Source organism: Canis lupus, chromosome 22 (assembly GCF_048164855.1).
Source record: "Canis lupus baileyi chromosome 22, mCanLup2.hap1, whole genome shotgun sequence".
In the NCBI taxonomy this organism is placed as follows: Eukaryota; Metazoa; Chordata; class Mammalia; order Carnivora; family Canidae; genus Canis; species Canis lupus.
The window spans coordinates 19,887,461-20,175,818 of NC_132859.1; the positions used below are offsets into that span (position 1 = coordinate 19,887,461).

At 37.8% G+C, this 288,358-nt stretch overlaps 3 protein-coding genes, 1 long non-coding RNA gene and 2 pseudogenes across 15 annotated transcripts; 3 read left to right on the forward strand and 3 right to left on the reverse strand.

The window, feature by feature from the left end:
- Positions 1 to 15,994: 15,994 nt before the first annotated feature.
- Positions 15,995 to 51,085, forward strand: MSL2 (MSL complex subunit 2). 5 transcript variants are annotated; one of them, XM_072792646.1, is made up of 3 exons: positions 16,498 to 16,689; positions 17,561 to 17,915; positions 47,184 to 51,085. In XM_072792646.1, the coding sequence occupies exons 2-3, from the start codon at positions 17,774 to 17,776 to the stop codon at positions 48,773 to 48,775; spliced, it is 1,734 nt and encodes a 577-aa protein (XP_072648747.1). In that variant the 5' UTR covers positions 16,498 to 16,689; positions 17,561 to 17,773; the 3' UTR covers positions 48,776 to 51,085. The 5 variants fall into 5 exon arrangements, with proteins under 5 accessions (XP_072648748.1, XP_072648745.1, XP_072648747.1 ...); XM_072792647.1 differs by lacking the exons at positions 16,498 to 16,689; positions 17,561 to 17,915 and adding an exon at positions 15,995 to 16,231; XM_072792644.1 differs by lacking the exons at positions 16,498 to 16,689; positions 17,561 to 17,915 and adding an exon at positions 16,300 to 16,406.
- On the reverse strand, positions 25,908 to 26,892 carry LOC140613973 (ubiquitin-conjugating enzyme E2 L3 pseudogene; annotated as a pseudogene).
- Positions 51,086 to 51,995: 910 nt separating the features above from the next.
- On the reverse strand, positions 51,996 to 240,225 carry PPP2R3A (protein phosphatase 2 regulatory subunit B''alpha). Of its 8 annotated transcripts, XM_072792638.1 has the most exons (16): positions 240,092 to 240,219; positions 208,852 to 209,027; positions 201,508 to 201,624; positions 191,888 to 194,319; positions 163,827 to 164,093; positions 157,447 to 157,550; positions 150,775 to 150,877; positions 122,519 to 122,593; positions 115,627 to 115,713; positions 111,289 to 111,445; positions 108,314 to 108,362; positions 107,593 to 107,682; positions 79,714 to 79,889; positions 78,578 to 78,696; positions 76,469 to 76,575; positions 51,996 to 54,599 (listed from the first exon to the last, which is right to left on the reverse strand). In XM_072792638.1, the coding sequence occupies exons 4-16, from the start codon at positions 193,877 to 193,879 to the stop codon at positions 54,467 to 54,469; spliced, it is 3,459 nt and encodes a 1,152-aa protein (XP_072648739.1). In that variant the 5' UTR covers positions 193,880 to 194,319; positions 201,508 to 201,624; positions 208,852 to 209,027; positions 240,092 to 240,219; the 3' UTR covers positions 51,996 to 54,466. The 8 variants fall into 8 exon arrangements, with proteins under 8 accessions (XP_072648739.1, XP_072648738.1, XP_072648743.1 ...); XM_072792637.1 differs by lacking the exon at positions 201,508 to 201,624; XM_072792642.1 differs by lacking the exon at positions 208,852 to 209,027 and having other exon boundaries at positions 240,092 to 240,169.
- Positions 123,160 to 124,090, reverse strand: LOC140613977 (uncharacterized protein C11orf98-like; annotated as a pseudogene).
- Positions 200,101 to 220,077, forward strand: LOC140613978 (uncharacterized). The gene is made up of 4 exons (XR_012014890.1): positions 200,101 to 200,248; positions 204,149 to 204,327; positions 208,226 to 208,374; positions 216,440 to 220,077. It is a non-coding gene; the product is annotated as an uncharacterized lncRNA (long non-coding RNA).
- On the forward strand, positions 224,216 to 224,349 carry LOC140614454 (short transmembrane mitochondrial protein 1-like). Its single transcript, XM_072793659.1, is given in 2 exon segments — positions 224,216 to 224,285; positions 224,288 to 224,349. Coding segments are annotated over 2 exon segments (132 nt in total).
- Positions 240,226 to 288,358: the final 48,133 nt, after the last annotated feature.

The following is a 288,358-nucleotide window of genomic DNA, read 5'->3' on the forward strand; positions in this document are numbered from 1 at the left end:
ATTGAGTCCCGCATCGGGTTCCCGGTGGAGAGCCTGATTCTCCCTTGGCCTATGTCTCTGCCTCTTCTCTCTCTGTGTCTCTCGTGAATAAATAAATAAAATCTTTTTTAAAAAATAAAATAAAATATCTTAAAGATAAAAAATAATAAAATAAAATTACTTATTCAGGTTTCGGTGAATTCCCTTCTGCTCCCCACCTCGTATTATAGCCTCCTCCTTCCTAGCCCTCTTCCAACTGCTTAGAAATTCTAAGAGTCATGGTACTAGATTAAGAAATGTTTCTTTTAGGGGTGCCTGGGTGGCTTAATCAGTTGACTGCCTGACTTGATTTTGGCTCAGGTGATGATCCCAGGTTCCGGAGACTGAGCCCCAGATGGACCTACTTACCATTCTCTCTCTCCCTTTCCCTATGCCCCTCCCCCTCCCTCCTGCTCTCATTCTGTCTGTCTCTCTCTCAAAAAAAGTTTATTTTTTAATTAGTGGCTTTTCCTCCTAACTTCTTTTTCTTTATAAATCCTGATACAATTATAAAATCCATAATCTCTATGGATTATGCTAATTTCACAATTATTTCTATTATAATGGATGATTTTAAACATTTGGTGTGAACTATGCTATTCTGAAGCAATTAAGATTAACATCTAGAAACTGAAAAAATTAGCTTTTTATATATGACTCCCCACTAGATTATAAACTTTTTTAGAGTAAGGATTTTGTAATATGTATTTCTGTTTCCACTACCCAATGGGTCCTGATACATGAAAGATATTCAATCACTGAATGAATTTTGTTTCTCCCTGCTCCAGTTTCTATGGAAAAATGAAATTATCTGACCCTCATTCCATCACTAGAGGCAGCTTCTTTCTTGTGGGGTTTAGGAAACCTAGTTTCCTGAAGGTGTTGTGGACATTTAAGGAGTACTTATTGGGGAGACATCAAGGTATAGTTCATACCATCCATCTCCCCCCATATTCCAACCTTATATTCAATGCAAGTGTGACTCTGAGTGAATGAGAGAAGGAAGGAAAGCAGGTTGAGAAGTATCTTAGAGTGCAGTATAGTCTAAGGAAGGTCTGTAAGAGAACTGATTGCCACCATGTACTCTCTGTCATCACATATGGTTTGTTATTTTGTCAAGAAGTTAGGAAGTAAGGAAGGACAGAGAGAAGGATGGAGGGTAAAGGAGAAAGAAAAGAAAAAAAAGCAAGGAAGGAGGAAAGGGAAAGGACATATGGTATCATCTTCACTCAAAGGATCAAATGGTCATAGGCTAGAAGAAGCCCCAGAAAGAAGCACTACAGTATTAAAAGGTGGTGAATCATTTCTTGTGCAATGCAAAAACATGCTTTGATGCCATCAAAACTGAATTCCAGATGACACTCACAAGCTGTGTAAGTAGGAAAATCAGCTCATTGCTGACTGACACATGTCTTATAGATGGCAATAGTATACCAACCTATAAAATAGTTGGAATAATTAAGTATGATGGCATATACTTGGCATATTCCCACTGTGCCAGCTATGCATCAGGTGCTTAATAAATAGTAATCCTACTGACTTTAGTTTGGGAGGAGAGTCCAGTGTAGAAGGGAAGGATAGTGTAGATAGAAATTGATTCTGGGTATCTAAAAAAGAAAATTAATTATTGGAAGGAGGAAATTGTCAGGAAAACTAGGGAAAAAAATAAAAAAGCAAGTAACTCTAGAAGCAGGGAAGCACAGCCAAGGTCATGCCATAAGAACAGTCTAGTTAGGATGTTGACCTAAAACCACTGTTGCCAGGCCTTGCTGCCACTGCCCCTAGATTCTCAAGGCCATACCACCACTGTGAATAGTTTCTATATGGTCATGTATCTTTGCATTATTCCCACATTCATAGTCTTGAGTGGGAATGCATCAGATTGTCAGAGACTAAAGTAACAGTCCCATACTGTATCCTGAAAAAGATCTAACCCATTTGGTATCAAGAGTCCCATAAGGGGGATCCCTGGGTGGCTCAGCGGTTTGGCACCTGCCTTCAGCCTGGGGTGTGATCCTGGGGTCCCGGGATTGAGTCCCACGTTGGACTCCCTGTATGGAGCCTGCTTCTCCCTCTGCCTGTGTCTCTGCCTCTCTCTCTCTCTCCCTCTCTCTCTCTCTCTCTCTCTCTCTCTCTGTGTGTGTGTGTCTCTCATGAATAAATTAAAAATCTTAAAAAAAAAAAAAAGTCCCATAAGGGGAGACTCCTTCTAAATAAAAGGGAGTTAAGAGTAGCCAAAAAAAAAAAAAAAAGGGAGTTAAGATGGGAGTAGCAAAAAAAAAAAAAAAAAAAAAAAAGACAATGATTTCCTAATTTCTTTAGGATAATGCTAGCAACTGTAACAAACCCCCAAACTTCAGTGATCTAACATAATAGAAACTTACTATTCACTCATGTAACATTCTAGCGTAGGTGCTCCTTTGCATGGTGGGCAGCCTTCCTCCATGCGGTGGTTCAGGGTCATGGGCTTTTTCCATCTTGTGGCCCTACCATTCCTAGGTATTCCTCTATATTCCATTCCATTCCTCTATATTCAACTCGAGAGTGTGAAGGAGACAAGTAGAGGAAGAGTTCCGCTTCTTCTTCTTATTTTTTTTAAATTTTTATTTATTTATGATAGTCACACAGAGAGAGAGAGAGAGCGAGAGAGAGGCAGAGACACAGGCAGAGAGAGAAGCAGGCTCCATGCACCAGGAGCCCAACGTGGGATTCGATCCCGGGTCTCCAGGATCGCGCCCTGGGCCAAAGGCAGGCGCTAAACCGCTGCGCCACCCAGGGATCCCAAGAGTTCCGCTTCTTAAAGACCCCAGCCACCTCTGGATATGGGGTCAGGCTTGGAAATGTAGTTCTTGGCTGACCAGCCACTTGCCAGCAACAACTCCACAGTATTGAAAGTGTGTGTGGGGCGAAGGGGTTGGAAAGGGGGAATTCACAAACTTTGGTTGAGGGATAGCTGTCTATGCCACAGCCTCTGCTGGGTCAATGCATATGGTAAAATATATGGGGAGTGGGGCAATGAACTGAGGATTAAAGGACCCTGAGAAGATGGGGAACCATTTTGAGTAGGTGATTGGGGAGTGGGAAATGACATAGTACCACAAGAAGTTGAAGTAGGTGAGGAACATTAATTCTGGGGTGCAGGATTGTCTAAACAACTAACTCAGCACCCTTGACATCTCCTTTCCTACGACCTCAGGTTGACCTGAGCTCCTTCTGTGTACAAGGCACTTGATAAAGTGCAGAGATTAGCAAAGGTGACAAAATGGTAACTAGCTCCAGGGCACTTCTAAACAAATTGGGAAGATATATACATAGAAACATAAATTTTATTTTCTCAGTAGCATTTGGGAAATGTCAAGTGGGTAGTGGTGGGAAGTACTATAAGAGCTTGAAGTAAGTGGGAATTTATCACTGACACCTGGGAGCTTAGGGCATGTGTTTGGTCCTGGTTCTCTAAAAAGCTGATGCCAACATAGGATTGAATGTGTAGGAAATTCATTAGGGTAAATGCCTGGGAGAGAAAATGGGGAGTGAGCCAGGGGAGTCTGGCAGAGCCTTTAGACTGCAAACATAAGGTAAATCTGACCCTGAGTGAAGGAGAGGGGAAAGAATGGCAGGCAGGCTGAGTGGAAGAATCTCATACTGTACATAGAGTAGGTTAAGGAAAAGGGAGCAAGACCATTAGGGAATCCTTGAGCAAAGTCACTCGTCAGATGAGTTCCACATTTCTCAGGAAGGGCCCACTTCAGTTTCCCTGCCATACTCAGACATTGGCTCAGTGCAGCCTATAAGATGTGTAGCCCCAGAGCAAATCCAGCTGTGAATTTCAGAGGCCTGGGATTTCAGAGCCTGGGACCCTTGGTCAGTTACACTTCTTGCAGGTGGACATCTGAAAAATACACCCTACCATGGCCCCACACAGATCTACCTCTCCCCACATGTTTGGGAAGCAGTTCCTCCATGCTTCCTGTGGGTCTTTCTTCCGGAGGGGAAATTCAGAAGAGGGGATTTAGTGGAATGACCTATGGCTTCTCTTGCTGCAGTTAATTTCAGGGCTGTAACTGGCACTCAATTCTCTCCCTCCTTCACTATCCATTCTCATATCCTCTCACCTTGGCATGTCTTGGTGACTTACCTGGTGATGTGCCCCAAACATTCATTCTGGAAGGGTCCAAGACATTGAGAAAGAAAGCCATACCTTTCTTAGGCCAGAGTTGCTTCCTAGGTCAATTCATGGTTACAATGAAGCAAGAGAATACCAGGAGGCACAGAAGTGGAGAGTCTGGCTTCCACATGTGTTCCTACTCGTCCTCATTGTGCAAAAGCAGCCCTCCTGCTGATCAGGGTTAAACACCCCTGCTGGATGGTAATTCTTCTCTTCTGTTGGTTCCCAGACACATGGTGTTCAAAATGTCCTGGCAGCAGCTGTGGTTTGTAATGCAATGGGATCTTTGCTATATCCCCTGGCAAAAGTGTGCTGCTCTCTTTGGGGACTAGAACGTCTAATCCTGTAGTCAAGAGTTGTGGGGACAGGAAGCACAAAATTCCTCAGTGGGGCATTTGGTGTGACAGTAAGTAGTGTAACTTCTATCTCTCCATTCCTAGAGCTGTGTATTCTTACTATTGAGGACACAGCAGACCTCTTACTATAGAGGTCTATGATTTAAAACAAACACTGTGTCCTGTAGGGGCCTGTTCCTTCCTCTAGACTGCTGCCTCTGTACTGTACTTCAGTGCTGTTAGGTCATTTTAGACCTGCCTTGACTGAGCATTTTAATGTCTCTGGAGCTCTGCTGCTCTAACAATTAGGTCTTCATCCTGCCACTCAGCTGTGTATTCCCTTCCCCTGACAGAGATAAAGGTCTCTTTGTAAGCTATCCCAAAGGCCCTGTGGCTCTCTCACTTACCCCAAAACTGCTTATTAATGGCTCTCAGTCCCTCATGATTTCTCTGCAAGATGTCAATACAACTTAGTAGTGATCACCCAATTTTACTATCTTTGTAGGCATTGTCCTCCCCCTGCCCCATATTTTTCAGATGCCTGCATCATCACATCTGCCACAGCAGTCCTCTCTACTAGAACATTTTTCCAGGTTAATACTAGTGAAATCTTTAGTAGTTGAGCTACCACCTTGTGCCAGGAACTATCTCATCTACTAATCTGGGTGGCATCCTCTTTGCCTGATGGGCAGGCAGTAGATGAGCCAGACCAAATTTCTATCTTACCATCTTTTTTCTTGGGCCACTCCCAGTACCACTTGTGTTTGTCTGGGTCCCTAAGAGATGGATGCCAAGACTAACTATGCAAGAAATTTATTAGATGAAGCGCCTATAAGAGAAAATGTGGAGGCAAATAAAGGAGTCTGGGAGAGCCTAGAGACTACAATGTAAGTCTGACTCTGAATGAAAGGAGGAAGGCAGGGAGGAAGGGAGAGGGAAGGAAGGAAGTTTGGATGGAAGCATCATATGCCCCAGTGCAATTCTAAGGCAAGTTTAATGAGGCTGTTTGGGATTTCTCCCAGATATCAGAGGACTCTGGTATCTCCCAGGAATGGGCTTGCCTTAGTATTTCTACCATGCTCAGTCACTGGCTAGGAGCAGCCCATGGGAAGCAGAGCCTTGGTTCAAACACAGTGATGAATTTTAGAGAGTTGTAGTTAGGGCCTTCAGTCAATTATGTGTACTGCAACCAAAGATCTGAGAAGTGTATTCTTATGGCCACCACATTAATCTTCATAGAGGAGGCAAAATAGGATCAGGGCCTAGAAAATAGGTAGGATTTAGCTAAGTGGTGATGGGTAGAAGATACATTCAATGACGATAGATAGGCAGAGCATATTATTGCATTTTTGATGGGAAGTTGGGAAGGTAGATAATGATAGAATAGCTTAAATACTGGGGTAAGAAATTTAGATTCAATCCTCTAGGCATTGGGAAGCCATGGGCATTAAATCTACATTTTACCTAACCCATTTATGAGTTGGACATACCTCACATAAGTGGAATCATAAAAATTGTAATAAGGTGGTTTGTTGTTGGTTTTTAAGTTTTTATCTTTTTTTTTAGAGAGGAAGGCAGGGGAAGAGGAGAGGAGGGAGAGAAAGAATCTTTAAAAAAATTTTTTTAAGATTTTATTTATTTATTTGACAGAGAGAGCACACACATGCAAGCAGGGGGAGGGAGAGGGAGAAGCAGGTTCCCTACTGAGCAGAGAGCCCAATGTGAAACTCAGAAGAAATATCAAAGTAGAGATATTGATATAATAGTTATTTAAGAAGGGATAGCTATTTGAGTGAATGAGTTGCCAGAGTGAGAGTATGAAATAAGAATGGCTAATGATTGTCTTGAATTCATTCATTCAACAACTCATTCATTTACTCAAATATAGATGAGTTAATACTTTAGCCTCTCAAAGATACAGTCTAATAAGTGAGACCGAGATGTAAATAGCTAATTTAAATTTAGGGGTATCTTAAATGCCAAATTGAAATAGGAAGAAACAATCCGCAAATGAGAAAGAGAATACACAAAATAGGAAAACTCAGTACAAAATCGCAGAACAATAGTGTTTTCAGAAGAGAGATGTAATAATGATAATTTTTTTTCAGACAGAGCAGTGAAGGAAAATAAGCATCAAGGTTCAGTAAATTAGGTTGATATTGTTGGATGGCATCTATCCTTTGTTCCAAGATTGTAGTCTACAGCCCACAACTACAGACAATGAAGCTGAGGACCTCAGTTGTTGCAACCATTTCCCTCAGGATTGAGAGACAACAATACTAGCCCTGCCACCACTAGCCATCACCCCAACCCTCTCTCTCTTCCTAGTTCACAAAAAAAGAGGGAGGAATGGAGAGTCAGAGTCCAGCCTTGTGATTGTGTGTTCTTCTAACAGAGAAGTCACACTTTTTCTCTATTCTCAACATCAAGTAAGGCTGGAGTGGGTATGGGTGGGAAGGGGAAGCTGATTTCCTGGTTGAATGTATTCTTATACAGGAGACCCAATATGAGCAAAGGGAAAGAAACTGGAGAGAGATATCAAGTGGGGATTGGGGCTGTGCTATGGAATAGCCAAAAGTCTCACCATTTTTTCATAGCAAAGATGAGTATTTCCTGTTAGATAAGCCCTGAGGAAAGTAACTGAGATTGTGAGATTGAACCATTTTGGCAATACCCCACATAAGGAAGCTATCACTACCAAAAGGGGCCTAACATCAAAATGCTGTGGGATAGAGTGCTGCGAATGGGAAAAGAAGAGGCCCTGGAAGTGCCCAAGCCAGAGGTATTCTCCTATGTAAGGGTACTTGTGTGAGTGAACACTTAGAAGTAGTCCTAGAAAAATGCAAAAGCATACCTGAAGAGATAGCTTGCATTTGGATGCCTGCCACTCACACCTTCAGTTACTAGTTAACATTAACCAGAGAAGCAGTGGTAACCATTAGTGAGAACTGTAGTCCTTCTCATTTGAGCAGACAGTTGTACAGGTCCATCTGATCATTTGCATGGCCCAGGGCAAGAGGACAAATGGCAGCCCGCCCATAGGCCTACATTCCATGTGTCTAAAAATTTACAAGTTATAAATCTAACAAACTTTTAAATAAAATATGTTTTATCCTCCTACTCTGACAAATATTTTTTTCAAAACAACATGAAAGGCCAGGTTTGAATTTGGAATTTTTGAAATCCTCAGAATTTCACACTAGAATGCAGCAGAATTTGTCTCCCAACCATAAATTCTGGCTCACCTTCCTTCTCTTCCTACTCTGACTCTTTCTCATTCTTCAAGGATCGTAACTGGCTCAGCTCAACCCAAACATCCAATTTCTATTATCAACTACTATTCTCTTGGCCACTTCTCAGCTCTTAGGGAAATCTCCTTTGATCTGTGGACCCTTCAACCTGATAGGAGGAGAAGCATTGCTAGAGTTGTCCCTTCTAATTTGGGCCTAAGAGTGCTACTGTTCTTGTCCCTTTTCCTCTCGTATTCACACCAAAGGGCAGAAGAGTTATATCTTAAAGAGAGAAGAGAGAAGAAGAGATGAAATTTTAAGACATTTTGAAATTGTAGTTTGTGGCAGAACTTGCAAGTTGCCATTCAGATTCTATTCTCTTCTTCCTTAATATTAGAACTTCCACTTTACTTGGCATGTCCATGCACCTATGAAAGGACTGTATTTCCAGATTCCCTTCCACTTAGGCATGGCAAAGTGCCTAGGTTATGGGCCAAAGAAATGTTAAATGTTATGTGGGATGCTAAAAACTGGAGGCTGTTTAAAAGGCACTGACTCAGCTGGGAGGTGGGTCCTTTTGTTCTCCCTTCCTCTTTCCTATTGTCTGAAATGCTGAAGCTTCAATAGCTGTCTTGAACTGTAAAATAAACTTGAAGGTAGATGTATTTGGATGGTGGACCACAAAGACAGAACCTGAGTCCTTGATGACAGTGGAACTGTTGTACCAACTGTGCCTGGTCTATCTCCAGACTTTTATTTATTCTTTTAACATGAAAGAAATAAATTTCTGTTTTGTTTAAACTTTGTAATTTCAGGTTTTCTGTGATTTTAGCCAGAATAATGCCTAATTCAGTTTTCAACTGGACTGGACTTGATTAAGAAAGTTAAAGAATCTACCCAAAATGTAATACAAAGATAGGAATGGACATTTTAATAGAACACTGTTGAGAGTAATGATTCAATGTTAAGTCTGTGGGGCCTCTGTAGTTTTGAAGAATATAGTTTCATCAGTGATGGAGAAGGAAATCTTATTTCAAGAGGTCAAGAAATTAATGGTTAATTTAAAAAAAGGAAATAAGGTTGAATTCTACCAAAACTTTGACAGGTTAGAGGAAGAGAGAGAGAAGATGTGAAAAATGTTTTTTTGAAGCATATGGCATCGCTAGACAGAACTAGGGAATATAGCTGAAGAAGTAAAATCTGGGAAATCAATTGAGGCTTTCCTTCTTTTCTTCCTTCTGGAGGAAGCCAGAAACAGATGGGAAGGATGAGAGATGGGGAATTATGGAATATTTTGATGTAGAGAAGAAGATCTTGATTTTCTCCTTAAAATAGAGATAAGGTCCTCTGCAAAGAATTGGAAGGCAAGGTGAGATGGGTTTTAAAGATAGGAATGTGAGAAAGGTTTGGAATAGCCCCATACCACAGCTACAAAAGGATTAGATCTTTCAAATAAGATTTTAATCATAAAAAGAGCTACTGTTTATGATACCTGTTCTATGCTGTTTATTATGCTAGATACTTTACACACATTGCATCACTAAAGATGAAAAATCTTCTCAATTTTCTACCTCCCTCTATGACTGCTCCTTCTCAGTCTCTTTTGAGGGATACCCTTTGTGGCTGTTTGTTAAATATTGGTGGTCATCAGGGTTTCATTCTTAGTCTTCTCTTCTTATTCCCACTGGGTAACTGCTATTTCTCCCATGAGTTCTTTTTTTTTTTTTTAATTTTTATTTATTTATGATAGTCACAGAGAGAGAGAGAGGCAGAGACACAGGAAGAGGGAGAAGCAGGCTCCATGCACCGGGAGCCCGATGTCGGACTCAATCCCGCGTCTCCGGGATCGCGCCCTGGGCCAAAGGCAGGAGCCCAACCGCTTCACCACCCAGGGATCCCACTCTCCCATGATTTCTATTACCATGTGTATGCTGCTGACTTTCAAGTACATATCTTTTTTTTTTTTTTTCCTTTTTAAGATTTTATTTATTTATTCATGAGAGTCACAGAGAGAGAGGCAGAGACATAGACAGAGGGAGAACCAGGCTCCCTGTAGGGAACCTAATGTGGACTCGATCCACGACCCCGGGATCATACCCTGAGCCAAAGGCAGACACTCAACCACTGACCTGCCCAGATGCCCCCTGGGCTTTTACATTTAAAAAAATTGCTGACCCTTGATCTTGGGCATCAAACTAACGTGGTGGCAGTGAGGAATGAGAGATATCAACGACACTGAATCAATAGGACTTGGGGCATGTCGGGATGTGAGACTGAGGAACAATAATATCATATCCAAGTTCTGTAATTGTGGCAATGATAATGAACACTTCCATGGCCTTACCATGGAAGTGGCACTGAACCAAGTCTTTTAACATATTAACTCTTTGCTCTACAGTCTTATGAAATAAGTGCTATTCTTATCATTTCCACTTCAAATATGAGGAAACTGAATCACATTAAGTCGAGTAGTTTGTTCAAGGTCATACAGCTAATATGAAATGAGAACTGAATCCAGGCTATCTGGTTCTAGAATCTCTACTCTTAAAACGATTCCCAAAAAATTCACAGAGACAGGAAATTCAGCAGGAAAAAATAGGTTTGGAGGGAAATAATGAAAGCAGCTTCAGACATGTACATTGAGAAGTAGTCTGGGGCATCCAAGTGAATGTCCAGTAGGCAGTTAGATAAATAAGTCTGATGCTGTGTATTTAGGGTCTTGGGTCTAGCTTTGAGATATAAACTTGATGGGGCACCCGAGTGGTGAGTGGTTGAGCATCTGCCTTTGGCTCAGGGTGGTTGAATGTGGCGGTGTTCCAATAAAACTTTATTTATGGACACTGAAAATTGAATTTCATATCATTTTCATGTTATAGAATGTTATTATTTCATTTAAAAAAAACCACTTTGAAGTGTAAAAAGCATTTGTATCTTGTGCACCATGCAAAAATAGGCAAGGTGCCAGATTTGGCCTTTGGACTATAATTTGCTAACCTCTGGGCAAGATCATCTTTTGGTGAAATACTGCAGTGGCTTCTTAATTGGTCTCTCTGCTTCTTATCTTGCCCCTGAACACCAAGTCAATTTTTTTATGATGCCCCATTAACCTCAGGATGACCCTTATAATGTCCACAAAGTTCTTTGTAATCCGGTCTCTGTTATTCCAACCTCATTTTTCAACACTTTTCCTCCTGTACTATCTTTACTGTGTTTGCTACTCAACTACATGAAGTTTCCCAAACATGCAAACTTCTTCCTCTAGGCCTTTTTATATGCTCTTCCTTTTGTTTAGAAACTCTTCCTAACCTTCTTCTGTTTCTCCCATTGGTCCTTCAGGTCCCATTGTATATATCTCTTCCTTCATATTCTCCTGGGCTTCCATGTCTGATTAGGTGTCCCTTCTCATGTTTATATAGGACCATATTGAAATACTGTCTCGTTGCATTGTAACTGTATATTCATTTCTGACTTAACCTGTAGACTGGAACTGAGCTGTCTTTTTCACCTGTATACCCATAATGCCTCTTTTAGAAGCACATTTGATGAAGATATGATTCCCCGGGGTAATTCTTCAAGGAAAGTATTATTATCTCCATTTTATAAATGAGAAAACTAAAGCTCAGAGAACATGAATGTTTTTTTCCCAAATCTACACAGTATATATTGGAATAAAGCTTTGTTCATGCTCATTCCACTACCCCATGCTACCTCCCAAAGTTCAAGAATAATAAGAAAGATAATTGCCTCATAAAGTCTAGTTTTCTCAACATCACATTAGAAATCTTCATTCCTAGTCTCTAGATTGCCTGTGAGTCATAAAGATCATTTTAAAAATCTTTATTGTCCAGGAGTGTACATTTAGATATTTTTAGGGGTCCTATTCTACCCCTTTTGACATTGTTCCTGCAATCCCTTTTTTTCCCTCTGCAATCCCTTTTTGATATTATTCCTGCAATGTCTCACCACTCACTTGAAGGACTTTTCCTTTTTCTACCAGTAAAATAAAGTAAAGTAATAGTAAAGTGTTGAACAAATTCAGGATTGAGGTTCCTTTAGTCCTACCTGCTTGACTCAACCTGCTTGACTGGAGGACTATCTCAGTTGTGTAGCACTGAGCCCTGGAAAGTAAGTTGGTGACTAGCAACCCTCAGTTAGCACCACAGGCCATATGGAACAGGTGGGAGTTGTAAAAAGATATACATTGTCCTAAGACAGATAGGGATCTTAGATAATGGAGAAATAGACAGCCCCCAGGGACGAATGGGCTGTGTTCCAAAAATTCAATTTTAAATTGACTGTTTGGAATGCAGAACACATTTTCCCTTAGACACAATGCTATGAATAATTGCAGTTATTTTCCCAGGAAAGTCCACACAAGCTTGTTTAACCCATAATGTTGCAGAAATATCCGCTAAGACATTTTGGATTTACATCGAGTGCATCCCTTAAATCCTTACCACTCTGAATTATAAATTAGCTATGTACATAGCTGCCATTTCAACTAGACTGTGAACTCTTTGAGGGCTGGAAACTGTTGAATTATTCATTTTTGTATTCTGAATGCCTAGCATATAACTGACAATAAATGTTGGTTGCATAAATGAATGAACAAATTTAATAGGCATTTGAATAGAGTTGAAAGTGTGTTAGGGAATAAAAACAGTAACATTTAGTGAGTACCTTAGTATGTGTCTGGCACTGTACTAGACAGATGATCAATAAAGCAAACTGCTTTGTTTAGGCTAGAGGTAGGGATAAAGAAGCTGAAGGCAATTTAATATTTGAGATATAAAATAAATGGGTGCTACATTTACTAAATTAATGTTTTTGGATGATACCATTGGATAGATCTACTGATTTGAAAAAAGTCACCAAAAAAATATCATCAGGGATTGGTATGCAAAGAGAAGCGCTTCTGAGGGGCTCTAAGAAGGGAGAGGTATGACCACAGCTAAGGAGCAGAAAATGGAAGATAAGTTTTGGTAACAGGGAGCAGCAGTCAGGGAAGAATGGGAATTGGTTTGGATTAGGCCCTGTTTAATTTCACCTGGTTTATTGCTCCCAGTAAAAACACATTTGCTCTGGCCAGTCTCTGATTTGTTGTTGCTTTAGATTAAATTATTATCACTCTCCCATAGATAAAGGTTAATCAGATTGACTTCTTTCCACAGTGACAGTAAACGCTTGTTAAAATTTGGTAGGGATGGTGTTTTAGCTTAGTCTGCTGTAACACAATACTATAAACTGGGTGGCTTAAACAGCTAACAATTATTTCTGGATGTTAGAAATGTGAGATCAGGGTGCCAGCATGGTCACTTGGTGAGGGTTCTCTTTTGGGTTGAAGATGAGGCTGATTTCCCATTGTATCCTCACATAGCAGAGAGAGTGAGGGAGCTCTCTGGAGTCTCTTTTGTAAGGGCACTAATCCCATTAATGAGGGCTCTATTCTCATGACCTAATTATCTCCCAAAGGCTTTACCTTCTGATACCATCATGTAGGGGTTGGGATTTCAGTCCATGAATTTGGGGAGCAGGTGAGGGCACAAACATTCAGTCTGTATGTAACAGATGAGAATAACATTGAAGGCAGTGGAATGGAGATCTAGGCTGTCAGGGAGAATGTAACCCGGGAAGTTGGGAGAGGGAACATTACCTCTGGATAGTTTTTGGTGGAGAAAGAAAAAGTGGGGGGGTCGGGGGAGCAGAGAAAGAATGGTGAAAGAGGTGAGGAAAGGGAGGCGAACAATTATTTCATAATTTTATAAAGGGCCTAACCACTCAGAAAGTCCCTCTCACTTACTGCCAGTCTGATCTTTGTTCTCTGAAAGTATAACTACAACAACTACTTACGCATTTTCTTCATTTTTCCCAAAGTGCTTGAGTATAATCAACAAATACTTGTTGATAGATTATTCTGAGGGTTTAAAAATCAATCCATACAGTTTTATTAAGGATCTTAGAATTGACATTGATCAAGCTAAGAACTGTCTTTAAAATTTTAAGACATTTTGTGTCTCTCCCTAAGGAAAAACAAACCCTTGTCCATGCTTGTTTTTGTACCATACACTGTACTGGGGATTTTTCTTATATTATTGCATTTCTAACAATTCATCGTTGTTTTAATAATTACTAACTACTCATTATATGTCAAGCCTTATGCTAGACAATGGTGATAAAAGTCAAAGAGGGAGAAACTCTGACCTTCTAGCAGTTGTAGCGTGACAGGGAGAAGGCAGGGCTACATCAACAACTGCCACGTAGTTTCATAAGTGCAATGAAAGAAGCAAGCAGTTGCCAATCTGGGAAGACAGAAAAGGGGAGCTTTAACTCAAAATGGGAAGGAAATATAGACAATAAAGAGGAAACAAGTGTTTGTTGTTTGTCTGAAATGAAAATTTAACTGGGCACTGAGAGGAGCCTGAGGAGACATGACTAAATGTAATGTGATCTCCTGGATGGGATCCTGGATCAGTAAAGGGACGTTAGGGAAAAAATGAAGAAATCTAAATAAAACATGGATTTTACTTAATAATATTGTATTACTATTGGTTAATTAATTGTAACAAACCTACTACAGTAATGTAAGATGTTAATAATAGGGGAAATGGAAAATATAAGACTATCTGTACTATTTGTGCAATAATTCCAAGAATTCAAAACTGTTCTCAAATAAAAAGCTCATTAAAAATTTTTAACTGGCATCTTGTATTTTTGTTAGATCTGACAACCCTAACCCTTTTACTTCCAAATAATAATTGAACATAAATTATGAAAAAATTGCATAAAGTTGATAGCTTGAGATTTGAGTTATATATTTCTCCTAAATATTTGATCTAAGCACTTTATTTTCCATAAACAGTTCATTTCTTTTGAGGCAAGCCTCCAGCAACCAAATAGTTATTACAGTCAATATACTTCAATGTGGAGATGCTTTGCTTCTAAATGCCATAAACTTATCAGTTGCAAGCAATTTCTGAGGCTAAAAAAAAACTGGTTTAAGTCTCTTTCTCTCACACAGACCATCAATAAAATTAGTCTTGATTTAGGTTGTACACATCTCAAGTGATTAAGAAAAAATCCGGTTATGAGAAAATCAGCAAGGTTAAGGCCCTGAAAGTAATCACTTGCCTAGGGTGACTGCTAATTTATGTTGCCTGAATGGAAAACAGATTATTTTACTCTTCTGTGTTTGTTGCTTTCCTGGAGGAAAAAAACCTGTGGTTTGTGGAAGGAGAACTTAAGAGTCTGGAATAAAAACAGAACTGTATAATATAACTTTTATTTGAAGGTGAGCTCAAGAAATATCACTTATCGAACAAACGACCTAAGGAAGATGGGGGTTCTATAATTTGAGAATACGTGTCATTTTCCAGATACAAGAGGGCGAAATACTTTGCACAGCTTTCTCTAATTTCTGCTTTGCTGTCTGAAAAAATTAGGAAGTTGGATTCTTATTGCTTAATACCTAAGTGCTGATAATAGCCCTTGTAAAGAAAATAAACCTGTCATCAAATGGCACTAGAAATTATATATCAGAAGTTACTGGGTTCCCTTGTTGTCTAAGTCCCTAAAACCAACTGTATTTGTGCCCCAAAAGATATACGTGTCATAAATTTCATTTTGCAAACATGTGTAGATCATTTATTTCGAGAAAAAAAACAAAAACAAAAACAACACGATGCTGAAGAGCTTTGGTGTATTCAGAGACAAAGATGGTTCCTAATGCTGTTTCTATTTGTGCTACTCAAAAAAGTTCTGTACTTTCAGAGACAAGGGGAAATCATACGTTAAGTGAGGCTTTTGTCCATTTACATCTCACTTTCCCATGGTCTCCTGCAAACACAGGAGGCGAAATGCTTGTTAAAAAATTGGGCCAGTGCTCCAAGCACGAGGTAGGCGAGGTCCCGGTCGGCGGCCCCGCAAGGCCGCGGAAGAGCCCGGCTGTGATGGGCCGGACGGGGGAGGCGGGTCGGGGCCCCAGCGCCTCCCGACGGCCGGCCGGGGCCTCAGGGAGCCCAGGCTGCCGCCGGCGCCGGCCGCGACCCTAACCGAGCGAACGTCGCCCGCACGCGGGCCGGGCGGGCGCGCGGCCACGCCGACCGCAGCCGGCCTTCCGGGCTCGGCGAGTGCGAGCAGGCCGCGGCAGCGCCCTTCCCGTGCTTGGAGAGCTCCGTTCCAGGAGAAAGGCCGCGAGGGCGGGGCTTGCGGCAGTGCGGGGCTATCTCCTCCCGCAGCGGTCAGTCGGGGCGAGGAGAGGCCGCCAGGGCGGAGCGCCACATGGCGCGACCCCGCCGGGCCTCAGCGTGGGCGGGGACCGAGGAAGCCGTGTAGTGCGAGCGGCTTAAAGCCCACGGCGTGGAAGGATGGGTCAACTAACGAACGTTTCACCACAGCCCACACGCCTAGGAGGCAATTCGAGAGCGCATGGGGGAGGGGCAGAGAGAACAGGCAGCTTGCAGGGAGCATGCTCTGTTCTAAGAGCCGTAAGTGGAGGGCCAGGCATGCGCAGTGAGGCCAGGGAGGGTAGGCAGCAGGGAGGGGCCGGCGTGAGCGGGCTGCTGTGTTTATCCGGTTTTCTGGGTGGGCGGTCAAGGCGCACGCGTAAGGGCGAAAGGCGGCGGAGCTGGATCGTGGAATGCGCATGCGCGGAGCGAGCCGGTAGCTCCGGGAGGGCGTGGAGGGGGCTCTTAGAGGAGAAGCAGGGGAAAAGGGAAGCGAAGGGAAAGGAAAGGGCGGGGGGAGGGGTGAGAGTGTGCTCTGCGCATGCGTGCGGGCGCTAGCGACGACGGCGGCGGGGGAGGCTCGGCGATGACAGTGGCTTTGCCCGTTGGGGTAACGGTCGTCGTCGCCGGCAGGGCCTGAGGCGCCGGACAGTCCGCGGGATTCGTTAAGGCCGCAGCAGCCCGGGCCCTACCGAGTTAGAGAGGCGCGTGGAGTCCGGGTGAGGGCGGCGAGGCACGGGGGGGAGGGGCCTGCGACGGGGCCTTGCTGTGTGCTCTGGGCGGCGGCGGGGCCTGGCCGTGCGAGCGCTCGCCTCCGCTGCGGCCGGGCGGGAGCCGTGGGCGGCGGCGGCCGTCGTGCTTGGCGGAGGAAGTCTCTGTGTGTGCGGCGCGGAGAAGATGGCCGGGCAGTGAGGGGGCGGCGCTTGCGCCTGGTGACCTCGGAGTGAGCGACTGAGGAGCGAGGGGCGCCGCCGCGGCCCGGCCGGGCCTGCTCCCCGCCCCCTCCCGCCGCCGCCGCCGCCGCCGCCGCCGCCGGCCCGCGCACTTCCTCCCCGGCCCTCCCCTATCGGGTGGGGGACTCTCCTGCCCGTTTCGCCACCTCAGGGAGCAGCGGGCTTGTAACCGCCGGGGCGGAGAGCCAGGCGCAGTCCGGGTCCCGCGTCCGATATGGAGGGAGCGGCGGCGGCCTCCGCTAGCCGCAACTGCAACGTTCGCCGCCGCCGCGGCTTGGTGCACTAGATTGAGGAAGCCGACGCCCGAGCTGCCCTCCTCGTCGTCGCCGCTACCTCTGCGCCGGGCGCTGTGATGGAGTAAGGGCCCTGCAGCCCGTGAGAAGCGTGCCCGCCCCTCGGACCGGGCCGGGGCCTGCTCCCGCGCCCGCCCAGCTCGCCCTGAGGAGGTGCCTCCGCGTCCGGAGATGCAGCGAAGGCCGCCTGCCGAGCCGCGGGGCTAGACTGAGCGCCGAGTCCCCGGCCCGAGCGCCGAAGCCGCCGCGTTCTTCGCCCCGAGGCTGCCTGGGACAAACTCGAACGCTGGTTTCTCTTTCTCTCTCTCTCTCTCTCTCTCTTTTTTTTTTTTTTTGTCTGCAAGTCTCAGGGACGGAGGAGGGGCGCAAAGGCCCCATGTGTGGGAGGATTGCTTCAGCTCCACAAACTTGCACGGATTTTGGTTACTACTTTGGCCAGTGGTTCTTCTCGGATTTCCTCCGAATTGTTGCAAATTCGCCATTGTTCCCTGGCTGCTTACAAAGTTGGATCCGGAATTTCTTTTCAACCGGGAGCCAACGGTGTCGAGGTGTCTGCAATGAACCCCGTGAATGCTACTGCTCTCTACATTTCTGCGAGCCGCCTAGTGCTCAACTACGACCCCGGAGACCCCAAGGCGTTTACAGAGATTAACAGGCTCTTGCCTTACTTCCGACAGTCCCTCTCTTGCTGTGTTTGCGGTGAGACGCTTTTTATTGTTCCCTTTCAATGCTTGTTTTAAAACTAGGCATTGGTCACAGGAATGGTTTGGCGGCGTGGTAGTTTGTGTTAAGCTTTTGTTATTTGTGCATTAGCATATGGTCATTAGTTTTGAAACTCGTCAAAGGACTTTTGCCCAGCGTTTCAGAAAGACAGCCCTTCTAAAACCGTTTTGTACGGCGGCCTTAACGTTCAGAACTGTTTAGTTCGCCTCGGGTCAGTTGCTTGCTGTTCCTATTGATGGTTTTATAAATGAGGTGAAGTATGCTTGTATATTGCCTTTTTTTTTTCCCCCCAAACCTTTGCAAGAGCTGACAACACTTACGTTGTTAAACGTGGTTAAGCCTGGTTAAAAAATGTACATGTGGCGTGTTTGCATTTCTCCAAACTGGTGTTATGTGTGGGTGGTGGTATAGTCTGATGAACCCACAGCTTGTGAACTCGGTGCAAAACTTTTCTCCGTGTTCTTCAACAAATGCTTTGACAGTTTGACGGTAAACAGTGAGCCCAGGAAGACTGATGGTACTGTTTTTTAGTTGGTGGGATTTTTACAGGATTGTTCCTTATTTTCTGGTTTTAATATGTTGTGGCCTGGTAGACTGTTATTTTAGGTGGTGGTTGTCTCCCCGCCCCCGAATATTTTGTGCAGGGTAGGGTACTTTCAAGTTATTTTTGAGAGGTGAGGATATGCTAAATTCTCTAATCGAAGTGTCTCAAAAGTGCTAGTTTGAATTAACTGCACCAATAATAGTTTTTCAAAAAACGTAGACATGAGTACAAAGGAAATGGCAACTGTCAAAAAGCAGTAGTATACTCCATATTCTCCAAATTTTGAGGTCTTGTGATCCACTTGTTTAGTCAGAACTTAAAAAATTCAGGCGTTTCAGACTTATCTTCGATAAAAGAAATTTTATGGCTGTAGTGGCTGTAGCAGGATATGGTATTCATTTGAGAATCTTGCATCATTTTCTGAATACAGCTTTGGGGCAGGGCACTGACCGGGGTGGGGGTGGGGGAGTGGGGTGCAGAGGAGGTGGAGATTGTGTTTTTTGCATACCAGGTACTTAATCCCATAAACATTTAAGTAACTGTTAGAATGTGATTAAGTGCTAGTGTGACTGGTAACAAACACTTAACACCTTTATAGGGAAGCATTTGCCCTGGGCAAATCACCACTGCCCTGGGCTTCAGTTTCTTAATATGAAATGAGAGCTTTAGGCTAGATTCCAAGTTTCCTTTCACCTTAAATTTTACAAATATGAATTTGCTTGGTTTCAGGGTACTCCCCCACCCCACTTCCAGTTTTTATGGGGTGCTGCTTTTTATGTTCTAACAGCTTTTGATGGTTTTGGACCGAGGAGATAGAGCTGCTATAACTTCATTTTCTACAAACCTTCCTTTTGGGGAGATTGCTACTCTTGCGATATATGGGAAAGAGGGCGTAGGGCATCCCATCCTAGCTTGCTGGAACAGCAGTAGTGAGTGATGTCATTATCCAGGTTAACACTCAAAGATCCTGGTAGGTTTCCTTTTTACTAGGGGGATGGAACTAAACTAAGAGTGAAATGGTAGTTTTGAATCTTGTAGATGCTTGGAATTTTAAGTTCTTGTCAATGGGTTCAGGATAGTTATGGTCTAATTGAACATTTTCCCAAATTCTAACCTAGATTTTAAAAATGAAAAAAATTAAAAAAAAATTTTATTTATTTGAGACAGAGGGAGAGGCAGGCTCCTTGCAGGGAGCCCGATGTGGGACTCAATCCCAGGACTCCAGGATCCTGCCCCAGGCCGAAGGCAGATGCTCAATGGTTGAGCCACCCAGGCGACCCTAAAAAATGAAATTAAAGCTACATTTAAAAAAAAGTCTAACTGTAGCTTTTTTTTTTTTTTAAGCCAGTCTTGGCAACACAAGGGGAATTTTTCTGACAGGCTCTGCCATTTTTCCTTCTTCTTCAAGCTACTCCATCCTATGGAAAAGATTTGTGGGTTTTAGTTTTTCCCTAATTAAAATTGAGTAGCTGGCATAAAATGTCAGGATGTAGGTTCAGGCTTACCCTCTCTGACTCCCCATCTCTTCGTACATACTCTTGGTTATCAGGAGATGGGGAAAAAATTAGCAATTTGAATTCAGATCCAGCATTTAATCAAATCTTTGTATCAGGTGTTGCCTACACTTTTTTTCTTTTTTAGCAGAAAAGCATGAATACATTCAAGTTAATAGAGCATGTACAACCTTACTTCATGAAGATAATAAATATGTAAAGTTTAATTCTATCTTGGTGCTGTAAATAGGGAGTTTATTTCATCAGTCCCTTCGAAGTCTGACCCAATCCTAACCTTTTCAGCCTTACATTTAACTGCTCTCTTATGTAATTTTGTGCTTTAGCTGGGTCGATGTTTTTGCCTTTTCAAACATACATGCCCCACGTCTCCTCTTTTCCTCACCTTAATTCTCTGAAGTCTCTTCTGTCTAAAAATACTTTTTTTCTCTTATGGTGTAACTCAATTTCCTCCCTCAGTGAATTCTTCCTTGCTCACTGCAGCAAAAAGTTTCGTTTGTCCTTTGAACCTCTGTAACCCTTTGTTCCAGTCATAGGCACTTACAGCTCTTTGGGTGCAGCTTTTATATCTAAGTCTTCTGATATCTTAGGGAAAAATACTATTTTGGGGGTACATTTTTGTGTGCCTCTTGCCTCATCCACTATCTCCTATTCAGTCACTTGCATGTTGGTATTTATGACAGACTGGGAGGAAGTATTCAAGGAGACTCCTACAAACTTTGCAGTTAGATTCAAATCTTGGCTCTTCCAGTTACTGTGTTGCCAAGTTGCTTTAACTTTTTGGCTCAGTTTCCTTTACCTACAAAAGGAGATAACTATACTTTCAAGTTTGTTTCTTCAAATTTGCATTATATGTGGGTTTATTTTTAAGTGGGGGGAAAACCTGTTGAACTCATGAGATCAAGTTGCATAGACTTGTCTGGCACATATTAAAATGTATCTGACACTTAGTATATGCTTAATATCCCACCTTTGTACAGAAGTAGAGAAAGGAGGATGTGAGGGAAGAGACTGTACTGTCAGGTCAATTATTGTCGAACCTAGATTATTCACTGGAACTACAGGTTTTGTATCATGGTTCTTTGAAATGTTAATTAGCTGATTATCACTGTTTATTTTTCAGTTCCTTTGTATATTTAAACTGTCTGAAATTTCTAGTGAATGGGACAGTGGTGCTCCAGAGAATTACTGTACTTTCTAGGTCACAGGAACAGTGACCAAAACAGTATTACTGTGGGTACTATTTTTGTGTCCTTTCTTTCCCCTTGTTCTAAATGTTGGACTTGCGTTATCATTTATCTGAAAATAGAATTTCTTTTGCTAGCGTGATGAGATTTGATAAATTCTGCCCTAGGGATTTTAAGTTTTTCACTAAATTTACAAGTCCTCAAATGATACAGGTTTGGTATATAGAGTCAAATCCTGTTAGAGCTGGAAGGACACTTAAGTGGAAAAAAAATTAGTCTTTGGGATATTTGGAGTCCTATAAATCTATCATGTTTGAATCTCTACTTAGGCACATGGGGATTTTCTTGATGTTTGAATTAGAAACCAGGTAGTTTTGACTTTGGATTTATTGAATTGTTGTGAAACCTTTTGGACATCCAGTTTCTCACTTATAAAATGGGAAGGGATGCAGATTAATGTTTCCCAGTGACATAGGGTTACATAGACTGATCAGGGTTTTGTTTTGAATATTAAGGACTTAACAAAACCCTGTCATCTTTTTTTTACTGTTGGTATTCTTGTTTTCCACTAAAAAGGAGGTAATTTCCTGAGGATGAGAGCTTTGCTTTTCTTATTCACTGTTATGTCCTTTCACTTGAGAGTTACTGGCTCAAGTATTTGTTGAATGGATGAAATTAGTATTAGAAAGTTTCAAAGTATAAATGTGTTCTCAGAATAAAGCATATGTCTTAACATTAAATAGATTTAGCTCTGTGAAAAATTAGTTTTCGTTTTCCATTGTTTGTGGACCCACCTTGGAATTAGAGTATATGATCTCAAGAATCTTCTCCATTTATAGAATTCTGAATCTCTTTTAGGAGAAATACTTTTGAGCAAACAATTTATAATTAGAATCTTCTACAGTGAGATGTGAACATATAGTTTGGAGTGATTTATTTTAAACTACTTATCTTTTATTTTTTAAACTACTTTTAGATGGAAGCTAAATTAAAAGGCCATTTGAACTTTTTAAAAAAGGTTTTATTTATTAGACTGTGCAAGAGAGCGAGCAGGGGCAGCTGGTGGGGGGGTGGGATGGGTGGTCAGAGGCAGAGGGAGAAGCAGACTTTACTGAGCTGGGAGCCTGCTGTGGGGCTGGATCCCTGGACCCTAATCATGACCTAAACCAAAAGGTAAAAACACTTAGCCGACTGAGCCACTCTGGCACCCTTAAAAGGCCATTTGAATAATTGTACATAAATGTTATATTAATGTTTTATATTTACATTTTTTCCAAGTGTTCATTGATACTTAACTAATTTATTTGTACTTAAAATCGCTGTAATTAAAATTTTTCATTTCAGCAAACACATAAAATTCATCATCTTAACCACTTTAAAGTGTACAAGTCTGTAATGTTAAGTATATTTACATTATTATGAAACCAATTTTCAGAACTTTTTCACCTTGCAAATCTGAAACTCTGTATCCATCAACCAACTACCCTTCTCTGTTAGCCTCTGATAACCACTATTCTACTTTCTGTCTGAATTTGACTATTCTAGGTACTTCATATAAGTGGAATCATACAGCATTTGTTTTTCTGTGATTGGCTTATTTGTTTATTTATTAAAGATTTTATTCATTCATTCATGATAGACATAGAGAGAGAGGGGGAGAGGCAGAGACACAGGCAGAGGGAGAAGCAGGCTCCATGCAGGGAGCCCGACATGGGACTCGATCCCGGGACCCCAGGATCATGCCCTGGGCCAAAGGCAGGTGCCAAACCTCTGAGCCACCTAGGGATCCCCCGGTTTATTTAATTTAGCATACTGTCCTGAAGGTTAATCCATGTTCTAGCATATGTAAGGGTTTTCTTTTTTATGGCTGAGTAATATTACATTGTATGTGTGTATCGTTTATCCATTCATTATTTAATGGACTTTTGGGTTGTTTCCACCTTTTGACTTTTGTGACTATGCTGCTGTGAACATGAATGTGCAAATAACTGTAAAGACCCTGCTTTCAGTTCTTTTGGGTCTATACCCAGAAATGGGATTGTTGAATTGTGTATGGTATGGAAATTTTTAATTGTTCTGAGGAACCTCTTTACTGTTTTCTAGTATTTTACAATCCACCATTTTACAATCCCACTAATAGAACAAGAGTTCTAATTTCTCCAGGTCCTAGGTAACACTTTCTTTTTAAAATAGTAGCCATTCTAATGGGCAGGAGGTGATGTCTGTGGTTGTGATTTGCATTTTTTTTTTTTTTTCCAATTTCTTTAATTAGTGATGTCGATTATCTTTATATGCTTCTTAGCCATTTGTGTTACCATTTTTGGAGAATCTCTATCATTTTTCATCTCAAACTTACTCATTACATCTTTACTAATCACTTGTTCTAAGTGCTAGACTAGAAAGATGAATAAGACACATGGTCATTACCCATATGTTCTTCAGTGTTTGGAGAAGAAAGATAAGTAGATCAGCAATTATTTGGGAAGTGCTGTATTAGAAAATCTCAAGCATTGTAATAGAACACTTGTAAGTTTATTGCTTGTGTAAGAGTTTCAGAAATTAACCACAAATGAGTTTTCCTCTCTATATAATTTGCTTTTGAATAGCTGTTTAGAGCAAAGTTTAAGCAAACCTGATTGGTATTAAGCAGAGTTTGGTTTACCGGTTTTTTTCTTGGGGCTTAAGTTCATTTATTCTCTCTGGGAAGAATTCTTCAGGGAGCATTTATTTGGTAAGCTGGTAAGGAAGAACAATATTTAGTAATTTAGTGATTTGTTTTGGCAGATGACACTTTCATCCCAGATATATTTATTTAACTGATTTCCTAATAAAAATCTTGCTACAGTTTTCCCTTTTAATATTCTAAAAATTAGTTCATTTATTCATTCCTCGTTAGGTATGCTTATGCAAAGTGAAATTGCCTTAGGGAGAGGGCTTCCAAAGTATATTATTATAGATGCTGAAAGAGATGAAAAGAGGTTTGATCCACAGTTAGTTGTCATTATGATATAACCATCTGAAAAGTTAATGATACTAGTTTAAATAATGGTTCAGGGGGCACCTGGGTGGCTCAATTTATGTGTCTGACTCTTGGTTTCAGCTCAGGTCATGATCTCACAGTCTTGGAATCGAGCACCATATTGGGCTCTGTGGGGAATCTGCTTGAGGATCCTCGTCCCCACCCCTTGCTGTGCACTCAAGCTCCCGCACCCGCCCGCGCGCGTGCTCTGCGCGCTCTCTCCTCCCTCCCCCCCTCTCCCCGCGCACCAACGCGCTTTCTCTCTCTAATTAAAAAAAAAATAGTAATGGTTCAAGACAAGAAGTACAGTACTGTAGGGCAGCCCTGGTGGCGCAGCGGTTTAGCGCCGCCTGCAGCTTGTGTGTGATCCTGGAGACCCAGGATCGAGTCCCACGTCGGGCTTCCTGCATGGAGCCTGCTTCTCCCTCTGCCTCTCTCTCTCTCTCTCTCTCTGTGTCTCTATGAATAAATAAAATCTTAAAAAAAATGCAGTACTGTAGAATTAGGAGAAATTGCTTCAGTCTGGTGAGATCTAGGAGTTATGGGGCTTGAGATGGGCCAAGGAGAATGGTATAGTGGACATTTTCAGCAAGGTTGAAGGGAGAGAACAGTTGGCTGCAGAAAACCAAGTTTATGTGTTGTGAAGAGTGCTTATAGGAGATCCCTTACTCTATAAGTTGAGTCTCAGTCTTGTGTGGTGAGCCTTGATGCTGGGCTAAGTGATTTGACATTTATCTGTAGAACTGTGTGTGTGTGTGTGTTTTTCTTTTCCTGAAATATGCTCTGTGGGACATTTAAATCAAAATCACCTAAAGGGCTCATTCAAATTCAAATTCCCAGTTATCATCTCAGACTGACTGAATTGGAATATCTGTGAGCAGGTTCCTGTCATCTGCATTTTATTCCCCCATCTTGATATGGGGCTGGGAGTTTGCAAATCAGAGTTGTAAGCATTTGAGAAACAGCATTGTAAGAAAGTGATTGTGATTGAAATTCTGTTTTCTGTTTTAGGAAAGATTATTTTGGGGGTAGAATGTGGGATTGATTATTAAAATATGGTGAAATTCAATTAGGAAGTATAACAGATATATCCATATTAGAAAGAAACCTGAATAGTGGTGGAAGTGGAAAGGAAACAACCTAAGATAATATGAAGGGAAAATTTTGTCTTTCTTATGGTTATAACATTTTAAATCTCTGAAATATACTGTATTATACTTTGTTATGGTTAGGCATATTTTACCACAAATAGATTAAATGAGGCATTTCCCACTCTTAAATTTTTTTAAAAATTATTTATTTATTTATTTATTTATTTATTTATTTATTTATTTATTTATGATAGTCACACAGAGAGAGAGAGAGAGAGAGGCAGAGACACAGGCAGAGGGAGAAGCAGGCTCCATGCACCAGGAGCCTGACGTACCACTCTTAAATTTACAAACACATTCAGCACATTGCTTTCACATATACCTGATAAAATGTACTGAATTTTATTTATTTTTTATTTTTTTAGAACATCTTAAATTTTTAATCTTTCTTTACAGGTTACTACCCAGACCACTTTTGATTAAGAAAACTATACAAAGTTAGTAACTGCCACAAGCAAACGCCAGGCGGCAGCATGTATCAGTTTTCCACAGAGTCCTGCATTGTGGGGGGGGGGTCTGAATGCGCTGCTTGGGGTCTCTGCTCACGCTCGCTCGCTGGTGGTGGCAGAGTTTAGTCCACAGGTCGCTTCTCCCCGTATTTCTTTGTAAATTCTTCAGCGTTCTTAGAGAATTTTTTACAGTTCTTAAGAGTATTCTTCAGGTAGGTCAGACTGAAGTGGGTGCTCGGGCTGGGGGTTGTTCACCAATGCTATGAGGGACTGGATTACTTGGTTGGTTTTGGTTGCTGGCTTCCAGTTTTCAGCACTAATTACTGGCAGACAGACCTGTCCCTTTTCATCGATGTTCGGGTGATCTTTGTTTTAAATGCGATCTTGGGTGGTTTGAATGGGTACTCTGCTGGAAAGTTGATTTTGATTCTGAAGGCCCCTTTATCACATGGAGGGTTGTCAGGAACAATAAGCCCTTGCCAAGTCAATAAATTAGCTTCATCAACCTGGATGTTACAGAAGTTTTTCCTTCCATATTTGCGGATTTCTTCAAGCTCCTTCAGCCTTCTGCTGGCCGCCATCTTGGAATTGGTGCTGCTGCTTTCTGTACTGAATTTTATTGAAGAACTGACAAAACCTGGGAGTTTAATGAAGATGCTTGGAAAATATTGAAGGAGTCAGAAGTAACTTAGTTACAATCAGAAGCGAAGTCAGTAAGGGTTTTGAGTTTGGAAGGACATGAAGTATTTAGATAGGCTGGTTTGAAGTAATTTGAGGACAGTTCAGTTAAAATATTCTTCAGAGATTTAGCAATTTGGTATTGGATTTTGAGAGCGGTCAAGTGCTTTAGAGAGGTTGCAGGTAAGATTGGAATTAGAGGTGGATCAGGTGTGGGCCTGAGAAGAATGAGACAATGTTGAATAATGTGATGGTCCCTGGGGTTATGAAGAAATACTGGAAATTAGGAAATGATAAACATATACCCTATTTATAATGTTTTTATTTTATGCTCTTCCCTGGAAACTCTGATTTTAAAATAATTTTATATACTATTTGATATAGTAAAACATAACATGTGTTTTGAACCTTGGGGTTGTGGTTTTCATTCTCAGATTAACTGTATAACATCCAGTCCTTTCTTAGTAGTAGTTCTTGTTTTTTTTGTGCATGCATAGCATACCTTCAGTAATTGGCTACTATCTTCTTATATTGGCTTCTCTCAGAGTCTACTTGGCTACTTTTATATATGATTAATTTGAGTTTTTGTGAGTTTTGATGTGCTTTCTGTATTTTAAAAAGTGGTATTTCAAAATCTTATTCTAATTTCTCGTATTTTTCCCTGGGTCCAACAGTGACCTTTGACTTTTTACCATTTAGTTTCTGTTACTATGACTTTCTCTTTTACAGATTTTTTTTGTTGTTGAATTAAAAATTTTTTAAAAAAGATTTTATTTATTTACTAATGAGAGACCCAGAAAGAGAGGCAGAGACATAGGCAGAGAGAGAAGCAGGCTCCAGGTAGGGAGCCCGATGCAGTACTCCATCCTGGGACTCCAAAATCACGCCCTGAGCTGACAGCAGACGCTCAACTGTTGAGCCACCCAGGTGTCCCAGGAAATTTATTTAGATAAATTTTCACCTTTATTGCCATATATCTGGTCATTTTTCTTACCCTTTTCTTGCTCTGACTCAGTTCATAATATTTTAGCAGAATTATTTTCATTTATTGCTTTTCTCTTCCAGAAACTTTTAATCTTTGTAGAGTTAAAACATTTGGTTTTCTCAAGTTGTTTTAATCTAGTTTTCTAGCTAGTGTATTTTGTTTGCTGACTATAGTTGTCTGTCCATTTTCTTTTTTGTTACAACCTGTAGAAAATGTGCATGAAATGCTCTCTGGTCTCAAATTTGGAAATACATTTTCAGGCAAAGTTGAGTAGTTTTGAAATTCTTGATGTAACAGAGGCATACCTAAAGTGGGGATGGGTGGTCCAGTGTATAACCTAAGAACTTTTTTGAACTTCTGTCAGTCATGCTAAATGTTATTCCTTTTGAAGTTTAAATACCGACCTGATGTTCTGAAATTTGGGATTCTGGTCAGATGTAATACAGGAATCTAGGATTAGAAAGGAGCATTCTAATTCAAGCACCCTTGGCTTTCTGAATACCCTCTACAATTAATTGGTTGGTTGGCTGGCCTGTGACTGAACATATTCAGGATATGACATAGGAAGTTCTATCCATCAGAAGCTGGGGTTGTCTCAGGTATCCCTTTATGGCATCATTGAGCTTGCCAGGTCAGTTTTTACATAGGTCTTACAAGGAAGATGTTACTAGGTTATTCTTCATGATGAGAATTTCTAGAGCTTTATGGAGAAAGGATTGCATATCATACAGCCATTTCTTCACATCAAATAATCTTTTTTGTAATAGTCTTGAAAGTTCATCCAAGCATTTTCTGGAAAATTTCTAGGATAGAGAAGCTAATAAGTTAAATTCTACTCTACAAAATAACCATATCATTGACAGCTTTTTAAAAAGTTTTCTTTAAAAAAAAAACAAAAAACAAAAAAACAAAAAAAAAAGTTTTCTTTATAGAAGGTTCTTTGTTCCATTTTGCCCAAGTCTCTGTAATTGCCTCCCACTGAATTTTTTTTTTTTTTTTTTTTTTTGTGGTGGTTTTCTGGAACAATTCAGGAAGCCTTTGATAAAGTTTTAACCTTCAACTGTTGGAAAGCAGTTTTCATGTCTTTCCTGATAATATAAGCATCACTAAGTTACCTGTGCTGGAAACATCTTGGTATCAGTTTCTTCTAAAAATGTGGACTTTTGTGCCCATGCCCACAACATTTTGGATGTGGTTATCTACTTTCACCATGTGGACAAATTGTTTTGTTTCTTTGTTTCATTTGTAAGATGAAGTTGTTGGACCAGAGCAGATACTTGGTTGTGAATTTGGCTTCCAGACACTTTTTTTTTTGCTTGGTTAAAAATTTAATGTGTTGGTGGTCAGTGTTTTAAAATACGGAGTTCACATAAAAACCCAAATTTTAGGTGCCGCCTGGAAAATTGTAAGACCTGGCAACAGTGGATCTATGTTCCCTGTGGCATGGCATCGCTGGCTGTAGCGGATAGGAGGTTTGTCTTGGGGGTGGAGGTATGTCCTTTCCAGATTACCCTTGGTCCCACATAACCTTTGTCACATTTACTTTTTTTTAAACTTTGCATGCTTGTCTCTGTAGGCATTTGGATCTGTAATCCTTAGAAATGGAGAATTTTGTGAGGTTTCTTGTAACCTAGATACTGTCTTGAGCCATAGCATTCGAACGTTGTTGGGATCTTTAATTGTTTTGTAAAACCTTACCTAGACAGAATCAAGATTGCTTTTATCTATTCAGTCACAACATTCATTGGTTCACAGTATTTCTGGTCAATTAAAACATTTTCACAAGTTGGTTGATGTGTTACCCAAATCTTCTCTATTCTTACTGGTTTTCTATTTTGTCAAGTTTTGAGAAGTGTTGAAATCTCTATATGGATTTGTCAGTTTGTCTTTGGAGTTTTATCAGTTTCTGCTTCATGTGTTTTGAAGCTGTCTTATTAGGTGCCAGTTAAAATAAGTTTAGCTTTTAATGTTCTGCTTTACTAATTCTGTCTTCTGTCACTTCCAGGTTTGCTGTTCATTGATTTTTCTGCTCATTATGGGTCATATTTTCCTGCTTTTTTGCATGCCTAGTAAATTTTGATTCAAAGCCAGATAGCATAAGTTTCACCTTATTAATATTTTACCTTGTTGATGGATATTTTTGAACTGTATTTGTTCTTGGGATGAGGTTAAATTACTTGGATAGAGTTTGATCCTTTTGAGGCTTGTTTTTAAGTTTTTGTTAGGTGGGATTAGTGCTGCCTTTAGGGACTAATTTTTTGATAACTACTAGGGCAGGAACTTTCTGATTACTCTGATTCATCCTTTGTGAGTTCCGAGTTTTCTTACTCTGGTGGGAATAAGTGCTGCTTCTGAGTTATAGGGATTGTTCTCTCTGCTTCTTTCTGGGGGTTCTTTCTCCAGCCTGAGGTAGTTTCCTCTTACACATGTGCTAATTATTACTCTGTGAGAGACCTTGTATGACTCTCAACTATAGAGAATTGAGGGTTACCAGAATGGAGGTTGGTGGGAGCATGGTTAAATAGGTGATGGGGATTAAGGAGGGCACTTGTGATATATGGAAGTGTTGAATCACTCACTATATTGTATACCTGAAACTAGTATTATACTGTATGTTAACTGGAGAGAGAGACAGAGAAACCTATATATCTCTAGTGCTCTTTCCTGGTGCAGCGGTCTCATCTCTAGTACTTTCTGGAGAAGTCAAGCTGTCTTGGCCTCCCAGCTCTGTCTTCTCAACTCAAGGAGATCCCTAGTCTTTGTGTGGGTTTTTCATCCTTGCTTTGTGGCCTGAAAATTTTCCAGGCAGTAAGCTGGGGCTGCTGAGCTTGTTTGTTCCCTCTCTCACTGATAACTGTTCTATGCTGTCTGTTGCCCAGTATCTGAAAACCATTGTTCTGTCTGGTTTTCTAGTTATTTCAGGTAGAAGAGTCAAATCTATTTATTTCATTTTGTCTGGAAAGAGGTTATATTCTAACTCTATGTTGTCACATAGAGCAGCCACTAACTACTGTGACATGTAAATTTTAAATATAGTTGATGCAGTTCTTTACTACTAACCTGCTCAGTAGCTACACTGGGTGATGGTTACCTTACCGGATTTTGCAGATCTAAAACGTTTCCCATGATTGCATTAAAGTTCTACTGAACAGTGCTGTAATAATAAAAGAATATAGATTTGTTTAGAAAGCTGTGGTAACTTTGAAAGGTGCCTTCAGTGTTTTCATCTCAAGTTTTGATTTTAAAACCTTGAGATGAATGGGGTTGTGAACAAATCACTGGAGCTCACTATATTTTTATAGAAGTTTCCTCAGCTCTGTTAGTGAATTGAGTTCAACATGTTCCACAATGTTCATATATTAAAAGGTGATACTTAAGAGAGAAAAAGTGTTTTTTTTTTTTTAAGGTTTTATTTATTCATGAGAGACACAGAGAAAGGCAGAGACATAGGCAGAGGGAGAAGTGGCTCCCTGTGGGGAACCCTATGAGGGACTCCATCCTAGGACCCCGGGATCACACCCTGAGCCAAAGGCAGACGCTCAGTAGACGCTCAGTAATTGAGCTACCCAAGTGCTCAAAAGAAAAAGTATTTTAACTTTTTTTTTTCCTTTAAAACAAGGCAGTTTGAGGAGATGTCAGATGAATATTAGACCAAACAGTGGTACCGTAACGAGTTAATGATTCTGTGGAATTATCTGCTGTGAGGATTTTAAATTGTCTTATTTCTTAGGCCTATTATTCTGTTAACTCTTAGTCATATTTTTCTCAGTTCTTTTAATTCTTCCTATGTCCATTTGGCGGGCCATTAGTTAGGGCTGAGAAACATTAAGAAAATTAAGTTGGTTTTGAAATTCTAGGTAAGGAGGAGCATAAAGATATTAATGATTCTAAATATTTGGTTCATGATTTCTGTTAATTCTGAATTGTCTGTGTTCTCATATCCTGCATATAATATAAACAAGGTGTTGGGATCCCTGGGTGGCGCAGCGGTTTAGCACCTGCCTTTGGCCCAGGGCACGATCCTGGAGACCCGGGATCGAATTCCACGTCGGGCTCCCGGTGCATGGAGCCTGCTTCTCCCTCTGCCTATGTGCCTATGTTTCGCCTCTCTCTCTCTCTCTCTCTCTCTCTCTCTCTCTCTGTGTGACTATCATAAATAAATAAAAGTTAAAAAAAAAAAAAACCCCAAAAAACACAAGGTGTTGGTAATTCTTCAAAAAGCAATGTTAAAAAGAGAAAATGTAGTAATATGAATTATGGCCTTTTATTTTTAGAGAACAAAGATTACTTACTCTTGCAATGTGTCATTTGAAGTGTTTAGCAAGTACCAATCTGAAGTCCCGGATCCCAGGATCATGCCCTGAGCCAAAGGCAGACACTCAACTGCTGAGCTACCCAGGTGTCCCCCAAAATGCATTTTTAAACATAATTTAAATAAGATAAGATTTAGTTCTTGTTAGTTAGAAGTCAGAAATAGTAGGTTTTATTAAAATGAATTTTATAGTAAAGTCTTTAATAAAATGCTGATTAAATTTTTCTTAAAATTATTTTGTAACATTTCCCACTTAAATGATTAGAAAAAAATAACCAGGAGTTTTTGTTACTGTGAAAGATGGCATCAAGGCAAAAAAGGTGAAAGCTCCTAATTCTGTTTGTGCATCAGAATTACTTGAGAAGATTTTTTAAAAATGTACATTCCTAGGCGGTTTCTCCAGAAATTCTGGAGTATGCCACATGCGTAATTTAATATCAACCCTGGGATGACAGTAGGGCTGTCTTGGAATTCTCCTCGTGTCAGGTTAATAGGTGCACTTTAAGAAAAGAATGTGTGCTGATAAATGTAAGCAATGCCTTAAATTTCTTGACAATATTCAGTTTTAAGACATTAATGTATTTTGGGATGACTCTCCAAGAGAATATGAAGATAAACCTGTTTATGCCTTCTGGTTCAATGGAACACTAGCTTGGGAAATTTGGAACTGAATTTATATTGATGAATTAGATTAATGTTTGGTTCAACTTAATTGTGACTAACTGACCAGCTTGTATTATCTTATTGGTAATAATTTAATAAGAGTCCAGTATTGCTTTGCTAACATATGGAAATAATGGAATATTACAAAAGTGCTCTGTAACCACAAGACACTATAAAAGTCTCCCCTAAGTAATTATTAAGATAAATGACGTCTGATCTTCTCTTTTAATTCTTACTAGAATATGAAATGAGGTATGACTTGAGTTTATGACTGTGTTGTGGTTCTGAGTGGTTATACATCATCCATGTAATAATCTATGGTGTGTTTGGTTTTTTTAAACTATGACATCACCAAGAGCATCGGGAAGTATTTTTCATAGTTTTAGGTTAACCAAAGACATAAAAGTTAAAGAAACTGAAGTTTAACCACTCAGATGTTTGGTAAACAGCTTGGCTTGGGTAACATTCATACTTTGAAAATTGCAGTGTTTAACTGTTAATTTTCATTTCACAGCAAACTAGTTGTATTCCTTTACCCAAACTGGAAACATAGATTTTGTGTTTTTTCACTCCACCATTTCCCTGGCATGCGTGTTTAGCTGTCACTGGTATCATTGTGGTAGTATTTAGCTACTTAAAATGATGTAATTGATATAATGAATTTTATAATGATTATTTGGTCAAGTGGCCAAGATACTCCACCCTGTATCATCATTTTTAGTGACTTAGGGCATATCTGTCATATTATTTCTTTCCTTATTTTTAATTAAAAATGCCTATTTTTCTGTCATACTAGGGAGCTAATGATGGTCTAGGCATGGTATTTAAATACTGAGAGAACTAATCATTTCTTTGAAACCTTAGTTTGTCATTTGAACCTCTTGATATTTTGAGGCATGTATTTGCTTTTTGGTTTACTACTAAAATAAATGTGTGGAAGCTTAAGGGAACATATTTAAGCAATGTTCAATCAAAAATTTAAAGACCTGGATTAGGAATCCCTACTAAGAGGAAAATGGTCCTGTCTTCTTAGGAGATTTGTTCTCTGATCTCAAAATTATTTCTCTTGGACTTGAGCTCATTATTCTTTATAGTAGCACTCATGCTTATGAATTTTACCTAATGGAAAGATTTTTAAGAGGTTAGGCTTCAACATATGTCTGCAAAAACTAAATTTGGCACAGGTTTTTTTTTGCAAGACTACAAACAGGCTTTATGAAGAACAGTTGTAGTTATCCCAAACAGTTAATTCACTTGTGCTCATTTGCTAAGTTAATAAATATGATCTTTTTGTGGTGGTGTCATTTTTGTTAACTGAATTCAGAGATTATTTTGTTGTATGTATACCTAGGAGATGTCTTGCTCGCTATTGTTTGAAAACATTTTACATCTTAAATTTTGGGGTATAATTTTGGTGCTGTATTTCAAAGATGTAAAAAAGGTCTGAGAATCATTTTTTAAATGGGAGTGGCAGGCCCTAGCACAGTGCTTGGCATATAGCTGGGCCTTAGAAATTATATGCTTAAATGATTGAGGAAAGAGAAATGTTTTAAGTGAAGGTAGCCTAAAAAATTAACTTTTCATTTGGAAAAGGTGGAGAATGGAGATATTTAAGATATTTAGATCAGTGGGTTGAATACAGAAGGATTATTGTTGAGGCCCTATGTCAGACTTTTGACACCGGTAGTATTATGTTCTCCCACTCTATGTGTGCCTTGATACTGCTTTTGGAGACTGAATCTGGGCTGAATTATCTCATCCTCCTCATAGGAATTTAATACATACGTTTTACTTATTTTGTACATCTACGTTATATGTATTCACACATTTAATATATAGAGGGAATCTTCACTTAAAGTTTCTAATGCTGTACATTCTTAGACTGGTATGTAGGCTGAGCTTTTCTGTTGGAATCTCTTTACAGAGAAGATACTACAGTGCTTTGTATAGCATATGTGGTGTTCACTAGGAACATTTAAGATTAACATTAGAAATTGAAGTTGGTGTATAGAGAATCCAAGGGGGGCTCTTGCAGGTCCAGTTTCTGTGCAGTAAGGATTTCCTGACCCTCACCAAACTATTGTTGAGCATCCATCCTTTCCTTTGACTTTTCCCGGCTCCCTTCTCTCACTGTTCATTATTGCCAGTACCCATTCATGTTTCTTCTTTCTCTCAAAAGGTTGAACATTTTATGGTTAATTATTGATTCTGCTGTGGCCCAACTTCAGTGATCATTCTTTTTGATAAAGGAAATTAAAATTAAAATTCTTTTGATAAAGAAGGAAATTAAAATTGTCAATGTGGGGCGTTGGGCGAATGTGGGGCGTTGGGCGGCTCAGTGATTGAGCATCTGTCTCTGGCTCAGGGCATGATCCTAGGGTCCTGGGATTGAGTCCTGCATCATGACTAGGCCTATGTCTCTACCTCTTTCTCTCTCTGTCTCTCATGAATAAATAAATAAAAATCCTAAAATAAAATGGTCTCTGTGGATGCTGTGAATTTAATAGCAGATTAGGGATGGTGCTGGATAAGTAGAAGGAACTCTAGGTTGGGAATCCCGTAGATTCTGCTTCTATTCCTTATTGCCATTAACAAGCTATGTAATCTTAGGAAAGTCAGTCTTGGTTAAAATGGAACAAGTTGATTTCTAAGGTCACTCCGAACTTTAATGTGCTTTTTATGATTCATTCATTGTACATTTATTAGATACTTGCTTACTTGCCGACACCCTTTCTGGCCTTGAGTGAGACTCAGTGAATGGTGACAGTATAATATGGTAAGTGCTATAACAGGAGAATGTGCTAAGTGCTTTTTGAACTAACTGCAGCGTAGGAATTAAGGAAGGCTTCCTCTGGGAGGTCCTATTTGAGTTGATTCTCAGTGTTCTTCAAGGAAGAATTAAAGAATATTCTTCAAGGAAGGGAGAAGGACATTCTAAGGAAGACCAATCACAGAGAAATGAGTAAGTGTTGCATGTTTTGGAATGGCCAGTGGTAGGTGGAGTTTTATGGAATGGAATGTAGTATGGAGAAAGCTTAATGGTATGAATTTTGGATTAGGGGCAGATTCTGAAAGGCCTTATGTGTCATTCCAAAGACTTTGGATTTAAAGGCTGCTTGAAGATGTGTTTTTTTTTTTTTTGGGGGGGGGGCAGTTTTTATGGCTTTATGATGGGTTTTGAAAAGAAGAAAGACATCATCAGAGTTGTGTTTTAGAAAGATTACTTGGTGATAGTGTGGACGGTGGACTGATTGAAGCAGGTGAAGTCGAGGTAGGAAGATAAGTTGCAGTATTCAGGGTGAGAAATGATGAGTCAAGTAAGGCAGTAGTCATAGAAATAAAACTTGAAGGGTATACTTGGAAGACTTAGAGGCTATATGCAGTGAGACCCTGGAGACTGGATTTGGAATACTGGTGAAGAGCCTAGATTGTATCAAGCTTATCTGGTTTGATTTCTGGGTGAATAATGTTGTCAGCGTTCAAGAGAATAAGGGAGACAGGAGGAGGACCAGGTTTTTAGGTAGGGGTTTAGGGAAAGTATGTTAATATTTGCTCATGTTAAGTTTGAGTTGTCTGTGGGGTGGGAGGCATGAGATTCCTAATAGGCAGTTAGATATGTGGGTCTGGGCTCAGCAGAGAAGTTTTGAGCTGGAGGTAAAGATTCAGAAGTCACCAGTTTATAAATGGTAATTGAACCAGCTTTATGCACAGATCACACTGGAAGGAATGTGTGGAGCAATTTTTAACTTGGGGTGTCATGTCTTTTTCAAAAAGGTTCGTGATCCCCATGAGATTCTATGCAACAGCTTGTGTCTTTGCATATGTGTATAATCAGATTCTTGAAGGGGTTTGTGAACTAAGATTACTATGGAATACTAGGATGGAGTAAGAAGAAGGATAGACCTTAATACAGAAACATTGGGGAATACTGAAATTAAGGAGAGGACAGAAAAAGAGGATATAAAAGAGGTGTAGGAGACTGTGTTAGGGCACAAGGGAGGAACTTTTTAAGGAAGAATGATCAACTAGGAATGCCCATTGGTTTGGGATTAGCAATTTTTACCTTCTGTTAGAAGACTGAATCTAGGGAAATACTTTAGTATATGAATAACTGGGAGGAAATTGCTGTAGCGAAGGAAGCATTGAAGGTAGAAATGAGAGGGTATGAATGTAGTTAGGTGGGTAACTGAAGAAGGGAGGGTTGTAGCCAGAGGCAGTAGAGGAGGGAAGGTTTATCTTGGAGGAAAGAAGAAAAGGGTATATAAATTGTGTGTGTGTTGGGGGGGATGGGAGGTGGGGAAAGAGAGAATATTTAAATATGTAAAGCCTCTGGTAATTTGAAAACATGAAAATACGAGGGGAAGTGGAAACATGCAAGGCTTTGTTGGATTTTATTTAGTAACAAGAAACTTTCAATATGCAAAACAGAACTCTAATAATACCTATCACCCCAACAATAGCTGTAAAACTTTTGATGTACTCCGTATAAATCTTGCCGTAAAATCTTAGAGTCATCAAATTTTAGAGCTGGAAAGAACCTTACTTAGATGTTTAGTCACTTTATAGCTTTAAGAAATGGAGGGCCAAGTCACTCTTAATGGAACATCATTATTATTTATTACATTTTTTTTACTCAAAATTGATGAGATTTGGACAGTTACAGAAATAACTAATTATCGTGGATGCCATGTCTGCATTACCCAAATCTCCACTTCAGGATTTAAGGACTTCATTCTCTTAATTCCTGGGAGTGTTGCTGGGGCTATCAGACCTCCTTGGGAATTGCCCTTGGCTTGAAGGGAGCCAAGCCAAGCCCAGTCACAACTCCTTTTCGGGAGTAGCCTGTGTCTAAAGACTAGTCCATTAAAGACCTGGATCCCTTGCCCCAACATAGGACATCCCTGAAGCGCCATCCTAGTTCACAGCTTCATTAACAACTTCCAGTGGGATCATCTGAGGCCTTTGTTATGATTGCATCTCAGCCTAACTTGTTCTTCCTCTATTCCTTCCTTTATCTGCTAGTGATAGTCCTGAGTGCCCCAGGTAAATTTACAGGAGACCAGGCTCTCAAGAGTTTGAGTGCTGGGGAACCTGACTTGCAAAACTGATGAACTTTAAAATTTCTTTTGATTTATAGCAGATTTGCTAAACTTAAAAGGATTAGCATCTGCCCATTTTTCATGTTTCTGAGAAATACCCAGGTTGAAAGATAGAATCATGTAATAATATGATAAAAAGAAATTTAATTTTATAGTGCCAAACATAAAAAAGTTCATCATTAGGATATACTTTTGGATAGAACAAAAAGAGGAATGAATACCTTCTTTCATGTTGAACAATCTTGGCATTTAATTAGCTTCCTTCTCTCTATCCCCCACCCCATCATTCATTGTTAATTTCTGCTGTCTTGTTTTTATTGCCTTTTGTAAATTAAAAGTTGACCCCCCATTCAAGGTCAGACTTTGTTTTCATTGATTTTTTTTTTCTTGAGACTATTTAAAATATGGCCACTTTTTTTGGGGGGGGGGTCATGCTGTAGAGAATGGAAACCTATAAAGTATATTTGAAACAAATATGGTTAGACTGAGTCTTTATACAGAAGTCTTGCACTCATAGTTCAGGAAAGTTGTGCCTTGCAGAATCCAAGACTGCATTCCTAAACAAAATATTTGATTTTCTGTCTGCAACATTGGAGAGTGGCTTTCCAAGATGAAGTGTGTCACCTGTCATCATTCAGTCAAACGTTTTGTCATTGCTATAAGTTACCATCCTGTCATGGATCCAAGAGCTTTAGAGCAATGTGATTTGGCTGGTAACAGAATTCTTACTACTTTTAATAAAGCTTCCCTCCCCCTCTTTGTCAATATTTCTTTCTGTATATATGACTATAGACATACTTAAGGTGGTCAGCGAAGTTATCTGGGCCATTTGGAAAGGAATAGCTGATGAAAAGTACGTTACCATATTCAAAAGTGATTGCTTGAGGAAAGGGCTTTATTTACGGTTAGTAATATAAGTGAACCTAGAAAACTTGTTACTTAAGAACTCTACTTTTTTGGAGTATTTTAAGATAACCAGTTTCTTAGGTTTCTTTACTTTAGTAATGATTTTTAGAAATCATCATGGAATATAATTCCATTTTAGCAAGTTAAAGTGTTGCCATTTATTCTTTTCCTCCCTTTGCCTTAGAACTTCAGCAATGAATTTCTGATAGCTTTTTATTTTCTAATTAGTTTTGATATGGATCTATTTGTTGGGAAGCAAATTTAGTTTGTTGTGGAAACATTTAATGAATTAGCATATAAGAATGTATCTTTTATGATATCTGCTTTGTTTTGTGTTGCTGGCATTATCAGCAAAAGCAGAAAACTGCTTCCTGTCTTTTGTAGGATACCACATACTTCACATCTGATGGATTCTGAGAGATTATTATAAAGGTTTATGTTTCGCCCTCTTTCTAGGTATTTTTCCATATATCTGTGTATGTATTATAACTAAGTCTGGTAAAATTTGTGTCTCCTTGTGGATTCCTTGAGTGTTTAATAAGAATGCTTCTTGGAGAAACAGCATGATGGTTTTAATCATTAACCATGGCCTACCTGTGTGCATTTTTTACTTTCTGTTAGTGGTATTTTGGGATGTTGTTCATGTGAGTCTTGGCTGATTTTTCCTGATCCTCAACTGTCATCTCAGATATAAATAAGATTTATGTAAGGTTACTTGCATTATTTGAGGTTATTGATTAGTCCTGTTGTTATAATATTAGCATTTCCAGGAGTGGGAATTCTAGAGAAGGGATGGTGATAAATACAGAATGTTTGGTTCTGATAAATGCTCCTTTTGTGCATATGCCATTTTTCTTAGAATTATAAGATCCATTTTTGTCAAATTCCAAAATTAAGCCATTGAGATAGTTTAATTTCTTAAATCATTTTGCATTTTTAAAGTTGCTTTCATTTTACTGAAATTACTTTCATTGGGATCATTTTTTTCCATATAAACTCTAAAATGATTAATGATTCTACCATTCCTTTGTTGTTGTTCATGTCTAATTTGTTACTTTTTAACCTCTTGGAGATTTGGCACTGTAGGGGATCCCTGGGTGGCGCAGTGGTTTATCGCCTGCCTTTGGCCCAGGGCGCGATCCTGGAGACCCGGGATCGAATCCCACGTCGGGCTCCCAGTGCATGGAGCCTGCTTCTCCCTCTGCCTGTCTCTTTGCCTCTCTCTCTCTCTCTCTCTCTCTCTCTCTGTGTGACTATCATAAATAAATTAAAATAAAAAAAAAAGAAAAAGATTTGGAATTGTAGGTTTTACTTTATGATCATTATTAGTGCCAGTTCCAGTGTTAACAGGATCATTTTTTGGTCATTAACAAATTTTGCTAAACATTTGAGTCATTATCAGTTTTACTTGTGTCCCCTCTCTCTGCTCTCAACACTTAATTTCCCCCCAGTAATCTGGTGAAAATATTAGTAGAGTGAAATGCTGTCTCAGTTAAAATGGAGAAGCAAAAAGATCTTGCTTCAGACATCAGTAAGTCCTAATTTACTATCTCAAAAAAAATTTTATAGTATGGCCACTTTTACTAATGGTTTTTTTTTTTTTTTTTTTTTACTAATGGTTTTTTGAAGTGAATGAATTGCCAGTTGCTTTTTAAAAAATTGGGATCGGTTATGTATTTTAGAGTTTGCTAAGACAGTAATGATATTCTTGTTTGCTTTTATGCTAGGGAGAAGTGCGTTTTCCTTGGAGAAGAAGTAAGCTGAGTTGAGACCTAGTTAGTTTGCTTATTTATTTTGGTGCTGTGGGTCTTTCTTAGATTTATTAGGCCGCTCTGTAAATCTTGATGCAGTCGGTGATTCTTAACAGTGGTAGGATAAAATGCGTGGCAGCTAATCCAAGTGCTAGCTTTGGTATGCTAATACTGTAATGATTTGAGTGATCATATAAGTCTGCTTACTAATGGGGAAGTTTTATGGCTTAAGAGCATTTTTATATTCAGAGAAGTATAATTTATAAAATGTGTTCTTGATAGCCAAATTAAAGTCTTTTTCTAATGCTTTAAAAGTTAAAGTTAGATATGGTTTAAAAATTATTTAAATTGTTGGTTTAGATGTGATAATGGAATTGTGGGTTACAGGAGAAAATGTACTTTGTAATGATACATACTGATGTGTATATATATATAGAGAGAGAGAGAGGTGAATTAATGATATCTGGGTCTTGTTTGAAATACTTAATAAGAGGTAGATGAAGCAAATATACCATAATCTTGATAACTATTGAATCTTGGGTGATATATATGGAAGGTAATTAAACTTTTCTGATTTTGTCTGTTTGAAAATTTTATTTTGTTTATTTTTCATTTGGATTCAATTAGACAACATGTAGTACATCCCCAGTTGAAGAAAATTTTATTATAATAAAAAGTTTTGGGCAGCCCGGGTGGCTCAGTGGTTTAGTGCCGCCTTCAGCCCAGGGCCTGATCCTGGAGAGACCCGGGATCGAGTTTCCCTGCATGGAGCCTGCTTCTCCCTCTGCCTGTGTCTGCCTCTCTCTCTCTCTCTCATTAATAATAAATAAAATCTTTAAAAAAAAAGTTTCACAAATTTAATATTAAAAAATCTGATATTATCTTAGTTAATTAATTACCAGCAGTTATGTATTCCCAGAGTTGCCATTGTGATAATCTAAAACTAAGGCTTAGTCTCAGATTATGATTGGCTGATTAGGGATGGAAAAAGTTAATAAGAGGGAGAATAGACAAGAAGTTAGTAACTTTTTTAGGTGAGGAGTAAGAATGAATAGTCTTTAGTCTTTTTGGATCAGTATAACATCAATTAATATTGTTTAAGGCGCATAGTATTAAATTCATTTAGTTACAAGACAACTTGTATGGGAAGTAATTTTGTAATTCCTGTGATGCATTGCAGGTTAAGGATTCAAGGCAATGCAGTGAGAAAGTTTTTTTTTTATTACAAACTACATTTTTACTATTTTTATTTTTTAATATTAATAATTAATATTTTTAATATTTTATTTATTTATTAGTGAGCACAGAGGGAGAGGAAGAAGCAAATTCCTTGCTGAACAGAGAGAGCCTCACATGGGGCTCCATCTCAGGACGCTGACATCATTGCCTGAACGGAAGGCAGATGCTCAACTGACTGAGCCACCCAGGCGCCCCTCAAACTATATATTTTTAAAGTCTGAGATATGTGGGGTTTTGTGTTTTTTGTTTTTTGTTTTTGAGAGAAAAAGAGTACACGCGTGTCCGAGGTGGGGGATGACAGAGGGAGAGAAGGAGAATCCCAAGTAGGTTCCATGCCTAGTGTGGAACCCTTTGCCAGGCTTGATCCCACAACCTTGAGGCATGACCCCCACAGAAATCAAGAGCCGTTCGCCCAACCGACTCAGCCACCCAGGTGCCCCAAGATTTGTGGGATTTTTTTTTTGAACAATTTTATTTTTTGTACTTGAATGTGAAACTATATGGAATATGATCTAAGGTAAAATTTAAACTTCTGCCCAGTTTTTATGGGACAGTTTGCCAATGAGTAACACATTTCCCCTTAACTCACATTGCCCATCCATTTTATTTTCTAGGATAAGATGTATTTTTATAATTCTAAAAATGTTATGTAACATTTCTTAATTTTGTAGGGAGGAGTTTCCTTAGGGACATAGATACATGGCTGACACTTAACTAGCTCTAAGAAAGTTTTTACTTTGTTCTTCCTGTCACTGGAGTTGCCTTTGCTGTGAAGTGTAAAGAGAATCCTCTGGGAAACCTTTGAGGGTTCAGATGGTTAGCTGAGTGCATAAAACAAGTTTGCCTATAGGCATCTCTGATGTAGGTTAAAGTTTCAAACGTTTGTGTTGGGGAATGGTTGGGGCAGTCCCAATAGGTAGATGAGGCCAGGTGACGGAAATTCTTTAAGAACTTAATAGTTGCAGAATCATGAATCAGTAAATGAGAGTTTTCATGTGTTTTCTAGTCTCTTTTCAGTTCTCAGTGTTAGGCATACTCTCCTAAAACCTCATAGAGGAATACAAAGATGTGTAAATTTTTTCAGTTGCTCAGTATATTTCAGGGGAAGTTTTGGTTGAAGTGACTGGTGAAAAAAGGTCAGTGACAGAATGAAGGCAGTCCTTATCACTTAGATTATACAATTTGCAAATAATTAGGGATTATAAAATGATGACATTTAAATTACATTGTTTGTTTTATTAGCTCCATTATCCCTGTAAAAAGAAACTTTGCATCTGTGATTGGGTTACTTGGTGTGTAGTTCAGATATAGTTAAATCAAAATAAACACTTGATGCTTGCTCTTTATTTTCCACTTTTCAAACTAATCCGCTGATTCACTGGCATCCTGAAATGGATTTTCCTCCCTCCCTCCCTCCCTTCCTTCCTTTTTTCATTTTCCTTCCCTCCCTTACATCATCCATTGGTTTGAACTTTTCAGATATACTTCATTCCATTGCACTTATTTATACATGCTCAGATTTTCTCATGTTTGTCGAGCAGGAGCCTCTTTAGGTTTGCTCCTGAGTCCCCTTAACACAGTCCTGATCTTTGGTTATTTCCTTGCTTTCCGGTATAACAAGGGAATCAAAACTCATCTTGCCTAATTTATGTCACAGATCTGGAATCAGTTATTTGAGATTCTTTGAACAGGAAATCGTTTTTCAGTACCATTATTTGAGTTCATTGCTACTGGGATTAGTCCCTTGCTTCCAGGCTTTTTCAGTGTGTCGTGCTAGGAAATATGTATATTTAACATGAAAACATGAATTCATCCTGATAAATCCAATTGAAATTCAAGTCTACAGGATTTTTTGCTTAACTTTATCTTACAACTTCTTTGTTCCTACTTAAACACACACACACACACACACACACACACACCCACACACCCACCCCAGATTCTCAAGGACATCTATCCCACAATAGACATCAACACTTTCTTTCTTTTTTTTTTTTTTTTATTTATGTATGATAGTCACACAGAGAGAGAGAGAGAGAGAGAGAGAGAGAGGGGCAGAGACATAGGCAGAGGGAGAAGCAGGCTCCATGCAGCGGGAGCCCGATGTGGGATTCGATCCCGGGTCTCCAGGATCACGCCCTGGGCCAAAGGCAGGCGCTAAACCGCTGCGCCACCCAGGGATCCCGACATCAACACTTTCATAGTAACTGTCCACACTACCAATGTGATTACTGGAAAACAAAACAAGGATGCTAGCATTAGTCAATTTTCTATGTTATAAAGTAAGTTTCTGAATTGTGTATACTTGATACACAATTAAAGTTACTTGCTTTTCATTTTTGGGGGCTTCCTTTAAAATTTGTTTGTTATATAATTATGTAAAATATTTACATGGTTTGAAAGTTAAAAGCTAAAAACAAATTAAACCCAGAATAGTCCTTTCCCTTTTCACTTTGTTCAGTCTCTCCTTTTCAATAAGGTTGAAGGTCAATTTTTTTTAACCTTACACTTTATTCTTTTAAGTGCATACATATGTATCTCTGTACATATTCATGTCCCCTACATCCTGCCTTAAATAAAGTCAAGGTACTCAGAATTCCTGTATTAGGTAGAAGGTTAGATTTCATAATTACTGGTGTTTTGTCTTTTTTTTCAATTAATGATAATTACTAGATTAATTACTAGATCAATTAATGATAAGATACTAGAACATTTTTGTCACTGGTAAAATTTCCATTGTGTCCACTTACAGTTAGTCCCTGTTCCTCGTCCCAGCCATAGGCAACCACTAGTTCTGTTTTTCTGTATTTCTAGACATTTTATATAAATGAAATAATCCAATAATGTCCTCTCTTGCATCTGGCTTCTTTCACTTAGCATGCTTTTGAAGTTAATCATATTGTATTGTAGCATGTACCAATAGTTCTTTTAATTGCCAAACAGTATTCCATTTATGAATATACTACATTTTGTTTATCTTCTCACCAGTTGGACATTTGGATTGTTTCCAGTTTTTGTCTATTGTGAATAATGCAGCTATGCATATTTCATATTCATATGGACATATATTTTCATTTCTTTTTGAGGAGGTTACTAAGAGCAAAATTGCTGGTTTGTAGGGTAAATGTATGTTTAACTTTTTAAGAAACTACCAAGCTGTTTTCAAATGTTACTATGCTTTTTATATTCTCACCAGTAACACAGAAGGGTTCCAATTTCTCCACATCTTTCCCAACTGTTGGTATACTGTCATTTTGAATTTATCCATTCTAATAGGTGTGGAGCAGTGGTAAGGTTTTACTTTTCTTCTGATACTGAGCATATTTTCATTTGCATATTAGACATTGATTTTTTTTTTGGTGAAATCTTTATTCAAATCTTTTGCCCACTTTTAAAATTGTCTTTATTGATCTGTAGGAAATGTTTTTAGTATGTCATGTTATAAGCCCTTTATCAGATAAATGATTTACAAATTTTTTTCTCAGTCTGTGGATTATCTTTTCATTTTAATGATGTTTTATGAAGCACACATTTTTAGTTTTGTGAAATCAATTTTACAACTTTTTTCCTTTCACAGATTGTGCATTGATGTCACATCTAAACTTTGCCCAACCCAAAGTCATGGTTTTCTTCTGTGTTTTTCTTTTAGAGTTTAGGTCTTATATTTGGGTGTCTGTGATCCATTTTGAGTTAATATTTGTGCATGTTGTGAGGTAAGGATCTAATTAGTAGTAGGTTGGTTGTTTTTTTTTGCATTTGGATATCAAATTGTCCCACATGATGTGTGGAAAATACTCTTCCTGTTGAATTATCTGGGCACTCTTGTCACACTAATCAGCTGAACATAAATGTGAGAATTTCTTTATGGACCTCTGTTCTGTTCCACTGATTTATATGCTTATCCTTTTGCCATTACCACATTGCTTTGAGTACTATAGCTTTAAAAATGATTTTGAAATTTGACAATGTAAGGCCCTCCAACTTTGCTTTTAAAAAACTGTCCTGGCTATACTAGGTCCTCTGATTCCATAAGAATTTTAGAATTAATCTATCAGTTTCTTTAAAAAGCCACCTGGGATTCTCATAAGGATTACATTGAATTTATAGATCAGCTTGGGGTAAAGTGTCATCTTGTTTGTGGCCTTTCTGTTTAATCTGGCCTTATGCAACCTTAGCCTAGTAAGAACTGAGCTATTGCCTTCTCCAGCTGGCTAGCCTCTGAGAGGTCACCTTCAACGATCATGTTTCTGGGGCTCTGTATCATCCTCTGCACTAAATGGTCCTCACAGGGTAACACTGATGGTGCTGGGTGGTAGGGGAGAACTGGGCAGCCCCAAACTAGAACACCATAGATTCTCACCATCGTTACCTGAAATTGAGCAGTTTTTCTTTTTTTTTTTTTTTTTTTTTTTTTTTAAATTTTTATTTATTTATGATAGTCACAGAGAGAGAGAGAGGCACAGAGACACAGGCAGAGGGAGAAGCAGGCTCCATGCACCGGGAGCCCGACGTGGGATTCAATCCCGGGTCTCCAGGATCGCGCCCTGGGCCAAAGGCAGGCGCCAAACCGCTGCGCCACCCAGGGATCCCTTGAGCAGTTTTTCAAACATAAATGCTTCTCAAATGTTTTTATGTGAAACATTGTGAAATGACTCGTTTTGTCAAAAATTTTCAGGTTTATAGTTGCTTTTAAGGGAGGGTTTGCTAATTTCACTTGGCTGTAGCGTGAAGTATCTTCTTTCCCATGCCTGAGTCTTAATTACATAATTTTGTATGAGAAACAGGTGCTACTTTGAGTTTATTACTAACTATTTGTCCTGAATTGGGAACCAAGAACAGTTGCTTCTTTGTGGAGGAGGTTGGGAATAGAGACTGGATCTGGTTGCTTTCTCAATTTCCTGGTACATAATCTACACAAGTCATTTATAATTTGGGAGACCACTTTCACTTTTACATGATATTGCTGTACTTAGGATACTTGGGGTTTATGACTAGGGTCATTGTATATTTTGTCAGAAGAATTTAAATCTGGTAGTATGCCTTTTTTTTTCCTTTTGTGTGTTCAAATATAATTCTTTTTTGTCATTGCATTGATTTTCTGTAGGAGAATTGGAGTTTAATGTATTACTCCCCTTTTTTTCTTTTGATAAATGAATATAGCTCTTTTATCATAATTACATTTCAGTCTTAGTATTACGATAAGTGTGGATCTAATAAAATGGCTTGAAATTATACTTTTTTTGGTGAAGATGCCTTTGTACTGATTGATATCCTTAAACTATGTTTAAGGAGAGTAGGGACTAAGTGTCTCTTGCTCATATCTTTTTTTCCAGTGTTTAATAAAAAACAGTATGATTTTCTCAGTGCAATATAGCATTACTGTGCTGTGTTAGGTTGAGTTTCCAAGGGTTTTAAGCCAAGTTTGTGCTTTTGGTGACTGATCTTCAACTCTTTATAGCCTTTGGAGAAGAGGATAAGAAAGTGGACCAGAACGTACTGTTTGGGAGAGAAACACAGAATCAAGGAAGATTCTGGTTTGAGATAAAAGAATGGGGAATATGGCATGGAAGTGAAGTGCACTATTGAGTATTTTTCCATTTCCTGTAAGATATGTTTTTTGTTATCTGGTCTGGTGAGTTTAACCCATCTCAATTTTACACAGATTACTTAAAATCTCATCTTAACTTCAGTATATGAAATCATAAATTTATTTTACTAAAATCTTTGCTTTCCTCCTTTTTTCCTCTTAGGACATTTGCTACAAGATCCTATTGCACCCACCAACTCCACCTGCCAACATTATGTCTGCAAACCTTGTAAAGGCAAGAAAATGATGATGAAACCTTCATGTAGCTGGTGCAAAGACTATGAGCAATTTGAGGAAAACAAGCAGTTAAGCATCCTAGTGAACTGCTACAAAAAACTATGCGAATATATAACACAGACTACATTGGCACGGGATATAATAGAAGCAGTCGACTGTTCTTCTGATATTTTGGCTTTGCTTAATGATGGATCATTGTTTTGTGAGGAGACAGAAAAACCCTCAGATTCATCCTTTACTTTGTGTTTAACACATTCCCCTTTACCTTCAACCTCAGAACCCACAGCTGATCCTCAAGCTAGTTTATCTCCAATATCTGAAAGCACCCTCAGCATTGCTATTGGCAGTTCTGTTATCAATGGTTTGCCTACTTACAATGGGCTCTCAATAGATAGATTTGGTATAAATATTCCTTCACCAGAACATTCAAACACAATTGATGTATGTAACACTGTTGACATAAAAACTGAGGATCTGTCTGATAGCTTGCCACCTGTCTGTGACACAGTAGCCACTGACTTATGCTCCACAGGCATTGATATCTGCAGTTTCAGTGAAGATATAAAACCTGGTGACTCTCTCTTACTGAGTGTTGAGGAAGTGCTCCGCAGCTTAGAAACCGTTTCAAATACAGAGGTTTGTTGCCCTAATTTGCAACCTAACTTGGAAACCACTGTATCCAATGGACCTTTTCTGCAGCTTTCTTCCCAGTCTCTTAGCCATAATGTGTTTATGTCCACCAGTCCTGCACTTCATGGGTTATCATGTACAGCAGCAACTCCGAAAGTAGCAAAATTGAATAGAAAACGATCCAGATCAGAAAGTGACAGTGAGAAAGTTCAGCCACTTCCAATTTCTACCATTATCCGAGGCCCAACGTTGGGGGCATCTGCCCCTGTGACGGTGAAACGGGAGAGCAAAATTTCTCTTCAACCTATTGCAACTGTTCCCAATGGAGGCACAACACCCAAAATCAGCAAAACTGTACTTTTATCTACTAAAAGCATGAAAAAGAGTCATGAACACGGATCCAAGAAATCTCACTCAAAAACCAAGCCAGGTATTCTTAAAAAAGACAAAACAGTAAAGGAAAAGATTCCTAGTCACCATTTTATGCCAGGAAGTCCTACCAAGACTGTGTATAAAAAACCCCAGGAAAAGAAAGGGTGTAAATGTGGGCGTGCTACTCAAAATCCAAGTGTTCTTACATGCCGCGGCCAACGCTGCCCTTGCTACTCTAACCGCAAAGCCTGCTTAGATTGTATATGTCGTGGCTGCCAAAACTCCTATATGGCCAATGGGGAGAAGAAGCTGGAGGCATTTGCTGTGCCAGAAAAGGCCTTGGAGCAGACCAGGCTCACTTTGGGCATTAACGTGACTAGCATTGCTGTGCGCAATGCTAGTACCAGCACCAGTGTAATTAATGTCACAGGGTCCCCAGTTACAACGTTTTTAGCTGCCAGTACACACGATGATAAAAGTTTGGATGAAGCTATAGACATGAGATTCGACTGTTAAATCAGTGGGTCTTTAAACCTACCTCTGGTAGGGAAATAGCTACAGTTTTACGGCAGCTATGGTTTTGTTGGTTTAACTTGCCGGAGCTCCTGCATATAGATCACTTGTATCAAGTGTTTTCATTGCTAAGTTATATGTGTTAGTGTCGGGGAAATAGTTTGCAGATAATGGAGGAGTAACCCTACAACTATATGTCCTTAGTTCTTACAGAACCTCATAGTTTGAGAACAAATGCTGATGCAACTGATTTATACAAAATGAACTTTGGCAAGGAAAATAACATTAACCTCATTGTTTATGGTCATGCTTTGTGCATAATCAAAGTTTATGATTAAATGTAAGGAAGTGGTATCTAGTCAGTCCATAAAGATTGTGCTAATTTTTTGTGAAAAAGTAGCCGTTAGTTCAGGAGACTCAGTGCTGCCTTCAGATGCCATTGATGCTTCTCCTGTTGAAAAGCTGATGTGTCCAGCTCAACCTTTGTGCTGACATAATACCATTTCTGATCATGAAAATTGGCTACTGGTGTATGTAGCAGTTCTTAAATCAGCAGTATTATGATGAAAGAAAATTTGCCCCTCATTAGAATGTTGAAATCTGTATTTTAAAAAGTGAACAAACTGAAATTCTGTCAAGACTGCAGATATTTAGCTTTTTATGCTATAAAACTCTTCTGACTTTGAGTAATAACTTTTATAGTTATGTCTGACTCATTTCTAGGGAAAAGAATTTGAAGTCCTTCACTTTTAGCAATGTTATAATTAATAAATGAAGTGGAGAAGAGCAGTCTTATTCTGAAGGTAATTGAATTTAGACTGTAGGATGCGACAGAATTTTAAAAATTATAAAAATTTTTATTTAGAAATTGGGATTTATTTAAAATAATTTTGAAATAATGCCCCCAAACCTCTCCAGATTTATGCATTATATTTATTGCTATTGGCCACTTCTTTGATTTTTTTTTTTTTGTTTCCTCTAATAGTTTCACAGACTTTATTTTTGAATATGCTCCTTTTCTCTTTTTTGGGGTGCTATTCTTTATGAAGGCTTCTTTATAGAGGCCAAATAAAAATGCGTTTTTATGAAGCCTGTGCATTTAGGTAGATTTGAAGCTAGGAGGATTTTCTTTAGAATGCTCTTTTGCATGTAAAGCACAAACTGTTTCAGTTTAAATGCCTGTCTTCCCTTTAATTTTTATGGGGAAGACAAGTGAGTCACAAACATTCTGTTGAAGGGAAATCTAGTCAGTTGCTTGAAAGAGCACAGCCCAAATAAAACAAGGACTGACTAGGTTGTAAAGAAATGACCTTATGATTTAAAAGAAGAATTGCTGCTTTGACAGTGCTTATTTAAAGAAAAATACTGCTGGAAAATTTCCAATTTCTACTACGTTCACCGTCTCTCATGAGATCTGACATATGTTGAAGTTATGTTTTGATTTGGCACACAGCATGTTCAATGATGGTTACTCACCTAGTACAAGACACGGAGAAGAAACCTTGGACACAGAGCAGATGACACCTCCTTCTGTTTTGTAGTGTATCCTGGTGTCATTTTCTGTGAATGTGGTCAGGTAGAATTGTTTCTGTTGTTGTTGGGCGCCTTTTTTTTTTTTTTTTTTTTTTTTTTTTTTTTTTTTTTTGTCTCTTGGTGGGGTGGGGGTGGGCTAAAGCCATAGGAAGAAAAATGTGATGTATGTGTCCAGTATGTACTATTTTGTTTTTGTTTTGCAAGAAGAGTTGAACTATTTTTGATAACAAGAGTAAATGGTGGAAAATGCTTCTTAGTTGTCTTGTCTTTATTTGCTTTCCAAGATTTGGAATTTTATTTAATTCCTCTAAGTGTTAGCAGTGTCTTATGAAACATGTATTTGCCTAAAGTTTGTAACAGTTTTGTGTTGAACCCAGATGCCCTGCTATATATAAACTTGTAAAATCTGTTCTTTATTCACTAATGATCACTGCAAAGATGACTAGAAATGAGACTGTACACATGGATGATTAGGATATATTTTGCAAATCTCCCAAATTTTCCTAATATTATGATCTTAAAATTCAGAGTACTTTATTGCTTCCCAAGTTTGATAATTTTAGTTTTGTGTTTTTTTGATGCATGGGAGCTTGGCAATATAGACGAAGCGGAAATCGTTAGTATGTGAGGGCCTTGATTGTTATGTAATATTGCCAATGATGAATTCAGGTTGTTTTTAGCACAATTTTCTCTTTTTTATGCTGGTATTCTCACTGCCACATTTTTGGAAACCTGTATTACACCTTAAATCTATCAATAAATGTTAGTTTTCTAATTCTATGTTGTAGAATACTGAGGAGTCTGGGATAGTATGCTCTGAATGGCCTATATTATATACATTTGGGGGAGAATAGTGCCTTGAGTTTTGCATTGTTTTTCTTTATACCATGAGTTACTTAGGAATGCTGACCAATGGCTGATTAGGGATGAGGAAGAAATTATTACTGTAGTAACTGGATTTACTTTATCAGGGTTTGAAACCATCAAAACAATAACAGCTTTTAATATGTACATCTTCAGTTCTTTGAATCTTTGTTAACATACACAAATGATAGAAGTGTTAGAACTGGCAATTTATCTTTTTGGTTAGATTCATTAAGTCTGCATTTCTGTGCAGAACTATAATGTGGTTCTGGGATAAAGAATTCGTTTTATTTTACTGTGTTCTTAGTATTCTTGAAACAACTCTATGGTGACCTTGCTGAAGAAAAGCAGTTTTACAACGGATTAAAAACAAAATTTCTTTTCCCATAAGTTACAAATAAGAAATGCTTTAGAAAATACTGAGTTCAAAGTACAGTGTCAGAATCTAATACTTGGAATGATATATTAACTTTTCTCCTCCTTTTCTAAAAAATTGAGTTTTAGATACCCAAATAATAATCAGTTACACATTCTTTTAAAAGAATACATTATATCCAAGGCTAAAAAGTATACAAGGCTCAAGTCCCTTTTGATCCCTCTGATTCCCAATTTGTAGTCCTCTTTCTTATTCTCCCCAAAGGAAATCACTTCTCAGTTATGAGGTGGTATTATCTTCCTTTATAATTTGCCCAGGAGTTCAAAGAGTTATTCTTTGAAACTCAAGTTTGTTTACAGTGTTAACTCTTTCAACTCTTTCAAACATAAAGACAAAGTGCAAGTGTGAATAAAACCAAAAGTGTGTAGTAGATTATCTTAGTGAACATGGTTCATATTTGACAACTTGTCTCTTTATTTAGTTTTGCAAAAAGGGAAAAACAAAAACAAGTTAAATCATGCAGGTTTCTCCACCCAAACACACTTCTGTAACATTTCCAAAAATTGAGCAAATGACTTACCTCATTTGATTAATCTAGAATTTTATATAAACACTTTGAATTGTACACAATGACATAGATAAGATGCAGAGAAAATACACAGAATTTCATTAGTTTGATTACCTGGGCAATTAATGTTATGTTACGCTGTGAAACTCATTTTTCATTGAATAGCATTAAGACCATGATAACCCTCAATTTAATTTTTATCAAAGAGCCTGGGTTATTGTAAAAACTTGGAATTTCCAATTGGGCAGTAGTGATTTTATTCAGTGAGATCTTTACCAGAAAGTCAAATATATACTGTTCTAGTTTCTCAATTCACATTTCTTGCATTCAATTCTTAAGAAAGGACTACAGTGAAACACTTATGTCTGAAAATATGATACTCTGGGTAACCTAAATTAAAATAGCTTTATCTTAAATGGAATGATACTGGTAGGTGTTACTTTTTATAATTATGGACATTTGAAACCAAATACAGACCAAAGTAAAAGCAAGAGGATTTCAGTAAGGAGACACAGGTAAAAAGATAAAAGCCAAATAGTATTAAAAATCAAATGTGTATTAGAAATTTGAATTTTTATATTTTGCTGATGAGTCTTAGTTTAGATCATTATGGATAATAAAACCTTTAAGCCATACCTGGCTTCTAAAAAAGGTATGTTAAATATTTTATCTGAAATTTTAAAAAAAGTAATTGGTTTCTCTCCCTGGTAAAGGGTGGATAGAATAGATGGTAAATTTTGTGTATCACAAATACTTGTAATCCTAATTTACTAGTGTGTTTAGATTATTACATGTAGTGTTTCCTAAAAATTTAGTAATTTTTTAAGCTTTTAATTCTTTGTGAACTATTAGATAACAAATTTTAATATTTATCACTTTTCTGTAACCATTAAAAGATTAATTCTGATCATGAAAGGTGAAATAACAGGCAATGGAGAATACTGACAAGAAGAACTACTGTTATACCAGTTGATGGTACATTTCCTAAATTGCCCTTATCTCTGTTTTTGCCTATCATAGTCCAAGGTTTGATTATTTCTTTTTTTGACTTTGACATCAGGAGAGGAACCAAAGCAGGGTGGCAAGGGCAGCAATTCTGACATTCAAGACTAGTGGTTAAAGCAAAAGACCCAGAGGAAAAGGTGATGACTTTGACAGAGATGGATGTTAAAAGTTTCTTGGGGGGTTTCTTTTGCTTACACTATTAGAAGTGTCCATCTTTTTTCATAGTTTATTTTCAGTTTTATCTTTAAGGATATTGCAGGATTTGGGTGCACTGTGACTCGCTGGAAAAAAATGTAGAATTCTGTAATGAACACACTATAGTACAGATGAAATCGGTTTCCTTTATGAGTGGTATCACTGCTTTCTTCCATTCTTTTGATAAATATTGAGGTGATGGAATATTTAAATAGTAGTTCCTTTTCAACATGAAGGGATAATGTTTACATTTGAGGCTCTTACTGTTGGCTTAATCTAATATTCAGTGATGAATACATCTATTCGAATATCACTAAGTCTTCAAGTAGGCCTTCTGATGGGAAGTATAGATGGGGCGTCAACTAATTTGGAGTTAATGAGTCATTCAGTAATTCTCCACAGATTGTTAGAGAAGTTAAAAGGAAATTTTTTTTTCAAGTATGAGTCAAATTCTGTACTTAGAAGTTTTTCATTATATTTTATATAAGATCCACAGTCAAGATGGGGAGAGATTATTCAGAGCTTGCCAAGATTGGAAGGCCCAGTGGTTACAACACCTGAGGATGTAAAGTGACTAGCAGTTTGGCAGGTCATTGTGAAATTACATTAAACCAAATAAGTTCAAGATCTTTGAACTCCAGTACACATATTAAAAAGTCTCTGAGATGTTTTGGCAGTGCTTTTATTACCAAGTCACTTCTGGAGGCCCTTAACTGCTTTTTTAAGTTCCAGAATTTTTTTGACTCAAGTTTTCTGCAAGTGAAAGTTTCTTCTGGGTTCCATAGGAGCCCTGAGGGGCCTCAGGGATATTGGGCAACAGAGGCAACTCCTCTGCAGAGAACTGTGCTTGGCACTGTCCCCAAGAGATCCTTGGTACATTCAGGGGTGAAGAGTGCTGATTCACAGACTTTGGAAGGTGATGTATATCATTGTATTTGGAGGAAAAGCTCTGTAGTAGAAGGTTTGAGGCAAATTGGAGGAGTCTCCCAAATTATGTGTATCCAGACCTATTGCTTAAAAATGTTTTTAAAGTTCCTCGTGCAGATACACACTTGCAGAAATCAAAGCCTTTAAAAAGCAGTATGCAAACGAGCATCTCCACAAGAAAAAGACATTTAAAATACGTATCTCTCTTTCACGTAGACATTGGCAGCTACTCTTCATCCACTGATTGAAGCTTTCCACATTTCTCTGAAAGGCTTGAGGTTACTGTTTTACTTTTATTGCCTTTGTTTCCAATTTCAGAGGGAGAGGCAGGTTCCTCTGTTTCATAATCTTCAAAGGAGCTGAAAGAACAAACAAGTGAGTTACTGATTTTTTAAAAAATTTCAATGTTTGGGTAGGAATCAATATGGCAAACTAGGGACTGAAGACCACCAGCTTGCAAAAGTAGCCTCAGTTGTTAAATGTCAGCTATAAACAACTAAGCCATCCTGGAGGAGAAAGTGCTTCCACCTAGAACAGCAAACATTCTCCCTGTTTAAAGCCCAGGTTCATGTGCTGTATCCAGCTTTCCTAGGAGGGCTGGTGGGAATGAAAGCATTGCAGGTTAGGCTATAGTGGGGAGGGTGTGCGGTCCATAAAGTACAAGCTTTATATGAATGCCTTCTATGCAGTGGGGAGCCTTCTCACCTCGCAAGTTGCTTTATAGCTTCTCTGGTTTCCAAGAAGTACATTTTGATGTGTAAGTATATACACAGAGCAGATTAAAGCCCATTCATGGATCTCCTATTCCTTACCGAACTTCCCAGCATAGTCCCTTTGCTTATTCCTCTTAAAAGTTATTGGTATCCCCTGAGTTCCATTACTTCCAGGCTGTCCCTGAGGGTGGCCTTAGGCAGGGATGATAAAATATTTTACCTAGTAGGAATGATGGCTGCTTGAAAAAATAAATTGATAAATATGCTGAGGTTACATCTGGACCCAGAAAAATATACATGATAATTACAAATGTCTGATAGAGATTTGGTATCACCAGCTTAATCTTTTCACCCAGTTCATTGCAAGGACTTTACACAGTATGTGCAGAAACTTCTGGACATATAGTCCTTTCATCAAAAAGGCCAGCTAATGAGGAAATCTATGTTGAAGCAGGTATGCCCAGTAGTAGAGGCGGTACCTATTGAACTTTATTTTCAGAGATTTATTTAAGAGCATGAGTAAGCACTAGTGTGTGTGTGTGGGGGGGGGGGGGCAGGGGCAGAGGGAGAGGGAGAAGCAGGCTCCCCAGGCTAAGCAGGGAGCCTGATGTGAGGCTCGATCCCAGGACCCTGGGGTCAGGACCTGAGCCAAAGGGAGATGCTTAAAGGACTGAGCCACCCAGGTGCCCCCGCTATTCAACTTTCCAACACATTTTTGAATAGACAATAGACAATGTTAAAAACAAAAAACCTATCTGATGTTTGGAAAACTCACCCTTGGGTACCAACTTGTAATCCTATCAAAAATTATTTAACAACTTCATTTTGTAGAAATATCCCATTCTATACTTGTTTCTGTTCCATTCTTGCATAACCTTGAGGCCTCAATGTAACCAGCATCTGCTGGAGGAGGCATTAACGAGGGTAACTACTGTAACGGCAGTGAGGCAGGGTTGATGGTCAAGCCTCCATTTCTGGAACAAAATTCCCAAAAGTTAATTCTAGCAATGCAGTGTCAGATACTGTGACTGCTTATTTCCTGTTAAGAGTGGAAGACATTTTCTTCCTCTTGATGCTCAAACTTACTGTCTGAGCCCTCAGGGTGTTAAACATTTTAGTGCAGATCTGCAAATAAGTTAGGCCTGAACTGAGCCAAATGCTAGGAATACAATGGTGAAAAAGAACTAGCTGCTTCCTCACAGAGCTTGTAGCCTAATGGAGGCCATCTGGAATAATGGTTAAGTGTTTTATAGCTTTAGAGCATGGGCTTTAGAAAAGTCAGGTTCCAATCTCAGTTTGATCACTTAATGTGATTTTGGGCATGTTACATAACCCTTCTGCATCAGTTTCCTCAACTAATGAGTTAATAGCAGTTCCTACCCTCCAGGGTCAAGTGGACATTAAATCATAAACTCATGAAAAATGTTATTTGCTATTCTCATGATTGAGAATTGCTGGGGCCTACTAGAACAAGATGGTGACACCTAATCCTGTGTTGGAGGGGCAGAATCAGGGTCACATATTTTATGTATGTCCATTTGTGAATGTAATTTTTACAAAGGAATTTTTCTTCCCACTGTAGTCTCATACCAGAAACGGGATTTCTAGTAATGGATTTTAATCCAGCCTAGTACACAAAAATATTCTCAAGCCCTGTGGGTCGGTTAGAGTGGAATGCCACCTGAATTTTTTTCATACTTTCAAGGCACCAAGAGCAGTACTATGCACAAAGACTTTGGAGGAATCTTCTGGATTGAGGGAGTTCATTCAGAACCTTTTATCAGTGTTTGGAGACTTATACTCTTATCTCAATGTTTCCAAATGGGGGTGATTTGTTCCTCCTGGGGACATTTGGCAATGCCTGGATGCATATTTGTCATAACCGGGTGGGTCCTCCTGGCATCTAGTGGGTTCAGGGATGCTGCTAAATATCCTACAATGTGCTAGATGACAACTCACAGCAGAATAATCCATCTTAAAACAGTACTGTTCACAAACCTTGCTCTACCTCTTGCCCCTTCAGTGTCAGTACATCCCAGGATTCTGGATTAAGCTCTTCTCATTTTGTATTCTCTTGGACAGTCTTTCTTAAAGCTTTATCCACCACTTGTTTACCTGTGGTTTCTAAATGTACATATCCAGCCTAAGCTTCTTGCTAACCTGGAGACTGCCATGTATCCAGTTGCCTAGTCTATGGCTTTTCCATCATGGCAATATATATAAAGTTGAACTCATCCTTCCCACACCCTTGGCTCTACCATAATCTTCCCACTTAAAGCCAGAAATCCAGTAATCCCAAATTTCTCTTCCCTCCTCATTTGCCCTCCCTTCTTCAAATCCAGCCAGTCTCTTCTACCATTTACAATAATACATGGGCACATCTTGCCGCTCCCTCCCTATTGCCACTGATACAGTCCACAGCACTATATTTCATTGCTTGGATTATTGCAATAGTTTTCTAACAACTGGTCTTCCTGCCTTCACTCTTGTCACATACCCTCTGCCATTGCGATACCATGCTATCTACCTTGTCAAAATGGGTTACAGGCTTGGGACCTAGTGCCACTGTATGTGTTCTTCAGTGGCCTGCAGTGCCCTTACCCTTTGGTTAACTTATGTTCATCTTTTAATCTGAAATGGCATTTAAAAGGTCCCTCATTCCTAGTGCCTGAGTAACCACCATTTTCAAAAAAATTCATTTAAATGATCTCTACATCTGATGTAGGACTCAAATTCATGACCCCGAGGATCAAGAGTCACAAGCTCTTTAGGATGAGCCAGCCACGTGCTATATCCATCCCTCTGTATCAAGTAAGCTCCATACCCAGCATGGAGCCCAACGTGGGGCTTGAACTTATGACTGAGATCAAGACTTGAGCTAAAATTGAGCCACCCAGGCGACCCGTTAAATTTTTTTAAAATTCCAGTTAACATACAATGTAATATTAGTTTCAGGTGTACAGTATAGTGATTCATCACTTGTATACAATACCTGGTGCTCATCACAAAAAGCACTTCTTAATCCCCACCACCATCTTTTATTTAGATGCCTGCAAGGGCTTCCTTATTTGTCTCCCTGCTTCTCTTCTTTAACCACTACTGATCTGAAGATTACTATCCTCAAAAAATGTAAGTGGGATTATATTACTTCCTTAACTCTTTTTCAATAGCTTCCCGAGGACCTGCATGATCTGGGCCCTATCTTTACAGCCACATTTCTCTCTTTTCTCCTTATATTCCAGCCATACCAGTCTTTTAAAAAATGTCCTCAACACGTTTCCTGCCTCAGAGCCACTTATGTTTTTCTTCCTCTACCTAGAACATTTTTGCTCCCTGCTTTTTTCATACCTATTTCCTTCTCAACCTTTAGGCTCTCAACACCTCAGGAAATTTCTTTAGCACCTTAAATCGCAATTCTCTCTTCATTACTGATTTACGGTTTGTTTCCTTCACAATTATATAGTTGTCTTCCTCACTTGACTATAAAGTGTCCATTTTCCAACTCACTAATTTCATTGGGCTACATATAGTATAGTAACTGGCAGTAGGTGCTCAAAATGAATAAAAAGTGACTGTCCTAATGTGCATTGTGAAATGATGTGTCAAGTTGTCAGGGAAGGGTGGAGTAAAATGGTGTGTGTAGAGGTACTCTTGAAGTCACTGAAGTCAGAACTCTTAAGAGTCTAAACTTTATTCTGTTCTCTAGGAATTTCTGAAGGAGACCGTTAACATTCCTTCTAAATGGCCACTTCCAGGTTTACTTGTAGGTAACTGGGATTCCTCTGAGCACAACTGAAGGTTATTTTATGAAGTATTCTGTTAATTTAATTGGTTATTTCTGAATGAGTAGCAGGGTCAGAGGATTGAAGCAGAACTCCTACGGTTCACAAATAGTTCACTAGGAAGCTTAGTATTGAGAACAAATTATTTAACCTAGTATTAACATAATGTTGTTAGCATAAGGGAAAATAACGGGTATTTTTACTAGCAGTATGTTTGCCGTTAGAAATCTGTTTCCCTAAGTAGTTAGTTCCCCTCAGATAAGCAATTTCTGGGCAAAAGTATTAAGGCTGGTTTTGCAGATTCTTGGAATAAATAATGACCGGCACATATATGGTCAAAAAAGGATTTGTGTGGTTTAAGGGTGTTGTCTGGGAATTGTGGTTTGATTCCATTTTTGGGATTCTATTTGTAGGGGTAAAGGGATAGAATATTTGATTTAGGGTTTGAGAAAATCTAAGACATATGCTGGCTATAAGCATAGAATGAAATGTTAAGTAGTTCTTTAATTTGGAGTCTTATAAAACTTTAGAAATAGGAGTGGATGAATCTTACTTTATAGTTTTAAATCTTAAATCACTTATATAAAATGGATTAACTGAAATTACATTACCTACAAAGTTGGATATTTGGTTTAGTGCATTGCCTTGTTGACCCATTCATTAACTAGAAAATCTTGTTTCAACTCTTGTTAAAGTTTGTTAATATACACCCTCTACTTTCTTGCCTCAGAAGGTTGATCTCACTTCACGTTTGGTCTCTTGCAGTTCCCTAGGGTCATGAGCCCTCAATTGTTTATTCTTTTTTTTTTTAATTAAAAAATATTTATTTATTCATGAGAGACACACAGAGAGAGGCAGAGGCACAGGCAGAGGGAGAAGCAGCCTCCATGCCGGGAGCCCGATGTGGGACTTGATTCTGGGACTCCAGGATCACCCCTTGGGCCAAAGGCGGGGCTGAACCACTGAGCCACCTGGGCTGCCCCAATTGTTTATTCTTAGTCTGCATGTAGATAGTATAAAAATTTGGGTTAAATATATTTGAATCATGAACTTGGAGGGATAGGGTCTCATTCATTTTTATTACTAACCACAATGCCTGGCATTGAGTACCAGTGAATCTCTATTGAAATAAAATTGGGTTTTGTCTTGTTTTGCTGAGAGCCAGAAAAATTAAAACATGTTAAATTCAGGTCCATATAAAGCTGTTTACTGAGGACTATTAAACATGATTCAGAACTATTCTACTTGTAAGATTATATCTCATGCTCTAGATTAATTCCTGTCATTGCTTCTTTCTCTCTTCTCATGTCGCTGTTACATACACACGTTACCTTGCCTTCCCCCACTGCTCCTCTGTTAAATTCTCCCACTTTGTTGAGGACAGTCAGGCTGCACACAACCCTTTACTCCACACTTGACTCTTACTCATTCCTAGAAGATGATCTAGTGGGTTTTGGGCTGGCCTTTGCCTACAGTACCTTATTTTCCAGTGTTGATGGAAGTAAATGTACAACTATTACAAAGAGTAATTCATAGACGTTTATATATAATATGAAGGAAAAAGCTACTTTTAAAAACATTCTGGAGTAAACAGTTCTACATTTTCTAAATGTCCAATAATAGAGAAGTGGATGTGAGTTATTGCTTGAGAAAACACTTCTGAAGCATTAAAAGTCATTCAGTAACATTCAGTGTCAAAAAGAAATACACTGGGATCCCTGGGTGGCGCGGCGGTTTGGCGCCTGCCTTTGGCCCAGGGCGCGATCCTGGAGACCCGGGATCGAGTCCCACATCGCGCTCCCGGTGCATGGAGCCTGCTTCTCCCTCTGCCTATGTCTCTGCCTCTCTCTCTCTCTCTGTGACTATCATAAATAAATAAAAATTTAAAAGAAAAAAAAATACTCTAAAAGTGTAAATAATGGTTATCTCTGGATGACTGAACCAAGGGTGATTTTAATCTCTATTTTCCAATTTTTTTCCAAATTTTCCAATTTTTCTGCAGCAAGCCTCTATTTAGTAATCAAAGACATTCAGAATAAAAAAAGCAAATTGTGTTCAGTCTAGGTTAATCTGTTGGTGAAATACCAGAATATCCTGTAAGAAATGTTTTAAGATAACATAAAATATTCTTAACTAAAAATATGAAGTAATCATATATTTGCCAAATTGCCAGAAAGGTTTGTTTTTAATATTGTAGGTCTCAGCTTCCTAAGGTAAGGACCCTTTAGCCTGCTTTACATAATTTTTTTGTATTGCAGAATAATTTCTGCAATAATTTCTTTATTGAAGAAATCATAAGAATGTTAATTATAAATTTGACATCCTAACCTGTTATCTTCATATAGGTGGCACACACAGTTGAATGTAACTAGTACCCTGTCTCTCTCGTTTCCCCTATCATTCATTACCTTGACTTTATACAAATGCTGTTAAATGTTGTGATCATGTCGTGTGCTAGATGTGATAATTCACAATGTTTGCAGCCTCAGTGTTTGCAGTCTTTCACCTCACTCATATCTGGAGTCATTAGTAGGTTATTATTAAAGGCTTTATTCAAGTACCAGCCTTGAATTAGGTGGTAGAGGTACCTGACAAAGTCTACCTATGATGTTTGTTAGATGGTAAAGTAGATGGGGAATTTCAGGTTGTTTTGGGAGGGTCAAGTTGTCTGGATTCTTGTAGTTATCCTGTAGTGAGGGTGGCTGTTGAATGTTGCCTTCTATGTCACTCAGTAAACATTTGCTAAGGATCTCCTACATCCCTAACATTTTGCCAGGTGCTAGGATTAAAAGATGAATAAAATTGTTCTTCGTGGGTGCCTGTCTTTGGGGGTTGCTCAGTTGGTTAAGTGACGACGGACTCTTGATTACAGCTCAGGTCTTGATCTCAGGGTTGTGAGTTCAAGTCCCAAGTTGGGCTCTGTACTAGGTGTGGAGGCTGCTTAAAACAAAAAACAAAAAAACAAAAAACCAAATACCAAATAAAAAAATTGTTTTTCTTTGCCCTGGAGAAGCCCAGGTTCTTGTGGAAACACAAACAACTCCATTTTTCTCAGCACTTATATGCCTGACACCGTTGGATGCATTACAGATCTATAATTCTCAGTATAGTCCTGTTGTTTTATGCAGTATATTTACTGTGTGTCAAATGTGTGCCATGTACTGTGTCCTGGAAATGAAGGGAATAAGGTAGGTAGTGGAATGGTAATGTTACAGCTGATTAATTCTAGTTCAGAGAGGTTATGTAATTATGGCGACAATCACAGAAGTGGTAGTAACAATAGCCAATGTTCATTGATTACAGAGCTACTATCCCTAAGGGCAAAGTACAAGGATACTGTACACATTGTCTTAATTCTTTAAACAGCTTAGTGTGACAGGTGGTACCCTCATTGTATAGGTGATGCTGAGGCTTGGATGCCTGGGATTACACAGCTAGTTAAGTGAAAGAGCAAGGATCTGAAATTAATTAGGTTTGTCTAAGTCTAAATTCCATGCTCTTAGCCAATGATGTTATGTTGCATCTCTTCCCAAACAAGGAGTAGTAACAATAGTAATAGCTACTATTCATCAGGTATCTACTATGTGCCAGGTGTTTAGATATATTATCTTAGATTCTCACAACCATCTTGGAACATAGTTGCTGGAGTCTTCTGAAACTGAGCCTGAGGAGTCAGATAACCTGTCCAGCTGGTGAGTGGTAGGTAGAACCGGATCTGTCTGGCTCCTTTCTAAGCCTCTGCTCTTTCCATAGTACCAACCATTCTTTCTCCATTGCTAGTATCTGAATCTGGTATATTTTGTTTGACAGACTCACTCTGATGTATTTGTAATTCCTCTTGAGATGAAGCCCTAGGTGGTGTAACCCTGGGATTCTGGGTCTGGCCTTACTTTTGGACCTATCACTCAGCTATTAACTCTAAACAGGTCTTCCTTTTAAAACTTTAACATTCTAGTTCTCTATAGGCTGTGGCTGTTGTAAACCTTCTCTTCAGGACTTCATCACCCACATGTGCTCTATGGAGGTCTTATCTCCTATAACATGAGGAGTGTCCAGCAGAAGCCTCTCATACACACTGGTCAAATTTCATTACAGCTGGTCTCTGCATCTCCTCTCTTGACCCCTCCCTTTTTCTTCAGTCTGCGACCCTTTGCCTCTCCTCTCTCCTCTCCAGGCACAACCTGAGCGCTACAACTGGAAAAAACTTGTTTGAGCCAGTTAGTTTTTCTCTTTAGCTGCCATCAGTTTTTCTTTTTAGAGTAACAAACTTCTAAGTGTTTATGCCTATCTTTGTTTTCTCCTTTCTTTTATAGCAGGTTACAAAACAGTATGTAATATAAATTCCATTTTTATAAAACATTATCTATTTGCATTGAAATGTCTGGAAGGGAAGAAAGGCTGTCTCTGAATGGTGGATTTTAAGTGAAGTTTTTTGTTTATCTGTATTTTCTACCTCTTCTGCTGTGAATACACCTATGTATTATCTATTTAAACATACTACCTATGTAAACATAAGGGAGATAACTTTTTTCCTATTTATTAAAGTAATACATGCTTGTTTTATGAACCTTATAAATTACAGACCAGTATAAAAAAACAAACTACTTGTAATCCCATGGCCCAGAGTTATGTTGTAGCCTTATCTTTAGCTTGCATATATAGATGTACACATTTGTAATGATGAAATAATTACAATTTTCTAACCCCCAGTGTGTTTTGTGTAAACACAAATTCCAATGTTTGCATAATATGACACTGTATACTGTGACTTATTGAGCCATTCTATTACTGTACATTTTTGTTACTTTGAATTTTTAAATATAGAATGACCAGTGACAAAAGCCAATTGTTTGGATAGAACAAATCTATTCAAATTTCTGATTATTTACAAACTAGAATTCTGAATCAAAGGGTATAAATTCAGGCTGTATATACTGTCAAATTACTTTCCAGGGAGGTTGGGCCAATTTGTTTCTACCAACAATATCTGAAAGTGTTTGTCTTACTGCATAGTGAGCCTAGAGTGAGATGGTACTGCAGTGTGCTTCCTCTTTGAGAAGAATTTTAAGAATACTTTAATTGCATCTCTCTGTTTTCCCTGCTTACTCAGGGATCCTATCGATCCTATCTGTGTTCACCAGTATCTGATAATGCTTAGTATACAGTAGAAATATAAACACATACTGAATTAATACTCTCTTTTAACAAATTATCTTTTAAAGAATTGCTGCCAGTTTCATAAGCTAAAAACTTTTTGACTCTTGCTTTTTTACAAGTTTTACTGAAATACAATTTACATGTAATTCACTGACCTTAAAGTTCAATGTGTTTTAGTAAATTTTTTTTTTTTAGTAAATTTTTACATTTGTGCAATCAACAGCACAATCTAATTTTATAACACTTTAATCCCTCCATCCATCCCACCTCTCCCTTGTGCCTGTTTGCATTCACTCTTATTTCTGGAACTAGGCAACTACTGATCTGTTTTCTGACTCTAAAATTTGGTCTTTTCTAGAAATTTCTTATAAATGGAATCATATAATATGCAGTCTCTAGTGTTTGGCTTCTTTTGCACAGAGTAGGATTTTTGAGAGACTCATCCATTGTATGTATTAGTTCTTTTATTTATTGAGGTATAATTGATACACAATGAATTGCTCATACTTACAGAATCTCACTTTTGTATATACCTGTAAAAGCATTACAACATTTAAGATCATGAAAATATCCATTCCCCTGCCTCCCAACCAAAGTTTACTCATGCCCCTCCATAATCACTGCTCCCTTTCTCAGGTAACCACTAATTTGCTGTCATGATAGATTAATTTGCATTTTCTAGAATTTTAAATAAATGGAATCAAATGGGTCACACATACTTTTTTGTTTAGCTTCTGTCATTTAGTTTGAGATCCATCCATATTGTGTTTATCAACAGTTCATTCTTCTCATTGCTGAACAGCATTCCATCTTATGTATATACTATATTTTATCAATTCACCAGTTTGATGTATATTTGGATCATGCCCAGTTTTGGGCAGCTATGAATAATGCTATAAACATTCATGTACAAGCCTTAGGGTGAACATTTTTCTTTGGCAGATTCATAGGAGTGGAACTGCTGATTCATCGGATAAGTGCATGATTACTTGTTAAGAAATTGCCAAACTCATCTAAGGAAGCTATATAATTTTACCTTTCATCAGTCCAGTGAATGAGGTTCCAGTTTCTCCATATCTTTGTTAACTAGTGATTTTAGTTGGTCTGATGTGTAGGTGGTATATTTCACTGTGGTTTTAATTTGCATTTTCCTAACGTCTAACAATGTAGAACATCTTTTCATATAATTATTTGCTGTTTGTATCTCTAATTTAGTTTATTCAGATCTTTTGTCTGTTTAAAAGTTAGGTTATTATATCTTTTTATTGTTGAACTATAAGAATTCATTATATTTTTGGGTATGAGTCCTTTATCAAGATGTTTTGGAAATATTTTCTCTTAGTCTCCATTTTCTTAATGTGCCTTTTGAAGCAATAGTTTTTAATTTTGAAGGAAATCCAATTTGTCAGTATTTTTTATTGCTCTTGCCTAACCCAAGGTCAAATTGATTTTCTCCTGTTTTATTCTAGAAGCTTTAAGGTTTCTCCTCTCACATTTAGGTCTTTTATTCATTTTGAGTTCTTTTAATACATGGTATGAGGTATGGATTTTGGGAGGTCTTTTTTGGGTGGCATATGGGTATCCAGTGATTTTAACAAAATTTTTGAAAAGATCATTCTTTCTTCACTGGTTGAAAATTAATAATTGGCCATCCATATTGGGTCTATTTCTAGGGTGTCTTAATTGATCTATTTTTATATATGCCAATGCTACAATGTAATTGTTTTATAGTAAATTTGAAATCAGGCAACCTGATCCTTCAGTTTTGTTCCTTTAAAAAAAAAGAGTTTGGCTATTCTGGGTACTTTGCATTTCTACATAAATTTTAGGATGAATTTACGAATTTCTACAACAAAAACCTGCAGGGATTTTAATAGGGAATTCATTAAATCTGGATTTGGAGGAACTGACATTTTAACAGTACTTAATTTTCTAATCCAATTTAGATCAGCATCGTTTTTGCAGTTTTCAGTGTACAAGTATTATAGTTCTTTGGTTATATTTATTCTTAAATATTTTGTTCCTTTTGATACTAATATGAACGGAATTATTCTTTTTATTTGAATTTCCCTAATGGATTGTTCACTGTACATGGAAATACAACTAATTTTTGTATATTGAACTTATATTCTGAGGTCTTGCTAACTACTAACTCATTAGTCTTGGTAGCTTTCAGGTAGATTCTTAGTATTTTCTGCTTCAAGGTTACATAATCTATGAATAGACAGTTTTACTTCCTCCTTTACAATCTGAATACTTTGAAAGTCTTTTTCTTGTCTTACTGCAGGAGATAGGACACTCAGTTACAATGCTGAATAGAAATGATGGATAGAAACATCTACTTTGTTCTTGATCTCAGGGGGAAGGCATTCAGTATTTCACCATAAGAATGACGTTAACTGTAAATGCCTCTTAGCCAGTTAGGAAAGTTCTCTTCTATCCTTATATGGGTGAGAATTATTGCGATTGGATGTTGGATTTTGTCAAATGCTGTTTTGTGTGTCCATGTAGATGACTGTGTGTTTTTTGCCACTTATTAATATGGTATATTAAATCAATAGATTATTGGATGTCAGTCAGCCTTCTGTTTCTGGGATAAACCCCACTTACAGTATATAGTCTTTTTTTATATGCTGCTGGATTTGATGTGCTAATATTTTATAATAATTTTTGTATTGATGGCCTTGAGGGTTGTTGGTTTGTAGTATTCATTTCTTCTGGTATTTTTGTCTGGCTTTGGTATCAAGGTAGTATTGGCTTTATAAGACAAGTTTGGAAGTGCTCCCTCTTACTGTTAGTTTATGAAAGTCTTTGTTAAAGACTGGTATTATTTTTTTCCCCTTAACTATTTGACAGAATTTATCAGTGAAATCATCTGGACCTAGACTCTTCTTTTGGTAAAGACTTCTAATAATCAGTTCACTATCCTTACTTTGATATAGTCTATTCTGATTTTCCATTTCTTCTTGAATCAGTTTTGGTAATTTGAGTCTTTCTAGGATTGTCCTATTTCATCTAAGATGTGAAATTTATTGGGAAAAGTTCATAATATTTCTTTATAATTATTCAAAGTTCTGTAGTGTCTATAGTGATGCCTCCTCTATTCTTGATTTTGTTAATGTATGCCTCCTCTTTTTTTCTTGATCCAGATAAAAATTTACTTTAAAAAAAAAATCTTTACAAAGAACCAACTTCATGTCTCAAGAATTCTTTAATATTGTTTTCCTATTTTCTATTTCATGGATTTCTACTCTGATCTTTATTTTCTTATTTCTACTTATTTTGGATCTGGTTTGCTCTTTTTTTCTAGCTTCTTAAGGTAGAAGTTTATATTATTTGATGTGAGTTAGACCTTTCTGAGGCTTCTCTAAACATTGCTTTAACTGCACCTCATACATTTTCATATGTTCTTTTATTTTCATTCATTTCATGATAATGATAAAGTTCCCGGTGGTTTCTTCTTTGACTCATGTGTCTTTGGAAGTATTTAATTTCCAGATATTATGGGATTCCCAGATTCCTGTTATTCATTTCTTCTTTAATTTTACTATGTCAGACAACATACTTTATTTACTGTAATCCATTTGAATTTATTGGATCTTATTCACTTATCATATGGTCTGCCCTAGAGGAGCTTCACATGCACTTGAAAAAAAAATGCAGATTTGCTGCTGTTTTGTGGAGGGTTTCTCTGTAGATTTATTTGGTATAATATACTGTGTTGTTCTAGTCTTTTGTATCCTTATTGTTTCTAGTTCTATCAGTTACTGAAAGAGGAATGTTGAAATCTCCAACTGTCATTGTTGACCTGTCTTGCAATTTTTGTTTCATATATTTTGGGAGCTCTGTTAAATGTTTAAATATATTTAAAATTGTTATAATTTAGCTATTGCATTTTAATTGGTGTGTGAATTTTCATGTTTATTTCCTGGGTGAAATTTCTACCTTTACTGTTTTAGAAGTGGTCATTATTTATGTTCTTACTATTGATTTTAAAGAATCTGATTTATAAAAGAACACTACTAGTCATATGATGCAATCCAATTTGCCTTTTAGGGTTGTGAATACAGAATTTGTCACTTTTTAAGTGTATTCAGATCTATAAATGATTTCCTTATAAATTTCTCCCAGTTCTTTTAAGCTTTTTAAGTCTTTATATGCAGACATTAGTTTAATATGTACTTTTTTCATTACAGAGAGATAACATTTTATTGAGTAGTCTTTTCTTGACATAGTCAAGACACTTATCTTTATCATATACATACCCTGTATCCTACAACACTTTTCTTTCCCAAACTCACTGCTATTCTTGTATATTTATTGTTCTGTGTGAATTTTAGAATTATCAAGTTCCACAACATATTCTGGGGGATTATGTCAAATTAATAAATTAATCTTAACATGGCAAATAGTCATTGTATCTTTTGATGAAAGTTTGTATTTTCTTTATATATATTTTCCAAGTCACCTTTTTTCTCGATTATTAATGAATGGGATTTTTTCCCCTATTGTATTTTTAGCTGGTTATTTCTGGGGTGTGGGATTCATAACCTTTATCATTAACAATGTACTCAGCTTAAGTTTGCTAATTTTTAAGATTTTTTTCCAAACCAAAAAATGTATTAAATTTTATCATATGCCTTCAAAGAATCAATTTATATTTCCTGTTTCTTTCCATCTTCAATCTGTTAATGGCAGACTGTACAAAGTTAAACCACCGTAGCAATCTTGGGATAAAACCCACTTACTTGTGATGTATTCTTTTATATGTTGGTAGTTTTGATAAGTTATTTAACCTTTTGCTGTTCAGTTTTCATATCTGTAAAATGGGGATAACAGTATCTACAAAATAAGGTTTTTGTGAGCACCTAGTGAATTATAATATTTAGAATAGTGCTTGGCACATAGTACACTTTGTGTGTATATGTTTATAAATTAACAGATTTATTTTTGCTTAAATAAAATGGCTTAATTTCTCCCTTTTATGTACTTGGGTCTGTTTTGTCATCCTTCTCATGCATTTTGAGAGGATAGCCTAATCAATTTATTTTAGTCTATAAGCTATAAATTTCCCCTTGCCCAGATCCCATAAGTTTTAATAAATATTATGCATAGTTCTAGAAAGACTATAATTTGTATTTTGACTTCTGCTTTAGCAGTTATTTTGAAATATATTAATATTTTTTTAGCTTTATTTTTAACTTCCTAGGTATGTGTGTTTTAGTTTTTAGTTAATTTCAGGCTGCATTTTAAGTTGCAATTTCCTTCATGCCTTAATTAATAGGCACTTCTGTGATGGTTCCATGTGTATTTGCTGGCTACCAGGTATACTCTTGAGTACCTCTATAAAATCCTACTAATTCTATATAATTATTTTTTGGCCTCTTTGATTTGTTGGTTTTTACATGGCTGTAGATGCCAATTTTTCCTTATATTTCTATCAGATTTATTTTATATACTGCATAACGTTCATAACTTATTTTCATTGCCAACTGCTGAAATACTGAAACATCTCTTTTAAAGCTTTGAATTCTACTTGTCTCATTAATGTTACCATAACTGACCTACTCTTGTTACTACATTGGACTCTTACCCCTTAGGGATGAATCTAAATAATAGTATACAGTTTGATTTTTAATCCAATGTGAATTTTGTGATTGATACTATATTTGGACTTATTTTAGCCATTTATTTTGTACTATTCTTTTGTCTACTATAGTGGACATCTGTTGTTCCTTTATTGGCATAGTATATTCCCCTCTTTTTCGGCCATATTTTCTAATTTCCCTTGGGAAAACCTGTGGTTTGGACAGACCTGATTCCTGTATAAGCCTAGTTCTAGGCCTCCTTTAGGAACTGGTTCAGGGATTGGACCCAAACTAAGCCAGTTAGAGTCAAAGGGACACAAATCCTAGGCTTTTGCTGGAGCTTAGGGGAAAGGGATTTTCTCTTTTATTTGAACTTGAAGCTATCAGGTGATCATCTTGCTGCCACATATGAATAACTTGCTATAAGTGAAAAGATGAAAGAAAACCACTATGTAAGAGATGAAAGAGAAAAAGTCTGAGTCTCTAAAGTAAGTTCTACCCCTGGACTTGTCAGTTATGTAAGCCTGCCTATGTATATATTTTTGCTTATGGCAATTTGAATTGAAGTTAAGTCACCTGCTACCAAAAAAAAGGATGCTGATTAACACATCTGCTTCTTAGTAGATTGAGTTTTCTTTACTGAATTTTTTCTACTTTATTGTTTTTTCTAAAAATTGATTAGAAAGTTTTCCATTTTTTTAATTCTTAGTGATTGAGCTTAAATTTTTAACACATACTTTTAACTCTAGTCATTGTTATAGAAATATAAATTATCAGCATCAATATTCTCTACTCTAATAAAGATTCATAGTATATTACCCCAACCTCCTTTTACTCCTAACAGTCTGTGATCAATATTTAGTTCTAAGAATAAATTTTACTAATTTTGTTGCTCTGATTACTTGCATCCCACTGTTTCCTCTAGAATCCATTTACCTTCTTGCTGAAGAATATCCCTTAATACTTCTTTCAGAGATAGTCTGTGGAAGTTAAGTTTTTTGCATCTTTGGATGTCTGAAAAGGTGTTTATTAGGTCCTCACATATAAGTAGGGATAGAATTCTAGATTCAAAGTTATTTTTCTTTGTAGTATTTGAACGATAGTGCTCCATTTCTTTTTGGGTTCACTTTGTGGTAATCTGTTTTTTGTCTCTGGTAGATTTTCAGTTCTTCTATCTTTCATGTTCTGAAATTTCACTCTAGTACAGGACCGGCAAACTATAGTCTGTGGGCCAAATCTCTCTTTCCACCTTTTTTTGTTACAGCCCAGTGAACTAAGAATGGTTTTGCCTTTTAAATTTGAAAGAAAATAATATTTTATGACATGTGAAAATGATAGGAAGTTTATATCTCACGGTGTATTAGAATTTTATTGGAAAACCACCACATTCATTTGCTTACATACTACCTATGGGTACTGTCATACCACAATGCCAGAGCTAAATAGTTGTGACAGAACTGTAAAACCTAAAATACCCACTACCTGCCCAGAAGAAATTTGCTGATTCCTGTGTATGTGTTTATTTTCTTAAATAGATAGTATTTTGGGAATTATCTGGCTATTATTTCTACTGGTTTCTGCAAGGATTTCTTACCCCAGTATCATAATCAATATCCCAAATCAAAAACTTTTTAGCTGTGCCTTTTATTATTCAGCCCAATGGTTGTGTTTTTCATTAAATTTTTTTTTTTTTATTTCCAAGAAAGTGGTCAGTCTTGTTTCAAGAGTACAATATTCTCTTACCTCTAAAAATGGTAAATGTACTCAACTGGAGATCTTGTTCTAATTGCTGAAGTGAGTCTCCTTCCAAGGGTGAAAGTTCTTCCATTTGTTGAGTATTTCATTGGTATTTGTAACTGTTTGATATCTGTCCACTTTTCTGTGTAGTTGGGAACGAACTGCTGCTTCTGTTTGCATTGGCTACTTAGGAGGGGGCAATCTGAGGTTACTAGTATTTTCAAGGAGAATGAAGGGATGGATGGGCCAGGCTGCTGGTGTGGATATTTCAGTGGATGTGCTTTCACTGCTCCAAGATCCCACACTCTTGCTTTTTGTCTTTCCTTTAAGGATAGGATGAGATATATAAAGGTTTGACCTACCTGGATGCTGCTTCTTCTGGTCTCCCTCTAGCCCTTGGTTTCAGTCAAATTCGAGTATATCACCCTTAAGTGCTGCTGCTTTTATTTGTAGCAATTATCTTCTCCGTCCTCCTGCATAGAACCTAAGCTCTGGCTCCCTCTTCAATCTTCAATCTGATCCCATCTGTTTTCCTTTAGTCCACTGAAAATTTCTCTTCCTAAGTGGTACTCTGTAGTTATTTTTAAGTGGTGTGAGAGACTGAAATAGTACATTTTTAGACTGCCTTCTTAAATGAGAAGCTGTTCTAAATTGTAGTTCCTATTTAGAAGTCCACTGTAGTTTTGTTTGTAGTCTAGTATGTATTTTGTAGATGGTCTATGGACAAAACCCACAAAGGTATTTTATCTATCTATTTCCAGGGAATAGTTTGCTATGGCTGCAAATAATAAGTTCCAATTTCTTTTTGCAGTTTTTGTTTCAGATGCACTGCTTTTTTTGAGGGTTCATTTTTTTTAAATTCAACCTTTGTCTTCCAGAATTGAATCCTTTTCTTTTAATAAGCGAGTTTATTCCATTTACATACACTGATCTAAAAATGCTTCCTTTACTTCTGTCATCTTTATGCTTTGTGCTCTGTGTTTTCATTTTGTGTGTACATGTTTTCTGATTGAATTAGAACACTTAGAGTCTGGCTTTGGTTTTTCAAGTGTTTATTTTAATTAGTATTCCTAAACTCTCATTTTGACTTACAGCTTTAAAGGCTATCTATGGAAGCCTTGCCAATGAAATTTACACATTTTCTTTCTCCTCTCCACCTCCCATTTTCAGTTACATTGTTACTTCTAGGATGTTTTACATATATTTCTTCCTCTTCTCTACATTCTAGTTTCAGCTGTTATTTTTTCCAGACTATTATGTTCTTATCTCTATTCTTTCTACATTTGAATGGATCAAATGCTGTTATTTCTTTTTCACAGTGGTTGCTCCATTTCCGGGCTCTTTATTTTGGTTTGGTTTGTTTCTTGGTTTTATGCTTATGTCCTTTTTAAAGAAGAGCTCATGGGTGCTATATTCCCTTCAGTTCTTATGTGTTTGGAAATACCATTTGTTCTTTCATGCTTGAATGTCATCTTGGGTTAGTATAAAATTTGGGGCTGTAGGGGTGCCTGGGTGGCTCATTTGGTTAAGTACCTGCCTTCAGCTCAGGTTATGATCCTGGAGTCCTGGGATCAAGCCTCTGTCTGGCTCCCTGCTCGGCAGGGAGCCTGCTTCTCCCTCTCCCTCTGCAGTTTCCCCTGCTTGTTCTCCCTCTGTAGGTCTTGTTCACTCACTCTCTCAAATAGATAAATAAAATCTTTAAAAAAATAAAATTTGGGATTATATAATTTCTCTGAGAAGGTTGTATATATTGTTTCATGGTCTTCCAGTATTCAGTTTTACTATGGAGGTATCTGAGGCAAGGGTGATTTTTTCCCCCTTGTCTGATGACTTGAATTTTGTAAAAAAGGGAAAAATGGGGCACCTGGGTGGCTCAGTCGGTTAAGTGTCTGTCTTCAGGTCAGGTCATCATCCTGGAGTCCCTGCTCAGTGGGGAGTCTGCCTCTCCCTCTGTCCCTCACCCTGCTTGTGCTCTCACTCTTTCTCCCTCTCAAATAAGTAAAATCTTAAAAAAAAAAAATAAAAGGAAAAAACCCCTTAAATAAACTTTTATTTATGTCGTTGAATTCTGGCAAATTCAACATATATATGGAGAATCAATCATTATCAGAATTTTCTGGATATGGTGTGACTCCTGACCTTTCTAGATTTCAACTCTTGTTTTATTTTTATTTTTCAAAAAAAATTTTTTTTAATTTTTATTTATTTATGATAGTCACAGAGAGAGAGAGAGGCACAGAGACACAGGCAGAGGGAGAAGCAAGCTCCACACACCGGGAGCCCGACGTGGGACTCGATCCCGGGTCTCCGGGATCACGCCCCGGGCCAAAGGCAGGCACCAAACCGCTGCGCCACCCAGGGATCCCTTATTTTTATTTTTTAAGATTTATTTATTTATTCATGAGAGGCGCAGAGACATAGGCAGAGGGAGAAGCAGGTTCATCGCAGGGAGCCTGATGTGGAATTTGATCCTGGATCCCGGGATCATGACCTGAGCTGATGGTAGGCACCCAACCGCTGAGCCACCCAAGGGTCCCTCAAGTCTTGTTTTATTTTTAAAAAAGCTTTTATTGGAATCTTTTGGTTCCATTTGCTCTGTTGTCTAATACATATAACTTATATCCCTGTTGTTTTCCTTACATATACCTAATTTTCTTTTTGTTCTGCTATTCCATTCTATTCGGTCTTTTAAAGTCTTTCTCCACATCTCTATTTTTTTGTTACTGTAATCAAGAAATATAGATCCACAAAATGATTTTTAATGTTTACATGGAATTGTAGTATATATATGTAGGATAATTTTATTACTCCTATCAGTGAAAAGTTGGAGGCAATCTTTATTATAAACATCTACACATGCTCTTAACAGTATTGATACTGCTTCATAAGTAGACTATGGATGCTCAATGCCAAAAAATTTAGATCATGCTTGTGAATATACTCACCTGTGTTTTCTGATTCAGTAAGGCTTAAAATAATGAGTGATGAAATGATTTTTATGGGTTTCGGGGTCAGTGATAAAAATGAGATCTCAGTTTTGTGGCTAAGAATATTAAGGAAATCTCTAGATTAAAGAAAGTGGTTTGGTAATGGCTTCTTTAATACTCTCCAAAAAGATATTGAAGACTTAATGGTAGGTGTGTAAAATGTACAATCTCTGTGGAGGGCTACCTGACATTATGTACTGAACTGGATATTTCATTTTTATCCTTCTAGATCTACTCTTCGTTTAGTTTGTGCCCCAGGAGGCTGATCCAGATGGACCACATCAGTTAGTTGTCTTATCTTCCGGTTTCTTGTTGGAAGCTAATGGGAAGTACCAGCAGAACACGAAGGGATATAAAGAAAGTGAAATTGGGTATTTATTCTAGCAGCTCTCATCTGGGTTGACATCGTTTGACTAAATTCCCTTACTGAAGGTCACAAGTCCTGACTCTCTCCATATACTTACTCTCTTTGGGTTCTGATAATGGTTTTATCTCTTTGTCCTTTTAGGCCTAGGGGTGAAAGTGGCTCCCCACTGTTGCTAGTTCTGGGTGCCTGCATTATTTCGTGTTGGTTTCTCTAATCTGTGTTTTTGCAAGTATGCTGTTTTCTATACTTCTGGAAATATGTCCTATATATGTATAAAATGACATGTATATAAGATTATTCATTAGAACATTTTATTTCTAATAGCATAACTTTTCTCATAATGGTAATAACTATAGATTAGAATATTATAAAGCTATAAAAACTTAGAACATTCATTAGATACATGTATGGAAGAACATTCATTAGATACATATATGGAATAATCTTCAATTTATTGTTTTTATTAATTTTTTTCATGCACTGAAAGCCCCAAAATATTTGTAAAGCCTCATTTATACCTTAGTAATCATAAAATACAAATGTTTTTGGTTTACCATACTGTTTTCTCAAGCTTTGTTTTTAGGTGTAATTGTTACATAAAAAATGATATGCATTTAATGAATGCATCTTGATCAATGTGGACATATACATACATCTGTGATACCACAACCAAGGTACTAAATATACCCATCACCTTCCTTCTCTTCTTGTGTATGTTTATTTTGTAGGAAGACTTGACATGAGATTTATCCTATTAACCTTTTAAAGTGCACAATACCAAATTTTAAACTGTAGGCACTATGTTGTACAGCAGATCTCTAGAATTTTTATACAAGTGTGGAAAAAACTAGGTACCAAACAATGAATGCTACCATATGTGTAAGGGAAAAAAGTAATGTAACAATGTATATGTGTATTTGCTTTTTTATTTTTTTTAAATGTAGGCTCCATACCCAGTGTGGAGCCCAACACTGGATTTGAACTCATGACCCTGAGATTGACACCTGAACTGGGATCAAGAATTGGATGCTTAACTGACTGAGCCTCCCAGGCACCCCTGAATTTGCTTCTTTATCTATCTGCCTGCCTATCTATCTATCTATCTATCTATCTATCTATCTATCTATCTATCTATCTATCTGACAGTGGGATAGAGAGTCTTTTTTGGAAGGGTACATAAAATGATCTCAGTGATTGTTGCTTCTGGGAAGGAAAACTGGGCAGTAGGAAACTTTACTATGTAATCCTTTGGTTTCTTTGAATATTAAAACATACAGATGTATTACCTATTCAAAAAATGTATTACATTAATAATTAGGATTAATTAAGAGTCTTAGAGGAACTGCTGAAGGAATCCCTAGAAGATGATGGAAAAGAGCCAACAAATTATAAAGTTGCTGAAATGTTCTAAGCAGTGAAAGTCTTGGATAATTTCTCACCATGGTCCCTTTATGGAATTAAGTAAGCCCTATTATAAATCCCATGTAGAAGTAACTTCTTGTTCAGGGTTGAATGCACAAAACCATGTATGGTAAAGGTTTGTTTTAAAAATATATTTTTATTATTTAAAAAAGCTTCAGTTCTTTTAGCCTTGTCCTGTATTTACGGGACTTACTAACATCCCTACAAAGTAGTATGACTCCACAATGATCTTAGCTTCCAGTGAAAAGTACAATTTTATAAAAGGAAATGGGAATGAGAAGAGTTTTCAGGAAATTAGTGAAGAAGGGAAGAGAAGACTGCTGGGAAAAATATTCAACTAAAGTTGATTATAATCCATTTTTATGATATTAAAAAAATAAGGATTACTAGTTTGATTTTTCAAGGTGGTTTTAATATTTCTGAGATGGTTACCCCTGTTTAAAAAGTTCTTCAAGACCCAGGGAAATTCACTCACCCTTCCTGGAACTGTGCTTGGGCAGATTCCTCTGCAACAAGAGTCTCATATTCCTCAGCTGCGAACCTGTCCCAGTCAGAAGGCTCAGGCCCCTCATTCTCAATATCCTGATTGCAAAGAGGACAGGAAACAAAAATAATCAAAGACAAACCATTGGAGATAGGTTGTTTGTTTGTTTTTAGTGATACACATTTGTGATGACCTATCTGAAAATGTTTCATCTTAACATATTAAAAGAGGTGCTAAAGTTACACTGCTGAAGTGTTTTCTGTGCCTCCAATCACAAAAATTATAGTGAACCAGTCGGCAGCTAATTCTTCAGATGCAGATTCTTTTGCCTGATTATAATCAGAGGCCATGCCCTGGCTCGCCTTCTCCCTGGCATTTTGCACAGCACCTATCTGGAATGATTTGTGGTTTTTGCATATGCCCACCTGAAATATACCATCCCTTTCTCTGGCACATTTTTATTGCTTCTGTAAAAGTCAGCTCAGATGTCCTGTCATCTGTGCTATCTTCCTGGAAACAGCCCTTCCCCAAATAATCTCTTTGCTATACTGTATATGCTTGATTGCTACTTTTTGCTTTTTTTTTTTAAACTCTATTTGACCATATGTCTCTTCAACACAGTGTCTGAAATTTACTGAGCACTTTTTTTTTTTTAAGATTTTATTTATTCATGAGAGAGAGAGAGTGAGAGAGAGAGGTAGAGACACAGGCAGAGGGAGAAGCAGGCTCCATGCAGGGAGCCCGATGCGGGACTCGATCCCAGGTCTCCAGGTTCACACCCCGGGCTGAAGACGGTGCTAAACCGCTCGGCCACCAGGGCTGCCCTACTGAGCACTTTATGTTTTTTTTTATAAATTTATTTTTTTATTGGTGTTCACTTTGCCAACATACAGAATAACACCCAGTTATTGAGCACTTTCTAACTAAAAATGTTCTTTGCATATCAGAACAAATCTTGATATACTGTCACTTCTTACAAAGTAAAATTTATAACACAAATAGAAGAAATGAAGGGGGGGAAAAGGCTATACATTTTCTTTTCCTTCTACAATATGGGCAGTATCTTGGATTATATATTCCAGGTTAAATGTTTTTCCATGATTAAAATGAGCACTGCCCTTGGATGTAAGGTTAGTTATGCCTAGAAGAATGCAAATACCTCAATATTGACCATACAATGTGTTATGACAGTTAATCCATTTTAAGAACCCCTACCCCATCCCCATTTCTTTCTTCCTTTCCTCTCCTTTCTCCTCTCCTTTCTCCTCTCCTCTCCTTTCTTTCTTTCTTAAGGGATATAAAATAATGGGCACCTCTGAATCAATGAAACATAATTCTGACTTTAGGTTAGTGACAATGGGCCTTGATATGCTCCAAGATCAGATACAGAGACTTTGTTTCTGGAAGGTGATCTTTGTGTTCTTACTACTGTTTAGGTCAACATGTGGAAGAAAAAGAAAAGACCAGAAGTTTCCTGTAGTTGTACTCTTGCAGGACCACTGGAAACAGTCCTTTTCTATCAACATAATTTTTACTTTTCAAATAAGGGAATAGAAATATTGATATTCTGCCCTTTTTCTTTGAACAGACCATATGATATTCAGGGTTTTTTGAGGGTCTACAGGTTAGTGTCTATTCAGGTGTAGAATGACTTCAAACTGACAGTCCTGCACAACAGTCATTAACACTTGAAACAGTGTTATATTATCTGAGGTTTGTTCTTCATGAGAATGTCTGGTTTTCGTTATGATGGGGAGAGCTATTTACATGTCATTCTGGAAATGAATGGTACAGTTAATCCCAATATGCTTTCTAATAAAGATGTGCCTATTGATAAATATTTAATTTGGAAGGACAAATTTTTTCCAAACCTTTTAAAAACTATTTTCTAATATATATGTAAGTACACAGGCCATACAGTTCACTCAATGATAGGCAGATGGAGGTTACCTAAACTTAAAGATTAGCTGGGGGGAAAGATGAGCTCTAGGTCCATTTTTGTTTTTTCAGTATGTGATGTTATAAATGTTACGTCTTAATTTTTATCTGTAGCATACAACCCTGATACTGCAGCTCTCAAATAGAAGTTAAAACCAGTACCTTCTGGACCGCAAAGGGATCTCTCTGTTCATGGTCTAAGTATTTCTCCAGATTAAAGAAAGTGTCATAAAAGATGTGTGCCATTCTGCATCTCTTCAGATCTCGTAGTGTTATTTTGCCTATGTAAAAACAAATCGAGTAAATATCAAGAATGTTTTGGTAAGTGAAATCTTTTACTGAAGTTCAAAGATATATGTATATGCTAATTTTATTACACAAGATCCCATTTTTTTGAGCTGAAACTGACATAAAGTTCACCATTTTAATGTACAATTCTGTGACTTTTATTTAGTACATTCACAATGCTGTGCAAACATCACTACTATTCAGTTCTGTAATACTTCTTTACCTCGAAAGGAAACTCTCCATCTGTCAAGCAGACTTTTCCCAACTCCCCTTACCCCAAGCCCTGGACAACTGCTAATCTGCTTTCTCTATGGACAAATTTTTTTCTTTATAAAGACTTACGGTGGCCCAGGGCAAGGGAGAAGGAGAGAGATAATCTCAAGCAGACTCACTGCTGAGCATGGAGCCCCATGTGGGGCTTGATCTCACAACCTTGAGATCATGACCTAAGCCAAAATCAAGAATTGGATGCTTAACCAACTGAGCCACCCAGGTGTTCCTCTATGGAAAAATTTTTTTTCTTTTCTTTTAAAAGATCTTATTATTTATTTATTTATTTATTTATTTATTTATTTATTTATTTATTTTCTTTTTTAAAAAGATCTTATTTTATTTATTTATTCACTCATTCTTTCTTTCATTCATTCATTCATTGGAGAGACAGAGAGCGAGAGAGGCAGAGACACAGGCAGAGGGAGAAGCAGGCTCCATGCAAGGAAGGAGCCCAACATGGGACTTGATCCTGGGACTCCAGGATCATGACCCGGGCCAAAGGTAGGTGCTAAACCTGCTGAGCCACTCCGGGATCCCTGGAAAAATTTCTTCAGTAGGATTTGCTATTAACTGTTGGTTCCACACTAATAGTAAATAAGAAATGTAAATATTTCTGTATTTCGGAAGTCAGTATGGAAGACTCTGGAAGTTATTAAAGAATTTAGGACAATCTGGGATTAAATACCCCACTCTATTATACAGGTGAAAAGTGCAAATGAACTTTTACTCAATCTTACCTTCAGTGGCTGGCTTTACCAAGTCAAGCATCTGGCACAGCAAATCATGGAATGGCAAGGGCTCAATGCCCATGGCTTCCATCCGTTCACACTGCTCCTCATAGAAGTACTCTAGCTCGTACATGGAGAGTACACCGTCCCCATCCACATCCATGCAGCGGAACCAATACTCAATACTAGGAGATAAGGACACTCATTACCAATGGCCTGGTAAAGGTCCTTTACTTACAGATTTAGTACTGCCCATGTTTCTTTTAAAGTAAGTTAGAAAAAAAAAAAAAGTAAGTTAGATGTGTATATACTTGGGACTTAGAGAAACACAGTTTTACAAAATTTGTTAGGAAAACTAGCAGATCCCTTCTTCCTATTATTATTTTCCCTTACCCAGAAACAACTACTTTCAACACCTGATTATTTTGGTTTTTATATTTTCAGTTAAGATGCTTATATTATTCCTTCCTTACATTTCAGTTTCAAGAATTATATATGAATTTTGTACTATGAAAGATGAGGTTTTAGCTCTTTTACCTCTCATTCCACTTTACTTACATGCCCTTCTGGACCCTCGTAATGGAAATTACTCAAGATTCAGAGTTTATAAGTTTTTATTTTTCTTTTATCTCTTATTTGCTTAGATTTGTGTCTATGTAACTATTCAATGTCCCTATCTGCCACTTTTCTACATCCACAATCAGTTGCATCAGGGTTCCTTTTTTTTTTTTTTTTAAGATTTTATTTATTCATGAGAGACGCAGAGAGAGAGGCAGAGACATAGGCAGAGGGAGAAGCAGGCTTCATGGAGAGAGCCTGATGTGGGACTCGATCCTGGGTCTCCAGGATCAGGCCCTGGGCTGAAGGCGGCGCTAAACCGCTGAGCCCCCCGGGCTGCCCTGCATCAGGGTTCTATCAACTGGATTTTCTTGGTGAAGTATTTTTGCTTCCTTCGGACCTACTGTAACCTGGACTTGTTGCTCTCTAGGTTGGGTTCACAGTTTCATCCCAGGGATTTCTTTCACCTTTCTCTCATTTCTTGTATCTCACACTTTCCTCATTCTTGGTTGACTTCTTTGTTTAGTGTAACACACCTTTCAGTAGCTTCTTGAAAAGGGGAGGATGGCAGGTAAATTTTTTGAGATCTTGGATAGTTGAAAATACCTTTTATCCACCTCCTAACTTGGTTGATATTTTGGCTAGTTATAGAATTATACCTTAGTGGTGCTTTTCCTTCAGTATATCAAAGGCAGTCATTCAGTCTTCTACCTATCCATTATTTTTGAAAAGTCTAAAGCCATGCTGATGTCTGATCCTTTGACTATAATAATCTGTTTTGTTTGTTTTCTTTAAACCCTGTAGTGGTTTCTCTGGGTCCCTGGTGTTTCGAAATATCCTGGGTCTAATTCATCTATTTTCTTGGGCTTTCTGAAAGCCTACTCAATTTGGAAACTAGTATCCTTTAGTTCTTGGAAATTTTCTTAAATTATTTTATTTCTTCCCTGCCTTTTTACCCTTATGCATTCTTTTTACAGAACTCCTGTTACTCACATCTGCATGATCAGTATATGGTAGCCACTATCTATATGTGGCTAGTCCAATTTGAAGTATCTTTTAGTGCAAATACACAACAGACTTTGAAGACTTAATACTAAAAAAAGTAAAATAATATTTTTGTATTGATTACATGTTCAAATAACATTTCAGATATATTGGGTTAAATAAGATACATAATTGCAATTAATTTTGTTTCTCTATACTTTGTGGCTAAATTTTCTTTATAATTTTCTTTTCAACATTTTAGGTAAAAATTGTGTTTAAGGTATAAAATGAGATAATTTAATATACATAGGAAACAATTATGAAAACTACTTATTCTTTTTTTTTTAAATATTTTTTTAAATTATTATTTATTTATGATAGTCACACAGAGAGAGAGAGAGAGGCAGAGACACAGGCAGAGGGAGAAGCAGGCTCCATGCACCGGGAGCCCGACGTGGGATTCGATCCCGGGTCTCCAGGATCGCGCCCTGGGCCAAAGGCAGGCGCTAAACCGCTGCGCCACCCAGGGATCCCATAAAGGGACTTTTCTTAAGATGAAAAGAAAGGATGCTAATTAGTAACAAGAAGACATAAAATAGAAGTCTCTCTGGTAAAGGTAAATATGTAGTAAAAGCGATGGATTAAAAGACAAATGTAGTAAAAATTATAAATTATTAGTTATGAGAAATACAAGATAAAAGATGTAAGATGTGATATCAGAAACAATGTGGAGGGCAGAATAAAATGGAGAGCTTTAGAATGTGTTCAAACTTAATTTCTAATTTAAAACACTTTTTAATATAGGTGGTTATATGTAAGCGACATGGTCTACAAACCAATGACCTGTGGTAGATACACAAAAGATAAGGAGAGAGGAATCTAAGCATCTAGCTAAAGAAATACATCAAACCACACAGGAAGAGAGCATGAAAAGAAAAAAAATGCACAGAGAAACTACAAAATAGCAAGAAAACAATTAAAATGGTAGTCACTAGGGACGCCTGGATGGCTCAATGATTGATTGTCTGTCTTTGGCTCAGGGCTTGATCCCGGGGTCCCAGGACCGAGCCCCTCATCGGGCTTTCTGCATGGAGCCTGGTTCTTCCTCTGCTTGTGTCTCTGCCTCTCTCTGTCTCTCATGAATAAATAAATAAAATCTTTAAAAAAATGGTAGTAACTATATATTGTCAATAATTACCTTAAATATAAATGAAATACATTCTCTAATGAAAAGACAAAGTGGCGGAATGGATAAGAAAATAAGACCTATCCGTATGCTGCCTAAAGACATTTTTTTTTTTAAAGAGACACTTTAATTTTTTTTAAATTTTTATTTATTTATGATAGTCACACAGAGAGAGAGAGAGAGAGTGAGAGAGGCAGAGACACATACAGGCAGAGGGAGAAGCAGGCTCCATGCACCAGGAGCCCGACGTGGGATTCAATCCCGGGTTTCCAGGATCGCGCCCTGGGCCAAAGGCGGGTGCCAAACCGCTACGCCACCCAGGAATCCCAAAGAGACACTTTAGATGTAAGCACATGCACAGACTAAAAGTGAAGTGATAGAAAAAAGATATTCTGTGCAAATAGATAGCAAAAGAAAGCTGGAGTAGCTATTCTTACATTAGACCAAAGGCCTTAAAACAAAGACTATAATAGGAGACCAAGAGCATTATATAATAATATAAAAGGGTCAACACAACAAGAACATATTTCTAAGTATTTATGCACTTAAAATACAGCAACATCTAAATGCATGAAACAAATATTACCAGATCTAAAATGGAGAAATAGCAATAAAATAAGTAGGGGACTTTAGTATACCACTGTCAACAGAGGATCACCCAAAAAGAAAATTGATAAGGAAACAATGACTTTATTGATTTATTTTTAAAAAGATTTTACCTATTTATTCATGAGAGACATGCAGAGACATAGGCAGAGGGAGAAGCAGGCTCCCTGTCGGGGAGCCCTATGTGGGATTTGATCCCAGGAACCCAGGGATCAGAACCTGAGCCAAAGGCAGATGCTCAACCACTGAGCTACTCAGGTGTCCCAGGAAACACTGACTTTAAATGACATGTTAGACTAGACAGACTTAATAGATATATACAGAATATTTCATCCAAAAGCAAAGAATAAACAGTTTTCTTAGGTACACAGGGCACATCCTCCATTGTGTTAGGTAACAAAACAAGTCTCAATAAATTTAAGATGATTGAAATAATATCAAGCATCTCTTTTTTCCCAAAGACTTATTTTAGAGTGAGCAAATGAGTGTGGGGAGGGGCAGAGGGAGAGAATCTTCAAGCAGACTCCCCACTGAGTACAGAGCCCTACATGGGCCAGACCGCCAATATCCATGAGACCATGACTTGAGCTGAAACCAAGAGTTGGACACTCAACCAACTGAGCGACCCAGGTACTCCTCAAGAATCTTTCCTAAGCATAATTGTATGAAGCTAGACATCAACTATTAGAAAACTGAGAAATTCACAAATGTGTAGAGATTAAACAATATGGTATTGAACAATCAATGGGCCAAAGAAGAAATCAAGAGAAAGCAAAAAATACTTTGAGACAAATATAAAAATGAAAAATAATACACCAAAACTTAGGGGATACAGCAAAAGCAGTTTTAAGAGGGAAGTTCATAGTGATAAATGCCTACATCAAGAGAACAAGGAAAATTTCAAATAAGCCAACTTTATATCTCAAGGAACTAGAAAAAGAACAAATGAAGCCCAAAGTTAGTAGAATGAAGGAAATAACAAAGATTAGAGTGGAAAAAAATGAAACAGACTAAAAAGTTAGAAAAAATAAATGAAACTAAGAGCTGGTTCTTTATGAAGCTAAATGAAACTGACAAACCTCTAGCTAGAACTCACAAAATAAGGAAAAAGGACTCAAAATAAGAAATGATAGAAAATCAGTAATAATGTATAGTAGATACATAAAAGATAGAGAAATCTATCTTACCCAAAAGTAAGTCATTAAACTACAAAGGAAGAGAGCATGAGAAGAAACAGAGGAATTACAAAAGAGCAAGAAAAAAAATGAACATGGCAATAACTATACACCTATCAATAATTACTTTAAATGTAAATAAAATACATTCTCTTATCAAAAGACAGAATGGAAGAATGGAAAAGAAAATAAGACCCATATATGCTGCCTAAAGTTAGATACATTAGATATAATGATATGCACAGACTGAAAGTGATAATATTTAACAGCCAATACTACAGAAATACAATCATAAAAGACTACTGTGAAAAATTATACAACAAATTTGACAATCATGATAAATTCCTAGAAACATACAATATCCCAAGACTGAACCGTGAAGAAATAGAAAATCTGAAGAGACTGAATATTTGTAAGGAGATTAAATCAGTATTCAAAACCTACACCAAACATAAGCCCAGGACCAAATGGGCTCACTGGTGAATTATACCAAACATTCAAAAAGAATCAATACTAATCCTTCTTAAACTCTTCCAAAAAAAAAAAAAAAAAGATTAGAGAATACTTCCACACCCATTTCAAGAGGGCAGTATTATCTTGATAATAAAACAAAGACACCACAAGAAAATTACAGGTCAATATTTGATGAACGCTGATTCAAAAATCCTCAATAAAATATTAAACTCAAATTCAGTAATGAATCAAAAGGATCATACACCATGATAAAATGGGAATTATTCCAGGGATGCAAGTATGGCTCAACATCTGCAAATCAATCAATGCAATGTACCACATTAATGAGATGAAGGATAAAAAAAATCCCTGTATCAATAGGTGTAGAAAAAGCATTTGATAAAATTCAATATTCATGTATGATAAAAACTCTCAACAAAGTGGGTACAGACAAGCTCACATCTAATATCATATTCAATGGTGGAAAGCTGAAAGTTTTTTCCTGTAATATCAGGAACAACAGAAACATACGTACTATCACCATTTTTATTCAAGATAGTACTAGAAGCCCTAGCCAGAGCAATAGGCAAGAAATAAAAGGGATCCAAATTGGAAAGGGAAGAAGTAAAACTGTTAATTCTTCAGATGACATATTATATACAGAAAACCCTAAAGAATCCACCAAAAAACTGTTAGAACTAATAAACTCTGTGTAGTTGCAGGATACAAAAATCAACAGGAAGCAGAAAAACTAACCCACTTATAGCTATTCTTTTGGATTATTCCAAAAGAATAAAATACCTGGGAATTAATTTAACCAAGGAAGTGAAAGACCCGTACACTGAAAACTATCGGACACTGATGATAACAACAACAACAACAACAACAAAAACTGAAGATGACACAAATGCAAAGATAGTTCATGTTCACAGATTGGAAGAATTATCATAGTTAATATTACTCAAAGCAATCTACAGATTCAGTGCAATCCCTATAAATATTCCAATAGCATTTTTTACAGAAAGAGAACAAATAGTCCTAAAATTTGTATGGAATGACAAAAGACCATGAATAGCCAAAGCAATATTGAGCAACAAGAAAAAACCTGGAGACATCATACTACTTGATTTCAAAATATACTACATAAAGCTTCAGTAATCAAAACAACAACAATGTGGTACTGGCATAATAACAGACACACAAATCAATGAAACAGCCCAGAAATAGACCCATGCATATCCTTGATGTAGGATAAAGGAGCCAATGATACTAAATGGAGAAGGGGGAGTCTCTTCAATAAACGGTGTTGGAAAAACTGACAGCCATATGCAAAAGAATGAAACTGGACTACTGTCTTACACAATACACAAAAATAAATTCAAAATGTATTAAAAAACTGAGTATGAGGCACCTGAGTGGCTCAGTTGGTTAAGTGTCTGCCTTTGGCTCAGGTCATGATCCCAGGGTCCTGAGATTGAGCCTGTGTCTGGCTTCTTGCTTAGTGGGAAGAAGCTGCTTCTCCTTCTCCCTTTCCCTTTGCTCCTCCATCTGCTCATGTGTGCGCGCTCTCTCAAATAAATGAATAAAAAAATCTTTAAAAACCTTGAATGTCATAAAACTATAAAACTGCTAGAAGAAAATACAGGCAGTACACTCCTTGGTATCATCTTGGCAACGATTTTTTGGATTTGACACCAAAAACAGAGGTAACAAAAGCAAAAATAAACAGACTACATTAAACTAAATAAGCTTTTGCAGAGGAAAGAAAATCATCAACAAAATAATAAGCAACCCCCTGAATGGGTGAAAATATTTGCAAATTATGTATCTGATAAGGAGTGTATGTCCAAAGTATATAAAGAAGTCATACAACTCAATAGCAAAAAAAACCCCAACAACAACAACAACAAACCCACCCCCAAAACAAAAAACCAACTGATTAAAAAGTGGGCAAAGGACTAAATAAACATTTTCTTAAATATACACAGATGGTCAGTGGGTACACAGAAGATACTCAACATGATTAATTATCAGGGAAATGCAATTCAAAAATATATTGAAGTATCACTCATACCTGTTAGAATGACCGTCAACCAAAAATACTAGAAATAAGAAGTGTTAGTAAGGATGTGGAAATAAATACACCTATGTACTGTGGTGAGAAAAACTGGTGTAACTACAATGGAACACAATATTGAAGTTTCTCAGAAAGTTATAAATAGAATTACTGAATGATCTAGCAATTCTACCTTTGGTTACTTATCTGAAGAAAATGAAAGCAGTAACTTGAAAAGATACATTCCCCCCCAGCCCCATGTTCAATTCCATGTGGCATTATTTATAATAGGTAAAAGATGGAAACATCCACCGATAGATGAATAAAGAAAATGTGGTATATATACACAGTGAAATATTACTCAGTAATAAAAAATGATTTGATTAAAAAAATGGTTGGAAGACCTGAATAGACTTTGTTTTTTTAAAGGTTTATTTATTTTATAGAGAGAGAACATGAGCAAGCACACATGAATGGGAGGGCTAGAAGGAGAGGAAGAGAATCTCAAACAGAATCTGCACCCAATGCAGAGTCCAATGTGGGGCTCAACCTCACAACCCTGAGATCATGACCTGAGCCAACACCAAGAATTGGAGGCTTAACTGACTTTACCACCCAGGTGCCCCTTGAATAGATATTTTTCTAAAGGAGACCTACAGATGGCCAACAGACACCTAAAAAGGTGCTCAGCATCACTAATCCGCAGGGAAATGCAAATTAAAACCACAATGAGATATCACTTCACACCTTGCAGAATGGCAAAAATAAAAAAACACAAGAAATAATGAGTGTTGGTGAGGATATGGAGAAAAAGGAGAACTCTTATGTACTATTTGTGGGAATGCAAACTGGTACAGCCACTGTGGAAAACAGTATGGAGGTTCCTCAAAAAATTAAAAACAGAATTACCATGTGATCCAGTAATTCCACTACTGGGTATTTACCTAAAAAAACAAAAATACTATTTTAAAACCATATACGCACCCCATGTTTACTTCACTGTTACTGACAACAGCCCAAGATATGGAAGCAACCCAAGTACCCATGGATAGCTGAATGGAGGAAGATGTGGTGTGTGTATATATATTTTTTCATTGTGCGTGTGTGTGTGTGTGTGTGTGTGTATACACACACATATATAAAAGAAATCTTGCTTTTTGCAAACAACATGGATGGACTACAGGGTATAAGGTTTAATGAAATATAAGTTGGTCAGAGAAAGACAAATATCATACGATTTCACTCATATACGAAATTTAAGAAACAAAGCAAACAAAAAAATTGCAAACAGGAAACCCAGACTCTTAAATACAGAGAACAAATTGGTGGTTGCCAGAGGGGACATGGGTGGGGGGGGATGGGTGAAATAGAGGTAACTGACAGTACACTTATCCTGATGAACACTGAGAAATGTATAGAATTGTAAGACAGTTATAACATACACCTGAAACTAATATAACACTGTATGTTAATTTAAAAAAGTCAGGAGATGGAATCCTGCCATTTGTGACAACATGGATGGACCTTGAAGGCATTATGCTAGATGAAATAAGTCAAACACAAATACTCTATGATCTCACTTATATTTGAAATCTAAAAAAAAAAAAAAAAAAAAAGACTGAGGTCACAGACACAGTAAAAAGATTGGTGGTTACCAGAGTGTAGAGTGGGAGGGGGGCAAACAAGGTGAAGGTGGGGAAAAGGTACAAGCTTCCATTTATAAGATAAGTCAGACCTGGGGATGTAATGTACCACATAATGAGTATAGTTAAAATACTTTATCGCACATTTGAAGGTTGCTAAGATAATAGATCTTAAAAGTTTTCAAAAGAAAAATTTATATGTATGATGATGAATGTTAAGTGGACTTATTTTGGTGATCACTTTGCAATATATATGAATATCAGATCATTACATTGTATATCTGAAACCAATATCGTATTTCAGTTATACCTTAACATAAAAACAACCTTTTAAAAAAGAAGCAAGTTGGAATTGTAGTTAAGTAATCTGGGGTCAGTTTTGCATCCTGTATACTGAAGAGTTTCAAGTTAGAAAAAAATTTGGGGTTTTACTTTATTTACTGTGGTTAAAAGCACCATTATATTTGTTCATAACTCAGTCATAATTTGGGAAGATAAATTAATTTTGAGTCTCAAAAAATTGTCTCATTTGCTACCAGCATATTTTCCATTTTGGCACAGTAATGAAACAGTATTCAGAAAGAGGAAAGAAAATAAAGATAGTGATTTCATTGTCTTTGGATACATATCCAGAAGTAGGATTACTGGATCATATGGTAGTTCTGTTTTTACTTTTATGAGGAATTGCCATACTGTTTACCATAATGAATGAACCAATTTACATTCCCATCAACAGTATACCAGGGTTCCCTTTTCTCCACATCCTTGCCAATCATTATTATCGTTTTATAACAGATGTTCTAACAGGTTGGAGGTAACACTGTGGTTTTGATTTGCGTTTCCCTGATGGTTAGTGATGTTGAGCATTTTTTAATTTACTAGTTGGCTATTTATTTTTAATTTTTTAATTTTTAATTAGAATTTTAAATTAAAAAATTATTACTTAATTAAAAATTTTTAAAATTTAGCTAAGATACACTGTATTAATTGCAGGGGAAGAATTTAGTGATTCATCTGTTGCATATAACACCCAGTGCTCATTACATCAAGTGCCCTCCTTTTTAATTTTTTAAAAAGATTTTATTTATTTTATTTATGAGAGACACACAGAGAGAGGCAGATACAGGCAGAGGGAGAAGCAGGATCCCTGTGAGGAGCCTGATGTGGGACTCGATCCCAGGATTCCAGGATCATGACCTAAGCCAAAGGCACGCACTCCACCACTAAGCCACCCAGGCATCCCCAACAAGTGCCCTCCTTAATGCCCATTCCCCAATTACCCCATCCCCCTACTCACCCCTTCAGTAACCCTCAGTTTCTTTCCCATAGCTAAGAGTCTCTTGTGGTTTGTCTCCCTCTCTATGTTTATCTTATTTTCTTTTTCCTTCTCTTGCTCTATGTTCATCTGTTTTGTTTCTTAAATTCCACATAGGAGTGAAATCATACAGTATTTGTCCATCTCTGACTTATTTCACTTAGCATAATACCTTCTAGTTTCATCCACACTGTTACAAATGGCAACAACTCCATTCTTTTTGATGGCTGAGTAATATTCCACTGTGTGTATGTATACCACTTCTTTATTCATCTGTTGATAGACATTTGGGCTCTTTCCATCATTTGGCTATTGTAGACATTGCTGCTATAAACAATGGGGTGCATGTGCCCCTTCAAATCACTATTTTTGTATCCTTCAGATAAATACCTGGTAGTACAATTGCTGGGTGGTAGGATAGCTCTATTTTTAACTTTTTGAGGAACCTCCATACTGTTTTCCAGAATACCTACACCAATTTGCATTCCTACCAACAGTGCAAAAGGGTTCCCCTTTCTCCATATCCTCCCCAACATCTGTTGTTTCCTGACTTGTTCATTTTAGCCATTCTGACTGGTGTGAGGTGGTATCTCATTGTGGTTGTGATTTGTATTTTCCTGATGCCAAGTGATGTGGAGCATTTTTTCATTTGTCTGGTGGCCATGTATGTCTTCTTTGGAGAAATGTCTGTTAATGTCTTCTGCCCATTTCTTGATTGGATTATTTGTTCTTTGGGTGTTGCGTTTGATAAATTCTTTATAGAATTTGGATATAGCCCTTTATCTGGTAAGTCATTTGAGAATATTTTCTCCCATTCTGGAGATTGCCTTTTAGTTTTGTTGGTTGTTTACTTTGCTTGCAGAAGTTTGATCAAGTCCCAGTAGTTCATTTTTGCTTTTGTTTCCCTTGTCCTTGGAGATGTGTCTAGCAAGAAGTTGCCATGGCCAAGGTCAAAGAGGTTGCTCTTTGTGTCTTCTAGGATTTTGATGGATTCCTGTCTCACATTTAGGTCTTTCATCCATTTTGGGTCTATTTTTTGTGTATAGTGTAAGAAAATGGTCCAGTTTCACTCTTCTGCACATGGCTGTCCAATTTTCCCAACACCATTTGTTGTAGAGACTTTTTACCATTGAATATTCTTTCCTGCTGTGTCAAAGATCAGTTGAACATATATTTTGAGGGTCCATTCCTGGGTTCTCTAATCTATTCTACTGATCTCTGTGTCTATTTTTTTTTGCCAATACCATATTGTCTTGATTACTGCAGCTTTGTAATATGGTTTAAAGTCATAATTGTGATGCCTCCAGCTTTGGTTTTATTTTTCAAGACTACTTTGGCTATTCAGGGTCTTTTCTGGTTCCATACAAATTTTAGAATTGTTTGTTCCAGCTTTGTGAATAATGCTGATGGGTATTTTGATAGGGATTGCATTGAATGTATAGATTGCTTTGGGTAGAATAGACATTTTAATATTTGTTCTTCCAATCCATGAGCATGGAACATTTTTCCATTTCTTTATGTCATCTTCAATTTCTTTCAGAGTACAGATCCTTTGTGTCTTTGGTTAGGTTTATTCCTAGGTGTCTTACAGTTTTTGGTGTGATTATAAATGGGATCAATTCCTTTATTTCTCCTTCTGTTGCTTCATTTTTGCCATACATAGAAATGCAACAGATTTCTGTATGTTGATTTTGCCTTTCCTCATTTTTAAAAAAGATTTATTATTTTAGAAAAAGAGAGTGTGAGTGGGGATAGGGACAGAGGAAGATGCAGAGGGTGAGGGAGAATCTGTAGCAGACTCTCCACTGAGTGTGAAGCCTGATGTGGGGCTCAATCTTACAACCCTGAGATCATGATATGAGCCGAAATCAAGAGTTAGATGCTTAACCAACTGAGACTTCCAGGTGCCCCAGCATTTGCTCATTTTTAAATTTGTTGTTTTCTTGTTACTGAATTCATTCCTTACATATTTTGGATGTTGACTTTTTTTTTAATTTATTTATGATAGTCACAGAGAGAGAGAGAGAGAGAGGCAGAGACACAGGCAGAGGGAGAAGCAGGCTCCATGCACCGGGAGCCGGATGTGGGATTCGATCCCGGGTCTCCAGGATCGCGCCCTGGGCCAAAGGCAGGCGCCAAACCGCTGCGCCACCCAGGGATCCCCGGATGTTGACTTCTTATCAGATGTATGGTTTGCAAATATTTTGTCCCATTCTGTCGGTTGTTTTTACTCTTTACTTGATTGTTTCCTACTAGATGCTTTTTAGTTTGATAAGATCTCATTGTCTATTTTTGCTTTTTTTTTTTAACCGGTGTTTTTGGGTCATATAAAAAAGGAAACAAATTGCACATACCAATGTCAAGAAGCTTGTTCTGTTTTCTTCTAGCAGTTTTAGTTTCAGACCTTATATTTCACTCGAGTTTTTTAAAAATGAAATAAGTGTCCAAGTTAATTTGTCTGCATGTAAATAACCAGTTTTCCCAGCATCCTTTATTGAAGAGATTTTCCATTCCTCATGTGTATTCATGGCACTGTTGTCAAAGGTCAACTGACCATAAATACATAGATCTATTTTATGGATAATCTATATTTTTGTTTTTATGCCAATACCATGCTTTTTTGATTAGTATAGCTTTGTAGTATATTTTGAAATTAGGTAGTGTGATGCCTCTGGCTTTGTTCTTGTTGCTCAAGATTGCTTTTGCACTTTGCAGTCTTTTGTGGTCCCAAATGAACTTTAGGTTTTGCCTACTTTTGCGAAAAATTGGAACGGTGAGAAGGACTGCATTGAATATGTAGACAGCTTTGGGTAGTATTTTAATAATATTAATTCTTCTAATCCATGAAGATGAGTTATCTTTCCATTTATTTGTTCAAATTCTTCAAATTCTTTCATCAAGATTTTATAATTTTCAGTGTATAGATCTTTGAACCCCTTGGTTAAATGTATTACTACATTTAAACAAAATTATTTGATGCTATTCTACATGAGATTGTTTTATCTTTTTCTAGATACCCAATTAGCATGTAGAAATGCAATCAATTTTCATAGGTTGATTTTTTATCCTGAAACTTCACTAAATTAGTTCATTAGTTCTAAGTTTTTTTTTTTTTTTTTTTTTTTTTTTTTTTTTTTGGTGGCCTTTAGGGTTTTATATATAAAATTGGCCCTTGAACAATATGGGTTTGAACTGCATGGGTCCACTTATACATGGATTTTTCTTGGTAAGTACAGTATGGTAAATGTATATTCTTATAATTTAAAAAAAAAACTCTTTTCCCTCTAGCTTATTTCATTTAAAAATATAGTATAGGGATCCCTGGGTGGCACAGCGGTTTGGCGCCTGCCTTTGGCCCAGGGCGCGGCGCGATCCTGAAGATTCAGGATTGAGTCCCACGTCGGGCTCCCGGTGCATGGAGCCTGCTTCTCCCTCTGCCTGTGTCTCTGCCTCTCTCTCTCACTGTGTGCCTATCATAAGTAAATAAAAAAAAATTAAAAATATAGTATATAATACATGTAACATACAAATATGTGTTAACTATGTTACTGATAAAGGTGTGTCCTTGTCTGGCTTTGGTATAGGGTATTGCTGGCCTATTAAAATGAGTTTGGAAAAAAAAATAAAATGAGTTTGGGAGTGTTCTCTCCTCTTCAAATTTTGGGAAGCACTAGTATTTATTTTCCTTTACCAATGAAACCATCAGGTCTTGGGCTTTTCTTTTTTGGAAGGTTTTTGATTGCTGATTCTATCTCCTTACTCATTATTGGTCTGTACAGATATTCTATTTCTTCATGATCCAGTCTTAGTAGGGTCTATGTTTCTAGGAATTTTTCCATTCTTGTATGTTATCCAATTTGTTGGCGTATTAATATTCATAGTATCTTGTGATATTATTTCTGCGTAATCAATTGTAATATCTCCTCTTTCACTTAGAATTTATGAGTCTTCTCTTTTTCTTAGTCTAAGATTTGTCAATTTTATCTTTAAAAAAAAAACAACTCTTAGTTTCATAGATCTTTTCTACTGTTTTTCTAGTCTGCGTTTCATTTATTTCTGCTCTGATCTTTATTTATTCTTCCCTCTGCTAATTTTAGGTTTAGTGTGCTCTTTTTCTAGTTTCTTGAGGTGTAAATCTAGGTTATTTCAGATCTTTCTTTTTTTCTTTCTGCTTTTACTGAAAGAGAACTGCTTTTACTGAAAAAGAACTGCTTTTACTGCATCCCATAAATTTGATGTTTTGTTTCTATCTTCATTTGTCTCAAGATACTTTTTGATTTCCCTCTGATTTCTTCTTTGACTAATTGATCACGAGTGTTTCCACTTTCCAGATATTTGCAATTTTCCTCCTGCTACTGGTCTCTATTTTCATACCACTGTGGTTGGAAAAGATATTTGATATAATTCAATCTTAAATTTATTGACTTGTTTTGTGGCCTAACATATGATCTATCCTGAAACTTTCTGTGTGTGCTTGAATCAATGTGTATCTTGTTGCTGTTGGATGGAATGTTCTGTATGCCAATTAGGGCAACTTAGTCTGTAGTGCTGTTCAAGTCTCCTGTTTCCTAATTTTCTGTCTAGATGATCTATATCCATTGTTGCAAGTGGGCTACTGAGGTCCCTATTATTATACTGTTATTTCCCCAATCAATTCTGTTAATATTTACTTTATATACTTAGGTGATCCAATGTTGGGTGCATATATACTCACAATTATTGTATCCTCTTGATCATTATATAATCATTATGTAATGACCCTCTTTGTCTCTTGTGACAGTTTTTGACTTAAAGTCTATTTTGTCTGATATTAAGTAATGTCACCTTGCTCTTTTGGTTACCATTTGCATGGAAGATCTTTTTCCCATCCCTTCACTTTTAACATCTGTGTGTCCTTAAAGATAAAATGAGTCCCTAGTGTGCAGCATACTGTGGGATCTTGTTTTTTAATCCACTTAGCCACTCTGTTTTTCAATTGGCTATTTTGATCCAGTTACATTTAATTATTTATATATAAGGACTTACTACTGCCATTTTGTTAATTAGTTTTCACTACTGTGTAGTTCTCTTATTTCCTTTCTTGCTGTCATCCTTTGTCATTTGCTTATTTTTTTCTAATGGTATACTTTGATTCCTTTCACTTTATCTTTTGTGTATCTACTATAGGTTTCTTTTTGGTTAACATGAAGCTTACAATAAAACAAAGTGATAACAACCTATTTTAAGTTGTAATAACAACTTAAGTACAATTGCATACAAAATCTGTATGGTTTAACTTCTCCTTCCCCAACATTTTGTTATTGATGTCACAATGTATTTCTCTTCTCTAATGTACATCTAGCATCAAATTATTATAGTTATTTCTGATACTTTTGTCTTTTAACTTATATATCAGAGTTAAAAGTGATTTGTGCAATAACAATATAGCATTATTCTGTATTTTACTATATTCTTATTTTTCAATGAATTTTATACTTTCATATGTTTTCCTATTAGTTGGCATTCTTTCCTTTCAACTTGAAGAACTCTTTAGCATTTCTTATAATCCAGGTCTTCTGTGATGAACTCACACAGATCTTGTTTGAGAAAGTCTTTATATCCCCTTCATTTCTAAAGGATAGCCTTGCCAAGTATAGTGTTCTTGGATGGCACTTTTTACTTCTGGCACTTTATTTTTTTTTTTTTTTTTACTTCTGGCACTTTAAATATATTATCTCACTATTTTCTGGTCCGGAAGGTAGTCTGCTAAGAAATTCACTGCTATGGATTCCCTTGTATGTGATGAATTGGTTTTCTCTTGCAGTTTTCAAAATTCTGTCTTTGACTTTGGAGAATTGGTTTATAATGTATCTTGGTGAATATCTCTTTATATTTTATGTTTGGGGGTTCCTTGGACTTCATGGATCCAGATGTTCATTTCCCTCTCCAGATTATAGATGAGTAACGTTTTCTGTCATTATTTCTTTAACTAGTTTTCTCCCTTTCCTTTATCTGTTCCTTCTGAGACTCCCATTAACGTGGATATTGTTTCTTTTAGTGATGTCCCATAAGATTTCTAGGCTTTTTGCCCTCTTTTTCATTTTTTTCTTTTCCTTTTTCTGTCCTCTGGGTAATTTCAGTTGACCTGTCTTCATGCTCATTCTTTCTTTTGCTTGTTTCAGTCTGCTGGTGAAGCTGTCTGTGAAATTTCAGTGCAGTCATTGTGTTCTTCAGCCCTGCATATGGTTACTTTTGTTGCACTTCTCATTTTCTTCATGTATTGTTTCCCTGAGTTTGCTTAATTCTGTTTTTTCTTGAAGTTCACTGAGATTCTTTATGAGAATTATTTTGAATTGTCACGCAGTCTGCAGATTTCAGTTTATTTTGTTCTTTTGGTGGTGTCACAATCCTTTGGTTACTCATGATCCTTGTGACACTGCATTGGTGTCTCTGCATCTGAAGAAGCAGGCACCTCTTTCAATCTTTTTTTTTTTTTAATTTTATTTATTTACGATAGACACACAGTGAGAGAGAGAGAGAGAGAGAGAGAGAGAGAGAGAGAGAGAGAGGCAGAGACATAGGCAGAGGGAGAAGCAGGCTCCATGCACCAGGAGCCTGACGTGGGATTCGATCCCGGGTCTCCAGGATCGCACCCTGGGCCAAAGGCAGGCGCTAAACCGCTGCACCACCCAGGGATCCCCTCTTTCAGTCTTTAAAGAGATGTTAGGGAATTGTCAGGAATGCCCTTTAGCAGTGTGTGTTCAGAAATTCTGGGCAAGCTGTCTAATGGGATCTGTGGGTGAATTTGTGGCTGGAATCCTCAGGAGGCCCAGGTCTTCAGGTGAGAGGGCTTGGGGCTGGGTCTATCGGGGCTGACGTGGTAGTAACTGGGTCTTGAGCCTGAGTCTGCAAGGAGTGGTCTGCTGTTGGGATGGGTCTGTGATGCCAGAAGTATAGGTCTTCAGTGGTGGACCTGCAGCCTGGATTTCTTGAGGCTGGCCACTGTTGCGATCTACTGGATTTTGCTGGAGCCTGGGGAATCTCGGGGCTGATCTGGCACTGGGGCAAACTTGGGGCTGCAGGGGCCAACCAGTGCTGGACAAGTACGTAGAATGGGTCTGCAGTAGCCTGCTTGGAATCTGGAGTGGTGAGGTCTGGCTTGGTGCTGGAGTGAGCCTAGAGCCTAGAACCACAGGGATAGGTCTGGAGCCTGGGTCCATTGGGGTGACCTGGCATTGGGCTGGGCCTAGGGGATCGGTCCACTGATGCTACCCTGATGTTGGCGTTCACTGGGGAAGGCCTGTTTCCTTACCCATAGGGAGGGTGTTTCTTCATATTGGGCTGCCTGGGCTTTGGAGTGGGGTGATACAGGTAATATGAGATTTTCCTTTCTACTTCTTCATCTTTTCTTATTTCTGTGCTCCATCCAGGTGCTGCAATCTCTTACCTGGAATTCTTAGGTCTTGTGAAGGTATTTTTATGCACAGATAGTTGTTCAAGTTGATGTTTCTATGAGGAGACAAGCAATGGAAACTTCTATTCTGCCATGTAGCTGACATCAATCTCTTATAGCTAAATTTTAAAATTGCATATATGACTTGCATATTTAAATTTCCAGTATATTGGACTTTTTGGATGGGTTCTCTAATTTTCATAACTTGTCTATACTTTCTCTTGTTCCATCTTTTTTGTTCTTTCTATGAGGTTTATCTTCTAAAATTTTTGGTTTTTATTTCTATCAGTTTCGATTTCCCAGGATGCTGTTTTGGTTCCTTGAATGTTCCTTTTATAAAATGTATAATTCTGGGCAGCCCCGGTGGCACAGCGGTTTGGTGCTGCCTGCAGCCTGGGGCGTGATCCTGGAGACCCTGGATCGAGTCCTGCGTCAGGCTCTCTGCATGGAGCCTGCTTCTTCCTCTGTGTCTCTGCCTCTCATTCTCTCTCTATGTCTCTATAAATAAATAAACAAAATCTTAAAAAAAAATAAAATGTATAATTCTGTTCATGTTCTGTGAATGTAATTTCTTCTATTATATATAGTGTCTTCTTATTGGTGCTATAGGTTTCTTTTCCCTGAGGTTATCTGATTCATCCATGTTCTTTCCCCCTTCTATTTGTTTGGTCTCTACCTTTTATGTAAGAGGTTTTACTTAGTGTTTAAAGATCCTTTGTTTCTTGATCATATTTAAGAGTAGATGCTAAAAACCTGACTGGAAGTTCTGATCTATAGGTTCCTTTACTATAAAATAATTAGGTTGGGTTCTTTCCTAGCAAATGATCCAATGTCAAATGTTCAAGGTCTTTATTATTGGGTTGATCAGATTCTTCAGAAAAGCATCTTTTATTCACCTGCATAGAGGTTCAGAACAGGTTGCCTGGATTCTGTAGGTTGAGTGAGGAATGAAGACTGGGCATCTCAGCATTCAGTATGCATATACTCATTTATTCTGTTTTCAATATAGTACCCATACCTTCAGCTGTGCTCCCCAGTCTAGAGGCCCTCTATTTTATACTCTCAGGAAATAAAGTACCAGTCTTCTACCTGAGCAGAGATGATCCTGGAGGTTAATCATTTGTTCAAATAAATTTTCTATAAAATGTTCTGGTTTTTATTTTTTACCTTTATTCCACCCACCCACTTCCATGGTCCTCCAAGTTCTGAATGTTTGGAGGTTTTATTCTGGGATATACCCAGAAACTGGTATATCCAGTTGCTTCTTGGTTTTTATCTTTGTTAATTTGTGATTCAGGTAGTCTGCTAAGTTTATGTACTTTCAGTTTCCAAATATTTATCTCTTTTCCTTTGTTAATAACAAATTTATTTTATTCTTTTCTTAAAAATTTTAAAAGTAATCTCTATACCCAATGTGAGGCTTAAACTCATGACCTTGAGATCAAGAGTTGATCTACTGAATGAGCCAGTCAAGCACTCTATGAATTTATTCTTTACCAAAAATTTCTTCACTGTCAGTTTAGTATAATTTCAAGAGAGACTAAAAGTGATTAAATTGCTATCTTCAATAAATAAATAAATAAATAAATAAATAAATAAATAAATAAATAACTATCTTCACTCAGTAGGTTATTCACACTGTATTATGGATGCTTTATCATTTAGCATTGTCACCTGGAGTAGCAAATTTAGGTGTGTCATGAATGAATCACAAAATATGAAGCCAATTGCATTAACTGGTGATAGGAACAAATAAATATTTTCTAAAAACCTATTGACCTCTGGGGGCAAGTAAAACTCAAGATAAGGTTCTAGGATACTCTTGGTTAACTTATTTGCAGTCCTTGAGGCATATTAAGAACCTCCATATATTTAATAGTTTTAAAAAATATCTTTTGAGGAAAAAAGGTGAACTTAACTAAGTTGTGATTATTATTTTCAAGTAAGTCACACTAAAATCTATGTGTACCTTTATTCAGAGAGAGAAATTTTCTAGTATCACAACAGATTAAATATTTAATACTTGCAGAGTTCTGATAAAACTATTTTTAAAAGTTATATCAGCTTAATGTTTAATGTTACCATTATAGAACAGAGGAGACATTCATTGGCTCAATGAACATATGGTAATAGTTTGGCTGTGGTGAGATCTAGTCATATCACACTCTACTTTGAGTTTTATAAGTTTCAAAAGAATACTACCCCACTTTGAAATATTTCCTGATTATGAGAAAAACCTTGAAGAGATCTCATGAGCAGAGGGCTACAATAAATGTGGCAATATGTGGTTGTTATACCACTGTATCACAACTTTTTTAGTAATAATGTTTTGTGTAGTACAAATAGGGATAGTAGACTGTCCTTTGACTAGTCTCTAAGGTTTCTTTAGCCTTTAAATTCCTTATTATCTGTCTTTAGATAATAAACACTAGGACAATAGGAAGAAGGCAACTCTTGGTTTTGACAAGCACCTAATGGGACTGAAGTGAAAGGCAAGTTATTTTACTGAGAAGTATAAACTACTTTAGTCAGTTGCATTTTAAATTAAGAACTAAGATAAAAGGGTCTATACAATAAAGAAGCTAAAGCATACACTTTAATAAGTCTTTGTAATTCATATGAGATAAGGCCAGAAGGTGAAGAGACAAATATATTGCCTTGATATTTGCCAGAGTCACATGACAGCTGCTCTTAAATATTGCTCTTTTTAATAAAAAGGATCAATGTACAAAAGAAAGATGTTTTTAGGCCTAGAACTAGAAAAATGAAACAAGATACCTTTAGTAGACAGTTATTTGTCCCTGAAAGTTTAGAAGCAGGGGCTGGCTGGCTAGTTAAACACATACAAGAGGACATGTTCAGAGGGGAATTTTTTATTGGAAATACTAGGTACTTTCTAAAATTTTTCTTTCCAATGTAGATTTTTTTTCCTTACCAAAGGTAGTATTTTCTGAGTCTAGAAGTAATGACTATTTGTTGCCAGAAAACAGAAAAGCACACAAAAGGAATGACTATCCACAGAGAACTAGTGCTAAATTTTTACTATATTTGCCACTAGTTTTATTGGTTTTAAAGCATAATAATGTTCATGACAAATAGTACTTTTACAACCGTAGACATAAACAAGATTAATTCTTGACCTTGGGCTGAATGAAGTAAAGTTCTAGACTAAACATTTCTGACCCGTGATAATTCCTATAAGCTACTGAAGAAGTTAAGTTCTAGGAAACTCCATTATTGCTTAGAGATTAGCTAAATATATATTCCTTTGAATGATTACTATAAATATTTTAGCACCTGTAACTTCAAAGGCACTGGCCTACTTCCCTCAGACATAAAGATGAATGAGATAGTTGCTGATAAAAACACCTAGTCAGAAGACCAAGATAGAAGCAGAATGTGATTACAAAACAACAACAACATAGAGTTTGATTTTGATGTATAGACATTTCTCTTATTACTTTAAACAGTGAGGCTTAATTGTCTTCTGCTCACATTCTGCTTTAGTAAGGCACCATGAGGCACTGACAATACACACACTGGGTGCCTAGTAAGTGCCAACAGAAGCCATGGAAACATCTCAAGTCAAAATTAGAAGGTTTTTTTTTTTTTTTTTTCCTCCATGATTGGCCTCATTTTTTAGTCTCTTACACAATAAGGAATTTCAGGACACCAAGAGAACTCTCTTTTAAGGGATTCCATTGCCTAGCTAAGATACACATGCAAACATGCTCTCATCTAACAGACCATATGTCATAGTGATAAAGAGCCCAGGATTTGGAGTCATACAGACCTGGATTTGAATCCAAGCTTGGTCACTTACTAGGTTGTATAATCTTTCAGAGCTTCTGTTTCCTTTAAATGTAAAATGGAACCACTAAATTGATAGTGATATGAGGATTAAAAAAGCCATTGCATATGAAACACTTGTCATCTGGCCAAAATAAAGCCTCAACAATATGTCAGCTTATTAAATAGGAGAAAGGCAATATGCAAGGCAGAAATGGGACCCAAAAGAAACCTCTCCCCCCACCTCCACCCACCAAAATCTCTGTTGGTGATGTTCCTTTATGTAGAGATCCATAACTGGATCTCAAGATATGAAAAGTTGACCTGAGGAGTTCTGCTTATAGTAATGATGAATTAAATATTTTGGATTAACCCACCCACTGACAAAATCTGTAGGAAAAATACTGTTTAAAGGCAGTGGACTAAATTAGCAGGATAGTGAAGAATTATCTGGATAGTTCCAGATTTAGAAGGAAATCCAGAGAGGAGGAGCCTAGCATTTGGGACCATCTTTCCTTTGAGGAATCTGCTGATTCAGGAAGAGGGGGCCTGAGAGTTTGAGAAGATACATAAGCTTTGATTTTGCTATTATTTTGTTAATGATTTTTGGGTCTTTGTGAGGGATGTTGGGCTATAGTTTTATTTATTTTTTGTATGTGTTTGGTTTTGGTATAAAAGTAATACTGGCATCATAAAATAAGTTGGGAATTGTTCCCTCTTTTTTTATTTTCTGGAAGAAGCAGTGTAGAATTTGGTATTTCATCTTCAACAAATGTTTGGAAGACCACAACAGTGAAATTATCTGAGCTAACAGATTTATTTTTTCAGAAGGTTGTTAACTTGAATTCAGTATTCACATTAATACAATATGTTGTCTTTTGTGACTGGTGTCTTTTTTTTTTTAATTTAAAAAAAATTTATTTATGATAGACATAGAGGGAGAGAGAGAGAGGCAGAGACACAGGAGGAAGGAGAAGCAGGCTTCATGCAGAAGCCCAACGTGGGACTTGATCCCAGGTCTCTAGGATCACGACCCGGGCTGCAGGCAGCGCTAAACCGCTGTGCCACCGGGGCTGCCCGTGACTGGTGTCTTTTAAATTTGCATAATGCTTTCAAGATTCAACCATATTTTGGTATGCATCAGTACTTCATTTTTTTAACTGCCGAATTTTTGGTTATATGGATATATCACATTTGTTTATTATCCCTCCATTAGCTGATGGATACTTGGGGTTTTCCTATCTTTTGGCTATTATAATACTGCTATGAACAAAGGTGTCCAAGTTTTTGAATGAATGTTTTCATTTCTCTTGGATATCTTCCTAGGAGTAGTACTGCTGGGTCTTTAACTCTCTGAGTTAAAGTCAGAGTGTTTTCCATATTGGCTGCAGCATATTACATTACCACTGGCAGCACATGAAAGTTTTTTACATTCTTGTCAATACTTGTTATTATCTGACTTTTTGATTATAGCTCTTATTGGGTGTGATGTGATATCTATCTTATTGTGGTTTAGATTTGTATTTCCCTGATGACTAATGATATCAAGAATCTTGTTATAGGCTTATTGGCCATGTATATATCTTCTTTGGAGAGATGCCTATTTAGATATTTTGCTCATTTTAATATTAATCTGTTATTGAGTTGTATTATTTATATATTCTACATACAAGTTATTTGTCAGATCTACAAATATCTATAAATATTTTCTCCCACGCTATGGTTGTCTTCTTGCTTTCTTGATGTTGTCTTTTGAAGTATGAAGGATTTTAATTTTTTTGAAATTGATTTCATCCATTTCTTTTTTTGTCTATGCTTTTGGTGTCCTATCTAAGAAACCACAGTCATAAAAATTACTCCTATGTTTTCTTCTAAAAGTTTTATAGTTTTAGTTCTTATATTTAGGTCTGTAATCTACTTGAGCTAATTTTTCTGTATGATGTGAGGTAGGGATCCAAATTCATTTTGCGTATCAATATCCAACTCTCAGTACCATTTCTTAAAATAAATTTTTATTTATTTATTTATTTTTTCACCCATTTGAATTATCTTGGCATGCTTGTTGAAAATCAACTAGCCATAAATATGACTATTTATTTACTTCTGGATTCCTATTCAACTCTTTGTCTACATGTTGATCTTCACACCAGTATCACATTGTCTTGTTTACATTAGCTTTGCATATTTGGTATCAGTAAGTGTGAGTCCTATGCTTTTGCTTTCTCTCAAGATTGTTTTGGCTAACTCTGTAGTTCTATATGAATTCAGAATTCAGCTTTTTTATTTCTACAAAAACAACAACAACAAAAAGTAGCTGGGATTTTCTTAGGAGTTTCTTTGAATCTACAAATCTATTTGTGGAGTATCCATTCTAACTTTTTTTTTTTTTAAGATTTTATCTATTTATTCATGATAGACATAGAGAGAGAGAGGGGCAGAGACACAGGCAGAGGGAGAAGCAGGCTCCATGCAGAGAGCCCGACACGGGACTCGATCCCCGGACTCCAGGATCACGCCCTGGGCCAAAGGCAGGTGCTAAACTGCTGAGCCACCCAGGAATCCCCCATTCCAACTATTTTAAACCTACTGATGCATGAACATGGGATGCCTTGATTTCATTTAGATCTTCCTTAATTTCTTTCAACAATGTTGAGTAGTACTGGCCTTGTAGAATGAATCTGAGAGTGTTCTTTACTCTTTTATTCTTTGGAAGTTTGTAAAAAGAAATGTTATTTTTTCAGGTATAGAATTTAGTAATTCATCACTAACATACAACACACAGTGCTCATCACAAGTGCACTCTGTAATCCCCAGGACATTTTTGATGCCCACCTCCCCCTTCCAGTAACCATCAGTTTGCTCTCTACAGTTAAGAGTGTTTCTTAGTCTGCCTCTCCCCTGTGCCCTGCCCCCATGTTCATTTGTTTTGTTTCTAAAAATGTTTGGTAGCCTTTTCCAGCAAAGCCATCTCAGCCTGGGATTATTTTTCCTATCCAGAGTTTTTATTTCATCTTGAACCAGTGTCCCTCTAGGAATTTGCTCATTTTGTCTAAATTATGTAATTTGTTAGTATAAAGTTGTTATATATGTAAATTCTTTTTATTGTTGTAAGGTCAGCATTCATGTTACTTCTTTTATTATAACCTTAATAATTGAATGCTGTCTCTTTTTTTCTTGATCAGTGTAGCTAAGGCCCTATTAATCTTTTAAAAAAAATCTGACTTTTGATTCCATTGATTTTCTCGCTTGTTTTTCTATTCTCTAATTTACCCACTTCAATCTTTCTTCTTCCCTTGTGTTTGCTATGCTTAAATTTGCTCTTTTCCCCCCCAGTGTCTTAAAGTAGAAGGTTAGCTCATTGATTTATTTCTTGTTTTTTAGTATATGCGTTTATAGCTATACACTTCTCTTAGCACTGTATGTATTATAGCCCATGAGTTTTGGCATACTGTATTTCCATTTTCATTCATCTTGAAGTTTTGGTACTTTTTCCTTCATTTTCATTCATTTCACATGATTTCCTTTGATGTATTCTTCTTTTATCCATTGGTTATTTAAGCAGTGTGTTCTTTCTACATGTTTGTAAATTCCCAAATTCCTAGCTGTTATTGTTAATTTTATTCCATTATGGTCAGAGAATATGTTTTGTATGGTTTTACTTTTTATAATTATTGAGGCTCTTTTATGGCCTGCTCTATGTCCTATCCTGGAGAATATTCCATGTGTACTTGAGAAGAATATATATTCTACTATTCTTAGGTGGAGTGTTCTATAGATATGTTAGGTCTTTTTGGTTTATAGTTTTGTTTGTAGTGTTGTTCATGACTTCTGTTACCTTGTTGATCTTCTTCCTCGTTATTCATCCATCACTGAAAGTAGGGTATGTAAGTCTTCAACTACTATTGTTGAATTTTTTCAATTCTGCCAGTTTTGTTTCATGTATTTTAGAGTTCAATGTTGTTAGGTGCATATGTGTTTGTAACTGTGGTGTCTTCCTGTTGGACATTTTACATGATAAAATTTCTTCTTCATCCTCTAGTAACTATTTTTGTATTAAAGTCTACAATCTCTGATATTTATAAAGTCACTCCAAGTTTCTTATGGTTTTTGTTTGCATGACATATCTTTATATTTCCTTTTCACTTTTTCTCCCTTTTAAATCTTTAAATCTAATATTTCTCATGTAGATAGCATATAATTATATATTTTTTTAAAATCCAGTCGTCTGAAAATCTCTACCTTTCAAAGAAATGTTTAATCCATCCATTCACGTTTATAAATTGTTATTATTGATATAGTTGGACCTTTGCCTGCCATTTTACTATTTGTTTTCTGTCTTGTCATTCTTCTCTGTTTCTCCTTTACTGCTTTCTTTAACATTATTTTCTAAGTGTAACATTCTAATTCTTTAATGATTTTTTTTGCTATATAGTTTTGAGTTAATTTTCTAGTGGTTGCTCTAGGGTCTTGCCATGTACATTTTTAACTTCCTAGAATCTACTTCAGATTTGTACTTAATGCCAGTGAGATACTGAAATGTTATTCCTATGTAACTCTTTTCCTTCTTCCCTCCTTTTGTGCTATTATTATACATATTACATCTATATATATTACAAACCCAAAACTACTCTCTCCTAATTATTACTTTATATAATTTATGTTTTCTAAAGATGCTGAGAGACGAAAAGATAACAAGTACATGTTCACAGAGTTTGTTATTCATGTTCTTCATTACCATTTCTAGTTCTCTTCACTTGTCCTTGTGGGATAATAGGGGTTCCAGAAGGAGGAAATCATGGATGAGAATTACCTGAGGAAAGCTTTTTCATAATTGAGGAAATATGAGAAATAAAAGATTGAGATTGAGAGGATTAATAGAACACTGAAAAAGATTGGAAAACGCATAGTCTTCATATCTTTGGAAATTTAGGTGATGTAACTGAAACAACTGAAACTTTCAAAATAATGGACTAATGACAAATTATAAAGATGCATACTTACTGGCATGGAAATGTACTGTTATGTGAAAAAATGTGTTACAAATTTATATAGTATTGATATCATTTAGTATATCTTTTGATGCAGGGAGAAAGAGTGGAGGAGGAGGGAAAAGAGAAGGAGAAAGGGTGGGGAGGGAGGGAAAGGGAGAAGGAGTAGAAGGATATATACCAATGCTAAATATGGGTCATGGAATTATGAATGAATTTCATAAGGTTTTTGACTATATTTTATATTTTTAAGATAGTTAAAATATGTATTTGTCATAAAACAATAAAAAAACTAACCCAGCAGAAATGAGCAAAAGACTTGAAAAGCAACTTGCCTAAAATGAAATAAAACTGGCTGAATATGTATGAAAAAAATTCAGCCTCATTAGTAATCAAAGAAATGCAAAGTAAAATAATACTGATTTTTTAATTTATCAAATTGGAAACTATTTTTAAGCAGATAATATTCAATTTTAGTAGGGTTATAGGAAATATGCTCAGTACCTTGTTGATAAAAGTATAAAATTATACAATTTTTCTAAAGAGCAACTTAAGAATTTTTATAAATGCCCTTAAAAATGTGTATACCCTTTTAACCTAACAATTCCATTTGGGGGAGTTTATCTTAATGAGAAAAGTAGTGGATGTTAAAACTACTTAGCTGTAATTATTGTTTTGGAAAGCATTCCATAAAAATTTTAGAATGTATGGTAATTAAGACTTAATCCAATGGTACTAATCTAAATGTCCAAGAAGTATGTAAAAATATAAGAGACTGTATAATATATACCAACTTTTAATAATGTCTTATTCTAAATGTTAGAATTATTATTAAAATTTATTTCTTCTGCTTATCTATGTTTTCTAAAGTGTCTATAATGGGCAATAAAATATTCTTTGAAATGGAAAACAAAGTTATTTAAAAATAATCTAATAGGCTGCCTAAGAAATAGCTTAGTTTTATTTCTACTTTATTGATTCCAAACCATATATCCAACATTTAGATAACTTTTAGAATCAACATGTAGACAGCTGAGTCAGTTATACTAGCAGGCATCACAGACTGTAGCCTCTCCATTCCTTGGTACTAAGCACAAACTATGTGCTGGGCACTGTGTTAACACAAGCTGGGAATAAATAGAAAAGAGGGACCAACAGTTTTGGCTTAAACAAGAGACTAGTTGCAAGAGACAGATGTGTATGTTCATGATCACAAATCAAGGTATGTTTGAGAGTACAAAGGAAAGGGAGAGATGATTCTAATTTATCAGTCACTCACAATTTGCTTCTTTCCCTTTCCCATTTACTACTGAACCATGAAGATCATAAAACAATGAAAACTCACAATATGTATTCCCACATTCTGTATAAAGGCTTACTATCCTGCTTAACCCCCAGGGCCAGCTCACATGTCACTTCACCTTTGTTTCTGGGGGTAAAAACACTTCTCTTGATATGCTGTGACTATGGATTCAATCTGAGGAGGCAGAGACTAAGTCTAATTCATCTTGGTACTCCTAGGTCAAGATGGCATCTATTGAGTATACATCATGACTTTTTCAAGCTTTCTTTAAGTGTTTTAACATTCCTGGCAAAGGAAACTTAGAAGTCATACCTGGCTGAATCACTAAACTCTTGTCTCTGAAACTAATAATATAGTATATGCTAACTGATTTTAAATTAAAAAAAAAAAAAAGTCATACCTGGTTGGGTTCCTTTTGTCTTCCTCAGAGATCAAAAACCAAACAAAATCTGCATAGCTCATTCTTCCCTCTTTCTGCACTGTTTTACCCCTGAAGAAAACACAGGGTTATAAAGTTTCCTGAGCAATTACTCAGATAAATTTAGTAGGATGACAGACTAAGAAATAAAGCAATATCTTTCTTTGGAAATTCAGTCAAAGAAAAATTAGAAGGCTGGAAACCTTATAAAGAGCATCCCTTCCATTGCCTATATTGTTTGCAAAGGCCTAGAGGGTGAAAACAGAAGACATTTGTGCAGGTGTGAAGAAAGAAGTCTGGTTTCCAATTTGAATGCAAATAATCACCAGGTTCAAATACTGTTACCTATATTAAGGTAAAGGGATAATGCCCATAAATTAAAGAATTACTACTACTGTCTTGTATGAAGCTGTGGTATGCAGGAAACCATGCTAAAATGCGCTTGTGATAGTGCTACCTGTAATTCATTTTTTTTTAATAAGATTTATTTATTTGAGAAAGAGAAAGAGCACGAACAGGAGGAGGGGCAGAGGGAGAGGGAGAAGCAGACTCCCCAGTGAGCAGGAAGTCCAACATGGGCTCAATCCCAGGACCCTAAGATCATGACCTGAGCCAAAGGCAGATGCTTAACCAACTGAGCCACCAGGTGGCTTCCAGGTACCCTACCTGGAATTCATTTTTAAACTCAAATGCTTTTTCTTACCTTGTTACTGCCCCAGAGAATATCCTTTCAATAATTCTGTTTGATGAAGCTAAAGGTAAACAAGAGGTATGAGGCTAGTTAGAAACATGTTCTATAAAGACAATCCTTTTGGCAAATTTATTTTCAATAGCAACAAGCTAAAACATCTTCCTTAATGAGAAGTTATGAGTATTTAAATTTTTACCTATGTATAATTTACATTTCTCAAAGTAAGAATTTAAGGTGGCATAATCAATCAATCAATCAATCAATCATTAGAAAAAGAACAGGTAAATGATTATGCCTGATAGCTGGGATATATTAATGTAGTTGAGTGCCAAGTTAGTTCTGAACATCGTGACGGCTAAGACAAAAATGTATAGAATTTGTACTGATCTTGTTAGCCAAGAAGACAACTTTTCCTCTAAAACAAGACAAATTTTATCCTGGCATGAAATTTAAGGGGAACTAAATAAAATAAGAGTATTAAAAAAAAAAAAGAAATTTAAGGGGAACTGATCAGCAGCTCCTAATATAAGGGACTCTGAGTGAAATGATAGAGAATGCTATCAAGTATAATTTTATAGAAGATACCTAAACATACCACAAATAAACTTTTCTTATATTCTTATTCCATAAAAGTCTAGGACATAACATAATTTTGAGAAATTCCATCAGTAACTTTTATTCAGAGAGAGAGAGAGGGAGAGAGAGAGAATTTTATCTTAAGATAGTATATTGCGGAAAAAAAAAAAAAGATAGGATATTGCGCTTTTGATGACAGATCATAGAGAATCCATAGCAGTGTAGGCCATTGTTGGTTTAAAATTACCAAAGGCTTTAGTTTTAACAAAAGGATATGCCAATAGATCTCAGACCTAGGGATTTGGTGAGGAAAGGAATCTATTCTTTTAAGAAGTGCTCAAGGCAATGGCATGTACACTACAATTTCAAAACAAGTTGATGAGGTCACTTGAGAGTTAGTAGCTACCAGCATCTAATTCTTTTGCACAGAGTTAGGTAGAGTCAACCTGAAGGTAAAATTAGTTTAGCTGAAGTTGTTGGGAATACGTGTGTCAGGATGGCCATGCCTGGCCATAAAGCTTATAATAAGGACTCTCTATACTTTGTTGAATATTAGTTTACAGGGCTAATTATTTGTACTATATAGACAAATAGAGGGCTGTACAGTAAAGACATGGATATTTAATTTCAAAGCTGAAGTCTTTTAAATTTGGAAGGTTTAGCCTATAATTGAAGATAATGTCCGATTTCGGACAGGTTGGTGGATTGGCAATTATGTAGTCTCAGTGACCCCTTCACCATGTAGGTCTAGTTGCCTAGTTTTCTAGACTTCAACACTTTAACATGCCTCTACTAAGTTGTTATGTGTGTATATATACAATATTTTGGGACTTAGAATTATGGTACATCAGCTAGAGAGATTGCTTTAGAGCCTATAAGGTTTTACATGACCTCGTGTTACATAGATGATCTGGCCACTGGTGATTAGAAAGTGCAGAGCTAATAAATCTGACCTGATACACCTGTGAGTATTTCCATTTTTATGCTATTCTGGTGACAGGAAGGTTATGACAACTTGAAGAAGGGAAGTATAGTACTAAAATGCTTGTTTACCAAATAAGTACATTTGAGTATTTTCTCTTGCTACCTAGTTGGCACCTGAGAACTGAGAGGTAGAACTCTTTCTTATATATGGAAAGTTCTATGAAACTTGACACCATATGGAATGAGCCTTTCTTTCATTTTAAAAGATTTTTTAAAAGATTTTATTTATTTATTCATGAGACACAGAGAGAGAGGCAGAGACAGAGGCAGAGGGAGAAGCAGGCTCCATGCAGGGAGCCCAATGTGGGACCCGATGTGGGACCCGAACTGGGACTCCAGGATCACGCCCTGGGCTGAAGGCAGGCACCAAACTGCTGAGCCACCCAGGGATCCCTTAAAAGATATTTTATTTAAATTCAGGTTGCCAACATACAGTATAACACCCAGTGCTCAGATCATCATGTGCCCTCCTGAATGCCCATCACCCATTTACCCCATCCCCCCACCCAGATCCCCCTTTGCAACTCTTTGTTTCGTAGAATTAGGAGCCTCTCATGGCTTGTCTTCCTCTCTAATTTTTCCTCACTCAGTTTCCCTCCTTTCCCTTATGGTCCATTTCACTATTTATTAGAATGAACCTTTTCTTAAGATGTAAACAGTTAATCCACACATATATCAAATAAGAGAAGTGAAACTCAATACATTTGTTTAAGATTTGTACTCTGCTATATCTAAAAGGCTAAAGGCTAATTAAAAAAAATCAGCAGTTCCTGAGGAGATATTTAAGAATAGAAGAGGGATGATATTATGAGAAAAGAATGAGCCAATGTATTTTGGTGCTTGGTGAAGAATATTAAATCATCAGGTAATAGGTTCTAAGTTTACTACTGGTAAAAATGAAGCAAAAGGGATAATATCATGTGATATGTAATTTTTTTGCTTTCTGATAAAAGAAAAATTCATCTGCAGGGAAAATACTTAACTCTGGAACTAAATTCCAAAACATAAGTTTTTAGGAGTCCTGGAAAACACTGACATTTTCAGTGTTTAGAAACATTTTCATCCGTGGCTGTTTATAAACACTTAAAATGGGAAATTTATAAGGGTGTATACCCATTCTCTTTCAAATAAACTTTACATAGGTACAGATCTTCTTCATCATTAGAAAATAAACGTCACTATAAAAACTCACCAATTAATCAAAACAAAGACTCTAATTGTTTACATACTGTAAGTCTCTTCTATACTTGCCTTCTAAATAAAAAATTGACACCTTTACCTTTTCCCACATAAAAATTCTTGGCTCTTTAAAGAGGACTTGATTAGATAAAGAATTTAAGAAATGAGAATCTCTCATTCATATAACAATTCATATAACTCTTGCCTTCTTCAAAACAGTTAAGTCTTACCATCTCTAAAACACTTACCCTGGTCATTGTATCGAGATAAATCGGCCTGGCTGATGTAGAGGTCATGATCACTATCTAGTTCCCAGAATTTACAATAAATAACATAGAAATGTTCATAGGAGAAGTAATCTGTGATTTGGTTTATATCTTCCTCTTCTTCCAAAAGGGCTAGAGTCTGAAATAGTATGAAGAGAAGGATTAGTTCATTTTTAAATTATGAAAATCAGCTTTGGCCATTTTGCAGTCTAGTAAAGTTTTATTTTATTTTTATTTTTAAAAATAATTTATTTATTTATTCATGAGAGAGAGAGAGAGAGAGAGAGAGAGAGAGGCAGAGACACAGGCAGAGAGGGAGAAGCAGGCTCCATGCAGGGAGACTGATGTGGGACTCGATCCTGGGACTCCAGGATCACGCCCTGGACCAAAGGCAGGCGCTAAACCACTGAGCCACTCAGGGATCCCCTAAAATTTTATTTTAAATTGAATTAAAATTTTTGGTTTTGGTACCAAACTAGGAATTTAGCAGCCTCTTCTGACCTTTAATCAAATGATCAATCTATAAGCATTTACGAGTTCTGTATTATGCTTATTAGCAAAGGGCTTCAGATACAGTGGAGGATTTAAAAGCACAGAAAGGGAAGGACTGCTACCAAGGAGACTGTAGCCCATCAGAGGTCCCCAGACTAGCAAGCTAGAACAATTAGACAAAAGGCTGAATTACATGATCATAAACTGACACTGCTTTTAACTTTCCACAATTAGGGAGAGTGGGCATCTATTCTATTATGTAGAGTGGAAATCCACATATAGGGTTTGGTTGTGTAATGAGATCAAGTTTACGACGAAGATGACTTATGTATAACATTGTGCTGATGTGTGATAGCCTGGCATAGAAGGTATGGGGGATGGAGCTACAGGGCCCTGAGCTGGAAGTACACCTGGGTCTCCCCTGACTCACTGTGTGCCCCCATGGGAAACATCAGAATCAGTAATTCTGGGATCCCTGGGTGGCGCAGCGGTTTGGCGCCTGCCTTTGGCCCAGGGCGCGATCCTGGAGACCCGGGATCGAGTCCCACGTCGGGCTCCCGGTGCATGGAGCCTGCTTCTCCCTCTGCCTGTGTCTCTGCCCCTCTCTCTCTCTCTCTGTGACTATCATAAATAAATAAAAAAAATTAAATCTTAAAAAAAAAAAAAAAAAAAAAAAAAAAAAAAACAAATCCACAATGTAGGGAGTACTACAGGTCAAATGAAGCCGAGTCCTTTGATAAATCATGTAATATGAAAAAAAAAAAAAAAAAAAAAGAATCAGTAATTCTGAACCCAGAATTCTTACAGTTCTTATAATTATAAGTGGGCAGGTAAATGAAGATGTTTTCAGAAATGAAAAATTCAGAAAGAAAGATAAAAGAAGCTATTAAAAAACTTCAGAAATAGAGTAAGCAAAATGAAATGGCAGAAATCAGATCAGACATATCAACAATCACAGTAAAGATAAATGAATTAAGTCTCCATATTAAAGTATTTTCAGATTGAATATAAAAACCAACCCTCCCAAACATATCTAGGTATATGCTGTCATAAGAGATAAATCTAAAATAAAAATTTAAAGGAGGTCTTTTTTTTTTTAAAAAAAGGACAAATAAATACTAGCTAAATCTTAACAGAAAGAAAACATGTCAACATTATTAGAAAATAAAATGAAATTCAAGGTGAAAAACATTATAAAGGACAAAGGTGATTATTTCATAATATAAATAAATTATTTCAATAAAAAATTATGTGCCAAAATGTAAATACTGGGAAACCAATATTGTCTTGGCAAGTTGAGAATATAAATTATTAAATGATAGCAAAACTTCTTAAAGAAAGATTGTGTTGCCAGTAAAAGTTATAAAGAATACAGAGAAACAAAGGAAAACCATAATGTGGTAAATGCAAAATACAGGATATAACATTATGCACACTAAGAACTCTGTAAAATCCTAAAATCTGTACATATATGAGACTAGAAAAACATATACAAAAATGCTATTAGTTGTATTAGGGTGATGAAATATGATTTTTCTTCTGTTTTCCAAACATGGCTTGTAATGTTTTGTTTTATAAACTGCTCTTTAACATGTATAAAGCAGAATATGTACAATAAAACAAATCTTGAGGGGCACCTGGGTGGCTCAGTGGTTGAGCATCTGCCTTCAGCTCAGGTTGTGACCTGCTGAGATCGAGTCCCACATCAGGTTCCCTGCAGGAAGCCTGCTTCTCCCTCTGCCTATGTCTCTGCCCCTCTCTCTGTGTCTCTTATGAATTAATAAATAAAAACTCTTTAAAAAAATAAAATAAATCTTGAAAGGAGCTCTCATTTTCACCTACTGGATTATCATAAAATGAAAAAGACTAGTAACTTTGCTGTTGGTGAATGTGTAAGTATGAACAAGTACAGGTTTTTAGGAGGCTAAGTTGGCAGGATCTATGAAATTGAATGCACCCGGCTGGCTCAGTCGGTGGAGCATGCAAATCTTGATCTCAGGGTTGTGGTTTTTAGCCCCATGTTGGGTGTAGAAATTACTTAAAAAATAAAAAATCTTAAAAAAAAAAACACCCTGAAAATGCACATACCATCTGACCCAGGATTTTCCCCTCCAGTAGTCTATTCTAGGAAAATTCTTACCCATATACACACAGGAGGAAAGCACAAGGATGTTCACTGCATCATTACAAATAGGAAAACCATGAAAATGACTTACACTTCCTCTATAAGGGATTATGTAATTTAGTTATGGTAGAGCCATGCCACAGATTATGCAGCAGCTAAAAGAATGAGAGAGATTTATATGCATGGAAATGAAAAGAATGTTAAGATATGCTGTTAGTGAAAAAACCCAAAATTAACAGAATGATCTCATATATTAAAAAAAAAAAAGCAGCCATACAGAATAAAACTGTTTACTCCATGTAGCATACAAGGGAATAAAATCACAGAATATATGGATGGGTTACCTCTGGGAAAGGGAATGAAATGGCAGGGTGAAGAGATAGTGACTTCTGCTGATTATTCCAGTTATGTTCCTGTTATCTGAATGCATTATGAGCATATAAATCATGAGCATACATTTGTGAATAATTCTCTAATAGGAAGAGTAGAAGGGTAGGAAAGAGGGGAAACAATTAAATCCTGTTCTAGGAAGACACTAAGTTCGGGCACTTACTCGCTATGTGCTCTTATAAATCATTCAACCATATCTGCGCCTCAAATTTTACCATCAGTTAAAAAACAGGGATTATAATAATGCCAAAAACTTATAATCTCTGATATGCTTCAGGAATGTGAAGGATTGCCATTCTTAAGGTGTAAGGCCTCTTTTATGGAATTATTGCCATCTCAACCCATCCCATGTTACCTACTGAGAGAGGCAGGCACTAGGTGTTCCATAAATATTAACAATGACTGTGATGATTACTATTCATTTTAGAATAAAAAAGGTTTGTATATGGATTATGGGCTGCTAATTTTGCAAGTCTTCATTACTTTGTCCCAGATAAATACAGGGAAAAATAAAGAGTACATAAGGTTGTATTATTAGCCTAAGCTTCATTTAGTATGACTCATTGAAAATAAAATATTTCCTTTCCTTTCAAGTATGAACAATTCTTCCTTTAGGTTAATGGCAGCCTAAACAACAAGGCATGAAGATTACCTCAATAAAAAGCTCCCACTAGTGGTCAATACTTTCTCTCTCATTTGGTAAAAATGAATAAATTAATTGAATGAAATGTATTCTTTCTTAAAAGGACTTTTTAGTATTTTTCTCCACTCCAGTAGGAGCTGAATAAAGAGTCGCTGCTGAAAGGATCAAGCTGAAATTCCTTTATTCCTTTCGAAAGACCTTTCCTAACCCAGCCCATCTCACCCCTCGGGCCGTATCATTGGTCACTCTCTGCAGAGCCTCTGGCCACTTTAGACTATGCTCTTAGACTGCCCACCCTCTCATGCTTCTGAGCCTTTGCTTATGCTATTCCTCTATCTGGAATCTCCTAATTTTTGATTTTGATAAACTTCTGACATCCTCCAAGTCAAGATTACATGTCAGTCCTTCTGTGAGGCCTTCTCTGTATATTTGTTATGCACTTCTGTGGAAATTTTCGTCAGGTGTGCACTTTTCTTTTAGTCTGTCTGCCTTGCTATAAAAATCTCTTGTTATTCATCTTTGTTCTCCCCAACACATCCCAGATATCTGAAATGCTTAATGACTGAAAGTAGCGGAAATACTTTGCATACAATAAGCACTCAAATACTTGTTAAATGAAGTAAGATTATTTAATTTGCTCTTTATATATGAATTTCAATGAGAGACATACTTGCAAAAAGTTGCTTTTTCTTATCTCTGTCGAAGTTATTTTTCCACTCCAAGATCTGTTGACTGTGTAGAATATTCTCTGAATAACCTGGTTCCACAAAAGGAAAACAAACCAAATAAAAACACTGAAGATATCTATTACTTCACCAAAGGCCATTTTATGAATGTATCTTGAACCAAGCTATGTTTTGGTTTTCTGATTATGTCAAGTGTAATTTCTAATAAAAACTAATACCGTATTTTAAAATCTATACCTGTGTCCTCTATAATTCTAAGAAGAATAAAAAGATATTCTTTGCTCATGAGCCTGCATTTCCCAGCTACTACATGTCACTTTGTTTACCTCTCATCTTATACAGTGATTCAAGCAGTGCTTATTGGGCTGGATGTTCTGGAAAGGCAAATGAGGAGGGAAACACACAGTGAGTTGGCTTAACAACTGGTGGGTCATAAGAATGGCTGCTAACATAGTGCAATTCAAGGGGGCATTATTCTGGCTATTATAGCCTTACTCACTGGATTCTTTTTTTTTTTTTTTTACTCACTGGATTCTTAAAGACTTCTAGTCTTCCAGACTCTTTCTGGAAACTCAAATACACCTGGGATAACTCATATACTGAGTCCTAACAGAATGAGCAATTCTGGAATCAGCTAGTGTTCTAAAGACTTTAACAACAGATGTGAAACTCTAGAGAAGACCGGACAGGATGAGAGAGGAGGGAATGGGTAGCAACAAATGTGTCTGAGATCAATGACATGTGTTGTGGTGTAGTGGAGGACTGGAGAAGGAAAATAAGGTTGCCACCCTGCAGGGAGGAGGCCACAGTGTATTCTTAACAATTTCACCTGGGGTTATGCGTACCTATTTAATTTCCCTTTCACCCGCTAATTTTGTTTTTTTTTTTCTCCAAAAGGAAGCAGTAGTGAAAAGAGCAATTTTAAGCATTTTTGTTTTGTTTTGTTTTGGTTTAAGGTTTTATTTAAATTCTAGTTAGTTAACATATAAGGCAATATTTGTTTCAGGAGTATAATTTAGTGATTCATCACTTAAATATAACACCCAGTGTTCAATATAAGCAGATTTCTTGGCACATTGCCTTTAATTTTGACTGTCTAATAGAAATCCTGTATCCTTGGTGATTTTATCATGGAAGAGGCTAGGTCCTTTTTAAAAGTTATTTTAGTGCAAGGACAAAAAAGGGAAGACATCTGGACATCTATCCAATGAGTAGGCCTAATGAGGGACTAAATCACCATTCCCCTTCTGGATTCCTTAGCAGAGAGTGATTCTCAAACAGAGCAGGGAAAAACCAGCCTCAGAATGAAGGCTCAGATTTCTGCTGTCTAGCTTTCCTTATCCTATAGCCGTGATAATTCCTAACCCTTCAGGATCTAGCTCAACTGCCAACTCCACAGGAAGTGCCAGAACAGGGACTGGAGTAGAGCTCTATTTTCTGTGTTCCAACTGTCATGTGAGTCTCCTTCAGTTCATCCTGTGGTTATATTCTAAATACTGGTGCACCTGACCATCATCACCTCCAAACTCCAACATATCAGGTCTTTCTTGACTTGCATCCCAGTGCCTGATATGATGCTCTGATATATGCTCTGCATATAACAAGTAGTTAATAATTGCTTGATATATTTTTTATTTGAGGAATAATTCACATATATTATAACAGTTTCTGGTGTATGACATGATTTAATATTTGTATATATTGCAAAATGATCACCACAATAAGTCTACTTAACATCTGCTACCATATAGGGTTATGGAATTTTCTTTTCCTTGTCATGAGAACTCTTAGAAACTTTCAAATATGCAATATATTTATATTACTGTATTATATGGAGCATTAGTTTTATGTATATATACATATATATATACATACATATATATGTATAGTATTAACTACAGTCACCATGTTGTACTTTATGTCCCCATGACTTATTTATTCTATAACTGAAGTTTGTACCTTTTGACTCCCTCTTCACCCATTCTGCCTACATCCACGCCCTGCCTCTGGCAACCACCAATCTGTTTTCTTTACCTAGCTTGGTTTTTGTTTGTTGTTTTTTTTAAAGATTCCACATGAGAGAGATCATATAGTATTTGTCTTTGACCTTTTTCATTTAGCATAATGTCTTCAAAAGTCGATCGATGTTGTTGCAAATGGCAAGATTTCATGCCAACCCTGGCCCTGTATGGTCAAAAATTCATATAAAACTTGACTCCCCCAAAACTTAACTACTAATAGCTTACTGCTGACTGGAAACCTTACCAATAACATAAACAATTAACATATATTTTGTACATTATATATGTATTATCTACTGTATTCTTACAATAAAGCTAGAAAAAAGAAAAAAATTAAAATCATAAGGAAGAGAAAATATATTTGCAGTACTATAAAAAATCTGCATATAAGTGGCCCCTGCAGTTCAAATTCATGTTGTTCAAGGGTCAACTGTATGTACATACCAAATCTTTATTCATCCATTGAAGGACACTTAGGTTGTTTTCATATTTTGGCTACTGCAAATAATGCTGCAATGAACATGGGGATACACTGATCTTTTGAGTTAATATTTTTTGTTTTCTTTAGATAAATACCTGGCAGTGGAATTGCTGCATCATTTGATAGTTGTATTTTTAATTTTTGAGCAACTTCATCTGCTTTCCTAGTGGCTGCACCAATTTATATTTCCACCAACAGTGCACAAGAGTTTCTTCTACATCCTTGCCAACACTTGTTATTTTCTTGTCTTTTTGTTATCAGCCATTCTAACAGGTGTGAGGTGATATCTCATCATGATTTTGATTTGCATTTTCCTGAGGATGAGTAATGTTGAGTACTTTTTCATGTACCTGTTGGCCATTTGTATGTCTTCCTTAGAAAATTATGTGATAAATTAATGAGGTTTGAGACGCGTGTAACAAAGACTTTCATATTATACCTGTGATAGAGACATAAGGGTTGGAGTCATAGCTAGCTGAATAACTCTCTTCGGAGTTGTAAATAGCAGATGGATGTCAACCCAAGAAAGGTCTCTAATTAGTATTTCACATAGTACTATTCTCTATGATTTATATATAGCATATAAAATGTGTAGAAAACAAAGCAGAAAAGGGTAACTACATTCAAAATTACTAACAAGATAGTACTAATTTAGTGATTTTTACTCTTGAGGAAAAAATAAGATTAGAGTGTACATGTGACCATGATCTGAATGGCTGACTACCAGGTAGAAGAAGTGGTTGACTTGTTCTGTGTTGCACCAGAAAGCAGGACTTAAACTACTGGATAGATAGTCCTTATACTTAAATTCTTTACTATAAGGAAGAGTTTCCTAAAATTCACGCCGTGAAGCAATGGGTCGTCTGAAATAGTAAGGTTTCTTCTCACCACAAAAATTTAGGCAGAAGTTGATAGGATTTCTGCATTAGATTTGAACTGGGACTAGCTGGTGTCTAATTTTTCTATTGGTTCCTATCACTCAGACTCCGACTGGGGTGCTTCAGGGCAGAGAATGTGTCCTAATCAACAGTATATTCTTAACACTAGCTTGGCAGAAGTTTATATAAAAAAGATGGAAGATTTTTAGCACAGAAATTATATATATATAAACAGTAATAATACCATTTATCATGGTTTCATGACTCCTCTCTCAAGTAAAAGTCAATTTCAATACATATCATTACACCAAAATTTTCTATATTGAACATGATTAGATTTTTATCTTTATTACTTGATCTTGAGTATAAATTTATTTTAAAGTCTTTTTCCTATCTACCAAAATTTTATATTTATATATTTTTCAAATATTTTATATTATTTATAGAGGTACTGTATTACACTTAAAATTATAAAACTTTAATCTGTATTTATTTTTATTTTGTTATTCAGTTTTTTGACAGAATTTTTAAAATTCACAAACGTTTGACTGTTAAACATTTCCTATTTTTAGCCTCTTGTAACTTACCTAATAGCCTAAATCTCTTTATTCAGTCGCCCCACTTCATCAGCACATTTATTGGTTTCCACATTACTGATTCAGCATTTTAGCTTATTGAGGTAAGGGCACCATCTAGTGGTGAGAACATGTAGCTGCTTGGTTTTACATCAATTACCCTAGTTTTTCCCCCTAATTTGTTTCTACCACTTTTAGGTAAATAAAAAGGAAATTAATCACAATTTTAAAAATAGTAAATTAATTAATTAATTAAAAATACTATTAAGAATAATTGTTTACTACCAGTGAGTGGAATGAAACCTGCCTTTTTTTTTTTTTTTTTTTTTTTTTTTTACCAAGGGATCTCTAGATGACATGATAGTTTGGATCTTAAAAACTATCTAAATACAAATTTCTTCCTTTTTCTATTAAGAGGAAAAGTTCTCAAAGGGAAGGAGTCAAGCTGTTAGTGATGAGCAATCTCTACCACAGTTTAGTCATCTCAGGAAATATCAGTACCTTGTCCTCAACAATTAAAACCCTGGCATTTCAGCCTGAAGTGATGGCTTCAGGCCAATCAAGACATTGAATATGTCACTAAGACACCACCATCTGAGCATCCAGTGAAATGTCTTTGCTGCCAGCGCCAGTGTCACAAAGAATATTTTCAATCTCATTGCTTATTTTAAAAACTCATGTGAGCACCATTTCCCTCAAAAGTCAGCATATGCCAGCTAGGAAAAGCGAAGTTTTTTATTCATTGGCAATTTCTTTGCATGGCATGCAAAACTGCAAACTCAAGGACTATAATTTGCTAGTATTTCCAATTTTCGTTTTCATTCAGTATCAAGAGACTTATTACTCAAATGCCAACTTGTCTCTGGAAATAAAGGAGAATATGAAGTAAACTTTACATGCATTCTCTTATTTGGGTAGTAATTTCTTTTTGCTGTATGCATAATTGGTGCTCTATCTTTCCAGTGTAAATATAGCTAACAAAATAAATTTCAATAGAAAGTTCCTCTGTAGAGAGCATTTTCTGAATTGGTAGAAGGTTGGGCTGGATTATCTCTAAGATCTTTCCTAGCTCTTAAGATTTTCAATTATGCTATTAACATACCCTGAGTTTATAAAACAATCAACAATCAGAATCCAATAATTCCATATGGAATTGAAGCCAGAGTTAATATGCAGAATTCTGAAGCATGAATAATTTCATTCATTTACTCAATAAATACTATGTATCTAATATGTGCTAGACATTATTCTAGGTATTTGAGATATTGTAGTGGAAAATATAGACAAATTCCCTGCTCCAGTGGAGTTTCTATCATCCAGAAGAGAATTTAAAATTAAAAAATTTAAAATATAAGATGACATAAGAGCAAAGAAGAAAAATAAAGCAGAATGGCTGAATAGAGAGTATGAGAGAGAGGCAGAGGGAGAAGGGTGAAGAAGGCAAAGAATGTTCAGGGAAGGCCCCACTAATAAGGGAATATCTGGTCATGTAACTGGATGAAGCAAATGAAAGAGAAAATCATGTGGAAATCCATAAGAAGAGCATTTCAGGCAGAGGAAGTAAAAAACACCTGAGGCAGAGATGGTGTTGGTCTGTTCCAGGAACAGTGAGGAAAAATGCTCTCTAGAGGACTTTTTTATTGTAATTTATTCTTAGAAAAGATGTTAAATAACAGAATTATTAGCTGTGACCAAGCACAGTAAGTGAGGGGCAGGGTAGTAGGAGAGATGAGAGTGCAGAAGTTGTAAAGGTATGTGTGTAAGGGGCGGGTGTGGGAGGATTATGGGGAGTCTTAACAAGGACTTAGGCTTTTCCTCTGAGATGGGAAACCACTGGAGAGTTTGAACAGAGGAGTGATATGATCTGACTTATTTTTAAAGGATTACTCTGCTTTGTGGAGACTATACTATAGGGCAATGAAGGCATAAGCAGGGAGTCCAATTAGAATTAATCCATGTGAGAAACAAGGGTGACTGTGGTGGCAGTGATTTAGTACAATGGTATAGTTAACAGGCAAAAATAACTTCTTAGAAGACAGTGACACCTTCTGGCTCACAGAAAGACTTACAAAGTTTTACAACAGAAGAGAGCCAATGTAAAAGCCATGAATGAAGTTCTGAAAGGAGAAAAAGAACGGTAATATTCTGTAACTTGACAGAACCCAACAAATTCATGGCCAACAAAAACTACCCTAAGAATGAGAGGGTTTTCTTCAGAGGTGATTGCTCTGTAATATTAATGGAGGATGTGAGCCAGACGCAAGGGCTAACTCACTTGAGTGACTGTGGTTTGTCCTAGGGCTCATCTTTGGAATTCCTCCAAAGATAATCTGGGAGCTAGGGCAAAGAATGCTGGATGTGGCTGCAATGTGCACTGCAGGCCTGTGTGCTCTGACTCATAATTCATGCTTTGCCTGTGACTGGTCAAATGAAGCTATGCATAAGAAACAGGGAAAGAGAACACTTCACAAAATGGGAGATTGTGATTGTGCTCTGTTAAACTCTTATATGATTTGTTTTCTGACTATATGTAAGCTATTTCTCATTACCATTTCCAGTTCTAAATTTGAAACACATCTTTTTCTGGGAAAGACACATCTTTTTCTGGGAAAGGCTGTTGAATATTCTTTTCAATATTATTTGCAAATGCTCAATATCGACTGGATATCAATATTAATAACAAAGCAAAAAGTGTACCTCGGAAGACAAGACAGAATGAATATATCACTCTAATTCTGTACTTATAAGAAGAAAAGTAGATATAAATAATGAATTCAATTTTACTGTACCTTCCTTTCACTTAAAATAATCATTATAGCCCATGTTACCTTTTGCACAAAGATAAGAAAACCTGGATGCTGGACAGTGATAAAAAAGGAGACTTATAGATCTTTATTAAGAAAAAAGAAGATTCAGCCTACCGTGGTGATGTAGCGGGAGTGGAATTCTGGAGCATCTTTCAAGAACGTGAGGCCAGGGTGTGTATCCACCACATCCTGAAGAAGATTAAAAACAAAACTAAATTGACAAGCATACCAAAAAACAAAACAGGAAAACAAACATGCCAACAGAATTTTTCCTTCTTGTAGAATAGCCAGTTGAGCAAACCTGTTATTTTTAGAACACTGAACAATGCACTTAAAATTTGAGACTATTAAATTCAAATTTTATTACATGCATACTTATGTATGCTTTTTGATATGCTAGTATACTTGAATAAGACATTAGCATTTTAATTTAGCTATATTTGGTGAATTGTGAATCAAATATCTTAGAGGTACATAACAGAAATTCTAACATGTCAAGGCATGTCAGGGAAATTCACCCCTAGGGACTGTTGAGAGAAATTTACACAGAAAAGATGATCAAGCCAACTACAATGATTCTTTTTAACCTAGAGACATAGGAAATTTCTGAGGAAAAAAACCAGCCATGTAGCCAAGTAGTCTGAAATTTATGTTAAATTCTGTGAATCAGTTAATGTCCATCAAAATAACTGGGTGGACAAATCTTATTTAATGGATTTAATTTTATTTTAAAGTCTGCTATCTTATTTTCATGAAAGACTGTTAGAATTTAAAACTCTGAAATACCATTTTTATTTTCTTTTTTTTTTTTTTCCATTTTTATTTTCTAATTAGATTTTTAAACCACTTTGAGTGAATCTAGAGAATCTACTGGAGATAATTACTGTTAATTTAACAACCAGAGGCAGCAGCAGTGCCAACATGGATATAATCTATTAATGACCTAGTTATAAATGGGCAGACATCAATTATATCTCTTTTGATTCTTCAGAACAGTTAGCTATCCATATCTACCAACACAGTATCAAACAAATGGAGCTTCTTCTTCTTTTTTTTTTTTTTTTAAGAGAACTCTAGAACTTTATTACAAGTGGAGCTGACTGCAAGGGGGCCCCGTTCTCCAGTCTTTCTTCACCACCCTCTTCCTCTTAACATATCCCTCCATGACAGGTCACTAAGCCATGAAGGAAGAGGAGTCTGGGGAGAATGAAAAGGGGCAATGCCTTCTCCAAAGTCCTCTGAACAACTAGAGTCTTTCTGGCTCCAGCTGAGAATCTTCTAGTGGAAGGGGTGAGAGATTCCCCTCTCATCTCCAAGGTCCTCCATGTCTATATCCTGGGGTGCTTTTGTCTTCTTTTGCTGCTTGGGCTGTGGTCCACTAGTCCTGACTGGCCTTGTGGGGGCTTCCACTTCCATGGCTGCTTTCTCTTTCTGGGCCAGCCAGATCTGCTGGAGGAGCTTTCTGCGCTTCTTCCCAGACAGAGTAATGTTGGCACAGGCACTGGACGCCTGCTTCTTCAAGTGTTGCCGTGTGATCAGCCCTTCGTCTATCACAGCCCCGACTACCCGATGCTTCAGTCGCCTCTCCCGGTTCAACACCCGCCAGCGCTAGAACAGCTTCTTCTTCAGCTCCGTTCGGGGCCGGTTGATCTTCCCCCCAGGAGGCCCCATGGCTGCTCAGCAAACGTGGTTCCAAGACCACGTTTTGCCTCCCCAATGGACCTTACTATTTAACTTTTTATTTGGAAATCATTTTAGACTTATGGAAAAGCTACAAAAATATTAGAGATTTCCTATGCCCTTCTCCCAGCTTCCCATAATGGTAACAACTTACAAACCATAGTACAATGATCAAAACTAGGAAACGAACACTGATACAATACTAAACTATAGACATTATTCAAATTTTACTAGCTTTTCCTGTAGTGTCCTTTTCTGTTCCAGGATCCTATGCTGCATTTAGTTCTTTTTTAAAAAAATTTTTATTTAGATTCAATTTAGTTACCATATATACTGTATTATTGGTTTCAGGGGTAGAGTTCAGTGATTCATCAGTTGCATATAACACCCAGTACTCATTACATCAAGTGCCCTCCTTAAAACTCATCACTCATCCCCCTACTTACCTCCCCTCTAGCAACCCTTAGTTTGTTTCCTATAGTTAAGAGTCTCAGGTTTGCCTCCCTGTTTTTATATTATTTTATATTCTCTTCCCCTATGTTCATCTGCTTTGTTTCTTAAATTCCACGCAAGTGAAATCATATGGTATTTGTCTTTCTCTGAATGACTTATTTCACTTTGTATTAATACCCTCCAGTTCCATCCATGTCATTCCAAGTGGCAAGACTTCATTTTTTTGATGGCGCAGTAATATTCCATTCTGCATATACATCACTTCTTTATCTGTTCATCTGTCAATGGACATCTGGGCTCTTTTCATCATTTGGTTGTTGTAGACATTGCTGCTATAAACGATGGGGTGCATGTGCCCCTTCAAGTAACTATTTTTGTATCCTTCAGATAAATACCTGGTAGTACAATTGCTGGGTGGTAGGACAGCTTTATTTTTAACTTTTTGAGGAACCTCCATACTGTTTTCCAGAATACCTACATCAATTTGCATTCCCACCAACAATGTAAGAGGGTTCCCCCTTTCTCCACATCCTCCCCAACATCTGTTATTTCCTGACTTGTTCATTTTAGCCATTTTGACCGGTGTGAGGTGGTATCTCATTGTGGTTGTGATTTGTATTTCCCTGATGCCAAGTGATGTGGAGCATTTTTCATGTGTCTGGTGGCCATTTGTATGTCTTCTTTGGAGAAATGTCTGTTAATGTCTTCTGCCCTTTTCTTAACTGGATTTTTTGTTTCTTGGGTGTTGAGTTTGATAAGTTCTTTATAGATTTTGGATACTAGCCCTTTATCTGATAAGTCATTTGTAAATATCTTCTCCTATTCCATAGATTGCTTTTTTTTAAAAAAAAAAGATTTATTAATGAGAGACACACACAGAGAGAGGTAGACACACAAGCAGAGACACAGGCAGAGGGAGAAGCAGGCTCCATGAACGGAGCCTGATGTGGGACTCGATCCCGAGTCTCCAGGATCACGCTCTGGGCTGAAGGTGGCGCTAAACCGCTGAGCCACCAGGGCTGCAGAGATTGCCTTTTGTTGATGCATTTAAGTTTCTGTGTCTAACTGGTCTCTCCTGATCTTTGACAGTTCCTTGCTCTTGTACTTCATGGTTTTGACTTTTTTTTTTTTTTTTTTTTTAAAGAGAGAGAGACAACACAAGTGGGTAGATGCAGACAGAGGGAAAGAGAGAATCCCAAACAGGCTTCATGGTCAACACAGAACCCAACATGGGCTTGATCTCACGAACCTGAAATCATGACCTGAACCAAAGGCACTTAACTGACAGACACCCCTGGTGCCCCTGATTTCACCAGTCATTTGTGGAACCTGATTGTGACATTTATACTGTGGTGCTTATCTAATAGTGATTTTGTATTTTTCTCATTCTTTCTACGTTGAATAACTGGAATTCTTCTGTAAGGAGGAGCTATTCCTCCTCTCCCATGTATTTATTTGTTCAAGTCATATCAGTATAGACTCATGGGTATTTATTTTATTCTAAGGGTTACAATCCAACACTATCATTATTTATTTTGTTGCTCAAATTGATCTTTCTCTGGCCACTGTCAGGTTGGCCACTGTGTCCTCTTGACATGCTCTATCCTTTTGTGAGCACTTTTATATTTTCTGGTATCATAAGATGGTCCACGCTCATCTTATATTTTCCTTGTTCCAGCCCTGGAACCAACTTTTTTCTCAAATAGTCCTGGTTCCTTTATTGGAAAATGATATTTAAAAACCATTTAGAAATATGGGTACATTATCATTAGGGTGTCATTGCTCCTGGACCCTCTTAGCAGGAAGAACTAGGAATACAGATATGTACAGCAGTCTCCCCTTATTTACAGGGGATATGTTCCAAGACTCCCAGCAGATGCCTGAAATTGCAAATAGTTCTGAACCCTCTACACATTATACATAGGTATACATACCTACCTACAAATACATATACCCTATATTCTTATACACATTTTTTCTTATACATATGAAAAAGTTTAATTTAGAAATTAGCCATAGTAAGAGAGTTAACAATATTAAAATGTAGCAATTATAATATATTTCAATAAAAGTTATGCAAATGTGATTTCTGTCTCTCAAAATATCTCATTGTACTGTACTCACCCTTTTACTTCTTGTGATAGGAGATGAAAAAACGTCTACATGATGAGATGAAGTGAGGCATGGAGCAGGCATTGTGATGTAGCCCTAGGCTACTATTGACCTTCTGATGTTATGTCAGGAGGATCATCTGTTTCTAGACTGCATTTGACCGTGAATAACTAAAACTGCATACAAGGGTGGGGGGAACTCCTCTATACTAATCCAAACATACACACTTAAATTTCTATCTTGACGTATATATACTAAAAACTATGTAATCATATAGATAATGGAATCTAATACTATACCACAAGGTTCATTCTAACCTTCTCTTTCCTTTGTAACCTTAACAGAATTCCCAACCCATATTCCATTGAGAAACAAATTTACTAAACAGAGTATGGTATTAGTGTATAGTTCTTTTTGTCTCTGGTCTTACAGTATCCAGTTAAAATACTGCTTTCCACAGTTACTCAGGTTAGCCCTCTCCTGTTCTTCCTTTATCCTCTTTAATGCAGTTATAATTCAGTACAGTTTGTTACTGCTTATTATTTTATTCTGAGTTTCTTTCCCACAGGTCCAGATTGGTTTTAATTCATTACTTATTTCTTGGAGGGAGAGTATTTGAACATTACTATGGTTCTAAGAGTCAAAGTTAATACAGAATTGACATCTTAACAATATCAAGTCCTCCACCCATAAAGAACACCTCTCTCTCCATTTATATAAATCTTATTTTAATTCCTCTCAGCAATGTTTTGCTGTATTTAGCATGCATGTCTTACACACCTTTTGTCAGGTTCATCTCTAAGCATTTAATATTTTTGGGTGGTATTATAATGGTATTTTTAAAATTTCAATTTCTAATTGTTTATTGCTATTATATAGAAAGAAAATTGATTTTTGTATACTGATCATGTTATCTATAAACATGCTAAGCTTATTAAGTACAGCTTTAGCAGCACCCCATGAATTCTGACATGCTTTCAATTTCATTCAGTTCAAGATATTTCTTAATTTTCCTTTTGATTTCTTCTCTCATGGTTTTTAAAATTTTATTTAAATTAATTAACATATTATGTATTATTAGTTTCAGAGGTAGAGGTCAGTGACTCATCAGTCTTCTATAATACCCAGTGCTCATTACATCACATGCCCTACTTAATGTCCATCATCCAGTTACCTTGTCCCCCGACCTCCCTCCCTCCAGCGACCTTCTGTTTGATTCCTATGACTAAGAGCCTCTTAAGGTTTGTTTCCCTCTGATTTTTTTCCGTTTTTTTCTCCCGTCTCTTCTCCCATGATCCTCTATTTGACTTACTTCACTTAGCATATCTTCTAGTTCCACCCATGTCATTATTGCAAATGGCAAGATTACATTTTTTTGATGGCTAAATAGTAGTCCATATGTATATACACACAAAGACATATATATACACACGCACACACACACACATACACACACACACCGCATCTTTATCCATTCATCTGTTGATGGACATCTGGGCTCTTTCTGTTGTTTGGCTATTGTCTGCTATAAACATTGCTGCTATAAGCACTGGGGTGCAGTGCCTGTTTGGATCACTATATTTGTCTCTTTGGGGTAAATACCCAGTAGTGCAATTGCTGGGTCTTAGGGTAGCTCTATTTTCAACTTTTTGAGGAACCTCCATATTGCTTTCCAGAGTGGCTGCACCAGCTTGCATTCCCACCAACAGTGTAAGAGGGTTTGTTTCCCTTTCTCCACATTCTCACCAACATCTGTCATTTCCTGACTTGTTAATTTTAGCCATTCTGACTGGTGTGAAGTGGTATCTCATTGTGGTTTTATTGTATTTCCCTGAGGCTGAATGATGTGAAGCATTTTCATGTGTCTGTTGACTCATGGTTATTTAAAAGTGTTTAGTTATTAAATATTTAGAAATCTTCAGAGATCTTTAATTATTTCTAATTTAATTCCATTAAAGTCAAAGAAATACTTTTTGAGCTGAATTTAAAAAATTAAGGGCAGCCTGGGTGGCTCAGCAGTTTAGCACCACCTTCGGCCCAGGGCGTGATCCTGGAGACCCGGGATCGAGTCCCATGTCAGGCTCCCGGCATGGAGCCTCCTTCTCCCTCCTCCTGTGTCTCTGCTTCTCTCTCTCTCTCTCTCTATGTCTATCATAAATAAATAAGTAAATAAATCTTTTTAAAAAAAACAAAACTTTAAAAAAAAAAACAAGTTGAGAAAAAAATCAGTAAGAATATAGAACACTTGACAAACACCATCAACCAACTTGACCTAATTGACATTTATATACCAGACAGCTGTCTCTCATGAATAAATAAACCTTTAAAAAAATAAATTGAAATTTGTTCTATGGCCCAGAATATGGTCTATCTCGGTAAATACTGTGTACATGTTAAAGGAATGTGTATTCTACTGCTGTCTGGTAAAGTGTAATATAAATGTCAATTTGGTCAAGTTGGTTGATGGTGTTTGTCAAGTGTTCTATATTCTTATTGATTTTTTTCTCAATTTGTTTTTTTTTTAAAGTTTTGTTTTTTTTAAAAAGATTTATTTACTTATTTATTTATGATAGACATAGGCAGAGAGAGAGAGAGAGAGAGAGAGAGAGAGAGAGAGAAGCAGAGACACAGGAGGAGGGAGAAGCAGGCTCCATGCCGGGAGCCCGACGTGGGACTCGATCCCGGGACTCCAGGATTGCGCCCTGGCACCAAACTGCTGAGCCACCCAGGGATCCCCTCTCAACTTGTTTATTATTGAGAACAGCACATGGAAATCTACAATTGTAATTGTGACAGTATCCTTGCAATTCTATCAGATTTTGCTTCATGCATTTTGAAGGTCTGTTATAAGGTTCATAAACATTTAGAATTGTCACACTGTTATATTCTTTAGGAATTATTATATTCTTGATTAACTGAATCCTTTATCTTTATCTAGCAATATTATGTGCTTTAAAAATTACTTGTCTGAAGGGCATCTGGGTGGCTGTCAGTTAAATGTCTGCCTTCTGCTCTGGTCATGATCTCAGGGTCCTGGGATCAAGCCCCGCATCAGGCTCCCTGCTCAGTGGTGAGCCTGCTTCTTCTGCTGCCCCTGCCTGTGCTTTCTCTTTCTCTCTCTCTCAAATAAATAAAATCTTTAAAAAACAAACAACGCCCACCCCCCAAACCCTACTGTGTCTGGTATTAAATAGCCACCCAGCTTTCTTTTCTTTTTGCAGCAAAAAACCCACATAAAATTCATCCAATAATTTTTGACTATACAGTACAATATTGTAAACATCTTGTACACTGTTGTACACCAAATCCCTCCCACCCCAATCCAATCCTGAATGACTGAATCTCTAGACCCACCAAACAACAATTCCCCCACACACTCCCCCCAGCCTTTGGCAACTACCTCACTTCATCCTAGGAGTTTGACTACTTTAGATACCTCATATAAATGGAATAGTACAGTATCTTTTTGTAACTGGCTTATTTCACTTAGCATAATGTCCTCAAAATTTATCCAAGTTGTTACATGTAACAGAATTTACTTTTATTTGAAAACATTCCATTATTCATATATACATATATGTGATATATATATCATATATCACATTTGATATATGATATATATATATATATATATATATATATATATATAATCACATTTTCTTTATCTGTCCATCTACTGATAGGCATTTAGGTGGCTTTTATTTCTTGGCTATTGTGAATAATGCTCAGTTAATGTGGGAATGCAAATATCTCTTTGAGATTGTTTTCAATTCTTTTCGATATATATCCCAAAGTGGTATTTCTGGGTCATATGGTAGTTGTATTTTAAATTTTTTGAGGAACCTGCATACTATTTTCCATTAAGGTTGTACCCTTTTACATTACAACCATCAATGCATAAACGTTCCGATTTCTCCACATCCTCACCAACACTTTTTTTTTTTCCTAACAGTATCCATTCTAAGAGGTGTGAGGTGATATTTCACTGTGGCTTTGATTCGCATTCCCCTGCTTATTGTGATGATGATGATGATGATGATGATGATGATTTACCGATACTGACCATCTCTTCATATTCTTGTTAGACATTTCGTCTTTGGAGAAATGTCTATTCGAGTCCTTGCCCACTTTAAAATCTGGTTATTTTTATTGTTGTTATTGAGTTGTAGGAGTTCTTGATATAGTCTAGATATTAACCCCTTATCAGATATGTCTGCAAGTATGTTTTTCCATTCTATAGGCTGCCTTTTATTATGCTCTCTCCTTTGCTGTGCAGAGGTTTTAAAGTCTGATGTAGTCCCATTTGTTTAGTTTTGCTTTTGCAGCCTCTGCTTTTTTTTTGTCATATCCATTGCCAAATCCAAATGTAGTGAAGCTTTCCCTGTTTTCTTCTAGGAGTTTTATAGTTTCAGGTCTTATGTTTTGGTCTTTAATCCACTTTGACTTCATTTCTATATAAGAATCTAACTTGGTGGAGATAAGAATCTAACTTCTTTCTTTTACATGTGGATATCCAATTTTTCCAATACCATTTGTTGAAGAGATCATCCTTCAATAAATGGCCTCTATGCTGAAGATCATTTGACTACACATCCAAGAATTTGCACTTTGTAATATATTTTGGAGTTAGAAAGTGTAAAACTTCCAACTTTGTTCTCCTTTCTCAGGATTATTTTGGCCATTCAAGGTCCTTTGAAATTCCATATGGTTTTTAGAATTGTCTCTTACATTTCTGCAAAAAATGCCATTGATATTTTTAAGCTTTATTGGGAAATAAGCAATATACAAAAAATGGTACAAACTTAATACATACAATTTGATAAATTTGGACTTATATGTATACCCCAAGCCATCACCATGATTAAAGTAATAACATATTCATCACTTCCAAAAGTTTCCTTGTGTTTTCTTTTGTCTGTTTTAGTAAGAATACTTAACATGAGATCTATCCTCTTAACAAATTTTAAATTGCACAATATAGTACTGTTAACTATATACACTATGTTGTACAGCAGATGTCTAGAACTTATTTGTCTGGCATAACTAAAACTATATCCACTGAACAACAATTTCATGATTCAACTTATATGAGGTATCTAAAATAGACTCAAAGAAGCACAGAAGAGAATGATGTTCAGGGAATACGGGAAGGGGACCATTTGGATTTTGATAGAGCTTGAGCTGATCTGTATAGATTGTTCTGGGCTGTATGGGCATTTAACAATAAGTCTTTCAAACAATGAGCACAGTATGTCTTTCCATTTATTTTTAAGACCTTTCTTTTGATTAGTGTTAGCATGCTGTATCTTTTTCTCTTTTAATTTAATCTATTTGTGTCTTTAAAGTACATTTCTTTCAGGCAACATATATTTGGGTCTTGCTTTTTTGTCTACTCTGCCATTTGAGGGTACTCACATTACTTATATTTAATGTGTTACTGATCTTAATATGGTTAGGTTTAAGTCTATCATCTTGTTTATACCATCCATTCTTTGTTCCCTTTTTTCTTCCTTTCCTGCCTCTTTTTGAGTTCACTATTTATAAATTCTTGGTTTTGGCGTTTTAGCTATAACTGTTATTTCAGTGGTTGTGTCGGGGAATAGCATACATCTTTAATGTACTACCATCTATTTTCAAGTGATATTATACCACTTCATGGATTATATTTGAACCATACAAGAGTATACTTCCATTTTTCTTCTCTTGGCCTTTATGCAATTGTTGACAAATGGTACTGAGGCATATATTATAAGCACTATAAAACACTGTTGATAGTTTTGTTTAAATAGTTATCTTCTAAAGAGACCTGAGAAATAAAAATCACTTATATCCATTTAGTTACCATTTCTGGAGCTTTTCTTTCTTCTATGTAAATTTGTATTTCTATCTGGTACTATTTTCTTCCTTGACTGAACAACTCCCCTCCCCAAAACCCAAACACTTTTCTTGTACTGCATTTCTGCTGGTGATGAAGACTTTCAACTTTCCTATGCCTCCAAAAAATCTTTAATTTACTTTCATTTTGGAAGATATTTTCACTGGGTATGATGTTTTAAGTTGATAGCTATTTTCTTAGAGTACTTTAAAGATGTTACTCCAATGTTTCTGATTTGGACTGTTTCCAACATGAAATGTACTGTTATCTTCATCTTTGTACCACTTTATGAAATGTAACTATTTTCTCTGGCTGCTATTCAAATTTTCTCTTTATTACTGGTTTTAAACTACTTTATTGTGATGTGCCTTGATATAGTTTTCTTTGCGTTTCTTGTGCTTTGGGCTTATTGAACATCTTGGGTTTGTGAGCTTATAGTTTTTATCCAATATAGCAAATCTGGGGCTATTATCTCTTCAAATAACTTTTCTGTCTGCAATGCAATTTCAGCACTAACTATCCAGAATTGGTACTGATTTCACAGGTTAGGGGCACAGTCCTCTGTAAGACTTCTCTCACTCCAGATACCAGCCATTAACTTTGGGGTTCCCATGTCATCTACATTTCTGACCAACTGGCTATAAATTTGGGGGTTTCTACTATCCCCTTAGGTTTAACAATTTGCCTGAGTGACCCACAGAAATGAAGAAAGTGCTATATAATGATTGCTATTCTACTGTATTCATTCTATTCTATGATTACTATTCGGCCAAACAGGAGATGCAGAGGGAAAAGTCTGAGAAGGCCTGAGACACGAAGCTTCTAATCTCAGGACATGGCACCCTCCCAGTACATCATTGTGCTTCAGTGAGTTTCAACGTCCACAGTTTTTATTGGGTTTCATTAGGTAGGCACACTTGATTAAATCATTGTCCATATGACTGAATTCAATTTCCAAGGCTCCATCCCCTCTTTGGAGGTCCAGTTAATATTACCTGACTGAAAGCCCTAACCTCTAATCACATGGTTGGCCTTTCTGGCACAGCAAGTCTCCATTCTGAAACTATCTGGAGCCCACCATTAATGAGTCATCTCATTAGTATAAACTCAGGCATGGTCCCAGGAGCCCACTCTTTAAAACAAAGACATCTTATCATTTGGGAAATTTCAAGGGTTTAGCAGCTCTGTCCTAAGAACTTGGGACAAAGACCTGATAAATTCTTTATTTTAAATGCCCTCACCTCTCCTTTTTTGCTTGAAGTTATATTCCACAGCTTATGGACGCTCTTTTTATTTTTAATTTCTTTGTGTCTCCATCTCTCATTTTGGATAGTTTCTATTCTATGTCTTCAAATTCACTAATCATTTCACTTCCAATGTTTAATCTGCTATTAATCCAATCTTGTGTATTCTGCACCCCAGACACCTTAGTTTTCATCTCTACAAGTTCAATTTGGGTTTTAAAAAATACATTATCTTCCATGTCTTAACTTTTTGGATAGATGGAATTCAGTTATGATAGCTGTTTTAATGTACTTGTCCAATTCTAACATCTGGGCCAGTTTCAATTGATTTTTTTCCTTATTATCTGTTGTATTTTTCTGCTTCTTTGCATGCCTGATGACATCAACCATTGTGAATTTCACCTGTTTGAATGCTGGATATTTTTATATTCTTAAAAATATTCTCAAGCTTTGTTCTGGAAGGCTGTTGTTACTTTAAAACCCTTTTTATCCTAGTAGGTCTTGCTTTCTAAATTGGCTAGACAGGATCTAGCAATGCTTAATTTAGGATTAATTATTCTCCATTACTGAAGCAAAATTCTTTTTTTTTTTTTAATTTATGATAGTCACACATACAGAGAGAGAGAGAGAGGCAGAGACACAGGCAGAGGGAGAAGCAGGCTCCATGCACCGGGAGCCCGACGTGAGATTCGATCCCAGGTCTCCAGGATTGCGCCCTGGGCCAAAGGCAGGCGCCAAACTGCTGCGCCACCCAGGGATCCCCGAAGCAAAATTCTTAAAAGTACTCTATCCAAAGTTGTGTGCATTATGAGGCTTTCCAGTCTGGCTGGCAGGGGCAAATACTATTCCTGGCTCCATGGGACTGATAGGTACTATATTGCTCGCTCCAATCATGGATAATAGCACTTTCTTTAGCTTTGGTTACTTTTCCCCGCATACATCTCCTAATCAGTACTCTGCTGAATACTTATGGAGGAGTTCTAAAGATATCTGGAGATTTCTCCAGTGTTCTGTCCCAAGTATTCTAGCCACCCTGGTTCTCCTAGCTCTCACTTCTGTCTCGGAGTCTGATAGACTCTGCCTAGAATCCCCATTCCCACACTGTGGCCTGGAAACTCTCTCAAGGCAGTAAGCTAGGATAATCACAAGGTGGACCGTGTTTCCTTTCTGTCAGCAGTCACTATCTTTTGTTGCTAGATATCCAGCATCTTGAAAATCATTGTTTATATTTCTCACCTGATATTTTTTTAATTCAAGTGTGTTGACATACACTATTGTATCAATTTCAGTTTGAATCACAACAGTGATTCAAAATTTATATACATTACAAATGATCACATTAAATCTAGTTACCACCTTCCACCATACAAAGTTATTAAGATATTATTGACTATATTCCCTATGCTGTACTTTACATCCCTGTGACTTAGCTTTGTAACTGGCAGTACCTCTTAATCCCCTTCACCTATTTTCCCAACCACTTCTCCTCTGGCAACCACCAGTTTGTTCACTATATTTATGAGTATATTTGTTTTGTTTTTTAGATTCCACATATAAGTGAAATCATCCAGTATTTGGTTTTCTTTGTCTGACATTTCACCCTCTAGGTCCATCCATGTTGTTGAAAATGACAACATTCATTCTTTTTATGGCTGAGTAATATTTGTGTGTATATATCACATTTTCTTTATTCATTCATATACTGATGCATACTAGATTGCTTCCATATATTGGCTATTAAAATAATGCTGCAGTGAACACAGGGATGCACATATATGTTTAAATTAGAGTTTTCATTTTCTTTGGAAAAATATCCAGAGGTGGAATTGCTGGATCGTATGGTATTCCTATTTTTAATTTTTTGAGGAAACTCCATACTGTTTTCCATGGTGACTGCATCAATTAACATTTACCAATTTACCACCAATTGTGCCCAGGGTTCTGTTTTCTCCATATCCTTGTCAACACTTTTGCTATTTCTTGTCTTTTTGATACTAGCCATTCTGACCAGTGTGAGTGATATCTCATTATGGTTTGCATTTTTATAATTAATGATTTTTTAAAAAAGATTTTATTTATTTATTCATGAGAGACACACAGAGAGAGGCAGAGACATAAACAGCAGGCTCCCTGTAAAGAGTCTGATGTGGGACTCGATCCCAGGACCTGGGATCATGCCCTGAGCCCAAGGCAGATGCTCAACCACTGAGCCACCCAGGTGTCCCTCTAATTAATGATTTTTTTTAAATTAATGATTTTGAACATCTTTTCAATATGTCTGTTGGCCATCTGTATGTCTTCTTTGGAAAAATGACTATCTAGGTCCTCTGTCCATTTTTTAAAAATTGGATTGTTTTGTTGAAATGTAGACGTTCTTTATATATTTTGAATATTAACTCTCTATTGGATATATCACTTGCAAATATTTTCTCCCATTCAGTAGGTTGATTTTTCATTTTGTTGATGGTTTCCTTTACAGTATAAAGTTTTTTTAGTTTGATATAGTCCCAACTATTTTTACACTTATTGCCCTTGCTTGAGGAGATAGATTAAAAAAAATATTGCTAAGATTTATGACCAAGAGTTTACTGTTTATGTTTTTCTTTTAGAAGATTTATAATCTCAGGACTTATATTTAGGTTTTTACTCCATTTGGGATTTATTTTTGTATATGGCATAAGATAGTACTCTAGTTTCATTCCTTTGCATGTAGCAAAATCTCTTAATTTCATTGATTTTTCTTCTATTTTTTTTCATCTCTATTTCATTTATTTTCACTCTGATCTTTATTATTTCCTTCTTTCTACTAACTTTGCTCTTTGTTCTCTTTCTAGTTTCTTTAAGTGTAAGGTTATAACATTCATTTGAAATTTTTCTTGTTTCTTAGGGCAGGCCTGTATCATAAACTTCCATCTTAGAACTGTTTTTGCTGTGTCCAATGGATTTCTGAATGTTGTGTTTCCATTTTCATTTGTCTCAAGGTATTTTTTTTTAAAGATTTTATTTATTTGATACAGAAAGAGAGAGAGAGAGAGAGAAAGAAAGAGGGAGAGAGAGCGCATAAGCAGGGGCGGTGGGAGGCAGGAGGAGAGGGAGAAGCAGCAGGGAGCCCAATGCGGGACTTCATCCCACAACCGTGGGATCGTGACCTGAGCCTAAGACAGACGCTTAACCAACTGAGCCACCGAGGTGCTCTGTCTCAAGGTATTTTTAAATTTCCTCTTTGATTTCCTCACTGACCCATTAGTGGTTTAGTAGCATGTTGTTTAGCCTTCATGTATTTGTGTTTTTTAAGTCTGTATGTGTCTTTAAGTTTGAAGGGAGTCTCCTGTGGGCTGCATATAAATAGGTCTTGTAATTTTTCTTGTAATTGATTTCTAGTTTCATACTATTGTGGTTGGAAAAAATGCTTGATATGATTTCAATCTTCCTAAATTTATTGAGACTTGTCTTGTGGCCTAATTTGATCTATTCTGAAGAATATTCCATGTGCACTTCTGCTGTTTTTTGATGGAATGTTCTGCATGTAGCTGTTAGGTCCATCTGGTCTAGTGTGTCATTTAAGGTCACTGCTTGCTTATTAATTTTCTGTCTGTATGATCTAAACATTGATGTAAGTGAGGTGTTAAAATCCCCCACTATATTTTAGAGAAATTAGAGCAACAAAGGAAGATGGCAGTGGAGTAGGAGGACCCTAGGTTCGTCTCATCCCAGGAACCCAACTAGATAAATACCAAATCGTCCTAAGTACCCCAGAAATTGACCTATGACAGAACAAACTCCACAACTAAAAGGAGAGAAGAGGTCACATTGAAGAAGGTAGGAAGTAGAGAGACATGGTTAGGGGAAAAGCAGATCACAGGTGCTACAGAGGGGGAGGGAGCCATGGTTGCAGAAAAGGGTAAGAGAGAGAGGAGTACACAGGGGAATGCACAAGGAGAATGTTTCCACAAAGCCACTGGCTTAGAAGACAAGCGGGGCTGAATTCTTTGAGTTCTTATGACCAGTAGGACTCAAAGCCTGGAATTTTAAAGGCCAGAGGGCTTGGATGGGATGGAGGCTGATAGAGAATGTGCTGCTTGTGGACAGAAGGCAGGCAAACAACCCAGGGGTCAACAGCATGGAAACAGTGATCTGAAGAACACCTGAGCCACACACTGGGGAGATCATTTACTCTTCTCAAAGCATGCACCCGAGAGGCAACATTCATGGAGATGCCTCTTCAGGAACAAAGATGCTGGCTGGCACCATTTTTCTCCCCTGCCCCTCAGCATAACAGAGTCACCTGTGGGAAGCAAGAAAGTGTTAAAACTGGCTGCCTAACTTGCTTACACTAAGCCCCACTCTCCTGTGTTCCAGTGGGACTGCCCCTTGGTCAAACTTCCCTCAGTTCCAGTATAGTGAGACCAATCCCCAGAAGACCATGACAAAGCCCTGCCCATGCCATGTCTCCTGACCAAAGAGTTCTGCAGAATCTCAGTTATGGTGGAGCTGGTAACAGGTCTCATTGAAAAAGTGGACCAGATCACACCTAGTTAAAATCACCACATTCAGGCCAGGAACTAAACACTGCCCACTGCAGGCAAGGAGAGCCTCTGCAGGCAACTGGCCTGAAGGATAGAGTATCCAAAACACAACAGCAGAACATATGCAACACACACTGTAGACACTCCCTGAAGCTCCAGGCCCTAGGCAGTACATGACCTTTTCTTCATGAGGCCTTACTTTCAGGAGCAAGAGACATAATTGGCTTTTCTAACACAGACAAGAAGGCAGAGACATAGACAAAATGCCAAGATGAAGTGATTTATCCCAAATGAAAGAACAAGACAAGGCAATGGCCAGAGATTTAAGCAAAACAGATATAAGTAACATGCCTGTGGAGAATTTAAAGCCATAATCATAAGGATACTCACTGGACTTGTGAAAAGAAGACCTCAGTGAGACTCTTACCACAGAGATAAAAGAGTTAAAAAAGAATCAGAGATGAAGAATGCAATAAATGATATTGGAAACAAGCTCGATGCAATGAACAGTAGGATGGAAGAAGCAGAGGAACAAATTAGTGAACCAAGAAGAAAAAATGATGGAAAATAATGAAGTTGAACAAAAGAGAAAAAAAATTATGCAACATGAAAATAGACTTAGGGAACTCAGTGACTCTGTCAAACTTAATGATATTTGTATTACAGGAGTCCCAGAAGAGAAAGAGAGAGAAAAGGGGGCAGAACACTTACTTCAAGAAATAGCACAGAAAATTCCCTAAGCTGGGGGAAGGAAGCAAACATCCAGATCCAGGAGGCACAAACTCCCATCAAAATCAACAAAAGCAGACCAATGCCAAGCCACACTGTAATTAAATTTGTAAAACATAGAAATAAAGAAAAAAATCTTAGGGACCCTGGGTGGTTCAATCAGTTAAGCAAATGACTGTTGATCTCAGTTCTGGTCTTGATCTCAGAGTACTGAGTTCAAGCCCTGTGTGGAGCCCACTTAAAAAAAAAACAACTTAAGAGCAGTAAGACAAAAGAAGTTCTTAATTTACCAGGGAAAACCCATAAGGTTCACTAGAGATTTCTCAACAGAAACTTGGTAAGCCAGAAGGGCGTGGCATGATATACTCAAAGTGCTGAATGGGAAAAATTTGCATCCAAGAATACTCCATTTAGCAACTATCATTCCAAATAGAAGGAGAGATAAAGTTTCCCAGACAAAAACTAAAGGAGTTTGTGACCACTAAACCAGCTCTGCAGGAAATATTAGAGGGGGCCTCTTTTTAGTGTGAAAGACCAAAATGACAAAGACTAGAAAGGAAAAGATAAAACCTCCAGAAACACCAATTTTATAGGTAATACAATGGCACAAAATTCTTACCTATAAATAATTACTCTGAATGTAAATGGACTAAATGCTCCAAACAAAAGACAGAGGGTGTCAGAATGGATAAAAAAACAAGATCCATCTATATGCTGCTTACAAGAGACTCATTTAAGACCTAAAGACACCTCTAGATTGAAAATGTGGGGATGGAGAAACAGTTATCATGCAAATGGACATTAAAAGAAAGCTGGAATAGCCATATTTCTATCAGACAAACTAGATTTTAAACCAGAGATTGTAACAAGAGATAAAGAAGGGTACTACATCATAATAAAGTGGTCTATCAAAAAAGATTTAACAAATGTAAATATACCCCCAAATTGAGAGCACCCAAATATATAAAACAATAATAAACATAATAGGAACTCACTAATAATACAATAATAGTAGGGGACTTTAACACCCCACTTATATCATTGGACAGATCATCTAAGCAGAAAATCAACAGAGAAACAATGGTTTTGAATGATACACTGGACCAGATGGACTTAACAGATACATTTAGAACACTCCACCCTGAAGCAGCAGAATACACATTCTTTTCAAGGGCAAAAGGCTACATTCTCTAGGACAGATCACATACTAGGTTACAAATCAGGTACCAACAAGTACAAAAAGACTGAGATCACACCATGTATATTTTCTAATCACAATGCTATGAAATTTAAAGTTAATCATAAGAAAAAATATGGAAACATAACAAATACATGGAGGTTAAAGTATATCTTACTCAATCTGAGGACCCTGGGATCATGACCTGAGCCACAGACAGATGCTTAACCGACCAAGCTACCCACACATTCTGTTCAAGTTCTCTCTGTTTCAGTTTTGGTAGTTTCTATGTTTCTAGGAATTTATCCATTTCTTCTAGAGTGCCCAATTTGTTGGCATATCATTTTTCATAATATTCTCTTACAATCGTATTTTTGTGGTGTTGGTTGTTAGTTTTCCTCTGTCATTGGCGATTTTATTTATTTGGGTCCTCTCTCTTTTTCTTTTTGATAAATCTGGCTAGGGTTTTATCAATTTTTCAATTTTATCAACATTTTCAAAGAACCAGCTCTTTCAAATAAATAAATTGAAAAAAAAAATCTTAAAAAAAAAAAAAAAAAAAAAGCTTAACGAGACTGAAAACCAGCAAAGAAATTGAATCAGTAATAAAAAATCTCTAAGTCCCTGGCCAGATGGCTTCACAGTTCACTGAATTCTACCAAAAATTTAGAGGAGTTAATACCTATTCTTCTCAAACTATTCCAAAAAAAAAAAAAGAAGGAAAACTTCCAAACTTATTCTACAAGGTCAGCATTACTCTGATTCCAAAACTAGAAAAACAGCTCCCAGAAAAAGAGAATATCTGTGATGAATAGGAACATAAAAATTCTCAACTAGGTACTAGCAAATCAAATCCAACAGTACACTAAAAGTAATCATTCACCACAATCAAGTGGGATTTATTCCTGGGTTGCAAGGAATAAATTTGCAAATCAATCAACGGGATATACCACATTAATAAAAAAAGGGACAAGAACCATATGAGCCTCTCAATAAATGCAGAAAAGCATTTGACAAAGTATAGCATCCCTTCTTGATAAAAAGCCTCAATATAGTAGGGATAAAGGGAACATCCTCAACATAATAAAGGCCGTATATGAAAAACCCAAGCTAGTATCATCCTCATGGAGAAAAACTGAGAGCTTTTCCTCTACAGTCAGGAATAAGAAAGGGATGTCCACTCTTACCACCATTATTTAACAGTGTTATTTAACAGTGGTAAGAGTGCTAGAAGTCCCAGCTACAGACAAGAAATCAGACAACAAAAAGAAAAGGCATCCAAATTACAAGGAAGAAGTAAAACTTTCACTATTGCAGATGACATGATACCAGGTGGAAAACCCAAAGAGTCCACCAAAATATTGCTAGAATGAATTCATGAATTCAGTAAAGCTGCAAGATACAAAATCAAAACATACAGAAGTCTGTTGCATTTCTATATATTGCCAATAATAAAGCAGCAGAAAGAGAAATAGAGAAATCAGTCCCATTTATAACTGCACCAAAAACGGTAAGGTGATACTTAAGAATACACCTAACCAAAGAGATAAAAGATCTGTACTCTGAAAACTATAAAACAATGATAAAAGGAACTGAAGACGACACAGAAATGGAAAGAATTCCACGCTCATTGATTACAAGAAAAATATTGTTAAAATGTCTATACTACCCAAAGCAATCTATACATTTAATGCAATCCATATAAAAATATCACCAGCATTTTTCACAGAGCTAGAAACAAACAATCCTAAAATTTGTATAAAACCACAAACGACCCCAAATAGCCAAAGCAATCTAAAAAAGAAAAGCAAAGCTGGAAGCATCACAATTCCAGACTTCAAGCTATATTCAAAGTTGTAGTGATCAAGACAGTATGGTACTGACACAAAAATAGGCACATAGATCAGTGAAACAGAATAGAAAATTCAGAAATGAACCCACAACTATATGGTCAATTATTATTTGACAAATTAGGAAAGGATATCCAATGGAAAAGAGTTTCTTCAACAAATGGTGTTGGGAAAACGGGACAGCAACATGCAAAAGAATGAAACTGCACTGCTTTCTTACACCATACACAAAAACAAACTCAAAATGGATGAAATATCTAAATGTGAGACAGGAAATCATCAAAATCCTAATGGAGAACACAGGCAGTAACCTCTCTGACATCAGCCATATCAACTTTTTGCTATGTATGTCTCCAGGGACAAGGGAAACAAAAACAAAAATGAACTATTGGGACTTCATCAAGATAAAAAGCTTCTGCATAATGGGGAAGCAATCAACAAAACTAAAGGTAATCTATGGAATGGGAGAAGATATTTGCAAGTGACATATCTGATATCTAAAATCTATAAAGAACTTCTAAAACTCAACACCCCCAAAACAACCCAATTAAAAAATGGGCAGGAGACATAAACAGACATTTTTCCAAAAAAGACCAAACAGGTAGCCAACAGACACATGGAAAGATGCTCAACTTCATTATCATCAGGGAAATACAAATCCAAACTACTATGAGGTAGCACTTCACACCTGTCAGAATGGCCAAAATTAACAACACAAGAAACAACAGGTATTGGCGAGGATGTGGAGAAAGGGGAACTCTCTTGCACTGTTGGTGGGAGTGCAAACTGGTACAGCCACTCTGGAAAACAATATGGAAGTTACTGAAAAAGTTAAAAATAGAACTACCCTATGATCCAGCAATTGTATTACTAAGTATTTACCTAAAGGATAAAAAAACACACTAATTCAAGGGGATACATGCACTCTGATGTTTATAGCAGCATTACCTACAGTAGCTAAATTATGGAAACAGCTCAAATGCCCATCCACTGATGAAAAGATGAAGAAAATGTGATGTACATATACAATGGAATATTACTTAGCCATTAAAAGAATGAAATCTTGCTATTTGCAAAAACATGAATGGAGCTAGAGTGTATTATGTTAAATGAAATAAGTGAGTCAGAGAAAGACAAATACCATACAATTTCACTCATGTGGAATTTATTTTATTTTTTTAAGGATTTTATTTATTTATTCATGAGCCAGAGAGAGAGAGAGAGAGAGAGAGAGAGAGGCAGAGACACAGGCAGAGGGAGAAGCAGGCTCCATGCAGGGAGCCCAATGTGGGACTTGATCCCATGTCTCCAGGATCAGGCCTTGGACTGAAGGCGGCGCTAAACCACTGAGCCACCCAGGCTGCCCTCTATGTGGAATTTAAAAAACAAAACAAGGAGGGAAAAAAAGAGGCAAACCAAAAAACAGATTCAACTGTACAGAATAAACTGATGGTACAGAGGGGGAGCTGAGTCAGGGATTGGTTGAAATAGATGATGGGGATTAAAGAGTGCATTTGCTGTGATGAGCAGTGGGTACTGTAGTGAAGTGTTGAATCACTATATCATACACCTGACAATCATATTATCCTGTATGTTAATTAACTGGAATTTAAATAAAACCTTTTAAAAAATCCTATTTTTGGATTACTGTCAATTCCTTTCCCTATGTATGTTAATATTTGCTTCGTCTATTTACATATTATCCTATGTTAGGTACATTGATATTTATAGTTGTTATATTGTTATTGGATTGATTCCTCCCTTTATCATTATGTAATGCCCTCTTCGTTGTCTCCTGTTACAGTTTTTGTTTTTTTTTGTTTTTTAAGAGAGAGAGAGACGTGTGTATAGGTGTGTGTATAGGGGAGCTGGGGAAGAGGGAGAGAATTGTAAGCAAACTTGACACTAAGTGCAGAGCCCAATGTGGGGCTCAATCTCATGATCCTGAGATCGTGACCTAGGCCCAAATCAAGTCTGATGCTTAAACAGCTGAGCCAGTCAGGTGCCCCACAGTCTTTGTTTTAAGTCTATTTTGTCTGATAGGTATGGCTATTCCAACCTCCCCCCCCGCCCAGCTTTTTGTTTCTATTTGCTTGGGATATTTTTTTTCCATCCCTTTACTTACAAGTTAATCTCTTGTAGGCAGCATATATGTAGGTCTTGCTTTTTTATCCATTCAGTCACCCAGTGCCTTTTTTTTTTTTTTTTTTACCCAATGCCTTTTGATTGGAGCATTTAGTCCATTTAATTATTGACAGTTATGTACTTACTGCCATTTTGTTGTTTTCTCATTGTATTTTTGTAGTTCTTTGTTCCTTTCTTCTTGTCTTGCTGTCTTCCCTTGTGAATAGATGACTTTGAAGTGTATGGTCACTTAAGTCCTAACACATTTTAAAAGCACTACATTTTTAATCTTCTACCCCCCTCAACATGTTATATTTTACAACTTTTAATTTATGTATCCCTTAACTAATTACTAATCCCTTAAAATCAATTACTAATTAATTGATTTTACTACTTGTCTTTTCACCTTTTAACCACTTTACAAGTGGTTGAGCCACTATCTTTACTGTATATTTGCTTTGACCAGTGAGATTTTTTTTTCTTTCACAATTTTCTTACTTCCAGTTATGGCTCCCCCCCCCCCCCCCATTAAGTCCTTTGAACGATTCTCGTAAGGCTGGTTTAGTGGTGATAAACTTATCTTTTATTTTATCTCCTTCAATTCTGAAATATTCTTGCTAGGTAAAGTACTCTTAGTTGTGTGTGTGTGTGTTTTTTCCTTTCAATATTTTAAATATACGGTATTCTCATCTGGCCTGCAAAATTTTTGCTGAAAAATCAGCTCATAGTCTTATGGGTGAGTGTTCCCTTGCAGGTCACTAGTAGCTTTTCCTATGCTGCTTTTAGGATTCTCTTTATCTCTAATTTTTGACATTTTTATTATTATGTGCCTTGAGTGGACCTCTGGGGGCTCTCTGTAGTTCCTGGACCCAGATGTCTTTTTATTTTCCAGGTTAAAGAAGTTTCAGTTATTATTTCTTCAAATATGTTTTCTACTACTTTCTCTTTCTTCTCTTTCTATGGTCCCTCTAATGCAATGTTGGTATGCCTGAGGTCTATGAGGTCCCTTAAAATATCTTCGTTTTAAAATCTTTCATTCTGCTCTTCAACTTGAATGATTTCCACTATGCTGTTTTGCAGATCATTGGTCCATTCTTTTGCATTCTCTAACTGCTGTTGATTCCCTCTAGTGTATTTTTCAATTGTTCTTCAGCTCTGATTGGTTCTTTTTAACATTTTCTATCTCTTGCTGAAGTTTTCACTGTGTTCATTCATCACTACCATTACTTTGAACTCCCTATTAGGTAGATTGCTCATTTCCATTTTGTTTAGTTCTTTTTCTAAGGTTGTTTTCTGTCTTGTTCTCTCATTCTCATCTCTTCATTTTGTCTGACTCTCTTTGTTTCTATGTTTTAGGTTAATCAGCTACATCTCCGGGTTTGAAGAAGTGGCCTTATGTAGAAGGCATCCTGTGGGGCCCAGAAGTGAAATCTCCCCTGGTCACAAGAACCAGGTTCTCCAGGGGTGACTGTGTGTAGGTTGCATGTTACTTCCTTTTGTGGCTGGGTGACAACTGCTGTGGGCAGGGCTGCCCCTGACCTCCTGGGTAGGAGTAGTTTTTGGAGAGTGCAGGTCCCAGCCAAGACCGCACACAGGTGTAATGTGGTGGGAACTGCTTTGGAGGTGGGTACCAGTCCTAGCTTTGGGTGCCTGCTGGGTGTGGCAGGTTGGGAGCCACTTTGGAGGGGGCCTGCTGGGGCAGGTTTGCAAGGAAACGATGGAATGGGGTCAGTGGTGCTGGCAAAGAAGAAAGTGGAAAGTGGAAAGTGTCAGAACTGGCACCTACCCACACCGGGCCAGCTAGGTAGAAGGGCAAGAAAAATGGAGCCTGCCAGTGCTTCCATACCTGGATAAAGTTCCTACTCTCTTATTGGTCCAACATCATGTTCCGTGGGCATTCAAAGGAGAACTGAAGTTAAATGGATTTTCTTTTCTTACTCTCCATCAGTTGTTTGTAATCATGCTATTCTTCGGTTTGCTTCAACCTTAGATCATGACTGTTTTATAAAGCTTTTTTTTTTTTTCCAGCTTTCTTGGAGTTTCAAATTGCTTTTATTTTTTAAAAAAAGATTTTTATTTATTCGAGAGAGAGAGCGAGAGCATGCACAAGTGAGGAGTAGAGGGAGAGGGAGAAGCAGACTCCTGGCTGAGCAGGGAGCACAAAGTTGGGGTCGATTCCAGGACCCTGAGGATCATGACCTGAGCTACAGGTAGATGCCTAACTAAGCCACCCAGGTGCCTCTCGAATTGTCTTTTTTTTTTTTTTTTTTTTTAGAACTTGTTCATATAGAATGCTGTGCTATTAAAACATACCCTCCAGTTTCCCTGTTCTCAAATATAATAGTACTGCATGGAATAATTCCTCCTCTCCCTATTCCCCTTTATGAAGAACCTCTAGAGAAATCCCATCACCTCTTCTATTCTGGACTGGCTGTTCTTCAGTTGCCATCTAAGGTCTTCCTTACACTGATTCTTTGGGTTGAGTCCACTATTCTATGGATCTCATGTATTCCTCTTCGTTGGTTTACTTCATTTTTTAAAAGATTGATTGATTGATTGATTTAGAGAGAAAGCACTTGTATGTAAGTGCGGGGGAGGGGCAATCCCAAGCAGACTCAACTCCTCACTGAGCAGCGAGCCTGGTGGTGTGGGGCTCCATTCCACAACCCAGAGATCATGACCTGAGCCTAAACCAAGAGTCAGATACTTAATCAACTGTGCCACCCAGGTACCCCTTGTTTTACTTAATTCGATATATATTCAAGTAACTAAGAAAATAGGGAGATAAACTTTCTGAGTTTTTAAATGTCTTTATTCTAACCTCATATCTGACTGATAGATAGCTTGGCAGGATATTGGAAATCTGACTTCAAATTCATTTCCCTAGAGTTAATAATGAGAATCTGATACCACCCCAATTTCTGTTGTTATTCAAGGGACCTGGTTTTTCTCTCTGGAAGCTTTTAGTATTTGTTTTTATTGATCTTTAAAAAAATTTTGAGATGACATGTTTGTTTCTTTTACTTGGCTTTTTTCGATCAAAAGACTTGTATTCTGTATTATTTCTTTACTTCTGTGGGCAGGACTGGAGGGAGCATAAGAGGCTAGGGGGAGTGTCAAGTTCTATTTTTGTTTATTTGCTGGTTACACAGGCATGTTGTGTTTCCCCCACAGAGAGAAACAGGGATCCCAAGGAATCTTACTGGGTTCTAGTTCTTTGTACCCATCTTATCATCCCAGTCTAATTCTCTCCATTTTGTAATTATTTCTGTGATTTCCTTCTCTCCCTCCGTTCTTCTCCAGACTCCAGTTAGCTGTTGAAATTTTTGAATTGGCCCTTTATGTCTCCTCTTTCCCTTTCTCCTTAGCTTTCTCTCCTTCCCTGTGAGATGTTCCTAAACTTTAGTTTTCAGGACTTATGACAAAATTTTAAATTTTGGTAAATTTAACTTTTTTTTAAAAGTAGGCTCCACTCCCAGCATGGAGCCCAGTGTGGGGCTTAAACTCACAACCCTGAGATCAAGACTTGAGTTGAGATTAAGAGTCAGACACTTAACTGACTAAACCATCCAGGACTCCTCTACATTTTAAAATGCTAACAACTCTTTCTGGTTAACTTTCTGTTTTCATAACATTCTATTCTTATTATATAATCTCTCTGTATATAATAATGTTTATAAAGACTTTATTTTTTAGAATAAAGAAAAATTGAGAAGACAATACAGAGTTCCCATATGCCCTACATTATATTAGCATTTGTTATAATAAGTCAACATTGATACATTATTATCATGTATGAGAGACATGTATGAGAAACAATACTTTATTCTCATTTACTTAGATTCTGCCTAATAACCTTTTTCTGTTCCAGGATCCTACCCAGGATCTCATATTCCATTTAGCTGTCATATCTCCTTAGGCTCTTTTTGGCTTTAACAATTTTGCAAACTTTGTTTCTGATAACCTTGATAGTTTTGAGGAGTACTGGTCAGGTACTGTCTAGGGTGTTTCTCTACTGAAATTTGTCTTAGCATGCTTTATGGTTTGTTATTTTGTTTATGCTTTTGAGTAAATGCCAGGATGCACTTTACTTTTGGGAACCAAGTAGGAAGTCAACTGGTCCATTGTTCTATATACCAACCTTCAATGAATCCTCATTTCTAATACTTCCCATCAGAACTGCCAACCCTGAGTTTATTGCTACTCTGGGATCCTGCTGAGAGAATAGAGAAGAGTAGCTCACTTCTTTACTGTGGCCCATATACAGCCCCTCATTTTGGGTTGTGGTTTCCTTAGCCTGCTTCTACTTTCTATCTTATAGAAATTGGAAATCACTTGACATTCATTTCTTTTTTCTATCCCTCTCTACCATTCCATTCATTTCGTGTGTTTATTTCTTTTAAATTCCGATACTTTAAGTTCAGAGAAGTTTGGGACAGAATGAGAGAACAATGTATCTATTCAGTCTGTCAACTTTTACCTGAAGCCTGCACAGGTCTACTTGTTAAAGAAAAAGAAAATTTCTCCTAATAAATGAAGTATAAATGTCTTCCAACTCATAATTATAGTTTTGTTATTGTTTGTAATTATCTTGATATGGGTTTAATTTATATTCTTGTCAGAGGTTTTATTAAAGATTCTAATAAAACTCAGTCAGGAATAGGGTCCCCAGAGAAAAAAGAATTCACTGATATAAACCTTTCATGAAGAGACTATGTGGAGAGTCATGGGCAGGTTAAAGGAAGACACAAAGGAATGATGAGGCACCAGGAACAAGCAACAAAAGGATACCCTTACAATCCCTAGAGCCAGAGGGACTAGGAACTACAGAGAACAAACTGGTGGTTGCCAGAAGGGACATGGGTGGGGGATGGGTAAAACAGATAAAGAGACTTAAGGCTACATTTATCATGATGAGCACTGAGTATACAATTGTTGAATCACTGTACCATCCACCTGAAACTAATAGAACACTGTATGTTAACTATAGTGGAATTAAAATGAAAAAAATTAGTAAAAAAATCAATAAAATCATACAGCTTATAACAATAAGAACCTGATGCTTTAGTGGCAATACAGTTCAAATATTAAATATTTATGATGTGACAAAACATAAGTAGGAATATATAATGTTGGGGGTACCTGGGTGGCTCAGTTGGTTGGATGTCTGCCTTGGGCTCAGGTCATGATCTTAGTGTCCTGGGATTGAGCCCCGTGTCTAGCCCTATGTTGGGCTCCCTGCCCAGCCCTTCTTCCCCACTCATGCTCCCTCTCTCAAATAAATGAAAAAACAAATAAATAAAATCTAAAAAAAAAGGAATATGTAACATCGGACATTATTATGCATAATGATCCTAATTAAATGTAAAGAACTACAAAGAGTTCTCATTCTCATGAATACTTTTTAAAGGGGAACAATAACATGTAGCACATGAGTCTAAAGATAATTAGGACCATCATGCAAGTTAAGACAAGTCTGAAGACTATGAATGTAAAATAAATAATAACCAAACATGGAAATTTATTACTGTAATTAAAAATCTATGTCATACTGTATTACACATAGAATAGTGGTAACCATTAGGTTTCAGTGACTGGGAGCATCAAGAGCTCTGGGAATACTGGTGAGGTTTGTTTCTTGATCTGGGTGCTGGTTTCTCACATTGAGAAAATTCATTGATTGGTGGGTACACTTACGATTTGTGTTTTTTTGTGTGTATGTGTCCTATTTCAACCAAAAAAAATTTACCAAAAGTGACAGTAGCCATGAATACAACAAAACAAAAACAAAAAAACTATGTCAATGTATTTTTATGTCCTTCTTCAGGCATCCTCACTAACAAGTCAACAAGCATTTACTAGAACAGCTAAAACAATGATAAGCATTCAACAGACTTGAAAGACAGACCTTAGCTTCAAGAAATTTGTGATCTGCTTAGGAAAACCAAATATTTAGGGATGCCTGGGTGGCTCAGTGGTTGAGCAACTACCTTTGGCTCAGGGTGTGATCCTGGGGTCCTTGCAGGGAGCCTGCTTCTCCCTCTGCCTGTGTCTCTGCCTCTCTGTCTCTCATGAATAAATAAAATCTTAAAAAAAACCCTAAATATTTAGAAATGAAATTAAGAATATTAACAAGTAACATATCAGGCTATGAAGAATGCTACTGTAAAAACAGATCCAGTACTGGTAAGTACCTGATTCTTACTGGAAGGCCTACACATAAACATATAAAATATTTATATCTATATATATGTAAGTATAGATATACTCCCCAATTGGGCTCTTTCTGTTGGGGATAGGTCAACTAGGCCAAGTAGACCAAATGTCTGGTTTCAGAAAGTATTTCAGTGTTTGCCATTGTTGGGCAAGGGGGAGCACCCCCTCCTTTGCTTCAATGGGAGTAGCCCTGTTTTATCCATTTTATACTATGGGTTCTATGTTTTCATTTAACAAAAGGATTTCGTTGTTAAAACGAGTTTAAAAACCACTTTTCTACAAACCCGACTTCTAGATTTATGTATCTTATCTTACAGTGGAAAAAAAATTAAAAACCTCAAACTCTAAAAATAAAACCCATTTTTAGAAGGAAATAAACATTACCTGAAGTAAAGGGATAAAATCCTCCTGTTCTAGAGAGTTGCAGCTGGGCTTTGCTAGCAGACAGATAAACTTAGAGGCATCATCATGATGGTCATTCAGCAACCTATAAAAGAGACAACCGCTTAGAAAGACAGCTACTGTGAACAATATCTATAATATCAACAGTTGGTAATTGCAGCCTGAACTGAAGGCCGTTTAGATCCAGAATCAAGGTCTCTCTTTCCAATGATTAAAAAAAAGGGAGTTTTTATATGCTCTTGATTTTGTCAAAGGGACACCTCAATAAAAGCTCAACAACAAAATGTCTTATTTTTGTAAAATGCTTCTGTGGCTGATAACACAGTCAGCTGCACTAGTGTGGGTAAAAATACACCTGAGAGAGAATGTCCATTCAGGTTTAGCACAGGACATCCAGACCCAGAACTCCAGAGCTACCCACCAGCTATCCAGGAGAGAATACATCAGTTGAACTACAATGCACCACATAAAATAAAAACTTCTGTTTGTCCAGGTTGGCAGATATATTCAGGGCCAACCAGATAGGAGTCTTCTCAAATTAGATTTTGAAGGACCAGGCTGGAAAAAAAAGAATGAATGCCATTTTAAGTCTTTAAGTTCTAAGAATTCCTCATGTCCAGCTAAATTACTGAACATTTCCACTTAGTAACTATACTCTGATAACAAAGTCAAAATATCAAAAACCAAATTAAAAAATCTTCCTTCCAAAGTCAGTCCTTTTCATGGACATCTATTTTTGTTAAAAGTGGTACCATCCTGAGTTATCTGAGCTTGCAATTTTGAAGTCATTTTAAACTTATTTCTCTTCCTATTTTCTCCACATCCAATTGGTTTCCACATTTTCTTATTTTTTTTCTATATTGAATGCTAATTGTGTGCCACGTACTGTGTCTGGCCTTGAAGATACCTGGGATACAAAGAAAATAAGACACAGTTATGTGCTCTGTAAGGAGCTTACAGTCTAGTGAGAGAGCTATACCAGTAAGATTATACTACTGTGACGGCCACAACAGAATAAGCATGGGTGTCACAGAAGGACATAGGAAGGCAGTGAGATTTCCTAAAAAGGTGAAGTGGGAAAGAAGGACTTTGTGGGTCAAGAGGGTTACATGTACAAATGTCTGGTGTGAGAGTGCATGGAATGTTCTGGCACTTACAGACGTAGGGACGGTAAGAGAAGGGGACAGGAGCATGTAGGATTGGATCTTCTTCCTCAGCAAGGAATTAGATTACAGAGCAAACAAAAGAGCTCAGATTGAGGCTAGACTGTATTCTTTTATAAGCTGTTCAGTGACTAGTAATTCACATGTGACCTCTTAGTTTGCAAACAATAATCACAAAAGTTGAAATATGTAATTTGGAGAAGAGACTGTGAAGCCATTATTTTAGCCTACTTTTTGTATATGTTCTGAGATTCTCACATACAGAGAGTTACTTGGAGGGGGACCATCTCTACCCCAACCGACTCTCACTCCCTAGTGGCTTCTACTAGGTTCCACTTAAGGTGCTGTCTTTGCTTATCTTACAAGGATTTTAGCTGCCTAGTAATCATTGTCAGACTACGAGCTTTTTAAATTTAATTTATTATTATTATTTTTTAATTTTAAGTTTGCTTTCCAATAATTCGTTACCGGGATATACAAATATATTTGGTTTTCACATTCTTTTTTATTTTATTTTATTTATTTATTCATGAGAGAGAGAGAGAGAGAGAGAGAGAGAGGGGCAGAGACACAGGCAGAGGGAGAAGCAGACTCGCAGGGAGCCGGATGTGGGACTCGATCCCGGGTCCCCAGGATCATGCCCTGGGCCAAAGGCAGGCGCTAAACAGCTGAGCCACCCAGGGATCTCCTTTTATGTTAGGTCAGGGAGCCTGGATTGTAGCCTACTCTGCAAAAGAATTTTAACTTGGACAGTGACACAATCAGATGTGTTTTTCATAAATAACAAGCAAAAATCCAGCCAAGGGCTTGAGCATATGTGGTTGCAGTGGGAGACAAAGAGAAAGGGGCAAATCTAGTTGAAATAAGAAGGACATGGCAGTTGCTGGGTGTGGAGGGGTGAAAGGAAGGGAGAAGTCCATGATGACTCCTGGTTTCTAGCTTGGATCCCTAAGTGCCTGGAATACAAGATGGGTATACAGGAATCTTAACAAATATTTCCTCAAGATATTTAACAAATATTTCCTCAAGATATTATATAATCCTTTGATTATATAATTCCCCTTTTCAAAAATGTTCAATAGCTCTCCACCACTTAAGTGAGGAAGTCTAAATGCCTACGTTGAGCATATAAGGCCCTCTGCAATTAGGTGGGAGTGTGCCTACCTACCTATCTTACTATTTTGCTAAAGGAAACTTCCATTCCAGGCAGCTGGCCTGATGCATCATTCTCAAAGTATGTCATGTACAATCTTGCCTCTGTGCCATTTCTCATGCGATTCTACTCTCCTAGAATACCACCCCTCCCAACTTTGCTATCTGAATGCTGGCTATTCTTTAAGGTCCAGCTAATAACCCACCTCTTCAAAAAGCTTTCTCTCGGAACTAAATTCTTTACTGATTGTTTTTAAAGATTTATTTATTTATTTTTATTTGTGATAGACAGAGAGAGAGAAAGAGTCAGAGACACAGGAGGAGGGAGAAGCAGGCTCCATGCCGGGAGCCCGATGTGGGACTTGATCCCGGGACTCCAGGATCATGCCCTGGGCCAAAGGCAGGCGCCAAACCACTGAGCCACCCAGGGATCCCTCTTTACTGATTTTTGTACTGTTTAACTTATATGTATTATAATATACCATTGTACTGTTAGTTTTATTTCTCTGGCACCAAAAGTGCAGGCACAGTTATAGATAGATCTTTTCTTCCTTAGCACCAGCATAGTGACTTTCACACAGAAGATTCTCAAAAATGTGATCTAACAGATATATACTTAAACTGACTTCATTTGTGATTATTAAACAATAGTATAATTTGTATATTAATTCTCCTTATCATTCTTCAGCATATCAAGGCAACTACAGTTAAACAGATATACATTTCAGAAAAAGATGAGTATGTAGTAAGTGCTAGAAAATGGTTAGGATGATCACAATAAAAAGATGGTGAGATCTTTGGAAAGGAGCACTTTCATAAAGAAAAGAGGACACAGATGAGAGATACTATGAAAATAAAAAGGCAAATCAAGAATGGCTTTTTCCTATGAAAAAGAAAGAAAAAGTGAGTTATGATTTATCAGCCAATAACAGTGGCTGGTGAACTCTATATGGAAGAGAAAAGGAGATAAATAAGAGTTGTGGAAACTGGAGAAAATAAAAATAGCTATTCTAAACTGGTATCTTTCAGGGCTCTTACAAAATATTGTCTTGTTAACAGACAAATGAAATGCTAACATTAAAATATAAGAGAAAATAAAGCATAAAGGAACTGGAAAAATATTACTGACTGTTTGAGAGGAGCTCTGTTGCAAAGCTGGTAATCTAGAAGCTCAAAGAAGCTGTGGACCAATGTCTTTCCCCTAAAAATGTCCTGACTGTAAGCAAATAGATGTCAGAGTACAGATAGGAAACAGACAACGGAGCAGGGAAGGGATGGAAGGTAGAGGCAGGGGAGCAAGAGTCTGTTCAGGTGTTTATCCTCAAACCATTAGGAGGAGGGATAGGAAGCCTCCACCCCGTGAGCACTGGGATAGCAGAGAAATTATTTCTTGTTATCCTGTGACTTTTTACATTTGACTTTACTTTTCAAAATTATGTAGAGCCTATTATTGGAGCAAGTCAGGTTGTATACGTATATACCAATGTTTTAATTCTGTGTCATTATCTACCAGTTATTTTTTTGTATTTGAGAGAGCTTAATGTACTATACTTGGGCCCAAGTCATTTTATGCAAAGGGTAAAATTTGTTAAAAATTGCAAAAATAAACACATCTTCTTCAAGGTCAGTATGATAACTCAAACCATCATGCTTAGCTGCTTAGTCTCCCCAAATAGCCATATTAGGGTCTCCCTTAAAGCACCCTTGCTTTTAAAAGGCATTTTAAAAACCGAGAAACAGACTCTTAATTATAGAGAACAAATTGATGGTTTCTGGGGCAGAGAGGGTGGGAGATGGGTGAAATAGGTGATAGGGATTCAAGAGTGCACTTGTGATGAGCACCGGGTGTTGTATGGAACTGTTGAATCACTGTATTGTACACCTGAAACTACTATTACACTGTATGTTAACTAACTGGAATTTAAATACAAACTCTAAAATAAACTAAAATAAGCATTTTAAGAGCACCAAAAGAAGCTCCCACTAGAGGGCGCTCCAACCATTTTAGTATAGGGCTGTTAAGATTAACGCTTGAATATAGAGACCTACACTTATCCATTCACGGAAATTTTTTTCAAATGAGAAAAGGCAGGGACAGTTGCCCATGCTATATGACTTCATAAGCAGTTTCCTGTAGTTACCTAAAATGAAGGCTTGTGCTTCATGTCTTTTTTCTCCTTTTGCTTTTGTAGAAATAGCTTTTCCCTAGAGATAAAATTAAAATGATCCATCTCAGTAAAAGAACACAGCTGTTGTGGCTGCGGCTGCTGCTCTACCCGCCAACATAAATGTCCACCTGATGTCAGTGACATATAGTCTTAAGACAGAAAAAACCCTGGCCGCTACTCAAATATTATGGTTTGCTGCAGGTCAGTCAAGTTGCTTAACAGTTTTCCTTTGCTGTAGTCAGCCTCAGGCTCACAAATGTAGGGTCCTAGAATATTCAAAATTATTTAAAATGTAAGAAGTTACAGTTCTTCTTTCTGGCTCGTATCTCTTATAGAATACACTACTTCCTTTTTTCAGTCTCCCAGCTTATTCAAAGTTCTCTCTCAAACAACTGTAAGAATCATCTCACTTCTTGCTACTTTCAGAGACTGTTAGATGACTGACAATGCTGATCTCAACAGCTAAAGACACCTCTGACAAGGGATGTGCAGTATCTCTATTCTTTCTACCCCTGGTACATACCCCAGTTAAGGCCTTTTCAGGTCTGACACACACTGGAGTGAAAGAAGCTAGCTGAATGAAAGAACGTGTACACATTTCAAGTTCTTGAATTCTGTTACTCTTACATGCTGATTTAAAATAACAATAATAATTAATAATAGATAATTGGACCACCCAGCTGAAGTCTTGGCTTTATAGGTGGGAAAAGGAGAGGGAATCCAAGCCGACTTCTCTACTGTTCAGGCCCTAGGCTCTATTTTCTTCCTGTAGATTCTAGGCTGCCAGAAACACCAGTGATAAATACCCTCAGGGAAAATGCCAATTCTTTTGCTGGTTCACTCCTGTTAATTAGTGTTCATACTATTTCTAGCTTCTAAGAAATTTCTTTATAACTGCTTATCCATACATTTTCTTAAAAAGGCATTTCTTAGATTTTCACACCAGCAATTTTCTCTTTGCTACAGGAGAGGTGGAATGGTGATCACAGCAGTGACTGTAAAGTGTCATCTAGATGGTGTTTAAGGAATGATTCTTGTGGGGTCCTTTTGGTTCTTGGTATTCAGACAACTTAGAACTATTCCTTGAACAAAATCACTAAAATTCACCTGGAAAATGTGACACATTTTAACTTTTAGCCTTGGTGTGGTTCTTTAAAAGAAGTTCATTAATTGGTAAAAGTTCTATATACTCTGATCACTATAGTTATAATGTAATGCAGGAAGAATTTGGTGAACTCAACTTGCTGCTATATTTTTAAAAATAAGAATAAATTTATTAATCACCTACTATGTTCTCAAGCATTATACTACTGAGGACTTTTAGGTGGCATGAGAGGATTAGGAGGAATCTGTATGCTGAATTCTGCTATTATACGTTGATTTTAAACCCCAGAAACGGTATTTAGCCCAAAAAAGGTGAGGAGAACATATATAAACAAGGCTGGTCAGTTAAAAGAGGTAGAAGGGGAAAACTATGACATTCTCTTAAAATGTATAGCTATGTCAAGAAATAACTTAGAAATATGTCAAGAAAGGGAGAAAAAAGAAAGAATAAATTCAAGAAAATTTCCCAGAGATGAAATAAGTGAAGAGGATTAAGAGTACACTTATGATGAGCACAGAATATCACTTGTTGAATCACTATATTGTATATTTGAAACTAATATAACATTGTAGGTTAATCATATTGGAATTAAAAAAAGATATACATATTCCTTTGTTTCTTAATCGGAGCTTTCAAAAAGTGATGATTAAAATCTACTTGAATTCAGTTATTTTTAATAAATCCACTAGATATAATTTTAATTTGGATCATGAGAATGAAAGCTGTATTTCTCACATGACACATGTGTATCTGCTCCCCTTAACAGTCTTTACTTTTAGGTCACTAAGACCCAAATTTAACAAGTAAAACTAAGAAACTATCAGTTACTAAAGAAGGTATCTTTGAAGATCTTTTTACTGCTTAGAGACTTATAAGATAAGGACTACAGAAAAAATTTGTGTGTGGTTATAAATAGTTGTGAATCACTAAATTTTACTTGTTGAAATAAAGGGTAAGGGAAAATTAATAAATGAGTAAAATAAGTGACCTTTATAAAGGATGTTATGAGAACCAGATAATTCTTTGCCTAGTCGCCTAGCCCCAGAGTGACTGCTCATATACTTACTTTCTCCACATGGCAATGAACGACTGTGCAGACACAAATCCTGTCCTCTCTCCCCCAGCAGCCCTGAACATGGGTGCTTTCCAATAGAGAGGACAGCCGCAGAGCTGCAAATAAAACACAGAGACAGTGTAAGCCAAGGGGCGGTGAAAAGGTGACACAGCCAAACAATGGGCCTTTGTAGCTTTTACACTTCATGTCACAGTGGACAGAGGGAAATATATCAGCTATGGCAGATTCAGAGAGGACAGAGGGGAATTACAAGTTTAATGAAGGAAAGGGAAATCCATTTACCTTTTCTCCAAGTTCCTTTATAGTGATGTGTCTTTCCCTTTCCCAACAGTTAAAGCAACCAGTGTGCCTTCCTACCACTCTGACATAGTATATTTTCTACCTTCTAAAAACAAGAATGACTGAATGTCATAGTTGTATATGCCCTTCCTTCCCACTGCAGAAAAATAGAGTCACATTTATTACTTGGTCACTTGGTGTTAATATACTCTCCAACTCATCTCCCTCTCTCTCTTTTGCCTATTACATTATTAAGCCCCTGGGTCAGAAGAACCAGAAGAATCTAGATTGCTCAAGAAAATAGCTATTTACTTAAACGGTTACAATTCAGGTAAAAGATTAAAGATAAAAATAAAAATGCTATCATTTATTTAAACATTAGAAACTACCACAAATGGGGATCCCTGGGTGGCTCAGCAGTTTAGTGTCTACCTTCGGCCTGAGGCATGATCCTGGAGTCCTGGGATCTAGTCCCACATGCGGCTCCCCGTTGCTTCTCCCTCTGCATGTGTCTTTGCCTCTCTCTCTCTCTGTCTCTATGTCTCTCATGAATAAATAAATAAAATCTTTAAAAAAGAAAGAAAGAAACTGCCACAAATGTCTACATCTTCTAAAAGCCTGAGGAGGAACTAGGAATGAATATAAAACTACAATATATAATACATAATACTCTAAAAGGTGTTTTTTTTCTTTAATAAAAAGCTCTTTCTTCCAATTAATTATACTCTTACAAAAGAGTTCTTACCAAATTTACCTGCTTTTTTCCTAGTAGGAAAATTCTTTCGAGTAATAATAATATCTAAATAATAACAGAGAAATAGCCTCCATATGTTCCCAATTTTGTACATGCATGTAAGACATATTCCCAAACTTGGAATCCTTCAGAGTCACATCTTGTTATTAAGTAGATAGTCTTATTATTCATATTAGACACAGGGTATGTCGGACCTTCATCATGCTAAAAAGGGAAGCATTTCCTTTGGAGGTTGACTAGATGTGAATCCACATGAGGTTCTGGTGAAGCTGCTCCTGGTGTGAGGCCTCAGTGCATGGGAATCCCCACAGAAGTGTGAGGAGCACCTGGTCTGAGGTTATGAGGCTGAGTTACGCTGAAAGAACACCCCAAGGCTGCTGGATTCATGTTGGAGATGAGGATATGGAAGGTAAGATTTGATCCAAGGAAGGTAAGTACAGGGCAGAAATCATAACTGCTCCTGTTGGGGCCACTAAAGCATGTTCTGCAAACAGGGTGGAACTTCAGATTTCTTAAGTCCAGAGGTCAAATACCTCCACTGAGGTCAGGAATGAGGGAAAGGTGTTGCTTAGTAACCAATGGATTTTGTTTATTGGGTAAATTATGATTGCCAAAGTACAAAGCTCACAATTAATATACTTTGGGTGGGAAACTGTCAAATCCACTTTCCAATCCCAATCCTCCCTTTCATGCAGAATGGTAGTCTGCCAAGAAAATGCTCTTAGATGTGACAGGCAACTGGCAACTGTGAGGAAAGCTTGAAAGAACAGTCTGTATTGTAGAGGTGGGGGTGCAGAGTCCCAAACAGAGAAAGTAAGTACAGGGAGAGATTGGAACTGGCTTGCCAAAGTGCTTAAAACTCCCACCATTATAGTCACTCATGGATTTTTCAGAATTGGAAGGAATCTTCTAGCTCAACCCTGGGAAATGGTCACTAGCCTAAGCTGAAACACTACCAGGGACTGTGTGCTTTTTACCACATTCTGTGGAGCTACTTCCACTATTAGACAGCTTTCCTTCGCTTGGATGATAGTATTTTCTCTAGAAGACTCCTGTTAAAATGCATATGTATCAGCTCCTAAGGAGTAGTAAGTTGGTGAGAGATTGGCACACAAATTTATTATGACTCAAAGGCAAACTCATAAGAGATAAAGTATACAATGGATATGTTTTAAAATAGATTGGGGGCGCCTCAGTGGCACAGTCGCTTAAGCATTTGACTCCTAATTTCCGCTCAGGTCATGATATCAGAGTTGTGAGATCAAGCCCCACATAGGGCTCTGTGCTCAGCGAGGGGTCTGCTTAAGTCTGTCTCCCCTTCTCTTCTGCTTCTCCTCCCACTCTCTCCCTCAAATAAATAATCTTTTAAAAAATAAAATAAAGTATATTGGAAAGGGCTCGCCTCTTTTTCTCATAGTGGGGCACCCTAAGTAGCCGTATGTCAGGCAGCATGAGAGTATTAGCCTTTGGAGAAAATGGCAGAGGAAACAAGTGCAATGCAGACATTATACTTTGGCTATTAAAAGAAAAATGCATGGCTGGCTGTATCTGCTTAAAACCAAAGAATTAAGATAAAAGGAGTTAGGAGATAAGAACCTAAAAAAGTAAATGATATTAATCTGAGGGCAAGAGAATAGAGACCTTAATACCAGAGCACCGAACAAGCCAGTGTCAAGACTTTTTACAAAGGAAAAGAATGGATGACAAGTGGGGATATGGAGGGAGATACAGAAAATAGGTTTAGGAAACTCAGAGGAGGAGGCAAAAGTCAGTCTATGGTAATCAAAGTTGATGGAGTAAGGAAAATCTAACACCTATAATTTGATCTAAGAATCGTCCAACAACATAAAGAATTAAAAGCAAAGTTGTCTAAAGAGTCACACAGGAGGAGATGATTACTTAATACCTGCAATGTTCTTTAACATTTTAAAATGTCTTATGCCTATTATTTCATTTGATCATCACATGATCCCCATGCTGAAGAGGGCAGGTATTTTCAGCCCATTCTGCAGATGAAGAAATATAGGTACTGAGAAGCTGCCTTACACGACACAGAAATGATAGGTCAAGACAGTGCTACCTCAGCCTGAAGAGAGAAGCTGATGGTCTCTGTACAGTTCAGAAGACACTTTCACTCCTCTTCTTCAACTTTCTGCTAAAGGCTAAAACTCCATGGTTGGTCTTCTGGCCCAGAGGACAAATGCTTTTCTTACTGTTTCTCAGTGTATGTTCCTGCACTGCTTTTCTCTCTTAGATTCATTCTCTATATTAATTTCTTGTCATCACTTAAAGCTGTGGCAAATAGTACACACTACATATTGAGAACTTAATCAGAAATGGATATTAATCTCTCCAGGGATGTTGGAGGTCAGGGATGAATGAGTTAAACTTCATCAACAGATGGAGATTTCATAAACACAGCGTTTTCTTTGCACTTCAAAAAACAGACCCTAGTATCTACTACAATTGTCACTAAGACTGCAAACTCAAGGTGGCCATCCAAATGGCTTTATAGACTATAAGAACTCAGGAAAGTCTTCATTTATTGCTGCAACCCCCTCTCTTCATTGTCCCTTAATGGCTTTCTTCTCCTTTACCTACAACCAACTTGTTACGAGAATATAAGCACATGCAGTGCAAGTGCTACAGACATGGAGCTCACTGCCTAGTGGCAGGGAAGACTGAGCCGCATGTAAAAAATAACTGAAAATAGGATTGCTTAGTGCGTGTTAATAGCCATAGCCAAGTAAAAGCTAGATCAAATGGGAATTATCTAAATCCAAGAAATAATTACATAAATTTTTCAAATAAGCAATTTTTAGCTAAACTTGTAGTGAGCACAGTGTAATGTGTAGACTTGTCAAATCACTACATCTTACACCTGAAGCTAATGTCTAACACTACGTGTCAGTTATACATCAACAAAAAATATATAATAAAAAAATAAATGATTTTTAAAATGAAGAGGCAAAATTCAATAAAATGAACTGACAGAGTAAGGCAAAACACAACAGTATCAGCCAAGGCACTGTGATACCTACTGAGGTCATTATATACCCATCTTCATTTTTATATGCAATGTTAGTTTTAACTTTTTGGAGGTATGAGCAATTTACCTTGCTGCCTGAGCTGACAATTAAGGTCTAAGAGGAATCAACATAAATGCTTGGTATGTAGGGTTATAATCAAGTATGATTCAGACAAGTTAATCACATACGTATATGTATACCGGCTATTGTGCCACATGATGATTAGGTATTAGCAGTAAATTGCTATATAAATGACAGTTACTATGGCTAAACAAAATTTTCTTTTTAAATTTCTCTACGTTGTCAGCTTCAACACTGGCAGTTTTTCCTGATGTCACATAACAGATTGATGCTCATTACCTGTAAAATAGCAAAGTCTTTCCTCTGACTCCCCAGCATGCAGAGACCCCTACCCTGACCGGACTACACTCTTTTCTACGCTTCCCTTGGCCATCTGTGGAGTCCTTAGGTTTTCTTCTTTCTTCTACTGAATCCATGGAATGCTAGAGGGTTATTGAACCATGGAGCAGGGCAGGCCTACCACGGTAGAGGTGGAAGGGCCACAGCAGGAGGATGGAGACAAGGCTGTGGAAACGTAGAACAGGATCCTCAGTCAGGAGGTGGGAATATTCAGAGGAGGAAGGTTGATCTACGGAACTTGTAGTCCAAACAGAACAGGCTAGAGGTCTCTGACAGGGAGGCACAAATCACTTGGATTGGCTGTCCAGGTGTGGTATGCCCAGCACACCAGGGAACTACTATGTCCCTGAATCTGGACAGTTTCTCCTTGTCTGCCTGCCTGAAGTAGACCACAGAACTGTTTGTTTCTCTCACACAGACTACTGTTAGCATGTTAGAAATAACCATTTGGCATTTATGCAGTTAATGTGTTATCTCTAAATGCAGATTAAATTCAGCCTTACTAAATTCTGTCTCCTGGATTTAGATTCATAATTCCACCCCATTCAGACAATTTACCATCTTGGCTCATACAGTTGCCATCTCTCAAAGCTTTTGGTAAGAAAATGCCAATGCCCTGAAAGAACCTGTAATTTATTTGGGTGGATACTGATTGGAAGTTAGCTAATGGCATGTCAGCATATGTTCAGGGGAGATAACACGCAGTACAAACAGCACAATGCCCAGAGTTAGAGGACTAGTCTCCTGACATGTGCTGGTTCTATGACTTCAGGTTAAGTACTAATAGGACTTCAGTTTCCTCAAGTCTAAAATAAGATTGGAAATAGGCGGGCTTTTATTTCTGCAATGAGAGTTTGCTTTTCCTTAGAAATATCTAAGAGATCAATAGGCAAGTTTTAAGATAGGGGAGGGGTGAGGGTGAGAATAAAAGAAAGAATTCCTTTTCATTTCCCCTAAAATCACTCTATTTACAAATTACTTAACAGCAGTAACAAATGTCTGAATGCATGGGGTCTTAGGAGTTTCCACTTGGTATACTTGCCCACATGCAACATTTAGTAGTGTACTAAACCCCTCTGCCTCTTGAAGCACAATCTGAAACCACTGCTAAATCCTGAGATATGACTTGATTCTTCAATTTGCATACAAGATAAAAATAAAACTCAAACAAAACAACGTACTGCTATAGATGGTGAGCTGGGGCATATTGCTGAGCTGGGGAATGCCATGATCAAACATAACCTGATGCTCATGCTCAGTATTAATTGTTTGAGGAGACTGGAGAGGTAGCATCCAGTTACTGAAGATGTTCAGTAGTCCCAGAATGAAAGGTTAAGATACTAAATTAGAAGCAGTTGGGTATATTGGAAAGTATCAAAGACTTGGTTCCTAGTGGTGAATCCATTTATTTCTGAGTAGAATTAGTATTGAGCTGGCCCAATGATTCCTTGTCTGACTTCAGGGCAGAGTGATGATCAATGGATGAGAACAAAAGAAAAAAGACATTTATACTCAATACAAGGGAAATTTTTCTAACACATTAGGCTATTTAATGATGGAACAGGTTGCTTGGCAAGATAGTGAGCTTCCTGTCACTGAAAACATTCAAGCAGAGAATCAATTTATGTGTTGATGATGTCATGGATGAAATTCCTATATTAAATGGGAGGATGTACTGGGAGACCATTAAGGTTTTATTCAAACTTACGGAGTTCCATGAAATGGATGACATATCCAGGATGATATAGATGGATCAAATAAATTTTTTCAACATGGGGGAAAAACCTAGCCATGCTTAAAAACAGAAAGCAAAGAGACAGTGAGGAGAGAGAGAGAGATTAGGATTGCCAGAGAAAGAGAGATTATATATCATTTAGTAGTTATATTACCTTTGCAATTTTTCCCATTTCATAGATGTCTGCTTTCTGATCTTCAATATCCATGAAAGCAGTTTCAATTTTGCTTAGAGTCTGTTCATGGTTACTGCAGGCATCTGGGAGTCCTTCGGGAAAGTAGAACTGTGGAATGTTTATGGACAATGGTGCATTCACAACATTATTCACATGAGGAACAGGGGAGAGAGGTCGGGGACTACTTGGAAAGGTGGCTGTAGGTGGAAGTGGCGTTCCAGGTTTCTTTTCTGGTTTATTTTGAATCTGGAAGGAAAATGTGATTATGAAACACAAAAATTCTCAACAGCATATACTTCTTGAAAGTCCTCATCAGTAATAAGAATAGAGACAGCAGAGATGAAGAAATCACTCTATTACTAGGGTGATAAGTGTGCTTCTAGGGAATGCCTATCCATAAAAAATAAACACATTAATTATCTGTCAATATTCGAATTTAAACAGATTTATGCTTTAAAAATCCTACAGTACATTTTCCCATCAATTATGTTCTAGACATTTAAGAGCAATGTTAGCTGACATATTAAGGAGTATTCAAATGTATTCTTAGTCTGTTGGAATTGGAGTAGTAAATTCTTTCTGAAGACTGTTCATCTTTCTGCACATTTCTACTTCTACTTTGACAGGCAGATAAGAGTAAGTTCTTTTAAAATGCACACATCTAAAATATATTGGGGGGGGTGTCTTTTCACCTTCTTCTCTCTAGTTTGACTTTGTTTAGGTAAAATCACTGCCAGTCCCTGATGCAGAGAAAGCCTTTGTTAAGAAAATTAAAGCATCTTAGTTTTTGGAATGTCTTCTATCAGGTTGATTTACTTGCCCCTTGGGGCATGCAATTTTTTTTCTATGATACACACTTCTTTCATTTTTGGTACACTCTAATAATAGGCAGGGATCATGGTCATCAATTTCATTGCAGCCAAACTCCCTTCAGAGTTTATTAACTCATTTATAGTTTATGTCCTTCCTTTGTCCAAAAAAGATTTCATGTGGTATGCCATAAAGAAACATAAGGACGGTATAAAGGGGGGACAGGCAGGCAATGAGGAGATTAAGATTATCCATGATTTAGGGAAAGGGGAGGGGAGGTTCACTAACATTCAGGTAAAAGTCTACTTTACCAATGAAGACTAAATTGAGTTTGGAGATTCCGAGCAGAAAAAGCAAAAAAGATTCCAGAGTTTTAATTTCTTCTCTTAATTTTGATCAAATTATCTATCAAGGCTCATGAGCATGGCACTGTGTTAGGTACTACATAAAGTTATCAAAGAGTGACATGACTGTTGATCATCATGAACACAAAATATTACCCAAATGTTAACTTTCCTTAAATAATCCGAATGCCACTCCTAAAGTTTGAACAATGATTTATTTCTAAGTAGTAGATCTGAATATCATATTTCCTTTTGACATATGGGCTCATAACAGATCTTTAAACTCAGGATAAAAATCTTGGCTACCCTTGAAAAGCATAAGTATTACAGGAAGATAGCTTCATTCACACAAATATGTGATGAATATGATTTAGTCTTCTTTTGTCACACATGACACATTCTTAGATTAATATCTGACACTAATACATAGAGTCCGCTCATATATTAATACTACTGGGGATATAAAGACCAGTTGGTCATACCAAGATTTTGCTGCAGTATAAGCATGTCATCCCTATAAAGCAACAGTCAAAGAAAACATGGCACAGAGAAAAGTGAGGCTAATGAAATATGAAAAACGTAAAAGAAAACAGTGATGGCTTACTAGCTCTGTGACCTCAGGAAAATTACTTAACCTTTTAGAATTCAGTAATAAAACAGATTATAACACTTCTTGGAAGGTTGCTGTGAAGATTAAAGGCAATTACAGGACATAACTAATATAGGTAAAGGGTTCAGAACTGTGCTAGACACAGATATGTCCTTATTTAAGAGCCACAAGGCTAAAGGGTGAGGTTCTTAAAAGGCTAAATATAATTTGGCATGGTCCTTCAGATTCAACAAGAAATAAAAGAATTGTTTACATTTGTAAAACAATTTAAAGTTTACAAACCACTTTTGATTTGACAAATTGATAATCGGTTTATAAACATTTCTCTCTGCTTTAATGCTAAATCTGTAAATATTATTACATAGTCCCATGAGTCAGTAACAGCAGAAATTGTTCCTAATCTTCTACAGGGCATATAATTCTTCAGGGGCTTTACATTTAAATATAATAGGTCATTTATATTAGTGATATCCCCTTTCTATTATTCTATGCTGAAACAGGTCTGTGAGACTACAAGTGTACAATCATGAAAATTCTTTTTTTGTTTCCCCAAAATGTTTCCCATGGTGTGACATCCAGGCAGTTATAACTGTAGGATTAAGACCACTGGTGCCAGTGGGGATGAAATCCAATAGTTTAGTGAGCACATACGAGCAGAGGTTTTAAAGCAAGGCCTTCTATGATAACTCTACACTTTTGCTTCGACAGAAGTAAGTAACAATTGAGAACAAACCCTGCTATCTGTCAAAGTTTTTATTTAAATGGGTATTCAATTATATAATCTACTTTGCTTTCCTTAGTGTACCTCTTACCATTAAGCAATTCACTGATAGGAAAGTATTTATCAATTCATTGGTCAATCCCATATATAACAAAATTGATGTTAATATTTAAAAGGGAAAAGAAAAAATGCATTTATTTTGCACTTTTATATGTTATCAATTTACTTTCCACTGAATTCAATACAAGATACATAATTTAAAGTATTTTAATAAAGCTGACCTTTATAAATGCTATAGAATAAGACAGTTAAATAAAATTTGGCAGATTTACTGGCAAGTTCAGCATCTGCTCATTTTGAATAGAATGGTTTCATTCAAATTGAGAAATAGCATTAAAATAGAACTATTAGGGGAAAATGTCTCAATTCTCCATTTCATTCTCCATTTATTAGCCTATAAATATAGTATCATTTAGTTAGTACCCTTATACTATTATGTCACTGTAGCATTTCCAATATTTGGCCATTTTTTATTTAAAAAAAAAGCAATTTCATATGGTTCACTCAATCTGAAATCACTCTGAATCAGAATAACTATGAAACTATGGTTTCTTACTGGATTCTGGGTGGCCATCACTTGTATGACCCTTGATTTGTATTGCATTCAAGGTAAGGCAAATTGTTTGATACAACACTGGCCCTAGGTATAAGAAAGTAAGCATGGGTTCTGCAAAGTTATCATCATAGGCAGAAATGACTCAGTATCACAGCTTGCTGAGGGAGGACATTCCTTCACAACCCAGAAATTAATTGCCATCCTTTGTTAGTTTCATACATTATATCACACCCACACAATTGTCTATATATATAATTAGTTCTTCCTGAAAAAAAAGATTACCAGGCCTGATACTTTAAAAACAATTCATTACAGATGTATTACAAACATCGTCTATTGATTCAAAGTGTAAATAAGGCTTTTAACACAGAAATTCCAGTTTCTCAAAGACATTTCTACTAAAATTTGTAAACTGTAAGATATTTATTGAGGTGTATTTATTGTCTCTAAAACTGGATTCCCTCTCTACAAGAGAAAAATGTGAGTACTGTACTTCAGGTCCAGAAGGTCTATTTTTAAACCTGTTGGAATCTCTCTACAAATAGCTTTCTGCAAATAGCTGAATAGAGGACACAGATTAATTCCTTGATCTAATATCAAGTGAGCTGTAAAATTATTTGTAAGTTAGTTCACTGGGTGGTTTTATTAGTAATAAAAATATTTTAAAAGAAACACCCAAGTTCCAAACCTGAGTCTGCTGAAATGACTTCAGCCGCTTCTTAAACCGTGACGGGAGAACAAAATCACAGCCCCTGGCCAGGAAAGCTAACTCTCCCCTTAAATCCGGGTCCCTTCGTAGAGATGTTTCCTTGATCATCATCTTTGAAAAGTGGATGTTTACTTAGCCACTGTCCAGCACACTTCTGAAGACGGTCAGATTTAATAAGTTGTCAATCTTGTCGGGTAGAAAGGTATTTTCTTCTTATCTCCAAAGGAAATTAAGTTCAAGCATTGTGCTCTCCCAGTCTCCAGGGACCACAATCCATGCTTGTTCTGACATGCAACTGGTTTCCAAATATAGCCAGTGGCTCCCAATACCTGCTCATAATTTTCAAGTTAGAAACACGCCTGCTATGGGCCTGTTGCTCCTTGTAGATAGCTTTATGTCAAATTGACCTGCACATGTTGAGAATACAGAGCCTTCTGGGAAAGGAAGCACCCACTACTCTAGCACCAAAGTTAGAAACATTACAGCTGGACCTAAAAATAGCAACTTCTCAGATAATGCCACCTTCTTAAACTCAGAGTATGTGAAGTGTCAATCCACATAAATCAGTTTCTCTTCAAACTATTAGAAAAAAGAACATGTTGAGCATTTTTAGTTTTGCTATTTAGTGTTTTATGAAAAAACAAGCTATACTTCAAATTTGAACCTGCCATTTTAAGAAGAGTGTTTTTTTTTTTTTCTGATATGAAGGGAAGCAAATATCCACAACCCTCTAGATATATCCAGTTAAAATATGGAGAAAAACTTTCATCCTCAAATAGTAATATAGAAAGAGATTTGTTGGCCTTATATTTTAAAATTAAATCCTTTTTGGGGGGCTTATGTGCAGAAGACTATCTCAGTTCCCAACACACTGTTGAAGTGATTCTGGATCTGGGCACATTTGAAAATTTATTGTCAAAGTGTGGGTTAAGAAAGTCGAACAACTGGGGGTACCTGGATGGCTCAGTCAGTTGGGCATTTGCCTCTTGGTTTTAGCCCAGGTCATGATCTTGAGGTTGTGGGATTGAGGGCTCCTCACTCAGCACAAGTCTGCTTAAGATTCTGTCTCCCCCTCTCCTCCTGTCCCTCCCCAACTTGCACACTCTCTTTCAAAATAAATAAATTAATAAAATCTTAAAAAAAAAAAAAAGAAAGTTGGACAACTGAATGCCATAAGAAAGCAGCTTGGCTACAGTAAAGGTACGAAAGATGATCAAATAGTAATGACATAATATGTCTGGAATTTGTGAGACTTTCTTCTTCAAGGAGTTTTAAATCATCTCAGATTTTTAAAATATTCTATTATTTTATTATATGCTAAACATCTGTCCCACATAGTCATTTACAAATAAATCTTTAAACATCCTCTTCAACCTCATTTTCGATCACATTATTGATCTGTATTTATTTTCTATTTCTAGAAAATATAAACCAAATATAATTACCAAATAAACCCCCAAAACAAAAAATAAAAACAAAAAATAGCTCACAAGTCTCTTCTACTGAACTTCTGTCAAATTTAGTGGGAATTAAATTCTTTGGATTTACATTGTTTTCTACAACTTATCTTTTTTTTCTTGACTTCCTTTCAAGACAGGCTGACACTTCATACTGTGTATATTGGGTTTATATGTCTAAACCTGTGGTTTTCAAATTTTTTTCTTTGTAAGCTGTGGAATTCTCCACTCATACAAAATTTTACATGAAAACTTTCAATATATAGTATGGCTGATAGAAGTTTGAAACCACTGGTCTAATGCTTTAACTTGGACCCTTCCATTTCCCCCAATTTCCTCTCCTGGGACTTACACATGAACTTGGAGCGCTAGCTTTCCCTGGTATTTTCCCCTACACTCTTGCCTAGAGTAATCTTTTCCTCCTTTATCAAAAAAGTCTGTTATGAATAGCACTAGGTCTTAGGCTTATGATTTAATGCTTTTTCAATTAAACCACATCTTAAATTGTATTGCCCCTGTTCTTCCCAACAGCAATGTGTGGCTTTAGGGGAGTGACTTGTCATCCTTTTCTGAGAATGCTCCTTCTCCTCAAATCACATACACTCACACCACCCTTCAAAATCCAACTCAAATTTTACCTATTTCATGAAGGCTTCCCTATGTAAGCCCCCTTTACTACAATTCTCTTAATGAAATACTGTTCCTCTTAAATGACCTCCATTTAACCTATTATCTGGTTTAGCCAATGATCTCCATTTCTCCTGTAAAAGAGAGAACCTGATGCCTGGAACACACTGGTCCGTGACTAACAGTTTAGTTTTTGTTATGCTCTCATATTTCTTATCACAGTGGTTGAATAGTATGCTTACTAACAGTTGGTTGTGCTTGTACCTGCTTGTTTATGTTGGTTGTACCTTTTTTACAGTAATTATTTAGTTTATTTAGTATTATTTAGTTCAATTACATATTACGTTAATGAAATATGAATGTGGAAAAAAGTCACTAAAATTCATAAGATTGAAAATAAAAAGTCTAAGTTGAATTGTTTTATAAAGATTCAGTAAAAAGAGGGCACCTGAGTGGTTCAGTTGGTTGGGCGGCTGATCCTTGGTTTCAGTTCAGGTCATGATCTCCCACTCCTGGGATCGAGCTATGTGTGGGGCTGGCACTCAGCAGAGTCTCTGTCCCTCTCCCTCCCACCGTGGCCCTTCCCAAATGAGCACAGGTGCCCATCTGTGTTTTTTTTTCCTCTCTCTTTCTCAAGTAAATAGATAAATAAATAAGCAAAACCTTTTTAAAAAGGTTCAGTAAAGGCAAACTGTTAGTAAAACTTTTTTGCTGTAAAATTAGGTATGGGTGAGATAAAGGACAAAAATCATTAAAATCTAGGAGGGAAAAAATAAAATAAAATCTAGGAGGAATCTACATTCAAATTGTTTCACTACTGACTTAAGTTCCTTCTTCATTTTAAAGAAACTAACCTGGAAATCAGTCAACAAATATACTGAGTATGGTTTATTAAAGAAAGATGTCATGGAACTCCAATTTCCAATGACACTCAAAGACAAGGCTTTGTCCTTCTATCAAAAGATCTAAATAAATTAATGTTCTGAGTTAAAATAAAATGTTTAATATATACATAGAGTTTATGATTCCCTACTGAGTAACTATCAATCCCAATCATGCCCAAGTAAAAGGGCTTCTACTGCAATATTTTATAATCTGATAATTATTTTCCAAAGAGTCTTAACTCTCGAGGGCAAGGCCAATTTTATAGTACTCAACAAGTATTTTTCTGGCCATTTATTATATATAGACAACTCACGGGGTGCCTAGGGTATGGAGATAATAAATAAGTGGTCTCTTCTTTTCTCTACCATACCTAGCATAATGCTGGTTTGGAGCAAAGGACAACGAATACTTTCATTTCATTCACTTCCCATAAATCTCTTAAGTTTCAAAGTCAGAACAGAAGTTTTAAAAAAGCTTGCTCTGTTAACAAGGGGATCCCTGGGTGGCGCAGCGGTTTGGTGCCTGCCTTTGGCCCAGGGCGCGATCCTGGAGACCCGGGATCGAATCCCACATCGGGCTCCCGGTGCATGGATCCTGCTTCTCCCTCTGCCTGTGTCTCTGCCTCTCTCTCTCTCTGTGACTATCATGAATAAATAAATAAAATCTCAAAAAATAAAGAATAAAAAAAATAAAAAAGCTTGCTCTGATAAATAAATAAATAAATAAGCAAGCAAGCCTGCTCTGCCACACTTTTTTTTTTTTTTTTAAGATGTAATTTATTTATTTGAGAGACAGAGAAAGAGCAAGCCAGAAGCAGGAGGAATGGCAGAGGCAAAGAGAGTAGTAGACTCCCCGCTGAGCAGGGAGCTTGATGTGGGGCTCTGTCCCAGGGCCCTGAGATCATAACACTTAACCAACTGAGCCACCCAGGCACCCTATGCTACACTCTTAAAAAAATATTTCTCCATTTCTTTTGATGATGAAGTGAGCTCTAAGTTTTTTATCTAACTGCTTTCCAAAGAAATCAGAGGGAGAAAAGATCAGATCCCCTAAAAGGGCTTAGGAAAGAACTGGTCTATGGCAACAAGTTAGTAATGGAAAAAGACTATCATGACATTGGATAATTTGCTTTTTACTTATTAACTTGTTCTTGTATGGAAGTAAATGTGTTTGGTTCTAGAAAGGATCTCAATGAATTAGTTTCAAGAAGTATAGAACTGGAATATAGTTGCAAAGAATATGGTTTTTAGAGAGACCTCTTCTTTACTGGGAAAGCATCAAGTATAAGGAATTTCCCTACTGATGCAAACATGACCTATGATCTACTCTCTTTTCTGCTTCATGGGCCTGGGTGTTTCTGGGTGAGAGTTTTTCCCTGGAGGGACTAACCAGAATGAAGAATAGAAAACCATTAACACATAGTTTATAAATTCAGCTTGAGACCATGGAAAGGCTGGAACTGTGGGCATTTATAATGGAAAGAGTCAACTGTAATGGTCTTCCTAACGTCCTGGAATAAACCAGATCTTTTTCCTGCCTTCTGCAGCATATATGAAGTACATCCAAATAAGATAACTAGCTAACAGTAGGTGTTTCCTGCACAGCTGCCTGCATCTCTCCTTGGCTTGCAGATCATTCATGAGCATATTCTGTCTGAAGAAACACACTTGTCCTGTCTAGACAATGTGCTCAACCTGGGTGTTCAAGGCAACTGTGTTAAGACAGCTTGACCAGAGGATGAAAAAGACTTGTATTCTCTTCTGGGGATGACTGGGATCCATTACTTGTTATCCATCACTTGCTACCTAGACTGAGGTTCCTTATATGTTCCATATATGTCCCCCTACAGCAAACGTGCAAGGATGATAATCCTTGTGGTGGGCTCCTGGGTACAGAGTTTTACAAGTTCCCTGGCAAGATTAAATGGAAGAGAGGCTAGCCTCTACTATAACCCTAAAAAGTAAAGGACTCTTTAAGAATAGCCTTCTAAGAAAAGCAAGAAAGCAAGGACTTATCAGTCCTGAAACGACCTAAAGAACTGAAGAGTGAGTCCAGAAAGACTGTACCCTTAAGGAAAGTGAGACTGGGAAGGGCAAAGGAGAGTAAAGCTGTGTGTGACACCCAACACGTTCCATTTTTTTTAGAATTCATTCTTTGGGGCTTAGTTTGAAACTCAGGATTGATTCTCTAGAGCTTTCTAAATCCTCTTATAATTCCCTGCCCTTGATCCTTTCAGTGAAGACAATGGTGATATACAATATTAATTCTTCCTCTCTCTGGAAAGAATCAACTCTGTGAGATGTTTTGAGAAAAAAAAATGAGTGGATTACAAAAGAAAGAGAAAATTTGAACAATTGCCTGAAGAAGTAAATCACTGATTTTGATTTGTATAAAACTGTTAAACAGTTAATACTGCATATGCAATGTGTTATGCCAAAATAAGTCTAGCCTTTATTTTATAAACAAACTTGTAAAGTCATTCACCAGCTTCAGCTGAACATAACTATGAAGACTGAGATACCGTCAACCAAGGCCTCAGAGTGAAGGCCTGTGGGGTAAACCAGGCAGCAAAGCTGTGAAAATCTGAGTGACAGAAATACATAGCACAGCAAGTCTTGGAAATGAGCTCAGTTGTGTTGAATATTAGAATAAGGTCCAGAAAGACAACAGAGTCACTGTGAAGTAACACTAAAGATTCTGTTCAAAGGATGCTATAGAAAAAAAAAGTTACACGTTAAAAAGGAAGCTCTGCTGTATCAGGAGGGTACTTCTGATTCAAAAAAGGAAGCTGTTTTGAAAAACTTAAAAATACTAAACCAAAAGCCTTCTCTGTCCACACAAAGACTTGTATGTGAATGTCCACAGCAGAGTTATTCATAATAGCCAAAAAAGTGGAAACAGCCCAAATATCCATCAGCTGGTAAATGTATAAACAAAATGTCGTATACACATACAATGGAATAGGATTTAACCATTCAAAGGAATGAAGCCCTGATACATACTACATGACGAACCCTGGAAACATGCTAAGTGAAAGAAGCCAGATACAAAAGACCACATATTGTATGATTCCATTTACATGAAATGTCCAGAAGAGATAAATCCACAGAAACAGAAAGTAGGTTAATGGTTGCCAGGGACTGAGGGGAGGATGGAATGGGGAGTGATTGCTAATGAATATGGGTTTTGGAGGTGATGAAAATGTTCTGGAATTAGATAGTGCTGGTGGCTGCACAACCTCATTGAATATGCTAAAACCTACTGAAGTATGAACTTTAAAAGGGTGAATTTTATATTTACATGAATTGTATCTTGAAAAAAGGCTTTCTCAACTTGGCTCTAATTGGCAGAGTAGTTAAAAAAGGTAATAACTTGGAATCATAGACTTAGCTTAAAATACCATTGCAAAGGAGGTTTAAGAGAAGAAATTGATTATAAGCTAATTAGTTAATTACTCTTAATCCTAAATTTTGATCTCTCTCCCCTTTAGGCTCTAACTTGGTGTTCACACATTGTTTAATCACTTGTTTTGTGCAATTGATATATTTTACTCTTAAAGAATGAACACTGAAGTGAGGAAGAAGGTTGGGTGGTGGTTATGTATGGCTTCTTTGCTCCTGGCCTGATCCTTGAGCCTTAAGTTTATTGGTTGCAGCAAAACAAGAGATCTAATAAGCATTCTGCGTCTTGCTTCAGTTGCCTCCAAATGACAGGAACACATTCCATGACTAACAACAGAACCTACAAACCAAATATTTTTGCCTCTCAGTATTCCTAATATTTGGAGGTAGATATTCTTCTAGGATCTGGGGCAAGGTGAGATAATTAAGAGTCTAAAATCATTAGACATAATAATTCTTGGACCTTTAGAATTGGTAGTTCCTAGAGTTTTTCTGTCCGTCTTAGTCTGCTTTTCTTCTTCCCTCTCTCTTTCAGGAATTACTTCAATTAGAGATTGTTCATTATAGAGCACAAGAATTCAGTTTTAGCCTACCAATATATCAGACAACTAAAGTTAGGAGAAACAGAGGGTTTCCAATCCACTGACATTACCACAGTACATGTCAATGAACACACAATGGCAGTTCTATAAAATACCTTGCCCAGCATCTTCATTGGTTGTGTGTGCGTGCGTGCGTGTGTGTGTGTGTGTGTGTGTGTGTGTGACTTCTCAGTAATTTTGGGTGAGAGCTCAATTCACAGATGTCAAATGAGAAGGCTGGAATTGATGGCCAAAACTCTAGTGATGAGAGGTGCCTGGATGGCTCGGTCAGCTGAGCATCTGCCTTTGGCTTGAGTCATGATCCCAGGGTCCTGGAATCCAGCTCCACATGGGGCTCCCTGCTCAGTGAGGAGCCTGCTTATCCTTCTCCCTCTGCCCCTCCCGCCCAATCCATCCTCCTCAAATAAATAAAATCTTAAAAAAAATGTTTTTTTAAAACCTCTAGTGGTGAGCATTATAAATAAAATAGCTGATAGAACTGTGTTTCTTAGATGCCAAGTGCCTTTTATAAGCCTTGTTTAAAGATGGGAGAACTGTAACATGTTTAACTGCTGACTGAAAGACCTAGTAAAGGGGAAAAATTGATGAAAGCAGGAGAAAAAAAGGCCAATCAGGGAGGAAAGTCCCTGAGTTAATGGGAGAGGATGGGACCTACAGACAAGTACAGGGGTTGGTCTTACCTAAGTGCCCAGATCATTCACATGTAATAACAGAATAGTAATAATAGTAATAGAATAGAAAAGGAGAGAGTAATAGAAAAGGAGAGAGTATACGGGTACTGATATGTTTAGGTGGCTTGCTAAAGATCTTCCTTCTGATTGGCTCCCTTTTCTTAGTAAAATAGGAAACAAGGTCATTAGCTGAAGGTGAAAAATGGAAGAGGAGATGTTAGAAAACAGAGAAGAAGGTATGAATCATTTGTAGAGTGGCAAAGTGAAAGATTAGGGAGCTGTCGTAGGATTGCCAGATAGCACTGAGGGCCCACTAGAGGTTGGTGGTTATGTATTGTAAAGACCACTGAGTATTGTGTGATTTTCTCCAGCTAAGGTTAGCTGCACAAATAAAAGCTCAAAGAAGACAGAGAACACAATTTAATGTAAGCTGCGGTCTTTCCGGGGCGGGGGGCAGGGGGGGTACTATGAAATGAGGGTAAGACAAAGAAGCTGAGAATAGATTCAGGAGAATGATTTAAATGATGAACTATGGCAGTGGTTCTCAAAAAGGATCATGCACCAGAATTACCTGAAGGGTCTGTTAAACCACTGATTGTTGGGTCCCATCCTTACAGTTTCAATTCAGTAGGTAAGGGCTGGGGCCTGAAAATATGTATTTTTATCAAGCACCCAGGTGATGCTGATGCTGCTGGATGGGAACCATACTTTTTAAACCACTGACATAAACACAGAACGAAGGAATGAGTAGCTGAAGGACAGAGGACAACTTCAATTGGAGAGGTCAAGGAACTGAGAAGCTTGTGTACTAGACGCTTCATCTACTGAAAACTCACAAGACTGTAGCAAAAATAGTATTGGGAAGTGTCATAAAGTCAAGAGAGAAGATCTTCAAGAAATAAGGGAAATTGGGCAGCCCCGATGGCCCAGTGGTTTGGCGCCTTCAGCCTGGGGTATGATCCTGGAGACTCAGGATGGAGTCCCACGTTGGGCTTCCTGCATGGAGCCTGCTTCTCCCTCTGCCTGTGTCTCTGCCTCTTTCTCTCTCTCTGTGTCTGTCATGAATAAATAAAATCTTTTAGGAAAAAAAAAAAAAGAAGGGAAATAACCTGGGGGTAGTAGATGACTGCAACCAGAAGAAGCAATCAGGTGGTGAGTCTGATGGCAGTAATTCAAGGTTAGAGGAGAAGTAGGAAGTTTCAGGGAGGTAGGAAAAAGAATAGCTTGGAAGTAGCCATAAAAAGCAAGAATATTCACTGCTCTCTCCAGGCCTCTAGTGGGTGAGAAGGCAAACTGGGAAAGAAAAAAAGCCAACCTTTCACATGGCTATCTTGAGAGAGAGAGAGAGAGAGAGAGAGAGAGAGAGAGAGAGAGATTTCAGTTAAAATACGGAGGTAAAGGGAATGTTTAGGAAGAGTCCGATTTATGTAGGAGATAATGAGTGATGAGTTCAAGGAAAAGATGTGGGGAGCTGGAAGGGTTGGATGTGGACTAAGAGGATGTACAAGAATAGAGGAGAAGAGTGACGATCTGGATTCCTGGACTTCTGGTGACTGGTGCAAAGAGAGATGAAGAATCGACTATATCAGTTCTGATGGTCTTCAGGCAGAGAGGGGTGAAGCTGTGAGTGCTGGGCAGGCCTGTGAGGGAGGCCTGAGGGCATAGCAGGGACAAGTTGAGTTCTGGGAGCTCCTTTTTCACTCCTGCCAAGGATGGTGTGGAGGGACTACATGCATCAGGAGCACCTGGATATTCGGACTCATATTTTACTAGAATTCTAGGGGAACATGCATAATTTGGTGCATGTTTACCCCCTAATTTTTTGTGTACACACAAACATATTAAGAAAAAGGGATCATATTTGTATATCTGTTTTGCAATTTACATTTTTAATTATTTTAACTCAGCCATTTTTCTAGATCATTATATACATATCTCAAGTTCTTTTGAATATAGGTGGAGTCCTATCTGAGATAGCTGATGCTGATTCATTAGAAAAAATGGAGATACACATGCACCTGACCTCGGAAGCCACTAATGGTAGAGGGGTAAACACAGGTTGAACTCATTCTGCAAACTCCTACTTGCTACTGGCCAGATCCCATTACTTTTATTAATCTACACTGTGGTTAAATGAAATAGGAAGAAGTATGGTTCCCAACTGTCTTTTTGAGTGTTTTCATTTCTACTCAAGCACTTCTACCCAGCACTGAACCAAAGAAGCCATCAGTACCTTAATAAAGCTAGGGGAGAAGAAACATTTTCCCTCAATGATATGACTAGCTAATCTCAATGAAGGCATGCATGGATATCAACCCAAAAAATAAAGACAGAGAAGCGTTTACTTTAAATGCTCCAAAATGAACTTTTTTTTTTCAGAATAAACTTTTAATAAGGTTCCTAAAGTGAGCTTTGCTAGAATTTTAAATTTATTTTCATAATTATTATGCATTTAAATATATATAAAAACTTATACAGTATAATAACTTTGAGAAAACCAAAATGTTAGATCATTAACCTAGGAAGGCACTCTATTCCCCCTTGGAATGGTATCTCAGACACAAATTCCTCATCAGGTTCAGAAGAAAGCAGAATTCTAGTAATAGCCCAAATCCTGCCCACCCTGAAAGATTTCTCTGACCCTCTCGGACATCTTTAAACAACAACAACAAAAACAAAACAAAACCTAGTTGTACTGAAAGATTAAATGGCCAGAAAAATTCTTTTCCAGCCTAAATTCATGGGGATGAAGATGGAACTTTTAAGAATGGGTAAAAGGACAATGAGATGTATAGGTATTCCTTAAACACAAAGGACAAATTTTCAGAATTAAACTGAGTATGTGGAGGTTCTACAATAGGGCCTGAGGGTGCGATGGTGAACAAGAGAGCCCTCGTCTCAAAACGCCTACAGTCTATAATCAAGAGAGTTCCATCCTGCAATAAAGGTTAATGATCTTAATGGGGTTCTCTCTTCTTGACAGGAAAGGTGATGAGACCGTCCCTAGAATACGACAGGTGTTAAAAGCTAGAGAAATTAAGAGGCCATCCATGTAGTCTCCCTTACTGGATTCCTCTAAGATGTTAAGACGCTCACATGCTCACATGTTAAGATAGATGGAGAGGATTAAGGTACATTTTAATGTCTTGGAATGGAATGGAATAGAATAGAATGGTACTAGTCCAAGTCACTGTGAGAAATAAACCTCTTAGTATCATTGACACTATGATAACACCAAGAGCCAGCACCTTAAGTATATTAGTTGAATTAAGAGTACAGAATCCGGGGCGCCTGGAGGGCTCAGTGGTTGGGCATCTGTCTTTGGCTTGGGGAGTGATCCCCAGGTCCTGGGATCGAGTCCCACATTGGGCTCCTTTCAGGGGCCTGCTTCTCCCTCTGCCTGTGTCTCTGCCTCTCTCTCTGTACCTCTCATGAATAAATAAATAAAATCTTAAATTTTTTTTTTAAAAGAGTACAGAATCCATATCCAAATGCTTTCTCCTCCAGAGAAACTTCCTTGAATTCCACAAGCTGGGACATTCCCTCTCCCTTCTCTGAGTTCCTGTAGGACTTCATCTGTCTCTCTCTTATGGATGGAATCTATTCTTTCTCCTTTGCATCCCAGTGGAGAGCTCACCTCCCCTATTAGGCTGTGGGCTCCAAAAAGGCTTATCATGTCTGATTGATGGGAAAATAAGAGAAGAAATTTGAACTGTTTTGCCTATCAAAATAAAAATCTAAGTAGGCATGAGTAGACTATTAAAAGTCAATAGAGGGGGATCCCTGGGTGGCTCAGCGGTTTAGTGCCTGCCTTTGGCCCAGGGTGCGATCCTGGAGTCCCGGGATCGAGTCCCACGTCGGGCTCCCGGCATGGAGCCTGTTTCTCCCTCCTCCTGTCTCTCTCTCTCATGAATAAATAAATAAATAATTTTTTAAAAAGTCAATAGAATGTCTGTCACTAAAAAGAAATCTTCTGGTGAAGGGAATAGTAAATCTACTGCCAGGGGATCTCAGAAACCAAAGCCACAAAATTGTGGGCACGAGTCAAGCACTTAAAATCTGTTAGAGCACTCATCACCTAAGTCTAAGACTCTTGTGCTAGGATAAGTTGGTCACGGAATGGGTTAGATTGACACTAGGTCAGCTGCCAACCTCAAGAAGACTGTGCAGCAAGGTACACTGTAAAACATCACAAAGTACCCACCTGAGCAGCACATTCCTCTTTAGCTATTAATTTGGCACCAAGAGACCCAGGATTAGCCTGCAGATAAGAAAGATCTTAGGAAAACTGCAGAAGCCAGCAAAGAGTGAGAACTCTTACCACGGTTGGCTCTGGATCTCTGTGGTGTTCAGTAGAGAAAAGAAGGTAAAATTTCACTGTTTCCTCCTTTCTAAACGCATTCTCTAATGAATTTGGTTTGGGGGTACCCATTGCTTGTCGATCCTTTCTTTCGCAGGGACAGCTACTGCCTTATTTGTCTGCAGAATTTGGCTTAGTTTTCTGCCTATCTTGCACACCCAGGTTGTCTACTATTGTATATGCAGGCAGGTCAACCATCAGACTGCAAGCCTAATAAATGGCTGGAAAAATATGGGTTGCACTCCATTTGTGCCTAGGGTCCTACCAATTGCTGTCAGCTCTTGGGGGAACTGTCTTTCTCTCTTTTGGCTATCTTTGGGAGTGGCTCTGGATCTTGGGAGGGTAGTATCTTTAGCACCCTCTTGGGGATGCCTCTTGCATCCAAGGGGTTGTTTCATACTGCTGGGGATATTTACTGTTTGCTCCAGCTGAAACCTGACAAGATATTTGAAAATATTTTTTAAGTAGCTCTATGGTCAGAAGCTGGCCAAACTGGAAGTTGATATTCAGAGCCTGATAGAACTTTTTCTTTAGATTTTCTCCCCTAGGCTAAATAAAACTACATACCCAGAGGGGAAGGAAAACGTTCCAAAGACAAACAGCTCTAAATCTAGAACACAGAAATCTTTTGATTTCTAGCTTAAAGATTTCCCTGATACAAAGTAGCAAACTGAAGATAATGTAGTTGGATGGGTATGTCAATATCTTAATGTCATTCGGGTTACAACTTGATTCTTTGAGGAATTAAAAGCAAACGTCCTATAAATGGAACCTTTATGAAAACAGAAAAAGCCCAACTGTGCTTTATACCAATCTTCAGTGCTCCCCTATTCATTTCAAAAGGCTTGTGCATATCATAAAAATTCTGGTCTTTGGAAACAGAAGTCCTTTTTGGAGGAACTTGTATTCTTACTCTGCCTTTGAGATGTAATTGTTCTATCTGGTCTTCCCTAGGAACCAAGGTAATTCGTATCAGAAGGAGGGGGAAAAAGGAAAGGCTATTTGGAAACTCAGTGAATGAAAAAAATCTTAACGCTTCTCTACAAATATTAGCCAGCCATCAATGCAGGTAACCTTAAAATTTATCCCTTCTGCCAGAAACACAATTGGACCCAATTTTTCTTTTAAAAAAACGAGTGAATTTTGCATTGTTATACCTATCTCATGGCTAAATTTCTAAAACAAAACCTGTAAGATCCGTGTTTGTGTCTATCTATATGTTTATGTATGTCTATGGTTATATGTTTTAGATGGTTGATATTTTTCTACCTCCAGATAGTACTGCCAAGATGAATTTATAAAGAAGCTCTATTGGTTAAAAAAAACTTAAGTGTTTATATGAATCAAGAACACACTCTCAGAAATACAGAAACTAACCCAAATGTTTTTCAAGTTCACATGATCTAGGATAATCTTCTGGGAGGAAAAACTAGTTTAAGTTTGTTGGTTTAACTAAAACAGGCATGGGACGCCTGGGTGGCTCAGCGGTTAAGTGCACCTGCCTTTGGCTCAGGGCCTGATCCTGGAGTTCAGGGACCGAGTCCCACATCACGCTTCCTGAGAGGAGCCTGCTTTTCCCTCTATGTGTCTGCCTCTCTCTGCATCTCTAATGAATAAATAAATAAAAATATTTAAAAAAACCTAAGACAAGCATGTCTTTAGAACTGTCAATATTAAATATAATGCAAACATACAACTCTTATTCTTTCTAGGTTTACTAAAAGTCAAAAGAGCTCATGTTATCTCTGTTGCAAAAATCTGTCAGCCAGAAAGATAACTTAAGATGATGGCTAACTGCTCAATGCCTCATGAAAGTTTCATAATTATGAGAAGAACAAGTCACTTAAATAGATGTATGTTAAAGTTTATAAATGCACTTCTCAATAATAATTATGCTTTATAGTAGGTCTACTTAAAAATAGTTTCCAAAATCTTTTTGGTAACTTGACACCTTAAGATTATACCGAATTAAGTTATAGATCTTCACTGAATATGGATCATTTCCAAGTAAGATAAATTACTGAGATTTACTGAACACTGAAACTTGGTTTTCTTTTACAGAGTAACTAAAATAATTGGGTCTATTAGTAAACACATGTTGTGCCACATTGAAAAATTAAGAATTTTAATTAATAATTGAAATTACTGGAATAATAAGGGTAAAAGAAAACTGTATATTAAAAATTGGTAAGGAAAGTAGAATGTGTCTTTGGATAGGGTATGAAGGACATGAGGTTTTGTTGTTGTTGTTGTTCAAAAGTAAAATAATAATTCCAGAATAAGGAAAAAAAATTGGGACAAAATCTGAATGGATATAAAAGAGTTGTAGAAAGTGTATGGAAAAGGAATCCTGAGGAAGGAATTTTATGTGTGCTCAAACTGGCTAAGATTGGAATGGATTTAAGTTAAAAAAAAAAATGAGTTAAAAAAAAGTTTTTAATATCTTTGATGCACTGATACAAAACTAGAATTTGGATTTCTCTCTGTTAAAAGGACAAAGTGTTTCCTTAGATTATTGGTCTATTCTTAATAAAAAAAATTGTAACCAAAGGTTTTTCTTTCCCTTTTAAGTAATCTGCCTGGTCAGCAGACTTTTTTCTTACCAAAATAATCTGCTGTTTCACATTGTCTCTTTCAGGTCTTTGATTATTTAAAAAAACCTAGTCTTCTCATTATCAAAAGGGCTAAGTTTTGTTCATAACTATGCAACCTTATGTATTTACTTTTAAAATCTACTGTTAATTTGGTTAAATAGACAAGTATTTCATCATGACCTGTGATGCTATTTATTCTAATGTTCAGTCAGACCTGACATTTTGATAACTTCCCCAAATCAAATTCTAAATGGAGTTTTTTTTTTTTTTTTTTTTTAACCTCAAAGTGACTTTAAAATTTGCTAGAGTCCCTGGAAAATCTCAAGGGATTTGTCTCCCACCTAGTAAAAAAGAGATGCTAAACTAATTGAGTTTATTTTATATGTTAAATCACAGAGGAAACTCAGTCAAATATATGATAATAAACCTTCTTAGGTTATATTTGTATGGGTGCATGCTATTAAGTGTTCTAGAAATTTTATGAAATTCCTAAAAATCTGATATGTCATGATATATTATCAGTCATAATTCCAGTTATCTTAAAATAGTATATGTTACGGAAATAACCAAATTTCCTTGTTACTTCTAATATAGTAAATTCTCATCAGATCTTTAATCATGGGCATTTTAAGTCTTTTGTCATTTAAGGATAGTTATTGTTTTACTCTACTGCTTTTGTAAAGCTGAGGTTCAAGGAAAAGACCCTACCAAGTACTCTTAACCACCAACAGTGCTGCCCAATTACAAGGTATCAAATCTTAGGTGCCTATTTCACAACTGAAGAAAGCTCTATCCAACATCTGGTTCTGTGCAAATGCCAGAGACCTCAAAATCCAACGGACTAGGAAGAAGTAGCTGACTTGGAGGCTGACTGCTACCACCCAAGATATTGGAACAAGAATTTTCTTCCTTCCCTGTTGGACCATCATTTTTCTAAATCCCACCTGTTGGATTTTCCAAGATGCTGATAATCCTGCAGTTCTTTCTGCCCATTACATATTTTTCCCTGATTTCTAATGCCTCAGTTTTTCTGAAACAAGCTCACTGGATAAATGTTTCTGGGGGAGTGGAGACACAGTTACACAAAATACATAAACCTGCCAACTGGCTTAATGATGTATCTACCCTTTGGGGGTCATTTTTTGATTTACTTGATTCTAGCTGGTTTCGGTTATGGGTAACCTGGCTCATATGCATTGTCCAAACCATGGGATTGTTTTATTGCCAAAAACTGTTATTATATTACACTCATGTTATTTATATAAATAATGTAGATTTCAAAATATTTTTAAAAAGATTTTACTTATTTGGGGGGCAGGGAGCATGAGCAGGGAGAAGGGCAGAGGGAGAGGGGCAGAGAGAAGCAGACTGCCCATTTGCCAGGGATTCCAATGCAGGGTTTAATGCAGGACCTTGGGTCATGACCTGAGCTGAAGGCAGACACTTAACTGAGCCACCTAGGCACCCCAAATATTATATTATAATTTTCTCCCTAATATACTGCATTCTCAAAATTTTAAATGCGGTAGAGAGCCATTGACCAGCTGACATGGTCTCTCTTGGACTGGAATGACAAAAGAGAACAGAAGAACAAGAGCAACTCCTAGAATAGGTGCCTGACATCATCTCTTGTGAAAACTACACTAAGATTTGAAGAGGTGATGGTAACTGAGACTCAGGCTAAGACTGGTATTTTTTTTTTTTTAAAGATTTTATTTTTATTTAGTCATGAAAGACAGAGAGAGAGAGAGGCACAGGCAGAGGGAGAAGCAGGCTCCATGCAGGTAGCCCAATGTGGGACTCGATCCCTGGTCTCCAGGATCATGCCCTGGGCCGAAGGCAGCGCTAAACCGCTGAGCCACCGGGACTGCCCTAAGACTGGTATTTTTGATCAAACCTCTAGAATGGTCAAGAGGATGATCAAACAAGTGGACTGTGGAAATAAATGTTGAGGCCCAAAGCAGAGCTGTTCCTGCCAGGGGTGCCACCTAGCAAAGCAAAACTTAGGTAACTTGTGTCCCTATAAATGTTCTGCTTGACCAGAAACACAGTATATTCACATAACCAATTCTCCAATGCCGAGCCAACTCTGGGCCTTCTCATGCCAGACAAGGCTGACTATGTGGCCCCAGCCAATCAGATGTTTTCTATTTCGCTCTTGCTTATTCTTTATTTTCTAGCTTATAGAAGCTTTTTATCTTATGCCCCATTTTGCAGTTCTCTGAGACTGTCCACGTCATGAAGTGTTAAAAAAAAAAGTTTGTATCACCTAAATTGTCTTTATTTTTTTTTTAACAAACTATAAATGATCTCTACTTCATTACTGAAATAGGTCTAGCTGACGTTCACACTTGCAATACTTTGATGGTAGTTTTAATCTCTATTCTTGAAATTAATACAGCTATTTATTAAAAATACTGGAATTTTAATTTGTACTTTTTAGTAATTCACAGTTTTCCCCCACAATAGTTGAAATTTGTAAGTTTTCACTAGACTTAAATATTATAGAGCTTAAAAAAAAATTCCTCTTTATTTGCCTTAAATTCTTATTTCATTGGTAAAATCCTGCCTGATTTCCTCCATTCTTTCAATTGAAGCAAACCATAACAGAAATTTTTTTCCTTTTTTTTTTTTTTTAACTAAAATTAAGGAAAGATAATTTTCAAGGGAGGCTAGGTCTTATTATTTTAACTTGTGAATAACAGCTACCAGGCTATTGCTCCATTTGGCTAAAAACAAACCAAAAAGGACTGTAATAACATCTGCTGGTGGTAATTTTTTTTTTTTAAAGATTTTATTTATTTATTCATGAGACACACACACAGAGAGAGAGACAGAGACAGAAGCACAGACAGAGGGAGAAACAAGCTCCATGCAGGGAGCCTGACATGAGACTCAATCCTGGGTCTCCAGGATCAGGCCCTGGGCTGAAGGTGGCACTAAACCGCTGAACCACCAGGGCTGCCATGCTGGTGGTAATTAAACACAGAATTAAGATATAATTTATTATGTGAATTCCCAAAGCAGTATAGTTTCTAAGTGTTTTTTTAAAATTGTATTATCTCCTATGTCAAAAACATGTTTTCAGTAATTCATTCATTCAAAATAATGAAACCCTCTGAGTGCTCAGACACATCCCCCTTTCCCTCCTCCACAGCTGTTCTCTTCTTATTCAACTCATTTTCAGGCCATTTTCATACCTCAGCTATTCTAGAGTCTACAGGGTTGTATGCTGTCACCTAGAGGCTTTGTGAAGAAATCATGTACTAAAGCTTGTACTAAAGGATATCAATAACTTGACAGAAAAGGATAAAAAGGAAAATGGTTTCCCCAAGAGGGAAAGTCAGAGATGGGTCATGACTAGGGAGGAAAATGGGGAAAAAGCTATGTAGATCAAAACCCATGTCAGAACTCATGAGGAAGAATTTCAAAACACTGGCCTTATTTATTTTGCTATTTCTATTGGTATATATTTGACTGTTGATATTCGTTGGCAGTTTTTTGCTACTGATATTTAATGATGTTTCCAAGATATCCAATGCCTTTAACAAAATATCATACTGAACCTCATCAAAAATCTTTTGCTGATCTACCATCAAATAATATCTAGATGAGGAGTCAGCAAACTTTTTCTATAAATGGCCTACTATAAAAGATAGTAGATATTTCAGGCTTTAAGGTCTCTAACTACTCAATTTAGTAGGTAGAAGACAAAAGCAGTCAGATCATATGTAAACAAATGGGTGTGGCTGTGTTCTAATAAAACTATTTACAAACGTAGGTCATAGGTCAGATTTAGTCATTCGGCCACAGGTTGCTAATCCTGATCTAGACTAATATCTAGGGATCAATCTCTCAATACCATACTAATATTTTCTATTTTATTATCTCTCTCAATACAAGTTTGAATTTTATTTCTGGACAAAAAAATGTCTGGACAACAAATACTGCTCACTCTTGAGAAATTATTTTGAAACACATGTTAAAATACTAACAACATATTAGGATCATCAAGTCTTGGGACGCCTGGGTGGCTCAGCAGTTGAGCGTCTGCATTTGGCTCAGGGCGTGATCACGGAGTCCTGGGATCAAGTCCCTCATCGGGCTCCCTGCATGGAGCCTGCTTCTTCCTCTGCCTATGTCTCCTGCCTGTGTGTCTCTCATGAATAAATAAATAAAATCTTAAAAAAATATATCGTCAAGTCAATCTTTCTTCTCAGGGAGTCATCAACACACCTCCTATATGCCCCATTACATAAAGCTTTTAATTGAAGTGTTTTGAACTGGTAGATTTTTCACTGTCTAAAAAGTTGAAGAAAAATAAAAGCCTATTTAACATTTATTATCCTTTATTTTTTTAAAAAAGGTTTTATTTATTTCTTTGAGAGAGAGACAGAAATAGCAAGTGGAGAAGCAGGCTCCCCACTGGGCAGGGAGCCCATGTGGGGCTCGACTCCAGGACCCTGGGATCATGATCTGAGCTGAAAGCAGACGCTTTGCCGACTGAGCCATCTAGGCACCCCTTATTATTCTTTTAAAAAAAGTATTATTTTTTTAAAGATCTTATTTATTTGAGTGAGAGAAAGCAAGCAACAGAGCAAGAAAGCAAGAGGAAGAGGAATCATAGACAGAGAGGGAGAAGTAGGCTCCCCGCTGAGCAGAAAGCCCGACATGGGGCTTGATCCCAGGACCCTGAGATCATGACCCCATCTGAAGGCAAACACTTAATTGACTAAGCCACCCAGGTGCCCCCCAAAATGTATTGTTCTTAAAAGAAAAAATACTGTGTGACTTCTCCACTTAAAAACCTTTAGCTCCCAGTTCTAGGGGTTTAGCATACCATAGAGGTTTTCAAAAGTTGGTCCCCATCTACCTCTTGGATTTTATTTCTTACTACTTTTTGTTCACTCTATATAAGTATAAAAACATGACAAATACTATATAAAAACTTTCAGGAGATAAACACCAAATTCAAGGCACTGGTTATTTCTGGAAAGGAGAGAGGATACTAGGCTAGGGACCAGTGTGATTTCAACTATATCTGAGATGATTTTAAAATGATGATGATAATAATAAAAATACTAATTAAACAAAAATCTAAAATAAAGCAAATATGATAAAATGTTAATATTTGACAAAAAGCTAAGTGGTACGTAATAAGGAGTGCTTTTTTAATTGTTCACTATACTTTTCTATTTGTTTAAAACAGGGATTGACAAAATACTCTGAACCAAATCTGGACCACTACTTGTTTTTTAAGGCTTGGGGCTAAGAATAGTTTTATATTATTAAAGGGTTGTTAAAAAAAAAAAAAAAAGACAAAAGACTATGTGACAAAGACCTTGTGACCTTGCAAAGCCTTAGATATTTACATCTGGCACTTTATAGAAAACATTTGCCGACTCTTGATTTAAAATATTCCTAAGAAGCAAAGATTAAAAAAAAAAAAGAACAAGCGGGAAGGCGACTGAGTCAAAGAAGATGTGTTTATTTTCTTGCATTAAGTATCTTTAGGAATTAGACATTTTATATTACCTTTCTCTTTAAATTAGCTTTTCACAAATTACTTTCTAAACTTTTATCAAGATGAAATCTCATCAGGGCAGCGGATGGCTCAGCGGTTTAGCGCCAACCTTTGGCCCTGGGCCTGATCCTGGAGACCTGGGATTGAGTCCCACGTCAGGCTCCCTGCATGGAGCCTGCGTCTCCCTCTGCCTGTCTCTGCCTCTGTGTGTGTGTGTGTGTGTGTGTGTGTGTCTCATGAATAAATAAATCTTTTTTTTTTTTTTTTTTTTTTTAAAGAAGAAATCTCATCGAATTTTATTCTAGTCTGCAGTACCTGGGTGGCTCAGTAGGTTAAGCATCTGTCTTCAGCTCAGGTCACAATTTCAGGATCCTGGGATGGAGCCCTGCATCGCACTCTCTGCTCAACAGAGAATTTGTTTCTCTCTCTCTTTTTCCCTCTCAAATAAATAATAAAATCTTAAAAAAAAATTATTCTATTCTATGATGAGACTTATTTAAAAGTGATGGGACAGCCTTTTTTTTTTTTAATTTTGTGTTTAAATTCAATTTAGTTAACATATACTGTATTATTAGTTTCATGGGTAGAATTTACTGATTCATCAGTTGCATATAACACTCGGTGCTCATTACATTAAGTGCCCTCCTTAATGCCTATCATCCAATTATCCCATCCCTGTTCCTACTTACCCTCCAGGAACCCTCAGTTTGTTTTCTAGAGTTAAGAGTCTCTTATGGTTTGCCTCCCTTTCTGTTTTCATCTTATTTTATTTTTCCTTCTTTTCCCTACGTTCATCTGTTTTATTTCTTAAATTCCGCATGAGTGAAATCATATGGCACTTTTCTTTCTTCGACTTATTTCACTTAGCATAATAGCCTCTAGTTCCATCCACATCCTTACAAATGGCAAGATTTCATTCTTTTTGATGGCTGAGTAATATTTCAGTGTATGTGTGTATACCACTTCCATTCATCTGTTGATAGACATTTGGGCTCTTTTCATATTTTGGCTACTGTGGACATTGCTGCTATAAACATTGGAGTTCATGTGCCCCTTCAAATCACTATTTTTGTATCCTTTGGATAAACACCTGGGAGTGCAATTGCTGGATCATAGGGTAGCTCTATTTTTAACTATCCGAGGAATCTCCATACTGTTTTCCAGAGCGGCTGCACTAAGTTTGCATGCCCACCAACAGTGCAAGAGAATTCCTCTTTCTCTGGGAGAATCTTATGACTTTTTGATCTTAGTCCATACTTGTCAAAAAATTGAAAAGTAATAGAGCCCAGTGTGGGATTTTTAGTTGGGCATACTTAGATTGGGAAGGTTTCAGGGGGAACTTGCTCATGAGCTGTCAGCTAGGGACACAGAAAAGGTGTTACATAGGACTTAAGTCTTGGCGTCAGGTTTACAATTTCTATTTTCTGCAGCTCACCTCCTTTAGAAGAATTTTCTCCCCTTTTTTCACAGAAGGGTTAAATAAAATTCAAAACACTGTATTAAAGTAAGTTTCTGGTTATAATGATTCTTAGACATTGGAATAGGCCAGCAGAGAAGGTATTTTTTTTTTTTTTTTAATGAGCAGACAGGTTATTGGGGGGAAAATAGTGGGATAATACATCTAAATGTGTTAACATGCCTTAGCTCAGAAGAATGGTTACTTCTTATGTTATTACCATTTTGAGATTGTTGTATAGATATTTTCTTTTTTTTTAAAATATTTTATTTATTTATTTATTTATTTATTCATTCATTCATTCATTCATGAGAGACAGAGGGAGAGAAAGAGAGAGAGAGAGAGGCAGAGACACAGGCGGAGGGAGAAGCAGGCTCCATGCAGGGAGCCTGATGTGGGACTCGATCCCGGGTCTCCAGAATCACATCCTGGGCTGAAGGCGGCGCTAAACCGCCAAGCCACCTGGGTTGCCCTGTATAGATATTTTCTTTTCTTTTTTTTTTAAAAGATTTTATTTATTTATTCATGATAGTCACACACAGAGAGAGAGAGAGAGGCAGAGACACAGGCAGAGGGAGAAGCAGGCTCCACGCAGGGAGCCCGACGTGGGATTCTATCCCGGGTCTCCAGGATCGCGCCCCGGGCCAAAGGCAGGCGCCAAACCGCTGTGCCACCCAGGGATCCCCTGTATAGATATTTTCTTAAAAAATATTAAGCATGTCAGTATTGGCTGTGTGCGTGAAAGCATTTTTTTCTTATTTTGGTAACTAATTTCCAGTTTCTTACCCTCAGTATTGTCCAAGTTAACTAAAGATATTACCAATTGTGAATCAGTGAATAAGGAGACTCACAGAAATTTCACATAAATGCTCAGTGAATGTTTGAGAATATTTAGATCCAAATCATCATTTTATAACCTTCAGTATATATATTTTTAAACTTAAGTGCTTGTCTCTGGTAACTAAAAATGTGGGCAAAACAGCCACAAAATGAATATGACATAAAAATTATTCATGGTGTACCTGGGTGGTTCAGTTAATTAAGCATCTGCCTTTGGCTCAGGTGATGATTTCAGGGTCCTAGGATTGAGCCCTATGTAGAGCTCCCTGCTCCGTGGGGAGTCTGCTTCTCCCTCTGCCTCTCCCCACCACTCATGCTCTATATTTTTCTCTCAAATAAATAAATAAAATCTTTTAAAAATTTACTCATCTGATCACAATATATCTTTTTTTCCTACTTAAGTGAAAATATAAATGGGAATGTTAAAATTAACATTAATTTACTTTTTAGCTTGGCCACATATATGCCATCCTAATATCCAATTTTTAAAAAATTTACTACATTAAAGATATACAGAAAGACATAAAAATAATATGAAAAAATACTTATGATCAACCACTAGATTATGAAATTACTAACACTACTAAGGTCCTTTGTACATCCTCAGTTCCACCTCTCTTCTTTCCCCAGGGATTAATCATCATTCTGAATATTGTATTTTGTATATCCAGGTATTTCTCTTTTTGCTTTTTGTCCAATGTACATATCTCTAAATAATTTATATCATTTTACAACTTGTTTTGTTAGTCGGTTTTATGTTTGAATTCATACATGTATGGTACATCACTCATGTGATGGAGATAGTGCTCACCAAGTATATTCTATATGCTTCGTAGCTTTTGGGCTGGAATCACTGGACTGTGAGTAGAAGGGAAGTGCGTTACATGTGGGAATAAGGCAACATCGCTTTTGTCCCCTTCCTCAGTGAACTCACAAGCCATATATTCCAGATGGAGCAATGGGGCAGCTGCAGGAACACGAAGCATCTATTACCTTGGGGCCCTGAGTGAGGTGGAGTGGAGCTTATCACCAGCTCATGTAAGACATATAAAATGAACAAGAAATAACTGTTGTGCTAAGACATATACACAAGTGGGAAGATAACTGCCTTTCTGGGATTTTTGTTAAAGCAATACTATCAGTAGAAGAATAGATTCATAGCCTTTTGAAAATACTACTATCCTATGACCCCAGATTGATATTTTTTTCTACTTGCATGAAGAAGAAAATTTCATACACTCTAGTCTTTACCTTCTGTGAAGACCCTATTGCACTAACAATACCTTCAGAGAAGGGCCTACATGTTTATGAACTGTTTCTGGTATGTTTTGTTTCCCTAACTAGATTTTAAGGTCTTTGAAAAATCATGTCCTTTTTTTGTATCCTACACTGCACCTTACAGTCTACACATGTATGTATTAATGACTGGTCTACTGGTTGACTGGGGAGGATGAGGCTAATATTAAATGCCTAGTTTGTGTAAGGCAACTTGCTTGCATTCCACATAAGTTGATCCTTGATCCTTAATATTTCCATTATATAGATGAGGATATTAAGGCTAAGTAACTTTCCTCTGGTCACAGAGCTAGGAATAAGATGAAACATGTGAAGAGGGCAGTGGAAATCAGTCAGCCTGACTCAAAAGCCCTTATTTTTTAGTTTTTTCACTGAACTGAATGAAATCATACCTAATCCAGGGCAGGAACTTTAGAAGAACATAAAATAGCTAACAAATAGTTTTTGTTTATAAGTTTTGCACACATTAAATCATTTCTTTAGATATTTCTCAGGACTCAAGATTGTTGGGTCTTACCTTGATCACCTCTGGAGTCTGCTGAATCAAAACCACTGAAGTAGTATCTTTGGCTTTATCACCAACAGGACTTCTACAGACTGATAAATTGGCCTGGGAGGAAGTTGTCAAGGTTTCCTGTAGAATCTGCATCATTTCCTTCTCTTGTGACAGGCTCCCTCTGCCTGATTTGCACTCAACTAGTTCTTGAGCAAAGTCTTCAATGCTTTCTAGAATTCGCAGTAAGAGGACTCGATCCTCTTCTTCTATTTTGTGTCCATTGGTTTCAATAATCCTTGTTAGACAGGAAGGGGAGACTTTTTCGGTGGGTGAAGAGACTTTAGATTTAGGCTCAAGATCTATAGGAAGCTGACCAGTCAATGGATTATGACTATTTAAGGAGTTAGAGCTTTTACCTTTGGCAAGTGGCTCTCTTAGAGAGGTCTCCATTTTCTGTGAAAATGATTCCAGATCCATTAACAACTTATCTATCTCTTCCTGACTATTAGGATTCATAAAATCTCTGTGGTCTCTCTCTTCAACTTTAGGAGCTTTTAATTTAAGATCTTCCTCAGGTAGGTTAACTGATTTCTCAAATATCTTATCACTTTCATTTTGCACTGAGGCAGGATATTTTTTAAGAGGAGTACCACGGTCTGAAAATTCTGCTCTATCTTCATTTACCTTTAACAAATCCTGACCGGGTCCATTCTCTGTCCTTTGTCCTTTATCCAATGCTTTCTTTCCATCTGACTCTTCTTCAATATAAAGGGTTTCCATTAGGTCACTAGAAGAAACATTTTCTAAAGAGTTCATGGTTAATGACTGTGATTGAAGCTGGGCATCTTTTATAGTTCTGGGATCATTTATCTCAGAGTTATATAAGGGATTTGTAGAGTTGTTTGGAATGGATTTTACTGCGTCTGTTTTCCTAGAACTGTGTTTGTCATCTTGCAGTGCTATAGTTTGAAACTGTCCAGAGTCAGGGGCTGAGAGCTGGACAACATCTTCATATTTAGGGGGCTGTTCAGTGCCAAATACTGGGGAAAAGGGAGTCAGTTGTAAACTGGGTATATTGCTGACCAGTTCTGTTAAATCTATAGCCTCATTATTCCCAGGCTGCATGAATTCAAATGGTAGCTTTTTCAGATAGGATGCTAACCTAGTCATTACATTCACATAGACAGTATCAGAACTAGAAATTGCATCATTGCCATTTCCTTCGTTGATGCTACTCCCTGACTTCTTCTTTATGCATTGTTTTATGATATCTGTACATTTTTTCAAATCCTCAGAGCATTTCAGCAAGATGTCCAAGCACATCTTTATGTCTGTTCCAGAAGAAAAATTATCTATCTTATGTTTTTCCAAAATCTGAGTAACCAGGTCTTCTTCAGAGAAGTTGTGAAGCACTACTGAAGTTAGGTTTGTATCAAGTGAGTTTCTATGGGACAAAGATTTTTCCTCAACTGAGGAACTCCGGAGTAAACCAAAGGATGGAGAGTTCCCATCATTGTTATAATGGCCACAGAGCAAGTCAAAATCAACTGACCTCCTATTAAATGAGTCAGACTTAACTTTTCTTCCCTTTTTGTAAGCTGCATGGTTAGAGTTTTTGAGCTTTTCAAAGGAAAATTCTTTTATTTTCCCGCTGGCAAAACTGATCGCTTCTCCTGCAATGTCCTTTAAGTTACAGGTGTTCTGAAAGGTAGATCCTTTCTTGACCCTGGGAATGCCTGCGAGGGCCTGCTGGTGATAGTCACCCTCAGCTGAAGAAAACCCATTCTCATGGGGTAGAAACATAGAGTCCAGATCTGCATCTTTAAACTGAGACACAGGGATGTGCAAGAGGTCTGCACAAACACTATGATGTACCACAATGCAATCAACTCCATGTGTAAAGGTATGACAGGTTCCAGTGCAATAATGTATAGCTTGCTCAAAACGCCTGTCTATCACCACACTGCTGTAGTGGTTCACAGTACTGACCACAAGTCTGTAAGTTGCTGCCATAATATCGAATCCACTCAGTGATGTGAGTCGGAATTTTCTAGAACTTATTTCAAGTAAATTCTCCTAACTTACACTCAGCTGAAAATATACTTGATGGCAATGTTCAGTGGTTTCTTGCAAATATAATGACCCTTCCCCCAAAGAAAAACCATCTAAATTTGAGGTTTGGTAACTGTCGGGATACAGTAGCTACTGCACATGTCTGCTTGAATTAGGAAGTCTAATAATTTAATAATTGTCCTCTTTAGTTTTATTTAGTAATATCATGATACTGTAGTGTTTTTATAATATAAAATCCTCTTTCAGTCCTCCAGCAATTCTATGATGCAGAAATTTATTGTCATTAATTTATTGCCATAAATCCTAGTTGGTAGTATAGAAGTACTGTGATAACTGAATCCGCCAAAGAATTAAATGATCCATTGTTTTGTGAATGAAACCTGTAATGAAAAAAGAAAACAATTTTTAAAATATGATTTCTTAATCCTGAGGAAACCTTTTATTTCCTCTTTTGCATCCCACATGCAGTTAGACACCAAGCCGTATTCTTTGCCACATTACCGCATATCTTTGCTTCATGTCTTTATTTCATCAAGCCCCACATTCCTTACTACCTGGATGGAGTATTTACTACCTCCACTTTGCCTTGTTACAACTGCCTCCCTGTTGGTATTTCTTATCCTGCCCTCCTTGCCATCTTTCATGACATCAAAAAGCTTAGATTCAGACAGGTTTTTTAATCCCTCAGAGTTCAAGAATTCATACTACTGATCTCCATCATGCATCCTACCTCTTTTGACTTATTTTCAAGACTTTCAACATCCATTCCCATCCACCTACAACCTTATTTTGTGCGACTGTTCTGCACTAAACTTTTGCTTATATCTCATCATCCTAATCTCAAAGATTGCCAACACATAATACTTGTTCTTGATTCTACACTTCCTCTGTACTTGGAGATTATTCTCCCATCATATTTTTTCTTACTACCTAAGAGAGAGAAACAACCTTTATTTACTGCCCTTGATCCTATCCTCTCAGATATTACCACATGCAGAGCTCTCGTCACCAAGTGGATAGAATTTAATCATCCTCTTTAAAAAAACAAAACAAAACAAAACAAGCTTTTAAACCATATTGTAGGTGCTTTCTAAAAAGGTTCAATCAATCTACTCAATAAATGAGTGCCTACTTGTGCCAGGCACTTGTTAAGTGATAAGGATACAGCAGTGAATAAAATATAGTCCCTGTTCTTATGGAGCTGATAATCTGGTTGTAAAATGAAAAACAAGATGCATGTAAACATTTAACTTAGATGGTGACATGAGCTCTAGAAAAGTCAAACAGGGCAGGGATTCAGAAAGAATGAGAGGGGCTGTGTTATAAAGGGTAGTCAGGGAAGATCTTACTGATATATGAGCAGAGACTTGAAAGAAGAAAAGGAACAGGCTGTGGAGGTATTTTGGGCAAAATCATCTCGGGCATAATAACCATAAGTGCAAAGGCCCTGAGGTGGGAGTATGCTTGAGGAGGCTACAGTGATTAGAACAGACAAAGCAAGTGGGATAGTGTGGGAAGTAAGGTCAGAAAGAAAAGGTAGAAGTCTAAAACATGCAGGATCTGCTGCATGAGCTGGGGAACAACTGATGGCTACGGAGCAGGGGAATGACATGATGATCAGACTTACATTTTAAATTGGTAATTCTGGCTGCTGTGTTCAGAGGAGACTATGAAGGAGCAAGATAAAAAGCAGGGAAGAAAATTAGGGGCTATTGCAATAAATCAGGCAAGAAGACCTGGGGGCTTGGACCAGGATATAGTGTAATAGTGGAGAAGTTTAAAGCCAATAGGATTTGTTGAAGGATAGATGTGTGATATTACCAAATCAAGAATGATGCAGTAAAGCAATGAAAGGATCCTTCAGATGATGACTGAAACGAGAGGAGAGCATCAATTTCACTAAATTTCGATGGCAGTGAGATTTTAAAATAAAAATCTTTATCCCCAGGCAGCCCAGGGGGCTCAGCAGTTTAGTGCCACCTTTGGCCCAGGGCGAGTCCCAGTCGGGCTCCCTGCATGGAGCCTGCTTCTTTCTCTGCCTGTGTCTCTGCGCCTTTCTCGCTCTCTCTCTCTCTCTCTGTGTCTCTCATGAATAAATAAATAAAATCTTAAAAAAAAATCTTTATCCCCTTAATGAGAGAACTTTATTGTTTTCATTTTCATTTCTTCAATCCTAGAAAACTGTTTTTTGCTTGTTATAATTATTCTCTGGCAAATCGTCTCTTCATGTCCTTTGCTCACTTAGGTATTAGAGACTTAGTGACTACAGATATAATTATTTCATGAAGTACCCTTTCTTTTGTTGAATTCTTATTTTGGAGTACATTTCCTGGCCCTCTGTATCCAATGACTACTCTGTTTTTATGTCAGTTCTACACTATTGCAATTACTGTTGCCTTATTAAGTTTTACTATCTGGTTTTGCTTCCCATATCCCTAATTATTATTCTTTTTTATACTCCAAATGTTCTTTGATGGTCTTCCAGATGAATTTTTGAATAGTCAAGTTTTAAGAAAAATTTTATTGGGATTTTATTCCAATTGCAACACACTTAGGAATTATTTTGAAGCACTGATATCATTATAATATTCAGATTTTCTACCCAGGAAAATAGTAAATCTTAATTCCAATATTCCTGTATTTCTCTCTTTGTGGTTTTCCTCAGGTGGGTCACTCCCTATTGTTCTTGTCCTTCAGTGTCCTAACTTTGTTGCTACATGAATGGATCTGGAGCTACTGTGTCATGCTCTACTTCCTCGCCTTCAAATCTCAGATGGTGGCTCATATAAGACTATAAAACTAGATCTCACTAAGGATAAAACTGAAGCAGAAAGAAGTTTCATACTAAAGGAAGTGCCCAGTAATTTGGAACTGAAAATGCAAAGAAGCCAAAGAGGAATTAGTTGTTATGGGACAAAATACTAGAACATGGCAATAGAAAGAATTACCTTTCCAAAAGATGCACGAGAGACAAGGAAGAAAGAACACCAAACATGAAAAACTATACACCTTTTCAGAAATCCAAAATTTGGAAGAGCTTTTGGGTAAGGATAGAAGGAAAGAAAAATAAAGGATATTTCTAAGAAAGTACATGAGTATAACTATGTGAGGGATATTAGGACTATATCCTAATCCAGTTGTTAATAGAGGTGATAAAACTGGTGCAAAGGCAAAATACATGAGTGTTAGAAAATTTAAATATTCAGACACATATGAAAACGTGATAAACTCCTAAATTAACATAAAGACTTTTTTTTAACAAAGACTATTTTATTTCTCTGAAATTTGAGAAATTATAAAGGAATTCTCTAAGCTTGGATATAACCAAAACAACTAATTTATAAGGTAACATGACAAAAAATACAAGTATTCATATGATACTAGAATTTGAAATACTTATGGAAGAGAGAACATTGGCCAAAGTCAGACATATGCTTTTAGACCAGGTCAGGGCTGACCTATAAAACATTCTGTGTTGATGGAAATATTCTATGTGTGTTCTGATATGGCTGCCATTAGCCACATGGGGCTACTGAGCACTTTAACTGTGGCTAGTGCAACTGAAAAGCTGAATTTTAATTTTATTTTAAAAATTTAATTTTGGAATTATTTTAGATGCACATAGAAGTTGTAAAACTAGTACAGAGACCATCTGTGTACTCTTCCCCTAGTTTCCTCCAAAGATAACATCTTATATCAATGGGATGCCTGGGTGGCTCAATGGTTGAGTATCTGCCTTTGGCTCAGGGTGTGATCCCACGATCCGGGATGGAGTTCCACATTAGGCTCCCTTCGAGGAGAATGAGCCACCTGGGCTGCCCATGATTTGAGTTTTTTATAAACATGCCAAAGAGACCAAGGTTACTTCCCTGGTATTTGGTTCAGAACTGTGAGTGTCAAATTCTGCCTTTTTAATTTAGACCATGATTAACTGATGCCCAGTTGTTCTGGAATCCTAGACATGGAATCTAATCCAACTAGTCTCAATCAGAGATAGATCATAATCTATCTAATTCAGAACCCCCATGCTATCTTGTGTTTCTAAGATAAGGCAGGCTACATGGGTTTGAATCCCTACCCTGCCACTTACAGCTGTGTGGCCTTACATAAGTTGGTTAACTCTGTCAGCCTGTTTCACCTGTAAAACATAGATAATAACACTACTCATTTCATGAGAATTAAGTGAACATGTCAAATGCTTAAAACACAAGAAAGGCTCAATCACTGTTAGCTGTTATTGGTAAAATTCACTCATCAAACAATTTCTGCTCTGAACCAGGCCCATAATAATTCATTATTATGGCCCCGAGTGTACCTACTATTTGAGGGCAATGAGAGAAGCAAGCACAGTGGGAATCAGGAGCACTAGGGTGGAGCTTCTATTTTTCCTCATTTGTTCTTAACAATTAATATACATTCTTTTCAGAAAAGTTAGAAAATGTTCTTAAGTAAAAAACATTTTAATTATCCGTATCATCATTCAGAAATAACCAGTTAATATTTTTATGGATATGTATCCTGACATTTTCTTATGAAAATTTATAAATGTATATATTTTTTTACAAAAGTTTAAGCATACTATGTATTTTAAAATTTACTTCAAACTAGCAATAAATATCTCTTGAATATAATTCCATGTCAGGAGAGATCTAGATCATTTATATTTTAGATTTATTTGAGAGAGAGAGACCATAAGCACACAGGAGTGGGAGGGGCAGAGGAAGAGGGGGGAGAGAACCTGAAGCATGCTCCATGCTGAGCGCAGAGCCTGACCAGGGCTTGATCTCACCACCATGAGTTCACAATCTGAGCCAAAACCAAGAGTTGGACACTTAACTGACTGTGACACCCAGGTGCTCAGATCTAGATCATTTTAATGAACATACAATATTTTACCATACGGATAAAATAATTCAGCCACCTACCACTGCTACACAGGTTATTCACTATGTTTTTTTACAATAAACAATGATAAACATTCTTATACATATTACACAGATGTCTAGTTATTTTCTTAGGATATGTTTCAAGTAGTAGAATGCTGAGTCAAAAGGAGTGTGTATATGTATGCATACACATTTTTTATTTTTATTTTTTAAAGAGTTTATCTTATTCATGAGACACACAGAGAGAGGCAGAGACACAGAGAGAGAAGCAGGCCCCATGCAGGGAGCATGACATGGGATTCGATCCCGGGATGCCAGGATCACGCTCTGAGCCAAAGGCAGGCGTTAAATTGCTGAGCAACCCAGGGATCCCCCTGCATACACATTTTAAGGGTTCTTTGATATATAAGGTCAGTCTTTCCTCCAGAAAAATGACAAATTTCTACTTCCAACATCAGGATGGGATCAGACCCATTTCTCCATTTTCTCCTTGAGTGATACCACTCTTTAAATCTTTGCTAATTTGAAAGATGAAAAAAAGGAAGTGCATTATTTTAAATTGTGCCTAAACATGTTTATTTACTTCATAGACATTTTGTTTTCATTTGTGAAGGCTTTCTTCATACCCTTGGCCCATTTTGAAAGAGAGCATCCAAATGAGACCAAAGAGTTAGAAAAGACTTCCCGAAGTACGGAAGTATGTACCCAGGTTTGAAGGACCAATGAAAATTAGACAGAAAGGAAGGGAAGAATACTCTAGGCAGAGGGGAACACATAGGTGAAGACTCAGAGGCCTAACATGGTACAGGTGAGTTCAGAACTATAAGCAGTTTCAGCTGATTTCACTGGGGGGCGTAGAAAGCAAAAGGAGAGGAAACCAAGAGAGCAGCAGGAACTAGACCATGGACTTGCTTGTGTGCGAAATTAGGAGCCTGGACTTAATTCTGAAAATTATAGGTAAAACAAAGACCTTTTAGGCTAGGGAGTAACAGGATGAAATTTACATTTTAGAAAGATCATTCCAGCAGCTGAGTAGAGGTATGGAAGTTAATTAGGAGACTACTGTTATAATCTATGCAAGAAATGGTGAGAACCAAAACCAAGTAGGTGGCAGTGGTTAACAAAGAGGAGGGCACTGATTAGAGAGTCAAAGAGGAAGAAATCACAGAACAGGAGAGAGTGAGAGGGAGGAATCTTGGGTTTCAGGCTTGGGTTCTGGGGGACTACTGTTGGTACTCTCAACACAGACTTTTTTTGTTTTAAGGGAGGTGGTCATACAAAACAGAGTGTTATTCTGGATGTGTTATTTGAAGAGATACCTGTGGAATATGCAAGTGATGATGACTGGATCAAATGTGAATACAAACACCTGGAGGTGGGCAGAAAGAACTGGGTAGGCGATGCAGCCCTGAGGTTACTTAAGGTGAGTGCACAAAACGAGAAGAGCTCTAGCCTGAGGACAGAGCTGGGCTCACTGGCATTTCTGGAACAGAATTCTTAGAGGGAACCTAAGAAGGAAGAGCCAAAAAGGTAACACGGAAACAAGGAGAAAGCAGTTTCACAGAGGCTGAAGGAGAGACTCAAAATGGAGGTCACTAGTATTGGATACTGCTAAGAGGTGAAGGCAAAACAGAGAGTACCCATTGGATTTGCTAACATGACGGTCACTGATAACCTTACCAAGTGGAATTTCAAAGAAATCCCAAAATATGGAATAGTCCCAAACACAATGCATGCACAAGAGTGATTAAAAATAGCTGTCAACATTAAGTTCTAAAAGAACTCCCTTGGGGATTCCTGGGTGGCTCAGTGGTTTAGCGCCCACCTTCAGCCCGGGGCATAATCCTGCAATTCCAGGATCAAGTCCCACCATCAGGCTCCCTGCACAGAGCCTGCTTCTCCCTCTGCCTGTGTCTCTGCCTCTGTGTGTGTGTGTCTGTGTCTCATAAAAAAAAAAATAAAAGAACTCCTTTAATAAGTTTTTTAAAAAGTGTTAAATGATAAGAAAATCGAATCATAGTTTGAATTTTTTCTGTCTTACTGGCACATGAGTATCTCACCATTTTTTTTTAAAGATTTATTTGTTTATTTATTCATGAGAATACACAGAGAGAGAGAGAGAGAGGCAGAGGCAGAGGGAGAAGCAGGCGCGATGCAGGGAGCCTGACGTGGGACTCAATCCCAGGTCTCCATGATGGTGCCCTGGGCTGAAGGCGGCGCTAAACCGCTGAGCCACCTGGGCTGCCCTGTCACCATTTTTTTTTTTTTAATTCATTTCAGAGAGAGGGAGAGAATGAGCAGGTAGTAGGGTCAGAGGGAGAGGGAGAAGCAGACTCTCCACTGAGTGAGTGCCTGGGGATTGTGGGGTACAATCCCAGGACCCCGGGATCATGACCTGAGCCAAAGGCAGATGCTTAACTGACTGAGCCACCCAGGCGTCCCTCACTATCTTTGATTTGATGAAATATGTAGTACAATTTTTCAGTCTAAACATCTGTTGTGTTAGAAGTAAAGAGCAGAATATAATAGATTTCTCAGGAAATTACAGTTAATTATTCTGCATATTTACATTTATTCCACCTGCTTGCCCACCTCCCAGGTCTTTTGTCTCTCCTGGTTCTTTCATCCCTAAAAACTGCCTAAATGGTTCATATAAAACTTCAGAGTTCATTCAGCACTTACTATTTCTTTCACTTTGAGCAGCTTACAATTAGTCTAACAAGTATTTTCCAGTGGCTCCAGGTAGTCCTCCATAGAAAACTGCTATATGGCCATTTCTGATGAAGTGGATTTGTGAAACTAAGGTACAAAAACAGCAGACAAGAAAAGTTAGGGGAGAGACAAATGGATTTTGAAAGATAAGAGCCTTACCAAGTGAAGAAGAAGAGATTAAACTATACCTTATAAGCAAAAAAGAATTCTACAAGGGCACAAAGATATGGCAAGGGCTTGTGTGTTTGGAGAATTGTAAGAGTTTGATATTGCTGAAGTTAAAAATGTACAGGATGGAGTTCACAGTTTTAAGATATCCTCCACACATTAAGAATAAAAATAGGAATCTAAACTCCATATTCCAAGAACCTAAGAGACACCTGTAACCCTAAATCACTATATATAAAGATAGAAAACAGAAACAGGAATGAAAAATGACTTATTAAAATAGAGGAGGAAGGCATACTAATGGCAAGCAAACCAATTCATCCTACATAGCCCCCCAAAAGGCCTACGTTTGGAAATGGGCTAGGACAGGGGACTGAATACAGGGAGATTATTTGAAAGTCTTCAAAGGAGTAGACCTCTCTACTTGCACTCGACAAACTCAGAAAATCATCCCTCCTTCACTGTGCTGAAGAGAGGAAGTTTACTTGCTGGTGAAAAAAAATTGAACCAGAAAAGCATCAAACTCAGAGGCAGATAGAAGGGTGGTAAAGGACTGAAATTTGAGTAAAAGTCTACATTCTGAATAAGCCCACTTTCCCCAGCCCAGGTCCAGGTAACTAAAAACCAGGCTGATTACCTCTAGCTCCCATCCCCCAATGTGGATTAAAGAATCCTTTACTAGAGATTAGAAATCCCATCTAACCACATGATCCTCACTAATTGACAAATGCTACCTATAAACGGAGAGCTTCCTTTTTTAAAAAATTTATTTTTTTAAACGGAGAGCTTCCTGTCAGCTTTTTAGAACCTCATTTTTATTTTAAAGATTTTATTTATTAATGAGAAAGAGTGAGTGCACGAGCATGAGTGGGGATGGGGGCATGGTGGGGCAGCGGGAGAGGGAGAAGCAAACTCGTTGCTGAGCAGGGAGCCTGGATCCCAGGACCCTGGGATCATGACCCCAGTGGAAGGCAGATGCTTAACTGACTGAGCCACCCAGGTGTCCTCACTTTTATTTTAAATCAACTTTATTTGGGTGCCTGGTGGCTCCACTGGTTAAGTGACTGACTCTTGATTTCAGCTCAGGTCATGATCTCAGGATCCTGGTATTGAGCCTGGAGTCAGGCTCACCACTCAGCAGGGAGTCTGTTGCTCTCTCTCAGCCCTACCCGCCATTCCCCACCCCACTTGAGTGCATGCATGCAAAAGTGCATGCTCTAATACATACATGAATCTCAAGAAAAAAAGATTTACATCAACTTTATTGATGTGTAAGTTACATATAGTAAAAATGTACATATTAAGTGTACAACTCAGTGAGATTTAAGAACCATGTAACTTCTGCCCTAAAAAAGGCAGAACATTTACAACACCCTAAAACTATCCCTGTGCTCTTTCCCAGTCAATTCCCCTAATCTGCAGTATCTGACAACCACTGATCTGATTCCCATCACTATTTAGTTTTGCCAGTTCTAGATCTTCATATGAATGTAATCATACAATATACATACTTTTGAGTTTGGTTTCTCTCACTGAGCACAATGGCTTTGAGATTCATCCATGTTATTGCATGTATTAGTTGTATATTCCTTTTTACTGCTCAGTAGGTATTTTACTATATGAATGTATCAAAATTTATCTTCTCTGTTCACCAGTTGATGGATATTTGAGTCATTTCTGGTTTGGGCTATTACGAATTAAAGTGACTATAAACATTCAAGTAAAAATCTCTGTGGAGGGACGCCAGAGTGGCTCAGTGATTGAGAGCCTGCCTTTGGCTCAGGGCATGATCCTGGGGTCCAGGATCGAGTCCCACATGGGGCTCTCCTTGTGCAGAGCCTGCTTCTCCCTCTGCTTGTGTCTCTGCCTTATTCTCTGTGTCTCTCATGAATAAATAAAATCTTAAAAAAAAAAATCTCTGTGGATATATATTCATTTTTTTTCTGTATAATTAATAATGGAATTACTGAGTCATGGCAAGTGTATGTTTAATTTTATAAAAACATGCAGAATTGTTTCCCAAAGTGGCTCTACCATTTCACATTCCCATCACCTGAGAGCTGTAGTGGCTCTATATTCTTTTGGATACTTGTCAGTTACTTTACTTTTACCCATTTTAGTGAGTATGAAGTGGTATCTCACTGTGGATTTAATTTGGATTTCCCTGATGACTAATGATATTGAGCATTTTTCATATGCTTTTTAACAATTGATACAGATCTTTTATGAAGTGTTTACTCAACTCTTTCAGGTTGTCTTTGATTACTGAGTTCTAAAAAGTTCATTTGTGTATTTTAGCTATAAATATTACCTCCTGGTCTTTGAGTTTCCTTCCATTTTCTTGGCAGTAGCTTTAAAACTGGGAGGTCTTATTCCTATTACTTTTAAATTTTTAATAAGCCTAATTTTTAATAATCTAATGAATCATATTTTTCTTCTGTAGCTAATAGGCTGAATTTGAAGATCACTCAGCACCATGTTGGAGCCTTTGTTGGAGCCTTTGTTGAAAAACATGTTGGAGCCTTTGTTGAAAAACAAATAACCATATATATGGGTTTATTTCTGGATTCCATACTCTTTATATACACCACTACCATTCTGGCTTAATTACTGTATTTTATGGTAAGTCTTAAAATACCTTTGACCCTTAAACAACATGGGTTTGATCTATGTGGGTCCGTTTAATATGCAGATATATTTTAACAGATTTTATTTTTATTTATTCAGAGAGACAGAGAGAGGCAGAGAGAGAGCGTGCACATACGTGAATGAGGGAGAGAGGGAAAGAGAATATCCAGCAAACTCTCCACTGAGCACAAAGCCTGACACACAGGGCTCAATCCCACAACCTGAGATCCTGACCTGAGTCAAAATCAAGAATTGGACACTTAACCAACTGAGCCACCCAGGTGCCCCTGCAGATATTTTCCAAAAAAATATAATGGAAAAATTTTGGTGATTTGTGACAATTTGAAAACCCTCAATGATGAACCATGTAGCCTAGAAATACCAAAAAAACTAAGGAAAAGGTGTGTCATGAACGCATAAAATATACATACATACATAAAGTAAAATATACATACATACTTTATCATTTACTACTATAAAACATACACAAATAAATTATAAAACATTACAATTTAGCAAAACTTACACAAACCATAGTGATGCAATTCCCAGTCAAGAGAAATATAACAAATGTAAACATGCGGTATTAAATCATAACTGTATAAAATTAACTATAGTACATACTATACTACTGTAAGAATTTTGTAGTCACCTCCTGATGCTATTGCAATGAGTTCAAGTGTTACACGTATCCACTTGAAATACCACGTGATGCTAATCTTCTCCATGAGAGTAGTTCCTCTCTCAAGTAAATTGCATACTGCAGTAAAAAGTGATATCTATTGGCTCTTTGCTATTAATAGTTAAGTTCTGAAGAGTAAAAGTTACACTCAGATTTTCGACTATGTGGTGTGTTGGTGCCCCTACTCCAAATGCTCTTCTAGGGTCAACTGTAGTAAATGTAAATCCTCCAATTTTTTTCTTTCTCAGAATTGTTTTGGCTACTCTACGTCCTTTGCACTACCATGTCAGTTTTGCAATCAACTAGCCAATCTTCACAAAGAAAACCTGTTGGGATTCTGATTGAAATTTCATTGAATCTAAATTTCCATTTGTTAACACTCAAAGAACAAATAATCCAGTCAAGAAACGGGCAGAAGACATAAATAGATATTTCTTCAAAGAAGACATACAAATGGCTAACAGACATGAAAAATGCTCAATATCACTCAGCATCAGGGAAGTACAGATCAAAACCATGATGAGATACCACTTCACATCAGTCAGAATGGTTAAAATTAACAAGTCAGAAATAACAAATGTTGGCAAGGAAGCGGATAAAGGGGGAACCCTCTTACACTGCCGGTGGGAATGCACGCTGGTGCAGCTACTCTGGAAAACAGTATGGAGGTTCCTCAAAAAGTTGAAAATAGAGCTACCCTATGACCCAGCAATTTCACTACTGAGTATTTATCCCAAAGAGAGAAATGTGATCTGAAGGGGCAGCTGCATCCCAATGTTTATAGCAGCAATATCCACAATAGCCAAACTACGGAAAGAGCCCAGATGTCTATCAACAGATGAATGGATAAGGAAGATGTGGTATACACACAAACACAAACACACACACAAAGATGGAATACTGTTCAGCCATCAAAAAAATGAAATCTTGCCATTTGCAATGATGTAAATGGAACTATAGGGTATTATATGAAGTGAAATAAGTCAATCAGAGAGAATTATCAAATGAGCTCACTCATGTGGAATTTAAGAAACAAAATAAATGGATCATAGGGGAAGAGAGGGAAAAATAGACAAAACCAGAAAGGGAGACAAACTATAAGAGATTCTTAATCATAGGAAATAAACTGAGGGTTGCTGGAGGGGAAGGGGGCGAAGGAATGGGATCATTGGGTGATGGACATTAAGGAGGGCACATGATATAATGAGCACTGGGTATTATATAAGACTAAGGAATCACTGATCTCTACCTCTGAAACTAATAATACATTATATGTTAATTAATTGAATTTAAATTAAAAATTAAAAAAATAAATTTCTGCTTGTAGACAACAATATCAAGTCTCCAATCTATGTAATCTACGGACATAACACAGCTTTCCATTTATTTAGATGCTCTTTAATTTCCTTCAGCAATATTAATGGACGCTTCATTAAATTTATTCCCAAGTAATTCATGTTTTTTGGTGCTAATGCAAATGATACTATTATTTTAATTACATTTTCCATTTGTTTGTTGCTAGTAGGTAGAAACATAGTTGATTTATGTATATTGATCTTGTCACTTGCCACTTTATTAAATCCACTTATTATAGCATTTTAGGGGTAAATTCCTTAGGATTTTCTACATAGACAATCATGTTGTTTGAGAAGAGAGAGAGATTGTTTTATTTTTTCCTTTCCAATATTTACTGCCTTACTGCCTACTACACTAGCTAGGATCTCCAGAACAATATTGAATGGAAGTGGTTGGCTCAGAAATCCTTGCCTTATACCTATCTTAGGGAAAAGTATTCTATCTTTCACCATTAAGTGTGATGATAGCTGCAGGTTTTTTAATACTCTATCAGATTGAAAAGTTTTCTTCCATTATTAGTTTGTTGAGGGTTTAAAAAAAAAAACTCACGGTTAATTTGATCACATACTTATTCTGTATTTATTGAGATGACCACATAATTTTTATCCTTAACTTTATTAATTTGGTGAAAAGGGGGTGAGGGAACTAAAACTTATATTAGGAAGGAAAGATATAATGTTTAAAATAAATGAATGATGAATATGCAAAATATGCATTATAAATATGGAGGCAAATAATGAAAGAAATAATTTTTAAAAATTCACATCTCTGAGGAGCAAGCCAACTTGGGAGTGGAAACTGATATTTTTTAGAAGTCTTTCAAGCAATGACATATTAATATGAGAATATGTAATATTTTGATGCCTGGGTGGCTCAGCAGTTGAGCTTGTGCCCTTGGCTCAGGGTGTGATAGTCCAGGGATCGAGTCCCACATCAGGCTCCCCATGGGGAGCTTGCTTCTCCCTCTGCCTATGTCTCTGCCTCTGTCTCTCATAAATAAATACAAAATCTTAAAAGAAAAGAGTATGTAGTATTTGATGACAAATTTTTTAAATTAAAACAGGTTCCAGAGACATGTGAAGATGAGGCTGGGGTGATTATTGTGTGCCAAGGCTGGGGGAGTAAGGGTATAGGAGAGATAAGTGCAGCTTCAAGCACAGGTTGTTTTCGTGGGGAATCCAGAAAGTATTTCCCATGCAGATGGATATACTAGGCAGGGAAGATATAGGAGTGGAAATAAAGACTTGGGAATAAGCACCAGATTTTGTGGTTTTAAAGCTACAGAAGTACTGAAAACTGATCATGCAGAGGGTGAGAAAAGGGTCAAGGGCAAAGCTCTGAGGAAGGCTGCCATGTATGGTGCAGGGGGAGGAGAAGGATGCAAGGAAGGAGACAGAGGGCAGGAAGAAAACCAGTCCAGAAAACATAGAAGTCAAGGGAGAAAAGTATTTCATTCTTCCAACAGGCTGAATTCCAAAGATTTTATGTACCAACACACAGAGCTATACTTTTCTTTCATATGCATTTCTCCATAATTTCATACAGAAAGTTGGGAAGTTAAAACCTTAAACAACATACATGTAAAAAAAAAAAAAAAAAAGGGGATCCCTGGGTGGCGCAGCAGTTTGGCACCTGCCTTTGGCCCAGGGCGCGATCCTGGAGACCCGGGATCGAATCCCACTTCGGGCTCCCGGTGCATGGAGCCTGCTTCTCCCTCTGCCTGTGTCTCTGCCTCTCTCTCTCTATCATAAATTAAAAAAAACAAAAAACAAAAAAAAAATACATGTAATTACAGAAAAAAGAGAAGGGTGTTACACATATTTTTTATGTTGCTATTTATGTGTTCTATTTCAGGAAACATCTGCAGCAGAGTATAAGATACAGAACTTCCACTGCTTATCTCAACTGCTGAAGGGTTCAAGAAGAAAATGAGCAACAGAAATCACAGACACAAAAGAAAATTGGCTGTATATCCATGTCACTTAGATGGGACATGTGAAGAGGTAAAAAAAAGGAAAAAAGATAGAAAAATGCCTAACAACTTCTTTAACAGAGTACACAAGGTGTGATGATTCAGAAGTAATGAGTCATTTAGAAATAATAAAACTATCAGTTTGCCTGGAAAACACAGGCACTCTTTGGTGGATGACTCAGTATGGAAATTGATCCCAAGAGAACAATTTACAGGCAGACAAAAACATATACCATTGAACTACTTTACTTGCAGGATAAAAAAGGAGACCTGGACTATTTTATTTGTTGTGTTCACTTCAAAAACAGGTGAGAAAATAAATTAAGAAATCTCTTAGAAGGGAAGATTTTTCTGATGCTCAAAGAAACTGTATATATGAATATGAAAGAACAAATTAAAGCTTTAGATTTAGGGCTAATGTCTGAAATAATTAGACTAAAAGATAAGAACATCTCAGCAGCAGGCCTAAATTGAGCAGCTGGGAATTAGAAAGTGCTTTAAAATTTACCTTTATTTTTACTCCAGTGGAGGAAAGGAAATGTGGCTGAAAGGAGAAGTGCCAGGTGGGGGGATCAGGAGCTCCTCATCCCAACTTTGCTTTGTACTGAGCAGCTCAGTAAGTTGGTCAGGTTGCTTCCTTTGAATTTCTCTTCAGAAAAACGGGACAAAAGCTGGCGCTTGGGTCTAGGGAAGGTGAGAAAAAAGCAAAATTTTTTTCCTGTTTTGAATTAGGAAGTCTTCAAAAAAACGGGACAAAAGCTGGCGCTTGGGTCTAGGGAATGTGAGAAAAAAGCAAAATTTTTTTCCTGTTTTGAATTAGGAAGTAGTTATATTTTATTAAAAAGCTATTTTCTATTATTTGATGTAGGGTTGATGTAGGAAGAAGCAAGGAGAACTGGCTACTAATTTTTAATGTGTGTAATTTGCAAAGCTAATGATTTTCCCAAGTAGTGGCTCTGAAAGGAAAATTTACAGGCTAAAGTTTTACCATTTTATAATTTTTAAACATTCTCTATTATATATTCTAAAACATCACTATCAAATCACACCCTACAGATAAAAATCAAATAACATCCTACAGATAAAAATCATGTGACACTTTAGAAGAACATATATTCAACCACAATTTCAGAGCCAGGTACTCTTCAAGATGAAGGAACTAAGAATTCAGTGCTTTCACCTCAAATAGCTTATAATAGGAGTAGACAGGAAAAGAAGATACATAACCTTTACATCAAGGAAGGTATTCCAGAGAGGAAGACTGCCAAGCACAGTCCTAGAGCAGAGCAGAAGTAGCTGGCTCCAGGAAGAAAGGGAAAAATGCCCTGTGGATAAAGGGAGCAAGGCAGGAAGAGCATGTGATGTGTGAGGAGTCACCAGGAGTCAGGTATTTCAAGGTCAAGTTTGAAGAGAGGCTTCAAGGCACCAGGGATGAAGGGATGGGGTAAAGGCAATTTGAGAGATTGAAGAGAACGAAGGGACAAAGTCAGATTTACATGGTAGGCCTGTCACTGAGTGAAGCCAGACCAAAGCTAGGCAGATGAGGTAGGTGGCCTCTGCAGAGCTCAGAACAGAAATCAGTGAGGCTACAAATGGAAAGCAGCTCTGAAGCTTAAGTGACTAGCCCACGATTACAAATCTATAAGCAGGATCTGAATATAAGTTTTTTATCTTTAAATCCCATGCTTTTCTACATCCCTGTCCAAGCACAAACTCTAGTCAAAGTTGACAACAGATCTCAAATTCATTTTTAATAAGTAAATTATGGAGCTTAAGAGACTTTGTTCATTAACGCATTTAAGCATGCTAAATGTTCAGGGCATTACAGAAAAACAAAGCTCTTGTCTTATATGAACTTATGGAATAAAAGAAAGGAGATAAAAAGACTAGATCAATTTATTCAGTGGGTATTTATTGAGGCACTCCTGGGCCCTGATGAAGGTCACATGCCAGTGATAGTTCCTTAGAGAACATAATTTTTACATCTCCCTTTCCTTCTCTGACAAGCTAATTTTGGTACAAGTGAGCAAAGAGGCTCTTCAGAGCCAAGTGGGCAATTCTAGAAGATGACCAGGAACATAGAGTAAAATAAATAGAAGCATGGACTGGGGGAAACTTTGCTTGAATGGGATGCTAAGGGAACAGGAAAAAATCCCAGAGGATGGCATGGTTGGAAGAAAGCTGGGGAGGGGCCAGGAATTGCCTTCAGTGCAATTTGGATTTGACAGATCAAGGTTGTTGCTTACTTTTTTAATAACAGTTTTAATATTTATAAAAATAATGACTATAGAAATAAAACATAGCTGCTGCAAAAAGAGTGCATGCAATTAACACAAAGAGTAAAAAAAAAAGCGCATCACACCTAGAGAGGGTATCAATGTGAACATTTTTATAACTGTCCTCTTTTGGCTTTAGACACACATATAACAAGTGAACAGACATGAGGATTTTTGTGAATTTTTTTTTAAGAAACGAAAGTGATACAATTATACTTTATTACCTATTTTTTCCACTTAATATAGGAAAACATCTTTCCATAAAAACAAAAAGCTACATCATACATCTCATATACACTGTGTGGATATACCAAATTTACTTATTCAATTCTCTAATAAGGCACATTAGGCTATCTGATAAAGTAAGGTACAGAAAGGAAGCAAGCAGGAAGCAAACGATAAAATGGACTTTAGCTGGGGCAGCATTCTGAATATTCCAAAGGTGGAAAGAGATAAGACATATGGGAGCTCATGAGATTTTAGTGTTCCAGACGTAAGATGAATAATGTCTGAATCTGGAATTCTTTGTGGATGAAAAATTTCCAAAAGGGGAACAACAACCAAAAAAAAAAAAAAGGGACTGCAACTCAACACACACTAAAAATGAAGTAATTTCAAATCTTCACATCTGCAGAACAGATAGAATGTCAAAGAAAGCACTCAGACAACTTAAAACAATGGGTGGACTGCCAGGGAAAATCCAGTTGCCGAACTAGTGGTCATCCACAACCACAGCTTTCCAAGGAAGTGACAGAGTCTCCCAAATTGTGCGAATAGGGGGTACAGCGAGCCCTTCTTGTGAGATGTCATGAGCCTCAAGGCATTGTGTATCCTCTCTGGGCCTCCATTTCCTCGTGTTCATGCAGGCTTGTCAGAGTTCCCTCGGAAGCTGCCAATACTAGGCATCTCCCACTGCAACCAGAATAGCTCTGCTTTCATCTGTTTTATATATTGGTTCTCCAAAAAATATTTTATTTGAAAAAAAAAAAAAAGATTTCCACCACTAAAAAATACACTTAATAATCACAGGATTAAAGAAACATAACATTCAGGGCACTTGGGTAGCATGAATGATTACGTATCTGACTCCCACTCAGTGTGGAGTACACTGGGGTTTCTCTCTGGCCCTCCCCTTTGCACGTGCGCACTCTCTCTTTATCTTAAAAAAAAGAAAAAGAAAAGAAAAGAAAAAGAAACATTACACCATTCAGATTCTGTATTAATCACAAATTTAAAAATGTAAATTGATAACGGAGGGATGTGAAAGTCACCACCTTAACACGCTAGTTAAACACAGCATCACTAACTGTGGGACAATCAGTATGTACCTCTCTCAATATGATGCAATGAGAAGATCAAAGTACCATTTACACAGTTTTCTTGCCAAAAATATTTACTTTATCCAACCTTTTTGATCTAATGTCCAGTTACAGGAAATATAGGCAGTAGAGAAATGTTACTTTATGAGGAAACAGAGAAATTCAAGGTATGGATCATTTTAAAAGACAGTTGGCCTGGTCTCTTCAATAAATCAACATCATGGGAGAAAAAGTACATGTGTGGAAATAAATTGGGGGAAAAGGAGGGAGAAGAAACACCAACTACAAAGGCTCTGAGGTGGGAACACATCTTGACTTTTAGCAAGAGTGAGAATGCCACTGTGACTAGACTCTGACTTTTGCTAGGTGAGGTAGGGAGCTACTGAAGAACTCTGAGCCAAAAAATGACATGATCTGATCTTTTTAACAAGATCCTTCTGGTTGTTCTGGTAAGAGCAGACTACCAGGGACAGAAGAGAAAGCAGGGACACCAAAAAGGGGGCCAAATATGCCTGGAAAAATCCAGGTAAAACATGATGCTGGTTTGGACCAGGAGAAAATTAGAAATAGATTCTGGATACAATTTGGAACAAGAATCAATGGGCTTTGTGGAAAATGAGGAGGTTAAGATGAATTTATGAGTTGATTTTAAAAACTGTTGTTGCTTTGTTTTTGCTTGAACAACTAGAAGAAGAGGACTGACATTAATTGAGACTAGGACGATTGCAGGAAGAACTGATTTGTTGGTAGGAGAGGGAATGGTGGTGGCTAGGTAAGTAGTCCGGTTTGGGATATTACTTTCGAGATGCCTGTTAGACATTCAGGTAAAGATATGCAGAATGCTATGGGATCATCAAGTGTAGACTTTAGGGGAGAGATTTGGGCTGATACAAATTTGAGTCATATTTAATGCATTGAGACCAGAGGAGATGATCAAAGGAGGGAATATACAAAGAAAAGAGAAAGAAATATATAGAAATATTTACTTTATAATAAATCATATTCTCTAAGATTCTGTAGAATTCTGTATTTCTACATAGGAATATAGAAAGAAACATCCAAAGGCTGAGCCCTGGGGTACTCAAACATGTAGAGCAGTGGAACTTTCTGTGATGTTGAAATATTTATATACAATGGAACTTTCTGTGATGTTGAAATATTTATATATCTGTGCCATTCAATAGGTAGCCACTATCCACATGTGGCTCCTGAGCACTTGAAATATGGCTAATGCCAATGAATAATTGAAAATTCAATTTAAATAGCGATGTATAGCTAGTGGCTACAGTACTGGGTAGTACAGATCTAGAGTCTGGGGAAGTGATGAGGAATCAGCAGAGAAGACTGAAAAGAAGTGGCTAGAGATGGAGGGTCCATGGGTCGCTCATGTTTTTGCATATGTTACAAGTGAGGTACTGTCTTGACAGTGATATATTAGAAGCCAATTGAAGAAGGTGTTTCAAGGAGGAGAGAGTGATCAGCTTTGCTCCTGAATGTTAAGTCAGGTAACTGAGAAACGACACATTGTGGACATCACTAGTAACTGGGAAGAGCAGTTTTGATGGAATTGTGGGGGCAGAAATCTGTTTGGCTTGGGTAAAAAAAAGAAATGGGAAGAAAAAACCAGCAACAAAGTAGAGACAACTCTTTCAAGTTTTACCATGAAGTGTAAGTGAAATTAGAAGAGACAGTGATGTCCACAAGGATTATTTTAAAAAGAGGAGAAAAGCATATTTTATCATGTATAAGACAATAATTAAGAAAAAGGGAAAAGTGATAGGAGAGAAAGAATTATGAAGCACTTGGATAGGCTGATTCTTGGACAGCAACAGGAGAGAAAGAGTATGTGAATACTGCTGCAGGTAGTGGGCAGCTGGAGTGGTAAAAGCCGGTGAAAGCTCTTTCTTTTCTGAATAGGAAGCAAGGTCATCAGTTGAAAGTAAAGAATGAAGAGATGGTGAAGACATGAGGAGACTGAAGACATGCAATACTTATTTAGGAGGAGATGAAACAGAGAATGACTATGGAAATCTAGCACGAATGCCAGGCAACATTATGGGTCGGTCCCCTTGAAGCTGTGATAATTAATTGAATGCAAGCTCAGAAGCATGGTTTTACAGGCATGGACTAGGCAAAGAACTGGATTTAATCAGCACTGTAGTTTAGCCAGGCAAGCCTGCTGAAGTAAGAGAAAGGCAAAAGAATTAAGGATGTGTGTAATGGACAGATGATAATAACTGATGTTGGACTCTAAGCCTCTAACCTCTTTCCTGGAATCCTAACCCTTCCACTGAGCCTTGTGGGACTCGTGGGTAGATAGCAGCAAAAGCCTCCTATCCTGGACCTCTTCTTGGAAGCTTTCTTCACTTCCTTTGCCTTTTTATTTAAAATGACACTGGGCTCTGGACTTTCCCCTGAGGACGCTGCTTTCCCTGTAGCCCTTTCAGATGAGGACTCTTTTTTTCTTCCATGTCCTTCAGACATGGGGCCTGATACATGCCCTTCTGCTTCCTCATTGCAACTTCCATTGCATTCTCCCTCTGCTCTCTCCCCAAATCCCCTGCTTTGAGTCATGTATCGTTAGGCTCTACCACCCACTATTTTTTTTTTAATTTTTATTTATTTATGATAGTCACATACACACACAGAGAGAGAGAGATAGAGAGAGAGAGAGAGGCAGAGACACAGGCAGAGGGAGAAGCAGGCTCCATGCACCAGGAGACCGACGTGGGATTCGATCCCGGGTCTCCAGGATCGAGCCCTGGGCCAAAGGCAGGCGCTAAACCGCTGCGCCACCCAGGGATCCCTACCACCCACTATCCTTTTTCATTGTGGCATTTAAGTCTCCCCCATCATTCCTTGATGAGTTTAGCTTCTGGCTTACTGTTACTCCAATGCTATTTCAGTTATATTCTAATTGACTTCAACATCAAATAGATAATCTATATGATATCCTGGCCTCTTAGTTTCTTGACCTTTCGTCCACAATGATAATTTTGTTGACACTGTTTTCTACCCTATTTCAGCCACTTTTTACGATGGTCATACCTTAAACCTTTAGAATATATGAAAGTATATTTTAATAACCATATACCTGAAGGAATATCATTTACCAAAACTTTACTGGTGAGTTCAGAGTAAGACCACCCTTCTGTAGGCCCCCACTGACAGAACTGAGGGAATGGTCATATATTGGGCACAAGACCACCTCTAGCAATTCATGTTACCATTGACAAGAGATAATGAGGAGTACAAGAAAGGAAGAACTAGGTATAGTCTCTTATCTTGGGCTTATATTCCTTAGATGAGGGGGAGAGAGATGTGTGAAGGGTTGGGACAGAGGCATGCTGCTGTGTTGACTGACCCTTCTTATACTAGGCTCTCAAAGGGAAGATTAATATTATTACATCATCATTTTTAAAGTACTTCTATGCAAGGTATTGTGCTGAGCACTTAAATGCATTATCTAATTTAATTCTTTTTTTTTAAGAGGCATAGATTTTTTAAAAATTTTTATTTATTTATGACAGTCAGAGAGAGAGAGAGAGAGAGAGAGAGGCAGAGACACAGGCAGAGGGAGAAGCAGGCTCCATGCACCGGGAGCCCGACGTGGGATTCGATCCCGGGCCTCCAGGATCGTGCCTTGGGCCAAAGGCAGGCGCTAAACCACTGTGCCACCCAGGGATCCCATCTAATTTAATTCTTATGCCAACATTGAGGTTAATGTTATCTCCATTCCACAGATGAGGAAAGTGAGGCTAAGAGAAGTTAAAATGGAAAAACTGATCTGGGCCAGGTTTCTTGAACATTAAAGTCAATCTGTCCTATACAGTATCCAAATCAAGACTAAAAGAGCTGGGCTGGTCAGTACCTGAGCTCCTGTCATAACCTGATTTCCCAATTTCTAGGAAAAGTATTGTCTCAAAATCTTTGTAGGCATGAAGGAGAAAAAAGGAAGAAAAGAAGGAAGGAGATAGATATATAGAACACTGAAGTTACTGTAATAATCTGAGTAAAAAACTACAAGGGTTTTTTAGCTCTGATTTTGTTTTTTAGAAAGCTTGAACACCTAATAAATTTATTAGTGAGTGATGATATTCTGACACATAAAATAGCCATATAAAAGAAAATCATAACAGATAAAGTTAATGGAGTAAAATTTAAAGTCAGACCCATAAAACCAATAAGTAACATTAATGCAGTCATTAAGTACCTATCTGAACTTCAATCAATAAGTATACTGCCAGACTATAAGTATATTACCAAACTTTATAAGCATATCTGAACTACCTATCTGAACTTCAGTCAATAAGTATACTGCCAGACTATAAGTATATTACCAAACTTTATAAGCATAATTAAGACAATGAGCTTGTTCAACAATAAAACTGACTGAGACATAATTAAAAGCATATTCACAAAACACATCATACCCAGAAATAAAATTATACATATGACATGCCATAATGCCACAAATAAAGCATAATTTTTTTTTTTCCAGAACAAGTGACCTGTGAGATTAAATCAACAGGAGGGAAATGGAAAATGCAGAAGACTAAATGTGGAGGAGCTGCAAATATCAGGGCAAGAAAAAAAAATTTTAACTTAACAGAAGACTGAAATATGAGATTTGATTTGGAGAAAACATAAATACAAAGACACTGCAAAAATTCTCTGAACAGAAGAAACATGGAAATAATTTCCATTTCTTCACAGAGTATTTATTAGGCATTTCTATAGTTTCTCAGGAAGGAAATGATAGGATTTGGGTGGCAGGGTGATAAATCAGGGATGAAGCGGAGATGAATCAGAAAGCTACTGCAATTTACTCATCCTCATCTTCCCCACATGTAGCCAGGGCACAGCATAAAAGAGGAGTCAACAATATTTTCTTAATGTCTGAACTGTCTGATGCTATGGAGTGCCCCCAAATTCAACTGGGGCAGGGGAACAGGGCAAAAACCCAACGAACATATCTCCAGGTAAAAGGGATACACAGATTATTTTGAGCTGACAACTTTTAGTTTTTACATGTGCTCCTTTACATCTCACGTGTGTCCCTCAACAGAACCCACTGCTTCCCTGTTTCGTAGTTTTTATCCTGGATATACCTTGGGATCTTATTTCTTGTCTCCACTGATAACCCTCTAAATAATCAACCTTGACATATCTTAGGTGAGGTCTTATCACAAGTAAGATCACTAATTCATTTTTGCACTGACCCAATGATTCTCTGAGCTTGCTCACTGGAAGACCTCATGAAGTGCTGTCACCCTAAAAGACAGTTTCAGGTAAAAGGCTGGAGTCCTATAGGCTCAAGAGTAGTACCTAAATAAATACTCTTGAGGCACAAATCTGAATCACCACCTCTAGTGGGGTTCTGTGGCTACAATTTCAGCAGAAAAATTTTCATTCAATATCATGATAGGAAAAAAATATATATCATGATAGAAGTGTTGGGGTGAGGATAGGGGAGCTGGGGAAGAGGATACGGAGATCAGATGGGAGAGCAAAGCTGACAGCAAGGTTCAACTGCAAGAAGCCAAAGAGAGATCTAGTAGGAGTCCAAACCAAAAGTCCAAAAGCAGGTATGGAGGTTGAGCAGACAGTCAGAAATTTGAGAGCAGGAGGGTTGAGGATAAACAGAGAGCTATCTGCTGTAATAGAACAAATGAGGTTATTCATGACTTGCTTTCTACCTGCTGGTCATACAGGTTACCTGTATGTCAGACTGAGCTGACAAGCCCAAGTCTAAGGTCAGGGAAGACACCAAGCCTGCCTCATCAACTTGTCATTTGGCCTCAGGTACCCTGAAGGGTATGAGGAGACCCCTGAGACATTTCCAAAGTTCTTTATTCAGCTGACATTCTACATGTGGGGCTGAGAAATCCCTGTATTCTGCAGATGAAGCCCAGCAAGGGTTTGCTATTAATTACTTATCGTACAGACAACCCAATAGTCCAGTACATACACACCAGAATACCTTATTGGGGCACTTTACAGGTACCTTGGTAGGTGTTTAGAAGGCCATACAGGTGGAATTGCTATCTTCATAAATGTAGGCCATCTGGAAAAGAAACTCATTCGGTAAGGCCTGGTCCAAATGATCACCTCTCGCCTACTATCATGGCCTTCCACTTGGTCTCTGCTTCCACTCTTGCCTTTCCATACTCCAATCATTCTCCAAACAGCACAAGAATCACAAAAATCAGGGTGAATTGCTCTCCTGTTTAAAAATGCTCCACTTTGAATAAAATCTAAACTCCTCTACCATAGCCTAATATAGCTCCAGAATCTGCCTACCATTTCCCCTGACCTCACCTTGTACTGCTTTCTCCCTTTTTTTCAGTTCCTCACCTTTGACCAAGCTCATCTCATTACTCTCTACTCCACTATTCAGTTTACTGTCTATATAGCACCTATCATTACCTGAAACTGTTTTATCGCTTACACATTATTATCCTTGCCATAGAATGTACACTCCACAAAAGCAAGGACCCTGTTGCCTTGTTTACCACTGTCTCTCAACAGCAGAGTAGTGCCTGGCATAGAGGAAGCACTTAATGAGGAAGAGAAGGAGGAAGGGGGGGAGGCAATTTGTTAATATGCTACCATTTCTGTTTCCTTGGCCAAGACCTGGACTAGGAAAAAAGTCACCTTTTATAACCAGTTTTAAGGAGGGATTGATTTAATTCATGCTATCTAGAATGAAGTAGCCCTCTTGGATGTTTTTGACACCTGCTCAGCTTAATCTTACAGTTTATCTCAAGAAAAGGTTTAGCATATATGCTTTGAACATAAGACTAGCACTTCTGGCCTCTATCACAAATGCCTAGTACTGAGAGGCAAAGTATAAAAGACAATCCACTAGAACTGCATGACCCAGCACTCCCTCCCAACATACACACTCAGAAAGACTGCCAACAAGAGGCTCAATTATGCTTTTACTAGAGCTGGACAAGTTCTTTTACAAAAGTTGAAACATCGAGTAGATCTCTGGCTCACCAGCAAGGAGGGTGCTGGGTCACCATGATCTTCAAACTTAGCTATCCTACATCCAAATCCCCAGAAAACGTCTTCCTGCATAGTTAATTACCTAAGCATCTCAGAACATTTTGTCAACCAGGCATTGGAAAAGTGACACATTCATACTGATAACTAGAGACCATTAAGCATTTCTGCTGGTAGCCCTGTCACTCAGTACACCTACTCTGGTGGTGCTTCTCTTTAGGAATGGCCTTGCTACTACTCCCCTGTGCTATGCATGAAGGGGTCAAGACAAACCAAACCCTACTACATGGGACTAGGACTTTGATTATCAGTAGTTAACAAGCTAGGTGATATGAATGGAAATTAAAAGGGATTCCCAGTTCATTTGTCAACTGCCAAAATAGACTTTGATCATGATTTTAGCCAGGTAATGAGCTTTGGCCTAAGGTATCTGTATTTTGACAGACATTACAGTACAGGTATTATGGAAATGTTTGGTTATATTCTTCAAGTTAGTCATTTACTGCATCTTATTTCCTAGAGTTCCCATTCCTATTGGGTAGGAATCATCTGCAAAGATTACTGGCTTAACAAAGCTGCTTAGGGTTACAGAATGGGCATTAGTTCATGTTGTAGACTGGCCTAATCTTCCTTTCCTATTACACTACTACCATCCTTCTCTTAGAAGGGTATATATATTATGCTTCTCTCCTTCCTCCCCGCCAAGAGCTCAGGGCACCAATTAATTCCTTTTCAAACAAGTCTTCTCTCTTACATACTGAACAACAGATGTCCCTACTTCTTAGAGATCTGCCTTGTCTACAGGCTCAGTGGGGCAATTCTATGCATTACACATTTTCCATTCCTGGTCAAATTTAATTGGGACACTGACTTAAGGCAGGTGAATTACATTTTCTCTCTTGGGGACTTAGAACTGAAGCACTGGAAACACTGTCATGAGCTAAGAGCTCTAGGTCTTAAAGGTCCTACAGATTTGATGACTAAGGCCACTGTTTTTGGGCATCCAATCTAAGCAACATAACAGGAGAAGCTGGTGCTAAGTAGAGCAGGACATAATACAGAGAGAGATAAGCATGTTTCGTTTCCATGATGGCTGGCTGTACTTAATAAAATTGGAGTGAATGGATACACTTCCTGTGTATTTTTATTATAAACAACCTTTTACTTGTTTATCTTTAACTGAATATTTATTCCTTAAAACCAATCAATCTGACATGCAAACATATCTTCATCGATTCTATTCATACATCTGTATCCTCCATTTTTCTTTCAACTCTTGTGTTCATAACACTCTACTTCCTTAACTTGATCTGTCTCTTCATTAAATCTGTAGCCAAAAAACCCTCCATCATATGTAAATGAATAATTACCATGGTTTTTAGCTGCCCAGAATCTTGTGAACATTCTAATCTTTGATTATAATGAAGGAAGACAGCTGAGCAATATACATGCCCACCTGCCCAGTCTTAAGACCAAAGCAGGGTAGCCTGGGTGGCTCAGCGGTTTAGCACCGCCTTCAGCCTAGGGCGTGATCCCAGGTACCGGGATCCGGTACCAAGTCGGGCTCCCTGCATGAAGCCTGCTTCTCCCGCTGCCTGTGTCTCTGCCTCTCTCTGTGTCTCACATGGATAAATAAATAAAAATCCTTTAAAAAAATTAAAATAAAATGAAAGACCAAAGCAACAACATAGATTGAAAGGGGGGAAATTATTACCCTCTAAAGTGAGCAACAGTGCTGTGCTCTTCAATTAAAGGGCCTCATCATATGATATATCCTGTCCCTATACTGTGATGATGGTACACGTCTTTTCCAGGCTGGCCATTTTGGATCCAGGCTCAATCTGACATCAATCAACACAATTTCAGTGATCAAGCCTACAGCGCAGATCAGTGCTTCCCAACCTTTTTTGAGTAGTGACCTTCAAAAAGTAATATTGCAAAACTTCCTAGGAATATTTAAAATCATTTAAAAAGTTTATATGACACATGATAAAGCATATATAAATAAGTAAAAATATTCTTAGATTGACATTATTAAAGATCTGTTATAAAGTTCACATAGCAAAGTTTTAAATTATACTGATAATATCTAAAAATAAATTTTGACTTCTACTTACCGGTGAACTGTTTCATCATGTAAAGAAAACAATATGTTGTCCAATGACATTATCAAGAAATTACAAGATGGATTTCCAACCAAATGTATTAAATTAAAAGATGGAGACTTAGCACCAAATGTATACTGAAATGCAGGCTCAAATTTAATTTGTACTATAGCATCCAAAATAAACAAAGTGATTTTTAAAACTTGATACTTAGGATTCTTCCATAAGTTGGAGGTTTAGTTTTTAAATGTCAAAGTAGGAGAAATGGTTTCACGCTACTCTTTGAGAGAAATTATCAGCAAACAATAAATTGTAGATCTTTATTATCAATAAATGAAAAGCTGAATTGGATAGAATGAGCTATTTTTTTTTTTCATATTTTCAAGCTTTTAAATTTTTCCTTTTTAAAATTTAAATACCTAAACAGAGGGCAATCAATCATAATAAATATCCAGCTGTCAGCAACACTATCATATAGTAAGTTGAAAAATTTTAAAGCAAACCTCTTATTTAATACAACATGAAGTCTTTTAACTGACAATCCATCTTAAATTGATTGGGCCCCTTCTATATTTCATGAGATTCAATAGCATATCTTTTTTTTTTTTTAAAGATTTAATTTATTTACTCATGAGAGAGAGAGACGGACAGACAGACACAGGCAGAGGGAGAAGCAGGCTCCATTCCATGCAGGGAGCCTGATGTGGGACTTGATCCCAGGTCTCCAGGATCACACCCTGGGCTGAAGGCAAAGCCAAACCGCTGAGCCACCCAGGCTGCCCTCAATAGCATATCTTAACCTTGTATTTATATTTAGTGAACCAATCTGAAATTATTTTCTTTAGAGTAACCTTAAGTATAGGAAACAGCAAACACCAATTATGTGCATGTATGAATACATGTATAACTATTTTTCTTAAAGATTCCATTTATTTATTAATGAGAGACACACAGAGAGCAGAGAGAGAGGCAGAGACATAGGCAGAGAGAGAGAGAGAGAGAGAGAGAGAGAGAAGCAGGCTCCATGCAGGGAGCCCGACGTGGGACTTGATCCGGGGTCTCCAGGATCACGCCCCGGGCCGAAGGCAGGTGCCAAACTGCTAAGCCACCCAGGGATCCCTAAATACATGTATAACTTTAAACATAAGGTATGCCTGGCTAATGTTTCTATATTTATAATAATTTTTAAAAACCTTTTATTTTGAAATAGCTATAATTTCCAGAAGAACTGCAAAGACAGAAAAGAGAATTTCCTTATACCCTTTACCCAGCTTCCTTTAATCATGTAGTTTGTTTAGTATTAGGGACATCTTGATTTTTTTGTTTTAATTTTGATCAGATGAATGCAGCTTATGTATTCCATAAGGGACATCTTGAAAGAATTTTTCAGAATTATCATTTTTCATGCTCCTCACTAATTCATAATGTTTTGACATGTGTTTCACACATGTTTCACTTTTAAGCAATAGCCAATTATGAGTACAAATTAAGCTTGTGACTAAAAACAATTAAAAACAGCATCACAGTCTTCCTCAAAATCTTAAAAAAAAAAAAAAAAAACAGAAAGATGAAGAAATGCTTCCAAATTCATTTTACAGGGCTAGCATTATCTGGACACCAAAACTAGCCAAAGACACTACAAGAAAAAAAAAAACAAGAAAAAAAAAAAAAAGACACTACAAGAAAAGAAAATTATAGGCCAATATCCCTGATAAACATAGATGCAAAAATCCTCAGCAAAAGGTAAGCAAATTAAATTCAACAATACAACAAAAGGATCATATACCATGATCAAGTGCATCTTTTACAAGGATGCAAGGATGGTTCAACATCCACAAATCAATTAATGTAATATGCCATATTAACAAAATAAAGGATAAAAATCTTATAACCATCTTGATACAGGAATAGCATTGGCAAAATACAACATCCACTCTTAATAAAAACTCTCAACAAAGTGGGTATAGAGAGAATGTGCCTCAACAAAAGAAAGCTCATGTGTGACAAGCCCACAGGTAACCTCATACTCAAGAACAGGAACAAGACAAGGATGCCCACTCTCACCACTTTTATTCAGCGTAGTTATTGGAAGTCTTAGGGTAAATAGGCAGGACAAAGAAATTTTATAAAAGGCATCCAAATCAGAAAAGAAGTAAAACTGTCTCTATTTGCAGATGACATATCACTTATATAGAAAACTCTAAAAACTCCACTGAAAAACTGTTAGAATAAATGAACTTAGTAAAGTTGCAGGATACAAAACTCACTTGTGTCTCTATACACTAATAATAAGCTATCAGAAAAAAAATTAAGAAAACAATCCCATTTATAACTGCATCAAAAAAAATAAAATACCTGAGAATTAATATAAAACCAAGAAGGTGAAAGACCTGTATACTGTAAACTCTAAGACACTGATGAAAGAAATTGAAGACACAAATAAATGTAGATATTCTATGCTCATATATTGGAAGACCTAATATTGTCAAAATGTCTGTAACTACCCAAAGCGATCTACAGGTGCAGTTCAATCCCTATCAAAATTCCAATGGCATTTTTCATAGAAAAAGAAAAACAATTCCAAAATTTGTATGGAATCACAAAAGACTGTGACAAGCCAAAGCAATCTTGAGCAACAAGAACAAATCAGGAGGCATTACTCCCTGATTTCAAACTATATTGCAAGATAAAGTTATCAAAACTGCCATATTGGAATAAAAACAGACACATAAATTAATGGAGCAGAATAGAGCCCAGAAATAAACCCATATATAGTCAATTAATTAAGACAAAGGAGTCAAGAATAAACTGGGGGAAAGGGCAGTCTCTTCAATACATGGTGTTGGGAAAACTGAATAACTACATGCATAAGAATGAAATTGGATCAATCTCTTATACCATACACAAAAATCAATTAAAAATGGACTGAAGACTGAATGTAAAACCTGAAACCATAAAACTCCTAGAAGAAAACACAGGCAACAAGCTCTTTGACACTGGTTTTGGTGAGGATTTTTTAGATTTGACACCAAAAACAAAGGCAATAAAAGCAAAAATAAACAAGTGGGACTACATCAAACTAAAAACTTCTATTGAGGAGAGAGAGGCTTGGACACGCTCACAGAGCTGCAGCCGCCCTTCATGCCCTCCTCGCCTACACCATGCTCCAGCTCCTGCGTGGATTTACTTTTGGTAACATGGTTGGAATGTATCTGGCTCAGAACTATGATATACAAAAAAACTAGAAGAAATTTAAAAGGACTTGGATGCCAAGAAGAAACCCCTGAGTTCATGAGGCAGACTCCAGCACTGCCTTCTGGATACACTGATTCTGCTGTTCTTAAGGACCTTCTTACCATCTGAACCAAAAGCTTTTGTTTTAAATTCCAGCCTCAACCATTTTCCTCTCAGCTAGATCCTATGTTGCCTGAGAGCACAGATGGGGCCATAAGTTAAGAACCACTCTTTCCAACTTCCTCACCTCATCCCTTCCTCCTTCCAGCCACTTGAGATGGCCTGACTAGAATTATGGTGATAGATTAGTAAATGTGATCTTTAATTAGTAGTCTCGCTTTTATTCTTCAGAATTTCTATTTTTTTCTAAGGAAATATTGATGAGTTTTGTATAGCCGATCAGACATAAATAATGTTAATTTTACAGTTTAGCAATTATAATGGCTGTTTAAACAACAACAACCTGCTACTAAACAGCAAAGTAAACCATCAACAAAATGAAAGGGCAACCTAGTGATCAGGAGAAAATATTGGCAAATTATATATCTGATAATGGGCTAATGTCCAAAATATATAAAGAATTCATAAAACTCAATAGCAAAAAACTCCAAACAATCCAATTAAAAAATGAGAAGACTGAATGGACATTTTTCCTAAAACAACACAGAGATGGCCAATAGGTATATGAAAAGGTGCTAAACATCACTAATCATCAGAATATAAGTCAAAATCACAATGAGTTATCACTTCACACCTGTTAGAGTGGTTATTATAAAAAGACAAATAAGCATTGGCAAGGATGTGGAGAGAAGGGAACCCTTGTGCACTACTGGTGGCTTTTAAGATTTAGTTTCATCAACTTTCAAATATACAATATTATTAACTGTATTCACCATACTGTACATTACATCCCCAGGACTTATTTTATGACTAGAAGTTTGTACCTTTTGACTGCCTTTACCCATTTTGCCCACCATCTACCCTCCACCTCTGTTAACCACCAGTCTTTTTTTTTTTTTTAAGATTTTATTTATTTATTCATGAGAGACAGAGAGAGAGAAAAGCAGAGACACAGGCAGAGGGAGAAGCAGGCCCCATGCAGGGAACCCAATGTGGGACTCCAGGATCAGGCCCTGAGTCAAAGGCAGACACTTAACCACTGAGCCCCCCGGTGTCCCTGTCAACCACCAGTCTGTTCTCTGCATCTATGAGTTTGGATTTTTGGTTTTCATGTTTTTTTTTTTTTTTTAGATCTCACAGAAGTGAGATCACACAGCATTTGTCTTTCTCTAATTTATTTCATTTAGTATAATGTCCTCAAAGACCATCCATATTGTTGCAAATGGCAGGATTTCCTTCTTTTTATGGTTGAATAATATTCCAGTGTGTGTGTGTGTGTGTATGTGTATGTATGTGAGTACACATTACATTTTCTCTATTCATTTATCCATTGGTGGACACTATCATATGACCTAGCAATTCCACTTCTGGGTATTTATCTGAAGGAAATGAAAACACTAACTCAAAAAGATCTATGCTTCTATGTTCACTGCAGCATTACTTATAATAGCTAAATTGATGAAAGTAAGTCTTAAAAGTTCTTATCACAAGAAAAAAAAAAACAATGTGGTAACAGATGTTAACTAGACCTTGTGGTGTTCATTTCACAATATATACATATATTAAGTCATTATATTATACACCTGAAACTAATATAGTGTTATATGCCAATTATCTCTCAATGAAAAAAGAAAAACAGTGTAATGGTCACAAGCCACCAAAACAGATGCTAAACTGACTACTACTGAAGACCATAATCACATTCAACTCGTATCTCCTAACCACTGTTCACATCACATCACTCAAATTTGTTGTTTTTAAATCGGAAAAGCATTTAAATAATTAGTTTATTAATTTCCAAACAGCAGTTATTAATATAGACACATAATATTACTGTCTTCAATGATATAATTTAATTCTAAGATCATTGGCATACTTGGGTGGCTCAGCTGACCACAGCTCAGGTCGTGATCCCGAGATCTGGGTTGAGTCCCACATCAGGCTCCCTGCAAGGAGCCTGCTCCTCCCTCTGCCTGTGTCTCTGCCTCTCTCTCTCAGTCTGTCTCTCATGAATAAATAAATAAATCTTAAAAAAATAATAACATGTTTAATTCTAAGATCATTTTATAAGCTAACTCTAAAACTCCACACAGAAGAGAAAATGTACAAGAGTCAAGACAGCTTTGGGGTGAGGGGACAAACACAAAGAAATAACAGTATATTTCCCCTAGGCTGAGCTGTGGATAAAAAAATGTACACTGTATTGTTATACTCTTCACTTTACATGTTTTCCAAATATTATGCTATAGCCATTTAACATTTAATTTGTAAGAAAGAACAAAGAAAGAAGACCTTGCCTCACCAAAAATCACATTTTAAAGCTATAGTAATTAAAAGTATATTATTGGCAAAGAACCAAAGATTAATGAAACTAAACAGATTTTTAAAACCAATCTATGCATATATGAGAATTTATTAACTGATAATTTGACGTGCTACCTGTTATAAAGATTATTCCAAATGAATGGCCAACTGAACAAGATTTCTCCCTTACACTATGCATAAAAAAACTCCGGATGAATTAGAGACCTAAATTTTGTGTAAAAATATTAAAAAATGTTAAGATTCTATGTTTAGATCTTTAGGCAAGAAAAATGTCCATTAGAAAGTTAACAATTGGGATCCCTGGGTGGCGCAGCGGTTTGGCGCCTGCCTTTGGCCCAGGGCGCGATCCTGGAGACCCGGGATCAAATCCCACGTCGGGCTCCCGGTGCATGGAGCCTGCTTCTCCCTCTGCCTGTGTCTCTGCCTCTCTCTCTCTCTCTCTGTGACTATCATAAATAAATAAAAATTAAAAAAAAAAAGTTAACAATAAAAAAAAAAGTCAGTAAAATCAAAAGCCATAAAGGCAAAGAAAAGTAAATTTGAGATTGAAATGAAAAACTATTATAAACAAAGGGTGAGGACTTCAACAGACTAGAGGAAAATGTACCATTTTTATAATAAAGATGCGTATATAGGGCACAGAGAACTCCTAAAAATAAATAAGACAAGTATTTGTTATCCACATGTAACAGAAAAACCAAAAATAAGAGTGCTTAAACAAGACAGAAGTTAAATTTCTCGCTCATACAAAATAAGTTTAGGGTTGGTGCAGTGGCTCCACCAGACGCTCAGAGATTCAGTTTTTCTGGCTTACTTTATGACAGTCCTCGTTTTCCAAGATGGCTATTAGAGCTCCAGTCATGTGTTCCAACATAAGATGGGTAAGGAATGAGGAAGAGAGTGCCTTCTCCGTTTAAGATTTCAGAAAGTTACACCAAACACTTCTACTTATGTATCATCAGCTAAAACTCACATGGTTATAACTTAGCTCTAAGGAGGCCAAGGAATGTGGTCTTCCAGACGGGCAGCAATGGGCTTGGCCAGAGCTGGGGTTCCCATTACTAAAGATGAATGAAGAATGGATCACAGAAGATAACTAGCATTCTTTGTTGTGCAATCCAAAAAAAAAAAAAAAAAAAAAAGAAATACAAATGGTCAAAAACTCGAGAAAAGACAGCTATTCAACAGGGAAATAAAAGTGAAAACAAGCAGACATGAGTTTTAAAAACTTTTGAAAGGTGAAAATTTATAAATTGATAGAAGGCATGAGGATTTTTTTTTGCCTGTCAATCTTTTTTTACAAAAAGAAGGTATTCAATATTACTAGTATAACTAAAAAATCATGGAAATATTTCATTTATTGGAAAACTGAAATATATTACCACTTTTAATTATATTATATGTAATATTAGCACAGACACCTTGGTGACCAATTTGGCAGTATCTATTAAAATTCTGATGATATGATCATATGATCCAGCAATTCAATCTTTCAGAATACATGCAACACAAACATCACATATTTGCATAAGTACAAGGATGTTCATTGCAGTAATGTTTAAAAGAGGGAAAAATCAGAAGCAACCCAAGTGTTTATTATTATGGGGCATTAGTTTTCTTCACAGCACTATTACCACTATCTGAAAGTACATTATTTACTACTTGTTTGTCATCTAGGAAATTAGCTCATCTAGGAAAAGGGCCAAGGCAAGGAGAATATAGTTATATGATCCTTGTTTAAAAATTCATTAGAATTTACTGTCATGGGTACTGTGTCATGTACCCTCATGTACTGTCTTTTAAAATAGCAAATCAAAACAAGCATCATTCCTGCTTAATAACCAGTGAGAAGGCCTGCAGGTTTGCAGATAGGCTGAAAAACAATGAGCCAAATGAAGCCTCTGAAGTTGCTATCCAGGGAGACTGTCACTGGATATGATGCTTGCCCTTTTCTTTAGAGTCTGGAGCATCTCACAGTAGAATCAACACACTCTTTCCATTATATGTAACTCTTTTTTTTAAAAAACATTTTATTTATTCATGAGACACACACACACACAGGCAGAGGGACAAACAGGCTCCTGATGTAGGGAGCCTGACGCGGGACTTGATCCTGGATCTCCAGGATCATGCCCTGGGCTGAAGGCAGCGCAGCGCTAAACCACTGAGCCACCCGGGCTGCCCATTATATGTAACTCTTAACTGCCTTTAATATATAGATCCCATACTGCCACCAGCACCAAATGAGCTTCCTCTGCTTATTGAGCAGGGCCTACCATGGAGAAGAGGTTTCAACCAAGAATACCAAGACATACCATGCTGAAAGACAAAATGCTGACACCTGAGCCACAGTGCTTGAGTGAAGGCTTGACACTAATAGGAGCATTGCTAGGAGTACTGATGAACACAAAAGTATTACAGGGCTCCACCCCCAAGACTAAAATAGAGACTATGCCTGTGATCCACAAAATGGAAAGGATAAGTGTGCCCTTGCTATGATTCCTAAGTCCTTAATGACATCTCCATTCACAGCTGCTAATCTCTGCTTTTTATTTCTAACCTCATAGTCAAGCAGTTTTCAAACTGCTTTTTTAACTGAAGGGACTCTCTTCAAATATAAGCTTAAAGATAAATAAATATGGGCGAGAGAGACAGCTTTAGCACTCAGTCTCAGGGGGTGGGGTGGGAGGAACAACCAGACTACTGAGAGCTCTGAGAAGCAGAGTTTGAAAGGCAAGGAGATAGAGTGTGTTGGAGAACATGAACTTTAGCAAAGATCCAAAGGAAGTGAGGGGGGAGCTTTGTAGATACTGGGGGAAAGCAAAGGCTCTGACAGGAACATAACCGATTTGTTGGGAGGGCGAACAAAGTGCCATTTGTGACTCGGGCAAAGTAAGCACAGGGGAAAATAGTAGAAGGTGAGGCCAGAGAGGTAGGTGGGGGTTTAGATTATGTAGGGCCTTGTAGGTAAGCATAAAGCTTCTGAGCTAAGAACTGACTTTTAACAGAGTGCCCTGAGCTGCTGTATTGAAAACAGGCTATAGGAGAGCAAGGACAAAAGCAGGGAAAAAAGAATTAGGCTATGGCAATTATCCAGGTAAGATATGATGGTGGTTTGGAGAAGGTGGAAGCTGGAGAAATAGTGGCATTGTGACCGATTCTAGATACATTCTGAAAGTAGAGCCAACTTTGTCAGGGTTTGCTGACAGACTGAATGTGGGAAGAAAGAAACAGACGACAAGGTTTCTGGCCTGGGTGACTAGAAGGCAACTGCTATTTACTGAGATGGGAAAGGCTGCAGGAAGAGTGGGTTTTGGAGGGGAAAATCAGTTCAGTTTTGAGATATCTGTTAGATATCCAAATGGAGATGTCAAGTAGGCACTCTGATATCAGAGTATGAGATCCAAAGGAGAGGTCTAACTTGGAGATAAGATCTGGTAGTCATTGCTATGTGGCTGTTGGCATATAGATGGTATTTGAAGTCATGAGACTGGGTGAAATGCAAGGAAATAGCGCTAATAAGGAAGAACAGAGGTTTGAGGAGTAAGCAGAACTCCTTCTTTCAGTGATCAGGAAAATGAAGAACTATCAAGAAGATGGAGAAAGAATCCTCTAGTAAGGTGGGAGGAAATCCAGAGAAAGCAATGTTATAGAAGCTAAGAGAAGAAAGCAAATCAAAGAAAGAGGATCAACCGTGCAAAATGCTGCTGTAAGATCAAGTAACAACAACAATAACAAAAAAAAAAGACTGAGAACTAACTCAGTGGATGGAGTTAGCAATGTGGAGGGCTTGGCTGGGAGGGGAGATAAAGATCTGATAGGCATGGACTCAAAAGGGACTGGTGGAAAGGAACTGGACTCAGACAACTGTAAAAAAGAATAGATTTAGAAGGGTATGTAGGGGCAAGAGTTTGGTCTTGCATGTTAAGGCACTATATCTCTAGTATTTAGTATAGTGGTTGGCATATAGCAGTAACTCAAGAAATACTTGTTGGGGAGATCCCTGGGTGGCTCAGTGGTTTAAAGATTATTCCAAATGAATGGCCAACTGAACAAGATTTCTCCCTTACACTATGCAAAAAAAAAACTCCAGATGAATTAGAGACCTAAATTTTGTGTAAAAATATAAAAAAATGTTAAGATTCTATGTTTAGATCTTTAGGCAAGAAAAATGTCCATTAGAAAGTTAACAATTGGGATCCCTGGGTGGTGCAGCGGTTTGGCGCCTGCCTTTGTCCCAGGGTGTGATCCTGGAGTCTAGGGATCGAGTCCCACATCAGGCTTCCTGCATGGAGCCTGCTTCTCCCTCTGCCTGTGTCTCTGCCTCTCTCTCTCTCTCTCTCTGTGTGTGTGTGTCTCTTGTGAATAAATAAAATCTTTAAGAAAAAAAAAATACTTGTTGGTTGAACTAAGCAAGGTCACTAGCCACTGAGTCAGGAAAAGTCTTAGTTCTAGACATTTAAAACTGATAAAGTGAAATGTGATGATTCTTAGTCCAATAAAAAGAACTGCCTTTATTCCTACTATGCCTGAAAACTCTTTAGCTTTAAAAACTTTTAAAAATTTTAAATTAAGTTAAAACCATGCCTTACATGCTGAGAACACCTAAATTTGAGAGGAATAGCAACAGAATTTGACAAATACATGCTCTACAAGAGCACGTATACTTTCAATTTTGGATTCGTACAATCTCTCCAACTACCTCTTGCATCAAGGCCCTGTGACTTTGTACTCAGAGGTAAAACTTGGTCCCCAATCCTCTATGTCATGACTCACTATGCACTAGATGGAAGACTTCTAGTGGTTGCTGAATGACACTAACTTACAGAGACCTTGTACAAATGAAATATATATATGACAAAACAATAGTAATCACAAGTTTGTTTAGTGATTTTTACTGTTCAACATACATCTTCTCTTTTTAATCTTACAACTTTGTGAGGCAAGTATTTTTATTACTTTCATTTCACAAATGGGAAAACAGGGTCTGAGACTTGTATAAGAACATATAGCTCTTTCAACAAATAGTGGTGGGGCAATATGATATCCACATGCAAAACAATGGAGTTGGACCCTATGTCACATAAAAATTAACTCAAGATGGATTAAAGACCTAAATGTAAATTCTAAGACTACAGACTCTTAGAAGAAAACACAGGGGTAAACTGACATGACCTTAGATTTGGCAATGGATTCTTAGGACACCAAAAGTATGAGCAACAAAAGAAAAAAACAGAAATCCAACTTCAGAATTAAAAGCCTATGTGCAAAGGACACTGCTAAGAAAGTGAAAAAGTAGCCTACAGTATGAAAGAAAATATTTGTAAATAATATATTTGACAAGGGTCTAGTATCCAGAATATATAAAGAACTCTTAACAACTAAACCAAAAGACAAACAATTAAAAAATGGACAAAGGACTTGGATAGACATCTTTCCAAAGAAGGTATACAGATGGCCAAAAAGTACATGAAAAGATGCTCAGCATCATTCATTAGTCATTAAGAAAATCAAAATCAAAATCATGAGATATTACTTCACACCCACTAGGATAGCTATAACTAAAAAAAAAAAAAAAAAAGAAAAAAGCTGGGGGAGAGGGGGAGAGGTTAAATAGGCTATGGGGATTAAGGAGTGCACTTGTGATAAGCACTGAGTAATGTATAGAATCGTTGAACCACTATACTATACACTTGAAACTAATATGTTTACTAATTGTATGTTTACTAACTGAAATTAAAATAAAAACTTTAAAGAAAACCCAGAGGGGGACCCGGGTGGCTCAGCTGGTTAAATGTCCAACTCCATTTTGGCTCAGGGCATGATCTCAGCGTCGTGAGATTGAGCCCTACATCAGGCTCTGCACTGGACATGGAGCCTGGTTAAGATTCATTTTCTCTCTTTCTCTCTCTCTCTCTCTCTCCCTCTCTCTCTCTCCTCTTCCTCCTCCCCTTCTCCCCTCATCTCTTTCTCTCTTAAAAAAAAAGAAAAGAAAAGAACAAATATTAACAAGGATGTGGAGAAACTAGAATTTCAGAACATTGCTAGTGGAAATATAAAATGGTGCAGCTGCTATGGAAAACAGTTTGGTAGTTTCTCAAAAAGTTAAATATAGAATTACCATATGACCCAGCAATTCCACTCCTATGTATGTACACAAAAGAACTGAAACAGGTATTCAAGCAAAAAATTATACATGAATGTTCTTAGCAGCGCTATTTATAATAGCCAAAAGGAATAAACAAGACAAATATTCATCAACTGATGAATGGATAAACAAAATATAGTATACCCATACAAGTGAATTATTATTCAAAGAAAAGAATGATTATTATTCAAAGGAACATATGCTACAACATGAATGAACCTTATACAAAATTATGCTAAATGAAAAAAAGCCAGTCATAATTAAATCATCTTTGTATGATTCCACTTATATGAAATGTCCAGAATAGACAACTCCACAGAGACAGAAGCAGATTGTTGGTTTTCAGGGAATAGGGGGAGAGAGGAATGGAAAGTGACTGCTTAATGGGTATAGTTTCCTTTTGGGGTGATAAAAATGTTCTGGAATTAATAGTGATGGTTGCACAGCATTGCAAATATATTGAGAGTCCTGAATTGTATACATTAAAATGGTTAAACTGATTAACTTAATATTATGTGAACTTTAACTCAATTAAAAAAAATCACACAGCTGTCATTTGACAGATCAAGGCTTGGCACCCAAGAACTGATTGCAAGTCCTCTGCCCACTCAACCATCCTATTTCTTCTGCAAACCAAAGAAGCTCTGAACCACCTTGGCAATGAACTTGTCCCCCTATCCACCACCATCCAGGCATAGTACCTAACTCTATCTATGATGGTGGAATTCCTACAATTGTCCAGGCACATACAAGTTTCTAAACAAAATGTTTTCTTATCGTAAACTCCTGGTACAAACCTTTGTAGACCAAGGTCTGCTACTCACGTCATAAAGGCATCCTTTATATAGAAGTTAACCATCATCCACCGAATGGATGAACTAATAGCAGCTATGAAGGCTTATCCCTCACAGGATGACATTCTTGTTTACAAAAAGAGTATAGCAATGGGGCTTATGCCTTCAACTAATCAACTTCATTCCTTAGTAATAAATCCTTGGCATTTTCCAACCCCTATGGTTTCTGTTCTGCTGTAGATTACAACTCTTTAAACCTCCTATGCCAGGTTAAGATTGTCAATGAGACAGAGATGGGTAAGAGACAGATTGGTAGAGGCCATGTGCATGACAACCCACTCGGGACAGCCACTCTAATCCAAGGTCTTCAAGGTAACTGCATTCCAGCATTCACACAACCTTTTGGAAACCGGTGTGTTCAGTGTTCTCTTTGAGCTCTAATTTATATCCATACCCTCTAATCAGTGTCAATAATAAAGATTTCGAAGTATGAGAAATTTTACATATATGCAACTGGAAAACCATCTATAATATCAAGTTACATGGACAAAATACAGCCACAAAAATTGCTCCTGGGAATCTGAAAGCTAGATACATATTCCCTAACATGGCCAAGTACTCCATTTTCGACATGCCAACAATCTGATCTTTGTTCATCAGTTCAATGGGAGGATGATGTCAGGGTCACTGGCGCCCTGCTGGCCTTTAGGAGCCCTATGGTTTTTCCAGATAAGAAAGAGAGGGCTTAATCACTAACATCTGAGTCTCAAAGGTCTTGGCAAAATATCTCCTCCGTGGAAAGCACAAAGTCTCCAAAACAAATAGAAGTAAGACTCCTCTGAAATGGAGAAGGGTAATCAGGCTCCACTGAGTTACCTCCCTCAAAAGTTAGAAGCATTTGGGTATCCCCACAGGCTGCACCTACCATACAGACATATAAGACACCTGATCTTCCCTCATCACTCCCCTTCTAGGGTAAACTCAAGATTTCCCCAACATTCACCCCTTCCATTACCTTATTTTCTACCCACTTCAATCTAGTTTCTGCTTCTTCCAATTTAAAATGGTTTTGCTGAGGTCAAAGACTCCATCTTGCTAAATTCAACCAATCATTTTCAATCTACATCTTGATAATTCTTCCCTTTTCTAATACGGCTTTTATGACACATCTTAATTTGGAATTAGATTCTAAAGTAAATACCTAAGACAAAAATCAAGCATAGTTTAAATTACTCTTGAAATCCTTTAAATAGCCCACTGAATAAAGCATAGCTTTTTTTTGTATACATAACTCTAGGCACTAATGAACAGCACATATATACACACACAGGTATATGCAAAACAAACAGTAAGTATACATGCAAAATGAACACCGTTCTCTCTTGTCTAATTAAAAACATCTTCAAGTATATTGGGCTACCTTAAGTTTGCATACCTTAGTTGCAAGCGAGATCCCACTCCACTGTACCTCTCTGGCCACTTCTCATCCCTTATCCTGGAGCTATCCTCCTTTACTCAACTTTGAAACACTGGGCCTGAGCTCTATTCTCTTCTTAATCTCTGTCAATGGTTCTCAACTTCCATTGCTCAGTGGAATCACCTGAGGTTTTTAAAAATCCTAGGCTACAATTCAGATCAGGTAAACAAACAAATTTCTGGTGTGGCTATCAGCAACAGTACTTTTAAATTATCCAATATTTTCAATGTGCAGCCAAGATGAGAATTACTGTTCTATACTCTCTTCCTAGAGCCTCAAATGCCTACAGGGTCAGAGAAGTAAATAAACAGGGATCCCTGGGTGGCGCAGCGGTTTGGCGACTGCCTTTGGCCCAGGGCGCGATCCTGGAGACCCAGGATCGAATCCCACGTCGGGCTCCCGGTGCATGGAGCCTGCTTCTCCCTCTGCCTGTGTCTCTGCCTCTCTCTCTCTCTGTGACTATCATAAATAAATAAAAAATTAAAAAAAAAAAAAACAAAGCAGGCCAGGCATAAATTCTAGGAGTGGTGGACTCTCTGGTGAACTAGAAAGCAGCTGGGATAAATGGTGACTTAGGTCCAATCAATTACTGCCAGCTCAGTAGTGCTATATCTTACTTTTAAAGAAAAGCCCCAAATCTAAATTTTCATGGGAAATCTTGAGGTTTTAAATTATTGGCAACTAACTCAAAATTAAACAACAAAAAACACTCTATGGGAAAACCAAAACATCTGTAAGCCAGATTCAGCTGTGGGCTATGGATTCCCAACCTCTGCTCTGGGTAATTCCACCAATACCCTTCAATTCACACCTAAATACGTGTCCCCAATTCAGCCCACTCCTCTGGGCTCTGGATTTGAATTATCAAAAGCTTATGTGCAATCTCCACTTAGAGGTCTCACCACTCCCAAAGTGAAATGTGATTTAAACTCACTTCAAAACTATTAATCCTTCTAGTGGTCTCTACCTCAGATAATAGCCCTACCATTCACCTGGCTGGTCAAGCCTGGGAGTCATCCTACTCACTTATTTCTCCCTCAATCATGAAGCCTTATTAACTATGCCTTTTTTTTTTATTTTATTTATTTATTCATGAGAAACCCAGAGAGAGAGGCAGAGGCATAGGGAGGAGCAGGCTCCTTTCAGGGAGCCAATGTGGGACTCAATCCCAGGAACTCAGGATCATGACCTGAGCCAAAGGCAGATGCTCAACCACTGAGCCACCCAGACATCCCTCAATTATTCCTCTAAAACATATCTCCTATATCCATCTCCATCTCCCCTGCTACCATCATGGTCCCAGCTACCATTTGTTCTCTTCTACCTCTCCCACTGTGTATTAGTTGGCTCAGGCTGCCATAATAAAATACTATAGCCTGGATTGCTTAAGCAACAGAAATTCATTTTCTCACAATTCTGGAGGACAGAAGTCACAGATCAAGGTCTGGCAAGATCAGTTTCTCCTCCTGGCTTGCAGATAGCCACCTTCTCACTATGTGCTCACATGGCCTTTCCTACCTCCTCTACTTATAAGGCCACCAATTCTATTGAGTTGGGGCCCCACTCTTTTGACCCTGTTTAACCTTAATTACCTACAAAAGATTCTATCTCCAAATTTAGTCACAGAGGGGTAAGGGCTTCAAAATTGAATTGTAGGGGAACAAAATGTATTCTACAGCATTTGTTACCTTAATTAGGGTCAGCTGTTTCCCACAAGCACTTATTACTTTCTAAACCATTCCCTCCAACGTGACCAGAGTGATCTTTCACACGCAAATATGTGTGTATGTACATATTTGACCCTAAATTCCACTTCTGAGAATTTATCCTACAGTTATATTCACACATGTGAACTGGCATATGGCTGTACTATTCATTATGGTACACTATTAGAAACAATTAAATGTCCACCAATAAGGGAATGGTTCAATAATCTGTGGTATATCCATACAATGGAATACTATACAGTCATTCAAAAGAATAAGGAAGCTATGTATTGAAACGAAAGATTTCAAAGACATTGCTGTGAACAAGAATAATATGTACAGTGTACTACCATTTCTGTAAACAGGAGAAATAAGAATATGCATTTGCTTGAATGCAAACAAAAAAAATGTTGAGGACGATAAATCTAGTACTAGTGCTTATCCCTTTGGAAAGTGTGGGGAAAACGGCAGCTGGGGAAGGAAGTAGGATCCACTGGAGACATTTTGATTTAATGGACCAGGCAATAGTACTGCTGTAAGTTCCTCCTGTGATTTGGATGAACAAGCTGGACCAAGAACTGTTACTCGAAGAAAACCTTTACCAATTTTTCCAGAGTCACTCTCCATGTTCCAGCCACATTGGCCTCTGAGTTCTCAGAAAAGATCCTATTCCTTCTGCCTGAAATATTGTCCCCCTAGGGTTCACTTTATAATTTCTATTTATCCTTCAATGTCCACCTTACCTTAAAGGTCATTTTCCAAGGAAACTTTCCCTTGTTGCCAACTAGGTCAGGACCCTTGTTTTATGTACTCAGAGTACCCTGCACTTCTCCCAGAATTTATCACAACTGTAATGAGGTATTTGTATCATTATACATGTGTGCATCTATCACTCTGCTCTGCCCTCAAACTTATGATAGCAGAGAAAATCAACACATAAGCAAATGAAGACAATGCTGGGTCACTGGTATTAAGGCAACAATCTATTTAGAACAGTGGTTCTCAACTGGGGAGTGATTTTGGCTCTCTCAGAGGACCTCTGGCAATACCTGAAGGCATTTTTGATTGTCACAACTGTGTGGGTTATGTGACTGTTATAATTGTGTGTAGGAGGGGTGGTACTACTGGTATCTATTTAGTAGAGGTCAGGAATGCTGCTAAACATCCTATAATGACCAGGATAGCCCTCCACAACAAAGAATTATCTGGTCCAAAATGTCAACAGTACCATGGAGGAAAACCCTTAATTTAGAGGATGGTAATACCCAAAAGGGTGATCAACTCTACTGCAGGTGGTAGGGTTTTCTGGGGCTGAGGGGTGGGGGAAAGATGTTAAGAAAAGCTTTAACTGTGTATTGAAAGGTGATGGGAGAAATCAGTGGAGACTATCTATGTTTGCCAAAGCTAATGAGCCTATGAAGAGTTTAAAAGCAAAGTTACAGTTTGAACAGGTGCCCCCTCAAGTACTCCATACTCCAAAATTACTCATCTCCTTTATGCCCTTCTTGCTAAAACAAAACTTTCATTCTCTTAGGGCAGCGAATTTCAGTTAAACATTAAGGTCAAATTAATTCAGACTAAGATAAAGTCAGATAACCGTTTCAGTGTCCAGAATGTCAACTACATTTTAAAATATGCAAATACTTAAGAATACAAATTAATCTTTAACTGATCAATTTTTAGGTTGTTAGTGAATGTAACTATTTTTGAATTCAATAGCCAGGCTGGTCCTGATAAAGACTTCTTTAAAGCTTCGTGTTTTTAAAAAAAAAACAAAAAACTTTACTTTGTTTCCCCTGTCCTCAATTTCCGAACTCCCAGATTTATAGAAGATCCAAGTTTTTCCCCCCGCAGCATCTCACCTTCTGTCAAGAGAGGCCAGGAGAGCCATTTGGAGGCAATAAATGTGAACAGATTTTATGTATAAATTAGGAGTGGTCTATAGATTTTTAAAAGGCTTTCACTAAAAGCCAGATTCAGAAGCCATTCTGAAAGGAATGTGATGGAGATCATTTTAATGGTATCACCACGAAAGAAAACAGTGTTTTACTACAACACAAGCCTGCTGCCTACTGAGCAGGATGCACATGCTCTGACCTAGTATGGCAATTCTTAGGGTCTCAGCATTGGGTGCTCTGTTTACAAGAAACTGAGGCCTGACACTAATAAAGAACAAAGAAAAATGCCTGGCACGAAAGGTTTGGGGGATGCTTTATAACGTAAATGATTTGAGAAGGAACACTTCAGATTTTGGAAGGCACCACAAATCACTCCTTTTTTTTTTTTTTTTTTTGCTTACGTGTTAAGAATTCTTATTTCGTGCTTGCAGACCGTTTCCTAATAAGAAAATACATCATCATTCACAAACAGCAATTTATCCTCCCTTACATTCGCTGACCGCTACAACCGGGTAAAATCTCCTTAGGCTTTACCAGAGTTGGGGGATTGGGAATAACGTGAGCATAACAAGAGCGCGGATGCAACATCAACTCCAAGCCGGGCCAGCTGGTTTCCATCGAGAGGTCCCCCGGGAGAAAGCCCCTTGGAGGCGGCGGCCGGGTCGGCGCGGGAGACACCCACTGGGGTGGCGCGAGGGCGGCCCGCGGGGCAGAGCCAGGGTGTGCCCGGCCTCCGTTTACCTTTGTTTCAGGTACTCCTGCCTTCAGCCAGGCCGAGGATCCCGCCCGAGGCCCCGAGCTGGTGACACATCCTTCTTTGGCCAAGTCGGGCTGAGGCTGGGCAGGGGGCGGGGAAGGAAAATAAAGCCTCGGCGCCTAACGACGTGACTCTCAGTTCTTCCAAAACGTTGGCATTTGTTTTTCTGCCAAGCTTTCCTGTTAACAAGTTCCCGAGGGCTGTGCGGGCGAACTGGCCTGGGAGCCCCAAAAGTGGGAGGGGCAAGGCCGTCCCCCGCCTTCCCTGCTCCGTGGGTGCCCCCTGGGCCGGCCGTTTCCACATCTCCCGGGCTGCCACGGCCTGGGACCGAGCCGGGCGCGCACCGGCGCCCGCGCCGCCCCGAAGCCCGACTGCCACAGCCCGGCCCGCCGGCCCAGAGCCGCGCGGCCGCTCCGACCCGCCGGCCAGGCCGGTCCCCGCCCCCAGGCCCCGGCCCCGCCCGCTCGGGCCTCCGCGCGCCGCCCCCCGGCTCGCCACCACCCTCGCGCAGGGGGCAGGGGGCAGGGGGCCGGGGGCACCGGGGCTCCGGGCCGCGCGGCGGGCGTCCCCGCGCCTACCTCAGCGCCCGCGGCTCCTCCTCCGGCGGCTGCCTCAGCTGGCGGACGGCGCTCGCCTCCCGGACTCGCAGCGGCGCGGGATCTGGGCTGCGGGCGCGGCGTGTGAGGAGCCGAGGCCCGAGCGCGCCCCGCCCAGCCGCCCGCCCGCCCGCCCGTCAGTCACCTCCTCCCCCTGGCGCCCGCCCGCCAGGCCCCGCCCCGCCCCGCCCGCCCGCCAGGCCCCGCCCCGCCCCGCCCGCCCGCCAGGCCCCGCCCACCCCGCCCGCCAGGCCCCGCCCACCCCGCCGGCCCGAGCCGGGAAGGGGGCCGCCGAGGGGCGCCGCGAGAGCCGCAGGGTCTGCCTCCCGTGGGGGCCTTCGATACCCGGCGGGGCCCCCACTAGGGACGTGATTCGTGGTGCTTGCTGCGAAGTCTCTTCGCTCGGGTTTGTCGTTACTGCGATTTTCCTGCCGTTATCATTTTGTGATCGTTGTTATTGGCCCCGTCATTGGTTCTTTCACCCTCCCGGAGCCCGCAGCAGCATTCGGTGGAGGCGGGAGATGGCGGACACGCAGCCCCTTCCTGCAGACCCGACTCTCCTGGTCGCCCGGGACTCCCAGGGGCCCGCACCTGTGCCACTGCCTTGTGAAGTCGACCAGTTGGGTGAGTTTGGAAGGACGGGAAGATGTATTTGTAACTGTTACTGTGAAATTCAAGACACGTACAGAAAGCCATACAGACCCAAAGCACAGCTTGATGAATTATTGAGACACACACCCTTATAACCAACCACTCCCCAGACTTAACACCATGGAATGTGGGTAAAAACAAAAAAGTTCATCCATAGCAGGGAAGACGCGGCCTCCCCAAATTGCCCTCCTGCTAACTACCACAGGAAATCTCAAAGACCACCTGCCCGTAATCATGCCCTCTCCAAGAATAAATGGAAATTGTCCCCAGAATTAGGAATCTCCGATTAGGGTATTTGTAAAATTCTTAATTAAAAATAATTCATCAATAAATTCATAAGCATACAAATAACTCAATAAATAAGTCAACCAGGAGACTGAGCAGTAAGAGTAAGGAACAGCTAGGAGCCAAGGATTAGGTTTTCTGTGAGGAAAGATCCTAGGCACCGTCCTCCCTCTGTGTCACCAGCACCTAGCACAACACCAGGCATGGAATAGGTGCCGTGTGTATATTTATATTGCAAGGAAACAGATTTTGCTTACTGAAATTTCCATCTATTTTTATCAATTTTTCGAGGAGCTAAGCTGATGTGCTGCTCTGTGAGATGTCTCAATGCCTTGGGAAGAAGCCATAACGCTTTAAACTTTATATTGCTTTCCAGTTTAAAGAAATAAACCCTTTTAAATGCATTATGGTGTCATATTTGAGACTTAGAGCAGTACTGCGAGAAAGGCAGGGCAGGACAGAAGGACTTTGCAAAGGTCACAGTGCAATGCATACCTGTAAGAAGAGGAAGTACATGGTGAACTATAAAACAGTTTCAGTACTGCTGACCCTGCCAATCTCTGCTGGATTCCTGGTTTGTCTTGACAGTTTTATTGCCTCCATTTTTACATAAGGACTCCTTTTGGTTCCTTTGCCATACATTTATATGCAGTATGACTGGAATTTATAAAGGACAGAGCACCTAACTGGAAATTTTATTTAATAGGATAGAGTCAGCCTCTGCCATGGGCACCTTGGGTGAACTGGAACTAGAGAGTTGACGATTTGCTACCATTTATTGAGCACTCTGGCTCTGTGGTTGGTGGTGGGAACACAAAGAATAGAAAATTAATAGGACAATTTTTGCTCTCAAGGGTTTATAGCCAATTAGGGAGAAAGATTTGGAAATAAATGAGGGTTTAATTTATTTGGATGGTAGGGGAACAGTCCTGAGCACAATTCATTTTATTAGGAGTAGGGAGAAGATAGGGCAAGTCTTCTCAGACAACAGAACATCTGATTTTTTTTTAAATTGTGGAAAAATATAAAAGATTACAAAAGTGAAGAGAATAATATAATGAACTAGTATATATTCATTGCTCAGTTTCGATAGTTATCATCCCTTGGCCAGTTTGTTCTATCTGAACCTCACCTTTTCTTTCCCTCCTTGGATTATTTTGAAGCAAATCATAAGCAGCATATATTTTACTCATAAATACTTTACTATGTATCTCTAAACAATACACTCTATTTTTGATGACAACCACCAAACCATTATAATATCTTTAAAAATTAACAATTTCTTAACATCTAGTCAGTGTTCAAATTTACCAATTTTCTTTTTTTTCTCCCAATTTTCTTATAAATGTTTTATATAGTTTATTTCTTCAAGTCAGGATTCAAATAAGGTCCTCACATTGCATTTGGTTAAAATCTCTTAAACTCTTCTTTTGTTGCACTTTGTATGTTGAAGAAAGTAATTGCTTGTCCTGTGGAGTTCCCCTATGTTCTGCACTTTGCTGATTGCACCCCTATGGTATTAACATAGTTCTCTACCCCTTTTCTTCTCTTAAACTGATAATAGAACTAGATATTTTATCATATTTAATAAATACAAACCATAATAAAAAGTTAATTGTTCAAAATCAGACGCAGAACTGTCATAGATGTTAGAATTGGCAGACAAGGACATGAAAACAGTTACTGTAACTGTATTCCAAATATTCAAAAACTTAAAAGAGACATGAGAAATATAATAAAATAGGAGCCAAATTGTAATTCTAGAGATGCAGGCTATAATGTCTGAATAAAAATGCACTGGATAGGATTAATGGCAAATTAGACATTGCCAAAGAAAAGATTAGTAAACTTAAGTCATACTGATAGAAATTAACCAAAATGAAACATATGTAAGGGAATAAAGATTTAAAAGAATTGGAAAAGAGCATCAGTGAGCTGTGGAACAATTTCTTTTCTTTTCTTTTTTCTTTTTTTTTTTTGTGGAACAATTTCAAGTGGTCTAATACATATATGTAAATGGAATCTCCAAAGGAAAGAGAGGGGGACAAAAAATATTTGTATAAATCATGACTAAAAATTTCCAAAAATTTTTTTAGTTTGTGTGTGTAGTTTTCTTTTTTTAAAAGATTTTACTTATTTATTTGACACAGAGAGAAAGCACAAGCAGAGGGAGAGGGAGAAGCAGGCTCCCCACTGAGCAGGGAGCCCAATGTGGGGCTGGATCCCAGGACCCTAGGATCGTGACCTGAGCCAAAGGCAGTCGCTTAACCAATTGAGCTACCGTGGTGCCCCTAAGTTTGTGTTCACATCAGGAAAAGTGCACTCCTAAATCCCTATCACCCATCCCCCCCACCAAAACATTTCCAAAATTTATGAAAACTATAGACTCATAGATATAAGAGTTTCAACATATCCTAAACAGAAGAAACATAAAGAAAACCACATGAAGTTATGTCATAATTAAACTGCTCAAAATCAGCAATAAAAAGTAAAAAAGACATGTTATATACAGAGGAACAAAGAAAGAATGACAACAAATCTCTTGTTTGAAACAGTGTCAACAAGAAGATAGTAGAGCAGCATTTTTAAAGTAGCAGAAAAAAAACTTATCAATTTAGAATTCTAGTCTTATCTAGATTATTTCTTAAAAGAAGGCAAAATATAGACTTTTTGCAGATCTACAAAACTAAAAGAATTCATCCTGGCAGACCTGCACTAAAATAAATGCTAAAGAAAGTCCTCCATGCATAACGAAAATGATAGCAGATAGAATTATGGATATACAGAAAAGAAGAAAAAACAAAAAAAGTAAATAGTAATTGCATGTATAAATATATAAAAAATTAAAATTATTTATTACTTTAAAGAGATTGAAATATCTTTAAAAGATAATGACTATTTAGACAAAAATAACAATGTATTATGAGTATGATTCCCAGATAAAAATACAGGATGCCCAGTCAAATTTGTATTTCAGATAAATGTTACTTTTTTAGTATAAGTATCTAAATATTGCATGAACACACTTATTTTATGAAGTTATTCATTATTTATCTGAAACATAGATTTAACTGGGTGTCCTGTCTTTTTCTTTGCTAGATCTGGCAGTCCTAATTTTGAGGTTTATAATATAAACAAGTAAAATACATGACAAAAAAAAGCAAAAAAGCCAGAAATAAAGTACAGTGCTATAAGTTACTTATACTATATTTATAATTTAAGTGGTATAATTTCTCTTGAAGGTAGATTTTGGTAAGTTAAAGATGTATACTATCAACCCTAAAGTAACTACTAAAATAACAAGACAACAGTAGAACAACAAAGGAGTTATTATGTAAAGAAAAAAATCAACTAATCCAAAAGAAGATGGAAAAAACCACAGAGAAGAGATTAGAAATACAAAAAATAATTAACATAATAGACTTAAACCAGACCATAGCAATAATCACAGTAAATATAAATGGACTAAATACCTCCAATTAAAAGGCAGAAACTGGGTTAAAAAGAAGATACAAGATGCTGTTTATGAGGAATGCACTTTAAATGCAAAGACACAAATAGGTTAAAAACAAAAGAATAGAAAGAGATTATGCAAACAAAAGAAAACTCGTCAAAAGAAAATACTTCAGATAAAGAATATTACAGGGAGTAAAAAGCCATATTATAAAGGGGTCAATTCAATAAGAGGACATAACAGTTGTAAATCTTTGTGCATTTAATAATCCATCAAGGGAAAATAGATAGGAGCAAGGAGAAATGGACAAATCTATAATCAATAGTTGTAGATTTCTATATCTTTCTCTCAGTAATTGATAGGACAAATTGACAGAAAATTAGCAAAGATAGAGAAGACTCGTATAACACTATCAAGCAACTTACTTAATTGACGTTTGTAGGACACCCCTTCCAATAACAGAATTCACATACTTTTCAGTTTTGCGCAAAATATGTATCAAGATAGGCCAGATTTTGTGCCCTAAAACAAATGTCAATAAATTTAAAAGAATTCAAGTAATACAAAGTATGGTCTCTGACCACAATGGAATCATATTTAAAACCAATAACATGTCTATAATTCAATGTATTCTCTTCTCCTTCCCCTAACTCCCCAACCTGTTCCTCCTCCTTCCTTCTTATCTTAGGTCAAGATCCCATTATCCCCTCAGTTACTTAGGCCAAAATTTCTTAACACTTCTTGCTCCCTCATCTCTCTCATGGAACAAATCTCCAAATTTTTATTTTTCTTTCAAATTGATTCTCAAATCTGTTTGCTCCTCTCTGCCTCTATTACTGTTTTGTCAGTTATCACTAGTTCAGGTGATCACCATGTCTCTTTGTGGGCATGTACTAGCCACCTAACTGGTCTCTCTGCCTCACATCTTGTCCCCTTTAATTCACTCTCCACATATGGCTGAATGTAGTGAACAGTGTGTCATAGTCTTATAGTTTCCTAGCACCTGTTGCATAGCTTTCCTTTATTTGGGGAATCTCTACTGTTAGGAGTCCTGACTTGACTTTCAAGGTGGAAGCCAGAACCCACTTTTCCCACATCCTTTGTAGCTAGGAAACAGTATGTGACCTAGGCTCACTCAGATGCACCATACAAGATTTTAATTAATAAGAGCACAATGTGAAGAAGCAGGACACCCACAACAGAATAACATCATTGGATATCTGTGCAAGAGACTCCAGAAATCCCTGTTTCCCCATAGGGGTAATGTGGTTATTCTGGGAAATCTGAGAAGTCTGAAGTTTGTGTTTGATTTTCTTTCTTTTCTTTTTGTTTTCTCCTCCCTCTCTCCCTTCCTCCTTCCCTTCTCTTCTACCTTCCTGTAGCAGCTTCTTTTAAGACCTAATTTACATACCATATAGTTCACCTATTTAAAATGTACAATTCAATGGTTTTTGGTATATCCACAGAGATATACAATCGTCACCAAAATTAATTTTAGAACATTTTTATCAACCCCAAAAGAAACTCCATACTGTTAAGTCACTCTCATTTGTACCAGTCCTTCCTTCTGGCCATAGGCAACGAAACTGATCTACTTTCCGTATTGATAAGTATTCTGGACATTTCATAGAAATAGAGTCATAGGTGCATCTAGGTGGCTCAGTGGTTGAGCATCTGCCTTTGGCTCAGGTGATGATCCCAGAGTCTTGGGATGGAGTCCTGCATCAGGCTCCCTGTGGGAAGCCTGCCTCTGCCCATGTCTCTGCCTCTCTCTGTGTTTCTCATGAATAAATAAATAAATAAAATCTTTAAAAAAAAAAAAAAGGAAATAGAATCATAACATGTGCCTTTTGTATCTGGCTTCTTTTATATATGTGGCATAATATTGTCAGGGTTTGTTCATATTGTACTGATCTGTGTCTCAGTACTTTATTCCTTTTTATTGCTGAAGAATGTTTCATCATATGGCCATACTATAGTTCATTTATTCATTTACCTCCTAATGGCCATCAGGGTTGCTTCCAGGTTTGCTATCACAAATAAGGCTACTATGAATATCCACGTCTAAGTCTTTATATGGATATATGCCTTTATTTCTCTTGGTTATATATCTAGCCGTGGAATTACAGGGTTATATGGTAACTCTGTGTTTAAAGTGTTTGATTTTCTTTGCTTGAATGTTAATGAGCTCGTTTTTGGGAGAACAAGAATGTGGGAGAAGTTAATTCTTTATTTTATCATTTGAGTTTTTTAACGTACAAGGCAAGCTTTTGTATATAGAAAGAAAAAGCCCTGAAAACATGTAAAGCTACTCTTATTTAACAAATGTCAAATTTATCAAAGGTATCTAGTTTTCTTTTTTAAGATTTTATTTTGTATTTATTTGACAGAGAGAGAGAGAGAGAGAGAGCGCACAAGCAGGGGGAGTGGCAGGCAGAGGGAGAGGGAGAACAAGGCTCCCTTCTGAGCAGAGAGGTGGATGTGGGGTTTGATCCCAGGAGCCTGGGATCATGACCTGAGCGAAGGTAGATGCTTAACCGACTGAGCCACCCAGAAGGACAAAGGGTATCCAGTTTTCAAATCTAGTTTTTCTTAGACCTTTAGGTTTAACTTTAAACTTTCTTTATAGTTTTATTTATGAACCTGTTCTATTATAACTTAAAATTAGCTCATAAATATGGTAGGTTAAGTTCCCTAAATGTGTATTATTAACTTGGTTAAATTCTTAGATTTTTCTAACTACAGCTACAAATGTAATATATTTGATTCTTTAAAGCACTTCAAACATTCAAAAAGCAAGCTTACAATTCTAATAAACCAATATTTTTAAGTACTTACACTCTGTTTACAAACCTTATAACTCAGAGGTTATAGATTTAATACTTCAGATTCTCTGAAAAATTCGAACAGTTTATAAACATAATCAATTCAACTTTTACATGTCTCAAATTTAAATCCCCAATGACTATCAATTAAATCCCTTTAAACATTTGAAATTAAAATCACAATCTAAATTCAACATTTCAAGTACGTCACCTGTCAAATGAAATACATCCAAATTGCCAAAGGGATTAAAAAATAACTTATTCTAGGACTCAACACAAAAGGTGTTAAATCTCAGATTTGAGTCACTTCTTCACTCTTATTTGGAGACTATAAGATTGGCTGGTAAAAAATTCAGCAATCGTGAGGAATCATAAGTAATAATTCATACACAGTCCAATATTTTAAGTTTAATGTTTATTTTTTAAAAGATTATTTATTTATTTATTCATGAGAGACACACAGAGAGAGAAGCAGAGGCATAGGCAGAGGGAGAAGCAGGCTCCATGCAGGGAGCACAATGTGGGACTCAGATCCTGGGACTCCAGGATCACGCCCTGAGCTGAAGGCAGACGCTCAACCACTGAGCTATCCAGGCGTCCCAAGTTTAATGTTTAGAAAATATAAATGTTTAGTTTAGAATGTGTAGATATACACCTCATTTTCTATACCATTTCTTTGAGTATGAATCTATTAATTAGAGTTTCAAGACATTTTTGTTGCATAAACCACTCTCATTTAATATCCTCCATTTCTAGTTTGGAATGTTAAAATGGAGCAAAATCTTTAAGCCACTTGGAAAGCAATGTAAATGTGGATTGATTTTTAGATTATTCATTTCCTTGCAATCTTTTATTAACTTAAACTTTCAGTTTAAGAATTTTTTTTAGGAGCACCTGGATAGCTCAGTAAGTTAAGTGTCCAACTTGTGATTTTGGCTAAAGTCATCATCTCATGGGTCATGAGATGAAGCCCTGAGTCCAGCTCTGTGCTCAGTGGGGAGTCTTCTTTAGATTCTCTCTCTCCCTTTCCCTCTCTCTCTAAAATAAATAAATATTTTTTAAAAGAGTTTTTTTTAGTAAGTTGTCATTAGCTAGTCTTCCTAAAGCATTCATCCTAATTTTATTTTATTTTATTTTATTTTATTTTATTTTATTTTTTTTATTTATTTATGATAGGCACACAGTGAGAGAGAGAGAGGCAGAGACACAGGCAGAGGGAGAAGCAGGCTCCATACACCGGGAGCCTGACGTGGGATTTGATCCTGGGTCTCCAGGATCGCGCCCTGGGCCAAAGGCAGGCGCTAAACCGCTGCGCCACACAGGGATCCCATCATCCTAATTTTAATAGAAACAATAACCCTTCCTTTCTTCATTTAGATTTCATAATCTTTTGTCATGTTTAATTATATTAGGTCATTATAATAGCAAACACAGCTAACGTCTGTAGATTTGGAAACAAATGCAACTGATTCTTGGTATGTGTTGTGCTCAGCTAGTAGGAGCAGAAAATGTCAAAATACCTGAGAGGAACTAGCTGTAAGTGCTCAGCTATAAGTGTCCTAGGTACCAACTGGATATTTTACAGAGGGAATGGGGAATGTTGGTTAATCTAGTAATTGAACTAAGTGGGACTTGGTTTTAAAAGCTTCTTCATTTTTCATGTTTTTAAAAATTAAGTTATAACTTACATACAATAAAATATACTCCTTTGGGTATAGAGTATACAGTCCTGTGAGTTTTACAAACACTTTGCAGACATATAACTTCCACTACCATGATCAACATAGATTTCTATCACCTCCCCAAATTCCCTTGTGCTACTCCTTTGTACTCAATTCCTCCATGCCTTTCCACCAGCCCTAGCTCCCAGAAGCCACTGATCTCTGAATAATTGTCTGGAGATTTATCCAAGTGGTGTGTGTCATTAGTTTGTTCCTTTGTATTGCTGAGTACTATTCCCATGTTATGGATATACCACAGTTTATTTGACTATTCACCCGTTGAAGGATATCTAGATTGTTTCCAGTTTGGACCATCATGAAAAAAAGCTACAAGAAACATTTGTATACAGGTTTTTGTGTGAATATATTTTTCATTTATCTGAAAGTTATGTCATTGATGTTTAAATTTTCATTTCTCTAATGTTTAATAACATTGAACATCTTTTCATGTGCTTTTATGTCACATTATATTCTTTGGGTGAAATGTCTGTTCATGTCTTTGGCCCATTTTCTAATTAGATTTGTTGTTTTGTCCTGCTGGGTTTGAGATTTCTTTATATATTCTAGACACTAGTCTTTCATCAGATATGTGGTTTGCAAGTATTTTTTCTCCCACTCTCTGATAGTTTGTGTTTTCATTCTCTTAACAGAGTTTTTGCAAAGCAAAAGTTCCTAATTTTGATGAGGTCCAGTTTATCAATTTTTCCTTTTATGGGTCATGTTTTGGTGTTAAGTCAAAGAACTATTTGCCTAGTCCTGGATTCTGAAGATTTTTCTACTATTTTTTTTCAAAACTTTTACAGGTTTACATTTTACATTACATCCATGATTCATTTGAGTTAATCTTTTACAAAAATACATGAGGTTTATGTTGATATCCTTCCTTTCGTTCTTCCTCCCTCACTCCCTCTTTCCTTTCCTCCCCCCTTCCTTCCTTCCTTTTCTTTCTTTGCCTTTGGATGTCCAGTTGCTGCAGCACCATTTGTTGAAATGGTTATCCTTCCTCTATTGACTAGCTTTTGGATGTTTGTCAAAAATTGGTTGATCGGGATCCCTGGGTGGCGCAGCCGTTTGGCGCCTGCCTTTGGCCCAGGGCGCGATCCTGGAGACCCGGGATCGAATCCCACATCGGGCTCCCGGTGCATGGAGCCTGCTTCTCCCTCTGCCTGTGTCTCTGCCTCTCTCTCTCTCACTGTGTGCCTATCATAAAAAAAAAGAAAAAAAAATCAGTTGATCATCCAATAGCAAACAGTGCACCTGATACCCAGATTATTTGTTTGTTTGTTTGTTTCTTTCTTTCTGTTTATTTTTTTTTATTGGAGTTTGATTTGCCAACATATAGTATAATACCCAGTGCTCATCCTGTCAAGTGCCCCCCTCAGTGCCCGTCACCCATTCACCCCATGTCCCCGCCCACCTCCCCTTCCACTACCCATTGTTCGTTTCCAAGAGTTAGGAGTCTCTCATGTTCTGTCACCCTCTCTGATATTTCCCACTCATTTTCTCTCCTTTCCTCTATAATCTCTTTCACTATTTTTTATATTTCCCGTATGAATGAAAATATAAAGTGTTTGTCCTTCTCTGATTGACTTACTTCACTCAGCATAATGCCCTTCAGTTCTATCCTTATTGAAGCAAATGGTGGGTATTCATCATTTCTAATGGCTGAGTAATATTCCATTGTGTGTGTGTGTGTGTGTGTGTGTGTGTGTGTATCACGTCACATCTTCTTTATCCATTCATCTTTCGATGGACGCCGAGATTCCTTCCACAGTTTGGCTATTGTGGACATTCCTTAAAGAGTTAAAAATAGAGCTACCCTACGACCCAGCAGTTGCACTGCTGGGGATTTACCCCAAAGATACAGATGCAGTGAAAGACTGAGACACTTGCACGCCAATGTTTAGAGCAGATTGTGTTTTCTAATACCATTCTCTAGTAAAAGGAATAGGGCTCCTTAGAGAAATGATTTATTCTAGAACTAGGGAAGAAGATATATAGATGATTCAGAAGCATTTTGTAATATCAGAAAGTAAGGAAGTGATTAAAGAAAAACCAAAAACACATGGATTGGGGGTATATCAAAGGTACATAGAACCTGACTAGGCACTAGGGTGCCTAATGACTAAGGTTAGAATAATTTGATTTAAAAAAAAGTAGAATTAGATTATAGCTCAGGGAACAAATAAACTATGAACCCATACTGAGATAAATGATTGAATAATAATAAATGGAGAGAATAGACAAATCTCCCACTCGGAATGCCAAATGATTGATGCAGATATTTTGTCCTCAAGGAGAGGAACATAAATCCCTACTCTTTAGGTGTGGGCTGTGCATAGTGACTTTCTTCCAAAGACTGAAAATAGGGGGAAAGTACCTTTATAATAGAGAAATCTGACAAAAACTACCTCAGCCCAACTCAACATCAAAATCATAAATCATGTTAATAAATATTGACTCTTAATATGATGTGATAAAAATGGCACTTTACTTCTGTAATCCTCCTTCCAATAACCCATCATTCCAGTCTTACCATGAGAAAAACATCAGACACATTCCAAAAGGGGAGCATCCTACAAAATATATGACCAGTACTCCTCCTCGAAGCTGTCAAGATCACAAAAACAAGGAAAGTCTGAGAAATTGTCACAGGCAAGAAGAGCCTGAGACATGAAAACTAAACACAAAGGGAATCTGAATACACTATGACTATTAGCTAATTATGATGTATCAATATTTACTGCTTAATTGTATAGATGTACTATACTAATATAAGATGTTAATAATGAGGGATCCTGGGTGCAGTACATGGGAACTTTTTGTACTATCTGCTTAATTTTTCTACAAATCAAAAACTCTTCTTAAAAATAAGTCTATTTTAAAAAAATCGTTTGGGCATATTTGTATGACTCTGTTTCTGAATTCTCTGTTCTGTTCGTTTGATCCGTTTGGCTATTCCTTGCCAATAACTGTTTTGATTACTGTGTGGTATTGTCAGAGAGATAGCTATAAAGTGGGCCTTAATAATTGGATTGGTTTAGGGGCCCCAGAGTGGCTCCATTGGTGAATCATCCAACACTTGATCTCAACTCAGGCCTTGATCTCAGGGTTGTGAGTTCAAGCCTTGGGCATGGAGCCCACATTTAAAATACATACATACATACATACATACATATATACATACATAGGTTTTGCTCTATTTTTAATTGAGCTGTTTGTTTTCTTATTATTGAGTTTTGAGAATATGCCACTGGCTGCAAGTGTTCAGTGTGCCTCAGGGTCAGTTGGTAGATTTTATAGAAGGAATGGCGAAGGTTATTTAACTTAATAATTTAAGTGAAAATTGGTTATAAAAGCTTCTATTACGTTCATTTCTAGGTTCCTTCCCAGAGTGGAAAGAATGTTTACCCAATGGAGTTAACAGTTACTTGGAGAAGATGTGAGACTATTATATATTTACAGACTTGAGTTATTTGTTAGAGGTTAGGGCCTTGGTCCCTGAATCTAAGGTCACCATCCAGAATTACTCCTCCCAAACTACACTTTGCCAAGTTGGATCCCTTCTTATATCACTGGGCCTTTTACCAAGAGAATTCCTAAATACATGCCTTTTGCCTGGAATTTAACTTGTTTCATTACCTTGTGAATTGCACAGTCCCTAGGCATACCTAAAGTTATATTTTGACCCCTCTCCCTCTTTTTTCCCCCAAAACCTTTTTTAAAACATTTTTGGATCTGAGTTGATGGCATTCTGCATACCTCCACCACACTCCCCCCCACCCCCCACCCCCACTGGCAACTAGTCTGCAACTGCCTAATAAAAGAGTTCTTAATGTTTTTGCCTCCATAGACTTCTTTGGCAGTCTGATGAAGCCTATGGATCTAGAATTATTCTTAGAATAATGTCCTAAAATCTATTTCATAAAATACATAGGATCAAAAAGGAAACCAATTATTGAAATATAGTTATCAAAATATTAAAAGAAATATGTAGTACATTTATATATGCTTCTTTGTTAACAGATTAAACATAAAGGTCATGCAACAAATTTAATTACTTTCATAATTTCACAGCAATGATGAACAAAAATGATATTTCAAGGTATTTGCAACAACTGTAAAGATTTACTAATTGAAAATATCTATAAATTCTACTAGTGACAAAGTCATCAGTTCTGCTAAGACTGCTGTGGTTTATTGCCTCCATTTATAATGGAGGGAAATGCTACATTTTCAGTTACAGCTTAGTGAAAATAAAGATGCGATTTTTCCCCCCTCCATCTGAGTTTATGGTGTAATAGAATTCCATTCCTGTACTGAGATTCTTCACGCTTTTCGCATTTTTTAAAACTTGTCTCATCTATGAGCATTTTCTGTTCATTTTTATTAATCCCTCTGGGACGAATATTAGAAGGAGATTGAAGGGAGTGAGGAAAATTGGTAAGTACAGACTTGACTCCCTGAACGGATGCCTGTCACTTGGCCCATCCCCCTTCTGTCACTTCCACCCTCAAAGCTTTGCCTCCCAGGCCCAGCCAGCTGTTGCAAGCAACTCCCCAACTGTGAAAACCAGCCTTAGTCCCAGAGGGTGTGGACTCTGCATTGGTTTTGTGGATTTATCTGCAATATCTGCCCACAGCAAGCTGTTTTCTCTTCCTTGTGATCCTGAAACGTGTCATGTTGGAAAGTGTTTTGCTTCAGATATCCTGAATCTGGGCAGGCCCTTTGGAATGAGTGAGAATTTACAGTGTTTTCCTGTTCCAACCTCTATAGATCCTTGAAGGCAAAGTAGAACTACACATTTAAATATTACCAGTAAAGCAAAATATTGAAGACTCAGTATGGAAAATGAGCGCTCCAGGATATAAACAGTATATTGCCAGCATTGTGAAGCTAAACAATGAAGGCAATTATTTTACTAAAGTGGGGACAACTGGTAAGACTCTGCAACATTCTTCTCTTTTCAGTTCCAATGCCTGGAGACAGGCAGTAGAGTAGGACTCTCAGTGGAGAGTACAAGAAGTGTTTTCTGCCTTTGATGGCACTGCTGTTTTTACAGTGCCTTTCTTGCCCTGGGACTCTTGTTGATTTCTGCCTTAGAGGTCGAGGGCAGAGATGTTCTAGTTCTCTTGAAGAGTTCCCAGGGGACTGGGAGTGGACTGGATTGTGGCCAGGGCCATTTATTCTTGAAGAAATTAGAAACCAGTGGGAGATTGTTCTGCTTATTCAGAAGGAGTGAGAAATAAACTAGCATGTGACAGGGCAAGGAAGTTTATCTTCATCTAGACAAACTTTTATTTTTATAGGTCTATAGAGGTGATAAAAATGAAGGCCAGGGGAACAGGAATGGCTGGTAGTAAAATGAGTGTGTGTGTGTGTGTGTGTGTGAAAAAAGGAGAGAGAGAGAGAGTAGTAAGAGGTTTCTATCCAGCAAAGATTGTTTTCATGTAGTTAGGATTCTTCCCCCTTATTTTCTCTTACTGTTCTTTTCTTATTTTTTAAAAGATTTTTATTTATTTTTATTGTATTTATTTGTTCATGAGAGACACACAGAGAGAGGCAGAGACACAGGCAGAAGGAGAAGCAGGCTCTTGGCAGGGAGCCTGATGCGGGACTCGATACCCGGACCCTGGGATCATGCCCTCAGCCAAAGGCAGACATTCAATTGCCAAGCCACCCAGGCATTCCACAGTTCTTTCTTTAAAAGAAAAATTAAGAAAATTTAGAATATATAAAGCATACAGAAAAGTAGAGTTAATGATAAACATTCATGTACCCACCATCCAAATGGAACAGTCCAGAAACCTGAAGGTAGGAAGAAGCCCTGATGAGCCAATGAAGATGACCCAGGGAGAAAGGGTCCCTGTTAACCATCATCCTGGCCCAGAGAATGTAAAGCCACCCAGTCAGGTAAGAACTGATGTATTTCCTTCCTCTCTTCACTGACAAGTCCTTATGAGGTGGGGAGAGAATAAAATGGTAGGTTTTAAGTAGGCAAGGAAAATAGGTAGAGAGAGCTGACAGCAGAAGGCCCTACTCCCTTTTCTTGCTGCCAGCTGCCAAGCCTGGGCTGGCAGAGGGGCAGATTGACCACTAAACGTTGTGAGTTTTTATCATCTCAGGGGATTGTGTGCTGTAATCGCTAAACTGAGATGGTGCTTGTGACTTAAAATGATTGTGGGACTTGTCCATTATTTAAGAATGAGCAGAAAAGCCACAAGATTCATAGAGCTTTCATTCTGGAGCAGGGAAGGTGACTTCCACTGAATTCATGTTTGGAAATGGCAGGAGAGAAAGCCAAATTGAGTTTGACTGCCAGGAGTCATGCTTGTTCTACATATCACATGGAAAGCATTTAACCAAACTTAGGATGCCATCCATGCTAAGGCAAACTATAATTTTAGATGCCACCCGGAAAGAAAAAAATTGCTCTCTATGATACATCAAAATTAAGGCAAAAATCCATGATGAAAAAAAAAGCAAATTTTAAGTAAAGATAGGATCAATATTACTGATTTTTCTTCTTGCCTCAGGCTTCAGTATGTCTTGGCATGACACTGCTACTGATTTTATTTAAAATTTTGATATTTTGCTCATCGTGGCTTTTTGGCATTAATTTTGTTTTTAAAAATATTCATTAAAATATATTTATCTTGGTGTATCTGGGTGGCTTAGTCAGTTGAGCATCCCACTCTTGGTTTTAGTTCAGGTCATGATCTCAGGGTCATGAGATGGAGCCCTGCTTTAGACTCCAATGCTCTGTGGGGAGTTGCTGGGAGTTCTCTCTCTCTCTCTCTCTCTCTCTCTCTCTCCCCTCTCCCTTTCCTCCTCCCTTTGCCCCTCCCCCTGCTTGTGCACCTGAGTTCTTTCTCTCTCAGATGAATAAATATTTTTTAAAATGTATATATATTTATCTTTATTATTGAGTTTTGTTGGCGCCCAATTAGAATATTCATCTGAGGCAAGTGCTTCACTCACCTTACCCACATCACATAGTTCACACAGTTCCTTTGGGAGATAGAGATGGGAGCAGAACAAAAAAAAATTAAGAGGAGGAGGAAAAAGACAAGAGGAGGGGCAGCCCAGGTGGTTCAGCTGTTTGGTGGCTGCCTTTGGCCCAGGGTGTGATCCTGAAGACCCACGATCGAGTCCCATGTCGGGCCCCCTATGTGGAGCGTGCTTCTCCTTCTGCCTCTCTCTCTGTGTCTCTCATGAATAAATAAATAAAATCTTAAAAAAAAAAAAAAAAGACAAGAGGAGGAGAAGGCAGAAAAGAAAAAAACAAAGAGCCTTTTATTTATTTTCTTATCCCTGTAATTGCAAATGGGAGAAATAGTTTGATAAATATCCCTAACAGGGATCTCTTTAAAGTTCTCACTAGAAAATACCAGAGATGGTCTGATTGATAGCCTCAGATAACACTGATGAGGGGAGCTCTAATCTTCTTGAAAAGACTCCAATTTACTGCCTGGATGACAAAAGTCTACAATAACTGGCCAAATTGGTGTTTTCAAAGCTGTTGATATTAAAGTATGAAGCAAAATTCTTGTTGTGTTTATTTCCTCATTCCTGCCATTTAAGTAAATCCCCTGTAGTACCAATGAAAGCATAAAAGGAGATTTATGATACTGTGTATAATGGCAATACCTGGCATACAGCTTTCTGCCATTTTCATCCTCACTTAATTTTCATATTTCTCATTCGGTGCTCAAAATGACCACAGGGAGTGGGGAGGGAAGGTATTGCCCCATTTAATGGACAAGGCACCCGCCTCATTTTCCAGATGAGGCTGGCCCAAGTCACATGACAAATTGCTAAAGAATGGAAACCACAACGTTGATCTTCCTACCTCAAGGACGGTGTCTTTCCTACACAGTGTTGTGTGCCACGGAAGACATGTGGAGACACTTTAAGTGGCTGCGTTTGAGGGATTGCAGCTATAATCTGAGCTGGTTAGCAGCTGATCTCCCTGCGGCTATATCCAGTCTCCTAATGCTGTTTCATATTAAACAGGTTTGAGAGTGAGTCACTTGGCTGGCACAAACCAGTGGAGTGATTGCTTCAGCCCTGCCTGGAAACTCTAAGTCCTCCCTTAGCCTGGGGGGTAGCGAACTCAATGCAAACCTCAGCCATAATATTGCCGCAGCTCTGGGACTGACTTTGTGTTTCACTTATATAATTTCAGGCTCCATTTAGCATTCACCCAGTTTCCCCTTCCATGCTTACAAGATTTGGTACTGAGTTCTCTGATGCTAACACCTCAGTCTACGCACGTTCTCCTTTGTTTCGGTGTTACAGGAGTGAAAAAGAAGATACGTCCTGCCCAGGGAGCTCTCAGTCAAAAGAAAAAGGAAGCCCTCAGCCCAAGTGGGCTGCAGCCTGATACTCCGGTGAGCCTTGGAGGGGTCAGAATTCTGATCAGTTTGAGGAGCGAATTTGGATTTTCTGCCCTTCTTGTCCAGCACTGAGGCATAGGGTGCTCTTGGTAATTGGTTTGGGAGCTAAAAAAAGAATCCCCTCCTAAGCTCCAGTGGAGAGAACATCTGGCCGTCCTTGAGCTAAGTGGCCTCTCCCTCATTTGCCACCCCATGCCCTATATAGATGTATGACACAGCACTTGCAAGGTTATATTGTGTTATTTTATCTTAAATGTCTGTTCTCCCATTTGACTCTGAGTACCTGGAGGGCAGGGACCATGTCTTCTTTTGTAATTCCCCCCAAAAAGTTGGGTCACCTTGTAAGCAGTTTTATTATCATGTGGCACCCAAGAGTAAAACACAATTCCAATCACAAAGAAGTTTATAAATTCTCCAAGACACTGTGGGCAGAAATTAGAAACACACGCATATTCTCTCTCTCTCTCCCTGTGCTATTCTGGCCTTTAATGATCAGTGACCCACCTGCTCCTAATTTTCTTACCACCTCAACTCCAGCCTCATTCATGTGTTTTCTCTGTCTCTCCATTCCCCTCTCCTCCAAATATCTGCTCTCTACTCCTCGAGGGATCTGTGGCTCAGTTCTTTATTATATGGTCTCCCTTGACTTCTTCCAGTTTTATCTTCTACCCATTCTCCTGATAGCACAACAAAGCTCCACAAGTTTAATCTGTGAGCTCCTTAAAGCAGCTAGGAGTGTTGGTCAAAGGACAGGAGGCAGCTGTAAATACCTATACGTTAAGGTATTTGTCCTTGTCTCCTCAGCATCTAGCTCTGCATTTAGCACACATTAGTTTCCAATAAATGATCCATGAATGAATGAAGAATTATTAGCCTTTATCCAAATGTATCATCAGAACTGTTTGAGTGCCACACCTTTCAAAAGGAGACTGGCAGATCAATAGTTTTTGACTTACAACATTTTGGCTCATTTAAACCTGAGGCAGAGATGCCAGGCTCCCTGTAGCCATCTTCCATCAGAGAGGGGGTAATTCCTACCAAGTTCTCTTGTGCTTGAGTGCCCAGGTCACAGATGCTAGATAGAAAGTCTTGTCTTCATGTGTCTGCCAGGTGGATGGGTCATGCTTCATACCTTGATCCTGCCAGCCTATTTCCTGGGACTGGACTCATATTCCTATCCTTCCCGTGCCTCAGTGAACAGAAAGCCTCACTGAGTCTCTTTTACCCAGAGCCCCTCACTCTGTCAATCGAGTTCTTTTGAGTGGACTCTTCCCATGACCCTGCAATCCCTGGTCTGTAACTGGGCTGAGTCTGCTGCATTTGGCTCAGATTTTTGTCTTTGGTTGTTGATCCCCTGCTGAGTCCCCCTTTGTCCTCACCTCTAGCTTTTTTGCCCTCCATTCCTACTCTTCCTTGCAATCTCCTAGCAACCACTTTTCTAACTCTACTGGATGCAAACTTTGACAATCATGTTCTCATAATGTTCTTTGTATCAGCTTTAGAGAGCCATGGCTCAGTGCAGAGAAGGAAGAGGGAAAAGGTGCCTGCTATCCCAATAGTAAGGCCTAACTGTTATGGCCAAGGCTTCCTGCAGAGATGTGATTTGTTACCATTAATACATTTTGGCAAGAATATTGGACATAAATGGCTTTTTATAGTTTGATGTTAAGATATATTTCTATATTATGGATACAAGAAAAGTGATACAAGATGGATGGAGGGTTAGGTTGAAATGAGGATAATTCCCTGAAGACATTATGACATTTCTTTGAGAGGGCATCAAGATAGGGCTGACAAAAAAACACATTTATTGGATAATAAAGATTTAAATTGTTCCTGGATAGAATCTTCCAAGCTCTACTGTTCTAATACTGCTCAAAATCCAACTGGGAGGTGAATCCAAGTAGAGTTTCCCCATAGGCCTCTGATGTGCTTTTTGTTCAGACTTGTTAGTCATTAAATATTAGCCAGCACCTGGGAAAATCCTATGATTATCTGGATGATGTGAACACTAGTAGAAGTGTTATTTTACTTATATTAATTTTATAGAGAAGGCTGTTCACTGCTTTTTGTGTTTCTTCATTCACAGATAATCTTGCCTGTTCTCAGGTGTTGTCTTCTCTGGCTGGATCAGTGGAAGACAGTGGTGAAAATGCTGGTTTAATGAGCAGCACCCAAGTAGGTGAGATAGTGAGAACAGATGGGTATAGATTAGAAGAGAATCGAGGAATCCATGGCTTAGCACTCTAAATGAGGCCAAAGAGTAGTTGTTTTTGTTTTCCTTAAAAGAGAAAACTGGGAAATGGTCTGATAATAGTTTTTCATGGGGTATTAGAGTTTAAGTTGGCAGAGTTGAAACAGTTGTCGTTAATGATCATGTTCAGGGCAAAGCCGCAGGAGTGGCTGGTGAAGGGGGAAGGGAGGCAGAGGGTCACCTGTAACCTTGGCAGTACTGGGGAAGAGAGTTTCACTGACATATAGTGAATGTGGAATGAGTGACCAAGAGAAGGACAGATGAAAACCATGGGCATAACAAAGGGTGGACAGTTTTTATAACTGAATGAAGAATAAGGGTTTGGATGTGGTAATGTGGGGCTAGAAGAGTAAGTAGGCCACCTTTCCCATAGCTCTGGGGTGTGTGAAGAATGGAAGAATAAGCATCCTTAGTCCCAGGAGGCTGCAGGAAAGGCAGGGTCCTTCAACAAGGGTCATGCTTCAGTTAAGGCAGGAGGAGATAGGAGCCCAGTGGGCTCTTACATTGTAGAGAAAGGAATTCTCAGTGAATCAGGGCTCTAGAGGCCAGCATAAAGGGTTGGGTTGTATGAAGGGAAACATAAGAAGCTGAGCCAAGGGGAAGATGGAGGTGATGGTACCAGGGAAAGACAGGTCATAAGAGGAACTGACTTTCTGAGTGGGCATAAACCATGCCAGTAGTGGAGAGGTCATAAGGCATCATGAACTAGTCTAGAGAGCTTGTGTGGGCCTCCAGCAGAAGAGATTTCTAAGCCCCTACAGAGAGGGTACCAGGTGGTGTCCAAGGCCAGGTACTGCCCATCCTTATGGTCTAGTCAGCAATGAGAGGCCTCTGGCTGGAGCTGGAAAGGAATACAATATGGCTGTAAGGTTCTTTTGTGCTTCAGCATTAGCCGGCCGCAAGAAAAGAAGGTAGAACTGATAAACCTGGGCTAAGTACCAACCAGACAGCTTTGAGCAGTCCTAGTGACCTCGCCATCCAAGCCTTGGTTCTACAGGTTCTCAACATTGTGGCCCCCAATGAATTCTCATGGGAACTTGCTGGACTGGGGTGCTTACTCTTAGAAAATGTAGCAGCTTATCCTTCATTTGCTCTCTTTCAGGTGACAGACTGGTCCTCCCTCAGCTCACGCTCTCTCTCTTTCTGAACTCCTAGCTCAAAGATATCTTTCTTCCTTCTCTCCAGGAGGATGACAAACACAAAGCAGCTCTTTGTTTCAGACTTGAAAACTCAGTGTTTCTTTTCACCTAATTAGAAGGAAGTGTTTTTCCATTCGCTTCATTTTCTTACTGGAATTTGCTAAACGGGAGCTGAGTAGTTTAGACTGAATGTAAGGTTTGTTCATTAATTAACTATCTCCAATTCTTATCAAGACTTAATATCTAACCGAGCACTGGCTAAACCAGAAAGAGGGCTCAAAACTGCTCATAGGTTCTGCTGTGATGGGACAGCACCTTCAAGGCAGTGTAGCAGCTCTATTTTCTCTACTGGAAGCTATTCTGAAGACTTAGACTCTCCCAGGTGCGTAACCTGAAATGTCTGGGGATCCTTGACGGAGATCAGGGATAGCCACCACTTGACCCATTTCTTATGGTGGTGAAGTGAGACAAATGACCAGGCTTCTAAGAGAAAATAGTCAAAAGAGATTGTTGTGGTTTTTTAAAAATATTTTTCCCCCAGTAAGTCCTTTTTATTTTTACTCTAGAAAACACCAAATAACTGCTAGCTATTATCTCACTGGTTTCTCTGCTATCTGGTTGTGATAGGAAGAATTTTGGTCCTATGGCTTTTGCTCCTTTATTAATACTCTTGTGCTTATGCTATATTAATTGACAAAAGAGGCTTCACAGATATAATTAAGGTCACTAATCAACTGACCATAAAATAGGAAGATTATGTGAGTGGATCCAGTGTAATTGTGTAAGCCCTTCAAAGCTGAGGGCAGAAGAGGAAGGCAGAGAGATTCTGAGTATGAGATGGATTTGATGTGCTGCTGTTGGAACTGAGCTGGGGGGGGGGAGGACATATGCAGAGAGAGGCCTTTTGGAGCTAAGGGTTACCCCCCTGCTGACAATTAGCAAGCAAGCAGAGACCTCACTCCTACAAGAGCAAGGAACTGAATTCTGCCAACAGTCTGAATGAACAGATTCTTCTTCAAAGCCTCCAGAAAGGAATGCAGCCCCGCCCACATTTAAACTTGGGCCTGGTGAGACCCTGAACAGAGAAACCTGTTGACCTACGCTGTACCTGGACTTCTGACGTAAAGTGTGAGACAGTAAATATGGGTTCTAACCTTCCAAGTTGATGGTAATTTGTGGCAGTAGTAGAATATGGTTACATGATCTTTCTGGTTTACTTATTTTTTTGTCCAGAAGATGTGAGCAGTGGAGACCCTCCTTTCTTAGGAGGAACTGATGAAGCAAGCTCTTCATGGCAAGGTTCTATGGGCAAACTTGGTCATTGTGTTCAAAGGGGTGAGGAGGCTTGGCCTTTTGTTTTATAGCCTAGATCTGTGCAGTTCAATACAGTAGTCACTAGCCACAGATGGCTTAAATTGAAATTCAAATGAATGGAAATTAAATAAAATTTAAAATTCTGTTCCTCAGTTGTATTAGCTACATTTTAAGCATTCAACATCCATATGTGACTAATGGGTACAAATTGGAAAACACAGATAGAATATTTCCTTTATTGCAGAGATTTCTATTGGATGGTTTGGTCTAGATGAGTAACAGCAATGACATTCGATTACAATTTTCTCATTTGAAACACTGAGAAGTAGGATTCCCCTACTTTCTAGTAGAACTATTATAAAGCAGAATGCATGCAAACTTCTCTCATCTGAAGCAAGAAATGAATTTTGTGAAAACTTTCATGTCTCTACTTTCTTCCCTTATCACTTGTATAAATTGCTTCCTGGGATTAGAAAACCCTGGACTTGGAGTAGAACACTCTGGGAATACCAGAAATGGGGTATCAGGCCTCACATTTTTCCAGATGAAGGACAGGTTACAATGTGGTAAATGGCCAAGAAGTCCCCTGGCCATGCTACAGGATTCTCCAAGGGTATTCTGCTACAGGAAGGTAGCAGCTGGGGCAGGCCACTAAGGTTACCCCTGAAGTAAACAAACCCCAATAGGCTGTAGCTATTAGACTTGACTCTTCATGTTGGTTTTCAATGCCCCAAAGCAACACTAACCTATAAGAGTGAAAAGATGCTTATTCTCTCAGGAGACTGAAGCATCCAGTCTCTGGGTCAGGCTTCTGCCTTATGCTCAAACAACAAATGTTGAGCCATAAGACTTACTGGTCCATCTCACTTGCAACTTGTGGTGGTTGTGGACTAAGGCTTGCAGGTGAGGCAGTTGGAGAGGTATGACACAGACACAGAAAAGAGTCTGGGTCTGGGGTTAGAAGAGCCAAGTCTGGGTACTGCATCCATATTGTTGTGCTGCCCTGAGCTAGTTAATTAGACTTTATGAGCCTTACTTTTTTCATTTGTGGAAACAATTGGAGGATAACAATCTCTGATTCTTGGGGCTTGTTGTAGGGCTGTCATGAGGATTAAAGGAGAGAGATGTACAGATGATCTGGCACATTCGAGTTGCTCAGGGAACAGTAGCTAATGTTTTCACTTACACATGTGTCAGATCATCTGTGCATCTCTCTCCTTTTTCCTATCACCTTACCGAGTCCAACAAAAAGCAAAGGGAGGGGCAGCACCTGAGTGTCTCAGTCAGTTAGGCATCTGACACTTGATCTCAACCCAGGTCTTGATTTCAGGGTCATGAGTTCAAGCCCCACATTGGGCTCCATACTGGACATGGAGCAAGCAAAGGGATATTGTAGGAGGGGAAAGTGGTGGTAGAGTAGGAAGACCCTAGACTCACCACCTCCCATGAATACAACTAGATAAGGATCAAATCATCCTAGATATCCTAGAAATCAGAAAAAACAAAGCAAAACAATCCCCAAAAGACTGGCAGAACAAACTCTACCACTAAAGGTAGAGAAGAAGCCACACTGAAGAAGATGGACAATAATCTAAAGCAATATCCCACTTATGTAAACTAAGGTATAAGATTGATATGATTTACATATGTGCTAGACATGTCAGCTGTGTTTTCTGATATGCCTATGGACCCTGCTGACTGGCTGCCTTTCACTCACCCATCATAACTCAACTGATGTCAAAGTTAGCAACTAAAAAAAAAAAAAAAAAAATCAGATAATCATAAACATGCCAGTGACCTACTATATATTCTGAAATGTTAAAAAAAAAAAAACAAAGGGAGATCAAGTGTCCCAAAAAACTATTTCATAGAGGCCGGAGTGATGGCCCAAGCCACCAAACAATACTCATTTCTAGTCACCAGAATTATAACATAACCTACATGTATTCACCATTTATTTATTATTTATTTATTTATTCATTCATTCATTCATTCATTTATTCATGAGAGACACAGAGAAAGTAAGCGAGGCATAGACATAGGCAGAGAGAAGCAGGCTCCATGCAGGGAGCCTGATGTGGGACTCGATCCCGGGAGTCCAGGACCATGCCCTGGGCTGAAGGCAGGCACTAAACTGCTGAACCATCCAGGGATCCCCTGTATTCACCCTTAATTCAGCAAATATATATGGAGTATTTATCATGTTCTAGGTAATGTTCTAGGAACTAGAACAATAAAGAAAACAGGTAAAATTCATGGAGTTTACCTTCTACTGGGGAAAGACAGAAAACTTGACAGATGGTTAAGGATTCTTCAGGGTAGGGGGACAGAAAGTTATGGAAGGATCACTTTATCTGTTTGAGATAGGGTACTCATGGAAGCTTCACAATAAGGTGATAGTTAAGCATAGACATTGAAATATTGAGCACAGTGTGCCATGCAGATATCTGGGATTATATTCAGGTAGCAGAGGTGTGTGCAGAGGTCCTGAGGCAAAGGTGTTCATGAAGTGTCCCAGGAGCAGGAGATGCCTGGGTGGCTCAGCGGTTGAGCATCTGCCTTTGGCTCAGGGCCTGACCCTGGAGTCCCAGAATCAAGTCCCATATTGAGCTTCCTGCATGGAACCTGCTTCTCCCTCTGCCTATGTCTCTGCCCCCAGCCCCCTGTGTTTCTCATGAATAAATAAATAAAATCTTTTTTAAAAAGGAGAGAAGCTTCTGTAGTAAGTGGAATGGATGAGGTGAGCAGTGGTGGGAAATAACAGAGAGCTGTGGTGAGACCACATAGGTCTTGCAGTTCAAGAAAGGGATTTGGAGTTTTATTCCAACATGTAGAAAGTCAATAGAGGGTTTTGAGCTGAGGTACATCATGATCTGACTCACATTTTAAAGGGAGCAACCCAACAGTTGGATGAAGAATGGACTATATCTGGGAGAGGGTGGACTCTGGGAGACCAGTTGGGGACCTGTTCCATTAACCCAGGTCCAGGAAGATGGAGCTTGACTTAGATGGTTACTGTGGAGATGGCAGGAAGTTCTGGATTTAGAATTCATTTTAAAGGTAGAGATGACAGAGTTTGCTGGGCACATAGTAGATGCACAATTTATATTTATGGAGAGAAGAGATAACACAGACTATTCCGGCTAGAGGCAGGACTTTTCCCTGCCCTGGATGAAATATTCCTGTCATTGATAGCCCCCCCAAACCCCACTGTGTTCTCTTTCCATGATCATTTGCAGCTGTCTGATTATTAACACTTTGTTCCACATCCCCTGACTCTAGGGAGGAGTGTCCTGAACATTGGATACTAGGGTATTGTCACTGGAAAATATCTACAACTCTTAGTGAATTGGATTTCTGGATTATTTGTAATTCTCTTGTCAGTTTTCCTCAGTCTGACTGACTATGTCTCTTTGTGCTGATAAAGTGGAGCTCCAAATCTGAAAAACTGAGACCCAAACCCTGGAACATGGTGGTCCCACAGGGTCCTGTCACTCGGTTGGGCCCATTCTGAGCCATTAATTGGACTCTCTTGTTGAGAATTTTCTCTTATCTTAGCAATACAGGCTTCTTATGACTCTTCAAGTTCATACTGTTCAATTTCTAATATGTGGAATTAATATAACTGGGTAAGAACTCAGTTATCATTGTCAGAAGACTTACAGAGTTGTTCTTTAGTCCCATGTCCTTTCCTTCAATTTCAAAGGCAACAATAAGGCCCTACCAGGGCCAGGATGGTGGTGAGGCAAGTGTGGTGCCTAAGACACAATATTTAAGGAAGCATTCACCTCAGGGCCATGTAAGTGCAGGGCAGCACTGAGAATGGGGGTCTCCTGGAGTCCTGTGCTCTGGGCACCTCCATTGCCTCACGCTAGTCCTGGCCCTGATGCCTACAGAGAAACATTTTGGTTTATTAAACGGGCAGCTGTGGCATCAAGAGCAGGACCTATTCCTCACTGTTTGGCCATGACTCTGCAACAGAAAGCTGCTATCCGAGAAAGCAATGGCATGGAGAGAAGCCATGTTCTGGGAAGCTTTGCCAATTCAGGAATTAAAACCAGTAGGAAAATGGCGACAAACATGGAGGTTTGCCTCACAATTCAACAAGCTACTAGCATTCCATTTGTTGAGGGCTACCTAATCTGGTAATCATATCTATAGGATTTTCTATCATGTTTGCAATTCCTCAGAATCAGCATTTTAAAAAGTTCATTCCTTACTATCTTCTGTGCCTTGTTTTTACATATTACAAAAATTAACAGAACAAATAATGGCTGCAATGGGAATGCTTTGGACAATCAGATAAGGACTTATTTTTAAGATTGGATTAACAAATTCCATTTTCAAAAAGAGTCCAAATTGACTGAATGATTCTAAATTAGCTCTTTAGTTTTTGCCCTTAACCACTGATAATGCCAGTATTAATTTCAATTACTTAGAGGCAGCATTAATACGTGTGAAACAAGAACGCGATAAAGACAGAAAGGAATAAATTACGTGTTGCAAGACAGAATGACATTTTGACTGGCACAGAGATTTTTTTCTTTCACACACTTTGTGCTTTGACATTTCACTTGGCACAAACATTTCACGAATTCTTGACCTAATCTGATGTACTGTTGTTTAGCAATTGCTGACATGACACGTTTTAACCTCAAGCTCACTGGATTCCAAATGTTACCTTTTCCTGTCAATCAGGGTTGGATGACCTCCAAAAAACAGTCCAGGGAAAAGTTTATGTACCTAAAAGGTTAAGGATATTTTCCCAGAATGGAGAAGGAGCAGCTTGTAGTCGTAGTTGGGGAAGGGCCAGGAGAGGAGGTATCATCCAGGGCAATTGTAGGATGGAAAGAAGGCAGAAGACAGAGCCCTAGGGAACCCTAACATGCTGAGGGAGACAACATCCTCAAACACAAAATATCTAGTAATAAACCTAACAACATGGGTGGGGCACATATGACAAAAATGTAAAATTTAGGCATAGAAGAGATTTAAATAATTGAGAAGTACATTATCTTTCTAAAATGGAAAGTTGTATTGTATAAAAATGTCATTTCTTTTCAGATTACTTTTTAGATATAACTTGAATCACTGCCTCAGGAAGAGGGCACATTCATATTAATGCCCAGATTTTGCTAGCACATTTGCTTCTCTTGACATCTTCTGCCTCCCAGGTCTTTACACAAGAACAAGCTAACTCAGAATGCTCTGCTCTGTTCTCCTTTTTTAGGGCTGTAACAGAAATCCTGTCAGTTTCAAGTAATACAACAACTCCACCAACAGTGATTTGAATAATAAAGATATTTAATTGTTTCCCACCATTATTCCAGTGGTAGGCAGTTCCAGGAATGATGTACACTGGCTCTCTCAAAATCGTCAAGGACCTAAGCTCTATGTTTCCATTGCCAATCTGGGAATATTTCTCTTATCTTAGACTATTGCCTTGTGGATGCAAGTCAGAAAAACCATAGCTCTAAGCATAACGTCCACACATAACCATGTTCAAGTCAGGAGGAAGGAGCAGGGACAAAAGGGATGGTGTATATTTTTTCTTTTTTTAATCTGGCAAGACACATTTTTCTAGAACCACCCCAAGCAGACTTCCCCTTACATCTCATTGTCCAAAGCTGGATCAGATTGCCCACCTCTAGACCAATCACTGTCCAGGGGGACTGCAATTGCATGATGGTTTTTTTTTTTTAATTTTATTTATTTATTCATGAGAGACAGAAACTCAGGCAGAGGGAGACTCAGCCTCCCCACAAGGAGCCCGATGCCGGACTCAAGCCTTGACCCGGGGATCACACCCTGAGCCCAAGGCAGACGCTCAACAGCTGAGACACCCAGGCGTCCCTGGGTGATGGGTTTTGATCAAACAGGATTCATCCATGGCTGGGATGAATTCATTCATCCATGACTAGTAACATGGCTGACAGAACAAAACTGTGATTCTGTTAGCAATGAAGAAGGAGACATGTCTGTTGGATAGGCAGACAGCAGAATTTGCCCAAAGATGCAACACCCACAGGCATTTGAGAGAGGCCTATCATAAGACCACTGCTCTCCTGGCTGCCCCCTATTTGTAGGGAACAGTTACTCTGCCTAGTGGCTGCTCCCAGAGTATTGGGAGCAATACTCCTCAGAGTATTGAACCTGCTTGGCTGTCTGCAGCAAATAAGGACAGAGTGGCCTTTTCACCAGTGTGCGCCATATTGTCTGCATCCCACAGCGATAATCTTTGTGTCTGGTCTTGCCCAGGTGCTCAGGGAAATAGCTCTTGCAGCTTCTACTTCTGTGTCCTCTCTCATGGTGACTTTATGGCAGATCCTGCGGTGAGCTCACTCAACATCCATTCTCATATCCCTTCTCCCACCTCCATTCTAGAAGCTGGAGGCTAAACATCTTTTATAGCCTCCTTTGCTAAGAAGGGTCGTCATTTCTGTGACAATTTTGGGTTCTGCTATGTGAGCAGAGACTTGCTAGGGATTCCTGGAAAAACCTTTACTTTGCTGTAAAGGTCTTGGCTTCAGCTTTGATCATGGTGCTACTTAAGTTTTTTTTTTTTCTTTCTTTCTTTTTTTATTCATGAGAGACACACAGAGAGAGGCAGAGACATAGGAGGAAGGAGGAGAAGCAGGCTCCATGCAGGGATCCCGACATGGGACTCAATTCCAGGACTCTGGGATCACGCCCTGAGCCAAAGGCAGACGCTCAACTGCTGAGCCACCAAGGCTTCCCGGTGCTACTTCAACATGATCCTGGACAAAGTATTGATGGTATTATTCAGGGGGATGATAACAAAATTATTCTAGAGTTTACCTGGAAGAATACAGAAATGAGAAAAGCTAGAATATTAACTTTACTAGGGCAGAAATTATATAAAAGCAATTTACTTTTTGTTTCTTCCAATGCTTTATGCTTTGAAAAGACTTTCTAATTCTGAAATCTATTAAATATTTATCTTTTTCTGGTTTCATTTTTTAATATTAAAAAAACTATGAAGGCACCTGGATGGTGAAGTGGGTTAAGTGTTGGACTCATGGTTTTAGAGTGGTAAGATTGAGCCCCATCTGGGGCTCCACACTCAGTCCAAATCTGCTTGGCTTTCTCTCTCCCTCTCCCTCTCCCCTTCCCTTTTATGTTTTCTTTCCCTCCCCCCTCTCTCTCTAAAATAAATAAATATTTTTTTAAAAATCCCAAAAACTATGTGTCAGAAATCACCATATACAAACTTATGAGGCAAGCAATAAACTGGCAAGTCTCCCTGTTTCATCTGGTGACACAGGAACATGGTATCAAAGAATAAGTTTGAGAGCCAGTGTTACTGGATTATGGGGTCTCCTTTATACCACTGGCTGGTGATATTATCATTCCCATTTATCATCATCATTATAGTCATCATCATCATCATGTCCATTTTGTCCATGACTACATTAGGAAGTTATAGTTGCCCCAAATTAAGTGGGATGCACTGAAGTTCCAATCGAGATGTCTCTCATGATAAAAAGCCAGTTTGTACTCTTTCTGCTATACCCCACTGCCAATGAAATGTTAAATGAGAAAGGCTAACTTTCCACTGAATTAAATATAATTAGAGGAGTGGGGCAGAAGATGATTTGAAAGTTATGGAGAGTAGGAGGGACATATAATAAAGGGGAAAGATAGAAATGCTACTTACCAAGACACAATGTCCAAATTGGGTCAAGGATTACTGGGGGTGGGCAAGTAGGAAGAATGGACCCCAAATCCATGTTGCCTGTGACCTGGACCAAGTTCCTGGTCACATGTAGCCAAGGCAGCATATGGCAGAAAGTGCACAGAACTTTTATATTAGACAGATCTTTATCTCCTTTCATCACTTATTAACACATGTCAAAATAAGGATAAAACTGAATCCTTAAGTAATCCAACAACAGCCTCCATCAGATTGAGATTTTCTCTTTTCCAAGGATACTGGGGTTGGGGTTTTTGCTCCCTGTATTTGGCATCCTGCTAGATTGCATTCCCAGAATGGTATAATATATAGTTATAAATATAAATCTATATCTATATCTGTTTCTATATGTTTAAACATATAGGGGTAGTAGTGAAATTTGTTTGTTGCCAACAAGACCCCAGTAAACACAATTTTATTTGGGTTGCAAATATCCACCCCAAACTTCATACATTAAATATTCTACACTGTTTTTCCTGGCTTGACATTGCATAAAGATTGCATGATTGCACCACAGCCATCCAGAGAATAGTATTTTTTATAGGTGTATTTAAACTGGAGTGTGTATCGACAAAGGTAAAACTCAATTAAATAAAAACGATTATGCTCACCATGGATAATTTCTATCAGTACTATTCATATGGCTGAATAATAAAATCCACATTGGAATAGTTCTATTTAAAACTAATGTTGCTCAATTTATGGCCAGCTTTTCAAAATCTTAACTTCAATCACTTTCTTACTCAACACAATTATAGCCATAAATAATTTGAATTGATTAAATTTGAAAATGAAAAACTCAATTTATGAAAGGTTACAAAGCACAGTAAAATGTAGCAAATTTCTATTTATAAGTATATATTAGATAGCACATGAAAATTAGCTTACATAGTTTGCAAAGAAATTTTTTTCCAGTTTTATTGAAAAATAATTGACATATATCACTGTTTAAGGCATGCAGCATGATGGCTTGATTTACATATCTTTGAAATGATTACCACAATAAGTAGAGTTAACATCCATCTTCTCACATATATATAATAAGAAGAAAAGGAAGAAGAAAAATTCTCCTGGGTGTCTTAGTTGGTTAAGTAGTCAACTCTTGATTTAGGATCAGGTCATGATCTCAGGGTCTTGAGACTGAGCCTCATGTTGGGCGCTGTGCTGGATGTGGAGCCTACTTAAGATTCTCTCTCTCTCTCTGTCCCTCTCCCCTCACTCTCTCTCTCTCTCAAAACAAATACTGATATGGTAATTTATATTATTTATCCTCTTCTGATATTTAATAATAAACAAGAACACTCACAATGGCCATATTCTTTTCCTAGTTTAGTGTATTTGCTTATTATTTTACAATAGCTCTAAGCTATTTCTTTGATGTCTGTAAAAGCTATAGTTTTGCTACAAACCTTGAAATTAATTTAGAAACAATTTAATGTCCAATTTTTCAATGCACAATTAAAGAAGCAGGTAAAACTAATTGTAATGCTTCGGTGTAAATATATTTAAAAAGTGTGGAAAAAGATATTTTTACTTCAGATGGTTCTTAACATTTATAAGACCACATTGATATAAGAGATACACATATCAAGGCTGTTTCTAGTACATACTAGTGCTTAGAAAATATTTGTTGAATAAGTGATTAACATACTTTACCAAATAAATAAATGCACATTACCATGTCATATACACACTTTAAAAATTATGGACTTTTAAGCATTAAATAGTATCCAAATGATGTGTGGCATATTTACTGGAGGGAGTAGGGTACAAAGTCCTCAGACAAATGTTCCTTCACATCTGTTTTGTTTGTTGCACAGCATGTTGATTTTTAACTACCTTTTCCAGACCTCCTTCCATTTCTGCACCTGTGAACTTACACTCAAATATTATTAGAAAGGTTCCATCCTTCCCCTAGGGAAGCCACCCTTTTCACTTCTAATTTTAGAAAGAATCTCTGTTGGATTAGATGAGCTTGTACAATTTTATCTGGCTTTTCAAAACTTCTTATAAAACTTCTTTATTTTGGACTCCCAGACTTGAAAGAACACTATATACTGAATTCTACTTTCATTTTCAGTTTTTTCTACTGCTTTTTAGTGAGTGGTAAGATTTTGCGTTTCCTATATTCATTTTAAGTCTCTCCCCAATCCAGGTAATTTTGTCTCATGCCTCATTCCACATCTTTAAGAACTATCTAATCAATCCAATTGCATGTTTACATTATTAGAGTTAAAAAGAGTTTCCTCTACTAGCCACACTGTATAACTGGAGTTCCTGTTCGAGGACATAGAAGGCATCAGTCCTGCAGGGAGTATTGTTGGGAAACATCAAGGATCCCAGAGCAAAACAGGCTTAATGGTGGCTGCGGTAGGGATGGGGTACAATGAGCAGGGCTAGAGTGCCTGAGGGTTTAGCCATGCAGATGTCACACCAATCACTTGAATACAATTTACCTAAGACTTTTATTATTTTTTTCAAGATTTATTTATTCATAAGAGACACAGAGCAAGAGACAGAGACATAAGCAGAAGGAGGAGCAGGCTCCATGGAGGGAGCCTGATATGGGACTCTATCCCAGGACCCTGGGATCATGCCCTGAGCCTAGAGCAGACACTCAACTGTTGAGCCACCCAGGCATCCCTAAGACTTTTACTTTTGTGGCAGAGGTAGGGTGGGCAGGCATGGGAGGTGTTACAGAATAGAGTACTTGGCTTTTGAAGCTCAGCTTCTTGCCTCTTAAGGCTTTGGGAATACCCAGGTAAGTACCAGACAGTGCAGTTCTGCTCTACCCAGTCCACATCTGGTGGATGCTAGATTGTCTACCCATTTCCCCCATCCCATTCCCAATGGGCCCACTGTTAGGTAAGAACCCTTTTCTCCTCACCTACTCTCCTACAATTTACTGCTCAAGTGAAGCTTGATCTTTGCTCAGTTCCAAGTCTGGGTCTCATTGGTCTAATGGGACTCTCTCATCCCCTTTGTCAGAGATTGAGTAATAAATGGGCATGAGACCCAGTTTGAGCCAATGAAGTGTGAGGAGCGGTTTGCTGGAACTTTGAGGAGGGACTTCCTCAATTTCTAGGAGAGCTCCTGGCAGCAGCTGACTCTCTTCCAACAAAGTTGTTACAGATGGTTGTGAGGTCAGACTGGGGGCAGCAGTCTTACCTCCAGCTGAGGAGTAAACCAAAGCATAGAGGAGGGGACTGCTAGAAGGCAAAGGAAATGAATGCATCCCTAGTTTTTAATCCATGATTTGGGAGGGCAGTCCTTGTCTTTTTCCTACTTCCCCTTCTCTCCATGAGAAGGGACTTCTAAAAATAATGGTAAAATATGCACAACATAAAATTTTGCCATTTTAACTGTTTTAGATGTTCAGCTTAGAAGTATTAAGTGCATTTGCATTGTTGTGAAATCATCACTACTATTCATCTCCAAGACTTTTTCATCATCCCAAACTGGACATGAAGAGGAACTTCTAATCTGACTGGATTCCAGGGTATGGGCTCTTGCTTCCTAGAGGTCATAATGTGTTTGAATGCCATACACATGGGGTGGCTTTCTCTTTCTTTCAAACTACATAGCAAGAGAAATGAGCTGTGTCAAGGCTTACCTCCAATGGAGAGGCCTGGAAGTCTTGGTCTCTCTACTTCTCTTTTATGACAAAATACTGAGAGAAGGCTGATGGTTGGTTGGACAACACCTCCCCTCCCCCCATCATTTGTTGTTTATCTGAACTTCAAATTTAATCTGTCTCCTATATTTTTATTTGCTAAATCTTGTATGCCTGGCTAAGGAGAATGCAGCCCATTGACTTTGGAGGCTTGATAGCAGTAATGGACACCAGTACCTGGCAATAAGGATCAAGCAAGAAGCTAGGTATCTCAGCAGAAACTAGCATGGAGAGAGGATTATCAATCTTTTTTTTAAAAAAAAAAATATTTTATTTTATTTATTCATGACAAAGAGAGAGAGGCAGAGACACAGGTGGAGGGAGAAGCAGGCTCCATGCAGGGAGCCTGATGAGGGACTCGATCCTGGGTCTCCAGGATCAGGCCCTGGGCTGAAAGCAGTGCTAAACCGCTGAGCTACCCAGGCTGCCCTGGAGAGAGGATTATAACACTCAATTTCCTCATTCCAGTTGCCAAGATGGAACCTAAACTGTACCTCACATCCCACCTAACCTTAGATTGTGTGTGGGTGTTGGAGGATGAGAACAGAGAGAGAATCCTGAACTGGTTGAATATTAACCCAAAATGACCCAAGACAAAAAACCTGAAGGTGAATTAATTACTCTGCATTGGCAAGATGAAACCGAAATGAGCACTTAAAGCACTAAGTTCAGTTATGGTGTAATAACATCACATCTTCCACATCTGAGTGGGTGAGTGAAAATTTGTACCTGTTACAGATAAAAAATAAGACTTACCAGATTGTCTCAGAGGTCTCTTCTGTAGCAACAGTTTCACAGCTGCAGAGATGAGATTTGAGGCTATTGAAGGACAAGCAAGACATGGGTTAGGTGAGGATGGGAGCATTTCAGAAACCCCTGTTGAGTGCCTGGTTCCAGGAGACCCAGCAAATGGGTATGAATGGGAAGAGGTGTGAGGAAAATCATAACCATTCTGTGTGTAAGCTGTACCTGTATTTTCAGTTTGCTGCTTCTTAAACATTTGAAGTTGGGAAGTTGCTAGAGTTAATCATTATTAACAGTGAAATGCAGTTGATTTGCTCTGATTCAGCTGATTTAAGAGCGGTTTTCTTTCTTTTTTTTAATTATTGAGGTATAGTTGACATACAATAAGAGCTGTTTTTTTTAAGGGAACTATGAAAGGATTTTCTAGGGAATGAGCTGGTGAACAAGCACATTTTGATAGGGAGAGCCACAAAGGACACAGAAAAGTCTGAAAGCCAAGAGAATTGTTGCAGGGTGAGCCATGTGTAGCTTCCTGACTAAGCAAGTAGTACATGCTGCAAGCATAGTGGGTTCTATCTGCTTGCAGAGAGGTGAAAGGCTTGGTTGGGTCTCCCCCATCTCTGCAGAGGAGATCTGGGGCCTAGGGTGCAGCTTTGTGCTCTGCCTAGCAGCCCCAAGCTCATCAACAGCAAGAGAGCACAGCAGTGGCGGGCACTGGCAGGAACAGGGGCCAGCAAGGCTGTTCCCACCGGGTTAGGAAGAGGTGAGTCATGTAGTTGGTGACCAACTCCCTTCAGGGGAACCCTGTTGGCTTACACAGGGTGCAGGGGTGAATTGTCAGGCTGGAGCACACAGGCACGCAGGATGTGGTTGACACCCACCAGTATATATCAGTACTATTGATCAATAGTCACACCTATAGATTTATATATGAAGGAGTGCACGCTGGCAGTAAAAGAACCCTACCACATATATATCTTTATTGGCTTTGAAGGCCCTTATAAAATACATGGAAGGCTAAGAGTAGAGGTGGGCAGAAGCTATAAACATGTCACCCTCCATTTTAAAGGTTGCCACTTGTGAAGATTAATGAGGAATGAAAATTGAAGTATTGGCTACTCTCACTGTTAACTAGCAGTCTTTTGGTTTTTAGATTGTGGCTTTTGATACCAGCCCCTCTGGCAGAGATTACTGAGTGTGCTGCATAAATCTGGGAAGACTTGTTTGACAGGAAACACCTACCTAATTGAGAGATTCCACCCAAAACTGGAAGGAGTGGGGAGAAATGAAATCATGAAACCAGGTATTATGGAGGATAACCACATAGCACAAAAGGAATATGAAAACAGAGACATTTTCAGGTGGAAGCATCCAGTAAATGGGTTAGAAGCAGTGTCTATAGGCTTTGAGATGCGTACACTATGGATCAGGTACAGAATCTGAGAAACAAAATATATTCAACATTTTTACACAGTGAGGTAAACATAATCCCATGGAGATAGGGTGCAGTGGGAACTAATGCCTGGCCCAGGCCTGTCATACTGGTGAGAAGAGTGTCAGGAAGGCTAAAGCTCAGAACAAGCCAAAGCTTGTGGTAAAAAAAAAAAAAAAAAAAAAAAAACCAAGCCTAAAGACAAGTAAAAGTTTTTTTAAAAGCTTTGTTTGGGGCAAGTAGAGCATGGAAGGTGTAGGGCCTCCTGTCTGGGAAATATAGTGCAATGTTTGTAGATGATAAAGACCACAGGAGAATGACACTGAGTGTAGCTTCTGTCTCCTCCAACAAAAGAATGCTTTTCAAGACCCATAGAGCCCAACTAATACATGGAGGAGAAGGAAAGATAGAGGTAGTGATCCAACATCCAAATACTTACTTGCCAGGAATGTGCTTGCTGAAAAATTGTTGTTAGTTAATTGAAGAACGAGAGAAGAGATCTTTACACAAAGAGATTTGAGTGCTTATATCAGAAGATCTCCTTTATGTGGGATCTCCCCTCCCAGCACTCCCAGGAGTACCTGCTAAGCTTAATGGGCTGGCCTTGCCCTGCCACCTGCAAACTTTCTTAATGCCAGGTTACTGAGAAAAGGCATAAGAAAGTTAAACCTGCAAATTACAGATCAAGGTCAAAAGCCCTGCCGACTTCCCATTCTCAAAGGTAGATGCAGGGGGAAGAAAAGGTGGAAGGGCAATAGGAGGTCCTCTGGTGCTGGGGGTAGGGGAGAGATCGACCATGTCATTCTCTGCTAAGCTGACACCTGTTCTCAGCAGGTGAGTTAATCACTAATCTCTTAAAATAGCAGCTTGTTCCCTAAGCATTCTGGGTTCCTAGTAAAAAAAAAAGGCTCTTCAATGGTTTCTTGTAAAGAGTCATCACTAGTCATAGCATGAAATGTTGGGAAAATATTTTGGATAGCATGAAGAATTTCAAAAGTCAACTCCAACCTTATTTTCTAGAGATAGCCTCTGTTAACATTTTCTTTTATAATGTCTGTTATTTTTCTCTAATAATAGCAGGGCATACATAGGATGAAAATTTGGGTTATAAAGAAAAGCTTAAAGAATCAAATAAAAACTGCTTGTAATGCCACCACTTGATATTTTGATATTTTTCCTTCCAATCTTTTTTCTTTGCATACACACATATACATATATAGATACATTTTTAATAAAATGAATCATGCTGTACATGCAGTTTTGTATCCTATTTTTTTTGCACTTGAAATTATATCCAGAGCATTTTCCTTATCATTAAGTGCTGTTTAAGAGTACGATTATAATTGCCATCTGCTTTTTCACTGTGCCACAGTTCATCTAACCATTACTTGGCTTGTTTCCAGTTCCTCACCATTTGAAAATAATGCCATTATAAACATCCTTGTATGAAAATCTTCACTTAGGATCAATTTCTTTTTTTTTTTTAATTTTTTTTATTTATTTATGATAGTCACAGAGAGAGAGAGAGAGGCAGAGACACAGGCAGAGGGAGAAGCAGGCTCCATGCACCGGGAGCCCGATGTGGGATTCGATCCCGGGTCTCCAGGATCGCGCCCTGGGCCAAAGGCAGGCGCCAAACCGCTGCGCCACCCAGGGATCCCTTAGGATCAATTTCTAAAGGTTGAGTTACTGGGTCAAAAACCACGGACATTTTTGAGGCTTTCAATACATAATGCTGCCTTGTCTTCCAGGAAGGTTGTGTCACTTGACTCTCCCCAACCCCCACCCCAAGAGGCAAGTGAGCACCCATATCTTGTCGACTTCTATTAGATTTGCAGTTTCTGTCAGATGTTTTAAGTCTTCCCTGTTTTATGCAATCCCATCGCACCAGTGCCATCTTGTGTTCTCCCTCTGTGGCTTTTCGAGGGAGAGAAGACATTCTGGTTTTAGGAATATTTTAAATGCTCTCCCTATATTTCCCTAAAGACTTTTCATGCTCTGTGGTTATGTTTGTGTTTGATTTCAGGTGATATGTATTTCCCTCAGTTTGACCAGCTGGCTAATTCCTACCTGTCCTTCTGGACCTAGCTCAGACCTTGCCTCCTCTGCAAAGCTTCCTTTGACTTTTCCAAGCTGGTTTAGGAGCCTCTCATTTATACTCTCCTCAGTCCTTCCCATGTCAAAGCACTTGTCACAGTGTGCTATGGGCTTGGCTATCTCCCCTCCAGATGTGAGCTCCTTGAGGGTAGGCACATGTCTTTTTTTATTATTTAAATTCAATTAGCCAACATAAAGAACATCATTAGTTTCAGATGTAGAGTTCAGTAATTTATCAGTTGCATGTAACACCCAGTGCTCATTATATCAAGTGCCCTCCTTAATGCTCATCACCCAGTTACTCCACCTCCCCTCCAGCAATGTTTAATTTCTTTCCCAGAGTTAACTTTCTCATTATTTGTCTCTCTTTCTGATTTCTTCCCATTCCGTTTTCCCTCCCTTCTCTATGACCCTCTTCACTGTTTCTTATCTTCCTCACATGAGTGAAACCATATGATAATTGACTTTCTCTGATTGACTTTCACTCCAGTTCCATCCATGTTGACATAAATGCTAAGATTTCATCCTTTCTGATGGCTGAGTAATACTCCATTGTGTGTGTGTGTGTGTGTGTGTGTGTGTGTATCTTCTTTATCCATTCATCTATCGATGGACATCTGGGCTCTTTTCATAGTTTGGCTATTGTGGACATTGCTGCTATAAACATTGGGGTACAGGTGCCCCTTTGGATCACTACATTTGTATCTTCAGGGTAACTAGCAGGGCACATGTCTTTTTTCACTGTGTCTTCAGTATCTGACACTGCATCTAGCAAGCATGGATATTCAATAGACTCTGAATAAATGCTTATCTTATTTAAAAAAGATTCATCTTTATTTCCACACCCTGTGTTCCATCCCAGTCTTCCTAAATATTTACTGAGTTTTTCTGATTATATAAAGGTCTAGTGGTTCTATTTATTTGATTTTTCCAGCTTTGAGATATAATTGACACATAACATTGTGTAAGTTTAAGGTATATGACACGATGACTTGATTTACATATATATTGTGAAATGGTTACCACAATAGGGTTAGTTAACACATCTATCACATCACATAGTTGTCTTTTGTGTGTGTGTGTGTGTGTGTGTATGTGTGTGTGGTGAGAACTTTTAAGATCTCTTACCAACTTTCAAACATATAGTACACTACTATTAATTATAGTTACCAAGTTATACATGAGATCCTCAGGATTTATTCATTTTATAACTAGAAGTTTTTACCCTTTGACCAACATCTCTTCCCTTTAACCCCCACCCACACCACCCAGCACTGACAACAACCATTCTATTCTCTACTTCTGTAAGTTTGGCTTTTCTGGATTTCACATATAAGTAAGGTCATACTGCATTTGTCTTTCTCCGACTGATTTCATTTAGCACAAAGCTCTCAAGTTTCATCTATGTCATTGCAAATGACAGAGATTTCTTTTCTTATGGCCAAATAATATTCCATTGTATATACATACTATATTTTGTTTAGTCATCCATCAATGGATCTTCAGGTTTTTTCTGTCTTGGCTATGGCAAATAATGCTTCAGTGAACATGAGAGTGCAGATATCTCTTTGAGATAGTGATTTTGTTTTCTTCAGATGTATCCCCAGAAGTGGGATTGCTGGATCATATGGTAGTTCTATTTACAGTTTTTGCCAAACCTCCATACTGTTTCCCATAGTGGCTATACTAGTTTATGTCCCACTAACAATACACAAGGGTTTCCTTTTCTCCATCTTTTTGCCAACATTTGTTAATTCTTGTCTTTTTGATGATAGCCATCTAATAGGTACAAGGTGATACCTCACTGTGATTTTAATTTGCATTTCCCTGATGATGACTAATGCTGAGCACCTTTTCATGTACCTATTCGCCATTTGTATGTCTTATTTGAAAAAATATCTGTTCTGGTCCTTTGCCCATTTTAAAATTGGTTTATGATGATGGTGATGATTTTTGCTATTGAGTTGTAGGAGTTCCTCATATATTTTGGATATTAACCCCCTTATCAGAGATATGATTTGCAATTATTTTCTCCCATTCTATAGGCTGCCTTTTCATTATGTTTATCAACCATTTCTTTTGCTCTGCAGATGCTTTTAGGTTTGATGTAGTCCTACTTGTTTATTTGTGCTTTTATTGCTTGTGTTTTGTGTGTCATATGCAAAAAAAAAACCATTGCTGAAACCAATGTCAGAGAATTTTTCTTTACACTTTCTTCTAAGAGTTTCATAGTCTCAGGTCTTACATATTTGTCTTGAATCCATTTTGAGTTAATTTTTTGTTAGTGGCGTAAAATAGAGGTCTAATTTCATTCTTTTGAATGTGATTATCCAGTTTTCCTAGCGCCATATATTGAAGAGACTGTTTTTATCCATATTGAGTATTCTTGGCTCCCTTGTCAAATATTAGTTGATTGTATATGCATGGATCTATTTCTGGGCTCTCAGTGCTGTTCCATTAGCCCGTGTGTCTGATTTTATGCTAGAATGATATGATGTTGATGACTGACTATAGCTTTGTAGTATAGTTGAAATCAGGAAGTATGATAACTTCAGCTTTGTTCTTCTTCCTCAAGATTGCTTTGGATTTTTAGGGTCTTTTTGTAATTCCACACAAATTTTAGAATCATTTTTTTTCTACTTCTTTAAAAAATGCAATTGAAACTTTGATAGGGATTGCATCGAATATATAGATGGGGTCGGGTACCAGTTACTGTATTAGTTTGGGTACCTAGCATTGAATCTATGGATGACAATCGTTGCTTGAGAACCTAAGATTGATTTGAGGCACTCTCCAAAAAAGGAAAAAGAGAAAGAAAAGGAATGGGGAAAAGAGAGAGAGAGGAGAAATGGATCAGAATATAAATTATAATTTATACTTCCATAGGATTTTATAGTTTACAGTGTTCTATCACACACTTGTGGCAACTCTAAGCCCCCTCCTGAAGAATATGGACCTTCATGCTAGATGCTGTGATGACACTCTGTATCATCTTCCAGAGCAATTCTTCTCACAATTGTTGGCATATAATTATTAGTGATCACTAATATATCCCTAATACTGAGCACAGTGCTTAGAGCATTGTAGCTATTTAGCAATTGTTTGTGAACTCTGCTAAAAGCATTATTATCTACATCTTATAGATATATCATTAGAGAATTGAGACTTTAATCTAGGGAACTGGATTCCAAGTTTGGTGCTCTTTCCAGTACACATCACCTAATGTAGTGGACTTTTTTTCCTTAGCCAGAAAAATATGAAAGTGGAAAAAAATAGAAGGGGAGAATAACTGAAGGAAAGAAAAGAGGGAAGAGGAGAAGAAGAAATCAGAGAGATATAGCGAAATGGTTTGAAGTTGATACCTTGATGAGAAAGTGAGGATAAATCCAGACTCACCAAAAATGGACTTTTCGGAGCAGAACTGCCTGACACCCAGGAATGGATTAGGTGGACCACAGCTATAATTTCCATGCTGGGTTCGTGCACATGCACAAATGATCAAGAAATGTGTCCTGCCTGTGTTCTTACTAGAATAAGTACTGAATCAGGCAGTCTGCTAAGGGGCAGGAGAACCAAAGGCCAAGGTTTAGTCAGGAAAACAATATTGGATGTCATCACTACCTTGAAAGCTCATTCCAATTCTCCTACTGAGAGGCAGACATAGGGAAACAGATTAGCAGATAATATAGAACAGGATTAAGTCACCAAGTACAAATCTGAGATCCTAAGGCTAGATTTGGAAGCAGAAAGTGATATGGGTAAACCTCATCCCTCTACTGTGCTTCTTATGGCAGAATGGCCACCAGAAAGACTGTGGCAGTTACTTAGGCTTCTACTTGTGGTGTTTCAGGGCCCCAGGATGGGTGGGACAGAACCCAACATTTGAGTGTTAGGAGATGGTCTCACATTTGCTTCCTTAAAGGCAGACAGGGAAATCTTGACTCCTTATCCCGAGGTACACTGTCCTCATAACTGGGCATCTCTGGTAGAGATCACATTGTGTTTACTCATGTACCTCTAAATCCTCTCATTTTCCTTATTAGCCATGATGTACAAGAGGTTATGAAACATTGCCCTAGCCAAGACTCCTGTGGGGAGGGAGGATTAAGTGTGAATATGGACATGTCTCTGTCTGGGAAACTTCTCATTACCTAGTCCCAAGATTTATTAGAAGGGACAGATGGATCTAGTCAAGGTCACTTGATAGCACCTCTGCAGGTACAAGAGATTAATGGCTTTCAAATCTGTTAGGCCACTGATTCTTAAAATTTAATGATAAGAGTCTCCTGGCAGGCACATTGAAACAGTTTCCTGGGCCCTTTCCCCTAAGATTGAAATTCAGTAGTTTGGACTAGGGCTCACGACTTTGCATTTTTGATGAACTCCCAGCTGAAGCAACACTGCTGTTCTGAGACCCCTACTTTGGAGTTACTCCAGAAAAAAACTGAAAAAAGCAGAGGGAGGCGGGGTGGAGACAGTAAACTACAAAAGTCTCTAGGCTGTTCATTTGTGTATGGGATAAGCTTTTGTGTGTGTATGGTGGGGGTGTTGTTTTGGCTTTGCATGCTCTACTTCTTCCTCTCCCCTACACAATGAGGAAACTACTTCCTTAGGGTTTAGAGGGGCAGAAAATGGAAATTAGGGGATAAGAGAAAGCTGGAGGACTGAGAGGAAAGAGAGAAGGAGGAAGCACAGGAAGCCCAGGGGCTAGTGATGGAAGAGTTTTCTAGGCAATTTTAGGGGGCACGTGTGAGAGCAGCTGTGGGGAATGAGGGAAGTAGGTGGGAGAAGAAAAAGAATTTCTTTGAGTGCCATGGCCCTCAATGTGCCAGGGTATGAATGGAGGCAGTGCAAATGTGTTTGAGAAATTCAAGAAAGGACTCAGGTATTTTGAAATTAATTTTTGATTGCTAGATGGCATGTGTCTTAGGATGTGAAGCTGCTCTGAGTCTTTGGCTTGATTATGGTTATAGTAGCAAGATAGTTCTTATATAGCATATGCAGGAGACTGGGGGGCCCAGGACCCAACAAGTCCCTCATCCTGATTAAGTGCCTCCTTCTTTCTCACTGGGCTAACTGTTGCAATGGTTCTCTGCTGATACTGGTTTTGAGGCCTGGTCCCTGCAATCCCTCCACACATAGTCATTAGCTAATAAACCTAAAGTAGAACTTTGATAACAATAGCTAACCTTCAGTGACTTTTGCCTCAAAGCCCTAGTGTTAGAACAGGCCCTCATTTCCCAACCTAACCTCTGGAGAGATTATTACAGGTTCCACAGACTATTGAATTTAACCAAAATGCCCTTCAAGGCAGTTAAGGCTTCAGATTCCTTATTTCTATGGATGCTTCTAGTATTTTTTCCAGCCACATGTACCTAACATTCCACACTTCTGTTCCTTGGACATTTACTTATAGTTTCATACCTCCGTGATTAGGCACATGCTATTCCTGCCAGCCAGAATGCATTCTTTACCATCTATACCTAGTAAGATAGAGATTCTTAGTACATTCTTAGCTACATTCCTCAAGGTGTAACTCAAATTCCTTATCTTTTAGGAACCTTCTCTGATCATCCTAACTTATCCTTACCACCAGATCTTTCATTATATTTTCCTGTACTATAAACTCTGCTTATATTGTAGTTGTCTGTGTGATCTTGTCAGTTTCCCTCAACTTGTGTCATCCAAAATGGTGGCCACTAGCCACATTTAGTATTTAAATTTATTAAAATGAAATGAAATAGAGTTCAACTTCTCAGTTGCACTAGCCACATTTCAAGTGCTCAGTAACCCATGTAGTTAGTGGTTACTGCATTGGACATCACAACAGAGAACCTTCCACCATTGCATAAAGTTCTATTGGACAATGATGGGACCATATATCATTCACTCCCTCTCATGTTTATTGAAAAAAGATTAGTTGCATTGAATCAATTAGAATTTTATTGGTTGTTTTGTATTGATTTTCCAGCCAGCACTGGAGCTTCATATTTTCAGCTTTTTTAAAAGGCTTGCTTTCTCTTTTGAGGATGGGCTAAGTTCTGTTGAAATGAAGCCCTGTCTCCCCTTTCTGTGGGTTGCCTTCATTTTGGAGCCTTTCTGAGAGTTGTTTGGTGTACCATCTTCCTCTAAGATGTGGCCCTGGTCACTTCCATGGCTTAACCCTTGAACAGCATTCATTAGTAATGAGGCTTCTGCCTTGGAGGGAAGAGCAGAGTTCTTTAACTCTTAGGGTTATGCTACCACGCAGGAGAGGCTGCCTATCTTTCTAGACAGACCCTCACACCTGCAGGGGGCAAAAGACATGGACACAAGGACACCTATGACAATCAGCAATTGGATTTTGAATGATTCTTTTTCATTAACTTCTTTCAAGACCATTGTAGGTCTGTGGAAGAGACTTCCAGGAAGGACCCACGGCCAGAATGACCACAAGAGGGCACCAATGCACCTTAAACAGCCTTTACCTTCCAAAATCTTCGGAACATTTCCTTGTGATGCAAGGGCAGGACACAAGGAACACACATCAGATGGGAAAAGAATAGAAAAAAAGAAGAAAATATTCATCATGTTGTTCTGTCTAACTGGAAGGCCTACTTACCATATATTTATGCATCGAGGACTTCCTTAAATATAGGAATCACAAGAACGTTAGACAGTAATAGGCAGACAAGAGATTAGATTGAAAATACTTCAAATAAGAACGTGAATAGGTCAGTAGACTTTAAAACAGAATAAACCTCACTTCGAAGCAAGGTAGCTATGGAAACATTACTGAAATCATTCTGTTACTTCATGGCTGCAGTGGTTTCTGTAGCCAGAAAATACTGTCAAGGAAGGACAGAATATTCTTTTCTTTTTTTTCCCCCAGTTTTATTGAGAAATAATTGACATATAGGTTTAAGGCATACAGCATGAGGGTTTCATTTACATATATTGTGAAATGGTTCTTATAATTTTCTTATAAATAATACAACACAGGATTCTATATGGAAAGTTGCAAGAAATTAGATTTCAGAGGTAGAGATGTTTCGATAAAAATACCAACAGCTTTAATTTGGTCTCTGATAACTTAGCTCTGGGTTTGCAGTTGTTAAATTTTTCTCTATTTCTGTTTTCTGTTGCAGAAAGAGAGCTGGTGAATGATTTATTTCCATGTCTCTGGATATACTATATACACACATATGTATGTACATTTAGCATGGCTGATAGAAGTCACCTTTGCCCATATGAGGGCAAGTGACCTATATTTAGCACTTAGACAAGGGGTTTACTTTTTTGTAGTGGGTAGCTCTGAAGCTATGTTGCCAAAAGCCACTGGGTTCTGCAACTGACTCTTCAAGACCCTAGAGCAAATGCACATGCCTTCAAGCTTCCCAGCAAACCACAGTGACCACATAAAGGTCATCATCCATGGCTGTTCAATGGCCATGCTTGCTCATCATGTAGATGAAAGTGTAGGTAAACAAAGTAGGTTGATGTAAGAGGGTTAGGTGTTTGGTAAGCAGGGTAAATGTCATGGTGGTGGGTACTTGGGACTAAGTGTGAAATTTTGGCATGATTATAAAGTCATTCAGCTAAGAGCCCAACATGCGTCTATCCTGGCCTGATAAGCACCTCTTCTCGCCAGAGTTTCAAGGGAGCTATATATAAAAGGAATACTAATAAATTGGGAATCAAATACCCAATATGGCAATGTACCATGCTCTTTTCCATGTGCCCGAGGTCTCAAGACTAAGAAGTGGGATTTCCTAGCTTCACTTGAACACTTGAACCTAAATATTGGAATATTATTTCTACCAGCCTGGCCACACAGAGAAAGGAAGTGGGAGGGTGTAGAAATCTACAGAGCAGGCCATGACTTTACTGCATGTGTGGAGAAAGGAGAAAGGAAAAGAGCAGAAGAGCTCTGCATAATTATTTAAAGAGACAGCGGTCCAGTAAATATCCTGAAAGTGGTGGTGGTGGGGCATGTAGGAATTTTATTTTTTTCATGTAGGAATTTTGTACAGTCAAACTTGTCTTAGGAAAAGAGATCTTAGGTTCCTCCTAAGAGGTGGATTTAATATTTCTGTGAGCATCAGAATTACCTACGGGCCTTATTGAAACACACATTGTTGGGCACCACCCCAAAGTTTCTGATTCAGTAGGTGTGGAGCAGAGCCAAAGAACTTGCTAGTGAATTACTAGGGATCCTATATCTCTGGTTTAGGGACCATGCTTTGTAAATCGTGGCTCTAGGGATGCCTGGGTGAATCAGTGGTTGAGCGGCTGCCTTCAGCTCCTGGGATGGAGTCCCGGCATCAGGCTCCCTGCGGGGAACCTGCTTCTCCCTCTGCCTGTGTCACTTCCTCACTCTGTGTGTCTCTCATGAATAAATAAATAAAATCTTAAAAAAAAGAAAAGAAAACCATGGCTCTAGAGTATTATAAGTAGTTTAGGTAAAGTACCAATGACATGGGTGTGATATGGATATAATTCTGTCCCTGAAACAGAAACCTAACAAAGGGCATATTACTTAAAAAAAATTATAATTCATATATCACACAAGTCCCAAATTTCAAATGCATAATTCAATGGCTTTTAGTATGTTCACAGTATGTATACCTCTGTTAGATAACTTTCATCACCCCAAAAAGGAATTCTGTACTTATTAGCAATCACTCCCCATTCTTCCCCACTCCTCCAGCCATAGGCAGCCACTGAACACTTTGTCTTTTTTTTTTTTTTTAAGTTTTATTTATTTATTGTAGAGAGAGAACACAAAGACAGGGAGGGTCAGAGGGAAAGGGAGAGAAGAGAGAAGCAGATGCCCCATTGAGCATGGAGCCTGATGCAGGGCTTGATCCCACAACTCTGAGACCATGACCTATGCCAAAATCAAGAGTCAGAAGCCCAATCAACTGAGCCACCCAGGCACCTCACTTTCTGTCTTTATAGATTTGCTCATTCTGGACATTTCATGTAAATGGAATCACACAATTTATGGTCTTTTGCAATTGGCTTCTTTCACTTAGTGTAATGTTTTGAAAGTTCGTCTATGTTGTAGTATACACCAGTACTTCATTCCTTTATATAGCCTAGTAATATTTCACTGTATGTATCTAATCTGTATTTTATTTATCCATGCATTAGTCAATTGATACTTGAGTTGTTTCTACTTTTTGCTATTATGAATAATGCTGCTATGAACATTCATATAAAAGACTTTGTGTGGATATATGATTTTATCTTTCTTTTTTTTTTTTAATTTTTTTTTAACTTTTATTTATTTATGATAGTCACAGAGAGAGAGAGAGGCGCAGAGACACAGGCAGAGGGAGAAGCAGGCTCCATGCACCGGGAGCCCGATGTGGGATTCGATCCCGGGTCTCCAGGATCGCGCCCTGGGCCAAAGGCAGGCGCCAAACCGCTGCACCACCCAGGGATCCCTGATTTTATCTTTCTTAGGTCTGTATCTAAGAATTGGTCTGCTGGGTTATTTGATAACTCTATGTTTAGTATTTTGTGGAATTTCCAAAGTGTTTTACAAAGTGGCTAAAATTTTACACTTTACATGCCCATAAGCAGTGAGGGTCCAATTTCTCCATATCCTCACAAACCCTTGTCTTTTGATTATAGCTATTTTAGTGCGCAGTAAGTGGTATCTTGTGTTGTTTTGATTTGTATTTCCCTGATGGCTAATAATATTGAGCATCTTTTCATGTGTTTATTAGCTATTTGTATATCTTCTTTGGAGAAATGTCTATTCTTATCCTTAGACCATTTTAAAATTGGGTTATTAGCCTTTTTATTATTGAGTTGTAGGAGTTCTTTATATTCTAGATATAAGTTCTTTATCACAGATATGACTGGAACACATTTCTCTCATGTGTGGGTTGTCTTTTCAGTTTCTTGATGGTGTCTTTTTTTTTTTTAAAGATTTTATTCATTTATTTGCATGAGTGAGAGAGAGAGCATAAGAGAGAGAGAAAAAGAGAGGGGGAAAGGTAGAGAGAAAGGGAGAAGCAGGCTCCCCAGCAAGCTGAGAGCCTGACACAGGGCTCAGTCCCAGGACCCCAGGATCATGACCTGAGCCGAAGGCAGACACTTAACCAACTGAGCCACCCAGGTACCCTAAAGGTGTATATTAAAGAATGAAGTTTTAAAATTTTTGACAAAGTCTGATTTATCATTTTTAATTTTTTCAGTTTGCTTTTGGTGTCCCATCTAAGAAACCAATGCTTAATCCAATGTCATAAAGATTTACTTCTATGTTTTCTCCTAAGAGTTTTATAGTTTTAGCTTTTACATTTATGTCTATGATCAATTTGAAGTTAATTTTTATATATGGTGTGAGAAAGGGGTCCAATTTCATTCTTTTACATGTAGATGTCCAGTCATCACCTATTATTTTTTTTAAATGGTAAATAAAAAAAATAGGGCAATGAAGCTTTTTCTGGGAACTTTTTGAATATTAATATGGTTTAAACAGTATTTATTTCTATGGCTTTGCTCATACCTATTCAAATACACTCATTCATCTAGAAAATACTTACAGAGCATCT

What these genes read in the sequence shown, in the direction of transcription:
- MSL2 (XM_072792646.1), top strand. Translation starts at nt 17,774, where the DNA reads ATGAACCCCGTGAATGCTACTGCTCTCTACATTTCTGCGAGCCGCCTA. An exon ending in CCTCTCTTGCTGTGTTTGCG is followed by an intron (nt 17,916 to 47,183) that starts GTGAGACGCTTT and finishes TTTTCCTCTTAG; the next exon opens with GACATTTGCTACAAGATCCT.
- PPP2R3A (XM_072792636.1), bottom strand. Translation starts at nt 193,879, where the DNA reads ATGGCAGCAACTTACAGACTTGTGGTCAGTACTGTGAACCACTACAGC. An exon ending in ACTCCCGCTACATCACCACG is followed by an intron (nt 115,714 to 122,518) that starts GTAGGCTGAATC and finishes TTGTGGAACCAG; the next exon opens with GTTATTCAGAGAATATTCTA. An exon ending in CAAGCACAGTTCCAGGAAGG is followed by an intron (nt 54,600 to 76,468) that starts GTGAGTGAATTT and finishes TTGTTCTTTCAG; the next exon opens with CTCCTTTGAAGATTATGAAA.